This window comes from Gossypium hirsutum, chromosome D05, assembly GCF_007990345.1.
Source record: "Gossypium hirsutum isolate 1008001.06 chromosome D05, Gossypium_hirsutum_v2.1, whole genome shotgun sequence".
Taxonomy (NCBI): domain Eukaryota; kingdom Viridiplantae; phylum Streptophyta; class Magnoliopsida; order Malvales; family Malvaceae; genus Gossypium; species Gossypium hirsutum.
The window spans coordinates 22,113,322-22,392,225 of record NC_053441.1 but is presented as its reverse complement, the minus strand read 5'-3'; the positions used below and the strand labels follow the sequence as shown (position 1 = coordinate 22,392,225).

General features: G+C 32.4%; 23 protein-coding genes across 30 annotated transcripts; 14 read left to right on the top strand and 9 right to left on the bottom strand.

Moving 5' to 3' along the window:
- Positions 1 to 10,834: 10,834 nt before the first annotated feature.
- On the bottom strand, positions 10,835 to 11,740 carry LOC107960386 (probable calcium-binding protein CML44). Its single transcript, XM_016896724.2, has one exon. It carries the CDS (start codon positions 11,575 to 11,577, stop codon positions 11,011 to 11,013), a length of 567 nt encoding a protein of 188 aa, XP_016752213.2. The 5' UTR covers positions 11,578 to 11,740; the 3' UTR covers positions 10,835 to 11,010.
- A 16,247-nt stretch (positions 11,741 to 27,987) lies between these two features.
- Positions 27,988 to 31,690, bottom strand: LOC107943757 (11-beta-hydroxysteroid dehydrogenase B). Its single transcript, XM_016877549.2, has 7 exons — positions 31,675 to 31,690; positions 30,791 to 30,995; positions 30,184 to 30,376; positions 29,691 to 29,776; positions 29,450 to 29,581; positions 28,895 to 29,059; positions 27,988 to 28,537 (listed from the first exon to the last, which is right to left on the bottom strand). Exons 2-7 carry the CDS (start codon positions 30,977 to 30,979, stop codon positions 28,238 to 28,240), a joined length of 1,065 nt encoding a protein of 354 aa, XP_016733038.2. The 5' UTR covers positions 30,980 to 30,995; positions 31,675 to 31,690; the 3' UTR covers positions 27,988 to 28,237.
- A 5,210-nt stretch (positions 31,691 to 36,900) lies between these two features.
- On the bottom strand, positions 36,901 to 45,975 carry LOC107943758 (uncharacterized protein At1g21580). The gene is made up of 10 exons (XM_016877550.2): positions 40,978 to 45,975; positions 39,986 to 40,184; positions 39,751 to 39,901; positions 39,505 to 39,622; positions 39,315 to 39,389; positions 38,925 to 39,015; positions 38,570 to 38,840; positions 38,442 to 38,484; positions 38,266 to 38,369; positions 36,901 to 37,569 (listed from the first exon to the last, which is right to left on the bottom strand). The coding sequence occupies exons 1-10, from the start codon at positions 45,893 to 45,895 to the stop codon at positions 37,105 to 37,107; spliced, it is 6,435 nt and encodes a 2,144-aa protein (XP_016733039.2). The 5' UTR covers positions 45,896 to 45,975; the 3' UTR covers positions 36,901 to 37,104.
- A 3,863-nt stretch (positions 45,976 to 49,838) lies between these two features.
- On the bottom strand, positions 49,839 to 65,060 carry LOC107943759 (histone-lysine N-methyltransferase ASHH2). The gene is made up of 19 exons (XM_016877552.2): positions 64,905 to 65,060; positions 64,691 to 64,747; positions 61,816 to 64,521; positions 61,437 to 61,638; positions 60,061 to 60,230; positions 59,846 to 59,925; positions 58,563 to 58,694; positions 58,314 to 58,430; positions 57,478 to 57,570; positions 55,467 to 55,544; positions 54,791 to 54,847; positions 53,032 to 53,812; positions 52,897 to 52,952; positions 52,644 to 52,723; positions 52,461 to 52,543; positions 52,306 to 52,385; positions 51,495 to 51,574; positions 51,361 to 51,406; positions 49,839 to 51,156 (listed from the first exon to the last, which is right to left on the bottom strand). The coding sequence occupies exons 3-19, from the start codon at positions 64,466 to 64,468 to the stop codon at positions 50,032 to 50,034; spliced, it is 5,913 nt and encodes a 1,970-aa protein (XP_016733041.1). The 5' UTR covers positions 64,469 to 64,521; positions 64,691 to 64,747; positions 64,905 to 65,060; the 3' UTR covers positions 49,839 to 50,031.
- A 4,137-nt stretch (positions 65,061 to 69,197) lies between these two features.
- On the top strand, positions 69,198 to 76,465 carry LOC121217852 (NAD kinase 2, chloroplastic). Of its 2 annotated transcripts, none has more exons than XM_041094332.1 (8): positions 69,198 to 69,686; positions 71,090 to 73,045; positions 73,672 to 73,793; positions 73,886 to 74,027; positions 74,123 to 74,347; positions 75,062 to 75,136; positions 75,247 to 75,348; positions 76,025 to 76,465. In XM_041094332.1, the coding sequence occupies exons 1-8, from the start codon at positions 69,468 to 69,470 to the stop codon at positions 76,226 to 76,228; spliced, it is 3,045 nt and encodes a 1,014-aa protein (XP_040950266.1). In that variant the 5' UTR covers positions 69,198 to 69,467; the 3' UTR covers positions 76,229 to 76,465. The 2 variants fall into 2 exon arrangements, with proteins under 2 accessions (XP_040950266.1, XP_040950265.1); XM_041094331.1 differs by having other exon boundaries at positions 71,087 to 73,045.
- Positions 76,466 to 79,751: 3,286 nt separating this feature from the next.
- LOC121217851 (protein KRTCAP2 homolog) lies at positions 79,752 to 81,941 on the top strand. Its single transcript, XM_041094330.1, has 5 exons — positions 79,752 to 79,855; positions 80,042 to 80,207; positions 80,515 to 80,566; positions 81,048 to 81,114; positions 81,597 to 81,941. The coding sequence occupies exons 1-5, from the start codon at positions 79,764 to 79,766 to the stop codon at positions 81,685 to 81,687; spliced, it is 468 nt and encodes a 155-aa protein (XP_040950264.1). The 5' UTR covers positions 79,752 to 79,763; the 3' UTR covers positions 81,688 to 81,941.
- A 7,118-nt stretch (positions 81,942 to 89,059) lies between these two features.
- On the bottom strand, positions 89,060 to 93,898 carry LOC121217850 (amino acid permease 3). Its single transcript, XM_041094329.1, has 7 exons — positions 93,803 to 93,898; positions 92,714 to 92,783; positions 90,789 to 91,022; positions 90,595 to 90,688; positions 90,275 to 90,489; positions 90,045 to 90,184; positions 89,060 to 89,953 (listed from the first exon to the last, which is right to left on the bottom strand). Exons 1-7 carry the CDS (start codon positions 93,806 to 93,808, stop codon positions 89,300 to 89,302), a joined length of 1,413 nt encoding a protein of 470 aa, XP_040950263.1. The 5' UTR covers positions 93,809 to 93,898; the 3' UTR covers positions 89,060 to 89,299.
- A 20,321-nt stretch (positions 93,899 to 114,219) lies between these two features.
- Positions 114,220 to 116,838, bottom strand: LOC121217849 (chloroplast processing peptidase). Its single transcript, XM_041094328.1, has 6 exons — positions 116,488 to 116,838; positions 115,804 to 115,866; positions 115,468 to 115,536; positions 115,162 to 115,248; positions 114,800 to 114,867; positions 114,220 to 114,530 (listed from the first exon to the last, which is right to left on the bottom strand). Exons 1-6 carry the CDS (start codon positions 116,713 to 116,715, stop codon positions 114,461 to 114,463), a joined length of 585 nt encoding a protein of 194 aa, XP_040950262.1. The 5' UTR covers positions 116,716 to 116,838; the 3' UTR covers positions 114,220 to 114,460.
- A 9,527-nt stretch (positions 116,839 to 126,365) lies between these two features.
- LOC107940547 (cyclin-A1-1) lies at positions 126,366 to 129,860 on the bottom strand. The gene is made up of 11 exons (XM_016873991.2): positions 129,557 to 129,860; positions 128,760 to 129,132; positions 128,526 to 128,662; positions 128,351 to 128,443; positions 128,091 to 128,224; positions 127,903 to 127,978; positions 127,737 to 127,813; positions 127,598 to 127,631; positions 127,137 to 127,286; positions 126,892 to 127,026; positions 126,366 to 126,654 (listed from the first exon to the last, which is right to left on the bottom strand). Exons 1-11 carry the CDS (start codon positions 129,752 to 129,754, stop codon positions 126,592 to 126,594), a joined length of 1,470 nt encoding a protein of 489 aa, XP_016729480.1. The 5' UTR covers positions 129,755 to 129,860; the 3' UTR covers positions 126,366 to 126,591.
- A 17,453-nt stretch (positions 129,861 to 147,313) lies between these two features.
- LOC121217848 (serine/arginine repetitive matrix protein 1) lies at positions 147,314 to 148,417 on the top strand. The gene has a single exon (XM_041094327.1). It carries the CDS (start codon positions 147,598 to 147,600, stop codon positions 148,189 to 148,191), a length of 594 nt encoding a protein of 197 aa, XP_040950261.1. The 5' UTR covers positions 147,314 to 147,597; the 3' UTR covers positions 148,192 to 148,417.
- A 9,314-nt stretch (positions 148,418 to 157,731) lies between these two features.
- LOC121217847 (metal transporter Nramp5) lies at positions 157,732 to 162,085 on the top strand. The gene is made up of 13 exons (XM_041094326.1): positions 157,732 to 158,075; positions 158,151 to 158,229; positions 158,326 to 158,366; positions 158,447 to 158,525; positions 158,613 to 158,717; positions 158,911 to 159,020; positions 159,329 to 159,510; positions 160,296 to 160,365; positions 160,502 to 160,675; positions 160,795 to 160,899; positions 160,993 to 161,124; positions 161,259 to 161,354; positions 161,495 to 162,085. The coding sequence occupies exons 1-13, from the start codon at positions 157,908 to 157,910 to the stop codon at positions 161,834 to 161,836; spliced, it is 1,683 nt and encodes a 560-aa protein (XP_040950260.1). The 5' UTR covers positions 157,732 to 157,907; the 3' UTR covers positions 161,837 to 162,085.
- A 3,855-nt stretch (positions 162,086 to 165,940) lies between these two features.
- Positions 165,941 to 168,672, top strand: LOC107940555 (N-glycosylase/DNA lyase OGG1). Its single transcript, XM_016874003.2, has 3 exons — positions 165,941 to 166,688; positions 167,178 to 167,388; positions 167,900 to 168,672. Exons 1-3 carry the CDS (start codon positions 165,997 to 165,999, stop codon positions 168,146 to 168,148), a joined length of 1,152 nt encoding a protein of 383 aa, XP_016729492.1. The 5' UTR covers positions 165,941 to 165,996; the 3' UTR covers positions 168,149 to 168,672.
- Positions 168,673 to 169,701: 1,029 nt separating this feature from the next.
- Positions 169,702 to 171,128, top strand: LOC107940557 (uncharacterized). The gene is made up of 3 exons (XM_016874004.2): positions 169,702 to 170,108; positions 170,319 to 170,419; positions 170,510 to 171,128. The coding sequence occupies exons 1-3, from the start codon at positions 170,011 to 170,013 to the stop codon at positions 171,004 to 171,006; spliced, it is 696 nt and encodes a 231-aa protein (XP_016729493.1). The 5' UTR covers positions 169,702 to 170,010; the 3' UTR covers positions 171,007 to 171,128.
- Positions 171,129 to 171,826: 698 nt separating this feature from the next.
- LOC121217846 (E3 ubiquitin ligase BIG BROTHER-related) lies at positions 171,827 to 172,884 on the top strand. The gene has a single exon (XM_041094325.1). The coding sequence runs from the start codon at positions 172,148 to 172,150 to the stop codon at positions 172,781 to 172,783; it is 636 nt and encodes a 211-aa protein (XP_040950259.1). The 5' UTR covers positions 171,827 to 172,147; the 3' UTR covers positions 172,784 to 172,884.
- A 3,886-nt stretch (positions 172,885 to 176,770) lies between these two features.
- Positions 176,771 to 186,029, top strand: LOC107940554 (protein CELLULOSE SYNTHASE INTERACTIVE 3). 4 transcript variants are annotated; one of them, XM_016874000.2, is made up of 8 exons: positions 176,771 to 176,932; positions 177,391 to 177,479; positions 177,875 to 177,973; positions 178,187 to 181,262; positions 181,463 to 184,007; positions 184,237 to 184,691; positions 185,232 to 185,348; positions 185,524 to 186,029. In XM_016874000.2, exons 3-8 carry the CDS (start codon positions 177,912 to 177,914, stop codon positions 185,686 to 185,688), a joined length of 6,420 nt encoding a protein of 2,139 aa, XP_016729489.1. In that variant the 5' UTR covers positions 176,771 to 176,932; positions 177,391 to 177,479; positions 177,875 to 177,911; the 3' UTR covers positions 185,689 to 186,029. The 4 variants fall into 4 exon arrangements, with proteins under 4 accessions (XP_016729489.1, XP_016729488.1, XP_040950258.1 ...); XM_016873999.2 differs by having other exon boundaries at positions 176,776 to 176,932; positions 177,383 to 177,479; XM_041094324.1 differs by having other exon boundaries at positions 176,789 to 176,932; positions 177,562 to 177,973.
- A 1,041-nt stretch (positions 186,030 to 187,070) lies between these two features.
- LOC107940558 (replication factor C subunit 5) lies at positions 187,071 to 191,324 on the bottom strand. Its single transcript, XM_016874005.2, has 9 exons — positions 190,921 to 191,324; positions 190,407 to 190,623; positions 190,081 to 190,160; positions 189,841 to 190,000; positions 189,022 to 189,103; positions 188,449 to 188,578; positions 188,277 to 188,340; positions 188,123 to 188,191; positions 187,071 to 187,428 (listed from the first exon to the last, which is right to left on the bottom strand). The coding sequence occupies exons 1-9, from the start codon at positions 191,108 to 191,110 to the stop codon at positions 187,329 to 187,331; spliced, it is 1,092 nt and encodes a 363-aa protein (XP_016729494.1). The 5' UTR covers positions 191,111 to 191,324; the 3' UTR covers positions 187,071 to 187,328.
- A 7,260-nt stretch (positions 191,325 to 198,584) lies between these two features.
- Positions 198,585 to 211,936, top strand: LOC121217845 (kinesin-like protein KIN-7C, mitochondrial). The gene is made up of 26 exons (XM_041094322.1): positions 198,585 to 199,019; positions 199,127 to 199,224; positions 199,588 to 199,677; positions 200,605 to 200,657; positions 201,107 to 201,172; positions 201,254 to 201,307; positions 202,664 to 202,723; positions 202,958 to 203,036; positions 203,278 to 203,345; positions 203,861 to 203,923; positions 204,060 to 204,164; positions 204,578 to 204,682; positions 204,873 to 204,980; positions 205,070 to 205,216; positions 205,502 to 205,684; positions 205,896 to 206,066; positions 206,343 to 206,579; positions 207,344 to 207,484; positions 207,578 to 207,703; positions 208,256 to 208,306; positions 208,400 to 208,447; positions 208,536 to 208,817; positions 208,965 to 209,693; positions 210,526 to 210,615; positions 210,914 to 210,974; positions 211,538 to 211,936. Exons 1-25 carry the CDS (start codon positions 198,754 to 198,756, stop codon positions 210,932 to 210,934), a joined length of 3,441 nt encoding a protein of 1,146 aa, XP_040950256.1. The 5' UTR covers positions 198,585 to 198,753; the 3' UTR covers positions 210,935 to 210,974; positions 211,538 to 211,936.
- Positions 211,937 to 213,358: 1,422 nt separating this feature from the next.
- Positions 213,359 to 214,987, top strand: LOC107910214 (protein psi1). The gene is made up of 2 exons (XM_016837994.2): positions 213,359 to 213,945; positions 214,345 to 214,987. The coding sequence occupies exons 1-2, from the start codon at positions 213,548 to 213,550 to the stop codon at positions 214,787 to 214,789; spliced, it is 843 nt and encodes a 280-aa protein (XP_016693483.1). The 5' UTR covers positions 213,359 to 213,547; the 3' UTR covers positions 214,790 to 214,987.
- Positions 214,988 to 222,072: 7,085 nt separating this feature from the next.
- LOC107943996 (protein transport protein Sec24-like At4g32640) lies at positions 222,073 to 230,972 on the top strand. Its single transcript, XM_041092676.1, has 7 exons — positions 222,073 to 222,646; positions 223,202 to 223,411; positions 223,611 to 223,756; positions 223,833 to 224,012; positions 224,547 to 224,635; positions 224,776 to 224,807; positions 230,517 to 230,972. Exons 1-7 carry the CDS (start codon positions 222,073 to 222,075, stop codon positions 230,621 to 230,623), a joined length of 1,338 nt encoding a protein of 445 aa, XP_040948610.1. The 3' UTR covers positions 230,624 to 230,972.
- An 8,454-nt stretch (positions 230,973 to 239,426) lies between these two features.
- Positions 239,427 to 245,227, bottom strand: LOC107943995 (aldehyde dehydrogenase family 3 member H1). 2 transcript variants are annotated; one of them, XM_016877808.2, is made up of 10 exons: positions 244,789 to 245,227; positions 243,086 to 243,154; positions 242,900 to 242,996; positions 242,602 to 242,808; positions 241,343 to 241,458; positions 241,161 to 241,265; positions 240,901 to 241,073; positions 240,713 to 240,803; positions 240,040 to 240,192; positions 239,427 to 239,917 (listed from the first exon to the last, which is right to left on the bottom strand). In XM_016877808.2, the coding sequence occupies exons 1-10, from the start codon at positions 245,017 to 245,019 to the stop codon at positions 239,678 to 239,680; spliced, it is 1,482 nt and encodes a 493-aa protein (XP_016733297.1). In that variant the 5' UTR covers positions 245,020 to 245,227; the 3' UTR covers positions 239,427 to 239,677. The 2 variants fall into 2 exon arrangements, with proteins under 2 accessions (XP_016733297.1, XP_016733299.1); XM_016877810.2 differs by lacking the exon at positions 244,789 to 245,227 and adding an exon at positions 243,383 to 243,508.
- Positions 245,228 to 252,770: 7,543 nt separating this feature from the next.
- LOC107924317 (probable L-ascorbate peroxidase 6, chloroplastic) lies at positions 252,771 to 257,385 on the top strand. 3 transcript variants are annotated; one of them, XM_016854702.2, is made up of 12 exons: positions 252,771 to 253,103; positions 253,198 to 253,344; positions 253,727 to 253,847; positions 253,930 to 254,030; positions 254,117 to 254,204; positions 254,995 to 255,062; positions 255,149 to 255,235; positions 255,721 to 255,795; positions 255,876 to 255,953; positions 256,033 to 256,137; positions 256,705 to 256,783; positions 256,966 to 257,385. In XM_016854702.2, exons 1-11 carry the CDS (start codon positions 252,843 to 252,845, stop codon positions 256,732 to 256,734), a joined length of 1,161 nt encoding a protein of 386 aa, XP_016710191.2. In that variant the 5' UTR covers positions 252,771 to 252,842; the 3' UTR covers positions 256,735 to 256,783; positions 256,966 to 257,385. The 3 variants fall into 3 exon arrangements, with proteins under 3 accessions (XP_016710191.2, XP_040948061.1, NP_001314166.1); XM_041092127.1 differs by lacking the exon at positions 256,966 to 257,385 and having other exon boundaries at positions 256,705 to 256,784; NM_001327237.1 differs by lacking the exon at positions 256,705 to 256,783 and having other exon boundaries at positions 252,945 to 253,103; positions 256,966 to 257,285.
- Positions 257,386 to 267,706: 10,321 nt separating this feature from the next.
- LOC121217115 (photosystem II CP43 reaction center protein) lies at positions 267,707 to 268,402 on the top strand. The gene has a single exon (XM_041092675.1). It carries the CDS (start codon positions 267,707 to 267,709, stop codon positions 268,223 to 268,225), a length of 519 nt encoding a protein of 172 aa, XP_040948609.1. The 3' UTR covers positions 268,226 to 268,402.
- A 1,280-nt stretch (positions 268,403 to 269,682) lies between these two features.
- LOC107902580 (nitrate regulatory gene2 protein) lies at positions 269,683 to 275,076 on the top strand. Its single transcript, XM_041094321.1, has 5 exons — positions 269,683 to 270,033; positions 270,199 to 271,803; positions 272,054 to 272,262; positions 273,120 to 273,343; positions 273,744 to 275,076. Exons 2-5 carry the CDS (start codon positions 270,204 to 270,206, stop codon positions 274,534 to 274,536), a joined length of 2,826 nt encoding a protein of 941 aa, XP_040950255.1. The 5' UTR covers positions 269,683 to 270,033; positions 270,199 to 270,203; the 3' UTR covers positions 274,537 to 275,076.
- The last annotated feature ends 3,828 nt before the right edge of the window (positions 275,077 to 278,904 follow it).

Genomic DNA, 278,904 nt, shown 5'->3' with positions numbered 1-278,904 from the left:
CAAAAGTTGAGTTCTAGAAGCTAGAGGTGTCAAATTGCTATGAAATTTTAAATTGGAGGTCCTTAAATGGAATTAGACCATTGGTTATGTTATGGACAAAACTGGACATGAAATAGGTGAAATAGAATATTTTTAAGTTAAGGGTATTTTGGTAATTTGGTAATTAAAACAAATTAAAAAGACAAAATAAGGCCAAAATCATCATTTTCTCCATGAGTGCTGGCTGAATATCATGTGGACTCCATGGCTAGGGTTTGTTCATTCTTTCAAGCTTCATGGTAAGTCCGTTCTAACCCCGTTTTTCTTGTTCTTTATATTTTTAGAATCTCGGTAACTTGATTAAGCTATTTCTATCATTAATTCGAGCTAGAAATTATGTTTGAAAAATTACCCATATATGAAAAGTGTGAATTTTGATGCTTCATGATAGAATATGAAACTTAGAATTATGTTCAATGATTTTCACCGAAAACGAGTGAAACGGTATAATTGTTAAAAATTATTATTGTTCATAAGTGCACTTTAGAGCAAGAATTTGATGTTGCTATAGAAGGAAAAATTGTTCCGCATGTCATAAAACATAAGAAAAATGAATAAATTTTAATTTCCGAGCCTAGGGGAAAAATCGTGATTTTGTGAAACTTTAGCGGCAAAAATGTAATTTTTCTAAAATATGATTTTTGGACTGGATTGAATAATGTGAATTTAAAATAAGTTAAATGTGTTATTATAAGTCAAGAAAGACAAGGAATTGACTTTGATTAGTGAAAAAGAAAAAAATGAGAAAAAGTGAAAAATTTCCCGATTGAATATTCGGAATAAAAAGGGATACGAATGAAGTGACAAATGATCACATGTGTGAATGGACTGTGTGTAGGTCACTATGTGAAAGTAAAAGTGATGGCCACGTGTGTAGTACTATGTGTAGACTACTACATGTACCGGAATGAAAGGTCGCATGTGTGGTACTATGTGCAGGCTACTATACGCATCGGATAGCTTCGAATCACGTGTATAGTACTATGTGCAGGCTACTATGTGTAACAGATATTAATGGTCACGTGTGTAGTACGATGTGCAGGCTACTACGTGAACCGGAAAGTTTGATCACGTGTGTAGTACTATGTGAAGGCTACTACGTATATCGAATGATAATAGTTAAATGAGTGGTACTATGTGCAAGCCACTGAATGTTCGCTATTATACCGACATGTTTAACAGGATATGAGAAATTGTAAACCAATAAGAATATGTGATTGAAATGCAGTGAGTTGCAAAAGAGTCACTGGAGTGATGAAGTTTTGTACCGTGCTTACAAAATAAATTGTTATAGTGTTATGTGAATGAGTGAATTTGAAACAAAACAGATTTGGATAGTAACAGTGATGTTAGTTTAAAAAATCACCAAAAATTATAGGGATTGAGTTAGTGGTTGAGTGAGATATGGAATTAAATATTAATGAGTCTATTTTTACATAAAAGAAAAAGAGCAAGCAAAAGAGTTATACATTTTGAGATATTTGAATTTTAGTGGGGCAGGGTCGGATTAATTTTGGAATCCCCTGTTCTGACTTTGGAAAATAATTAAAAATTGTAAAAAAATAATTATGAGTTATAATTTATATTCTTAGAATTGTTAATGAGTATATTTTCAAAGGAAACGAACGGAAATATCATCCAAAATCTGGACAATGAGATAATTCATTTTTAGTGAAGAGAGGTCAGAGATATTGAGCAGTGAAACAGGGGAATCTTTAAAGAATAAAATGTACTAATTGGCCAAGTAAAAAATTCTGAAAATTTTATGGTAATAAGACATGTGGGTCTAGTTTTGGGGAAAATTAACAGAACTTAATTTGAAGCTCTGTAGCTTTGGATAAAAATGATTTAGTGACTCTGACTCAAATAGACAACTTTGAATTTAAATATAAGTGAATAGTGAAATTATATATAATGCTAATTAAGCATGTTTTATACATAAAAGGATGTGGAATGGAGAGGAGGAGGAGGATTATAAAATGTATGAATGAATTGTGTATAAATGGTCATATGCCCGATTATAATCGGTAAATGTTAAATTGAATGGTAAATCTGTATTGATACTGAATGACTATTGCGGTATTGAAAAGCAATTGATCAAATGTTTAAGAAATTTAGTCATGATATTTATATGTGTGAAAATAATGATATATGGATGATTATATCATTGACGTTGCATTGATTAATTCGGTTTATGTGATAGAAATGTCAAGAACATTTGTCTTTGATATGTGATGATCATGTAATGCCATGAAAATTTGTTTATTTGTGCGGTTTAAAATGTACCTATATTTTGTTATATAACTTATTTTGTAATCTATTTGACAAATGATAAAAATTAATTCGGTTACCATGTGAGGTGAATTATGATTTGTGAAGCATATTTATATTCGGCAATAATGGATAAAATATATTTATGTCATGGGTGAATGGTTAAACACTTGGGTTAGTATAAAGTAGAGCTGCTCATGGGCCGGGCCGGGCCTAGAAAAAAATTTTGGCCCGGGTCCTAGGCCTGGGCCCGACTCGGCCCGAAATATGGGCCTAGAATTTTGCCCAAGCCCGGCCCAGGAAAAAATTCATAAGCCCGTGCCCAGCCCGGCCCGGCCCGTTTTTTAAATAAATACCAAAAATTTATTTTAAAAATTAAAAAAATATTTTAAAATTAAAAAAATTAAAAAAGTATTTTAAAATTAAAAAAATTTAAAAAAAGTATTTTAAAAGTATTTTAAAATTAAAAAAATAAAAAAAAATATTTATTATATTCGGGTCGGGCCGGGCCGGGCCCGGGCCCGGGCCCGGGCCAAAAAGGTGGTGCCCGAGGCCCGGCCCGTTTTTTAATCGAGCCTCATTTTTTTGCCCAAGCCCATATTTCGGGCCTATATTTTTACCCAAACCCTCCCATATTTCGAGCGGGCCGCCCGACCCATGAGCACCTCTAGTATAAAGTGTATATTTAGTAAGGTTTGTTGGAAAAGAAATAATAGGTTTTGGTTTATATCGAATAGAGAAAATTTGTACTATCTTTGTGGCTAATTTTGTTAGCTTTGTGGGAGATGAATAGATAATGTATATATATGTGACAATTAGCTTACTAGATAGTGAGTAATTGATATATTACATTAGTTAAAAAGTAAAATTTGACGATATGAGAATATGTAATGATACGGATAAATTCATGTACTCAGGACGAATTCAACAAGTAAGTGTTTATAAATTCATACGACGAGGAAGTGAAAGATTGTGAGTATATTTAGCCAAGAAAACCCTAATTAACGACTCGAGAATAACAACTTGAAAGTTTTAATTTAGATGAAATTTTACAACTTGGTTTACTACGGTTAAAAGTGTATATGTTCTGGTAATACCTCGTACCCTATTTCGGCATCGAATACGGGTAAGGGATGTTACATTCTGAACTCACAATGACTTATATCAAGAATACATATTTTTAGTAATCATTTAGGTACTTGTTCACTGTTTCTAGAACATCGATCACAAGAAACTTATCTAGAAAGACTTGTAAGAGTCGATATCAAGGACTCACCTGAGGCTCACCTACTGCAACTCAAAGCTCCAAACTCAAATATTCTTTTCGAACCAGCAACAACAATCGGAGATGGAACAACCACTGATTTATCCAAGAACTTTAACTTTCAGCTTAATGGAGAATAAATACAATTAGATTTGAGAATAAAGAATCAAATAGTAATATTGTAGAAAGGCACACCTTTCTCAGAATCTTCTCACACACAAACATATATATATCACCCCATACCATTTAGTGGAATTTGACAAGTGTCATGATATTTCAGAAATCACCTTTCTTAATGGCCTACAAACTCTGGAAGAAACATAAATAAGAGTCTTGTTCATATGCTATTAGACCAGTCAATTCAATTGGTTTATTACCAGATCTAGTTACCAAAACTTGTTTTTCACAGTGCTTGAACAAACTAGGAGAACTATGCTTTTGGCGGTAACCTATACAAATCTTACCTTTCTTTTATCGAATTCCTTCTTTCATTAAAGAACACGTCCAATACTAAATCCTGATATACTTCCATGGGCAGATACTCATTTTGCCCAAAACATTAATTCGTCAAAAGCTTACAATTTGACGAACTAACTACCAAAGTGCACCAAAACAGACAACTTCGCGTTTATCCTCTTTTAATTCAAATCAGCTTGATTTGGGGTGTGATAAATAGTGTGAGATCCGATTTGACTTCCAACTGACTATAAAACTTCCAATGATCTACAATAATTCAAACAAAGAAAACGTAAACAACACAGTGCTTAGTAAGTTCGTACGAAATTTAAACATAACTTACTGATTTTGGTATAACTTTAGCATTGATCACATTTCTATATACAAATTGGAAACATGGCATTCTTTGTCCTATGCGCATCACAACCCAACAAGGTTAGCATACTTACAACCATAACATTAATCATAATTCATGCTTTTATACCAAATAATCCAAGCAATCATATTTCATTTCCATTCCCTTGTACTTAAATCAGATGTCATTTCCATTTCACACTTATCCAATTTCCACCCGATTAACTATAGCAAAATAGCATTGGATACACAGGATAACAATGCTTACACGAGCTGTGAATGTAAATGCTCATACGAGTTGTGAAAATGGACCTGTTAACACGAGTTGTGGGTTAGGATAATAACATTACACGATGCTGTTCACACGAGTTGTGAATAATCTGCAACAAATGCAGAACCTTAGCCATCGGTAAGACATCCAAAACCAACACCCGAAACGGTAATAACCCTAATGACATGTCATTTGTATCCTAGTTGTTCATTAAGTTCATAAGGGCTTAGTTTATATCCATATCAATTAGACCTTTGAACATTATCATTTACACAAGAATTCAACTATATACATTCCATTTTCAATTTCTAACATCAATTATATCTGTAACACCCCGACCCGTGTCCGTCGTCGGATTAGAGTTACGAGGCATTACCGATCAAAACCCAACTCGAATTTTTTTATTTTCTTATTTTTTTATACTAACTCAACCACAAAATTTCCTCCCATAAATTTATATATTTATATTTAAGCACATAATCAATTAAAACCAAACATGCATCATTAATCAAATTACATATACCAACTATGTTTCAAAATTCAACCATATCATTATCATTTACCAAATCAAAATTTGATATAATTCAAATTCTTAAAACATTTCCAAACCTATATGATTATATACCATAAATCAAGCATGTATCCAAACATTTATTCGTACACATTTATTTCATTTCAATTTACTAACTATACTACATATTACAATATAGGTAATCTACCTTGTTTGGACAGCTCTTATACATCAATTTGGACAGCATTTACATACCAAAATTTGGACAGCTTATATACAGCAAATAGGCAGCATATACATACCAAATTTAACAACACTTTTACACCAAAATTTAACAGCATATATACAATACATCATATACATATAATACACATATTACTTTTGAAATAGGCTTAAATATAACTAATTTATACAACTATTAACAATATGCTAAACACATCACACTTCTATATATATAACCAAAATTTGCATAAACTTAAACATCATATATATATCAAATAGATTAAAAACATAAAACTAAGCTTAACCAAAATGAACAAGCCATTTTCGCATGGCTCATATTAACATATCCCAAAATTAAACATATTAACTAGACTATACATGCCATAAGTTCAAATTCAAATTTACAAAATACCAAAGACGATCGATAGTGTGATAGACTATGCTGACGATTCCCGAGCTCGTAACGCGACTCCAAAATCTATAAAACAGAGGTAAACAAATACAAACACACATTAAGCTATTAAAGCTTAGTAAGTCATAAGCAAAAATTCATATATATATATATTTAAATATATATATTAATACTTATTCCATCATTAAGTTAAATAAACCAAATATCCTAATATTTTGTACCATATAACACTTGAATAAAGATCACATTGTATTTTCATATAAACAAACCATATGGCCAAATACACATAAATATTTAACAAAGCTGAATATTCAATAAATCATTATGCCAAAACATACTTAAACTTAAATGGTTAACTCATACTCTATATTTCATTTGAACTATTGTCAATTTAAAATAATCAACTTACTTTATCACCAATTTAGCAAATGGCTAACACATACCTGAATAATTTAGCTTTCCTTAACACTTTTATTTGCTCTTACTATTGCTCACATAAGATTTATAGAACATAAAGCCTTGCATAAAACACCGGCATAAAGCCTGCTAGGCACAAAGCCCGATACATTTCACCAGCACAAAGCATGCTAGACATAAAGCCTGATATAATTCACCGGCACAGAGTCTGCTAGGCATAAAGCCTGATATAATTCACCGGCACAGAGTCTGCTAGGCATAAAGCCTGATATAATTCACCGGCATAAAGCCTGCTAGGCATAAAGCCTGAACTTACAAAATCGGTATTTCACATAATTCACATCTAATTTAAATCATTCTCGGAATATAATCAATTCACAATATAACATTCGGCCCTAGCTTATATAACTTCAAATAATTCATTTCAATGTATAACAAATATATATATATATCATAGGTAGTTCAACATTTAAATGCTTATTGATTTACCTCGGATGTTGTCGAACAGTTAAATCGGCAACTCGACCACTTTTGTCTTTTCTCGATCCAAATCCGATTTCTTTAATTCATGATCTAAACATATTCAAATTAAGCTTATTTAAACACCATTCTATTCAATTTAGCCTAAATACACATAAATGGGAAAATTACAATTTTTCCCTAATATTTCACACTTTTTACAATTTAATCATTTTTGCTCAAAACACAAAATACACAAAATTTAACTATACTCCTTAAGGATCGAATTTTCCTTGTATTCATACATGCCCATGCATTTCATTTAATTTTCATTTTAGTCCCTCAAAAATTTATTTTCTCAATTTAGCCTAATTACTCAAATTCACCAAAAATTCAAAGACAAAATATGTTAATCTAACACTTACATTCCACATTTCATCAACTAACATCATGAAACTCAAACATTCATTAATGGGACATTTCAAAATTATCCACAATTCACAAAATTAAGACATGGGTTTTAAAGAACACAAAGCAACGATCTCAAAAACGTAAAAATTATCAAAAATCCAACAAAATACATACCTTAATCAAGACTTGAAAGTGTCGAATACCTAGCTTGTTTCTTATTTTCTTTCTCTTTTAGTTTCGGCCAAGAATAAGTGAAAATGGCCACTTTAATGTTTGTCTTCTCTTATTATTATTATTATTATTATTATTATTATTATTATTATTATTATAACTTTATAATATAATATAATATATATTTTAAGCTTTATAAATAATATAAAAACTATATATATTATAACATAATGCCATCCACTATCTAAATAAATGGCCAAATTTCCTATTAAGGACTTCACATTATAAAGACATTAGCAAGTTGACACTTTACATATTAATTAGTTAATTTTACATTTTACGTGATTAAGTCCTTTTATTAAATTAAACACACAAACAATAAAATTAATCTAGGAAACTTTCACACATGTAAATTCACACATAATTAACACAGAAAATAATATTAAAAAATATTTTTCAGACTCGGATTTGTGATCCTGAAACCACTATTCCGATTAGGGCCAAAATTGGGCTGTTACAATATCAACCTTTACAATTTAGTCCTTCTAGCAATAAACATAAATGTGCCATAAATATTTAATTGTAAGACATATATAAGTATACACATCAAACCAAAAAGGTAAATATAAATCAGTTTAATTATTATACGAACTTACCTAAATTCGAACAGCAACAAACACGTCACCAATAACAATTTAATTCAATTAACCATTCAAAATACCTAAAAATTTTTAAATACATGCACATGACCCTTTAGTAACAATTTATATTATTTTCCTTAAAATTTTCCTTTTATTCAATTTAGTCCTTAAAACCGAAATTTACATATTTTTCACAATTCAACCTAAAACCTTAGTGCTAAATTCAATATAACCCCTTAACAGCTCCTAAGCAACTAAATTTAACAAAAATTCTTTGTTAAATTCAATTTTTTATCAATTTAGTCCCTAAACTTAAAACTAACTAAAATCACTTTACAAAATTGCCATATTTAACAATCAAACTCATAAATCTATGATTTAACTTCATGAATATCTAAAAGCCATTAATGGCAAGTTTCAAAACCTTTAAAAATTTTACGAAATAGTCCCTAAGTTAGCTAGATTAAGCAACAACGATCTCAAAAACATAAAATTCACTAAAAACGGAAGCAAAATTCACTTACATGTAAGATGAATGCTTGGCTGAATCCCTTAAGGTCTTCTAATGGTGTTTTCGGTTGGGAAAGTTCAAATGGAGAAGATGATAGCTTTGTTTTCTTTTCTTTATAATTTTATTTATTTAATTACCATTTTACCCTTGAATTTAATTAAAATTTAACCAAAAACATGCATGAACCGTCCGCACACTTCAAAATATGGCTAATTGCAATTTAAAGCGCTTCAATCATGCTGCTATAATCATATAGCACCTTTAAATGAGTGACAAATAACTTTTTTAGATTTTATGATTTAGTCTTTTTACTTAATTAACCAACCAAACATCAAAATCACAGAATCAAACTTTAATACGACACTCTAATAGACTCGTAAATATTAAATAAATAATATTTACTGACTCACTGGTCGAAATTGTGGTCCCGAAACCACCAATTCTGATACCACTAAAAAATGAGTTGTTACAAAAAAAATAAAACGTAAACTCATTTGATTCACCAATAAATATGTAAGCAAAAAAAAAGTATACTTGGTATTCCTATAAAAAAACCAAATAATAAGTTAAAGCTTTCATATGTATAGTGTTATTGGAGTTGAAATTTCATAATGAATAAATTTTATTACGTAATAAACTATAAGAAAACAAAAAATACTTTTATAATAATTTAATTTTATAAAAATAATTCTTTAATAAATTCTCAATTGAGTTGGAATTGGTTGATAAGTAACACAATTTAATTAGAGATTTTATTATAGAGGAAAGATTTGATATTGATTTAGCAAATAAAGTTTTGGGTACATTGAAAGATAGAATAATATATAGTATTAAATACCAAATTTAACAAATATACATACATTAGGTGATAACTTAACCATTTTAAATTATATAAAAGAAATGGGGAGTTAGTTAAAAAATTGTCTTATGTTGGACGAAATTTTCAACATAATTAATAGTCGTTGAAGGAATATTGTTTAATTTAATTTTCCATTTTTGAATTATAATAATCAAAGTCTGAAGCATGCAGGTGGAAAACCACACCCAAATATACTCAAAATCCATAGATAGTTTCCATTGCAATGGGCAGGAAACTAATGATACCCAATTTCTGACTCAAACTATTTAACAATAAAAGATTACATTGCCATGTCAACATTGCTTTGGAAGGATAATTATAACTAGCTGACATGAAAAGGATAATTATATTTATATTTTTTTAATGATAGGTACTTGCAATTATTATTATATTTATCATTATGTATAAACTTGGATTAAATTGAACAAATATTTGTGATATTAACACTAATGTCAATCTACGCCTATTAACACTCCAAGCACTTCACACATCTACCCCTAAGAGTCTGTCATGATTTTAATCTAAAGTTGCCAAAAACAGACAGTTAATTCTATCTACATTTATCACTTCAAATAGGGACAAATGCAATGTAACAATATCCTCGCCAAAAATGATAAAAGGTTTTCTGAAATATTATAAATTTGTCTTTTCCTCTAAAAATGTATAATTACTTATGTAATTAAATTATTAATAAACTTATGTTTTGGTCACTCAATTTCTAAAAGTTATAAAATAGTCATAAAAGTATTCCAAAATTTTCATTTAAGTCAAAGAACTATTCTAAAGTTTTTATTTAAGATAGTAGACTATTAAGTTTTTTTTTTAATTTCAACTAGCAAGCACCAAGCGGCGATTCGATAATCGATACTATGGATTAGTACCCATCGACAAGTAGAAGAACACACCGTAGATCTAAGTTGATTTGATTGTCAATGTCGGAGATTGAAGGATAAAGTTATTTGAATTTTGGTTCATAGATTCATGAAGTTCAAAATTGTTTCATAAAAAAAAACATTGAATTATAGAAGAGAATGAGAAAGAGAGCTTTCAATTGATGTGGGTGGTGCCAATAGAAAATGAATTCATACAAAAACAATTTTAATAGCTTAGTCACTTAAATGAAAACTTTCGAATAATTCAATAATTATTTTGTAACTTTTTGAAGTTGAGTGATCGAAACATAAATTTATTAATAATTTAATAATCTTAGATGAAGTTTGACCTAAAATATTTTTCCTTGCCTTTTCCCTTGACTTTAATTGGGGCGTAAATTTTATTTCTTTATTTATTTTAAAGTAGGAATATTAAACACGCCATAAAATGGAAATTGACATTAAATCGTGAATTATGTTTTGAAATTCTTAATCCATTTTTATCCTTTATTCCAAAGGCAAAAATGTAGTCAAATTGGTAATTTCTCAAAAATGATTGAACATTGACATCATTTGAGTTAATGTTGAAGTGGGCGGAATTAGTTTAAGGTACAACATTGTACCCGTTTCCAGCGCGTACCTACCCTTTGTACTGCTTGTGTCCTAATTAAGTAGACCCAAAACATTAAATGGTGGAAGGAAAATTGGAAGAGATTAATATTACAACCATGAACAAAAGTGGAAAACAACAATAGAATACATGAGATTTTGGTTACAAAAACCAAATATAATAATTGGTCTGACCTGCATAAGCTCAAGATGGAAATCGATATCATTGGTAGTTTTCACACACAATATTGAAAACCAAACTAGGAAGATATGTTGCGCAACATCATGGTTTTGAACTCTTGAAAATCAACCATGCCGTCAAAGTTGGTGTCGTAGAAGCAAATCATGCTCCTGCAATCTTTGCCACTGTTTGCATCCCACAACCCAAGCCTTCCCAACACGCTTTCCAGCTCTTCGCATGAAATGAACCCATCCCCATTCAAGTCGAACACCTCGAAAGCCTTGGCCAGGTCATCTTCTTCATCATCATCATCATCTGCTTCTTCTTCTTCAATGATGTCGCCATTAAAGCTGTGGTTGGAGATGGAATCGCAGAAGGACAAGAATTCATGCATGTTCAGACATGGCTTTCCCACTAAGGGCTCCAGTTCCTGGAGGCTAAACTGGACCCCGATTCCGTCCAGTAGGCAATTGAGTTCTTCCAGGCTAACCAAGCCATCCTCATTCTTGTCCAGCTTCTCGAATATACGTTGTAGATCCTTCTTGCTAAGGGCTGTACCTGACATGTTTCTACCGACCATTAACTTCTTCAAATGCTGTAGCTTTTGTAATTTAGTGTTTCTGGTTTGGAACGTATGATACTGCATAATCAAAGATTCTTCCTATATATATATGCTAATGGCTGAAGATATTGATAGTTTATGACAAATCATTTTAATTTTATGGAGAAAGGAAGCTTGCAAGAAGTTTCCTATATAATTATTCCTTGAGTTTTAATTAAAAGATGTAGAATTTAATTTGATCTATCTATTTTTTTTTATAATTTGGAGGTTTGACTGTGTAAGTGAATATTCTAAAATAAAAAATTTATAATTGGGAAGTTTGATTGTGGAAGTGAAGATTCTAGAACTAAAAATTTGAATCTTCTAAAATTATTTATTGTTTAAGGATTTTATTTAGGGAAAATATTTGGTACATCCAGTAAATTTTTAAATTTCACAAGTAAAGTTAAGGAATTGACAAGTATTAAAAAATAAATATTTTAAAAAAGAGAAACATATGTCAGTCTTTTAAGTTTATTTATAGAATAAAAAAAGTACACTACTAATGTACCAAATATTCACTCTTATATGAACATGATCAAAGACTTTCAGTTGGGACAAACAATACACATCTAGTCTTAAGGTAAATGATTCCAACTACCAAACCCCATTATCAGCTCCGCCTAAGATTAGCAATTGGATCCAGTTAAATTCCGATGGAGTTGTAAAAGAGAGTACTGGGATTGCTACGATTGGGGGAATTTTTTGTGATAAATACGGAAGTTGGATTATTGGGTATAACCGGTTGGAAGGCACATGTTCAGTTCTTGATGCTGATTTGTGGGACATTTTTGAAGGTGTGACGATTGCTATTAATAAGGGATTTGACAAAATTCTTATCATATCAGATAGTCAAGAGGCAATACAAGTGATTCAAGGAAGGGTTTCCAAGATGTTGAATTCCGCGTTGGTTAGAAGAATCATCTTACTTTTTGCTAAAATGAGTTTTTGGTCAATTCAGCACGTTCCCAGAGATTATAATAAAGAGGCTGATAGGCTAGCCAAAATGATAATTAGTAATAATGGTTGTATTCAATTTTTTGAAAACTCCTCCTTGAAGGCATGAATGTATCACTAAATAATTTTCATAATAATTTTTACTCACCAAAAAATTATATTCACTCTTATATTTAAATATACTATATATTTTAATTTTACATTGTAAGTGAATTCTCCCCAAACAAATATATGTTAAACCTATTTTAAAACCTACAAAACTTTTATAATTTTAATTCACATATGTATCAACTATATATTCTCCTTTTATTTTGTGAAGACCGTATATTCATTATTCTTGCCTAGACAACTAAAGAAAAGACTATTAATATAACGTGTATCAAATGATAATGTTAAATTGAATAGGATCATACAATTTAAGAAAAGAAAATGACAAACATCAATCGTAGATGGTGAAAGATAAATTTTATCAACACAATAAAAGTTTCATCCTCAACGTCAATAGAACATTATAGCACGTTGACAATTGGGTCGGTCATAACTCAAGCATGACCATCCACCAAACTGAAGAGTCTAATGACAAAACTATCCTAAAATCACTTGCAAAAGCAAGATTACATGCATTAACAATACTAAAAAATGTGCTACAAGAGTAGACAAATGAATACTTATTAAATAATAAAAAACATATAAAACTTAAAGATAACATAAGTCCAAACTAACTCATGAAATTATTTATTATTCTAAAATATTTTTAAAATAGAATCAAATTAAAAAGTTGATAAAAAATTATCCACTTTCTAAGAAAAATTGATTGCGAGCCATATCTTAAATTACAATGTAAATATATATAAATTTTTACTTGATTAAGTGGATTGTAATCCGAAACCAAACCATAAGAAATGACTACATTTGTTATTGCCTTTTGAGAAAGTTTCAAGCGTTCGTAAAGCCACTTTAAACCGCCCTTTTCTATTTGGAAGGGCCAACCGCCAAACACAAAATAGGAAGTACATGGAAGAAATGTAAAATAAACAAATTTTAATTCAAAAAAAAATCATACAATTATTTTTCCAAAGAAAGAAAAATTATCATAAAATAATTTTATTCTGTACCCAAACTACTTGTGTTGGGGCAATCGAAAAAAAATATCTTGATATGTTTATTACCTTAATTTTCATATTATGTTGCTATCATGGTTATTGGGTCGTATTGAAGTGTCCAAAATGACTTGACATTTTGATTTGATTGTAGGTTGCGTATCAACCTCAACCGTACGTATTCATTGCTGCACACAGGTTATATATAGCCCTAACGTTCAAGGAAGCCAATAATGGAGTGGCCGGTAGTTTCAGCGTTTCAACAACTTATAGACAATAAACATCAGCCATATAAAGTTGTTTTATATCTTTTCCTTAGACTTGTAGTTGAAGCTTATATCTAAAAGATCCATCTTCGTACGTACAGTCACAGACCACAAGTGTAGCCGGCGACCCTTCCACATCAACAGGGGCCTCTAACCGACATATGTTGTGTCTCATAACATTATATAAATATTATTTGATAAATTTACAAAAGAGTTTTTAAATTTTAAAATTGTATGTTTTATTTAGTTCTTTTTTAAAACATCAATTAAAAATACATAACAGTTATTTAATCTCGCTTTTAGAATTAATGAAAGTTACCATCAACTAATTATTCTATGATAGGACGAGTACCAACTGCAGTGGTGGTTGCGGTCTTATGAATTCTTGCAGCAACGGAAATTCTTCTAAATTGGATTTCAGTGAGAATATTGGATTAGGGGTATAGGATATATTAAATTAAGGTGTATTTATGATTGGACTTGATCATAGATTAAGTTGGGTCGATGTAAAATTTTAGTCTTAATTTTTAGGTTCGGCTTGAAAATTGAACTTAAAATTCTGCCCAAGCTCAATCCGAATTAAAATTGCTAAATTCGAGTTCGACTTGGTCCGCCTGTATTAAAATTTTTATTTTTATATAAATTTAAAAAATATAATACATCAAATACACTAAAAATATTAAAATAAATATTTCCCAAAAAATTGAAAATATATATAAAAAAATCTTTATACTTAAATAGTTGTCAATTGAGCCATAACTCGATTGACATGAACATTATTGCCAATGCAGGAGGACGTGAGTTTGAGTATGTTAAAGCGTATTATCCTCCTATTTATGGATTGGATTGGAGATGGGCTATGGATAGTTCTAGAAATTGTGTCAAGAATAGCATATATGATCAAGTATAGGCCAATTTGGGTTGGACCAGGCCAAAAAAATAATGACGATGGGACGGGTTGAACCAAGCTGAGTTCTGAGTTGGGGACAGGTGGCCTGGCTCATGATCAAGTCTATCTATGATGATGGTAATAAAAATAATTATGTAATAAATATATTTAAAAAATTTATATAAAAACCGATTGAGTCTTAATTTGATAAATTGACTAAAGAGTTTTTAAATTTTAAAATTATATGTTTTATTTAGTTCTTTTTTAAAACATCAATTAAAAATACATAACAATTATTTAATCTCGCTTTTAGAATTAATGAAAGTTACCATCAACTAATTATTCTATGATAGGACGAGTACCAACTGCAGTGGTAGTTGCGGTCTTATGAATTCTTGCAGCAACGGAAATTCTTCTAATTTGGATTTCAGTGAGAATATTGGATTAGGGGTATAGGATATATTAAATTAAGGTGTATTTATGATTGGACTTTATCATAGATCAGATTGGGTCAATGTAAAATTTTAGTCTTAATTTTTAGGTTCGGTTTGAAAATTGAACTTAAATTTCTGCCCAAGCTCAATCTGAATTAAAATTGCTAAATTCGAGTTCGACTTGGCCCGCATGTATTAATTTTTTTATATAAAAATAAATTTAAAAAATATAATACATCAAATACACTAAAAATATTAAAATAAATATTTCCCAAAATATTGAAAATATATATATAAAAAATCTTTATACTTAAATAGTTGTCAATTGAGTCATAACTCGATTGACATGAACATTATTGCCAATGCAGGAGGACGTGAGTCTGAGTATGTTAAAGCGTATTATCCTCCTATTTATGGATTGGATTGGAGAGGGGCTATGGATAGTTCTAGGAATTATGTCAAGAAGAGCATATATGATCAAGTATAGGCCCAAGAGCAGGCCAAAAAAAATAATGATGATGGGGACGGGTTGGACCAAGCTGAGTTCTGGGTTGGGGACGGGTGGCCTGGCCCATGATCAAGTCTATCTATGATGATGGTAACAAAAATAATTATGTAATAAATATATTTAAAAAATTGATATAAAAGCCGATTGAGTCTTAATTTGATTGGCATCGACATATTGTCATGTGATATTATTAAACCATATAACATGATAAGTTAATTTAATAATTTTTATTTAAACTATAATTAAAATATTCTTTAGCATTACTATGAAATTTTAAATTTAAATTCAAAATAAAAAAATAACAAAAGAATTAAAGCTTAATATAAAAAAATACATATATAATATTGCTCTATTTTAATTTTTAATTTGTATTTACACATAAATTATTTAAAATATGAATAATATAATGTTTTATAATAAAATTCTAATTATTAATTTGATATAATAATTTTAAAAACATATAATTGATAACTTAATTGCAAGTAAATTTCTTAAAATTATAAATTCTAATATGAATATATATTTTCAATTAGTTATTATAAAGATACTGATATTGATAAAAATGTACCTTTTTAATTAGTAAATAAATTATATAACTTTTTTATGATTGCAATTACAAGATTTATTTTTACCTTTTACCATCAATTATTTACTTTTATGTTATATATTATTTTATTCATAATTTTTTTACTTGTATATTGTAAACTATTTATTACTCAGTTACTTCTATATATTAATTCACTACAAAATATTATTATTTACTTATGCATCATATACTATTAATTTATAATTGCTTATTTTTAAAATTATAAAATTTACTAATATGTTATTAATCAATTATTAAATAAAAAATATTTTTTGTGGCAAAAAATTCGAACATTTTTACCAATTATTTTTTAATAAAAATTTCAATATTTAAAAGTACGGAAGTTGAAATTTAAATACGAACTAATGTATTAATAAAAAATTTAATCTACAAACATGTCACTCGATGAATTAATCTATTAATTATTATATTATAAAGCTTAAAGTATAATTACATTTTGTATTATAAAAATTATGCTACATAATGAATAATTCCTATGCTATCAATAATGTACTATGATATGATATTTAAAATAATTTTATAGTTACTATTAATCATTATCAATAATTTATTTTATTATGTTGTTTATCATATATTATAATTTTATAATTATTTATTTTTTAAGTATGAAATTTGTCATATGATATGAAAAAATTACGAAGAAAATCATTTAATTATTTAAAATGTTATCAAAAATATACTTTTTTTTTTCTTTTTTACTATTTAAACGGTAAAAGCTAATGATTAAATGACATAACGAGACATATTAAATAATGCATATTTGTAACATATAACATAGCCTTGCTTACATGAACATAAAAAAAAAATGCTGACGTACTATTACAATTTTGAAATTAAAAGAATATCAATTATACCTTTTACCACTTAAATTTTCAAAAAGTTTTATTTCTGTTATGAAATTTTAGACATTTGGATACTAATTTTTATGTTTATATTAACATTTGTTCTCCATAACTATTATCTATATCAAAATTTATTATAACTAGACTAATTTCCTAAAATAATCCCTCATTATTCTTAATAATCCTATAATTCCCTAAAATACTTTCATCCTCTAAGTTATTCTTGTTACTTTGATTACTGTGTTGCCCAACATAATTAAATCTTAATAGTTTCCAAAAAATTCCAAAAAAGATCCTAAAAGATAAAGAGATTCTTATTCTTCCACATACGCCATACTAGCAACTCGAAGAGGGTTGACCATGAGACCCCGTTCCTCAAACTCAAGCCGGAGCTCTCCATGTTCGCCTTGATCCATTTCAAAAGATTTCTTGAGAAGAACTGTGTTCAATGGACCCTTAGTATCAAGTAATTCCAATTTTCTCTAGCGATTGGCAATCTCTAAAGGCATGCAAAATATCTTCTGTTTCATGATGACAAATTGGGCATGACAAATCTTGTCCTATATTCCTTCGTACGCATTCTAGGTTAGTAAGCATTTTAACTTTATATAATTAATAAATAACCTTTCAATGTTTTTTTTATACAAGGGCAAAAACATGAACAAGCATTAGTGCCATGGAATATCAGAACCAGATTTGACATTTGCGATACTGCTCTCTAAGTGAAGTGATCCGGTTGATAGTATCCATGTTGTGTTCTATGATGTACTTGATGTAGTAAAGAGCGAATATCATCCCATAATGGTTCTAATTTCCATGGCACACAGGAGCGTCTAGAAAGTACCGATTTCCATTTGTTGTCATTGGTAATAATAAATCCACAATCAATTTAAATATTTACCAGTTTAAGGAGAAGGTAAGGGAAAGAGCCATCATTTTGTCGAAAGGCATGCACTCATAATAAGTCGGTCTGGTGATTCCAATCGCCCCCCTACTATTCGATCCATAGTAGCATGGTTGACTAAGGGTGAGTTTGGATGGGCGGTGCGTTTACCTACGGTTAGTGTAAAAATAGCGGTGGCGCGCGGTGAGATTAGATACTGTAGTGTGAGATAAAAAGTAAACTAAACGCACCGCACCGCACCCAATCACCCATCCAAACTCACCCTAAAACGCATAGACCAATGGTACGGTTGGAGTTGCTGCTGTGAAATGGTTTGATGTCGAAAGGGCTTACTATTGCACTAGTAGCCAACATACTCCAAGATGAGGTGCTTTGGTGTGCTTGAGTTTGGGAGGCATCATTGTGGAAGGCAGAATACACTAAAATCCACAAAGCATTTATGCACTCTAAAACTTGATAGGGATCCGGCTTATTGCCAGAAAAACAAACACTGTTCCAGTGTTTCCCATATCTGCCAAATTGTGAGTACTTTTGTCCATCTTGAGTAGCTATCAGTGTTTTTAACAAAATTAACATTGGGTTTTAACTTTTATTCTATTGTAATTTTATTCTTTAAATTTAAAATTAAGATAAATAAATTTAATTATCAAAATTATTAAAATTCATTACTTAAAGGTTAATAAAAAAAAAATCCCTACTTGAAATATTTTGTATCCTTTTCATCCAAATAAATTTAAGTACCGACCATAAACTAAATTGTAAACCTTTTGATTTAAATAGAAATTGACATATAGCATGTAAATGTTTATATGATAAATAGTTTTAGATATTCATGACACTGTGACTAATAATTAGGTTACCAAAAATTTTAAGTTTGGAGTTTAATTATCAAACCTCAATCATATATGTAATTTAAAGTATAATATCAATAAAAATAAATATATATTTTTAATTTGTTTTTTTTGTACATTTACATGTGAATTTTTAAAATATACTTTTATTTAAAGTATAATATCAATAAAAATAAATATATATTTTTAATTTGCTTTTTACGTACATTTACATGTGAATTTTTAAAATACACTTTTATTAGTTAAAGTATTGTTTGATAAAGTAAGAAAATTATTTTAAACTTTTAGCACTCATTTATCTTAGAAAACTATTGGTATATTAGTAAAAAAGTACTGAATATAATTATATTATTTGATAAGAGTAAATATTGATTTTTGAAATCATTTATTTTGTAATTTTAATATTATAAATGTAATATTTTATATTATTTTGAATAGTTTTAGATAAAATGTAACACTCCTAACCCACATCCATCACCGAAATAGGATTTCGGAACATTACCGATCAAACATACATCATTTCAAAACACAATCAAACGTATCCAAAACATGTCATAACAATCATCCTAGGTGCCTAACCAATGTACCCTCATAGGTACCACAATTATATCAATAAAACATATCAATAGAACATCATTCAAATCCAACTTGTAAACATGTCGAATTTAATCTATTTTACCTATTTCATGTTCATTTAAACATTAACTTAAACATGTCATAATATGACCTCAAACATAAACACCTATTTATATATATATATATAACCAACTAGTATTAACTTATAATTTTATTTACAATCAATTCACATAATGACTAATAATTAGACACCTCAGGTACATGCCGACACAAAAAGGATAAACATCATCACGTTTGAGTTCGGGACCGTTATTGGATGCTGAATCGACAATCAAAATTAAGTACCTAACCTGCGCACGGAAAACAAAATCATACGCTGAGTAAAACTCAGTGGTATTTTTATAATCCGAATATAAAAAAATATGAATCACAAATATACAATCTAAATATTTCAATAACCATATCACATTTCATTTGGTTCACAATATCTCAATTCTCATATCCAATTCATGAATACACAATTCATGTGTCTTAATCCATATTTCAATTCACTGTCTCATTTTCATTTCACATACAATATCATCTAACATCAGTCATAATGCAATTTTGATTAATTACCCCTATTAGCACGACTCGGAATCGGACGGATACACGGATCCAACCAAAACACACCAGTTTGACACTTAATGCCTCATCGGATAATTCGAAGTAAAAATTTGACACTCAGTGTCTCATCGGCTAAACCAAAGCAAATTGGTACCCAGTGCCTCATCGAATATATCCGAAGTAATAAATTGACACCCAGTGCCTCATCGACTCGAAGTCGAAGAAATCCCTGAGTTCTTCCAATCTTATGGCATGCCATCTATATTCGACTCAGCCCGATACAGTTAATAGGGTCCAATTCACTTTTCAAATACAACCAATATTCATTTCAATGCAAATAATCAATATATCCAATATATATATACCAATTCAATCAATATAAATTCCATAAATTCATAACTTACTAAATCAATCCATTTCAATTGGAAAACACAATAATTCTCACCTCAACACTTACCATATACATTAAATTGAATTATAACAATTAACAACTAAATTGGAATTACATATAGAAATACAAATCAGAAATGTTGACTTTATCTGTCCCCTTTTTAAGAATTTCGGTACGACATTAGCTACGGAATTAAAACAATTAAAATTTATCAATACAATATAGTTTAAATTTCATATTGAATATTTCAACTTTTTACTCAACATTTGTATAAATTTCAATTTAGTCCCTAAGCCGAGACTAACTTTTATTCTTCACATTTACTTCTTTATTTTCATGCAAATTCCACTTTAGACTAAATTCAACTACCTATTTTCACATAAATTCCTAAATTTAAAAATTTTCACAATTTAGTCCCCATTACTCAAAATTTACAATTTATTCTACAATTCAATGCTTTTTTCATTTCTAACTTAAAAATATATCAATTTAATCCCTAATACTCAAATTATTCAACATAGTCAACATTTAAAAACTTCATAATTTCTAAAATTTCAATATAGATCAGGTAGTATTTAATACCAGGATTCTAAAAACATAAAAATTATAAGAAAATAGACTAAATTAACTAACCAATTAAACTTGGAACCTTGAAACCTAGTTTATCCCTTCTTTCTTTCTTTCCTTTCTTTTCTCCCTGTTTCATTTTCTGCTTTGTTCTTTCTATTCTTTTTCTTTTCTTTATTTATTTCATTTACTTATTTATTTTATTATATTTACTTTTTTATTTTATTATATATATTTACTTAAATGTTAAAGTAATACATATTTTATTAATATATACATATGTATATTATTTTTACACATGTAATCACTATTACTATCCACTTGTTGAAATAAGGCTTAATTGCTTATTTAGTCCATTTACTTTTTTTAATCTATAATTCAACTTTCATCTTTTATGCAATTTAGTCATTATACCTAATTACTCTTAATTCATGCAAATTCACCTAACCAAAACTTAATTAACTACACAACTAACTTCGTAAAATTTTTTAATAAATATGTAAGAATCCGTTTTACGAAAACGAAGTCTCAGAAATACATTTTCGATACCTGCGACTATCGGGTCGTTACAAAACTCCCCCTAAATAAATTTCATCCCTGAAATTTACCTGAAAAGAGGTGGGGTACTGAGATCTCATTGCCTCTTCCGGTTCTCAAGTTGCTTCCTCAACACTATGACTACGCCATAACACTTTCACTAATGGAACTCGCTTATTTCACAACTCTTTCATTTCACGTGCCAAAATCTCAACCGGTTCTTCTTCGTATGACAAATTAGGTTGAATTTCAATATCTTCTATCGAACTAACATGAGATGGGTCCGATCAATATCTTCTAAGCCTTGAAACATGAAAAACATAATGTATTTTCTGTAATTCCGCAAGCAAAGCTAAACGATACGCAACTGGACCTACTCTTTCCGTGATCTCATACGGTCCAGTCCAATAAATCAAGGACTCAGTTTTTCTTTTCGACCAAATCTCAAAATTTTCTTCCAATGCCAAACTTTAAGAAATACCTTATCGCCAACAGAGTATTCAATATCTCGACGTTTCAAATCTGCATATGATTTCTGTCTATCAAAAGTCGCCTTCAGTCTATCTCAAATTTTCTTAACAATGCCTTCTGTTTCTTGAATAAATTCCGGCCCGATTATTTTCTTTCATTCAATTCCATCCAACAAACAGGTGATCGACATCTACAACCATATAAAGCTTCATACGGAGCCATTTGAATACTTGATTGAAAACTATTATTGTATACAAATTCAACTAAAGGTAAGTAACGCCCCCAACCTAATTCAAAATCAATAACACAAGCACGAATCATATCTTCCAAAATCTGAATGTGTTTGCCCCATTTAAAAAAGAAATTCAATTTACTCAATCGAAAAAATGTTCTTTTTACATATTTTTTTAGTTTAGTTGTTTTTTAATTATGTATAGACCTGAACCCCTAAAATGAAAAATTATTATTTAGATCTTTTAAAATATTTTAAAATTTTAAATTAATAAAAAATAAAATTATACTTAGACTCTAAAATTATAAAAATTTGATTTAATCTTTTATAAATTTATAATTTCATGAACCCGAAAAAATTGTTTTCTGGATTCACCCTACTTCAAACTAAAGTTAAAAAATAAGGACAAGCCTTTCAAAAAAAAAAAAAAACCTTGCATAGTTTAAAAGTTGAGTGGCATAATTTATACAATACATAAATGTTAAGAAATGGCTTAAAATTGGTAGTGGATTGTTGTTGTTGGTAGTGGGTTGTTGGTGGTAGTGGATTAGTGGATGGTTGTTGGTGTCCATTTTCAACCACAAATCTTTGCCAAAGTTTTGGACAATTATGTCCTTGAACTCTCTTATAAATAGAGAGGTTCATTAGCCATATTCATCATCCCAAACCAAGAGAGAGCAAAGCTTGTTCTTTGAAAGCTAGGATTTTAGCTTTCGGGTTTTCTATAGGGGTTGAGAGTTGTGAGGTTCTCGGGTTGTGTCTTGAGTGTAAAACACTTGTAATCTTCATCTTGTTATAGTGAAATTTTTTTTTCGCCTCTGCCCGTGGACGTAGGCATTAAAGCCGAACCACGTAAATCCTTGTGTTCACTTTATTTTTCGTTCCGGTCAATTTACTTGTAGTCATATCGGAGTTCTCGAAACGATCCTTTCCGCAACAAATTGGTATCAGAGCTTAGTTGAAGGAGTGATAATATTTTCTGAATTGCCCTGTGACTGCAGCTTTGTCTGATCTTTCACATCAGGAAGAAAATATTATCATTCATTCAAAGGTTCCAAATTATGGCTACAAGTGTTTCATCGACTAAGTATGATGTCGAGAAATTTACCGGGAAAAATAGTTTCAGTTTATGGCGCATCAAGATGCGGGCAGTGCTGGTTCAACAAGGATTGCTAAAAGCATTGTCTGGTAAAGATAAATTACCAAGCACGCTTTCGGAAGAGCAAAAGGATGACATGCTAGAAAGAGCACATAGTGCTATTCTGCTATGTCTAGGAGATGAAGTGCTACGAGAAGTAGCGGATGAGAAAACCGCGTCCGGTTTGTGGCTCCGGTTAGAGAGCAAGTACATGACGAAGTCATTGACGAACCGGCTCTACCTCAAGCAAAGACTCTATGCCCTGAAGATGGAGGAAGGTACACCTGTTTCCCAGCACCTGGATAAATTCAATTCCATTATCATGGATTTGAATAATATCGATAACAAAATCGATGATGAGGACCAAGCAATAATTGTTTTGTGTTCTTTGCCTCCCTCGTATGAGAATTTTGTTGATACAATGATGTACGGTCGTGATGACCTGACTCTAGAGGAGGTGAAAAATGCCTTAAGTTCCAGTGAGTTGAGGAAGAAAATCACTGGTAAGGTGGTCGAAAACAATGAAGGCGAAGGCTTGGTTGCTCGAGGAAGATCCAAGGCAAAGGGTGGAAGTTCAAGTAAAAGCCATCCTAGATCGCAGTCCAAGAAGAGAATACAGTGCTACTACTGTAAGAAGTACGGGCACATGAAGGTAGATTGTCCGAAAAGGAAGGAGAAATCAGAATCACAGGAGCAACAAAATGATCGTGCGAATGTAGCTGATGCAGATTCTTCAAGTGATGCCGAGATCGTTCTTGCAGTATCCGACTCTTACGCTGGTGGGAGATGGATTCTTGATACGGGAGCTACATTTCATATAAGTACTTCGAAAGATGCATTCTCAACATACGAGAAGCATTCTGGTTCAGTACTAATGGGAAATGACCACGCATGTCAAGTCATGGGGATTGGCACAGTTCGTATAAAGATGTTTGACGGTATTGTTAGAACTCTAACTGATGTTCGGCACATTCCAGAAATGAAGAAAAATTTGATCTCTTTGAGTACGTTGGACAAGAAAGGCTTTCGGTACTCTGCTGAAGGTGGAGTTCTCAAGGTATTCTCGGGTGCTTTGACTGTGATACGTGGTAATTTGGAGCGGGGCCTTTACTTCCTCGATGGTTCCTCGGTTACAGGTGTTGCGGGAGTGTCATCATCAGATGATCTAGATTCTGACACCACGAAGTTATGGCATATGCGGCTCGGGCATATGAGCGAGAGAGGCTTATCGGTGCTAAGCAAACGAGGATTATTGTCTGGGCAGTGTACAGGAAAGTTGAATTTCTGTGAGCACTGCGTCTTCGGTAAGCAGACTCGGGTAAAGTTCAGCACTGGGATTCACAAGACAAAAGGCACAGTGGATTACTTCCATTCTGACCTTTGGGGCCTTCTCCGACAATTTCTAAAGGTGGTTACAGATATCTGCTTACCTTTATCGATGATTACTCGAGAAAGGTTTGGGTGTATTTTCTGAAGAGCAAGTATGAGGTTCTCATCAACTTCAAGCAATTTAAAGCTTTGATCGAAAATCAAACAGGAAAGAAGATCAAGCGATTCCGGACGGATAATGGCTTGGAGTTTTGCTCAGGTGAATTCAATGAGTTCTGCAAAAATGAAGGAATAGTGAGACACCGCACTGTTCGTCGAACACCACAACAAAATGGAGTTGCAGAACGCATGAATAGAACTCTCTTGGAGCGAGCTCGTTGCATGCGATCAAATGCTGGGCTCGGTGAAGAATTTTGGGCTGAAGCTGTTAATACTGCTTGTTATTTGGTTAACAGATCTCCGTCAACAGCTATTGAGCTGAAGACTCCTGAGGAAGTATGGTCTGGTTCTCCTGCTGATTACTCTGGTTTAAGAGTGTTTGGCTGCCCTGCGTATGCTCATGTAAATGAGGGAAAACTCAAACCGAGGGCGAAGAAATGCATATTTCTTGGATACGGCCAAGGGGTGAAAGGATACAGGTTGTGGTGTCCTGATCCGGTTTCGTCCAAGTTCATCATCAGCAGAGATGTGACTTTTGATGAGTCATCCATGCTTCGATCCACCACAAATTCCCGGGAAAAGGAGGAGTCAGATAGAATGGGAGATCACGGTGTTGAGAAGCAGGTGGAGTGTCAGGTGGACGCTCCAATTCCTACGGAAGGTACTTCAGTCCAGGATGATCAAGTTGAGGTGCAAGATTCCGATGAAGATGAGTCACCTCAAGAAAAACCATATAGCATTGCCACTGGAAGAACGAAGAGACAAATCAAACCAAATCCGCGTTACGCTAATCTGGTGTCTTTCGCGCTCAGTGTGGCGGAGTCCATTGGTATAGAACCTTCCAGTTATAATGAGGCTGTCACGTGTGATGAGTCGGCACAGTGGGCAATTGCTATGAGTGAGGAGATAGAATCTCTTCACAAGAACCATACTTGGGAGTTGGTTAAGCCGCCAAGTAACCAGAAGATAGTTGGTTGCAAATGGGTCTTCAAGAAAAAGGAAGGCATCCTAGGGGTTGAAGCAACTAGATTCAAGGCACGATTGGTTGCTAAAGGCTTCACTCAGAAAGAGGGGATTGACTACAATGAAGTTTTCTCCCCAGTCGTAAAGCATTCTTCCATTCGTGTATTACTTGCCATGGTGGCCAAGTCTGATCTAGAACTTGAGCAGCTTGACGTAAAAACGGCGTTCTTGCATGGTGAGCTCGAGGAAACAATCTACATGCGTCAACCAGAGGGTTTTACAGTTCCTGGTAAAGAAGACCATGTCTGTCTATTAAAGAAGTCTTTATATGGATTGAAACAATCCCCAAGGCAGTGGTACAAGCGGTTTGATAGCTTCATGATTCAGCATGGTTACACAAGATGTGACTATGATGCTTGTGTCTATCATCGGAAGCTCTCAGATGGTTCGCACATTTATTTGTTGCTGTATGTTGATGACATGTTAATTGCTTCCAAAAACATGTCGGAAATCAACAAGTTAAAGTCGCAGTTGAGTGGTGAGTTCGAGATGAAGGATCTGGGTGCTGCCAAGAAAATTTTGGGCATGGATATTCACAGAGATCGCAAGGCGGGCAAGCTTCGTGTGTCGCAGAAGAACTACATTGAAAAGGTTCTTCAACGCTTCGGCATGGATAAAGCGAAAACTGTGAGTACTCCGTTGGCACCACATTTCAAACTCTCTGCAGAGTTGTCACCACAATCTGATGAAGAAAAGCAGCAAATGTCTCACATTCCATACTCGAGTGCAGTTGGAAGCGTGATGTATGCAATGGTTTGCACTCGTCCAGACATTTCACATGCAGTTAGTGTGGTCAGCAGATACATGAGTTGTCCTGGCAAGGAACACTGGCAGGCCGTGAAATGGATTCTCAGGTACTTGAGAGGTTCTGCAGATTTATGCTTGGTATATGATCAGAGTGACTGCACTAGCAGTGTCACGGGCTATGTGGACTCTGATTATGCTGGAGATCTGGACAAAAGAAGATCTCTGACGGGTTATGTTTTCACTTATTCTGGAGGAGCCATTAGTTGGAAAGCTGTGTTACAGTCTACCGTAGCCTTATCTACGACTGAGGCGGAATATATGGCGTTAGCAGAAGCAGTGAAAGAAGCATTGTGGATGAAAGGTCTAGTAAGCAGTTTGGGTTTACAACAGGATTTCACTGTTGTATTTTGCGATAGCCAGAGTGCCATACATCTGACTAAAAATCAGATGTTTCATGAACGGACCAAACACATTGATGTCAGATATCATTTTGTTCGGGAACATGTTACGCAAGGTGACATTGTTATCAGCAAGGTTGCTACCGAGAAGAATCCTGCAGATATGTTAACTAAGGTGATCCCTGCATATAAGTTCAAGCATTGCTTGGACTTGATAGGTATTCGGGATTGATTAGCGCCAGAGAGGCGTTTGGAAGAGGTGATCCAGTTCGAGGAATTCACTATGATGTTCAGCTTGGTAAATTTCAAGCCAAGGTGGAGATTTGTTAAGAAATGGCTTAAAATTGGTAGTGGATTGTTGTTGTTGGTAGTGGGTTGTTGGTGGTAGTGGATTAGTGGATGGTTGTTGGTGTCCATTTTCAACCACAAATCTTTGCCAAAGTTTTGGACAATTATGTCCTTGAACTCTCTTATAAATAGAGAGGTTCATTAGCCATATTCATCATCCCAAACCAAGAGAGAGCAAAGCTTGTTCTTTGAAAGCTAGGATTTTAGCTTTCGGGTTTTCTATAGGGGTTGAGAGTTGTGAGGTTCTCGGGTTGTGTCTTGAGTGTAAAACACTTGTAATCTTCATCTTGTTATAGTGAAATTTTTTTTTCGCCTCTGCCCGTGGACGTAGGCATTAAAGCCGAACCACGTAAATCCTTGTGTTCACTTTATTTTTCGTTCCGGTCAATTTACTTGTAGTCATATCGGAGTTCTCGAATCGATCCTTTCCGCAACAATAAAGCGTGCTTTGAGGTCAATATTTCGCAATGCATGATTGCTAGAACACCTTAGATTCCCTTTAGTAGAAACTAGCTCAATTAATGACTTTACTTCTAAACTTATGTACTTCCTTTATTTTTTTAAAAATCACCATATCGAAAAAAACAGTCCAATTTCAGGGCAACAACTGAAAAAGCAATTAAGAAACAGTAGCAAGTATTTCTATACGTACATAGAAGCATATATATGCGCAAGGCTTATTCTACTAACTGGTGGCCAAGTTTTCCTGATCTGATTGAACACTTATTATTGTACCAAAGTATGTGCCAAATGAACAGTACCTACAAACTAAATAAAAAGCCAGCAAAGTGCAATTCAAAGACATGGCAGTCATGGATGCCACTACTACGTCTTCGAAAAGGTTATCGGACCAGCAGGAAGCTTCCTAGGAGAAGTGGTCTCCATTAAATACCTGCCTGAGCCACCTTCGGATATCGGTTTCCCGACACCCACCATGGATGTTCTTCTTGTACCATGAGTCGACAGCAGGAGTCGGAAACTCCAGTTAAGTACATTGGGTGCGAATACCCTAAAGAGGAGGAATGTGTCGTGCCAACTCGGGTACTTGACATAAGCATCGCCCCGGCATGCCCCTGAAACAATCAACCTCGCAAATTCTTCTACAGGTCCACCACTTGCTTGTAGCTGCAACAAATTAGTACATGCAAATCAATGCATTAACTAGGTTGCCACTATTCCAATATGAAATTCCTCTACGGCTACAATCAAAATTGCAATAAATGTGATGTGAGACCAGTCACCGGAAATGGATCCGCAACAGTATTACATTCCCACTTTTCATTTTTCCCTATCCTTTTCAAGCTGAGGAATGTCACACTTCTCACTGCCTTAATTTAAAGTGGAATTATTTGATCGCCAACCAATTAACTAAACTAATTCGGTTTAGTCGATTAATTCGGTTTTTGCCTGAATTACATTATAGAAGACCTCGATATCATGTGAACTTCCAAGATATATTGCAGCTAATTACTTAGTACTTACTTCTCGTTCTTCCTTCCATTGCATCTCGGCTCCCTCTTCAAGCATAAACTTTCCTCTTGTCATTTCGCCTCCTATCCATCCATGTGTAGCAATCGTTATCCCAACATCATTATTTACTTCAAGTCTGAGGGTCTCATAGAAATTCACAAGAGCAGCTTTTGCAGCCTAACACAAATACGAAAAAGGGTCAGGGTCATACTCATAAAAGGAAAACTTAAAATTTCAAACCAATGCATCAATTATTGTATATATCTTTCTGCATAAACAAAACTTAATAGTTCACTAAAATTGAAGAGTAATTCATTACAACAAAAAAATTGAAGAGTCATTCTTTAGAATGAAGAGCTATGTCGGTCCATGTCAGTATTGAATATGGATTGCTTATATGGTACATGGCCTGTCAATCAGACATGTCGAGTTGGCTTTTGGGTCAGGTTCGGGTTCAAGTAGATTCAGATTAAATTGACAGTTCTACCTATTAAGCCACCAAAATGACCATAATCTTGATATTTGAATATGATGATGATGCAGTAGTAAATTTATATGAATACTCACAGCATACAAACTCATTCTTGGTAACGGTAACCAGTTCTCCACCGATGCATTCACAATGACTCGGCCATTACTCTGATGTAGGTATGGAAGAGCGACAAATGTAGGATAAACATTTCCCCAAAAGTTTATGTCCTGAAATTAACAAAACCGATAATACCTTAATACTAGTTCAGAAAACTCAAAATAATTAGGTGACAAGAAAACCTCCTCGAGATTATACTAGGGCAGCTATAAGCCTTACCAACAAAATAGGAAACACTGAGGAGTCTGTAACTTCATCGAAGTAGAAGGTATGTCCCAAACTCGCCGCATTCACCAGATGATCCACTGCAAGATTGAGTAAAGTGTCAGAAGCAACAACAAAATGACTACCAAAATGGTTCGAGCTTGATGTAGTTAAGGAAATGTACGTCTTTATACCAAAATGGTTCTTAACAGTTGATATTACTTATAGACGTAAAAAAATATAAAGATATAATCCTTTAAAAGACTCCAAATACATGCAATTTTGAAAAACAACAAATAAACATACCATTTCCAATATTAACCCACACCCGAGTTTGAGAAACATAATTGCTAGTTGCTTTTTATCACACATATTTTTGCAAATAATTGCGTTTTATGCAAAGGACTTTGAGACATGATCAGAACATCAATGATTATCGGAGTTAAATGCTAAACCAAATCGTAGACTGTAATAAAAAATAAAAAAGAGAGAGAAGAATGGGACTTACCACGCCCATAGAAGTTTACCGTTTCATTAATAAATCTCCTACAATCATCTTCCTTAACAACATCTGCAGCAATTACAATGGCACTGTTTGCGCCAAGATATCTGGCTTTCTCACTAATTGCTCGAAGCCGTTGTTCTCTCCTCGCAACCAACACAAGATTGGCCCTCCGCTTTGCATATTCATATGCAATTTGCTGCAATATTTATAAACCATTTGTAGCAACACAATACTTCACGGTATTGGACTTAAAAGATTAATATGGCAATGATGAAGTAGGCACATATATCGTATATGATGTGATTTTGTGTTAACATGATATGGGCTATACCTTTTCTAGGTGTTCCTTTTTACGTATTTGGAGAGTATCTCCATAACTTTGAACGTATCCTGTTAGATATGATCTAAATATGTACAAGTCTACAAGATTCAAGTATGTTATGCACTTGAAGGATACCCCAACACCTTTGAAAGGTAATTGGAAATGGAATATTTAAAGATAAATAAATAAATAAATAAAAAGCTAACCTCATGTTTATAAGTCTAAATATGTACGGAAACTGATATTTAAAGATTAAAAAAAAATTCAGAGCAACATAAATATGTTTACCTCTCCAATACCAGAAGAAGCACCGGTGATTATGACAACTTTGCCATCCATATCCTCAATAGTATATAAGGTGTTGTAAACCCATTCACATGCATTGATAAAGCACAAGGCTGGCCATGAAAAGGCCAGCATCATCATGGTGGCAGGGGGCACCACTAAGTTCAGAAACGAAGTCACTAAGTCCATCATCAATGTCGTATGATTTCTGTAGGTGAAGAAGAAATGATTGTTAAAATGCCTGAAAGAGAAGTGAAGGAAATAATGAGTGATAAGATGAAGGAAGCTAAACATATGCGGTGCCGTTACATGCAGTGAGGTTAAGGAAGAGGAAAACACGTGCTGGGGTGTGGCACTGCTTACTTAGCTATTGTTGTGACAATTGTAAGGGAGTTTGTCGTTTTTATCTTCTTTAGATGGTATCCATCTTGTCTCAGTGTTTACTGGATTGATTTTCCATTAGTTTTAGTCGTGTTGGACAGTTGAAAAAAGATGAAATGTTTTTAACATCAACCATCATTTTTTTACTAGTAAAAGTTTCGGAGGTATTTTCACCATAAGTCCAAAATGTTGAAAAGTTTTCCTGAATTTCTTTTCCAACGTAGGATAGCTTGAATTGAGCTTAGCAACCTTGAAAAGAAAAAGTTCAAGACTAAGCTCTAAGATATATAATATTAAAATCACTGAAACACAATTCAATCATATCGAAAACAGCAGAGGGAACGAAAACACTCCTTTCATGCCCTTAATTAGTTTTCTTTTCATCCATGGTTTAACTGAATTTAGCAAAAGATAAATAAATCTCTCTTTTCGATAGTTAAAAGATTTTTCTAAAGATCACATTGGGATACTGTAGAGTTTCACAGTTTTAAAATAATAATAGAGACCTGAACCAAAAAGGCTTTCTTTCTTTCGTCTTCGGCGACAGGCTCCGGCCAATGCTGAAAAAAATGGCTCTCCGCCAAATCTAACAACATCTTCGCCAACTCTATCTACCAAAACAACAAACAGAGTATACTCATACGTGATCCGGATGAACGGAATTTAGGACATGCAAAACCTGATCCGGATGAAGGAGGTGGAGATTCTTGATATGGAAGCTTTTATAATTTTGTACTGTTTGTTGTTATTACCGTTGTCTTACTGTTTAATACGCTGCGTTTAGGGGGATTTAAATGGTTAAAACGGTGAGTTTTATCTTTAGTGAAACGGTTCGTTTTAGTCTTTTGGCACTGTCACAACTGTTTTGCCAGCTGCTGTAACAGTCATGAAAGCTGCTAGTTTTTTCATTTTTAAGTTGAATGAAGGAGGACGAAAAGCATGCTAATTTCCAGGTTGTTAATCGAATTTTGTTTCTCTCCCATTTCTCTCGTTCCTCTCCTCTCTTTTTTGTTATCTTTTTCTTCTTGATTTCTCGTAATAAGAGTATCAGAGTCAGGTAATTCTCTATGGCCGACAATAGGATCTCCACTAGGCTTCAAAGGGAGGTTGGGCACTTACAGCAAGAGATAGCTCAGCTTCAGGTGGAGCTGACACAGATGGATACCAAGTTTTACAGTCGATTGAATGAGCTCTGCATGGTGTACAAGACGAGATTAAGTCTGAGTTGCAGAGCTTATTTGAGCAGTACTTGGGGCACCTGTCTTTTGCAACTATTGTGGGATCATCTCAGGATAAGGGCAAGGGTATCTTGGGAAGCCCTCCTTCTGGGTTCCCACCAAGAGATACTATGATGGTTTCACCAATGGTGGAACTGGGAAGTTTGGGAACTCCTATCCGTGGTGGATACATGGAGAGTCAAGTTCGTTCTCATAAACTAGACTGCCCCAAATTTGATGGTACAGACTATCGAGGTTGGTGTTCAAAACTCGACTGGTATTTCGAGGCTGAGGGAGTAGTTGACAATGTCATTTGAAGGGGAAGGATTTAGACTGGCACCACTTTTACACTCTGAGGCAAGGGGGTTTTCATTTGCTGACATGGGATAGTTACTCTCGTAGCTTGAAGGACTGGTTTGCATCTAACTCCTTCAGAGACCCTATGGCAGATCTAGTCTCTTTGAAGCAGGTGAACTCTGTTGATCAATACCATGATGAGTTTGTAAGTTTGTTGAACCACCTCAATTTACCTGAAAATTATGCATTGAGCATCTTTATTAGCAATCTTAAGCTTGAAATTGGCCAGTACTTGAATTTGTTTAAGCCTATGGATCTAGTAGAAGGGTATATGATAGCTAGGCAAGTCGAGTCAATCTTGGTCAATACTGGTAAACGGTTGGGCCCAGTGGGAAGTGGAGTACAACCTCATCCACCACCCTTGTTTCCTGCCAAGACTCAACCAACTCCCTCTCCGAATTTGAGTACTCACCAAAATCCAGGCTCAAGTGGACAGAAACCTCCAACCAAGACCCTTTCTCAAGTTGAAATGGAAGAAAAGAGGAAAGGACTTTGTTTTCGGTGTAGAGCTAAGTATGGTCCTGGCCATAAGCGTATGAAGCCTCAACTGTACCAGTTGTTGCTGGAGCTTCGGATTGATGGGGATGGTGAGGAATTCCAAGACTGCCAGGAATCTCTCGAGCATACAGAACTAGAAAGGGACCCTCCTACTACACCTTTGTTGTCACTACATGCTATACAAGGGTCTCAAGGTCATAACACCATGAGACTAGCAGCTCAACTTGGTGACACCTGGGCCATAATATTGGTTGATTCTAATAGTACCCACAACTTTATGGATGTTGAACTGGTGAGAGGAGACTAAACTTGTCTGTGGATCCTACTGACAAACTCAAGGTGATTGTAGCTAATAGTGGGTGTTTATTGACACACGAACATTGTAGAGGGGTATCCTGGAGTGCTCAGGGTCATCAATTTACCACTGACTTTATGATCCTACCTTTGAGAGGTTGTGACCTTGTTTTAGGCATCCAACGGTATTTTTCATTGGGATCAATTGTCTAGAACTTTGCATCTCTGACCATGCATTTCCTCAATCAGGGCAACCCTTGCATCTTACATGGGATCCAAGCCGGATCCATCCACATTCTTTCAGCTTCTCAGTCACCTAAGTATTTCTCTCTAAATGCCTAAGGTCCCTGTACCTTGCTTATGGCTACCAATGAGCAGACAACTTTGACACTGCCTACCAATGTTCCTAATGGGGAGTTGCAACTACTCTTGGAAGATTATGCTGATATTTTCTAAGTACTTCAAGGTTTTCCGCCCCGTAGGCTGTAGGATCACGGAGTCCATTTAAAAGATGAAACCAAAGTGGCAAAAATCCGGCCCTATCATTATCCAACTATGTAGAAGACTGAGATAGAGAAACTAATCCAAAACATGCTTCAGGCTGGCATTATCCAAGACAATAATAGCTCTTTTGCCTCTCCCATTATAATGGTTTAGAAGAAAGATGGGAGCCGGAGGCTATGTGTCGATTACAGGCAGCTCAATGAGCTAACTGTCAAAGACAAGTTCCCTATTCCAGTGATAGAGGAACTGCTTGATGAGCTTGGTCAAGCTCACTTTTTCTCCAAGCTAGATTTAAGATCAGGGTATCATCAAATCAGTATGTGGGAGCCATATATTCACAAGACAAATTTTCGAACTCATGAAGGACACTATGAATTCTTAGTCATGTCTTTTGGGTTGACTAATGCTCCCTCAATCTTTCGGGCCCTGATGAATGCAATTTTCAAGCCATTGGTCAGGAAGTCAATGCTAGTATTTTTTATGACATATTGCTTTATTCTATCACATGGTCAAATCGAGTACCTTAGACATGTCATCACTAAAGGGTCTGTGGCAATGGATACTTCTCAGGTTGATTGTGTTCTCAAGTGGCCCACTCCAACTTGAGCCAAAGAATTGAGGAGTTTGTTGGGTCTCTTTGGCTATTACCTTTGGTTTATTCAACATTATGACACTGTTGCCAAACCCTTAACTGAGTTGTTGAAGAAGCATGTGACCTGGGAGTGGACTGATCTGGCTAGTGAAGCCTTTTAGAAGCTTAAGCAGGCCATTTGTCAAGCACCAGTTTTGGCTTTGTTTGATTTCTTAGCTGAGTTTTGCATTGATGCTGATGCCTTTGCTCATGGTGTGGGAGTTGTATTGCACCAAAAAGGGAGGCCCTTAGCCTTTTTCAACAAGGCCCTAGGACTTAAACATCAAGTCCTTTCCAGTTATGACAAAGAAATGGCAGTCCCCTTGGCAGTGTAGAAGTGGCACCCATACTTGCTTGGGAGGCGTTTTCAGATCCGGACTGACCACCAAAGTCTCAAGTTTTTGAATGAGCAATAGGCCATTACCTTTTACTAGCAAAGGTGGGTAGCTAAGATGTTGGGGTATGATTTTGTGGTCACATACAGGAAAGGAGCACTGAATGTAGTGGCAGATGCTCTTTCAAGAAGGCCTCTAGAATAGGCAACTCAGTTGTTACAACTCACTGGTAGCACAGTCATTTCTGACCTTCGGAGCAGGGCACAAGACTCTTGGCTAATGGATCCTAAGCTTCAAAAGATCTACTCAGATATCCAGCAACAGGCCTCTTTGCATCCCAAGTACTCATGGGATGACAAGGTTCTCAAAAGAAAAGGGAAGTTGGTGATTGGGGCTCTTGGTGACCTGAGGAAGGAATTGTTCCATTATTTTCGTACTGGTGCAGTAAGGGGCCACTCAGAAGTGCATGCTATAAGGCACAGGTTGGCTACCCTAGTGTATTAGAAAGACTTATCTAAAGATGTCAAGTAGCGGGTAAGGGAATGTGACACATGTCGAAGGTGTAATTATGACTATTCTGCCTCTCCTGGTTTACTCTAGCCATTGCCCCTTTCCCAACAAGCATGGACAGTAATGAGCACGGATTTCATCGAGGGTCTTCCCAGCTCAAGAGGTAAGGACACCATTTTGGTTATCATTGATAGATTGACCAAATATGGTCATTTTGCTGCCCCATCACATCCTTTTACAGCCATGTCAATAGACTAGGAGTATTTGAATGGCATCTACAGACTACATGGAGCCCCAGAAACCATTGTTTCAAATCGAGACAATTTTGTCAACCAATTTTGGCAAGAGTTATTCAAAAGGCTTGGGACTAAGCTACACCTCTCTACAGCTTATCATCCAAAGTATGATGGTCAGACAGAGGTCATCAACCGTTGTTTGGTGGGATACTTGATGTGTACGTGTGGTGAAAGCCTAAGGGATTGGGCCTTGTGGTTGCCCTTGGTTGAATGGTGGTACAACACCACTTTCCATTGAGCCATCCAGACTACCCCTTATGTGGCCCTATATGGCCAAAGTCCACCCCACCACTTGCCTTATATAGTTGGTTTGTCAACTGTGGATAAGGTTAATAGAAGCTTACAGCAAAGTGAGGTTGCAAGGAAGCTTCTTCAATTTCACTTAAGGAGAGCACAAGATCGAATGAAGCAGTGTGCAGACAAGAAGAGGAGTGATAGGTCCTTCCAAGAGGGAGACTATGTCTACTTGAAGCTCCAATCTTACAGGCAGGCTACAGTCAGAAAGATCCTGAATCAGAAGTTGGCTTCCAATGTTTTTGGATCTTTGTGCCTTATCATTTGAAGCTTCCACCAGGGTCTCGCATCCATCCTACATTCAATGTTTCACAGTTGAAGAAACACATTGGGAAGGTTCCTTGCCAGAAACATCTTCCTTTCGTAGGCACTGATAGAGCCTTAGCCAAAGAACCAGTTCGAATCATTGATAGAAGGATGGTTAGAAAAGAGAACCAAACCAGCACCGAAGTCTTGGTCAAGTGGACCGATACCTTTCCTAAGAACTTCAAATGGGAATTGTGGTCGGAATTTCAGCAGAGGTTTCCCACTTTTAATCCTTGAGGACAAGGATCTTTCGAGGGAGGGAGTAATTGATATGGAAGCTTTTGTAATTTTGATACTGTTTGAAATTCTGTTATGACTATTGTCTTACTGTTTAATACGCTGCATTTAGGGGGGATTTAAATTTAATAATACATTTCAATTTAAAAGTCCCCATGGATTGCTCGAGACATCAGCAAATTTTTATAAGTAATATTTAAAATTTTCCAAAGCATAAGATTCTGGAAAAGAAATTGCCGACAATGGTCCAATATATTGCTCAACTCCAATTCGTCATTTTTTATTTCTACATTTCTGTTTTGTTACAAGGTACACAAGACAACATATACCATGCTGTAAAAATGCAAATTTTAAACAAAAGAGAAAAAAGAAAGCCTATGGATGGATACTAAATATTTCTCAGAAAGCTAAAAATACATAAAAAGGTTGCTCTCTCTATACAACATCTTCAATTCCTCTATTGGATGGCCAAATGCTTACCACTTGAAGATTCAGTAACCAGAAATGATTCTGTTATTTTACACTCACTCATTATACGAATGGGTTTGATTAACTCATCCAAATCTTCAGATTGTAAATCTGTCGAATCATCGTCACCAAAGCTTGTTTCGTCACAATTCGCTTGATGAAGTCCCCCCACTTCATCATCGCTAACACCAAGGCTAATGTAATCAGAGAATTTCCCATCAAAGCAAATGTTGTCTTCCTCTAGTACCTCCTGTTGTCTTTCCGACACCATTCTTTTCGGTTTTGAAATGTCGATACCAAAATAACGCCCACGAGCAGTATTATGCTCCATTGACCTTTTACTTTTCTTTGCCTTACTTCGGTTTTTGGGGTGGTGAAGCTTGCATGTAGATCCTAGGGGGCAGGACCCTGTTGCTTCAAAATTCGGACAGACATAGCTGTGCTTCTTCCGACACTGAGAGCAGAGATACATTCCGTTTCACTTATTCAATGTTGTGGTTTGTGTGTGCATTAGAGAAGAGGGGTAGCTAAGAGAATATCAAAAATGATGGATGATCATCAGTTTATCGGACTTCCTCCTAAGAAGAGGCACTGGGAGGGGGCGAAGAATATAGATAAGGTTTTCCTTTGGTCAAACGACTATAGTTAGGTCTAGAAAGAAAACGTTAAACGGTCTAGACTTGTTAGAATTTATAATAATCATCATTAAAACTGCCTATTCAAGTCATTTTGAAGAAATTTCAAGTGAATCCATATAAACGAATATACATAGAGACACATACACCATGAGACTATTCTAGTAATGTTGTCATTTCGTGGGAAACATTCATGCGAATCAAAATAAAATAAATATCAGTGCAACAGTAGAAAATCAGGTTACAAAGGTTTCCACATATTGAGATGGCATATCAGAGACTACAAGTTGTGAAATACTCTTCTTTTTCTTTCAAAAGTTTAGAACAAAATGTTACCTTAATTTTACAAAACTCAGATTTGACCTTTCTAATATTAATTAATTATTAAGACCAGTATGAGCCAACCAAACAAATTGAATATAAAGATATATCTCCATAACATGATATGAAACAGGATGTGGCATAAAATGCAAAATAATTACTAAAATAACATTTCCAAGATGATAAGGCACTACCTCATTACCGTCAGCACAATAGCCCCTAAGAAATCCTTCGCAAGTGGAGGCATTTGGATTCACATGCACGTGTCTATAAGGACAATTTTCGTTTGTGCACAAACCTGCCAGTAATTCTGTCAGAATCTGCATATCTAAAATTAGAAAAAGAAAAGCATAATTGAGAAAGGAAACACCTTGCAGGAAATATGAACAATCAGGCATTCGTTCTGGAATGACCTGTAACATATTCAATCAAAGGTCAGATGTTAACCAAGGAGTCAACCTCCAGCAGAATGTCAAATTGACCAGACAAGTGATGGACCTTATGAGTCAATTTGCAGTTGGGATTTGAACATAGACCCTTGAGAAATTTTGTGCATACAGATATTTTGGAGGGATCGTGAATATAGGGACACTTTCCATCATCTTTGTTGCATTTCCCAAACCTTGTGAAAAATTGACAGTACTTGCGCTTTTTAACCAACCGTAACCTTGCAGTGTGCAAACTCCAACGAACTTTCTCACTTGCCAAAACACGAGTACGCTTCTTTGGATCTCTAACAAGCTGGTTGCCATTGCCAATTCGGACATACCTGCAGATGTCAGAGCTCATTTAAATTTTATATATTGTACGTAATTCCATCAAGTTTATGTTTTATATGGTAATGTTAACATACTCATCATTCCCGATGACTAGTCTCCTTGGGACATAAGACTTTTTGGTACTGTTTTCTGATTGCTGACTAGCAGAGCATGACGACGCATCATCTAAACAGAAATAAGGTAGAGTTAAGAGAGCAGCACAAAAACTTATCAAAAGGGAAAAAAGACATCCGCTTCAGTGCAGACAGTAGGTGCTGATCAGAAACTGAAAGAAGCAAGTTATTTAGTACAGATGTTTTTTGTTACTGTAACCAATTTTCTTTAAAAAAAACGCAAAATGTCACAGGCCTCATGAGAACTTCAATCTCTAGTAGGTTTGCATCGGCACACAATGTTGGGAGTTTTTAAAAGAAAAAGAAAACAAAAAGGACCTTAAATCCACTATGAGATAAATTAAGAGAAACCTGATATCCTCTGAAGGGAACGCCTAGAAGAATCCATTTTGTAGCGCACTGAACCAATGCGGAATATTCGTTCACCTAAAGTATCAAATATTTACATGAAACATACCATTGAAGCATTCTTTTCAAAATCGTGCATCATGCACATTAGATAAAGTGCCATTAATTCGCTAAGTATTGTTAATTTGCCTACCTCGCCGAACTTCTGTACCATGAACCTTGTGGCAAGAGAGACCTTTTTTGCCTGTCCTAGAAACAGTGCTTTGTTCTCTTTTCTTTCTTTCAGCTTCAGCAACTGCTAGAGTAGCTTCCTATTAAACATTAACATAAAATTTTACAAACAAAAAAAGCCATTTTAATTCAGAAGTCAATCACTTCAGTTTTGAAGTGTATACGAAAGATGTAAGAACTCGGTCCACCAGTACATGATGCACCTTACCTCATTAGCTTTCCTTGAATGCCTTTCAATAGATTTTGACCATTTCAAACTAGAACCACCAACACTTAACACCTTTGATTTGTGAATTGAAAATCCATTAATTGACCGAGTATAAACAGTATTTCTCTTTCTCAATAGCAGCATTTTCCTTCTGCAAAAGAAATGTATTCTTTTATTTTCTTGGACAACAGGATAAAAACAAGAAGCTACTAAAAGCCTAAAACAAGAGTTATACCCAATTGTAGATAAAGAACTACTGTAGGAAGAAACTGAGTTCAACTTAAAGCTTCTCTTGTGTGCCATTCTTTTCCAGGGAAACAGTTGCGGGCGGACCTTCGGGTAACATAGTGAACTCCCATCATTATTTGATAACCTTGCACTATGTGGAGTCCAGACCAGAGAGAATTTGGAAGGTTTATGGGTCTTTGCTACAACTGCAAAAGGACTAGTCATTTAAGCCATCCACTAACTAATGGTCAAGCCAAAACAAGTAATGGAACTTACTGCAAACAATTTCCAGAATCATCCATTTGACCAAGTTATAACTTTAATACGTAGAGGTTGATGGACACAATAAACATTTAGAGTGGCCCAAAATAAATAACTAGCAACGATAACCACAATGCAATACAAATTACTTAAAAAGATAGCTTATAAAAGATAGAAGTTTGTATTGAGACTCAACAAGCTGGCAGAGGCAATATAAGTCCTTGACTATTGACAAGTTCACACCATTTTTGTCACCCAGGACTTGGAAGGGAAGCAGATGGGGAACTAAAATATAAAGTTTGATAACGACAAATATAGGCAACAAGAATTGGCAAAAGGATAGTTAATTAGGTGAAAGAAAATATTATTCAAATTTAGTATATAAATCTGTTTAGGCAGTCTTCAGATAGCCATCTCTCACGATTGTTAGTGCAAAAAGTTCCCACACAAGTATATTTGTCCAAATCGATACTAGCATCAGTCTGGTATGACTCCATAGCATTGGAAAAGTGAAAAACAACCTAGAATTGCAAGTGATACAGAAAATAAGCATAAACATTACAGCCAACAGATACGAAGAGGAGAATAATGATGAAAGAAGACATGTTTTAATGCTTCGCAGATAAAATTAAGCAAAATAAGTCATAAAAGGCCAAGCAATGTCTAAAAGCCAAAAGTTCAATGTAGTATTTTGCCAGGTGTGAATGCTCTGATAACAGAATGCTCATAAATGCATACCTTTATTGGATCTTCTCTTACCAAAAGTTCTACTGGAAATAACCTTAGCAGCTATTTCTCTCACTGAGTTGGAGATGTCATCAGACGAGGTAACCGCCTGCTTCATATGACTCTCAAGGGCAGTCCTAATTAGCTGGTTTTTTCTTTTCTTGTAATAGCCATCAGAGGAAGCAGAAAGGGATTGGTTCTTATCAACATCAAAAATAGAGGTATGATCAGAATCTGAAGTTGCAACCAATTGATTTGATTTAGGCTTTACATATGTCACCCTCTTTTCATTTGAAGGAATCAAGCCACTTTCATTTTGCTCATTCAAGACTTCCAAATTGTTAGCTGAACCATTTCTGTTTAGTGTTTCTAAAGCCTTCTGTCCATCCTCTGGGGATTTGAGCTCATCATTTATTTCCATAGAACTTGGATGATTTGTTGTAGTTTCATTGAAATCACTAGCAGAAGGCTCTGCTAAAGGGGAATATGTACACTCTCCTGATGAATTAGAAATATGCTTTGGTACTTTGGTGACACTCGATAACGGGGGTGTTGTGGGCCTCTCAAAAGTGGTATTTGCACCTGCTGTTCTCAAGTCAACAGCATCAGCTCTATTGTTTGGTCCTGTACCCTTCTTCACTTCATCCACTATCCCAGACTTAAGCCGGTAAACTGATGAACTCGAAGAATGAGAACCCTGGGGAGGAGCAGGGACTGGTGTAGGTTTTCTAACAAGACTGTTACCTTTACGAATGTAAGTCGGCATCTGCTTTTGCATAGGATTGGCACTTAAGGAAGGTTTGTTTCCTGATAAAGGATGGGCAGAAGAATTATCAGTTCGGCGCCATGTCCGGGGCTTTGTGATTTTGGTAGAAGATGTAGCATTCTTGGAAGCAGAAGAAACAAATGAAGAACGAGTAGGATAACTCTTGGGACCAACATGACTAAGCAGTGGTTTCCTCCCCTGTGTTTCTCCACTAAGGAAATTGAGGGAAATAGTACTTTCAGAATCATACGATGGCAACAAACCTGCCTTCCCAGCACTTGATTGATTGGTTTGAATTACATCTTTTGACTTCAAAATAGTTTTGCTATGCTGTGGATCTGACACATGGGCAGATGAGTTGCAAGAACCTTCAATTACAGGCTTATCATATGAAAGTTTTTCAGTCTTCTCTTCTGAATTAAAAAGATGTCCTTTGCAAGTTGATGTGCTTAAAACTAGGTTACTGAGAGAACCGACATCACAAAGTATATCAGGTGCAGGCATAGCTTCATCATTGGAGTTGGTTGCAGAAACTTCATTAGCATCAACACCAGAAATCAAAGAGTTTGAGGTGGAAGGTAAATCATCCTTCAGAGGAAGATGATTGTCATCATCTGCATCTATGCCAGCAAACCTTTTATCCAAGCCGAAAGACACATGTTCTGGAATAATTCTGCATTGAGTTAGTTCACTAGAAATGATATTTTGCTCTTCTGAAGTATCAACAAGCACTTTCCCCCTGTCATCACCTTCAATATCCATAGCATCACTTTGATGGTTACTTATAGCAGAAACTGGTGTTCCATTTGAAAACTGCTCACCTCCCAACTCTAATGGATGAAGGCATGGGGAACTTGGAGCAACTGACTCAGCAAAAGCTGAAGGATCAATCTTTGGGGGATTGCCCCTGCAGGCATCACTAAAAGATCCAACATCCTCAGAAGGTCCAGCCACTGAACTGTTTACATGCAATAAATCAATCCCCTCTGCATGAAGATCGTCTATACTAGATACTTTAACTTCTGGTTCCAATTGCAGTAGATCATCAGTAAAGTTAGAAGGTATTTGTGCAGCAGATTTAAAGATATCAGAAACTACAACACTCTGGCTGATTACAGGTGATGTCAAACTAGAACTGGAGGTAGAGATTTTTCTCTTTTTCTTCTCAGGAGACTTTCCATCTGCACTACCACCAATCTCTGGAAAGGTATTATTTGAACTGCTTCCCTGCAAAACACTATCTTTATCTCTAGAATGCTCTAAACCAACATCAAGCAACCCAATAGCACCAACCATAGGTTCAGCAGGATTCAAATCTATTTCAGATGCACATATGGTACTTTCCACACAATTTGCAGAGGTAAGCACATCTGCAGATCCTACAGAAATGCTTGCAAGTGCTGAGCTTGACAAATCTAGTTCACTAACGCCCACTTTTCGTTTATGGATGTTAGCTGCATATTTATCTCTGCATTCTACTGATTCCACAGCATTTGGGATTCCTTTGCCAGAAAACCCGAGAGATAGCACTAAATCATAGCCTATCTCATGGTTCCTCTCCCCTGTATTAACATAAACAATATCAGGAGTGCTGGTTGTACTTTTGTCATGGTTGGAGCAATCTCCATAAACAGAACCACCGCTAACATAAGTTTCCTCCATACATGGCAGAAGGGGCATTTTATCACTTCCTACTGAACAATTAGCTTCAGGTAATCCCCCTTTAGCACGATCATCAACTACTGGACTGGAAGGAGTTGTACAAACATGCCTGCTACCAGAATTGGCATCGCCAATGTCACAAACAATATTTTTCTCCAGAGAGCTAGATGAACCACAGTCAAAACCTGTGGAGATAGGCATTGCAACAGAAGAACTACCTATATCTACAATACCACCATGAGCTTTGATGTCCTCTGATCTTGACAAACCATAATTAATGTTATTTTCATTATGGTAAAACCGTGTGTTTAGATCCTCAACACCAAAACTGCCAGATGTAATAGTCTCATTTGGTTTTTCAGTATGATCCTCCTTGATATTTGAAATGATATGCAGGCCAGGGACAGAATTACCAGCATTAGTAGAACCATGATCAACATTGCTCTCTCCCTGACTTGAAGAATTCAAAGCAACAGTTGAGCTGTTTTTCTTTCTCGTAATCTTAGGAGAAACAGAACTACCAGGATCAACATCAGTGGAAACCTTCTTTGAGCCTGTGCCTTTTGACGCTTCATTCACTTTGTCATCTTCAAGAATCAGAGCTGATTCTTCAGGAGAACACTCTAAATCAAAACCCTGCACTGAATCCCCAGAGGCAGAAGCAACTTTCATTTTAAGAGGTAAAACACGTTTTTCAGCCACAGGGGTAGCAGATGCACGTCGAATAGAGATATCTGTCTTAACAAGTTGATCACCCTTCTTTGCTAATTCAGAATTTCCCAGATTCAACGGAGAACTAACAACCTTTTTCACCACTTTCCTCACAATTATTTTCTTCTTGTTAGCCTTGAGGGAGGATGATTTACCAACAGTAGCAGTGGTTTTATCTGAAACAGTGCTCTTCACAGTCCCTCCCACTTTATTCTCTCCAACCAAAATGTTGACACTGTTAGAACTAGTTTCCACACCACCATCTCCCTTACTACCAATACAAGGAGTAGTACCTTTCCCCTCTAATGGTCTCAGTTTCTTGTCAGAACTGGGAGCATCTTCAGTTACAGTAACCTTAGGAGACTTTTTGACCTTTCCCTTTCTAAGGAAAACCTTGGTTCCTTTTGAGCAAGGCTTTCTAATGCCATCCTGAGCTTTACCAGTATCAGAAGATTTGATTTTTCCCTCAGACTGCTTAGAGTCCACAGGCCCAGAACCACTCTTTACAGCAGAAGTGGAACCACCTAATTTTGCAGTACTCTCACTGCCCTTATTAGGTTGAGCACTCGAACTAACCATATCAAATGCTGTAAGTTTCCTAATTTTGGTGTTCCTAGGCATCAAATTCGAATCAAAATTTGAAGCAGGACTAGAAGTCACAATTGCCTTTGCCACCAAAGAATTTGATTTGAAAGACACATCAAGCTCTACAGGGGTACCTTCTCTCTTTTTTTCATCCATCCCATGATCCGACTGTAAGACCGAATCTTTTCCTCTAAAAGTACCAGTTTTCCCCTCATTATGATAACCCAAGTAATGTGGTCTCTCATCTTCCCTGCTCCTATGACTCAGCTTCACCTTCTGAATCCTAAGTAAAGCACTCTTCTTCTGTATTTGCTTCCATGGAGTGCGATTAAATTCATGGTTACCCTCTCTACCACTTCCCTTATCACTAAACCTCTCTGCTTCTGGATCACAATAATCATTTTTTCTCGAAAAAACTCTCATCTCATCTCTTTCATTTATCTCATCATTTCCACTTTCAATCAACGGCTCACGCAAACGCGATCCCCATCTAATATTTTCAGTAGCCTCATGATCAAATCTTGAATTATTCGAATTGGATTCAAATCCAATTGAAACAATCCCAAAATCCCTAGAAGATCTATCAGAAATCCACCGATCATTGTGAACCCTACCCTCTCTTTCTCTCTGATTCAGCTCTAGATCTCTAAACCTAGAAGTTCCCTCTAAATCATGCATAAACCTATCAATAACAGGAGAGGCGGGTCTCCGATCAAACTGATGATAAAGGGCCTCCCGATCCAAATTGGAAACGGGATGGGGCCTCGGTACCCGATTTTCAGGCCAGTAATCAGGGCGGGTATCGAATTCCGGTAGACGCCGTTGAGGGACATCGTGGAATAGGTGGGAAACATGGGTAGGCTTAGGGTTAGAATTGAAATTGGAACTGGAAGAGTATTGAGGATGATGAGGGTTGTAAGGCGGATGATTAGAATACTGCTGTCGCGGAAGAGGAGGGGGTGGGGCAGGAAGAGGTTGGTAAGTTTGCTGTTGATTTTGTTGGGGTAGAGGAGGAGGAGGAGGCGGCCGAATTTGTGGAGGAAGGTGGTGGCGGGAAGGGTGGAGGTTGGTAGGACTCTGTTGATAGGGAGGTAGAGGCTGAGGGGGAGGGCAATGAGGGTGAAGAGGAGGAGTTGGAGAGAAAGGGACGTACCTGGGGTGGTTGGCGTGGTGGTGGTGGTGGTGGATGTAGGAGGGAGGATCCATTGTCGGCTGGATTGGACTTTAGCCTTCTGATATTTCTGACTTGGCTATTAAGTATTCACTACTATTTTCTGTGGCACCACACTTTTTATAATTACAAAATATTATTTGATTTATAATATAAAATATACTCCTTTCTTTGAATATACTCAAACATAATAAAATTTATATTAAAAAATTATATTTATATTATTTATTAAGTCTTTTAATTGAATCCCAACACAATTAAAATATTACCGAAAACTCATTTTATTTTTCAAATAAGTTATATAATTATGTAAGATTTGAGCCATATTTTCATTTACTATTTGAACTAAAGAATTTTTTTATTTTATATGAAATTTTAATAAATATATTTCTTATATATTTCTCTATCTATATTATTTATTAAACATTTTATTGAGTTGGTATTATCCATCAACTGAATCTCAACTTAATTAGAGAATTACCATAAATTCATTTTATTTTTCAAGTTTTAAAAATATAAAAAGACAAAAACACCAACATAATCATATAACTTACTTGGAAAATAAAATGACATTTTGATAATTCCTTAATTGAGTTGAGATTTAATTGATGGGTGACTCCAATTCAATAAAAGCCTTAATAAATAGTATAGATTATTGAGGCATAATGACTTATTTGGCTCTTCAATTTTATAAAAAAAGTCATTTTACCCCTCCATTTAATTTTTCATCTTTTTAGCCGTTGAACTTGCGTTTTTTGTCAAATCATCCCAAAATAAATGAAAAAGTCAATATTTTTTAACTTTACTGATATTACATACACGTGGGTTGTCACATGGATGACTAGTCTGCATTTAATTAAAATTTTAAATTTTAAAAGTAAAAAATATATATAAATTATTTTTAAAATAAAAATCTTTAAAATTATAAAATTTAATTAAATGTTGACATGTCATCTACATGGCAATCCACATATATGCCGTGTTTGTAAAGTTGACAAACTTTAACTTTTTTGTCCATTTTCAAGTGATTTGACAAAAAATTACAAGTTTAAGGGTTAAAAGAGATTGAAAAAATCAAATAGATGGCTAAAATGATTTTTTTGATAAAATTAGAGGGTCAAAAAAGTCATTACGCCAATCATTAATTAGTTACAAACCATATATTTCATTATTTATTGTATCTTATTTTTAAACACATATTAATGTTCTAGATACGTAATTTCTACACACATGCACATATTTAATATATATATATATAACTGTTTGAATAATGATAAGTAGATAACAATTTTTTACAAATCAGAAGATAATTAAACTCCAAGACAACTTCTCTTCAAAAAAAAAAAATCTATACGATACATTTAAACTTCCATTCAAAATTTATTATCCTATTAGAAGTTTGACTTGATGGAATTATATATATTTAATTTAATTATTATATACTACAAACATTGTTATTTATTGATATTTATTATATTTATTCAAATAAAAATAATAAAATTTAAATTTTTAAATGTATAAAAAAATTCATATATGTATAATTACATCAAATCAAATTTTTATATAATATAGTAAATTAAATTTATTTATAATTTTGACATGTATTAAAATAACACGAGGGGGAAATTGAATGTTGAGACTAAATTATATGTTTTCTAATCAATACAATTGATCCAATTATGGATAGCAAATAAAATCCAGTTGAATTATTTATTGAAGCAGGGATTATGTTATATTGATAGATGCAGATTAATTTTATTATCTTTTTGTGATTTGATTATTTCATTATTTAAAGTCCAACACCAAATCACCTTTTATGGTTTTTGTATTTGGAGTAAGGTAGTCACTATTGTATCACTAAGTTTTATTTTTTTATCGATATTAATATATTTCGGTGCACCGTTTTGGACTTATTAATATTTTTTAAATATAAATAATACAGTTGTATTTTATATAAATAAGATTCTCATATTATATAAAAAATAAAATTTATTGGGAACTATTTTAATTGCTGAAATTATTTTTAATTATTATTAAATTTAGTATATTAAAATAAATTAAAAAATATTTTGAACTCATTGAAAAATTGTTTTGGACTATGAAGTAAATTATGTAGATGGATTTTTAGCCTAATATTTTGGCACTTACTTTTTAAATCCCAGCACAATTCTTTCTATATATATATTTGGTTGTGTCGTTTCTTACCTTTGCCATAGCTTCCGTGTTCTTCTCTTATATTTTGTTTTTCTTCCTCTTATATCTCGGCGGGTAGGATTGTTCATGCATGGTCATTTTTCATCATGGTTTAAATGAAGCATGGTGATCAATGAGAGCCACCTCCGATCCATAGTTGTCGTTGTCTCCAGATCTGAGAAAGAATTGTATGAAACTGTGATTCAACATCATCTCTATTTTTTTCTAATAGGAGGATGACAAATCGAATTTCAACATAGTATTACAATTTCATACAATCCTCTACTTAGGCAAGAAAAAACACACGCACAAACAAAACAGTTTTATCTTAGTACCACTAGGTACCTTAAATTCCTACAAAACGGGCAAAATTGGCCGGAACAAAGCGAAACAACCAGTACCGAACGAAATTTGAAGCAAAAAAAAATATCTGGATGAGTGTCCCGATTTCTTACTAGAATGGAATATTCTAGTCAGTAAGGGCAATACCGGTACAGAATTAACTTCTATGGTTTGGAGTATTAACTTATTCATAGCAAAAAGAAAAACTAGGTTGCTATTCGTTGTTCCAAATTTTTTTTAAAATTTTATTCTCAATCTGTAAATTGTGTTATGCGTATTCGTTTTTTCCTTTGTAAAAGGTCATACACATGTGCTACCACAAAGTAAATATTTAGATTTTCATTTGTTATAAAAAATAGACAAGTTAATTTCAAGCCATAAATATGATATATGAATATACCAGTGTAATGAAAAAAATCTACAAATTGTGCATATTCAAAATCTTGAGTTAATATAAAAAATGTTTTTCGAATGTATCCATATATTAGATTTGACCAAAACATCAGAAATCATACCTTGTGGATCAATGCAAACATTTTGTTAATGATAAAGATTATTGAAAATTATTATTAAACATTTAATTCAAATATTTATTAATAAAAAAATTAAAATACATAAATATTATCTTTTATTTAGTAAGAGTAATTCGATAAAGTAACATCACATTTTCAAGAAAATGCTACCAAATATATTAACTTTTCTAAGATTTTAATCCTTACTTTTTAATGTAAATAAAATTGTGTAAGATAATTTTCTAAAATTCACATCAATCATATTTTATTAGAATCATAATATAGAAAAGTTCCATAAACAATTTCATTTCATATTATTCAACTCCGAGTAAATATAAATTATCTTTCTCATTTAAGTAACACAAGTTTTCATCACATTTATGAGGAATGGAATTTGAAGAAAATATTTTATTGAATTGAAATTTGGTATAAAATGAAAGCAAAACTTAATAAGACACCGATTATCTCGCTTGTCCCTCCCGCCACAAAGACTTGGGTTACCAGAAAAGGCACCAAGTCTAATTACAAAGGATCAAAGATGACGAACTTACCACTCATGTAAAGGTCTCTACCCCACCACGAGTGGCACCTCTAAGTACAAACCATAGCCACTCAATGAATCTATTAATTCTGAAACCATTCCACCAATAAAAATTGGTTTTGCCTGGAAAAATATAAGGCCATTTTTTGGTTTGTTTTAGGCACAAATTTGAAAGGTGGATTAAGATGTGTAAAACAGGATTTTCCCACATCACCAAACGTAACAAAAGGCACTCACATTACACTTTGACAAAATACGAACTCAAATTCGAATATTTTCTGAACTCCCTAACAAACACTTGATCCAAGGTCAGTCCGATAATCGTCTTCCAGGGAAAAGTGAAGACAAGTGCTACTTTCAAAGTTTCTATTTGTAAGAAGGCAGATACCATAATCAAACACAACCTAAGATTTATTACTTCAAGCTGAAAATTGAATAAAATTACAAATTTCCAGTGCGGGCATTAACCCGAGCAACAAATGCCGTATATATATACCATTAATCAATGTTGAATGGGTACTATGGCTGCTGACAAAAGTCATGGCTGCCTTCTTCAACTCTACAGGTTTATATAATCTGAATATCAAGAATTTCTCACATCATTTTTTACATTCCCTACATCTAGAAAGCTAGTCCCACCAATGTTATTATGCTTGCTTCCAGTGGACTCGGATTTATGCCACAGAGGCCCTTTTCGTTTCTGCTGTCTGAAGTACTTACCTAAATCATTGGAGGATTCCCTAGTTCTTTTCGATGTACGTTGGATGTTTGCACATGGAATTTCAGAATTTGGTTCGTTGCAATGGGCTGTGCTACGAATGCTATTGTCAGGATAACTTGTGGCAGGCCGACAGCAGTCCTGCTGCTCATCTTTTGCATCTTCATTATTTCCAATGGAGTTAGCAGCACAAACAGGTGGAGTGTCTTTCCTACCATGGGGACATGGAGATGGAGGTAAAGGTGGGTAAGGGTGGAATGGCATGCCAGGGGCAATTACCCAACTCTCTACACTTTCATCCTTTGGTGCTCCGAACCGCTGCACAATGGGTAATGGAATTCCATATGAGACCGGCAAACGGGAAATTAATCTCGTCTGTGGATGAGCGATGGTCATTTCCGGACACTTCAACTGACAAGTTTTTGGTTGAGGAAAACTAGTGGCAGTTAATGCAGCAGTCGATGAAACCAAAGATGCACTGCAAGGAGATGAGAACCCTGGTGGAGCATCCCCCTGAAACCTGTGCTTTCCATTGACTACATTAACGGCTTCACCTTTGCATAGGATGTCATGACATTCTTTATCCCATCTACTCAACTTGTTCATGTGATTTGATGTCGGTTTACCCAAAATGGTTAATTGGCTATATTCATGTTTCTTTGGTGACCGTGAATCAATTTTCTCTGTTTCTGCCGGCTGATCCCAGCGGCTTTTACGCTTGCGAATTTTGGTGCCATTGGTTTGGCAAACGCCTGTGGGAGATGAGGAACAAATCTCATGGGAAGTATCCAGTGTAGTTTTTTCAACAACGGTAATTGCTTCAGTAGATCTTATGGCCTGCTCCCGCGAATGATTGTGTGAGGCTGAAACCCTGTTACAGTCCAAGTACCTGCAAAACTCCATCCTTCTCTCAACCTTGTCCCTGTAGCTATGTTTTCTCAAGGGTTTTGGAATCCATGTATCTCGAAAATTTCGAGCTATTTCATGGACCTGTAAAGCACGTTTGACTAATTAGATATGAAATTCACACAAGAGAAAGCTATTCAAGAAAAGAGGCATAGTCCATGAATAACAAAATACAGAAGCTATAAGTTCGAAGCCATTGCTCCCTTTGAATATCATCGAAAATTTAGTGAACAAAGAATGCATGTTAAATAAAATTTCAAAAACAAGACAATAATGGAAATATTATACCGTTTTGTCATAGTGCTCTGTGAATGACAGTATTGACTCTAAAAAGCTGCATGAGAAAGTACAGTTTTCAGAAAAGGGAAATAAAAAGGACTGAAAATATGTTCAATAAAACAAACTCAGCCGTATCCTCTAACCTCTCCCTTCCAGCACAGGGAGGACCTCCATTAATACGTTCTACCGTAAGTATCTTCCTCCTTGCTAAGTATTCTAAAACCTGTAAAAGAAGTTGCAAGCTGTAGTCTTGCCATATCTTACATAGAGTTTTGTAATTTATTTTCAAGCTCTCATAAGTGGTACTTGATCATCATAATTTAAAGGCTCCAGATACCGGCATAAGAAAAACTATTTTTTATTGCCCAAAGAAAATGAAATATTCAGATAGAATTATGCTTAAAATTAACTGAAATCACAAAGTTAGTTGATTGATTTCACAAAGTTAGTTAGATATATAAATATCCTAGTTACACTTACAACTCATGCAATCAAATGCAGTAACGGTCTCAAGTTGACTTCTTTAGTTATTCAAGATATAATTGTTGCACAAACCAAAAAGGGAAAAAAAGAATCATACTGATGATGGAAGTTAGAATAAAACACTATGTAAGCAAAACATATTATCTATAAAAATAAATGAATGCTACATGTTCAATGAATCTTATGAGACTTAGGCCATGCTTGGTTGAGTGCACAGAAAAATGGAAAGATAAAACATTGGTAGTGGAGAATAGTGAAAAGATAAATAAATAAATAAAAATTATCATTCCATAGACCTGGTTGGAAAGATGGAAAAATGGAAAGAAAAGTACTTTTGTTCATCCACCGCTTGGTTAGAGTTGAAAAAAATAATTTTCCACAAGTATGGTTATTAATAATTGACATGACATGCAAATTAACAAGTATGGTTATTAATCACAACAAATTATAATATCATGTCCAGCATCGCACCTTCAAAAGCTTCCGAAGAACCGGAATCTTATTAAAGTCCCTTCGGTATTTCTTCATTATGTTGTGCAGCATCTGCAAACCTGAAAAGCAGAGCAACAGCCATTTATTTGCATGTCAATAAAGATGCGACAATAGCAACAGTTAGGAAACACTACCATTCTTGTCAATTATATCGGTCAGCACCAACCGTGATTTGGTTTTTAAAAGGGCATCAAGAATCATCGAAAGCTCACGAGTGCTGCGCTACAAGAAAACAAGAATCAAATATTGGAAAATTGAAGCATGAACGCAAAATATGGTGTCTTCAAGGCATCCAAACAAAGAGAAACTAAATTGACCTCTGAATTGCTTCACCATTGCAGCTATCCCCAGAAGTTGCTGTGAGAAGCAGAAGCTTCAAGTAACCTTTAGAAGCATCCTGATGAAAATCAAAATGCCTGAGAAACGTAATCAAGTATAAAAATAATAATAATAAAAAGGGAGGGCAGGGGGTGGAATAAGAAGCAAGTTGCATTTCAAGAAAGTCAACCTAACTCCTCATCAAACAAGTAGCATCTCACTATGACTTTTAGAAGATGTCAACGCACTAACCTTTCGTTTTGTTATTCCCCCCTCAGAATCCAGCAATTCATTAAGTTTCTCCTCCACTGCAAGCATCCAAATGCATGTATCAGTACAATATAATACCGCACGGCAATCTCATTCTAACATAAAAGGATTCTTAACCTGCTTCAAAACGGCAAGAACTAGAAGTTTCCGAGAATTTTTTGAGCTTGAAAGAAGGCACTTGAGATTTGTCAGATATCATCCGAACCTTAGTTCCATTCAGAGAATTACTACTAAGTTTCCCCTTCTTATGGGAGCTAGATAAACATGATGCCTTCATCAGAGGGTGTGATTTTGGAGGAACCCGTTTGTCTTCAGCTGTGTTAAACTTTGACTCCTTATTAGCATCAATAAAAACAGAAGGTAATTTGTTGTCTGACATATTTAGAAAGGTATCTAATATATGAATCAAACGTGAGGTTTTCTTCATAGCCTTCTGTTGAATGGTATCATCTTGCTGAACAGGTTCATAGGGAGCTGTCAAAGGGGAAACTTCTTCAGGTTCAATGGGTAACTGGAAATTTCCCTGCAAATCTTCTATTTCAGCTGAAATGTCTAATTTAGAAGAAGCAGAAGCAGAATGGTAAACCGAGCCCTCAGCTTCTGGCATTTTCTCCAATTTTCTCACACCATCAGTTATTACTCTCTCCACAGGTTGCATTTCTGCACCAACGAAGGGACTAGATCTAGAAATAACATTAGCATAACCATTCCAGGTTTCACCATCTTCAAGCATCATAGGTTCAGGAGATTCTACATCAGAATCATCATAAACAATTACTCCCTCACTAAGTGAATCACCACCTATATAACCCCGACAATGAGATGAACCACAATGACATTTTTTGGCAGCAGCTCCAAATACCCTCACATAATTGTAGTCAAATGTAATCTCTTCACCCTGACAAATACAACAAGCTTGTAACATATAAAAAGATGATTTCCATGCATGTAACAGGGAGACAGGAGAAGCATAGAGAGAATTTATGTAGGTATGACATGACAAGATACAATTTCTTCAGATTCACTGCATGTGCCCTAGTCTCCAGAAACTCGTCGTATAAACATCAGATTCTGCTTGCTCAAGTTTTGCCTTAAGATTACTCTCTTGACTCTTGACCCTCCCTTTTTTTGGGTTTACTAACTAAATATCTATCACAAAGGATGCTGCTACCTGGAACTAAATTTTCTGACATTTGAGGATCCGTGAAAGGATGCATTGGAAATCTGCAACATATACTGATCAACTTGATGGTTGTTGAATCAAAACTTTGATTTCTTGGTGCCTTAGAGTACCAATTGAAATCGGTCTCTCCACCAATTCTTCATTTTCCCCCTTTTATGTATTTTTTATTTTTGGTTTTTCCCCTTTTTATTATCCACAAAAAAAAAGGCTCGATGATCGTATGCATTAAGCATGCATTGTCCTCTGGAACAGAGCAGTTTAGCATCAATTTTTTTTCCTAATTTTCTTCACCCAGAATGTAACCAGATGGAGTTCAATCTTAAAAGTTAGGTCCCTCTTCTTCCTCCTGCTTTGACAATATTAGCATCTCAGCAGTTTATTCCTCAATATAAAGGTACTTACTATTTTTCCACCTTCAATCTACCTAAATTTTCAACCTCCTTTATGCTGTTCAATTTCCATGGTTTACTTCCCAAAAAATCACCAAATAAGGATTATAAAATTGTAAGCTCCCTAAATAATTTTCAAAATCTAAAATATATCATTTTGAAGAAATGGAATATAGTAAGCACCAAACACGGTTGTTTTTTATATATATAAAAAAACACTATTGTTTTTAGTAACATGTATGAACCAAACCACAAGTTAATTATGAGATTCGATGTAACAGAACAACATATTATGCAAGCATACCTTCTTTATATCTCTCAATGCAAATAGTCCAATACAAATTTCTCCATTAACCATCCACTGCTCAGAGAAAAGACAAAAATAATGGATACAAAGGTTAACCTTCTTGAAATGAAATGAACATGTTAAAGAAGCATAATTTAAGAAGCAAATTTCAGTAAAACAAGACAACCATGTTCATATTCATGGAACATAGATGTCCAAAAAGTCAAAATAAATCGCAAAATAGTAGGCAATATCAAAGGTGCATAAGTCAGTGGGTGAAAAAGCAAATCAAAGCAGCTAACTTTATTGCAAGCTTAAAATCAATATTTCACATTAATAATTAATATATTAGTAATATCAAGATTTTGAAGCCCAAACTCACCAGAAAAGAATAAAGAAAAAAGTTGATTAGGACACCTAGTAGATTTGGCTAATCAAGTCCAGAAGAAAGTTACAAAGAGTGACCTCTAACATAAACTTGTCCACCAAAATTTTAGTTAGAAAAAGGGTTCCATATAGTGGAGGTATGCTTGGATTACAAAGGTATTAAAGCAGACACTTCACCAAAAGATCCCATCATTCTGCTATTTGTAAGTATTCCATCTAATCTATTTCTATTAGAAAAAACAATCTCATCTTATTAACTGATATGATAACAAAAGGCCCATGGTCACATTTTAAGGATCCCATTTACCTTTTCAGTCCGGCAATTTGGATCACAACTGTGGTTAATGAAGCGCCCCAAATTCCCTTTGACATATGCATCTATTACCTGGAAGAAATGGAAAAAAAATTCCTCAAAAGTGAAACATAGAAGCATAATTGACAGAAAAATCATACAACAGAATGAATTATAATGTTATACAGAAGAAACAAAGAAAATTACGAAAACACATTCAAGATGAATGGATAATTACAAGTCTGCAGCAAACACAGGGCTGAAGGGCAAATAAACGGCAAATTGGAAGCCAAATCTAAAAAAGCAAGTAAGGACCTCACCTTTCTCCAAAGTATGCCCAGTTACAAGAATCATGAAAACAATCTACTAGGTAAATAATAATAACCAACAAAATAATTTTTCTTGATATGTGAACAAACCTGTACTGAGCGTTAAATGATTAACAAAAACAAATAGGCGAGATAGAGTTGAAATTTTTATTCATTTGCAATGGCCTTTTGTGCAATCACAAGCTATTCAATAGCAAATTATATTTGTTAGTACCAAATGCGGAGTCTGGTAGTTAAGGGTGGTTCACATGATGGACATGCAAAAAGCCACTGATAGTTGCCTGTAGGAGAGGTAGGTTCAGGTTGTTCTCTTTGTGGAAAAGGAAAGTCCTTCCTCCATCTAACTACAAGAAAGGTTTTTATACCTCTTGGAACAGGTGTCCATCATAGGGAGAGATGTCTTTCCCTCAAATGTCTTTTATTACGCATGGTGTAGTCTTGTCCACTTGATAAATGGTGAGACAAAGATCGACTTTCTAACAAGGTAGTCAATTCCGTACCGGTGGACATACCGTTTTTCGACTAGTACTGATATATGTACCAGTACCAATATATTTCAGTGTACCGTTTCAGACTTATTGATAATATAATACATTTGTATTTTATATAAATAAGATTCTCCTTATATTTTACAAAAATATATATATTTGGAACTATTTTATTTGCTAAAATTAATTTTAAGTTATGTAGATGGATTTTTAGCCTAATATTTCGGCACTTACTTCTTAAAGCCCAGCCCAATTCTTTCTATATTTTTCTAGGGTTGTCTTAATTTAATTGTGTGGTTTCGTACTTTTGCCATAGCTCCTGCCTTCTCTTCTATTTTGTTTTCCTTCCTCTTATATCCGTGGCAGGTAAGATTGCTGATGCATGGTCATTTTTCATCACAGTTTAAATGAAACATGGTGAGTAACGAGAGCCAACCTCGTCATCTCCAAATCTGAAAAACATAAAGAAAAACAGTTTCTATTTTGGTACTGCCCAGTACCCTAAATTCCAGCAGAATGGACGAAATTGGCCGGAACAAAGTGAAACAACTTGTACCAAATGAATTCTGAAGCAAACAAAACTTTTGGATGTGTCCTGGTTTCTTACCGGAACAGAATATTCCGGCTGGTACGGAATTAACTTCTATGCTTTCTAGCAGGGTCTCTCTCGCAAGTTGGTCACAGCAGGGTTTTTCTAGCGAGGTGTCATGACGGCTAACAGGTTTGACCAAATGATCAGACTGAGCGGGGTTATAGCTGGAGATTCTAACCCTGCGCAGTCAGAGGAACCTCACTTGGTCAAATCTATTGGCGGTTGTGACCACCTTGCCAGGGTGACTTTGCTAGAAAGTCAAACTCTTCATCCCCATCTCACCATTTGTCTAGTGGACAAGACTAAAAGACACTTGAGGGAGAGACACCTGTCCACCTGATCACGTCCAAACATAAGTGCAGGAGGCCCACACCGACTCGGCCTGTAAGCTTTCTATGATGGACACTTGTTCCAAAAGGTATAGAAACCTCTCTTGCAGTTAGATGGAGGAATTTTCTTTTCCAGAAAACGAACAACCTGAACCTATCTCTTACTCCTAAAGGCAATTATCAGCAGCTCTCTGTACATGCACTGTATGAACCACCCAACTACCAGACTCCACATTTTGTATCAACAATATTTAAAAAATAAAATTTAGAGAAAGGTAAATTGTAAACCTCACTGCCATTCAATGTCATGAAATAGAAGTGCCTCTGACCCCTAGAAGCATACTCCTTTTGTCGAGCCTCATAAGCTTGCATATCAAGCACCTGATAAACCAGATAATTGAAACAGCATTGGTAAATATATATATAATAAAAATTTTCTAGAACGTAGAGGTAATGCCATATGCATATTAAACTTCATATACTCCAAATACTCGAACAACAGGGAATAAGCAAACTATAACAAAAAGGTTAATATGGCCTAGACAAAAGTGACCTTCGGCAAATGTGACTTTCACATGCATGAAAAGCACGAGAAGCTTTCAGTTGACTACAAGAGGAATGATTAAATTGCTTGGTCTTTAAATTTGGGAAATCGCTAGCATATAAATAAAAAAAACCAACAGACCATATGATAAGATACAACTTTAAATAATCAACGCATATACTGACTAGATGGACCAAATTATCCTTCCTCCAAAACATGAATACTTAATCCCCACCATTAAGAATGTTTACAAGACAAAGACCTTGACTGCTTAAAACACTGCAGATACCATATCAACTAAATAATGATGCTCAACTCACTAGCCATGACACAGCAGAACATTGCTTTAAACATGCCCCATTTAACAGTATATTTGGTGATTTGGCCTGCACCACATCATAAGATGTGGAAGCCTCAACAAAATATGACTGGGTTTTCTCAAAATTAAATGTACCATTTGCTTTAACAAATACAAAAATATAATTTTAAATGGCCAAGACTTGAATTTGACAACAATTTCAAAAAGGCAGCTACTTCCTGATCAACAAACATTAAAATAATATAAAGCAAATCTAGATACCTCTCCAACGTATTCAATAAGAAACTGGCCAGCAGAAATACTCTCAAGCATCCTCAGACCAAAACCTTTCCTACCAAATCTGTCCCACATCATCTTTGCATATTTTCGCTTCTGGAACTGTAAAATAGATGTTTGGAATAAAATATCATTCTCTTCAAAAGCTAAAAGGAAAAAAATAAATCCTCTTAGTAACACAGCCACCATAAAAAATGAGTACTACAATTCATTTACTAAAAACAATGGAAGAACCTGTTGATTTGAGCAAAGCTCCCCGCAGGGACAGGTGTCCTGAACACATTCAATGTTCAGCATTCGATTTAGACATTCATCCCCGCAACCAAGGTTACCATCAGGAGGTCGTTTGCAATGGCAAATCATTATCTGCATAAAATTTAACTGAAATGTTGGTTGCAGAAACACAAGCCCAGATGATATAACCACAAAAGTTATCAACCTAATAATGAGAGAATACAATCAGATAATAAAGTCATTTAAGTTCTTTTTTTCCCCGCTTCTATGACAGCCTGTATACCAATATTTCTTACAGTTTGAAAGATGACTCAAGCAAGCAAAGAAAGGTGTCAAAAAGCTTAACAGATAAAGATTGTTTATCCAGGACTTGGAATCAAATTCTAGCTTCACCAAAGATGGGGAAGGGCAGATTATATAATGTACAAAGTCTAACCTTATTTGTGTAGGCCAGACACTAAAATAGAACAGGTGAAGAAGGTATCAAAGTTGTTCAAATACAGAAAATACTCCCCAAGACAACCCACCTAAAGAAGGAAGAATAAGAAACAGAGGAGCCCACCAATCTGGACTGAACACTTCTTCAATAATAAAAAAACTACATTAGAAATCGTGACAAGTTCACTTAGCATCAAAACTTGGGTAAACTGCATATTTAATAACAAATATTTTTCTTTTTTTAAATAAAAAAAAATTTTGGTCATCAAACATGAAAAGTTATGATTTGATCACTAAGGTTTCAGAAATTACCATTAGAAGCTACCCGTAGGTTGACATAGATTGCCAGTCATCTGACATGCCAGCTGCCCAGCCATTAGCTTCTTAATGATTAAGTGACCAAAAAGTTAAAAATTTTGGAACATTAGCAACCAAATTGTCTTTTCATAGTTGAGTGACCAAAATAAAGTATAGGGAAAACTTTAGTTGCTTAATAACAAAGATGAAAATAACCACAATTTACAAAATAAAAGAGCTGAAACAATTAATATGCTAACAGATAAAATCGTTCTGCCCTCACAACCAAGGTAGATGACGCATTTTATTTGAATTGTGACAAACAAATCTTCAAACTGCCGATACTTAATCTTTAGAAGCACCTGCCACTAGTAGAACCAAAATGTTCCATCTTACACTTCTAACTACTTTTATCGAGTTACCAGAGGAAGTCACTGGCCGTTATTAGCATTACAATGATAAGAGATGATTATACTAGCAGGAATGAAGAATCAAGCTACAGATTAAAAAGCATACAAGCATTGAATGAAATCAAGTTAGGTTCAGACCTCATCAATGGTTTGAGTTTTACAGCCACGGTGCAAAAATTTGTTACTATCAATACGCCAAAAATGTGATGGTGGTGGCACTGCAATAAATAGGAAAATGAGTAAGAACTGAATATCAAGAAGGAGGGAGCATGACAAATGATATCATTAACTGGAATAACATTTCTATCTACAGTTAATTCATGCAATTTGGCTATCAAAAGCAACAAATATACCTGTCACACGTTTATTATTGAATCCCTTGTCGAATTCCTTATAGTTTAAACCATCACAACCATCTTCCTCAGCATCTGATACACCCAACTCCGCATTAATATCTGCATTGGATTTCTCTTGAGGGATTGAGCAATCAGCAAATGTTTTATCCATGTTGTCCCCACAGATCCTTCCAAGTAAATGACAGAAAGTTTTAATTAAGACAGATTTTCTCAGAAAAAACAGATAAAAACCACAAAAGCATTAGAAAATAGGTCACAAACATAATAAAAAATTTATAGGAAAAACGATAACTTTTATGGATTTAAATGGCAGTGACAGAAACATGCTAACAGATTTGAAAAATATGAAATGGAAACAAACTTGAAATGGAAAACATATCATACAACATAGCTCATCTGGAAGTGAAAACATTAGTTTAATATGTCACATTTTATGAAGACTAATACATCAAAAGAACACCCCATTGTGTTACTACAAGTTGGTTGAGTATGCTTTTGGCCTAGGTGAAATGCGACAAACCACAAGCTCTATATCTCAATCAGATCTTCTATATAAACATTCTGAAGGGCCCAGGAATCCTAAGAGCATAAAGAAAATTCTATATGATGAACAGTTGAATTAAAACGGATAGGATTAAGTGCCTGTTCCGATACAACTTCCATCCTTAAAACTATAAGAGGTAGTGGAAAATCCTAAGAGAGGATCGATTACGTTACATCCATTCCATCAAAATGGCCCAAAGGTAAAATCTGACTGCAAATAGAGCAGACCTCTACAAACAGTGATGGATAAATAAAGCATATTATTCCAAACAACTTCCACATTTCTTTTCAAAAGAAAAAGGGAAGAAGAATGCATTCATCATATGTTAAAAGCATCCTGATTTTAAAATGAGTATATCATGGCTTAAAGTTCTTGCATTTATCTTACATATAAGCAGTAACATGCAACAGTCAGAATTTTGAGTGTGAAACTTATGGTGGCAAGAATCTAAAAGATTACTGTATTGCACCTCAGAAAAATGTATATATATTTACCAAGCATTTTCCATAAATTCACTAAACTAAGGAAGCAAGATCCAGTTTTAATTTCATAGATATCAGAAATAAGTTGAGAAAAGTATAAATTGAGTGATTAAAATGTGCAAGATCCATAGATAAATAACCAATTTGATCATTGCAGTTCATAAAATCTGTGGATTAAAAAATGAACAGGTGATGCATACTACACCTGATATGTGTTGTCACCAAGTGATTGACTAGTCAATCATTTAAAAGCCAACAGAACAAACATGGAAAACACTTACTGAATAACAATTTTCATACAAATTGCATTCTAAGATAATAAAGTGTTCTATGCATGGATAATATACCAACGGCATGCCTCATCAATTGAATTTAGAAGTATAACTGGTATTCTCCGCCATTTATGACAATCATCACAACACACCCAAGCATTATCAGGCTGTCTGTGCTGCTTGATGACATCTGATACCGAGTCAATATTAGTCATGTAAGCAGATGCACTGCTGTTGCCAGCATCTGAGTTCTCAAAATCATCTGAAATGTGATTTCCTGCAGCATCAATCATAAAATTAATTAAAACAAACACCAATTTCTTCTATTACAACTTTATCCCATCAGCAAGATATAAGAAAATAAAAAACTAAAATCTGAAAAGATTAAAGAGATAATGGTAACAACAATAACATAGAAGGGAAGAAACAGTATACATCCTTATAGTTCCAGTACCTGTTAGTGGATGCTTTCCTCCTCTGGTTACAATCTCTTGATTAGAGCCTTTCTCCTTTACTTTGATCTTACTGACAGACTTCAACTCATCTCCCCACTGCTTACAAGCATTTCCTTTCCTGCTACCTGCTGAATCAGAAACTTTGGACCTTTCCTTTCTCACTCCCTGAGATTTTGAACTTTTGGAAAGTTGATTCAGTGTGTATTTAGTGGAAGACAAATTCTTAAATTTCTTTGTTTCAGGAACATGATGACTACAACATGCTTTAGCATCCATATTAATATCCATTTTCATGGCCTCTTCAGAAACTCCGAGCCCATTTCCTCTAGAAGAATTTGCACCAGCGGAAGAACTAATAGCCTTGTTAGAGATAAATTCATTATCTCTTGTTTTTGTTCTACCTCTGCAATTATTGGATGACTTAGCTTTCCTTAAGCAGACTGTACGAGGAGATCTATGATTATCCTTCTTTCCCTTCTTGCTAACCATACTACTCTTAACACCTCCAGGAGAAGCAAGAAAACCAGAATTATTCAGAACAGGGTCATGCAACTCTTCTTGATGTATTAAGCCAACTTGGGCGTCAGGAATTGAATTGATTACTACGGAATCTGGTGAAGTTCCAGAACCTGAATACTTGTTATCTATTGCTCTTCCAGATGATTCAGCCAGTGCATTTGGCTTACTGACAAGGTAATCACCTAAAGCATCTTCAGCATACTTTTTAAGATATTCAGCACTTCCTGAAACATTGTTTGTTAGTTTTAAATCCATAAAAGAAGCATCTAAGCATGTTTTCACCTTTTCTTGGTCCTCCTTGTTCAGAAACTGCCTTTCAATACCCAGTTCCCCTACTTTATCTTCAGCAACATTGGCTAATTTTGGAAATTGTAGACCTGTTCCCTTTCCATAAATACTAAAAGAAGTGTCAACAGAAACCGGCAGATTAACAACTTCTGCAACCACACTATTCAGATTACTTGGTCCAACTCCCTTGCCCACTTTAATCCTAAAGCGCAAGCAACTGGTTGAAGATTTACTTAGCCCACCTGACCCTTTTATGCTTTGACCAGACTGATCTTTGCAACTTTTCCTGCTTCCTTGGCCATCCCTACCATTGGATGGTTTTTGATTCTGCACTTCATTAAACTCAGGGTCATCACATGGCTCAAGAAATTGTGTAATATTACTGAACAACCCCTGGATGGAAGAACGACCAGGTCTGGATGAACAGCTTCTCTTCCTTCTTGAAGCTCTAAAATGAAGTTCAATACTTTCAGGTGGCTGTTGCAGCTTGTTCCTGTAGTTCCTAGTTTTTGCATTAGTCTTTTGACTAGACTTACCTTTTCGGCCGCCTCTTCTAGAAGAGGAAGATTCTGTAGGATGATGTTTAATTTCTGAAACACAATCAGCCTTGATAACAACCTTCCCTTCATTTTGCCTTTGTCCACAAAAGTCAATTGAACTGCTAGAATTAAGTGCAGCATAAGCACCATTTGTCAGACAATCAGGTGGATCCAACCTTCCAGACAAACCATTTTCAACAATATCAAATGGATGACAAGACAAAGGAACTAGTTTATCACAAAGAGAGTTTTCACTGAGCTCAAAAGAATCCCCTGCATTCATTATTTCACTTGAAGTCTCAACTTTTGCACCTGCAGCAATGTCAGTCCTCTCCTCGGAAACCTTTGCAACACTATCTCCTGATAGAACGATAAAATTCTTATTGTCAATTTGTGCATTCTGCTTTGTGCACAATGATTCAGCCCTATGTAATGTCTCAAATGAACTTATACAACACTTTGAAGCCAATAACTTACTATATGTATCACCAATACTTTTAGCTTCTACAGCTTTATTAAAACTTTCCAATGAGAGATCTCTGCTACTCATATCATCTTTCTGGTTCAGCCAGTCACAACTACTTACTGAATCACCTGACCCTTGTAAACTGGAAAGTGTCTGGGCACAACATATAGCTGATATCTCACTGCTCGTAACAGATTTTATCATGGATGAAGCACAATTTTTCCCATCAAGAAGAGGACCTCTGACAATGTTGTTATCATTCTGGCCATTTTGTTGGGCACAGCCACTCCTGCAACCGGCAATGGCTATTGATTCCAAAGTCAAGTTACTATCCTTAACAGATTGAATTCTGTTGTAAATTTCAGTATCAATCTCTGTACCACTGCTCAAACAAGCAGAATATTCATCCTGAGACAAGCCTGAGGATCCATTAATGGCAGTTGGAACATATTTACCTGAAAATAATCTGTTTTCCAAGCACAACTGATCATTTTCTGAATTATGAACATCAATTTTACCTGGACTTACATTCAAACAAGCCACGTGATCGTCAATCCTAGCACCCAAAAATTCCTTTAAACCAGAACAATCTACATTTTCACAATGATTTTCATATGAATAGTCTGCACTGTCACCATTGCTTTCACCCCGGTTTTCTTCCAAATAAACCACAGTATCATCATACCTATTTCCAGTAGAATCCCCACTAGAATCTCTGATAATGCAATCCCGTGGCTCAGGAACAAGGTTTTCCATTGACTCGGAGCATGAATGTTGCTCTGCAGAAGCAACTACACTCAAAGGTTCGTTAACCAATGCCGTACTCTCGCACAAACACATCTCAGTTCTTCCCAAACAAATTATCAACAAAGCAGCAAACTCATTGCTTCAACCTAAATAATAAAAGAACAGAAAAATAACGCCAATAATAAAATCAAGTATATCCCCCTCACCAAAACAATGCACCCCCCCCCCCAAGTTCACCGCCAAAGAATCCCTGCCTATTTTCCCCTTACCAAAACATTCCCAGTAAGAACTTTATAAAAGGTTTTTAAATATAACCTTCTCGAAGCGCGCTTTCTCTGAGGAGAAACCAGAAAAACCCTAGAATCCCTTTCTCTGCGTAATGCAAAAACCCTTAATCTCAGAATCAGAATATATAACAGGAATGCAGACAGAAAGACACAAGTGAAAAAGGGGAAAAACTGAGAATACAATGTAATAGTTAACCGTTGAAGAAAAATAAAATTAAGGAAACGCAAAAAAAAAAAAAAACCTATTATAGTAAAGAAGAGAGGAGACGAAGCAGGCCGTTGAAGAAGAAAATCTCGCATTCTTTTTAGAGAGAATAAGAGGGAATTCGGTGGCGCCGCGAAGTGCTTATTTATATTCCTTTTTTGGGCTTTTGGATAAACAGTATGCTTTAAAAAATAAACCATAAAGCCAACGAACAACGTAATGAGAAGTGACTTGTGTTTTAAAAATTAGGGTTTGAATTTTTGTGATTATTGTCTTCCAAAAAATAAATTGTAAAAATATACTATGAATCAAAACGGAAGTTATCAGTTTTTTAATAGATAAATAATGGGTAATTTATTAAAAAGGCTTAATAATAAATTTAGTCACTAACATTTACATATTTTATCGTAATAGCTCTAATTGTATTTTTGATTTTTTTTTGTCATCAATATTTGTTCTTTTTTTCATGTTTCAATCTTTCATATGTTTATTTACTGAGATTTTTTCTACTGAGTTAATTTTTTTAGATAATTACGCTTATTTTCTTCAAATTAAGAGTTTTTTAATTTAATGTTTTATTTATTTATTTTGTTATTTTCCACGTGCAATTACCTTATTAGGTTATCCAAGTAATAAGTTATATCTCATTAAAAATATTTCACATATGAAATTTCATATCATCCCTGTTAACTTTTTTAATGGTATTTTCATTAAATATGTTAGAAAAAACAGATTGAAAAAAAAAATTTGATGGCCAAAAAAGTTTAAAAATACAATTAATGCCATTTTGACAAAACATGTAGACTTTAGTGACCAAATTTGCATTAAACCTATTAAAAAACACTTGAACTATTATACAATGTTTTATTTTTTTAATTAAATTAAATTAATACGTGATTTTACGTATTTAATATTTAATTAAAATTTTCAATATTATATTTTTAATTGCAATAATCGATGTAGAATAATATTTCTTGTTTGAATTATATAATTAAAATATATTAATTTATCAATTTAATTATTATAATAGGAAAATTTTCAAATGTATTTTTTAATGTATTCAACCTACAATTAGTTTTACTTTATGTCATTGATGCAAAATAATATTATTCAAAATAGTAACATAATAAACTCTATTCAAGCAATAACTACATTTTACATCAATAAAATTAACACATATTTTTAAAATTTTAAAATTAGCACAACTTTTTTACATCAAAATCTTTTAATTAATAATTATATTTAAATTTTATAATTATAATTATAATTATCATAATTTTTTCCTATACTTTATGCTTAGAGTTTCATTTAAATATTAACTCTATTTTTAAATTAGCACAAACTTTATAACTAATAATTGTCAATGGAATTATAATTATTTTAAATGTATTCTTATCAGAACTTCTATTAAATTGTAATTATTTTTAAATATATTATTATCGCAACTTCTATTTTACTACAATTTTTTATTTTTAAATATAAATCTAATAAAATGATGGAAAATAAAGAGTATTTTCGTAAGTTCAAATTTTTTTTTAAACTCGTACTTTTTTATATATTATAAAATTATAGATTATAGATAAACCCTATTTTATTATTTTATCATAAAAGCCTTAATTTTAATTAAAATAAAAAAATGTTTTCATTATTTAAACCAATTTGTATTTAATGTTTATGTGAATCTAATTAGAATAATTTATTAAATAAAAAATAAAATATGTTAAAATTTCTTAAAATTTATTATCTATGTTTATTATAAAATTTCTTATCGAATTTGTGTCATATATTAACCAATTATCAACTCGGTTAAAAAAACTAATATATCACTTCTTTTAAATGATAATTAATATTATTATAATTATATTTTTGTCTTTTCGAATTTTTATACAATCTTTAAATAAGCAATTAAAAATCATACGGTGTTTAATTATATTTATATGCAAGTTCTTTACAACTCCACCAATGATCATTGTTGAATAAATTTTAAAAGAAAATATCTATTGCATAAGATGTTTTATTTTACTCACATTGTAGATGTGACATATTCTAGTATACGTAATATACTTGATCAAACAAAAATTTTTGCATACTTGTGTATTAAAATTTAGGTAAAAATTTGCTATTAGTCATTGTATCGTGTAAGTTGTGAATTTAATATTTATATTTTAATTTGATTAATTTTAGTCCATTCGAATTCTAAAATTTCAATCCTAACTCAATTTGTAACAATTAAATCTGGTTAGTTAAATTCTGCTATTAATATTGTATTATTCGTAAAGTTGTAGTCTTAAATGTTCTCCAATTTGATCATGTTCATAGTTCTTGTACTTTTGAATTTCAAATTTTTGTATATTGACAAAAATGATAGCAATAAAACTCATTAATTAGCGCGTTTTCTGTTTGTAATGAATGAGAACAAAAAGATGACATGATAATACACAAGAAAGATTTAATAAAAGAAAAAACATATAATTACTAAATACTTAATAAAAATATTTATAAATTTACAAAATAAAAATTAACAGGGTAAACTACAAAAATAGTCACTTATGTATGGTTTAAATTATGTTTTGCTCACTTAACTTTAATTTATTACAAAATAGTCACTAATGTTACCGATTCATTGAACTGCTACTATTTCTTAGGTGTAACGACAATGACGTGACACGTTAAATTACTATTTTAAATGAAAAAATTAGGTTAATTTGCATAAATAGTCATTATATATTTCCTTTTGAGCAAAATAATTCATTTTATTTTATCTTTCTTTCCAAAAAGATTATAGAAGGATATGAAATAAACTTGATTTATTGATCAATATTATTGTATTTTATGATTTCAAATAACAAAATTGATAATCGTCCATAATTCTGCCAATCACTTACCTTTGTTTCGTTCTCTTTATTTTTTTTGTTGTTGCAATAATCAAAAACTCTAGCCTCAATCTCTTTAGGTACAATTCTCTTGTGTCATCTCATATTGTCTTTGCCATTTTTCATTGCTCAGCACCAAGGTTGTTGGAATCGAATTGGATCAATAGGTCAGACCAGTTGTATTGGTGGGAGATCGGTTCGAAAAGTGATTTTAAATCGATTAAATCAGGAATCGATACGAATCGATGATATGACCGATTTAACTATCGGTCCGGTTTAAAAAAAAACACTACTCATTAAGGTAGTTTTTTTTCCCTACATAACCTAAGTTGTTTTACATAAGTAAATTGTTTCCCATAATTCAATAGATCTTGGGTTTTGTTGTTGTTGATGATTTCATTCTTTTTTTCTAAAGCTCTGCTATTATTGGTTTCAAAAAGTATAGATTTGTTGATCTGTTTTGGTTTTGGCATAGATGTTTTATACGTGAACTAAAAATATTTATTTTGTTTTTTTATCCATAAAGAAATGTGAAAATACACTAGTTGGAATTTTGGATTAATTTGCGAAGTTTCAGTTGAAATTTTAGATGTATTTCCTGAACATTTTTTTTTAAGAATTGAAATAAGCAAATTATTGTTTTTAGTTCCGTAATCAATTGAAAATTACATCCCAGGAATTTACTCGTTTCCCAAGTTCATGATTGGGTATTCATGTTAAAAAATATATTAAAAGTAAAATACTGATTAAAATAAGTTTATCTCATTTAGTTGTCAAATCTTTTGTGAAGGAAAAAATAAAGAAAGAGAAAGAGAGAAATAAAAAAGAAAAGAAAAGAGAAAATGGAAAGAAAAATAGAAGTTGAAAGAAAATAAAAGAAAAATAATTAAAATAGTGACATTACATCATTGACAACAGATAACATCTCAATGATCAAAATGTTACAAATTAATAACATTAGTGACCATTTTGTAACAAACTGAAGTTCACTGATCATACATAAATTACTATTTTTGTAGTTTACCTAGAATGATATGGGTGAATCTAGATAAGTTTAAATTAGTCATTTATAGATATGGACAAATTTTGATAAAATTTGATACCTATATTTCGAGTTGGGTAGAGCCTAAGCTGTATAGTACTAATACCATACATGAGTGTAACACTACCGGATTACAGGATGTTACATTCAATTTTGTAGTATACATACATTCACACATGTAATCAAGTGTTAATCATTCGAATTATGTTAACAATCATATTTAGGTATTATATGAACTTACATAAACTCAAACAAAAAATAAATATAATCAAAATTTATATTAATATAATATATTTATCAATGATGTTGGATGTAAAAGTAGTAAATTTTTAATACCAAAATTTAAAATTCAAAATTCAAAATCCAAAATGAAATTTGTTTTCCTATAAATTGAATTGGAGCCCATAGAAATTGTGAGCTGACGGGATGAAGATCTGTTGGGCAAAAAATAGAAGGAATGTTTGAGTTGGCATCTAAAAAGAAAATCAGCGCTTGAAGTTTGAACCAGAACGAAAAGCCAATAATATCACTTCAAAAAATCTAAAAAGACAAAAAGATCTCTAACGTTTTCCACTTTGGGTAGTATCCAACAATACTTCATATATTCCCTTGTTGTCCACAAAAAATTCTTTGATAAACAGATATACCATTGCCGACTTTAATTATAATTTTTCCCTATGGTGGAATGTCTTACGTGTGCCACATGGCTGTCTTCGACATTGAAAGGTTATCTCCGGTGACCGGACTTTCATCGTCCTTCATCTTCCATAGAAAGACCAAAGTCTTCGGGTTTGGGTTCGGATTCGGGTTGAAGCGGAAAGTAGCGATAAGGAAATGGCCGAAGCTTAAAGCGAAGGCGGAGTTATCCAAGTCTTTCTCTGTCAATCTGGGTTTGGATTCCCAGGTTTTTTTCTTCTTATTTTCTCTCACTTAATTATTTTTCACTTTCCTCTCACTTTGTTTTCTTTTTTTTTTCTGCCTTGATTTTATGTTAGTTTCAAGTGTATTTTGTTATTGAAACAAATATTACTCGGTTGAAATGACTGGCATAGTCTTAGGGCTGGTGTTTTCTAATTTGTTGGAAATACTCTGATTTTGATTTGTATAGACATTGCAATTGCTCCCTGCTTTTAGTTTAAGAAACTTAAGGGCAATATGTTCTATATGAGCTTCGATTCCTGGTTCCAGTTTTGTTCTATAGATTATTTGTTTATGCAATTTCTCAAATTTAAGATTTTTATGATAGTTCATGCTTCATACCTGCTTAAAGTAGGAAAGCCTGGCTATTTCTATGGCAACTAGTTGATGCAATGGACTGCGTCTGCATTTAAGTATTGTCTGCTTTGGAGAAGACTGTCCTCACGGTTTTGCCATTTGAGAAAAAGTGTCTCATGAGAGGAAGGTGGTTTTTTGCTGTATGTAGCCATAGTCTAATCCTTAGCTAGTTGACGTAGGATAGTTCCCTCCCTCCTTTATGTAAGAAGCTTGGCAATATCTGAATGAGCTGAATGTGGGTTCCTGTTTTGTTGTATGAAGTATTGTTTGTGCAATATCTCAGTTTTAGACTGTGTATAATAGTTCATACCTCTTCTAAGTAAGAAAAGCCTAGTCATTCCTATTGCTGCTAACATGGTGTGATTTTTTACTTTCACTGAATTAGCTGATTATGATCCTTGTCATCGTTTCTGTTAAAATACGCACTGATAAATTTGTTCCTGAATATGCCATTAAGGTCTATTTGGTATGAATGAAAGAGCTGGAAGTAGCTTTAAAAAAGGAAGAAAGGTCTCTTGATTCTCTCAAGCATTTTGCTAAACTCATGCTGGATTAAATACAGTGATTATTTATATTCTGTTCTGACATACAGTCCATGTCCTCCAGTGAATTAACCACATTCTTTATGCATATCTGCGGAGCACAATGAAACAGCAACAATAATTGGTCAATATTATCCTTGTCTAAGCTTTTTTAATGCCTTGTCTCCATCTTTTTTGTTTATCCTTGATGTCCATTTAACAGTCTATGTTTGGGGTTCATGGCTGCCCCTCCCAACAATGTCATCTCCAAGGTCCTTGGGAGTGCAATGTGCCTTACCATTGCATCCAACGTTTGTTGGTGCCTTGTTTCTGTCTTTTGATGCCAATAATTTGTATCAATACATTTGAGTTACATTGCTGCTCTTCCCCCCCCCCCCTTCCTTAATTGTAGACTGGTTTTGTTAGCTTTGTTTAATGTCTATTTTCCATAGAGAAGAAATTGGATTCTCTTTTCTTGCATCATCTGACACTGCTTTATTTGGATTAGAAGACTGCCCAGTCTCATGATGTATCACAATTACGGTGGATTGGTCCAGTTCCTGGGGATATTGCAGAAGTTGAGGCTTATTGTAGAATATTTAGAGCAGCTGAAAGGCTCCATACCGCTTTGATGGAGACTCTATGCAATCCACTAACAGGCGAATGTAGTGTTTCATATGATTTCACACCAGAGGAAAAACCAGTGGCAGAGGATAAGATTGTGTCTGTGCTTGGTTGCATGCTATCTCTTTTGAACAAAGGAAGAGAAGATGTTCTTTCTGGAAGAGTTTCAGTTATGAATACTTTTCGCATGGCAGATCTGCGTGTTATGGAGGATAAGCTTCCACCACTTGCTCTTTTCAGGAGTGAGATGAAGAGGTGTTGTGAGAGCTTACATGTCGCTCTTGAGAACTATTTGACACCTGATGATTTTCGAAGTCTGCATGTTTGGAGGAAGTTGCAAAGGTTGAAGAATGCTTGTTACGATTTGGGTTTTCCACGCAAGGATAACCATCCATGCCATACATTGTTCGCCAACTGGCAATCTGTTTGTTGGTCCACCTCTAAAGAAGAGGTAGAGTCAAAAGATTGTGAAATAGAATTTTGGAGGGGTGGTCAAGTGACAGAGGAAGGTCTGAAGTGGTTGATTGACAGAGGATTTAAAACCATTGTTGATCTAAGAGCTGAGACTGTAAAGGACAACTTTTATCAATCAGCCTTGGATGATGCTATTTTATCTGGGAAAGTTGAATTGGTGAAAATTCCGGTGGAGGTTGGAACGGCACCTTCCATGGAGCAGGTTGAGAAGTTTGCGTCTTTGGTTTCAGATTGCAACAAAAAACCAGTCTATCTCCATAGTAAGGAAGGAGTATGGAGAACTTCTGCAATGGTCTCCAGATGGCAGCAGTACATGACTCGCTTTGCATCTGTTTCAAATCAGTCAGCAAGTCCAAGTGATGCATTGCCACTGGATGCAAATGGATCAGGGACACTTCGGCCATCTTCTAGTAAAGAAGAAAAGTTCAAGTTACAAGAGACAAATAAGTTATTGCAAGAAAGTTCAATTTTGATTTGTAGTTCTAATGGGGAACATCTAAAAGGAGCCTTCTCAGACAGCGAAAAAGAAGATCACAGAATTGGTGAGGCCAACATTGACCCTGTTCCCAGCCAAGTTATGACATCTGGGGAAGCAGTTGATAATGAGAATGGAGCAAAGATTAACATCTATGAGAATGCCAATCCTCTACAGGCTCAGTTTCCTCCTTGCAATGTTTTCTCTAGAAAAGAAATGTCCAAGTTTCTAAGGAGTAAAAAGATCTCTCCTCCAATGCATTTTAATCCTCAGCTCAAAAGATTGGAGATCCAGCCTGTTTCAGGAGAGATTTCTATTGGAGGAACATGGGGAAGTGAGGTGGTTCCTGCTAATACCAAATCAGGGCTTGTAGAGACTGAAAGTTCAAATGGAGTATTTAGTGCTAAAAATCAAGCTCAAGAGAATAAGAACCTTGCTGCTGCCAATGAGAAACGCATGAATGGAACTAGTTATGCTTCTAGTAGCCTAAATGTGAATGGATTTGTTGAAGGTGAGAGATATTCCATGACTGAAACCAAGGTCGCAACTTTAGACGGGAGTTCCGATGGGCATGTTACATCTAACTCTTTTAGCAAGATCCAGAAGAGCAATGGAAATGCCTCCTCCTATTCAAGCGATGATGAATTGGTGTCAATTGAGGGAAATATGTGTGCTTCTGCAACTGGTGTTGTAAGAGTGCAGTCAAGAAAGAAAGCAGAGATGTTTTTAGTGCGGACAGATGGGTTCTCTTGTGCCAGGGAAAAGGTGACTGAATCTTCCTTGGCCTTCACTCATCCTAGTACCCAACAACAGATGCTTATGTGGAAGTCTACACCAAAGACTGTATTACTGTTAAAGAAGCTGGGACCTGAACTGATGAAAGAAGCTAAAGAGGTACCATATGAAGAATTTGTTTGTTAATGCGAATAAATACCTCCTTGCACTTTGAAAAGTAACTATTAGAGTATTTCTATGTTAGTCAGTTCTAATTTCTATTGGTTTGTGCATGCATAATCTGAAACCGGAATGACACTGGGATCAGACTTATAGATTCCGTGGATGTTGATGGGACTGAATGTAGACACTTGTAACCTTGATTTTTTGCATGCTTGAATTGTTCCAACTATTAGGGTACTATTTGAATTGGTTTCAGTTTTCAATCCTCTTAGTATTGTTGTTTTTGTTTCTTATACAAGTATTCAATCATATTATTTAAATGGTTTCAGTATTTTTCATTGGAATTTTTGAGAAGACATAGATGGAGGTAGAGTGGGGAATTGGTATGTTAAACTTGTGATATGTTGAGGGTAAGTTGTGGATAATAACAGGTGGTTGACAAAGGATCATGTTGTTAGGAAGTCAATGTAAGGCATAATAAGTAACATCTTCAAAATCTAACTTGAGCAATGATAGTTTCTTGAACTGGCAGTTGCAAATGCATTCCATTTTTTTCTGCAGTTGATACGGTTCTTTGTTTGGTATGTGGCAGTTGTAACTGCATTTTTGTGTTTGATGCTCAGGTTGCTTCTTTCTTGTATTATCAAGAGAAAATGAATGTCCTTGTTGAACCTGAGGTCCATGACATATTTGCTAGAATCCCTGGGTTTGGATTTGTTCAAACCTTTTATACTCAAGATACCAGGTAGCACTATGATTTAATGTGCAATAGAGTTGATAATCTAGTATTCCTCAAACTTCAGTTAGAATCTTACTTATTGTATGCTCTCATGACAGTGATCTCCATGAGAGGGTTGATTTTGTGGCATGCTTGGGTGGCGATGGGGTTATATTGCATGCATCAAATTTATTTAGAGGTGCTGTACCACCTGTTGTATCATTTAATCTTGGATCTCTTGGATTCCTCACTTCCCACACTGTAAGTTGCCCAGTTATGTGATCTTTGTTACTGGATATTGAGTTTCCTCATGATTTTTTATATGTTCAATACTTTCTAACTATTTATTACTATAGTTTGAAGACTACAGGCAAGACTTGAAACAGGTTATCCATGGTAATAACACGGCAGAAGGTGTTTACATAACTCTTAGAATGCGCCTACGGTGTGAGATTTTTCGAAATGGTAAAGCAGTTCCAGGGAAAATATTTGATGTCCTAAATGAAGTCGTTGTTGATCGGGGTTCTAATCCATACCTTTCTAAGATTGAATGTTATGAACATGACCGACTAATAACGAAGGTTAGTTAATTATTTTCCATGAAAAGATAAAGAAAGAAAATTTTAGCCTGAATTATAGTTTTTTTTAAATTTTTTTTTATGCTTTAGTTGTTAAAATATACGATCTTAAATAAGTTTATAGGTGGCCAATCTTTTATGACCTTCTGACGCTTTCATTTAACTAAAAATCAGAAATTTGCCTGCGCTTAGCTGCAGAGCAAATTTTTATTTATGCTTTTTAACTTCTATATATTTTATTCTTTTTCATCACAAAATTAATAGTTGATTGATATTTATTGTATTTTATTATGTGCGTATTTGAATGCAATGCTTTTATTCTAATTTTATTTAATAAAATGTCTTTTCCCCATATTTTTCTTAGTGTTGATAGTTTACTTTTTAATTGGATTTTAATAATATTTTGTTCTTTATATATATATTTTTGGTAATTTTGTATTTTTTATACTGATTTCTTTTCTCTTTTTTAGATAACATTTGAAGATGGCTGGCAGCCAATTACGCTTAATTGAGGCTGTAAAATAATATAAAACTGTTTTAATATGATTTATTTTACTGATTTTGTGACAACTGTTTTCACTAATTGAATCCCCCCCCCCTCTTCTGGTCAAAAGAGGGATTAGTTGGATGCAAAATGGCAGCCATTTGTGGCCCTAATTGAGGCCTTAAAATATACAAATGCTTCGTTCTAATATAATGTCATTGATATGCCTCTAGGTGCAAGGTGATGGAGTCATAGTAGCTACTCCTACAGGGAGTACTGCTTATTCTACAGCTGCCGGAGGTTCCATGGTAGGTTGTCCTTTCAAGTTTCAGAGATACACGTGAGGTTTATTTTATATAACACCATTTTTGGTATCACTGGTTATCCTGTAAGTAACAAGATACTGTTGTTGATGCAGGTTCATCCAAATGTTCCTTGCATGCTTTTCACACCTATCTGCCCACATTCCCTCTCATTTAGACCTGTTATACTTCCAGATTCTGCAAGGCTTGAATTGAAGGTAAATGCGCTTATAGTTTATTTTATAATTTTTTCCCCCAAAATGAGAACAAAGTAGAATTCTTTTATGCTTTGGTTTAAACTACTGTACATTTTTTGCTTTAAGCGGTCAAACTAGGTTAACATTCTATTTTTTTCAATTGAATGTTGTTTATCATTTTGCATATTAGAAAAGATTCATTACTTCTTTTTGTCGTGCATGATGGCTCAATGCTTGTCAAAAGATGTTAACATGGGAAGAACAATTTTAAGTTCGGTCTGTTGATCCTCTTAGTTTGTCAGCATATTATCTACATTATATAGGTGTGGGTATGATAATGTATGTCCATTGGCATTGGAGTCCACACTTCTAAACTTCATGTGAAAGGTTTGTTTTGTTTTCAAGAATTTGACGTTATCCAGTCTTTGCTATATTATTTAAGGATTCCTCTATTGCTATTCCTAGCCCTGGTTAAACTTGTTAGTTTTCATTGGCATATGAGAATAAGATCATTTCTTTTGCACGAGCTTAGAGCACTTGTTGCTAAACAAGGCATAAAAAATGTATGACTTTGCCACTTCTCGTCTCAGATTTCTTTAACAATAACATCACGATATCTGCATTTGAAGGAAATTTCTTAGCCAAGTTATGTGTATTATATAAAGCACTGAGACACAATTTTGTTGTGGTTTCACAGATACCTGATGACGCTAGGAGTAATGCTTGGGTTTCTTTTGATGGGAAAAGAAGGCAGCAACTCTCGCGAGGACATTCTGTCAGAATATCCATGAGCCAGCACCCCCTTCCAACTGTCAATAAATGCGATCAAACTGGTGATTGGTTCCACAGTTTGATTCGTTGCCTCAACTGGAACGAGCGAATGGATCAAAAAGCCCTGTAAGGTCCTCAGACATGGGAAAGTAAGTTTCTTCGTCCTCTAACATATGATAAAGGTTAATGTAAATTGCTGTACAGATTTAAATTGGAAAGAGTAGTAAGTTTAACAGACAAAGAGTGACATTTTATTCATTACCACGATAGGCTTCACCATGAAAGTAAAGTTTGTCAATTTACAAAGAGTGACATTTTAGTCATGATACAGCTTTAAAGTAAATAAAAAGATCTAATATTTATTTTTTGTTGAAGGATCTAATCATTGTGTGTTTTGTTTCGGCTAGTTACATGCATTTTTTTTCCTTGTAGTTTTTCTATTGTGTATTTTTGCAACTAAATGAAGGAATGGTACAAAACTTTGTTACTCCAACTTAGGTAAGAGTTTGGGACACGGGTGTGTATGACATTGATATTTCAATTTGCCCAAGCAGAATCTCATATTGGCTATATAGGGTTAATGTAGATTTTAGTACTTGAATTTGGCATGTAAATCGATCATCCAACTCCCCTTTTTAGGAAACCCATTGCTCCTTCAATCGGTTGCTTCTCCTCCTCAGCTCTAGACTTTGCGATTACCAAGCAACCTCAACTCAATACAAAATAAATCTAATGCTTTCTTCAACTCCATCTTTTAGCAGGTCTCTTTTTTTTTGTTTGTTTGTAATTCCATGCTTGACAGCATAAGAATAGGAAAGGGGAAAGCTTTTGACGAACAGGAAAATTTTGGGTAAAATTTTTGCTTTGATTTAAGGGCTTTTGCTTTGAAATATTTTGGGTAAAAAAAATTGCTTAAATTTTTTACTTTAATATAAGGACTTTTGCCTTTGAATGATTCTTGGTAAAATCAATACTTGAGATTTTCTTTTTCCCCTCCAAAAGAATTTACGAATTTATTATTATGGGATTTCATTTGTATGGCTCTTCATTAGTTACAAAGCCAGAAATCATGTTCAAAAGGATTTTTGCTTTATTGAAAGAATCCAGCCTTAGGTTTACTTTTTATAGGCCCCATATGGCTTAGTATTCAAAGTTGATATTTATAGGCTTAAACAGGTCTCCAAATTATATAGTTTGCTTCACTTAGGTACTAAATTTTTTAATAGAAGTGGTGTTTAAATGATCAATTTGCTTCATTTTATCTCAAAACAAGATATCAACTAATAATAACATGACATGTGGCATGTTCAGATGTACTTATTTGACCTCATACAATATAGTTTAAATTCTGCTATTAGTTTTTTTACAATGTTTAAGTGCGAATTTAGTTTTTGCACTTTAATTTGATTATTTTTATTCTTTGTATTTTTTTAATTTAGAAATCTCAGTCATGATTAAAAATAACTGTTAACTTTGTTAAGGTATGTTATTTCCAAAACATGATACAACAAACATACTATCACATGAGTAATGTCATATCAGTTTGTTATCTTCACATATTACTAAAAAAAAAATCAATTAATGGATGTATCGATTATCATTTGCGTTAAAATAGAAATTTCAAAATTCGAAAAGTATACGGACTAAAATAATTTAACGGGAGAACATGAACTAAATTTACAAATTTACGCATAGGACAAAATTAATGGTTGAATTAAATAAAATGAATTTAATTGTTAGTGTTTGAGTTAAAATTGAAATTTCAAAATTCAAAAAATACAATAACTAAAATTGATGAAATTAAAAAATATAAAAGTTAAAATTCATCAATATAAATATAAGAATTAAATATTCAGCTTATGCAAAGTACGAGAGCTACAACATAATTTAACCATATATATTAGTCTTTATGTAGTAAAACAAATAATTATTAAAAATACATTTATATTAGAAAAAAAAAGTGAAAATAGGAGAATTGATAAATAAAAAGAAATTCATTTAAATGAAAAAGATCAAACTAATAAGATAATCTTATAAACATGTATTGTTTATTTTGTAATCTGGTTTTTATGAACTTTAAAATAGTACCCAAAGCAGCAGAAAAAAAAAACTAATGTAATTGTAATTATAGTTTTCTTCAAATAAAAAACTAGAACTGGAATGTCGTTTTATGTTTTTTAACTTTAATATTGTATTATATAAGATTATTTCTCATTCTAGGTATACCAAATTTTATTTCTTAAAATGCAATTTTTTTAATAATTACATTCGAATCACAGTTGAGAGTTAGAACTATAATAGATACTACATGCATCAAGTTCAGTGATGTTTAAATCTTATCATTTACGATTAACCCAACCTTAATAATTACATTATATAGAGCTTAATATTTATATGTGTACGGTCATCATTTATCTTAAATCTAACCATAATAAATGTATTATATAAAACTCGGATCTATAAGTGTCGAGTTTATATATGTTTTAGTTTTCATCATTTATTGCGAACTTAATTGTAATAAATGCATTATATAGAGCTCGATATTCTAATAAATTGTTTCTTCTTTAGCAAAGTTCAACTTAAATTTTATTTTTTTGTATAGTATGATCGCATAAATAAGTTATGTCCATACTTCTTAATCATAAATTTTTATAAATAAATATATTATAACATTTTATGATAGATAAATTATTTTTTTATAATAAACTTCTTTACCATGACTTTAGAATTTTTTTAATATTTAAATAATATATTTTTTATTATAACTTTATAAAATATACAAATTATTTTTATAATATACATTTTTTAGATTTATAATATAAGAAAATTTTTGCTATAACCATCCCAAATACACATATATGTCTATACTTATAATATAATTTTTATCACTTGTATAAAAATACTTTTTTGCGTGTAATTTCATGCATAATTACTCTAATTATCACATTTCCCTTAGAATTGAAAGTGTAATTGGGCGTTCTAATTACACCCGATTTAGTGAGACCTACTAATTATAATGGTTATCCAGACGTGTCGTGCTTGTGTAATTACAAGCAATTTTATTATAATCCAATTACTAACTGACTTTTCAAACATTACTTTAAAAAAACTTTAAATACCAACATAAGAAAAGTGACCTAGTTCAAGAGCCAAAAATCTTTCTCTTTTTGGGGATAAATATAAAAACTAGATGTGAATTTTGATTTAATGTACAATTTGATATATAAACTTCGGTTTTGTACAATCATACACAATTACACATGTAACTGATTATGAATCAAATGTATGTATAAAACTTTTATTTTTGATTCAATTGTATATATTTAAAAAAATAAATACATTAATTTATTTCATATTAGATAAGCATAATCATTTATGCATGTAAACATAAAATAATATTATATAAATAATATTGTTAATTCGAAAAAAAATGGTACTAAAAATTTGTGAAAACTAAAAATTGAATTTTTTTCTTTAAAAATTAAAAATTAAATTAAATTAAAATGTGATGTATAAAATAAAATAAAAAATCATCTCTAACCTTAAACATTTAATTAAAATTCATGAATAATTTTGAGATTTATTTATTATTAATAAACTATATAAAAGAAATTAATTACAAATAACTTTTGAAAACCCTAAACTACCCCTAATTATTATTACCTATGCTACTGGAAATATTATATCTATATATAAGTAAATTTTTACGCATCGGCAGAGCGACAAAGAGGATCAGGGCATTGCTAGGGTTTAAAAGGTACGGAAATTTTAGAATTTTTTCAAAAAAGTTATGTTATTAGCATTCATTAATTCCAAATCTTGATCTTATTTTATCGGATTGCGAAGTTGAATTCCAATTTTATTTGATGAAGATCCAAAATTTTACATAGATTATAAGATCATGATTCAAATAGGGTTTGTCTAAATTTTCACATGTTTGTAGATTGTTAGTCATGGCTGGATCAGGAAGTTCGATGCTGTATTCATTTCTTTTATTTACTGTCATTCTTTCACTCCAAGAAATGTATCGAGGGAAGTTAGCATCGTCGGAGCTTTTTACAATACTTGGAGGATTCATCAGCTCCCTCTTGTTTCTTGTGTTACTAACAGTGAGTCTCTAGAGGCCCTGAATCTACCCTTCTCTCATTTGTTAATCACCCAGATTCATAGTCCTCTGATTTATGATATGAATTTCAAATTTCCTTGAATACATTAGCTGATGAATTGTTGTTCTTGTTATTTTAGTACAGTAAGTTGATCCTAATTCCTATAGCTGTCATGTTCTTTGGATTTTACGAGTGGGAATCCTCTTGTTAGTGAATTTACTAGCTAATGAACTGGTTATTGTTTTTGTGTGACTTGCATTACTTGATTTGGCGATATAATCCGTATTTTTCCTGACTTCTGTTCTTTCAGTTCATTGGGAATTTCCAGGAAGCAAGTGGAGTGAAGACCGGCTGGGGTGCTGGTAAGCATATAAATACCCTTTTTTTAAAGTTAATTTGTCTGCTTCTTTTCTTTTTCATTGGTTATGGTGACAAAGGTCAGAGAGCATAAAACCTTTTTAACATTTTATTGTAACTTTCCTTGGTGAGAATATAGCATGCATGGGCCACTCATGGCTCATGAGTTCCACTACTGAAAAACAGCAGTAAGAAAGTAAGAAACTCAGAGGTTAATATTTAAGTGTCGTAATTTCCTTGTTTCAGTAACAGCTACTTAAGTTCATTGAAACCCGACATTGACTTTTTTCTTTATGTGGAAGAAAACATTATTTATTTTTTATCAACCAGGCATAGCTTTTCATTTAGAATGGAATTTAAGAATCCATCTTAGTAGGTAGCATGTTCTTCTTGCACATTTTACAATGCACTGGGTTCTCTGCTACAGAAGTTATCTTTTGTTAAAAAGACTAACTTGAATTTGCTCTTATTTTTTTCCTTTGGCAGTCATATTAGCAGAAGCTGTATCCCTGATTGCTGCTAGCACTGTCCACCGAGTGTGTATCACAACATGGTAATGTTAATAATTGACTCATTACCTGCATTATACTTCATGTTCCTACCATGTTTTCTTGATGAAAAACTGTTTAACCCATGAGCATCGTGGTTTTATGAGTTTAATTTATGTGGGAGGAAGCATATGCTTAAGCAAAGTCCTCATATAATTGAGAACCAACCGATGTGAAAGTGAAACCAGTAGTTGCTAAGGAATAGAGTCATGGTGAAGCCAGGGTGATGGATTTGAACTTTAGACTTCCTTTTGACAAGTTTTAGGCTTATGACTAAACATGAATGTTAAAATGAGGAAAAGTATGCTTCCTAGTAAGTTTGTTCCATGCTTTGGAAATGAGTGCCAATCTGAGTATAAAAGCACAAAAACTTGCTTGGTACGAGAATCTTTATGAATAATATGGACTGTTAGTACTACTAATGGCGAACCAGCATTTTGTTTTTTACAACAATGCTTACCAATGACTACCTTCATGTTCAATGCAGTTTCTTGTTCTCGGTTGGGTTACTTTATGAGGTCAACAAGATTTCAGCAGTGACTGTTTCTAAAATTGAATCGAAAGCAAAGAGGCACTGAGCTAATAATTCCTTTTCAGTATAAAAGGTATTTGATTAGAAGGTTGCCTGTTTGTGCTATTAGGGGACTAAGATGTAATCAAAAGTTATCAGTGATGTCAATTTAGAAAATTTCCTTTAGACGTTACTGCTTTTCACTTGTTATTGGCTCCAAGGACTTCTACATGTGTGGATGGCAGGTAGATCTTCACCCCACTCTGCTTCCTCACCCTTTATTTCCTTTGAATGAAGAATTTTGAGAATCGTTATTGTTTTCCTCTTCATTTTGCTTTGGTTTTTATATGACAACAATGTATCAGTGGATTCCAGTTTGTATGCAAGCAAATGACTTCATGCCCTGCCATGGCGAAGTGTGATGAATTAGAAAATAAAATTGGAAAAATGGAAGATTGAATGAGTGGAAAAATATAATGAAAATATAATTTCTTTCCATTAATGTGTTTGTGTTTGGTAGGAAAAATAGAAAAAAAAAAGTGATTTTCTTTCATTCAATGCTTGGTAGAATTGAAAAAATAAGTGAAAATAAGTGAAAAGAAAATGAAATTTTTTAAAAAATGTACAATTTTGAACTAAATAATGAACAATTTCAATTTAGAATAATTTAATTATATACAGAATAATTCTATTTAGAATAAAATCTCATTTTTCTTTCATACCATTCATATTCAAAATTTACTTTGGTTTCATCTTTCACTCTCTTCTTTTCCCATTTTTTGTACTTAAATGCGCTTAAGTTAAACTTATGTTTGGATTGAATTGAAACAAGGAAAAAGAAAGTAAGAGAAAGCAAAGGGTAAGTACAATTTTTTTGGTTAAGTCTTTTATATAAGCAAGGGAAGATAAAAGAATGTGAAATTATTTTATTAATTTTCTAGATTAATTATTTGATAAAAATGAAATTTTAAAGAAAGAAAATATGTTACAATAACTTTCAACACATATACACACTAGTTTATTATTCACACCATGCATGTGTTAGTTTTATTTGTTTAATATATGTTTACACAATTTTATTTAATTAAAAAAGAAAATCTAAAAAATATAATTAAAATGCTTTACAATAAAAAAAAGTTATTTTGTATTTTGAAATTATCATTACATTTTTTTGAATGGAAGTTTGGGCTTTATCTCCTTATCCGTTTAAGTCAATCTTACTCTCAGAAAATGAGAATTATCGTAAAAAAGTTTTAAGGTACCGAAAACAAAACTAGAAAAGACAAAAGAACTTGTATTAAACAGAAAAGCCAAAAGAGTAATAACATACCAAGTGTCTGAGTAAATGCACTCAAAAGTATTCTATTAATTTGAAGGAAGGATTATAACTAAATAATTACAAACGATGGAGAAGACCTCTATTTATAGTTGAGCCTGACAAATCCAACGGCCAAGGGAGAAGTTAGAAAATTTTTTTGGGAGGTCAAAATTAAATTGTAATTTTTACGATAGTAAAAATATAATCTTACCATTTTAATAGCCTATATCATTATAATTTTTAAATGATTAAATTAAATTTAAGGGGTTAAAGTGTAATTTTACATTTACTAATTTAAAATTTTAAAAATTTTAAAGAGCCTAAATAAAATATTTTTCATTTTAGGGGGGTCGGTATTAAGGAATTTAAACTCTATACATTCTTATCATTTAGGATTTACAATTATTATCTTGTAACTCTAGTTTTACCGAAATGTTTCACTAGGCCACTAAAGCTTCAAATAAATAGATTTTTCATATATTTTACGAATTGAATCAATTTAAGTAGGTCAAATGAATCACATTTAATTGGCCACCATAAGACATTATGTATGCATTCCTCACGAAATTAAATATGTGACATGTGACAATGCAACGCTCATAAAGTAGATTTTGGTGTATCATAATTGTAGCATATATCTCTCCGTTCCTACCCATTTCGCCATCGCATCAATTACTCGATTGCACTCCCGCAAAATATGCCCAACTATTACTTCCCACTATCGAAGAAGTAGACTCCTTGTATGTCTCCCTAGTGCACAACCTCAGCACAAACATTGTTCATCATAATTTTTCGAAAGCCTCGAGCCACCTCCAACCCATCTCGGATAGCCTATAATTCCAAATGAAGAACCAATGCAATCCCAATGTTCCTACTAAATCCCGAAATCCATACGCTTTGTGAATCTCGTATAACACTCCAATCCTTAGCGTGATTCGTCCCGACATCTACTGCTCCATCAATATTGTTTTTTTACCCATCCTTGGTCAGGTAATGTCCACTTATTCGATCCGCAGCTTTTTCAACCCCACAAGTCCAATTCCAACAAAGAGATATCAACCTGTCCGTGCTACAGTCCGCTTGTTGAAAGATCAACGAATTGCGTTGCTGCCAAATTTCCCTGCACACAAACCCAAACAATGCAGGCTACGATATTCTATCAGGTCGTAAATGGAAGACGATTATTATTAAATTTTAAATTAAGTAGAATTGATATTTAGAAGTTATGACAACAATTTATTTTTTTATTTAAAGATTTTATTTCAAATTATGTCCTTTAATGGTTAAATTCAGTTTCAATAATAAAAGAACATGATTGGTATAACATCAATAGTTTAGAGATTTAATTAGAATATTTTGAAGTTTGAGGACCAATTTAGAATGAAAGCCTTGTTTGAAGATGTATGGTGCAATTAACTCATAAGAAAAAGTTAGATATATGTTAATATAAATTAATTTATAATCATGTTTACTCTAGAATATCCATGCATCATTAAATAGAGCTATTTACGTAAGTATGTAGCTTGATATATAATGTATCTGTCAGAGTTTTGTTTGAGCTAGTATGGATTGGAGTTGCTTTTTGCTGCTAAAGGAATTTTCGGAGATGAGTTTAGTGAATGAGATGATGAAACGAAATATCTATCTGGGTATTTTAATACTTACCTTGCTCTTATCTTTCAGGTGATAGTTTTCTTAGTCTTAAAGTCCAAGGTGTGATGGGATTGACTCCTCCTTTCTGCCTTATCTGTTTGCTCTGTATAATCAACTGACCGCGTCGATCCTTTGTCTTCTTGCTGTTAGCCTTGGCAGCTCAATCCTTTGTCAACTTTTGCCATCAGCATTGCTAGGTCTTCCGTCATGCTTATGAGTATGGTATTAACAATGGTATATTAATCAACGATTTTCTTTCCTTTTCAAGGTTTAACAAGTAAAAATTGTCAATAATTTTTTTTTTCATTTTTTAGTAACTTTAACTATTCAAATAAAATACACAAACTATTTTCTTTCTCACAATTTTTTCCTTTCACTTTCTTGTTTTTTCCTCACAAAATTTACTTGGAAATCATGTGATGATTTTGGTAAAAGTATGAAAAGCCTGTATACTTATTCGTTAATTGCATTTCGATTCTCTATTAAAAAATGAGTAGATTAATCATTATAGATTTCAAAATGTGTAAATTTAGTTCCTCCAAAATTTTAACTGTTAAATGATGACGTGGAATATTAAATCCATGTTCAAAATTTTTTCTTTTATGGGTGAACTATGAAAATAGTCACCCAACTATGCGTTTTGTTTTATTTTGGTCACTCAACTATTAATTTTTTTAATTTAGTCACTAAACTTGTCGAAATTAAATATTTTAGTCACTCTGAGTTGATGTAAGTTTTTTTTATTAGTCTAGTAACAAAATTAGCCTTTGAATGTTTACGTATTCTATCAATTTGATCTTAAATATAAAAAAAATTGACAAATTTAATCCTCAATGTTTACAAAATTTGTCATTTTAGTTTTAATTCTAAAAAGAAATCAATAAATTTGATCCTTAATATTTACAAAATCTGACAATTTAATCCTAACTCTAAATATTAAAAAAATCATTTTTAGCCATTTATAACCCACACTACACCAAAACAAGTCTTTTGCGGCGGTCTTAGTGGCGTTTAAACAAAAAACGCCGCAAAAAATAGAGATTTAGTGGCGCACAAAGACAAACGCCGCAATAAATGATTATTAGTGGCGCAAGAAATAGGAACGCCGCAATTGACCTGCAATAGCGGCGATTTTAAATCAACGCCACAAAACTTCTTTGCAAAACAGCTCCGTTTTTCGGTTACTTTATGACTTTAGTGGCGCTTCCACAAAATCGCCGCAAAAAATTGGAATATAACGGCGTTTCTGAGAAACGCCGGTAACGATAACGAATTTGAGGAAAAAATCTGAGCAAAACAGTACCGTTTTGTTGTTTCATTTTATTTCTTTAGTGGCGCATTTTTAAAAAACGTCGGAAAAGAATGTATTAGCGGCGTTTTCAGGGAAACGCCGATAAAGATATCTAATTTGAGGAAAAAATTTGGACAAAACGCTACCGTTTTATTGCTTCATTTTATTTTCTTAGTGGCGCATTGTCGGGTTCGATTTTAAGGATCTTTCGTTAGCCCAACCCAATATTTTGGATCCAGCTCGCAGCAATACATGGCTTCGGGGAGTCAGGCTCAAGCTAAAGTTCAGATGTTAAAAGACCAGATGACTCAGATGCAAGCGACCACAGCTGAGGTTCAAAGGAAATATGAAGAACTCCAGCTACAACTTAAAGCAGACGCGGTAGCGAGGGAAGCAGAGGCTGCAGCGAGAGAAGCAGAGGTTCAAAAGAAATATGAAGAACTCCAGCTACGACTTAAAGCTGATGCGGCATTGAGAGAAGCAGAGCAGAGCAGAAAGTACGACGAACTCCAGCAGCAGCTTCAGAGTATGATGAAGATGTTTCAGTCGCAACTTCCGCCGTCATAGTGTATTGCATAAATATTTTTATCATTTTAACTTTTAACACTTTTGCAAAAATAATATGAATTCACTTTTATTTTTTTATATTAATATTATTTTATTCGTTTAATTTGAAATATTATATAAATTTATTACTTTTGGCTGGTTTAGATCTGGTAGCTTTTGATTTGTTGCTACATGAGGGCTGAAAAAATAAAAAATTTAATATAAAAAATCCCAAAAATAGTGGCGTTTTTGTACAAAAGCGCCGCTAAATAACATGTTCTGTAGCGGCGTTTGTAAAAAAAGAGCCGCTAAATATTATGATCTCTAGTGGCGTTTTTATACAAAGCGCCGTTAAAGAACATGTTCTTTAGCGGCACTTATAGAAAAACGCCGCTGAAGAACATGTTCTTCAGCGGCGCTTAGAAAAAAACGCCGCTAAAGACCATATTCTTCAGCGACGCTTAGATAAAAACGCCGCTAAAGACCATGTTCTTCAGTGGCGTTTTTCTCTAAGCGCCGCTAAAGAACATGATCTTTAGTGGCGTTTTTTGTTGTAAACGCTGCAAACGTTTGTGACGTTTTCATTAGCGGCCCTTTTTGGAAGCGCCGCAAATAACTTTAGTGGCGTTATAAAGCGCCGCTAAAGACCAGTTTTAGTGTAGTGCCATCGGTTAATTCATATGAGATATTAAAAAAAAAAGTACCCAAGTCACTTTCAAAAGAACTCTAAAAAGTTAGGATAAAACACAAAAAAAAAATTAAGATCCAAAAGAAAATAAAGACATTAAAAATGTTATCTGTTCGAGTAGTAATGCAGTCAATTATTTCAAATAGGTTCCAAATCAATTGGTTTGCTCCACTATGAAGCTTAAATTATAGTAAAAGAAATTGTTGCAAGTGACTTGAAAAAATTTACTCTTTTCTTATTTTAATATCTCATATGAATGAACCGATGGATTATAAAAGGCTAAAAATGATTTTTTTAAAGATTTTTTTAATTTTTAGAGTTAGGACTAAATTGATATATTTTGTAAATGTTGAGAGTCAAATTTATTTGATTTTTTAGAATTAAAATGAAAATGACAAATTTTGTAAACATCGATGACTAAATTTGTTGAATTTTTTATATTTAGGATCAATTTACAAACATTAAAGAGCTAATTTTGTTACTAGACCAATAAAAAAGCCCACATTAGCTGACTAAAATATTTAATTTCGAAAAGTTTAGTGACTAAATTAAAAAAATAATACTTGAGTTACCAAAATAAAACAAAAGGCATAGTTGAGTGGCCATTTTTATAGTTCACCTATAAAAAAAATAACTTTCAGAATAGATTTAACGTTCCACATCATCATTTAATAAAAAATTTTAACCGAAAGATTAATTTACACATTTCAAAACATATAAAAATAATTTACTCTTTTTTTAGTAAAGAGATCAAAATACAATCCACTCATAAATTAAAAACTTTTACCCATAATTTATAATATAAAACCATACTTCATTTCGTATTTCATATAAAATAATTAAATCATTCGAAAATTAAAAAATAGTAAAATAAAGAATCTCTTGTAGATTCTTCACTAAAACTGCAGAGTAACCTGGAAACAATCATTACCAATTAATAGGAAAAAAAGACTCAAAAAGTTTAGTAGTACTAGGCAAAATGGACCCATCGATGACTACTATCGACCCACTAATAATCCATCTATCCAGGGCCTACCACTTTCAGCCTCTCCTTGGCGGCTGCCGGCTGCCTACCTACGCCCTTCCACAGCCCCTCATCATGTCACTACCGCCGCTTAACTTTTTGCATCCATTCACCACCAACCGGAGCTTTTACATGTGCAACACATGATGAATTGTCCATCGTAGCACCTTTTATGCCTTATTTAAGGTTTAAACTTGCACGTTTCTCAATTATACTGAAGACCAAAAAAAATGGCTCATTTAGGAAGCGGCATTATTATTATATTATTAGTGGTGCATGGTAGTGACATTTTAGAAATAAGTTGGAGCACAAGTAGTGGAGTAGATAGACTCTTTTTAAGTCTCAAACAAGCTTCTAATGGTGTGAATTATTTTGCCTTGAAATTGAAGTTAAATTGATCACTGATAAGTCAACTAAGAAAAATCCTTGTAAAAGATTTGGGCTAATCGTAGCATAACATGATAAAAGGTTCCTACTTTTCCAGCTTTTTAGTTTTTAATAACACCAAAATCCCTGCCTTTTCCAGGGGTCCAAGTGTTAAAAGGTCAAATCTATTGAGAGCCACTGAAAGTGAGCTTCTTTCCATCACCTTGTTTAATTGATGGACAGTGACAATCAGAACCTGTTCCTATGGCCTATGGATTAGTAAAAATCACCATTATTTAAAAAGAATAAATTCAATAAAGGTAATAGATACTGAAATTCTATGGATAAATTTTGGCTCTGTTTGCAGATAAGCTGGTGCCACTGTTGAATAGACATGTGCACTTTGACACTTTCAATGCTATATTGCTTTTAATGGAGTTGTCATATTATATAAAATAAGGATTTCCCCACTAGATATTACGCAGTTTTTGGCATGAACCATGCAGTAAAGTTTTTAAATTTCTAGCTTTAATTGTATGACAAAAACTTCAACTTGAGTTCAATTCTTTTTTCCTTTGGATTGAGTGACATTGAAAGTTACAACTTACAAGTGGAAATGGTCACCCAAATGGCCTCCATTTTTTGTTGAATTTATAAGGTAATTAAAAACTGCAAATTCTGGCTTCATATATGAACATGAACAACAACCTTCATTTGTTCCTAAAAGATCAGTTTTTCTTCGCCTTTTACTGTCCGTGAATGTTGCGAATCATACCGGGTCAATTCTACCGAACTAGTATACTGTCGCAAAGGGCTTGAACGACTTGAGATCGAGAACAACCCCGGCAATCGAACCGGCAGCTGCGGCAATGGTGATAAAGAGACAAGCAATGCTAAGGATTTGAAGACAAACCCATCTTGTGCTCCACTTAGGTATCTTCTTTTGTGAAATGTACATCTCAACTGGGAAATAAACTGTTAATGGCCAAAATCCAAGTGCCCCAAGGAGTCCAACAATGTCATTAAAGAAAGGAAGAAGCATGGAGATCAATGTTGTAATGATCACAAAAATTGTCCTCCAAACCAATCGGAACAAGTTGAGATTGTAAGGGCGAAAACCCGGGATCGGGATCTTGATATCTTTGGTAATGAATTCACTGTCCGGAAACCGCTCGGTCGCGCTTTTCTCAATGAAGGCGAAAAGAGGTTGACAGTAAACTTGATATGCACCAACAAGGTGAATCACAATGGCAGCATTGGCAATATCAAGGAGCCAAAACGGGTTATAAAATCCAAAACCAGTTAAAAGGTTTCCAGGTGACAAGTCTCCAAAAGCAGCATAGCCCATGCAACCACACAACATGTAAAACAAGGTCGTCACTCCAACACTTATCAAGGTTGCTTTCTTCATTGTCTTTGATTCTGCTGGTGGAGCCTTAAGGGTGTCCTATAAAAAAAATCACCATATTGTTTAAGTTGAACAAGTTCTAATGGCTTTAAGAAGTAATATTATTATAGTTTGGATAAATTATATATACCTGAATTTCAATGAGTATAAGGGAGTATGAATAGGCAAAAGCAATGTCTCCAAGTGCCTGGAAACTCCTCCATATTTTTTGGGTTTGAGTCACAGTTCCAACACTGATTCCAGTCAGGCTTCCCCTAATTGTCCCAGTTTCTGGTAAATTAAAAAATGTTATTAGATAAAAGTGTCGGACACTTATACTTAAAGAAAAACGAAGAGTTGCAGCAACGAAGCTGTTAATACCTGCTACTTTACCAATACCAAGGCCAAGTCCAATTGTAGAGTAGGTGAAAGACATGACAGCAGCAACAATGGAGAGCCACCATAGTTGATCAAAGTCGGGAATTTGAGAGAAAATGATTTCAACAATGCCAAAAGCAATCATATAAGGGTTGCTATTCATATGGCATGGATTTTTGCCACCACTAGCATGGAAGCAATTCGACCTTTTGATAGCCCTGTTATATCAAAACATCCAACTATTTTAGCCCCCCAACAAATGCAAAAAAAAAAAAACCATTTATTCTTTCATTAAATCTACAAATTTGAAGTTGGAAACTCACATCATGCTAATTGATGATGCAATGGTGTACCCAATGGCAACTCCAAAAAGGTTCAAGTATTGAACCCACCCACAAATCTTAACTTTAAACCCACCTGAAAAAGCAGAAAACAAAGATGTTAAGCTTAAAAACATTTAGAAAAGAAAATCCGATTTGGTAATGGAAGTGAAAGTTTGATTTATATAGATAGATACCAAGATTTGATCGGACAGCATCCATGTAAGTATAGTTTCGCTTGCCGTTAACAGGGTCACCAGAGCGGTAACAAGCAGCAAGAAGAGTGGAGGTGAAGTAAGTTACAAAAGAAAACAAAATCATCACCAATGGACCAGCGACCCATCCCAACTGAGCCGTGGCCCAAGCCAGTGACAGGACCCCGGAACCAATGACTGCTGTAATAATATGTGCACTAGCGGTCCACACGGTTCCTGCCAAAAAGGAAAAACAGCGATGTTAAGGTCAGAAAAAAAAAAAAGAAAGTGAATTCAGACATGCTGGTACGATGGTTCATTCGAAAAAGAATTTGGATAAATTTTAATATTTGTTTTTACTCTAATTCGGCCCGAATATATTATGTTATAAAAATAATTATATTAATTATATATGTAAAATAATAATTATTTATATTTATATTAAACCACTAACCCAATAACAATTAAATCTATTATCCAAAACTTTAAAAAAAACACTTAATCAACTAAATAACCTAACTCAAAATATAAAGTTTTAAAAATTATATTTAATACAATAAAACATTTACTATATTTATGGTATTATTTTTTAATATAATAAAATATTTATTATATTTATGATATTATTTTTTTAATATAAATATTTTTAATGTGTTAGAAGATTTTTACTCTATCGTTTTTTAGTGCATTTAATGTATTATATTTTAAAAAAATTATTTTTAAATAAAAACTAATCTAAAAATAAATAAATATGGGAGGGCTAGGTTAGGTCTAAGTTCACATTTCTTAAATTGGGTCAGGCTTGGACAAAATGTAAGCCTCTTTTTCAGGTCGAGATGGGCCTAGGCTTGAAAAAATAGTCTAAATACCTTACATGGGCTTGACTCGAAACCAACCCACCTAAACCCATGAGCACCTATGGTTCCAAGTAGAGGTGATCATGGGCTGGGCCGGGTTCGGACTGAGCCTAGAAAAAATTTTAGGCCCGTTTTTTAGGCTCGAGCTCGACCCAATTTAAAATATGGGCTTAAAAATTTGTCCAAGCCTGACTCGAAAGAAAATTACTAAGCCCAAGCTCGGCCTGACCCATATTAAATTTTACAACACCAAAATAGCATATTTTAAAAAGAAAATAGCATATTAAATTTTAAAAAGTATATTTGATTAAAAATAAAAATATATATTTAATATATAATTCGGGCAGGGCTCAGGCCAAAAAAGTTTTACTCGAGGCCCGAAACGGGCCTTGTTTTTTGTTCAAACACATATTTCGGGCCTATATTTTTACCTGAACCCTCTCATTTTTCGGACGAGCCGTCGGGCCGAGCTGGGTAGCCCAACCCATGATCACCTCTAGTTTCAAGTCCGAACCATGATATTAATACTATATATGCTTCTCAAGCCCGAACCAATCTAAAATATGAACTTAAAATTTTATTCAAACCCAACTATATTTATAAATAATTAATTAAAATCTATTTTAAGCTCGTCCATATTATTTATATTATTTTTAATTTAATGTATAATATTTTATATGTTTTTAATCTATTAAAATTTTATATATAATTTTCTTAATACTTTTTTATGTTTATATTATAATAATATATAAATTAATTTTATAAGTAATAAATTATTATAATATATAAAAATAACATATTATAAAATATTATAAATTTAAAAATAACTAATTTTAAACCTTAACCCAAACTATATTTTAAATGCACCCGATCTTTTTATAAAAACTCAATTTCAGAATGAATGTTTTTATCCAAGCGCTTTTAAATTTCAGAATCATCTTCGAACTTCGATGGGTGATGCCCCATCGATAGGATGTGCAAGTGACCCTTTTTACCTTCCAAGTACAAAAATTTAAAAAGGAAAACAAAAAGCCAAAAAGATTCATATCATTACAACTTGGTGGAACTTACCAGATCGCTTGAGGCGGCCATCGTCATCATAGCACTTGGTCCCACCTTTTGGAAGAACTTCCTCCCCCATCTTCGGTTAAAGAAAAGGAAAAAAAAAACACGCAACAAAAATTAAGCCTGCGTCTTCTTGTCTGATAAACGAAATGATGAAAAGAACTCCTTCAACTATAGCCTTGTAAGCTTCCTCTATAAATAAATCAAAGGTGATGGGTCGTTGACGTTGAGGTATCAACGTCCGGTTATCGCAGTGACAGTTGTTTTTTCACTGACACTGAGATTTATACACTTCCCAATACTCCAAACCCAATGATTCAGAGCATTGAAGTCCCTCTTACAGGAGATGGGATAGAGATATGGGGAATTGAATTTGGGGGTTGGAGTTTATAGATGCTGTGGGTTGAAAAACAAAGGCTGCAAAGACTAGCACGTGTTCTAAATGACATAGACCCTACGTGTTCAATGTGAAGTAACTTCCCAATACTCCAAACCCAATGATTCAGAGCATTGAAGTCCCTCTTACAGGAGATGGGATAGAGATATGGGGAATTGAATTTGGGGGTTGGAGTTTATAGATGCTGTGGGTTGAAAAACAAAGGCTGCAAAGACTAGCACGTGTTCTAAATGACATAGACCATACGTGTTCAATGTGAAGTAACTCTCTGAGTCGCCCTAAAATGGCCCCAGAGACCACTCACTCCACTCGGTTAAAACTAATAGGCATAGCCCATCAGCCTCTCTTTCCGTGTTTAACCTATATCACAAAATCTTTCCTAACAATCTTAGGGTTACCCCACAAACTAGGCATGCATATCACTCCACTTTCCTAGTTGCTTGCAAGTTGCAACAGTCTTTAGTCCATTACAGACACTCCCTGATTCACTGTTTTGGTTCCCAGGTGTTCTTGAATTTCAAACATAGTAAATACCTAAATATATAGTTAGCCAAATCAAGAAGATTGATTTACTTACTAATAGACTTCATGGTTAACTTGTAGCTTTGATATATTTTTATTATAAATAACTATTAGCTTAATTAACCATTATAAATGCTATACCCTACAAAACAAAAATGAGCTTAAATTATTCATACCTTCATTATTGTGCCTTAGCTACCCTCACCTCTCTACAAGGATAGATGCTAACAAGAAATAAACTTTAATATATTTTTGGTTATGAGTCTAGGTGATGAAATTTGGGTTGCTTATATAGTAGAAGGGAAGAGCTTTTTGCAAGAATAATTAAAATTTTAATTTATTGTCTTTAAAGGACCACCTTTGATTCAAATTCTCTTGGTCATTGCCTCTCATCCATCCCTTATTGAAGGGGAATAAGGTTCCTTTTTCTTTATTTGCATGAACCCCAGAATTTTAATATTTATAATTAGTTAATGACAGTCAAATACTTTGTTTAATTAAATGATCATAACCCTAAACAATAAACAAGGCTCCACCATTTCAGTCCTTTATTACAAAGGGAAATCAAATTTGTTTTGAGTATGAGCACATGTGTATTTATATAATTTTGCTAAAATTTAGTGTGAATTCCAACTTAATTAAATTTATTTTAAAATTTTGAATTTTGAATTTCATCATCCACATATATAATTAAATTTCTAACTAGGTTTTTTTGTAAATTTTTAAAAAGCATTGCCATTTGTGGGTGGACAGGGCAATTATAGCACCTAATTCCCGTCTTTGGTTCACATTTCCTAATGAAAGCATAAATTTCCAAGTGATTTGAACACCCTTCATTTTCTTGAGAAAAATAGAACACTATCTCCTTCCAGGAAATGGTAGTCAATTATATATAATTAGATGCTCTTGGACCGACATTTTTATTTTTCTTTGACCTTGGATTTGCTAAAGAAATTATTTAGGATAGCATAATTTGGTTTTAACTAAATTAATTTTGATTAATTAGTTAATTAATATTTTTAAATAAAAAATTGACTATTGGTTAATTTGGATTGAGATTAGAAATTAGCTAAAGTATCCAAAATATATAATAAAAAAAGTTTACTTTTTTGATAAAGTATACTTCTAATCCTTATTAGATATTTTAAGTTTTATATTATTGGATGCACATTTTATGCTTGACTTTTTAATATTTATTGAAGAATGATTATGTAATTTAACATTAATAATATAAATTTTGTTGGTTGAAGAATAATATAATTTTAATTAAACGATGATGTGATATAATTTCGTTTGAAATTATGTAATATGCTTTGTTTTATGTTTAAGAAAAGATAATTTAAATTTTCTTTAAAAGATTATAAGTATGAACAAATGTAATTATAAATAATATATATCCAAATAGAAAATTTGGGGGTTAGAATTAATTATTATAAAAGTTAAAATGTAATTTCATCATTTGGGGGTTAGAATTAATTATTATAAAAGTTAAAATGTAATTTCATCATTTTAATAGCTTGTATTTATAATTTTTTAAAAGAATTAAATCAAAATTTTATCTTTTGAGGGAAGTCAAAGTGTAATTTCCCATATATTAATTTAAAACTTCATAAATTTTAAAAGATCAAATCTTAAATTTTCAATTTTAAGGGACTGGGGCCTCTACCAACCCCTACCGGGGCACCTATAAATAGTTATAGCTAGAATCAACCATTATAAAAATAAATTGACCTAAAGCCAAAATATATCCGGATATAGCTCGCACTAGTATGGTTTAAACTATAATAAAAAGGAAACTAAACACTTACACATCATTTACACAAAATAGAAAACTTGAATTTGAGAATTTTTCTTTAAATATATTAATCAACTAAAATGATAGGAATATTTTTTATGAGTATTATATGAAAATAACAAACTAATATTACATTGATATATGTTTTTTGTGTAAGAGTTTGGAAATAACAAAATTCAAAATGACGAATTTAATGGCTACCATTGATAAAGATTAATACTTTAATTTTTGAAAAAGTACAATGACTAAAAATTATTGAATTAGCATATAAGAACTGAATCCCTAACTTACACATAATATAAAGAATACTAACAAAATTTAACAAAAAAAAAAAAAGCCAGCCAATAGATGTCATGTACTCACGCGATAATCTATTGCTTGAACTAGAGGTGTAAGCTCAACTCAATAATTAAAAATTTTTATTTATCAAGGTATCTGCTGAAACATGCTCAGTAATTAATCATTCACATTCTGCAGACCCATTAAAGGGGTAAATATTGGCTACAAGTTTTAAAGTTGCTCTATACCCAGGATGAGGATCGAACCCTCGACCACTGGTTAAGGTAAAAGAGACTCTTGTCATCTCAACTAACTCCGTGGCCATTTTTATTTTTAAATTAACGAGAATATAAATTTAAAATTTATATATTAAATACGTTATCATCAAACCAAATACATATTTTTTTTATTAATTATTAATTATATTTAATATTATTTAACATGAAAATAAATTTAAATATTAATTTTTCATTTAAATAAATCCGAAAATATAATTAATTTAATCTCCGATTAGATTTAAAAAAATTCTTTAATCACTTTTAAAATAAAACTTGGCTTGTTTTCATGTCGAGCAAAGAAGCATATGAGAAAATGATGTTTCGTTGATAAGCAAAGGTCGCCAGTTTTGACCATCCCACTACTGAGTAAGTTGGAATTCTTTACAAATATCTAGTCGATGTAGTTACAGCAGTTCGTTTTCAGGATCATTTTCAAGTTTCGACATTTTTAGACTTTTTTTCCTTATCTCAAGAATCTTGATTTTATGTTTCGAGATCATATGCTCTATAAAAACAGTCTTGGATACTTCAAAATTATAATTTCATTATTATCTACGTATTATTTAAATTTATAATATTAAATTTCACAAAAATTAAACTTTTTTTTTTCACTGTCTGAAAATCATGGGCATGCTAAGTGAGTTTTGCAGTTTTGGTCATGAAAATTAATTTCCCAAAGAATATTGTTGTTGTTGTTGTTATTTTTTAAGAAGGAATATTGTTATTAGGGTTGAAAAAAATGGAGACAAAATGGGCTTTATTCCAACATAAAAGTAATATGATTTTCAATTAGTTATTTTAATTTCTTAATATAGAAATAAACATATTACTATATTTTTAAATTACTGAAATTTAATATAAGATTTTAAAAATGGAACCAAAACCATGCTAAAAGTGGAATATTATTTAGAGATGTCACTTGGTTCGTCATTCTCCTATACTTTACTCAATACTTTGACTTGGTCTTCTCTTCAATGATCATGAAGCAATTAGGCGTTTAATTAAACCTGTATTTTTCAATGGGAGCTTTTGTCTCCGGTTAATTTAGTGGAATTTACTGAAAAACCACTTTTGTCTTGTACTGGTATATTGCAATAATATTTAAGCTTCTAACTTATTTCTAGATAAAACGGAATTTTATATATAATTTTTTTAACAAACAATAAATATTATTAGTAGTGTATTTTTTTAATAATTTGTATAAAACCTTCAAAATAATTTACTTAAAAATATTAAGTCAAGACAATATAATCCTTTTAATAATAAAAATAAAACCATAAATATATATATTTTTAAAAAATCGTTTGACCTATATGGGTCTAACATAAGTTAAAGCTTTTTAATTAGAATTATTCATCATCGATCACTTGAAGAAGCTAGACTTCTAATGGGACATCAGATTCTTTTGAAAGATGATCAATAATAATTATGCTGATAAAATTATGTATGGAATAATACTAAGGAAAGAAAGCGATTCCTTTGAATTAATTTCAATAATTGTCGCTGAAATTTAATATTATTTTTACATTTAATGCATTATTATTAATATTTCTTTCTATATATGTCACCTTCATCGTTGCTATTACACACTTACTAACATTTTCTTTCTTGAATTCATCTTTAACTCGGTTTACTATTAAAGAGGATAAGAATTTGAATGCATTTAAACACGTCTATTCCTCCGATTTAAAGGTGAAAAGGAATTATGAATATAAAATAGGCTTTGCATAAAAAAAATTCCTATAAGTGCTTATAAGAAAAACGAATTAATTAAATAAGCGCGGTTGGATTCCATAAAAGAATTACAAGTAATTAAAAAAAGTTTGGAAAAGTCATCATGGTTAATTATATTGTATAATTATTCTATTTCTCGTATCTCATTTAAAATTAAATTATATAATTATTATGTTTCAGTTGCACTCGATTCAATAAAACACACTAAATACAACAATTGATCAAACATATCATACATACATAATTCAAATAATTACACTCGAATTCAATTATTACCTTTTTTCAAACGCAACCAAAAATTAAAAGAAAAAACCTAAAATTTCCTGGTCAAAAAATTCTAGGTAGAGCTGAAATTGTTGAATAATTGAGATTTCTTTTCAATTTTTTAATTTCAAAAAGTTGAGAGAATGTCTTATCTATCATGCCGAAAAGAACAAATAGAATAATTAAGTGGTTGTCTCACACTTTTTAAAGCCCTTGATAAGCAATATATATGAAGAATACTTACTTAGATCAATCTCGGTTGATTTTAGTTCCACTATATATATAATATCGAGAGCATCCTCATCAACTATCATGCAGCCAAAAGATGTTCATTTAATAGTTCCATAATGTTTAAAATTCAATCCTACTAAAAAAAGTTTAAAAATAAATTTTCATATTTTTTAATTTAAATTTTAAAATTTAAAATTTTTATTATGATTATTGAAGTTGTTAGTCATGTTTGTTTATTATTTGGTGTGTATACTAAATTCATAATAATTTATTTTTTAAAACTTGGTTAGATTACATCAATATATTAAATATATATTTTGACCATGTCTGTCGTTAAATTAAATTTTAAATAAAAATTATATTAAATATTTAAATTTAATATTTCAAGCAAAGTTATGTAAAGTCTTCCGTCTCATCAAATTATTTAGACATAATGAAAATTTTAATCTTCAACGTTTAGAATTTTTGGTCGATTTGAGTTTTACTTTTTTAACTAAATTTGAAAATTAACACTTTCAAAACGAGTCAAATCGTTTTTATAAAAGAGATACCTATTTAAACATTAATCTGTTTAACGACGTTGCAGGTCACATGTACTTCATGTACTGACATGATACTATTTGTCTTATATGTTATATCAATAAAAAATATAAAAAAGTACATAAGATTCCAAAAAATATATATATGAAGTACATATGGATTATCATATGGGTTGTCATATTTAAAAGTTTATCATTTTAGTTACAAAACAACATTTTAAAATTAAAAAAAATTGATAATTAAATTTGATTATTTAAAAAAATTAAGAGTCAAATTTATCTCAAAACAATAACAATAACCAAATAGCGAATGAACAAGTTATACCAATTAACTCTTAAATAAATCTAGTTGTTCAATGTATCCCTAAAAAATAGTGTCTATTGTTTGTTTACTTAAAAAAAAAATTAAGAACAATTTTTAGTATATAATTTTTGGCCAACACATTTTGTATATTAATTAATGCAAAGTGTGAAAGGAACAACTTTTCAAACAGTCTCTAACAACTAAATAGTGCTACATATTTTAAAATATAGAATTTAAGTGAAAAAGATTCTTTTATTCTTTGCAAATAAAAGTAAACATGTTGGAACTTAATATAAAATATAATTAATTAAAAATTGAAATATATTTAAATTTACACCAAAAAGATTTTAAATACAACTCGTACGTAATAAAATTTAAACTTAAAACCGAGGCACATAACATGAGAAAATTTAAATCTAAAGTATCTCAATACTTACCTATACAACCATCACATCATTCTCATTTTCGAAATTTAAGAGGCTTTTTATAGCTCATTTAATAAATGAAAAACCTATTTATTTATTGGAGTAAAATGTGTGTTTAAATTGAACTAATTATTTTGAATTGGATTTCAATATTTTGTTTTGAGTATAATCCTCTCCATCAAAGATTTCAACGATGCTTCAAGGTTTTATTGGAAACATTCCCAGAAAGCTCCAACACTAATTGGCTAAATAATTTGAACTTCTTTTGAAAAGTAGAAAGATTTAGCATTTTATTTCAACAATGCTAAACAGGGTACAAGAGGGACCAGTTATTTTGGAATAAATACTTTGAAGTTATTATATTGTTAGAGATTGTCTGATCCGAATTCTGTCACTTGTTGAAGAAATAAATATTAAAAAAATTATTTCATAAAATTAAAAATTTTACACACCCTAAATTACTTTTTCTCTTATAGTTTATATAATGCAAATAGTTAACATTGTCATCAATCGGTTTATTTTTTAATAGTATAAGAATTAAACTATTCGATTTATTTTGGAATTGACTATGTTACTTTTTCAACAATATTAGATAAGAATTTCCTACATATTTCTATCAATTATTTTCTTTACTCAATGAATGACTTTATATATATAGGAATTGAAATACCAAATCAACATCATAAGAAAAACACTACCACATGTTGCCAAATCCATTAACTATTGAAATAATTCCTCATTTACTAGTAATTTCAACATTGGACTCAAGAAGGAGAAGAATAAGAGAAGGACAAAAAATGCAATAATGTTATTTCATTTGATTCACACCATTCAATAATTTTATAAACTTGTATTATATGGGTTATTATTAAGTAGATTGTCAGAGTCAAGATTATTATATATATGTGTGTGTTCATTTATTTATTTTTAGATTTAATCGACTCTTTTTTTTATGTTAAAAAATAATAAAAATTATTATTTGTTAGGTTGAATTTTTTAATTTTTAATAAATTATCATGGGTTTCATTTATTTTTATTTTTTAAATATCTGTATCAAATAATTATTGAATAACAAATATTGCATATTATTCTAAACTTTATTTTAAGAGAGTCAAGATTAAATTATATTTTTAATACATTATTTCATAATTAATAACAATAATTGTATTTGGTATAGGGTTTGAAAAATGGAGGGATGACATGCTAAGTAGATGCGGCGACATGCTCAACATTGAAAGCTTCACACAACTATGAAATTAAATTCAAAGTGTAAATTGTAATAAATTACTAGTCTTCTTTTCAAGTCTTTGGGATGACAAAATCTTAGGATTCTTGCACGTTTACGTTGATTATATGTGACAGCTGAACAACTCCAATTATATTCACTTATTAATTATTTATTTTCATTTCTTAAATAAAATATTAATTTTCATCTTTTGGCGAATGCAGGCTCAAGGTTCATCCAAATGCACAAAACAATAATTAAATAAATGAACAAAGAAACATTAATTTTGTTGCTTGTATTGTACAATAATATATGCAATTAATTTGTTTTGGTTTGGAATAATTTTTTTTTACCCTTCAACTTTATAAAAAATGTCGTTTTAGCTTTTGAATTTGTATTTTTTGTAAAACCATTTCAAATGAATGGAAAAGTTAACGTTTGTTAACTTTGCTGTTGTGCCATATACATGAATTGCGATGTGAATGACATTTAAAATTTAATTATTTTAAATTCTAAAAATATTTAATTTTTATATTTTTATACATTTTTAATAATTTTAATTTTTTTTTTAAATTTTTAAAGAAGTAATTAAATGCTGACGTGTCATCCATATGATGTCATGTTAGAAAAGTTCAAAAATATTTAACTTTTTTTTATCTATTTTGGAATGATTTAATAAAAAAGCGAGTTCAAGGGCTAATAAAAATAAAAAAATAAATGAAAGGTAAAATAGTTATTCTTGTAAAATAGGAGGGTCTTTTGATTTGATTTCTAACAAATATGATGTATACAACCTCTTACTTGTACGTTTCTATTTCTATTATTAAATTTAAATTTGAATATAATTCCTTCTTGAGTTGATTACCTTCATATATATTAAAAATTTATGAAAACACATGCAATTTAAGTGGTAAAATTGAAAATTTAAATATTACGAATTTAAGTTTGATTATAATTAAAGGTGGGTTTTTATTGATTTAATAAAAAAATACAAAAGTCGATTGAGTCTTAGTTCGATTGGTATGGATATTGTTGTCAATGTAAGAGAACGTAGGTTCAAGTGTGTTAAAACGTATTATCTTCCTATTTATGAGTTGGGAAAAGACTATAGGTAATTTTAAGTATTGTGTCAAAAGGAACATATATGAATATGATTGTTTAAAAAATAATTTTTTTAGCAATTTCACATTTGAATAATAGTAAGAATTAGCTATTATTTTTTTGGCAAGAAAAAACATGTTAAAATATATTTTAAGCCTCTATATCCTTTATGCCTTTAGAATTTAGTCCATTTATTTTTAACTCAGGAATTTTCTCTCTTTATTATTTTGAATTTAAAAATTCAAATTCAATTGTAAACGCTATTAAAATTTTGTTGCTAAATTGGGTAGTACAAAATTTTGTAAGTTAATATATATTCATTTGGTAACTATGTAATAAAAATATAACATTAACTTGAATTTAATGAAAAAATTTAACAGTAATAACAATTACATTTATTTTTAAAAAATTTTAAAAGTAACAAAATTAAGAAAAATAAAATAAAATAAAACTAAAATTTAAATTTACCGTTAACCTAAAATATAATATATTGTACACATAGAATATTTTTTTATAATATATATTTTTTTGTCAGATACCAAATGCTGTATGATGTGTAGCAACTGCCGTGACATGGGTATTGCGCAATGCACAATGGCTCCCTCCATGTATGGTAATTAAGAGAGTGAAGCATGTTGCAACTTGCAAATGTAGGCCCCCAATTCTAAGACCATCTGGGAAAAAAAAAACAATGATTGATTGCTACTCCAGTCAACTTTGGCAGTAATGAGCTCGTGTTTTTGGCTGTTCTGTTTTTCCCACTACCAATGGCTGTTCTGTTTCGTGAAAGTAAGGCGCGTTGGAAAATGAATACAAAACTGACGACCTAACAAACCACTTTCCTCCAAAGCACAGGAACATGTTCAATAAAGATGGCGCTGTCTGTGTCGTTGACAATTTATCCACGGCGACCGCAACTGCTGTCAACACTTGCTGTTGTACATGCCTTTCTTGGATACATAAATGATTCATTTTGGCTGGCGGCCTTAATGTATGTATTAGGGAGAATATTAACATTAAATATTTGTAGTAAAACAGAATAAAATCATAAATCGTAATCGTAGTATTCTTTGTTTATATAATATATTATATTCTATTAAAGTTATGAAAATAAATTTTGTGTGAGAATATTTAAAAAATTATTGATTAATTAAAAAAAATTATCATAATTAGGGGTGTTCAAATTTCGGTTAAAATCGAATTAATCGGTCGAATTGGTCTAATTTAGTTAATCGATCGGTTAACCGATTTAATTCGGCTGGAAGTCGATTAATGATTTTTTGGAAGTTCGGTTATCGGTTAATTCGATTCGAAATCGAATAATTAACCGAACTTAATAATTAATAATACAAATTATATATGGTTTTAATTCGGATAATTAGATCAAATGAACACCATCAATTTTTTATATGTTTTATACTTGTTTTAATCAAAAAAATAAAAAAAATATAAATTTTAGTTAATTTGGTTAACCGATCGAATTCATCGAAATATTTCGGTTTAGTTCATTTTTTTAAAAAAAAATTCAGTTCGATTAACGGTTAAAAAGCTAAAAAAATTAATTAATTCAGTTAATACTAGTTCAATTCAATTAACCGTTTAAACACCTCCTATCATAACATCTTAATATCATTAAGTAATCTGTAAACAAGAATGATAAATGAAGATATTTTCTATGATTTTGAGTCGTTGAGAGTAGAGTGTGGAAGTGTGGGTCATGGCCCATGGGTGGATGTTGGGCTGGGGTTCAGTCGCTTGAGAATTTGACAATTGAGGAGCCATGTCTCACGTGGTTTGTGTTTCTCATGAGTCAATTTGTGTGAGTGGTGTGGTGAAGGTTCAAATGACCGTACATGTTGACTCATCGTGACTATAGTTTGACAAATATTATTTTCATTAATTTAATATTCATATTTGAACAAAAAAAATTATATTCATATATCATTGAGATCAATATAAATTAATATTTAACTTTAGAATTAAATTAATTATCAATGTAATGATAAATGATTTTCATTATTTAAATCTTTGTTTACATTAAATTTTAAATTCGAACCTCAATAACATTTTTCCCTTTGACTTTGATTAAACAGAGAAATTCAAGGTTAAAATGTATTTTTATTATCAATCTATCTGTCTATCATAATATTAATTTTCATTGTAGTTATATGAATATATTGATCATAATTTTTTATTGTAATTATAATTAAAAAAATTAGAATAAAATAATAAAATATATAGTAAAAAAAATTAATTTCTTTCAAAAAAAATAAAAATAGAAGAGATTAATAAGAAATCTCCAATGATATATTCTTATTCTTCCTAAATCCACTAGATGATGGTATCTCAATAGGTATCAACATGAGGGGAAGCAGCAGCCAAAAAAGGCAAGCAAAGGAATAAAGAGCAAGTATGACAAATATTATTCATCATTACATGTTATATAAATTAACATTTAATAATAAATTATTTGCATTGTTTAAGTCATTGTTAATATTAATTCTCTAAATTCAAATTTGCATAACTTTTTCCCTTTCATCTTGATTAAAAACAAAAATTCAATTCTAAAAATAAAAAAAATTAAGATAATTAGATTTGTTGAGTAATTTTATCCTGTGTCCCATTAAAGGGAACATTTTGAGTATTTATATATATTATCGTTGTTCATGATTTGACTATACTACTTAGGGTTTAGTATTTTAGCCTCATCAAATGGGCATTGTGAGGCATACAGTGAGAGTACAACAAGGGTAGTTCACAGTATCAACTTGCACAAGTCGAGGAGAGTTCGCAGTCTCAGTTCGCCATAACTAAGGAGCTCGCATGTGGGGACCGCAGAGTCTGGCAAACGACCCAAAACAATACACATGTCTGGTACGCTTACAGGATCAAATCCATGAACAGTAGAGTCAAATCATAAACAGTGATAATATATATAAATACTCAAATGTTCCCTGGACACGGGATAAATTTACTCAACAAGATTCATTTTAGAAGCAATCAAAACTAAATGTATTTCGATTATTTATTTGTGTGTTTGTGTATGATTAATTTTAATTTTAATTATATGGATATATTAATTGTAATTTATCATTATTATTGTAATTAAACTTTTGTTAAATAATAAATCCAAAGATGGGTATATAACCAAAAATAAATAAATTAAATAAGAAAATGCCAATGATGTATTAAAAAAAATCCACTAGATGGTGATATCTCAAGAGTTATCAGCGTGAAAGTGAAGCAGCAACCACAAAAGGTCAAGCAAAATAAGAATTAATTTAATATTAATATATCATTGGCATGTTCTTTCAAAATTGAATATAATTTAATATTTAGTCAACAAGTGAGGCGTAATGATAAAATATATTTGCGTTTTTAAAAGAAGACATAATTACAAGCCCAAAACATGGACGGTAAGATAAGCATGAAAAATAATCAAAAAAAAAATATAAATTAACATTTAAGTTTAGAGTTAAATTGACTATTGGTGTAATAGTAAATGATTTGCGTCTTTTTAAGTCTTTGTTAACATCAAATCTTAAGTTTAAACTTGAATAACTTTCTCCCTTGGCTTTGATTAAAATAAGAAATTCAAGTTTAGATATCGATAACTGTAAGGATCGTCCCAATTAAGCAACAAGTAACAAAAAAGCGGAATAAATTGAGAAGATTGAACACATAAATTTAACGTGGAAAAACTCCTCCAAAGAGGATAAAAAACCACGGGCAAAGATAATTTTACTATAATGGCAAAAGAATGAAGAGTACAAAAGATGGAGATAAAACTAAACCCCAAAAACCCGAAAAATAAAGAACCCTCAAAACGTAAACATAAAATTCTCTGAATGTGTTATGAGTTCTAATCTAAAGGGTGTTTTTACTAAGGTTGTAAAAGAGCCTATTTATAGGCTAAATTCATATGTCAAATAATAATAAAATAATCTAAAGTAATCAGTGTTTGACTGAAACAAATAAACAGAGTTTAACTAAAAGATTATTTCTCAAATTTGACTGAAAATAGGAGTCATACTTAACAATAACTTTGGATAATTAGACTTTTTTTTAAAGAAATCAAAATTCAAAATATTAATCATCGGTCGGTTTATTTGTACATAATTAAAAGGAGATTTAAAATAATCATAATGAAATAATAAGCACAAAGGTGGGGTATATAACAAAAAGAAAATTTAAATAAGAAAATGCCAATGATGTATGCTTTTTTTCTTTCAATCCACTAAATGGTGATATCTATTGAGATATCAACATGGAGGTGAAGCAGCAGCCGCAAAAGGCAAGCAAAGGAATAAAGAGCAAGTTATGGGCCATTTATGTGTTGTAACTCACGTGCATTGGAGCCAAATTTCTGCAATATTTTAATGGCCCAAGATAATTCGGTTCATTTCTAAACATATTCTTTTTCCTTCTTTTATAGATTTCGAGATCAATTCTAATTTGTTTTAAAATCTTTCTTTTTTTAATTAATTTTAAAAGGGAATATGAATGTTATTACAAGGGAGAAATCGACCGACCAACAAATATTGAATGCAATGGTAAAGTACATTGTGTTCTTAAAAAGAGATGCACATTTAAAATTTTAATGACGACATTATTGGAAGGGAGATAACTATCAACCTAAAAAACACCGTAAAACGAATATGAAGAATATCAAAACAACAAGCGCAAAACTAGATATTTTATATAAGAGAAGTTGAAATTAAAATATTAAAATATAATTTTTTTAGAGACAAAATAAATTTGAGAGGGACCCATTTATGCTTGAATTACACCTTTTTTTTTATTTCTTTGTACGATTAATATTTTAGTGATCCAATCGTTGAATTTATTATTTCATTCATATAGATCATGCATGTCAAAGTTGATGTAAAATTAAAATTATAACTATTTTTTGGGTAAAAGACTTTCAAACGTTTAATAAATATTAATGTATATAATCTTTTAGATTGATATAATGGCTATATCAGATTGATTTAAAAATTTACATCCATGACAAGTACAATTATATCAATAGATTCAATAATTGGATCATTAAAAATTTTAATCATACAAAAAGGTACGAAAAAAATATAAAATTATTTTAATTTTAAATCTATATAAATGAATCTCTCCCTAAATGTTTTATTTCAACTTTTAAATATAAAAAATTTAAAAGATTTAAATTCAAGGGGAGTTGAGGCCTTACCTACCCTCTCTGGATATTTTCTTTTATATGAAATCTAAACTCAATGGACAAAATAAGATGGGAAGATGCCAAATTTAAAGTAGAGAAGAAAAACATAGATGATGGAAGATATGGTTGGATTTTCCTACTCACTGCCATCCAACATGATCTTCACCCTTATCTTCTCATACATTTTTTTTCTAACATGATATTCCAGAAATCATTCATTTACATAAAATAAATTCAAATTTTGAAATTCTATCTTATCGTTAAACTAAAGCTGTATATATTGACAATTTGGTATATATTTAAATATGGGTATACAGGTATAATGTAATAATATGTGAAAGAATTTTTTAAAAAAAATTTAGTATACCTTTATCGAACAAATGCTCATTTCGGATACTAATCTCAAACTGATAATCAATTAAAACTATGAGTTCTCAAAAAGCTAAAAACAGTTCAAATTCATCTCAAAGAAAAACTCTCTTACTTAATATCAAAATAGAATTTTCAAGGGCTAGGACGAGATGACTTAAAAAGCGAGGAGGCTAGAACTTTTATACATTATCTTTACTGTTACTTTGGGGGAAATTTGAAAAATGAGGAACAAGGTGATCTTCTCAAAATCAAAACTCAATCCATTAAGAACTTTAGGTATGATAAGGGACTTGTACACTTCTATCATGGAAGGAAGTTTTTTGGAAGGACAGGAGTTGAGGCTCGCAAATCAAACGAGTGTGATTGATATATTTTTAGTGCAGATGTTGAAGGAAGTGATGTTAAGATGATATGTACCTTATCCTTGACGATAGAGGTGTTTATGAGCTGAGTCAGGTTTAAGTATGATATTAACATACTTTATATTTATTTAAGCTTGATCTGGCACGAAATATGGACTAAAATTTTGTCCAAATTTACTCATTTTAGGCCTGTTAATATTATTTTTTTAATTTTAAAATTATTTTTAATTGAATATTTTTTTATTTATTAAAATTTTATATATAATCATTTTAACTTTTTTCTAATGTTTACATTATAATTACTATAGATTTGATATTTATGTGAGTTATAAATTACTTAATATAAATATTACAAAAAAAAAAGAGACCAAATCTTTCCAAATTTCAAACAGACCTTCTTGGACGGATGCTCAACTTATGAATATGCCTACTCGACCATAATCAATCTAGAAAAAGAAAGAAGAAGAAAAACGCTTCATGGGAGCGACTACTGAAAGGGACTGAAGAGATGATAGGGCCATGATTTATAGAAGACTTCAGGTTGGATCTACGCCAGAAGCAAGATCTTACAAGTTCGTCTCATCCTACTTTACATGTCTGAGCAATTCAGAATTGTAGGCTGATAAACAAGGAAAGGAGATGGTGGAATATTATGAGAGGAAAATCAAGACAAACTAAAAGATTTTCTCGGCAGTCAGTGATATCTAACGCTTATTGCAGGACTTTGTGCTGATTGAGACGAGACAAACGACGATCATTTGATAAAAGAAGCATGGGCAAACAAACAAAAAAAGCTACGGATAAAGAATATTCGTACAATTGACCTTCAATTTTGAATCGCTAAAAGTACCCAATTGGTTATCTTCATATCAAAGCATCCAATTGGATAAAACATATACCATTCAAGTTGGTAAAATATATAATCAGTTAATCACCACGCCAAACCCATATTATTCACATCCACCACTGCCCGCTGCTGTTGCTGCCGCCGCCGCCACTACCAGATGTCTTCCCCTTCTGTCTTTTAAAACTTTTATAAAACGCACCACATTAATCTACTAATCATTTATTAAGATCTTTCGCACCCAAATTTTACTCATATTGTATCATGATTTTTACATGCAAAATGAAGAATGGTACCAACAAGTATCAAATTCTGATTAAAAAAGATTACATATATAAATATATATTCGACCAGATAAAAAATTTGACTAAACTACTTTTCTAATGAGACCTGCCATAGCAAATAGTTGGGAGAAAGTTTGGCATCTCTAGCTAATCCTGAATTTGTAGGTGGTCAATGGTAAGTAAAAGCTAATAAAAAGTTATATTATTTGATTTTTTGAAAAAGAATTATAACTATTCAAATAATATTATTTGAATAATTATAATATTAAATGAATAATTATATGTTTATTTTAAAGACATTATTATTCAGAAAGACACCTATTGATGAAAGATTTCTCTATGAAGAGACATGAAAATTCCTATAGGAATGAGATTTCATTTGGAAAACACACCAACAAATTCTAATATTCTTTTTTTTCTTTCTCCATTTTCTAATATTATTAGATTATTTTTTAAAGTATTACTGTAAAAGTTTTATAGAAATTGAGTTTCTTGTCATACATTGCTCAGTGTGTAGTGGGCTATTCTCGTCAGTGCAAAACGCAGATAGTCATTGAAATTATTGTATCCTCGAGGTTAATTTGTTTGGAACTCATTTGCACACCGAAAATAGGTGGGGGCGAATTAACCTTAAAGATAGTGACTTGATACACGCCTTGGAGCCTTATCCTATTTCTTCTTTTTCTGTTCGAGTTCCGTTCATGTGTTTGAGATTTTCTTCACCGGAAATTTGTACTAACAAATCATTAACATAAAATACAATCTAAACCAACAATATAAAATTTAAATGAAAAATCATATGTATTTTAATATTGCTCATGTGATAATTTTGATATTATTTAAATCAAAACCTAATATTACGTAAATAATAATTTTATCCATTAGATTTGATAACAAACAACATTATAATAATTGTTTTCTCCTCCCCGATCTTTTTTCTTTTGTTACTCAAAGCCTTACAATGAAGACTATATATATATATTATGAGGTTTTGTGTATAAGCCTAATAGCTAGGGGGAGTATCCATTTATATATGGTTAATTTTAATTCAATAAATCCACCAAATAATCGAATGAATAGATAGGAAAAGTAAATATTTTTTTTATTCCGTTTTACGGTCCATGTTTGAGATTCGTGGCTATCTCTCTCAATAATGTAATCTCCAAGGTTTAAACCTGTATCTCCTATTGAGAATACAATATGTCTTACCATTGCACCCAACACTTGTTGGTCTAAAGTAAATAATTTTAATCACTTTATATTTAGTTACTTTACTTTAGACTTAATTAGATCCATAATATACATTAAAACTTCACATGGACTATTCGTTTGTTCAAATGTTTGAACTCTCGATAAAATTAAGAGATAAAACCTTGATCACGAACAATTCCAAAATTTTTATCAACAATTTTAAAATTTAAAATTTTAAAATTAATTTTAGGGTTTGATGGTACATTTAGAAAGTATGCCAAAATGATTTTCTTTTTCTTTGTACAAAATCAAGTTACATGTTTGTTATTTCCTTGTTTTTTTTTTTCAAGGAAATTTACATTTTCCTTATTTGCCTCGAAAAAGAAAATTATTAATATTGGTATAAAAGAGATAATTGTGTATAAATAAATTAAGAAAATTGAAAATGTGGAAAATTAAAGAAAATTCTAGTTTTATGGATATTTATGAAATTTTCACGTTGGAGAAAACAGTGTATCTCCTAATTCTTTTAGGTAGTACTTGGCATGCCAGATTTAACCAGAAACTAAAGAAAAACATTGAAGATGGAAGATTAGGTTGGATTTTCCATTTTCCTACTCACTACCATCCAACATGATGTGCACCCTCATCTTCAACTATATTGTAATACCCAATTTTAGCCCGGGCTCACATATGGAAACATAATTTTTGAGGATATGCAATCTTAGATATGATATGCAATCAAAGATATGATATGCAATCTTAAATATGATATATAATCTTAGATATGATATGCAATCTTAGAATATATGATTTTGTAATCTTAGAGATTTAATTTGTAGATACCCTTTAATCTCAGCCGTTGATGTAACTGATTTGTACCGTTGGATTTGGGGAGGCTCAGCTATAAATAGAGACCTCTCCCTTCATTGTAAGAAAAAGAAAAGGAGGAATAAAAAAGAGAACGATTGGCAGTTTTTAAAGGTGGTTTATTATTTTTCGTTCGATTATTTTTTATTTATTTACGATTTAAAAAAAAATGAGAAGGTGACACCACTGCGAATTTTATTTATTTTTATTTAGCCCCTCCGTCTTTTAATATTTTTGTAATTAAGTTTTTTTTTATTTTTTTAATTTACCCTTTTATTTATTTTAAATTCCAATTTGATCCATTTGAACGGCGCCGTTTTAGAGGAGAAGGGAAAATTTTCCTTCCAGCCCCTCTACGTAATTCGCGCGTTCAAATTAGTCCTTTTACTTTTATTTATTTGCGGATTTACCCCAGATTTTTTTATTGCAATTCAATTTAATTTTTTATGTTCTTTTTATTTATTTTATTAATTGATAGTGTAATTATTATTTTTATTTTCATTTTTTTAAAAATCTATATATGTATATTTTTATGAACATACTTATTTTTTCAGCTAATATTTTTTTAAACTAATATTTTCCTATATTTTTTAATAAATATTTTCATATTTATATGTATATATTTACGTTTTTTTAAATGATTAAATACTCACTTTTTCTTTTTTAAAATATACCTATTTTTTATTATTTTATATATGTACGTATAATTATATTTTTTTTCTTTATTTGCATAAGTATATTATGTATTATATTTATATATAAATTCTATAACCCAAAATTTTATTTGTAAATTATATGTATATTTTTTATCTTCATAATTTCCATGTGTATATTATACGTCTTCTGATCTTTATTTATTTTGTTTGCTTTCCCATTCATTGTATAATTGTGTTTACATTTAATATTTTGCATGTCATGGATTACTGTTTTTTTACTTCGTTTATTCTTTTGTTTATATTATTTTTATGTCATTGATGTATTTATTATTGTTGTTATTATTATTATAGCATTTGTACGTATAAAATAACGTTACATCATCTTTTTACTCAAATTTTAAAATAGAAATTTTTTTTGAGATAATGTTCGTATTTAGGATTTTCAAGGAAATTGAGCCCTAACGTATTGGGTTCCGATTTTCTTCGTTAAATCTAACAATCGAGCATTTCTCTTTAATCAAAAAAATAAAAACTCATTATTGGGAATTCAACACGTTGTGTCCTAACGTATTGGATGTGACGCATTGATTTCTCGAAATGAAGATTTTTTTTAAAAATAATAAAGGAAATATTCCGAGTTTGGGATTTTAAAGGAATTGTGCCCTAACGTATTGGGTGTGATTTCTTAAATCTTGGATAAGTGGATGTTCTTTTAAAGTAAAGGAAATATTCCAAGTTTGGGATTCTAAAGGAATCGTGTCCTAACGTATTGGGTGTGATTTCTTAAATCTTGGATAAGTGGATATTCTTTTAAAGTTTTATTGTACAAGTATTTTGGCCCAATTCATTTTGGGGAAAATTAGAATGCTGTGCCCTGACGCATTGGGTGTGGTATCTTCTTTCTCTGAAATAATAAGGGTCTTAATACGTAACCTTTTAAGTTTTGCTAAGGATCACGTTTTTTCCAAATTCTCGACCTTAAGACACTAACTAATTAACTAGGTATCAATTTTGGGCGTTACGAGTGTGCTAATCCTTCTTCGTACGTAACTGACTCCCGGATCCGTTTTTCTAAAACTCGTAGACCAAAGTCGTTTTTTTAGGTGATCCAATCACACCTCAATAAAAGATTGGTGGCGACTCCCATTTATTTTGTTTTTTAAAGTTGACACCTAAATTTTTTGTTTTCAAAAAATGGTTTCGACATATATCATTAGATCCAATTAACAACACAAATACATAAAATGAAACTTAAACTTAAGTTGTTAGTATTTTCAAACCTCAACTTTGACATTCAGCTAACACCAATACATATTAAAATATGGTATAAAGGTATGAATAGGAGTGAGCGTTCGATCGAGTTGAGTGAAAAAAATTTCGAGTTAATCGAGTTGATGAATCTCATTTAATTATCCTAACTCGATTTGAAAAAAATAAGTTAGTTTAGTATGATCAATTTATTTAAGTCCCCGAAATTATTGTTTTAGAATTTTTTAAAAACTTTTTTATATATTCTTTAGGACTTTTTATAATTTTTTAAAAGATATAAAATTTGGAATTTTTATAAATATTTGGATTTTTAAAATTTGGTTTTGAATTTTTTTTGAAACTTTTTTAAATTTTTGTTGAGAGAGACTAATTTGCTCATTTTCAAAATTGAGCAGGGACCAAATAGGTATTTACACCAATATATTATTTGAATTATTCAAATTGTGAAGTTCAACCCGACTCGAACTCGAAACTTGAATTACTTCTTCGAGTTGACTTGAAAAACTGAATTTGATTAACTCGAAATTCGAATTTAAAAAAAAATTAGTTGAATCAAATTTTGCTCACCCTAAGTATGATCTCATAATATTATGAAATAATAAAAAAGAGAAAAAGAAATATTAGTAGCAACAAGTGCAAAGGTTAGTTGGAAGGATAATTGTAAGCCTAGATGAGAAGATGGTTTAGGGCTTAAGGAACTAGGAAGCTGGAATGAAGCGAGAGTGATGCAGCAATTGTGGACCAACTTAATCCAAGTAGGATTTCTTTGGGTGGAGTGGGTTAAAGCTTATGTTGTAAAAGCTAGGAGTCTATTCCAGATTTCTCCTCCTCAAGGTTGCAATTGGAGTCGGAGGAAACTTCTTAAGTTGAGGTGTAAAATTGACCGCATTTTTTATCTCCAATTAGGGGAGCTTATTGTTTCTAGTTACAAGGATCCAGTAAGTTTAGTTTGGAATGGTATTTGAGAAAGGAATGCGAAGATCACTGCTGTAGTTTCTTTTTTCATATTCCTAAGCATTCAGTCATTGCTTGGAGGGCAATTTAGGTTGTCAACCAACAGGTTGTTGGCTCGAGGCTTGTAAGCTGATGGATGCTGAAGTCTTTGTTACTCTGACTTGGGAGACTTGGAAACACCTATTTTTGGAATCTTCTTATTCAAAGGTGATGTGGTGAGGGATTCTTAGGCTTTGTTCTGTATAGAGATTCGCAAGGCAGTGACAGTATTATTAGATTTTTATGCGCATGTCAACTGTTTGATGGCTTTGAATTAACAATCACAACTCCAAAGTGAAGAATGGTACCGAGTCCAAGTACCTGATCATCGTTAAAATGTTTATAATTTGATGGGAATAATATTTGATGCACTAAGCGTAATTAAAAATAAATTCTAATTTATTTACTGATCCATCTAAGAAGGAAGTATAAAACAAACACTAGTGTTTCTCAACTCTTAACCATCCACAATCATGAAACTACTACTGTCTAGGATTCAATTTACAGCCATATAAACAAGCTTACATCGATAGCATCCCGAAGTAAATCCATAGAAAAAATTGGCAACGCGAGTACAACATGTATCTACACTTCAGGTAAACTACATCCCTGAATTTGCAGCAGGTCTCAGTGGTTGGATGGTCTATAACAGCACATCACATATCTTCCAACAATGTTTTCCACAGGCAGAGGGCCCCTGGTTATCAATCAACATTGATGACATATCACATCATGAATCACATTTCAAATGATGAAGTACAATAAGAGGAACACACAGTATTATATATCTATATATATATAGCCAAATCAAAACATTCAAGAAGATACTCTCATGGAACATTAAGCTCTTAAGGAGCCTTTTCAAGGGTGAAGTATGCTTTAAATCATATCTATGTTATCAAGAATCATAAAGAACAAAAGAAAATAGAACTGAATACAAAAGAACAGGAAAAAGAGTGGATATACCAGTCATGCGAGTCGTAGCTGTTATTACGGTTGTCTCCCAACACATAAACATGACCACTAGGAACATACTGCAGATACAAGAAAAATGATGTAGTCGGCATTAAACAACAATTGCAAATAGTGTACCACCCAAAGCCATATGATAAACCCAAAACTAAAATGATCTGAATGATGGAGGCTCGGATGCCTACATCATGGAGTCCACCGGGATTTTTCATGCTCACATTTAATGCAAAATAGTAAAGGAGATTTTCTAGGTAATTGGTGATTAATTTACCATGGTGGTTCATACCCCATAATGTCGAGCTTATAATACCGGAAAAATAGATGATTACATGGAGAGACAAAAAAGGGGGACTCACCTTTAACTCTAATGTGTATGATGGTCGTTCAGCTATGAAATCTTCATTTTGAGCAACACCATTGACATAGAGTGACCCATGATGAACCTGCATAGTATCAAAGGAAAATAATTCAGAAGAAGAAGAGCCTTCAGCATTACGTTGCCACAAGTAGGTTTCTTTTTAGCAGTTTGGATTGAGATACTGTGCTGCAGATATTAGGATCTATACGAGTAAATGTCTAAATGAATAAAGGAGCTTCAAAAGCTTTCCTAAAGAGATAAAAAATGTATAAATAGAGAAAACTGGTTAGAGAATCAGTAATACCTGAACCAAATCTCCACCTTTTGCCACAATTCTCTTAATAAGAACAGCATCCTTCCCAAACCCAGTCTCCTATAGCCACAACATGAAGATAAGAATACTTAGTTGAAGTTTTCTATCAGGTGCCAACAATTAGGCAGTTCTATACTACTATGTTGCTACGACTACGACTCTTTGTTCTTCTTGAAGTATTTATGTTCAATGCATATATGAACAACATAGGTATGGGGTATAAGTATAACCCATCGAGAACTCTCCAAATATATGGAAAATCTTAGAAACAAATTGAACATACCCGGGTTAAACACATAGTAATACAGCCATACGAATCCAACAAACCTGCTCTGGGGGTCGGAATGTGACGATATCATTTATTGCAGGACTTCTAAAAAAGTACGAGGCCTGCACAAGTTGTAAAGTGAAAAACTAAAATGAGAATAAGCAACATTATGGTGCATATAAGCAAATCAGAATCATTACTCTTAAGTCAATCATGATGCATACTATTACTATGCAAGAATGGCATAATGACGGAGCTCTTTTAAATTTGCATTAATGTGAAGAAGATTAAGGGAAAAACAGGGTTTGTTTGCAAATTAGGAAAGGACGTTTCCATTTCATTTAATTTTCCCCTTAAGGTCAATTGATTCCTGAGAAAAGTGTAGGGTAAGCAAATCCATCTTTGGACAAAACATTAGTGAAACATCCCTGATAAGAGTGCCATTGAATAGTGAATGAAATAACTTTAAATCGCGTTCTAGTTCAAGTAGCCATTCAATGTACTCAGCAAATTCAGAAAAATTACTTCCTAGAAATTCAAAAAACACGAAATGATTGCATGATGAACCAAAATTTGAGATCATCTACAGAATTAAATCAGAAGAAATGGGATAAGACAGCTACAGATGATCATGATTTCTAAGCTACAAACCCCTAAACTGAGTTGAACTGCAAAGATCGTAGTATTAACCACCATTAAACGAACAAAACCATCAAGAGAATATTATTATTATTATTATTTACCTTTTCAACAATGATTCGATCACCAACACGAAGAGTAGGGTACATAGAAGAAGAAGGAATGAAACGAATCTCAGAAAAGGTGGACCATAAAAGTGCTATGACTAGGAACCTAAAGAAGCCATCGAAACCAGGCCATCTAAGGAAACCCCAACTCTGGCAAGGCATCCATCGTCGCGAAGGGAAAGTTATAAATGACTTGTACAAAGCACATGGTCTCAGAAAACTCATCGTCCCCAAAATGCAAACGATAGAAAACAAAAAAGAAAAAAAAGGTTGAAGCTCAGCACTTAAAAGTTTACTTGGAAAGAGAGTGGAAGGGGGGGGGGTGGTTGTAAAAGAGGTTGCTTTGACTAGACTTTGCCTTGGAGAGGAAGCTTCATTATCGAGAGACACTGAGTTGAATTGTAATGGTATGAGACATTGACCCCAGCATTTAGACCGTTGTGGCAAAAATTTAAATATTCTAATAAAAATTGTAACTTTGATTTTATGAGCTCATAAATTTTTTTTATAGTTGAGGGAAGGGGTTGTCAGCATTTGAACCCGACAACTGAACTCATACATTAAACTTAAATTTTAATATTTTTATACACTATATAATAATTAAACCTTCCTAAAAACAAGAAATTGATTAGATATGAAGTCATAATTAAATAGGAAAATTTTAATAAATAATTTACGGATTGAACTCATAGTTCTAAATAGAAGTGATTATGGGTTGGGTTACCTAGCCCGACTTGATGGCCCGCTCGAAAAATAAGAGGGTTCGGGTAAAAATATAGGCCCGAAATATGGGTTTGGGTAAAAAAATGAGGCCCATTTAAAAAATGGGCCGAGCCTTGGGTAAAACTTTTTTGGCCCAGGCCCGACCTAAAAAAAGGGGCCTAAAATTTTGTCTAGGCCCGGCCCGACCCATGATCACCTCTAGTTCTAAAAGTCACACAAAGTAATAGTTGCGATGTAATAAAAGTTACAATTGTGTCTTTTATCCATTAGGTAACATTTGTGACATTTCTTGAAACATAGCCCAACTTAAATCTGCCACAACCGTTGCGTATAATGTTTGTGATGGCAGTTCACCATCCTCAACGAAATCTACACTTCTATTTAGAATTACAAGTGAACTCATCTCAGAACTGAGTGGAACATTTTATCCAACAAAGAATTGGAACAGTTGTGTTGTTGCTGATGGTGTCCAATGCCTTCTTCAGTTGTGGAAAGGGTTGTCAGCATTTGAACCCAACAACTGAACTCATTCATTAAACTTAAATTTTAGTATTTTTATACACTATACAATAATAATTAAACCTTACTAAGAACAAGAAATTGTTTAGATATGAAGTTATAGTTAAATAGGAACATTTTGATAAATAATTTACAGGATGAACTCATAGTTCTAAAAGTCACACAAAGTAACAGCTGCGATGTAATAAAAGTTACAATTGTATCTTTTATCCATTAGGTAATATTTGTGACATTTTTTGAAAAATAGCCCAACTTAAATTTGCCACAACCGCTGCGCATAATGCTTATGATGACAGTTCACCATCCTTCACATTAGAACTATGAGTGAAATCATCTCAGAACTGAGTGGAACAATTTATCCAACAAAGAATTGGAACAGTTGTGTTGTTGTTGATGGTGTCCAGTGCCTTCTTTAGTCATGGAAGAAATCTGAAGGTATTGAAGGAGGGCAATACTTCTTTACAACACATTGATACTGTGCCAAAAAAAAGGGAAATTTTGATATTTTTATACACTATATAATAATTAAACCTTACTAAAAATAAGAAATTGTTTAGATATGAAGACATAGTTAAATAGGAAAATTTTGATAAATAATTTACAAGATGTACTCATAGTTTTAAAAGTCACACAAAGTAACAGTTGCGATGTAATAAAATTTACAATTGTGTCTTTTATCCATTAGGTAACATTTGTGACATTTCTTGAAACATAGCTCAACTTAAATCTACCATAACTGTTGCGCATAATGCTTGTGATGGCGGATCACCATCCTCGACGAAATCTGTACGACTATTTAGTACTATGTGTGAACTCATCTTAGAACTGAGTGGAACAGTTAATAGCAAGTTAATTTTGTTATTTTAATGTAACACCTCCTAACCCCGAACCGTCACCGAAATAGGGTTACGAGGCATTATCGAACATATCAGACAACTTACGAATAATTCATACATAAAATAGTATTCGTAATATAATTGAATAACTAAGTCCCTGTAATAAACTTTCGAAGTCTAAAACATGTATTAAAAGTGAAATGGGATTCGTTTAAGTACTCCAAATTTTTTTTATAAATTTCGACAGCATTTCTGCTTATTTTTACATAAAACCCCCTGCAATTAAAACCATATTATTTCCAAATATAACCAATTCAACCAATTCATTTCACATTCTCATTTTCTATTCTAAATACCTTCTAATCAAACTCAATCAATTTAATATCAATTTAAATTTATCAATGTACTAATTAAATTGAAATGGATAAACTTCTTTCATTATAATTCTTAGACTTATAATACTAACATTTTTAACTATTTATATTCAAAACATAATAACCTTTATACACATCCTATGTACATGCCACATTACCAAAAGAAAATATACATCTCCAAAAGTTTGCTGAAGTCGGGTCTGGCTTTGAATGCTGGTTCAGTACTTGACTTCTACAACTTTTTTCATTACAATTGTCATTACTTAATGAACAATTCAGTCTTTTTTATATTATCAATTGATTATATATATACCATTCTTATTTCTTTATTTCAATTCTCACCTTTCACATATACTATATCATTCAAGTTTAGTTTTATCAGTAAATTTATTTCATTTGTCCCTATTAACTTGACTCGGACTCGGCGGATACACGGATTCCAATGAAACACACCAGTAAACAGTAATCAGTAACGGTAACAGTATTCGACACACAAAGTGTCAAATCGGAAACAGTAACAGTATTCGACACATAAAGTGTTGAATCGGTTAACAGTAACAGTATTCGACACACAAAGTGTCGAATCGGTAACAGTAATAGTAGTCGGCACATAAGTGCTTGATCAGTAAGCCGACAAATACCCCGTACTCTTCCATATCCTATGGCTTGCCAACTATATCCGACTAGCCCGACTAGTTAATAGGGTATTTAATTCACTTTTCAGTACAATTTCCATCTTAGTTTAGTATCAATTATAAATTCCTTATTTCAATCAGTTCCACAACATTGCAGTTATTCATTACTTCAGTATTTTCACAATTCAATGCATTATACATACAATATTCAGTATTTTCACAAGTCACTCAGTACTCAAAACAATATTCAATATTCCATAATTCAATTCAGTATCAGTTTCAATTTCAATACCACATTATAAACTTATCATCTATTAAACACTTACCTTAAAATATTTACCACACATAATTAGCAAATTAAACACTTAATAATAATAAAGTTTGAATTATAGTGATACAAACCAGAATTCTCTTCGGATTTAATCCTCGACGATCTTTTCTTTTCCTTTTTGGGCCAATGCTTCAGGCTCGATATTAGCTACGAACAATTAAAATAATTTCACAATCATTAGCACAACACAATTTAATTGCTGAAATTTTTATCTAACTTTTACTTTAATTCCAATTTAATCCTAACTAAACCTATATATTTTTCTTTCTCAATTCATACCTTTTTGCTACTCAATTTCTTGCCAAACTCACATTTAACTATCTAATTTTTATCATATTTTCATAATTTCGGATTTATTTCAATTTAATTCCTAAAACTCAAAATTTATAGCTTAGTTTACAATTCAATCCTTTATTCAATTCCAATCAAAATTTCTATCAAATAAACCCTCAATTCAATCATTTATTCAACATAAACCCTACTAAAAAATCTATTAACTTTCAAAATTTCAACTTAAATCCAAGAGTATTTCACTCTAGGATTCCAAAAACATCAAATTTGTAAGAAAAGGACTTGATTAAACTTACCAATTAAACTTCAAGCTTCAAATCCCTAGTTTTCCCTTTTATTTTTATTTCCTATTGTTTCTTCCCCTGTTCGAATGGCTTCTGCTGTTCTTTTGTTTCTTTTATTTCTTTAGTTACTTTTATTTACTTTATTTTATTTACTTAATAATTAATATAATATCTTATGCTTAAATGTTAAGTAAACCCATTATTTAATTACATTTGTACATATTTATATTATTACACTTGTATAAATTTTGTACCATATATTTTTTAATTATCTTATTTATTTAATAAAAATCTATTTAACAACAAATAATAGTATTACAAATGTATATATATATTTTATTCATAAATGTACAATATCATCTATACCATACATTTGTCAACATTTATTTTATTTATCACACAAAAATCTTATAATTTAATTAATACAATTAATAATTAATTATAAAATATCTTCATACTTAAATTATAAGTAATTTAGGTGTTTAGTTTACAAATGTACAAATATAATTTTACACGTGTATATTTTATTACCATACAATTGTCTACTATTTACTTTATTTAATAATAATAATAATATAAAACCATAATAATGGTTAATAATTATAATAATTATATATATAATATTTATGTATAACTTAAATAAAATCTTAGATTTTTAATGCATATATGCCGCCTCATTTCATATAAATGGCTTAATTGCTCTTTTAGCCCTTTTTACTTTCTTTTAATCTATAATTAAGCTTTCACTCTTTATTCAATTTGATCATTTTCCTAATTATTATTAATTAGACTAAATTCACCTAATTAATACCTAATTAAGCACTCAACTAAACTCATAATTACTTCTAATAATTATTTATGACTCAGTTTACTAAGATGGATGCCCGATAATGTACTTTTCTGGTGCCCACGGATTTTGGGTCGTTACATTTAATGTATTTATTTTTAGCTAATTTTTGAAAAAAAAAATGCTACTAAACTTGTGTCTTTCTTATCAATGATAAAATTGAAATATCAAAATTCAAAATTAAACAAAATAGGTTAAATTGGAACGAAAAGTAATGAGGAGGGCCAAGTTGAAGAATTGATGAATTAATGGTTGAATGGTTAAAATCAAATTTTTATTTCGAAATTGTTAAAATTCTATGAATAGTATGAATATGATTTTTAGTTGATATTTTTAGGAAAAAAATCTTACTAAACTTAGCACGAGGAATGTGTATAAATACTTAGTGTTGGTGGCCACTGAAAACACACTTGCAAATTGAATGAACTTTATTGCTTTCTTTTCTTTCACACGACAGAGCTAAGTGTAGACATTCTGCCATTCTTTTTCCATTTCTTTATTTTGGTTAAATTGATTCTTAAGTTCCTTTCTCTTTCCACCTTCCACCATTTTCATTTAAAATCATTTCCATACACCAACTAGCATGATTAATCTCATGCTTTACTAAGTCCCTTTTAGCTTTAACCCGATTATCACTCCAACAAAAAAATCATAAGATATGAACCCGTACTAAAATTTTTTTTAACATGATATTCGCTATCTCTCCGGTATATGGGATAGTATAAGTTCTCCCTTAAAATTAATTCAATTTCAATTCAAAAAGCGTGCGTTAGGTTGGAGTGTTCGGCGTACAGTTGAGAAAACGAGTTGGTCGTTTGCCGAGTTCAAATTCTCATGAACAAATTGGCGAATCCAAGTGGGTAAGGGCAAGTTGGACCTCCGTCATGGGAGATAGTCATTGAATTTAAACGATCTGCAAGGTTGAGGCTGTTAATTCGAGTTGGGCTTTCTAGATCGCAAGACTGTCGAAATCTTAAATTACGGGCACGAGCTTCGTGGCTAGAAATTCAACAAGGGTTGATTTGCAGGTCGTATCGAAACCGACTACACTAGGAAAAATTGGCGGTTGAGGCGTCTTTAATTGCTATAACCAACTTATCGCTTAGAAGGGAAAAACCATTTTTCAAGGATCGATTTAAGTTCGTAGTGTACCGAGGCTGAGGTTAAGTTTTAATATATTTGATTCACCAGTTTATTTTATTCCACTTAATTTATTTTCAATCACAAGTCTATTTTTACTTTACTTTATATTTGTTTTTATATTATTATCTTTATAAACTAAAACCCCCGCATTTTTATTTATTTTTTAGCTCTGCACATTCAAGTCGAGGGTATGATAGTTGCTTAGACTCAGAAATCTAGTCACAAAAATAGGAAAATTAGGAATCTTTGTCCCTGTGGGATCGACCCTACTACTCTATACTACTATTTAATTAAGTTAGAGTGTAGGAATTTATATTTGGTGGTTTCAACGCCCATCAAATTTTGGCGTCGTTGCTGGGGATTGGAAATTATTCTAATTTACATTTAATTTATGTAAGACCGGGTCAGAACTAGGAACCTTAGAGTTTGAATTGGAAATCGAAAATTAGCTCGAACGTTACGAAAAGAAGTTATTCGAAGCGGAAAACAACATCAAGTGAGAGAGGACAAATACGAAACACTATCTTACACAGAAGTAATAGACGATACACTTATGGAACTTGAAGAAATGGCAAATCAAACCATTCGACAACTCGCTGCGACACCGGATGAGCAACAACCGTTCATAACTTATCCAACGGGAGCAACACTGTTTAAATTAAAGTCGAGCTTAATTCATTTATTGCCCACTTTCTGTGGTTTGAAAAACGAGAACCCCCACACTCTTCTTAATAAATTCCACAAGGTTTGCTTAAGTATGAAACCACAGGGAGTAACAGAGGATCAAATTAAACTTCGAGCTTTTCCTTTTTCATTAACCAACTCTGCTAGAGAATGACTATTTTATTTACCTCATAGTTCAGTTAATACATGGTCTAATATGTCTCGTTTATTTCTTGACAATTTTTTTCCAACAGTTCCGGTAGCCGAATTAAGAAGAGACATTGTAGAAATTTGGCAAAATGAGACTGAATCGATCTATGATTACTGGGAGCAGTGCAAAAACTTGTGTGCAAGTTGACCACAACATGGCCAAGCTGAACAATCGTTTATGCAGTATTTCTATGAGAGGTTACTCCCAATGGAAAAGAAGATGGTAGATGCTGCTAGTGGAGGGGCACTTGTAAATATGATGCCTCAAAGAGTAAGAGGGTTAATTTCGACGATGGCTGCAAATTCCCAACAATTTCTACCAACTACAGAACCGATGAGAATGGTTCATGAGCTAAGTACTCCATCCTTAGAAGAAAAAATTGAAAAGCTCACTAATGTTGTTCAAAATTTGCTTGTAGGAAAATCGAACATGGCTTGGTTGTACGGGATTTGTGCCATGCCTGATCATCCAATAGACTTGTGTTCGATTTTACACGATGACACAACAACACAAGTAGATGCCATTGGGAACTTCCCAAGCCCACCTCAAAGGCGTTATGATCCACCTTCGAATACTTATAATGCAGGGTGTACAGACCTCCCAAATCTAAGTTATGGATCGAACCTTTGATATAATCAACCGTATCAGTCAATGCCACCTCCGCCTCAATAATATTAACTTCCAAAGTTATCTCTTGAAACCATACTAGAGAGGTTAGCTGTTAGCACCGAAAAGTTTCAACAAAAGGCTGAAGTGCACTTCCAAGAAATAGATTAGCAAATAAGTAAGCTTGTGCTTACGTTTAGTCGTTTGGAGACCCAAGGGAAATTGCCATCTCAAACTGAGCCGAACCCATAACAAAATACAAGTGCTATGATCATAAAAGATGGAATGGTTTTAGAGCCAGAACCTGGAACAAGTCATGCCCACAACACTGGATGAGAAGAAAATAAACTTGACTCAGAGACTCCAACGAAGTTGGCACTACAGAAACTGGTCGTGGTTCCACCCCCATTTTCTAGAAGGCTCGCCCAATGTAAGGAGTGAGAAGAAAGAGAAATCCTAGAGACGTTCCAAAATGTAGAAATTAACATTCCCTTACTCGATGCAACGAAACAAGTTTTACGCTATGCAGAATTCTTGAAAGAATTATGCACTGGCAAAAAGAAACTCCAAGGAAACGAGAGGGTAAATGTGGGAGAAAACGTCTTCGCTGTTTTCCAAAAGAAAATCTCACCTAAGTGTAATGACTAATGTATGTTTTCTATATCTTACAAAATAGATAATGTTGGCATAAAGAAAGTCATGTGTGATTTATAAGCATTTATTAACCTTATGCCTATATCTATTTTTAAATTGCTAAACACGGGTCCTTTGAAAGAAATATGGGTGATTATTCAATTGGCAAATAGGTAATGTGTGTATTCGGAAGGGGTATTGAAAGATGTCCTCGTCAAGGTAAATGAACTAATTTTTCCTGCAAATTTTTACATCATCGACATGGAGAACGAAAACTCAAAAAATTCTTTCGATATTCTACTCGGGAAACCATTTTTAAGTATTGCATAAACAAAGATTGATATGTAGAGCGGAACACTCACTATGGAGTTCGATGGAGAAGTGGTGAAATTTAATGTTTATGAGGTCATAGGTCATTCCAGCACGATTACGAATATTTCTAATGTTGATATAATTGAGCCTTTAACTAAGCTTCATTTTGAATATCATGAAGAAGATAAGTTACAAACGATTCTTTCTAGAAGTTCAGATTTTGATACTATTAAAGAACTAGAGGAATGGATGACGACTGAAGAGTTAATTCGCGAAACGGTTGCTCATATGGAGGCATTGCAATTTCATAGAAATTCAGGTAAAACCTTTGAATTATCTCCTTTGCAAACTAAACTTTTGCCTTCTATTTTGCAGGCCTTGGAATTGGAACTCAAACTATTACCAGAACATTTAAGGATTCCAATAGAGAAAAAGACAAACCCGAATGGAGAAGCTTAAATACGCCTCAATCCATTGATGATGCAGGAATTCAGAAAGTGCTTTAAGGTAAATGGGCAAAGGTTGAAACTTTTTTACAAGAACTTCCAACTATACATGGTGGAAGAATTAATTCTCAAAGAACCAAACGAACAACACTCAGGTGGTCGAGCTAACGACGTTAAACAAAAGCGATTTTTGGGAGGCAACTCATAAATATTTATTTCAATTTATTTAATTTTGAATTCAATTTAGTTTATGTTGAAAATAAAAAAATTATAATAAGATTATTGTTTAATCTATTTTAATGTGTTGCTTTCTAGGAATAATGATAGAGACTTGAATCTCAAATATCCTTGCTATATTGCAAAGCCATCATTTCCACCACCTTCTGCCAAATTAAACATGCACGGGGAGTACACTTGACCCTTCTCTTTCTCAATGTAGGCTAAGTATGGGGTATTGGATTAGTAAGTACGCATGATTATTTCTCTTTCGCATGTGTTAATTCTTATGCCGGGATTATTCGTTAAGTTGTTTGACATTGAGCCTCTAATTCCTATGCTTAATCAATTTAGATAGTTGGGTGGTTCTTGAATTAAAGTATTCATTATCTAGTTTAATCGACGTGTGTTATAATGTTGAAATATTATAATTAGATTGTTTCATGAAAATTGCTTCTTTATAAATTGGAACGAAAAGTGTTAATTAGATTGTTAATTTAGTTAATTTTATTTGAGTGCATTTTATTAGAAAATTAGTTAAAAATAAATACATTAAAAGCATACTGATTGTTTCAAATAAAATTAACTAAATTGGAACAAAAAGTAAAGAGGAGAGTCAAGTTGAAAAATTGAAGAATTAATAGTTGACCAATTAAAATCAGATTTTTATTTTAAAATTGTCAAAATTCTATGAATAGTATCAATCTGATTTTTAGTTGATTGATTTATTTTATTCCAGTTAATTTATTTTGCAATCACAATTATGTTTTTAGTTTATTTTATATTTATTTTTATATTATTATCCTTATCAACTAAAACCCCTCCTTTTTATTTATTTTTCAAAATTTTGATTACAAAAACAGGAAAATTTGAAATCCTAATTCCTTTGGGATCGACCTACTACTTTATAGTACTATTTAATTAAGTTAGAACGTAGAAATTTATATTTGGTGGTCTCGACCCCCATTAAAAGTTTATCCAACAAAGAATTGGAACAGTTGTGCTGTTGCTGATGGTGTCCAATGCCTTCTTCAGTTGTGGAAGAAATCTGAAGGTATTGAAGGAGGGCAATACTTCTTTGCAACACATTTATACTGTGCCAAAAACAAAAAAAAAACAAAATTAAGACATTTCAGCTATGCAAAGCAGCAAATAACATTTTACAGCTCCTAAAAGCTGTCCAATGCCTTCTACTGTTTGTCGTGTTAAACGAGTTATATTTATTACAATATAACTCGTTTAACAAACATGGTGTTTCTGTTGTGTTTTTGTATCATATCTAAAATTACGGAGTCTACTATTAACATTTGGTGCACCCAATCTTTGTTTACCTTATGCTGACTGTATTTCTCCCTGATTGCAGGCAAAGTAGAATTGTTGTTGTTACAGCATAGTCTATGAAGGTCCTTAACACACTCAAATAGATCGGAGGGCTTATACAGTGTGTAATGCTGCAAGGTAGAATTCTGCACCGTAATAAATGAGATCAGTCTAAGTAATGTCAACAAAAAGAGTCTATTCAAATAAGAAAAACAGCAAGAAGAAGCTGCTTGTGTCCGAGCAGACACGAACATACCCAAGGTTTCTTTGATGGAAGAAGTATAAATTTAGCAAGGAAAATTGCGGATGCAGCAATGAGTGATGGAGGGTAGCAAAGCATACTGTACTCAAGGAGAGACAGTTCAGCAATGTAGTTGGCCATGCACTCTAATTGCATTGATGGAACCTAATCAGAAAAACACACCAACAACAAAGGAAAATCAAGGAGTTAGGTGTAGAAAAACTAATGGAAATAAATTGTGTTACTCAGACTTGGGTTTCGGTGATGAATAAAAGTTTCTCTAGCATGAGTATGTTCAATTTTTTTCCAAGTTTATCCATAAATCTCCAAAGCCATGTCTGGATATACGATGGACAGAAGTATTTACAATATTGATTTCAATTGATACCCAATATAATTTTAAGCATGGTCTCAAATAGTGCAACTATGTTACTTTTTTGTAGAGATATTAAAGCTTTACAAGATTTGTGTGATACCTCATTGATCCCTTGAGCAGCACGAACAAACCGTCTGAATTGTCATACCAATGATCACAAAGTTGAAACAAGAATCATAAACATGAAGAAAAAATAACAGGAAGTATATTATTCAATAATAACGGGGTAAAATATTTACCTTAAGAAACATTTAGCTGTTGGGGCAGTCATTTCAAACTTCAAGTAATTCAGAACAGATGATTCCATTTCTAGAACCTGTTATACAAGTTGGAAAGCTTAATGGTTTACTCAAGTTTGATGAAAAAAAAAGTAACCTGTTATAGTCCAAAAAACAGAGGCCAAACCTCATCCTTGAAATATGTATTATCAGTTATGTAGCAGAATTCCTCCACCTGAGGGGCACAAATCTCCTCATATTTGCTGAAAAATTAGAGACGATCTTTTGTTATGTGTTTGATGCGGATATGTACAGGTAACATAGTATGTGATACTATAGAAAGAAACAAAACAAAGGGGTATGGTTCTATCTTACGAAGCAATCATCATGCAGGCAACACCAAGCAACTGTAGCCGCTGCCTGTTCATCGTATTCCCCGAGAGGTACCGGTCTATGTAGCTCACCGTCAAGTATAGTGTATCCTGCACAAGCCTATACTCTTCAGCCACCTGCAGTTGACATTGAATCTTAGAAATGTTAAGCAGGGATTATGCCAACAGAAGACAATGTGTTTAGCCTTTTGTGTACTGGACTGTAAATAACTATACAAGTTCTGTTGACAGACAGAAAATTACTTCTACAAGCCAATCAATTAGTATTGCACGCATGCTGGAATTTATGTCATTCTGAATCGTCTCCATGAAGTTGGTCGAAGGCCTTTTCTTCACCTTTAAACCAAAAGAAATAGGAGAGTTCAGGAACAAATCCTATGTATAGCTTATATATTTAACCAAAATTTCAAATGTATACCTCGGATGCCCGTAGGTGCTTGTAAATATCACAAGCAAATGTTGCACAAAGCTGGGGATCCATGAAATTGTCATCAACATCAATTACCATATCATCGGCTTCCTTCTCTGCCACAGCATCTCGATTGCAAATACTTCCTGCAAGCAAAATCAGTTTCCAAATAAACCAATTGAGCAAACCAAGAAATAAAAATTTGAAGTACCAAATAAATTTGTTTAGAATATGATACTGCACCTGTTGCTACTACATCATGGTCCGAAATACAGAGATTGCTGAATGTTTTTCGCTCAATGGAACTGATAGCTGAAACATCATGGTTGTCGATATATTCAACTTCAGGGCTTTTGAAAGAATCACAAGTGGACATTGTCTCATCCAAGGAAAATGATGACAGTCCATCTGATTTACTAGGAGAAAACTCCATGCTAAACTGTACTGGTGGAGGAGGCAACAACACTTCATTTCCTGTTGGCAGAGATGGAACAACCTTGGGAGGCAAAACTGAACTGCGTCTTTCATTTGTAGGAGGCAGAACATGTCCTGAAAGACCTACATTTGTAACAGACTGTGTCTTCCTTGCCTTTTGGATTTTGTTTGAACTTTGTACCTTTTAAGTATGAAATTCAAAATAAAAAATCAAAAGCTGGATCACCCATGAATACAAAAAAATCAAATGCACAAAATAAACAGAACTGCCATAATCAATCAAAACTGTAGCTTTCTACTTAAATGTAAGCAGAACCAGCCGCTAAGCATAGTTTTTTTTTTTTTCATTTTTTGTTCTAAAACCTTCTAAACAGGAGGAAAAAATGAAAAATTAATGATAACCCAAACTTGTTCTGCTCATAATTCCTTTAATAGTAAAAAGAAATTCAGGGAAAAAATTTGAATTCCCCATCAAATTCAAAAAATCTAAAATTTTGAACAGTTCTTTTTCCACACATTGTCTCGGAAAATAAGAATCCAAGAACAATGAGAAAGAAAAAATTATTAAAAAAACCAAATATATTAAAGAAGGAATTAAGACCCACCAAAGAGGAGGCCAAAGCCGAGCTTTTTGAGCTTGAGCTCTGCTTTTGGTTAGTAATGTTAGTAAGAGGGACTCTCTTTTTAGCCAAAGAAGCTATGACTCTTCCCACATTCTCCGATGACGATGCATGTCGTTTGGCTAAAGACGACGTCGTCGATGAAGAAAAGGATGATCGCCGATTACCCTTTTGCGCCGACATTTTACTCAGCTTTCTTTTATCCGAAAGAGAGACTGTTGCGAAGAAATTTGGTCGCGGTTTTTATTCGAAAATGTTTCCGTTCACTTAAATTTTATATTTTCATAACGTTGCAAAGGAAATATGGAGGTTTGAATTGGCGAAAGATCTTAGCCGTTGACTCACTCGACAATCGTTAGGAGCGTGATGTGGGGACCACTTGCCCTGTTTTGAAGTTTTATCACCCACGGTTATTTATTGGTCACAGCAACCCATGATTTAATGACACGTTTGAAGTTTCACTTCGAGGTCTTGGGCTTTCAACGGAGTGAGTCGATTTGATTGGTGGGGTGATTGGGCGCAAAAAGTCACAGCTGGGTGTGTTTAGATTCGGTTGGTTTTTTTGAATTCGAATTTCAAACGGTCACTTTGCTTTTACTCTATTCTAGGGTAACCACCTAATATAAATATAATAAAAAAACACAAAAAACAATTTTTTTTGAATAATTGAACTTTTGCAGGTCTTTTACATAGAAAGTAGATACAAATTCTGAAAATATATAAATAAAAAATTAATGGAAAACAACAAAAATAGTTTGAGATAGCGAAATTTAGGTAAAAAAAACTTTTAAAAAATTCTTTAACGAATATGGAAATAGTACAATAAATATTATTTTTCTGGCAAATATATAATAAACTTTTTATATAAACTTAACTTTCCTTTTTTGTCTACAATTAAGTAATTCAAAAATGTTACTAAATTGGGAGCTCTTTTTTTAAGGATAAGGCAAATATGGAGCCTTTTTTTTTAATTTATTGGTGTTCCGTTGATTAATTAATACTATATGCTCCTTTCCACATTAAATTCAAATTCAAATTTGAGACCAAAAATGTGTTACAAAAATTATGAGTTCGATTATAAAACTACTCCATAAATTGAATTTTGAAATTTGTTTTGAATAATTCAATATTAAATTTGTTTGATTTGAATTAATTACAGGAAATTGATTAGAGAATAATTTGATATGTTTTGATTTTAATGGAGTGAAAATTATTGTCAGATACTTATTTGACACGGGTTTAAATTGTAAAAAAAATAATTCTGTATAAAATTATTTTAACCAAATTTTATTTGAATTCAAAATAAATAAATAAATAATCAAAATTATTCAAATTTAAATTAATATAGTTTTAAAAATCTAATAATAATGTTTATAACTTAAATTATAAATTTGTTTTAAATAATAACTTGTAACTGTCATTTTGGGTTGTGATTATAATTTGATAGGTATATATGTAATACCCCATATTCTATCCAAATATCGGGTCAAAGCATTGGGATGTTACAAACTTCTGCGATTTCACGTCAATTAATCATTATAAAACTCAAATTATATCAAAACATTTGCAATAACTTATGTACATGTCATATCCTATAACTAAAATATCAAATTTGTACCTTCTTCAAGCGTTGGTGATGTGATGTGATGAGATGCGTTGAAATCTTAATCTGGATCTAGAGCTTCAATTTGATCTTTCACCTACGCGTTTAAAACACACGTTAATCTCGTGAAAGTTTAGTAAGTACTCAGAAATACAAATCTCATTGTTACACTGGCTTCTATATATTAAAAACATTATTACTACTACAATTGTTGATATTAATAATCAACAGACCATTCCATATTTATAGGATTCATTATTATCATAATTCACTACTTTTATGTTTTCATGGATGGATAGGAATAAAACTTTTACCACTCTAATGTACTACATTATCACTTTATAGTTTAACCAGAATTGTTATCAAAATCTTTTACTTGTTATCTCAATGTGTAACATGAACTTTTAATCAGAATTTGCTTACCATAACTTTTTATTTTATCATTATCTTATGTTATTCAACAAAGGCCCAACGTAGACTTAACAAAACGTATAGGATATACGAAAATAGTACAGTAATGCACCAAAGTGCAATAACAAAACATGACAACATCGAAGTGCCTATTCAGAACAGATAGCGCATTAAATTTTCCTTAATGACATGTCATCTATATTCCACTAGTTCTCATCTCGCCTACTTGGGCAATTATATCAGAATCAATTTCATTTCCTTATTTCAGAACATAATTTAAATACTTTGCACTTATTTCAATTTAGTCCACATTATAACAATTCAAAAATAGAATTTTCAACTTTCTTTATAACATATCTCACTACTTAACAAAAAATTCATATTCACTAATAAAATTTACATAGCTTATCATATTCCACTTTTGCATATTTCACAATTAGTCCTTTTTCTTTTTCATAATTCTTTCGTTCCACTAAAATACTTCACATAATAAATATAATTTAATAATTATTTTTATCATTCACTATTCTCTGTAATTCAATCTCACTTTCACTTTTCATACATATACTATTTCATCACACTTTCTTACACATTCTATTTATCAATATAATATTTCACAATTTAACTAAAATTTTATACTTTTTTTTTAAAATTTAATCCTTATCTTTCCACAACTTAAAGAACAATAGTAATTTAAATTACAATAATCATGTATTTTTTCATTTTCAACAACATTCTTCACTTATCAAATATATTCTTGTAAACTTTCATAACTTTTCAATTTAGTCTCTTTTTGCCATAAAAAGTTCAATATTCACGAATTAATCATATTAAATCATTTTTATTTCTTGTTACACTTTAATCACATATTTTATATTAATATATTGTTTCACATATCAATTTCTATATATTTCACTTATATTATTTTATCCACATATTTTCTCAAGTTTGACAATTTAGTCATTGTCATCATAAAAATTCCATATTTTTCTACAATTTCACAGTTTCCTTTCTTGTTACACTTTAATCACATATTTTATATTAATATATTGTTTCACGTATTAATTTCTATATATTTCACTTCTACTATTTAATCCACATATTTTCTCAAGTTTAACAATTTAGTCCTTGTCATCATAAAAATTCCATATTTTTCTACAATTTCACATTTTTACAATACTTTATTTCCTCATCTCATAACACATTCATTAAAATTTTATCATATTTTCCTTATTCACATATTAAATTGTTTCACACTTTATTTTAGTTCTTAGATAATAAGAGAATTCATAGGTACTTACCTTTTCCAACTTCAAATCACTTGCTCTTCCTTTTTCCTCATCACTTAATTCATTTTATCAATCTCTTTCTTCATCAACGTGGAAAAAACATAAGATAATGATAAAATAAGTACTTTAACATCATTTCCATATTTTTCTAACAATATTAAACCTTAATATTCATACATTGTTCTCTTGGAATCAAGCTTTAGCTTGATTTTCTCTCTCTCCAAGTTCTATTTTCTTGAATCTAATTTTATATTCTTACTCTCCATAGTCTCTTTATCATTTTTCTCTCGTGGTGGTTATGGAAATTCCTTTGATTTCTAGGTGAAAATGGTGGATTTTTTTATTAAAGGACCAAATTGTAAAGAAAGCGAAACTTTCTTTCTTCTCTCTTTCATCGACATTGGGAGTATGAAGAATTTTCTCCATCTTTCTTTCATTTTATACTAATCTTTAATTAAATAAAATATTAATAAATATGTTATAATAAAATAATAATAAAATATTCAACCAATCATGTTTCAACACTTTTCTTCCTTAAATATTACACCATATAATTATCTATTTTGGGTAATGACCATTTTACCCTTCATGTTTCTTCAAAATTCCATTCTTGAATCACTACTCACTTTTGGTAAAAATGTTATTTAGTCCATCGTGTTTCTCTAGTTATTCAATTTGGTTCCTGCACACCAATTTCATGTCATAAAAAATTAGGTTATTTTCACTTTTGGTCCTTAATTTTTCTTATTTTTATGCTTCAACCCCTTAAATTTTGAATAGTTATACTTAAACCTCAAAACTTGTTACATCTTTACAATTTAGTCCTTACTTTAATTTAGTATACCAGAACATACTTCTCAATTCAATTTTTTTTGATACTCTTCAACCTTCTCTTTTATCATTTTCATTTCCTTATTTTACTTTATTGATAAATGAATTGTACACGATCTCGATTTATTATTGTTTTTAAATATTCCAGTTTTAGGGGTGTTACAATAAATTACACATGTCTAAATGTAAATATATTTGTCTAAGCCCAATGATTTTGCTAGATATTTGGGAGAATTTTTAACAAAATTATTAGGTTTGTTTGAACAACATAGAATAATTTGATGAAAATATAATTAATAGGGTAGTAGTCACATTCTCTTATAATGACAAAAAATTGTAAATCCTAAACGTGTTTGGCTAATAGAATGTAATCAAATCGTAATTTCCTATGTCATGTTTAATAGTAAAAATTGTAATTACACAGTTACATTCTTTATATTTTTAAAAAATATATTAATTATTATAAAAATTATCAATACGATAAAAAATTTATAAACGAGCAACAAAAATTAACATCAAATCATCATATGCAATATAATAGTCTAAAAAAGTAGTCAATAATATGATTACATCATATTCAATTTTATCTAATTACTCTAGTATTTCACATATTTATTAGGCTATTCATTCTTTAAAATTTTAACATATACTCCTTATTATCATTCATTGATCTTTGATCGAGTTTATCATTTGAATTTGTTTCATTAGATTATCGAGATCACTTTCTTCTATGTACTCTTCAAAGTATGGATCATCCAATTCCACCTATGAATGACATTATGAAGCACGCAACATGTTAGTACGATCCAACTTTGATTTTTTATGCTATGTTGTAATGATGTTGTTAGTATGAGAAATTCTTTTTAGAACAACAAATGTCCTCTCAACCACATTTCAAAGCTTTAAATGTCTCAAATTAAAGAGTTCACGAGTTACTCTAAGACTTGTGTCTAGCTTTATTCTCTTAAATGGTATTGTCGAAACCCTTTTTTTGGAAATCGACTTTATTTTGAAAACGAAAATGGAGTCGCCACCAATCCTTTTTATTTTGGTGTGATTTGATCACCTCAAATTTTAATTATAAAAGGTTAGGTTTATTGAAACAATAATTTTTGGCCTACAAAATCTAAGAAAATAGGTTCGGGAGTCAGTTACGTGTGAGGAAGGATTATCACTCTCATAATGCCTAAATTTGGTATCTAGTTGATTACTTGATGTTTTGATGTCGAAAATTGAAAGTTCGAAGGGAATTTAAAATACGATCCCTCTTTGCATCGTGTTACTTGAAGTTATTGAAAGAAATCTGATCTAAATTGAATTTTTAATGAGGATGTGTTCTCATTTTGAGTCGATCAAGACGAAAAATCATGTCTCATAAGTTGGGACACAAAATCTCGAATTCTTGAAAATAAAGACGCTTTCCGTTTAATTATAGCCCAAATCTTACAATATTATTTATTTATTATTTTTTTAAAAAAAGGGAGGGATATTCAATTATTTTTGTTCAAGGAAAAATCATACCTTGTAAGTTAGGGGCACAATTTATCAAATCTTCAAATTAAAGAATATCACTTTGGTTTTAATTTCTTCTCATGAGTTGTGTAAAAACGAACACATCATTTGATATGATATGCGATTGAGCATAATGCGGGAATAAATAAATATATATAAGCATAATGGTTAGAATAATAGCATAAGAACAAAATAATAATAACTACATAAAATAAATAAATAAAACATAGATAAAATTTGAAATGACTATCGTAAAATAATAATATTAAAACAAAATAATAGTAGGTACCATTATCAAATGGTGATGAAACAACTTTAATAATAAATTGATGGTGATAATAATAATGACGATAATAATTTAATTAATGCCATGTTTAATAATAATAAAAACAAAATGATAGTAGTAATGAGTCAAGGATAAAGTAAAAATTGTTTAATTTAGAGGGTAAAAATTGCACAATAAAAGGAAATATAAATAATATGAATTTTAAGTATTAACAGAGGTAAAGAAATAATAAATAAATAAAAATAATTCATAAAAGGGTGCAATTAAATAAATGAAGGATTGAATTGGAATTTAAACGAAACATAAAGCATAAATTGCAAAATAAATAAAAAAAGGGAAATAAAAGACTAAATCGAAAACATAACAAAACTTCGCGCCTAAATTACAAAGAAACGGAATATAAAGGATTAAATCAAAATAAGATATAAAACTTTAGGGGGTCGAATGGAAATTATCCCCATCACATTGACACGTGTTATTCCCCGAGGGATTCACAGTAAGTCAGGGGACTAAATTGCACAATAATTTAAATTATGGGGCGAGAATTAAAACATATAAAAATGAACATGACTAAATTAAAAAGATGAAAAAAAGCAAAAGGACCAAAGCTAAAATATCCCCTCCCCTTTAAAAACACGCAGATCCTAGGGGGATCCGTGTGGGTCATTGGGTCGGCCTGAAACGACGCCGTTTTTGGCGTCTGAAAGTTATGCCGAAAATGATGTCGTTTTATAGGGCTATATAAGTAAAAAAAAAGTTTAAAAATTCATTTTCCTTCAGTTAAAAAAATTCCTTTCTTCTCTTTTTTTTCTCTGAACGCCTCCTTAGGCCGGCCAACGAGGAGAGTTGTAACAGCCCGTTTTCAATGAAATCAGAACAGTGATTTCGAGACCACAAATCCGAGTCAGAAAGAAAATTATTTTAATATTAGTGCATGGTCTGCATTATGATAGGAATAATGTAAGAAAATTTTATTAAGAAAAATTTACCGATTACATGTCTAATTTAATAAATGACCAAATTGCATAAAATGCAAATGTTGAGTTATAGTAGCTATAAGTATCAAATAGCTATGGAATTCAAAATTTGAGGTCCTTATATGGCAATTAGACCATTAAGTGGAGTTAGTAGATAAGTATGATGATTCATCCATGAAAATTTAATTAAAGAAAATGATGAAATTGAAAAGTAATAGATGAAAAGACGATAAATTAATAAAATAAGAAAATATCATCATTTTCATCATCTTTCCTAAATAGAAAAACATGGAAACCCTAACTAAGAGAAAAGAGCTCAAGTAAGCACTTAGCTTAAGTCGGTAAGTAATCTTGTTCAGTTTTTAGTAATTTTCATATTTCCGAGATCGTAATTACTTAATCTAACTATTTGGGGGATTAATTTACAAAGTTATCAAAGTATTAAAGTTTTACCATGGATTAATATGCATGAATTATGAAGCTTTTTGGTAGAAATGGAAAGGTTGTTGATAGATAAACAACTTTTGTAAAGGAAATTTTCATGAAATTGTGATTTAGATACTAAATTGAAAAGATGTAAAATTCATGGAAAAAGTTTGATTTTTGTGAAATATATGGGCTGTAAATGCTATATGTAAAAATTGGCTAGGCTTGGAATAAGGATTAAATTACATGAATTTCATTTTTCGAGCCTAGGGATAAAATCATAATTAACAAAAAATATAGGGGCAAAAAGGTAATTTTGCCTAAGATGTGAATTTGATGGAATTGAATGTGAAATTACTCTTATAGATTCGGATAGACCTAGTTCGGAATTGTCGAGATAAGTTTGTGTAACTAATTTGTATAATTATACGTTTGAATTGAATATTATGTATGTGTGTTGTGTAATTGACATGTATGAGATTCAGTCACATATCTGAAAATGCCCGATAAATATAAGTCCCGTTTGGATAAATGAAATTCGATGGATACAGAGTTTCTGAATTGGTTGTGGTCCAGCATATGTTGCGGACATACCACAGCTCGAAATAGTGTCCCATTATTAACTCTCATGAGCATCCCGATAAATAGCTCTCTTGAGCTTCCCATTATATGGTTCCTACGAGCTTACCGTTAATAGATTTTTGGAGCATCCCGATTGGTTATGATTCTGAATGTGTTGTAGACACACCACAGCTCTTATGAGCGTCCCAATATATGGATCTTTGTGAGCTTACTGATTAATGGCTCTCCGGAGCTTCCCGATATGGCTCGCTTAAACTTCTCTATATATGGCTATTGGGAGCTTCCCAATTAATGGCTCTTCGGGGCTACCTGTTATTGGATCGCACGAGCTTCCTGATTATGGCTTTTATGAGCTTCCTGTTATACATCTCGGATAAGCTTCCCGTTATATAACTCACATGAGCTTCCCGTTATATGGCTTGAGAGAGAGCTTTCCATTTATGTGCTCTTATAAGCAATCCCGAATATGAATTGACGGATTACAGTTTTGTACACTTAGTATGTACTACCAGTGTATCCATTAATATTTTAAATAATTCAATGGGCAAATATCCTGACATGAGAACATATGAATCCAAATTGAATTGTTACTTGTATATATATAAGAAATACATGGAACTTGACTTTTGATGAGCTCATCCTTATTCTTGATATTCACATGAAATAAATAACTAACATGTTTAGTGAGACTATGTGCTTAGGCTTTTGGCCAAGTTGTTTGGAATGTGTTTGTATGCTTACCGTAAATGTAAATGAATGGTAAGATAATTTATGTTATACGAACTTACTAAGCATTAATTGCTTACTCTGTTTTATTTCTTCTGTTTTATAGTACTCGGAGGTTCGTGAAGGTTGGAAGCTGGTCTAAGCTACATCTTATTATCCTACAGCTCGTTTTGGTATAAATAGCAAAAATTTCTTTTGAGTATAATGGCATGTATAGACTAAAGTGGTCAAGGATGGCATAAATGTGTTTGGTTGGGATTAGCCATTGGTATGACTTGTAAATGGTATGTTTTGATATATAAAATGGTCTTAATATGCTTAATGTGTATTTGAAATGGATGATTAATGAAAATCATATAGGCATATTGATTATGATAGTAAAATTCATAGGTATTTTGGTAAGTATAGATACTTGAACATATATGTTGATAAGTCTTACATAAAAAATATTTTGGCTTGATTTGAATGATTTATATTGGATTGAGAATGTGTTTAATTGTTAATGTAGGTGAAAGACAAGTTTGTGTGAGAAATAAAGCTTGGAAATGATTTGATTTTGTCCACACAGGCAGAGATATGGGTGTATGTCTCAGTCGTGTGTGGCACACAGCCATGAGCACGGGCGTGTGGTTCGGCCATGTGTCATCTGCATCTTTAAAATTACAAAACAGAATGCTCAGTTATTTTTCATATAGTAATGTCATCCAACCGAGCTGAATCCAAAGAAGCTGAGAGCAATGCTCTAGCTTCAGTACAAAGAGCAATATTTAATAGTAGAATACCCGTATCTGAGGGCCGAGGAGGATAGGTAAAAGAAGCCTTCTTCCAAATGATAAATGAATGGTTTACAAAATTTGTAAGAACAAATCCAGCTATATAACAACCTCCCCCTCCTGTCTCTCAACCGATTCCTGATACGCCACAAGGTACAGAGCTTGTTAGAATCAGTAAGCCTCCAGTAGATAAAATCCGTAAATATAGGGCAGAAGAATTCAGAGCTACCGCCGATGATGATCCTGAAAGGGCTAAATTTTGGCTAGAAAACACTATTAGGGTTTTGGATGAATTATGTTATACACCGATCGAATGTCTGAAATCTGCTGTATCCTTGTTAAAAGATTCAGCTTACCAATGGTAGAATACACTGATTTCTGTTGTGCCAAAAGAACAGGTTACGTGGGAATTTTTTCAAACTGAATTCAGAAAGAAATATATCTGCCAGAGATTCCTTGATCAGAAAAGGAAAGAATTTTTGGAACTTAAACAGGGTCGTATGACTATATCTGAGTATGAATGAGAATTTGTCAGATTGAGTAAATATGTAAGAAAATGTATCCCGACTGAAGTCGTTATGTGTAAGCGATTTGAAGAAGGCCTAAATGAAAACATAAAGTTGTTAGTTGGGATTCTGGAATTAAAAGAATTTGTCATACTGGTTGATCGAGCTCACAAAGCTGAAGAGCTGAGTAAAGAAAAGAGACAAGCCGATATGGAAATTAGAACTTCAAGTAAAAGATTTACTAGAAAGTCATATCAGTCGGCCTCAAAAAAGTTAAAGAAAGATCATGACCGTTCTGTTACCTTTGCAGGATATTCTGGGAGAAGTAAAAGTGTTCGATATTCCAGTCCAAAATTCTAGGCTACATCTGTAGTAAGTGCAGGTAGTGTTAGAAATGCTAAACCTAAATGTAATCACTGTAATAAATTTTATTTTAGAGTGTGCCGTATGAAAAGCGGAGCTTGCTTTAGATGTGGCTCTTATGACCACTATCTCAGAGATTACCCGAAAAAGTCTGAGAAAGATACTTTACAGACTTCAAAGCCAAACAACCCCGCCCCGAGAGGTAGACCACCTCGTAACCTTGGTAATATGAGTGATAGCCGAGGTATAAAAAAAGATTCAACTGTCAAATCTGAAGCACGAGCACCAGCAAGGATATATGCTATTTGTGCAAAAGAGAAGGCCTCTGCACCAGACGTCATTACTGGTACTTTTTCTGTAATTGATATTGATATTACTGCTTTGATTGATCCTGGTTCAACGCATTCATATATTTGTACAAATTTAGTGTATAATAAAAATTTGTCTGCTGAGTCTACTGAATTCATGGTTAAAGTTTCGAATCCCTTGAGCCAGTTTGTGATGGTTAATAAAATCTACAAGAATTATTCGTTAATGATATGGGGTTTCTATTTTCCAGCTGACTTGATGTTATTACCATTTGATGAATTTGATGTGATTCTGGGTATGGACTGGTTAACTCAACATGATGTCGTCGTAAATTATAAACAGAAGCATATTATGTTAAAATGTCAGAATGGTGAAATGATCTGTATTGAATCTGATAAATTGGATGGTTTGTCTAATATGATATCAGCAATGTCAGCACAGAAATATGTCAGAAAAAGGTATGATGTTTATCTTGCCTATGTGTTGAATACTAAGGTGTCTAAATCAAAGAATAAATCAGTGCTAGTAGTCTGTGAGTATTCTGATGTGTTTCCAAAGGAATTACCTGGATTACCATCAGTTAGAGAAGTAAAATTTTCTATAGATCTTATTTCCGAGACGACACTGATATCTATAGCACCCTACCAAATGGCTCCTACAGAGCTAAAAGTGTTGAAAGCACAGTTGTAAGAACTAACTAACAGAGGTTTTGCTCGACCTAGTTTTTCACCTTGGGATGCACCGTTCCTATTTGTCAACAAAAATGATGGATCATTGAGACTGTGTATTGATTACAAGTAGCTCAATAAAGTCACAATTAAGAATAAGTATCCACTGCCTCATATTGATGATATGTTTGATCAGTTGAAAGGTGCTACAGTGTTTTCAAATATAGATCTCCGTTCTGGCTACTATCAGTTACGGGTAAAAGAGTCAGATGTGCCAAAGACAACCTTCAGAACTAGGTACGGGCATTATGAGTTTCTTGTGATGCCGTTTAGCTTGACTAATGCACCTACGGTATTTATGAATTTAATGAATAGAATTTTTAGACCGTATCTGGATAGATATGTTGTGGTGTTTATTGATGATATTCTGGTATATTGTTGTAGTGTTTATTGATGATATTCTGGTATACTCCCGAGGTGAAAATGAACATGTTAACCATTTAAAAATTGTGCTGCAAACTCTGCGTGAGAAACAGTTGTATGCTAAGTTTAGTAAATATGAATTTTAGCTTCGGGAAGTTGGTTTTCTTGGGCATATAGTATCTGCTGAAGGCATTAGAATGGACCCGAATAAAAATTCATCAATTGTTAATTGGAAACAACCGAAAAATATGTCTAAAGTCAGAAGTTTTATGGGATTAGCTAGTTACTATCGGAGGTTTGTAAAAGGTTTTTCGATGATAGCTTTTCCGATGAAGTTTGAGTAGACGGATAAATGTTAGTAGAGTTTTGACAAATTGAAAGCCTTGTTGACTTAAACACCAGTACTAATTCAGCCTGAATCGGGTAAAGAATTTGTAATTTACAGTGATGCATCATTGAATGGTTCAGGTTATGTCTTGATGCAAGAAGGAAAAGTAATAGCCTATGCTTCTAGACAGCTAAAACCACATGAAAAAAATTACCTGATACATGATTTAGAATTGGCAGCCATTGTTTTTGCACTGAAAATTTGGCGACGTTACTTGTTCGGTGAAAAAATCATATATTCACTAATTATAAGAGTTTAAAGTATTTGATGTAGCGAAAGCATTTGAATCTGAGACAGCGTAGGTGGCTTGAACTGTTAAAAGATTATGACTTGGTTATTGACTATCAGCCGGGAAAAGCAAATGTGGTTGCAGATGCTCTGAGTAGAAAATCTTTGTTTGCCTAGCGAGCAATGAATACCCGGTTGTCATTGTCTGATGATGGCTTCATCTTAGCTGAACTAAAAGCTAAACCGACATTTCTGCAGTAGATCTGCGAAACTCAAAAAAACGATGATGAATTATAATCTAAACGAGTACAATGTAAGCCAATTTCCGATTCAGAATTTCAGATTGGGTCTGATGATTGTCTATTATTCAGAGGCATAGTATGTGTACCGAAGAATTCAGAAATTGTACAGAAAATTTTGTATGAAGCTCATAATGGTACTATTTTTGTTTATTCGAGGAGTAATAAAATGTATAATAATTTGAAAAAGATGTACTGGTGGCCGGGATTAAAACATGATATTTCTGAATTTACATCTAGATGTTTGGTATGTCTGCAAGTTAAAGTTGAACATCAGATGCCTTTGGGTTTACTATAACCAGTGACAATACCAGAATGGAAATGGGAAATAATTACTATGGACTTTGTATCGGGATTACCCCTATCTCCAAAAAAGAAGGATGCTATTTGGTAATCGTTAACTGTTTAACAAAGTCTGCACACTTTATTTCGGTACATATGAATTTCTCCCTGGACAGATTGGCTGAGCTATATGTTTCTGATATTCTCAGATTACATGGTGTACCAGTTTCTATTATTTCTGATAGAGATCCTCGGTTTACATCCCGATCCTGGAGCAAGTTACAAGAAGCTTTAGGTACACAGTTGTATTTTAGTACCGCATTTCATTCGCAGACAGGTGATCAATCTGAACGCATAATTCAAATTCTTGAAGATATGTTTCGGTGCTGTGTACTAGAATTCGAAGGTAGTTGGGAAAAATATTTACCGTTAGTTGAATTTGCATATAATAACAGTTATCAGTCAAGTATTAAAATGGCACCGTATGAAGCTTTGTATAGTCGTAAATATAAAACTCCATTGTATTGGACTGAGCTTAGTGAGAAAAAGATACATGGAGTTGATCTAATCTATGAGACTGAAGAAAAAGTGAAAGTGATAAGAGATAGTTTGAAAGTAGCTTCTGACCGCCAGAATTCCTATGCAGATTTAAAACGTAAAGAGATAGAGTTCCAAGTTGGTGACAAAGTATTTCTGAAAGTTTCACCTTGGAAGAAAGTTCTTCAGTTTGGCCGTAAAGGAAAATTGAATCCACGAGTTATAGAACAATATGAGATCACTGAAACAATCGGACCTGTTGCGTACCGATTGGCATTACCACTTGATCTAGAAAGAATTCACAATGCCTTTCATGTGTTTATGTTGCAACGGTATCGGTCAGACTCCTCACATGTTATCTCTCCGATGAAGGTCCAAATTCAGCCTGACATGACTTATAGTGAGGAACTAGTCAGAATTTTTTTAAATGCATATTTTGGACCTCGAGGGCTCATTTAAGGGATAATATGATTTATTTCGGATATTAATAGTAAATGATATGAATTAACTATATTTGTTCTATAAACTCTGGTAATGCTCTGTAACCCTGTTCCGGCGACGAATATGGGTTAGAGGTGTTACAGCCGTAGCTCCGCCACGGTCGCGCAGCCACCGGTCATCAGTGACGGCGACTACCGTCTCCGGTGGCTGAAAAATTTTCAAAACTACCTTTTCAAGTCCCTTTTCCGCGTAGAACACGGATCTGGGGTCAAAATCCCCCAAAAAACACCCCAAAGTTCAAAAAAATGATGAAACCTTTCAGTTTCTTGGTGTTTTTTTCTTTAAAAGAAAAAGAAAATAAGAGAGAAGGCCCTTGCACATATTCGTCCGACGAAGGGCTCCAACAACGGCAGGGGACAAAGAGCCGCAAGTAAAAATTGAGCCCTTTTTTATTTTTTATTTTTTATTTTTTCATCGAACCCTTTTTTTATTTTTTCCTCTTTTTTTGAAAATAAATAAAAATCGAAATAAATACCTTTGTTTTTAGAAATTTCGTTGTTTTCTTTTTTGTATTTGATTTCTCCCTCCTTTTTTGTTACAAATCGTTTTCGGTCTTTATAGCCGAAATAAAATACATTATATTATTATTTCATTTTATCTTTTCTTTGTTTCTGCTTTTGTTCTTTGTTGTTGTCTTGCAGGTGGTGGTGGCAAAGGTTAACGGTGGTGGAAAAGGGCGCCCTTGCCATTTTGGTGAAATGGCGGCAGAGAAGGCAAAACTCGAGGCCAGGGGACTTCGGGAAGCATTCCCGCTAATGTGGCGAAGTAGAGGAACGATGGCGGCTAGAGTTAGGGTTTTTTAGGGTTTCTGAAAATTATTTAAGTTTTGGTCTTTCGGCTATGTTTGGGCTTGTAATTTGGGCTAGTGTATTTTTTTTTGTAAATGGACTTTATTTATTTTGTTTTTGTTTTGTTTTGGTTTGGTTTGGTTTGGGTTTATTTATGTGTATTGGGCCAGGCAAAATTAGGCTATTACAGGTATCATACCCTATAATATAGTGTAAGAAAACCCTAATAACTAATATCTACCACATAATATTTGGGTTCATTGTGTAAAGAGTCTGTAGATTTAACTATAACAATTTATATAAACTCAATTTTAAAAAATACTTATGCTAAGTTATAACCTTTTTATAATATATATATTAGGTTTAAAATATTATAAATTTTATAATATATAACCTTTATAAAAAAAATTATAAAGTGTCCAATAATTTTTATTACACTCCTTATAAATAATATAGTTTTTGGCCATAACTTTAGAAAATTATTTTCAATAAATAAGTTATGGCCAAATTTTATAACAATTTTTTTCTAAATAAATACATTGCTTTTATAATATATAGTATGGACACGTAAATAAGTTATGCTTATATCTTTTTGCCACAATTTTTAATAAATGAGTATATTATAATACTTTTTATAACATTTAAACTATTTTTATAATATACTTTTTTATCATAACTTTATATTTTTTATTTAAAAATATGAACTTTAGTTATAATTTTATAAAATACACATAAATTATTTTTTATAATATATATTTTTAGGATTTATAACATAATTTTAGAATTTTTTTTGACATAATCATCATAAGCACTCATACGTATTCATGCTTATAATATAATTTTCATAACATAAAATTGTATAAACAAATAATTTTCTTAAAGTTAAATCATGTATAAGTGTTTGAAAAGTCATAAGATAATTGAATTTTGGTGTAGTTACCAGCATAATTACTTCAATTCTCACCCTTCCTTAAGAATTGAAAAGTGTAACTGGAGTGTTTTAATTACAACTAATTCAATGAGACTCACCAATTAATATAGTTATCAAAATATGTTACTCTTGTGTAAAGCAATTACGCTCAAATCTAATTATTAGGTCACTTTTCAAATGTTACCTTAAGTTCGAAGAATGAGTTTGGACAAAAAAGAAGAAGTAAAGTATAAGAATAGTCATACAACTATTTGGTTCATTTTATTTTGGTCACCAAACTATTTTTTTTTCATTTGCTTCCTTTGACTGACGATGGGATTGAGTCCAATAAGGTTAAAAACAGCGGTAGCAACGAAATTAGTTACTATAATAGTGAAATTAAAAATAGTGGTGAGACATGTTTGAAATCAATTGCATGGGTAATAGTGAGATGAAAATATAAAATGACCATAAAGGACACTGAATTAAAATAAGTTTATATATAATAAATTTTAAAAAAAATTAAAACCATATGTATATTAAATAATAAATATAAAATAAATATATATTTATGTCGAATAATAAAGTATAAATTAATATTTTTCAATAATAATTAAAGAGGATTAAAACCATATCAAATATTAAAATTATATTTATCATAATAAAAATTTTACATACTTATTGAATTTTTATATAAAATTAAATCTTATATATATAATAACATAATTAATGATATTTTTTTCTTATACCTATTCCATCTATATTTATATTATACAATATATTATATTTATGTTTGTAAGTTTACATTTTAGTCGATCAACTTCAAAAAATTATAAAATGATTATTAAACTATTCGAAGGTTTTTATTTACGTCACTAGGTTGTTAAGGGTTTTTTTTTTTTAAGTTTGACTCCAAGTGATGATTTAACGATACGATAGATCAATATCCATCGATGAGTAGAAGAATACACCTTAGATTCAAACTAACTTAACGGTTAGTGTCAAAGATCGGAGAAGAAAATTTTTTGGATTTTGATTCACATATTTGTGACATTCAAATATATTTCATTTAAAAAATGAACGGTAGAAGAGAGGGGAAGAAAAACTTTTGATTGGTATAGGGGATGCAACCGGAAAAAGCCATAGAATAACGATTTTAATAATTTAGTGACTTATATAAAATTTTTTGAATAATTCAATAATCATTTTATAACATTTTTGAAATTGAGTAACTAAAATATAAACCTACGAATTTTTCGAACTTTAGGTAACTTAAGAATAAACAGGTTAGCACCCGAGACACCATTTTCAGTAGCCAATTATATTGCTGGTTATTATTCTTTGCTCAACGGCCCGAACCGTCTTGCTGAGGTATGTCGCCGGCAATACATTATGCATGCCATGCCACAAGTGTTGTTCTCTCTTTTCACAGTTAGCGGGACAGCCTAGAGTGGGATGCAGCGACTTTTGAAGACAGAAGGAGAGGGATTTCAATTGAAAAGATTCAGTACATAATCCCAACAAAATGGCTTTTCAAACTTTGTTTATCTGCTATTCACCGAAAAAGGGCCCCATCCTTTTTGAATCTCTTCTCACTTTAACATGTGCTTTCTAATCTTAGCCTTCATCTCTCTTTTTAACTCATTCATAATCAGTTTGGACTAAGCTTTCGAGTTCTTGTGTTTCTTTTGCATGCGGCTGCTACAGCAATGCTTATTTTCTATAGTGAAAAAAATCGTGAAAGGGACCAAATGATCTCTTTTTTTCATCATAATAATGTTGAGAGTGCGAGTAATGAGATTGTTGTCCATTGCTTCTACTTTTAATGAAGGCAAAAACAAGGGAATAATAATACCCTATCCTACCGTTGCTTGCAATATATCATAGCCTATCATCACAATCAATGATTGTGTTTGGTAAATTTTTTGAAATATTCATACTTCAAACATGGTTACAAAAATAATAAATTCATTGTTTATGACAAATCAAAAAAAATCCCAAATCAAAGGAAAATCCCTCCTCTGATTTCGAATACCATGCCCAAAAGTCTAGCTCAAGAACTGACCACATGTTTGAATCTTCTTCCTCATTCACTTTTCTCCTGTTTTTACTTTTTTTTCCTTGTATAATCATAATTGAAAGGCATCATAAGTGATTATGTCTAAACGAAACTATGCCTTTGTCATATTCTGAATAGTGAATCACAAGTCAAAACTTCAATACGTCAAAGGACCCACCAGCCCCACCTTCATGCCTTTAATCCCGCCGAGACTCAGCCTTCCTAATAATCCTCATATCATAAATATATAGAGATCTTCACTCACTTCACATAATCAGGCTCAGTTCCACTACGATCAGTTGTTTTTGTTTTTTTAAACTTAGTTTGGTATTTGTTTTCAGTAAAAAAAATGGCGGTCGATAATTCCTTCAAAAAACCTGGAGCTGTTCCTTTTAAGTGGGAGATCCGACCCGGTGTTCCGAAGCTCCAACAACGTGAACTATCGTCACACAAAGAGAAACAACAGAAACAGAGGCAGCCACCGCCGCCTTTGCCACCACCAGCGTCGCCTTTTATAAACCAACGTTCGTTCCCAACTCCTCCACCCGGGATACAGCCTAAAGTACAAAAGCTTAAACCCCCACCAGCTGGATCCTACTACATCTTATCTCCTGAGCCCCGGAGTCACTCTTTTAGGTCTACCCCACGTACCCGATCCGGGAGTTTCCGGTTCGACCAGCCTGCCCGACTCCGGCCCGAAAGTGTTCAAACGGGGTGCTTCCCGTCGCCCTTGCTTAGGCGAAAAGGGAGCAAGAGGAGGACACAAAAACTCGAACCCGAACCTGATTATGTTTCGGACCTTGAGACACGGTCGCGATGGTCGGTGTCGAGCCGAAGGTCGGTTTCACCATTCTACAGCTCGCCGGCTTCATCCTTTTCATCATTCAGGTCATCGCCCCGACCTGCGGCTGATGTTGAATGGGCCGGGTTTGGATTTTTTTGAGAGAAAAAAAATTAGCTTGTATAGTTGTTTAGTGAGAAAGTAATCAAATCATGCCTATTATATAAAGGTATGTGAAATTTGGTAATTTGATAGTTGTATATGTGACATGGGGTAATTTGTTACTTCCATTTATCCCTATCACAGGCACAATTGATATTGCGCCCAGTAAGATTGGAATGTAATCCCAAGGTTTTGCCCAAAATTCAACAGTCCAACTTTTTTTTTATATCTCCGTTTTACTGTTCTTAAGTTTTTTTATTTTCAATATTCAAATTTAAATTCTATTTTTAAAAATATAATATATTTTATTATTGTATCTAACATTTATTTTAAAATCATAAAATTTTAATAAATATAAAAGAAATATTTATATAATCATCAAAGTCAGGCTACTAAAATTGATGAGTTGAAAATAGATGAAGTGATAATTTTAGTTTCATCCCAAATATTTCAAGTATTTTGATTATTTAATTTTTATAAAAATATTTCATTGAAAGTTTTATAATATATTTTTAATTTTTTTATCAATTAAATAAATTTTAAATAATAAGATTAAGCAAATTTAATCAAAGTCAAAATGAGAGGAATTTAACAGATAAAGAAATTACACTTTTATTTTTTTAGGTAAACTATATAAATAAGCATTCAACTATTAATGTGTATCTTTTTTTATTGCACAGGTTAAATTTTTTTTTTACTTTAATTATTTAGAGATCTAATATTTTAATCACTTCTTGACTAAATCTTTTAGAGATTTGGTTTTGCCTATTCCAAGTTTTGTTTGAACAAAAGCATTTTTTTATTAGGCTTTGGGCTACAAATGTGGAACTGAGTATTTGACAAAATGAGAGCGAACATTTGACTAGGACTCTTTTGCTCTTCAACCGGTTATATTGATAAAGTTGAGGAAGCTTGATCCTGTCATTTTAGGAGATTGAAGGGTTTATCAAAGGTTTTTTGTCAGATTTATTAAAAGGAATTTTCAAGGAATTTATCTGCAACTAGGCTTTGTTTATTTTTTTTCGTGTGTAGAGCATTTTATAGTCTTGTTTGTTTGTTTATAAAATCTTTTGAATGGAGTTGAGAGTTATCTTAGGTGTTTGTTGATTGTGGTGTTGCTCTCTATTAGAGTTGCATGAACTTAGCTTGTAAAAGGGTTATTGGCTTTAGTTTATAGAGACATATTATTTTGGTTGATTGAATTAGTGATTGAATAAGAGTATATCTTAAGGGAGACTTTGCAAACAAGGGCCATTGTATCTAAATTACGTTAACAAAGCTTAGTTTTGTTGTGTCTTCTTCCTCTTACTTTCTACTTTTACAAGTTCACATCTTTCGTTCCATTTCCGATTGGAACGATTATATGGTTAAACTTTCTTTTGTAATGGCCTGAATTTTCAGTGGTGTCGGAATGGTGATTCCAGATCACTAAATCTGACAAATGAGTAGAAAATATTATTAATTTAGTGAGTATAAGTTAAATGTTAAGTTAGGAAAATTTTTGAAACAGTGAATAGTGTACTAGGAATAAATATTAAAATAATTACAACCGAAAATGAGGTATCGAACCTGAAACTCATAAATCGAGCCATAAATATTTTTATAAATATTTATAGAGTGTCATTGAGTTGGTATTAAAGTTTCGTTAGAAAATTCTAACGTTTGGGTGGTCAATTAATTAAAAAGGACTAAACTGAAAATAATGTAAAATTTGTTAAAAGTGATTAAATAGCCTAAGTGGTAAATAAGGAGGGATTTAAGGCATAAATATGCCAATATGGAATAGTTGAGACGGCATAAGAGAAGAAAAATCTGAAAGAGTGATGTAATAAGGGCAAAATTGGAAATTTTGTAAAAATTAACAAATAAAAATCTTAATTAAAAGAGTTTCTCGGCAATTCTTCATATTTCTCAGCAAAAAAACGCCATTGAAGGGTCCCTCCAAGCTGGTTTTTCATATATTTGAATCATGTAAGTTTAATTCTTGATTATTCCTTCTAATTTTTGTGATTTTGATACTTTTACAATTAGGTCCAACTAATTATTTCATTAGTTTTTGATTTCATGGCTGATTTTGAGAGTTACCATTGATGAGTGCTTAATTTTTATGATGAATGAACATGGAATTAAAGCTTTAATTTTATTATATGATGACTTTATTAAGTAATTTTGATAGAAATTTATTTTAGGGACCTAATTATGAAAAAGTTTGGAATTAGGGTTTGGTGTTGCGGTTTTGAATATAAAAGACTATATAGTAGTCTAAAATAGTTGGACAAGGTGTTAATTGAGAAAAATTAATCAATTAAGAGGTTAATTGAGTAGGGCCCAAATTGTAAAAACTGTAAAGTTTGGGGTAAAAGTGTAATTTTGAAAATTAAAGGGGTATAAATTGTGAAATGAATTAGAATTGAATTAGATGCTGATGAATGAATAAATTTGTATTTTAGATAAAGAACCCGAAGATAAACGAGGAAAGGAGAAAATTACCGATTAGTCACTAAACTTCCGCAACTTTTCCAAAGTAGTCAGGTAAGTTAATATGGCTGAAATTTAACGATTAAATGTTAATTTCATGAATTATATAGTGTATGATGATATATATATGTTGATGGATTGAAAATAAAATAACAATGCGAAAACTGAATAAATGATCAAATTGAGCGGAACGTCGGATTTGAGTATTTCTGATCAGTGACAAGTGATAAGTGGTAGCTTTAATTGCACTTATCTGATCAGTGACAAGTGACAAATGATAAGTGGTAACTTTAGCTACACTTATCTGATCAGTGACAAGTGACAAGTGATAAGCGATAAGTGGTAGCTTAGCTACACTTATCTGATCAGTGACAAGTGATAAGTGATAAGTGATAAGTGGTAGCTTAGCTACACTTATCTGATCAGTGACAAGAGATAAATGATAAGTGATTCCGTGTAAGACCATAGCTGGGCTATGGCATCGGTATGTGTTATATGATTATGTGTAAGACCATAGTTGGACTATGGCATCGAGGAAATGAAGTATTCAATTCCGTAAGACGTTCACTAATTTGATAAAGTCGGTAAGTGTTACATAGACTCATATTCAAGTGGTAGATTTATCGTAGTTGTTAAAATTGAGCTCAATTAAATGATTTCATCAATTGGATATTGTGTATGGCTGGAAGTGTAGAGAATAATAAGATGTGAATTATTATGATTAGTTCGGTAAGATTTATCTTAAATGCCTATGAACTTACTAAGCTTTCTATAAGCTTTTTTTGTGTGTGTTTATTGTTTCTTGTAGATTGACATATAAATATGTTCGGAGGATCGGATCTACATCAAGAATCACACTGTCTGTAATACCCCTTAACCGTATTTGTCGCCGAAATAGGGTATGAGGCATTACCAAATTTTACCGAATAAATTTTTCACAAAATCCCAAAGTTTTTTTTAAAAATTCAATATAACCCCTTTTACAAGTATCTAATCTTCCCTGCAATTTTAAACCGAGACCAATCCAACACAACCAATCAATTTCAACATATTTTCAAGATAGATTTAACGTATTCATAAGATAACCTCGTCACATACCAAAACCAAAATTTGTTAGTCATACCAATGGCTAACCATACATTCATTTCACATTAACATTTACTTTACTAGCTTATACATGCCATTGATTTCCAAAATAGAGTTTCTTTATATACCGAGATCTTGAGGTTGATAGTGTGATGCGTCTCCGACCAAATTCGACCTCCGAGCTCTTAACACTACAAAACAGGGGAAAAGGAAACAGGGTAAGCACTTTGTGCTTAGTAAGCTCATGTAACAAGAATTATACTTACCAAATATTTTCAATACAATGCAATAAACATTCATACACCCACTCAATACATTATTCCCCTATCATGCACAAACTCAATATTCAAATTAGTCCAATAATTTTCATGTATCAATAATATATACCATGATTGATGAGCTCATCAATACCATGATTTCCATTTCCTTGTTATTTTTCCATATTTATCCCATTGAACTACTTGGAATTTCGATGGATTTTCAGGGGTACACCTAAGTGTACAAATTCGGGTCCGTCAATTCATATTTACGTGCGCACATTTCCATTTCAGAGAGCACACTCCCGCGAACCTCATCCTTACAGTGGGATTACCAGTCCAGGCTAAATCCCCTGCAACAACAATTACTCTAATGAGCTTGGATCTGAATTACTAGTCCAGGCTAAATTCAGACCCTAATTCGGATTACCTGTCCGGGCTAAATCCATTTTCCACATATTCTTCGGAAGGGCTATATCAGAATAGGATCACCCGTCCGGGCTAGATCCTTTTTACCGTCAATTCCTTTTCAGAGATCTATCGAATTTTCCTTCCATTCAACCGGGATTTCTTCCCCTTTTTATCAACTATATCAATGTTTCATCAAATGACATATAGTGAACATTCAAATCATATTCACATCAATAACATACATGTCAAGCATTTAAGAATATAATTCAAGTTACACGAACTTACCTCGATACTTGTTCGTAAACAAAAAATCTACTAATCCCAAACTTTTTCTTTTCCTCGATCTAGCTTCATATTAGAATTTTCTGGATCTAAATAAATAAATTTAATCATTAAACTAATACATTTCATGTTCATATGTAACATTCTCTATAATTTCATTATTATTTGTAGTTCATCCAAAGCTGTCTCCTTGAGTCATAGTCACTAAATTATTTATATATTGAGCTACAGAACTCCAAATTAAGATCTGATAATTTTCCCCAAAACTAGACTCACATGTGTTCTTACCATAAAATTTTCATAAATTTTTGGTTTAGCCAATAAGTACAGTTTATTCTTTAAATTTCCCCATGTTTCACTGTTAGATAGTTCCGACCCCTCTTCACTAAAAATTAATTATCTCATTGTAAAAAATTCGGATGATGTTCTCATTTGTTTCTTTTGAAAATAGACTCATTAAGTATTTTAAACATATAAATTTAAGCCCCTAATTATTTTTCTCAAATTTTTTATGATTTTCCAAATTCAGAATAGGGGAACCCGAATTCATTCTGACCTTATCTCACAAAATCTATTATATCTCATGATTTACAATTCCATTGCTTACACCGTTTCTTTTACAAGAAACTATACTCAATAAGCTTTAATTTCATATTTTATTAATCCTCTAATTAGATCTATACAATTTTTGGTGATTTTTCAAAGTTAGACTACTGCTGCTGTCCAAAACTGTTTTAGTGCATGATGTTAATTACCATTTTTCCCCTAAGCTTTCAATAAATGATAATTTCATCCCTGCTCAATTAACCTCTCAATTGAGATGATTTTTCTCAATTAACATTTTATCTCATCACTTTAAACTACTTTATAACCTTTGGAAATCAGAATTTTAGCACTAGACTTTAATTCTAAACCTTTTCATAATTTGGTCCTATAAATCAATTTCTATTGAAATCACCTAATAAAGTCATCTCATAAACAAATTAAAGCTTCAATTTCATGCTATTTCATCATAAAATTCCAGCACATATTCATAGAAACTTTCAATTTCATTCATAAAATCAAAAACTAATGAATTTAGTAATTGGACCTAGTTGTAAAAGTCTTAGAAACACAAAAATTACAAGAAAAATGCAAGGATTAACTCACTTGGTGCAAAAATTATGAAAATCCAGCTTGAATAAACCCTTAGAACTTTTTTGGCTGGTGAGAATGCAGAAAAATAAAGAGAATTCTAGATATTCCAATTCGGTCTCATTTTTATGTTAGTAAAATTTTTATTTTCCCATTTTACCCTTATTTCATCAATTCTCCGGATTTTTCTCAGCTTATGCCACCCAAAATATCTTCTTTTGGGATTATTTACAATTTATGTCCCTCCTCATTTAACAATTGAACTATTTAATCCTTCTAGTAACTTTTACACCTTTTTCAATTTAGTCCTTTTCACTTAATTGACTACCCAAACATTAAAATTCTCTAACGAAATTTTAATACCATATTACTAACATTTCATAAATATTTATAAAAATATTTTAGACTCGGTTTTACAAGATCGAGGTCTCGATACCTTGTTTTTACTCAATTTCTTCAATAATTTCTTTTTCTAACTAACCACTAAATCGGTAAAATTTTTCTATCGATATTTTCATACGATTTTCCTATCATATCAATATTCATACAAAAATATTAAAATAAATTTCTCTTTAAATTGGATTTGTGGTTACGAAATCACTATTCCGATAACCTTGAATTTGGGCCATTATACTATCCAGATTTACTCCGATAGATTTTCTTAAACAACTTTTTGATTTATATGGCATGTATAGGGAATTGAAGTAAAAAGTAATAGTATGAATGATTAAGAATGCAAAGTAAATCTGAAAATATACATGTTTTTAGCTTGAAATGATTGATTGGTTGAGTTTTATTAATATTTAAATTAATTAGTTGAAATACTGAAATTGGTTGTAATTTAAAATTTGCAGGGAAGGTTAAATAATTATAAAGGGGTTATATTGAATTTTTTTTAAATAATAATAAAATTTCAATGGAACAGTTTTTGGACAGCAGCATTGTCGTAACTTTGAAAAATCATAAAAAATAATGGAAATTGAATTAGAAGCTGAGTGAGATATGAAATTAAATCTGAATGAGTCTACTTTCACATGAAAGAAATAGAGTAAGCAGAAGAGTTATATATTTTTAGATATTTGAATTTTAGTGAGACACGGTAAGAATGTTTTTTGAAGTCTCCTGTTCTGATTTAGAAATTCATTAAAAATTGTACAGAAGGAATTTTGAGTTATAATTTATATGTTTAGATTTCAAAAAACGAGTCTATTTTAAGTAGAAATAAGTGGAAGCACCATATGAAGTCTGTACAATGAGATAATTGAATTTTAGTGAAGAGAGGTCAGGATAGTCGATCAGTGAAACAGGGGAGACTTTAACTAAAAAACTGTACTAATTGGCTGAACCAAAAATTCTGAAAAATTTATGGTATAAAGATATATGAGTATAGTTTTAGAGAAAATTTACGGATCTAAATTTTGAGTTTTGTAGCTTGATTTATAATTAATTTAGTGACTGCTGCGCAGGTGAACAGCCTTATTATGAACAGTGAAATAACTTTTAAAAGTAAATTCTTATGCCACGAACTTTTAAGTTAAGTCAAGTAACGCCTCATGCTTGACTCCGGCAACGGTCTCGGGTAAGAGGTGTTACATCTATATCTACATACTAATCTCTTTTCAAAATACTAAGAGGATTTTGACTTATATTTTTTCATTGACACAATAATAAATTTAACTATCCAATGTTTATAAATTATATCAATTATTGGTCTCAATTTTAAAAAAATTCAATGAATTTAACTGTCAACTTTACACAATATTCAGTCAATTTAGAATTTATTCTTAAAAACTCAAAAATTAAAAAATTATAAATAAATACTTTTTTTTCCTAACATTAAATTTATTTATTAAGATAATAATTTTATAAATAAAACAATTTTAAAAAATACCATAAAAAGGACTATTTTGTATAACCGTAATTTGAACAAAAAGTAACCGGAAAGTAAAAGATCCCATTCAGAATGACTCTTTTTATCATCACTTGATCAATTCTTGATTGGGCTCACCAGAATTAATGTCAATTACTCTTTTAAGTACCTTTTTAGAAACCGACCATTTTGTATACTCTTTGACCGTCATCACAGTTGGTGTTAGCAGTGGCATGTCTGCTGGTTGTGCTTGTGGAACTGGAGGTGGCAATGGCGGATTTTGCGGCGGCAGCGGTGGTGATGCTTGCTTTGTATAAGGTTGAGATGTTGTTTATACATGATGTGAAATTAGGAGACCCGAATAATTGAGTTAAAACCCGGCCTCCATTTTTAATTACTTGTTTTTTTTATTAAATTAAAATTAAAAGATATTAATCAAGATTAAAATGTGGCCCGCTTAAGTTGGATCACCAATTACAAAATTCTGTTCGCACTTTGGAAAACAAAAAGAGTTAAGTAAATGACAAAAAATAGGCATGATTCATTGAGTGGCATGAATCTCTTTGTTCTTCCTTAATTATTGCATTTTTAGAAGAATGGCATGGATCACGTTATTATGAAGAAAAAAAAAAGAATTAATTTCGTAGTGGTTTGTTTATTTAATTTTATGATAAAATATAACTTTTTAAACTTTATTATAAGATCAATTTTTTTACATGGATACCAAATAAATATTTATTATTATTATTATTATTATTATTAGTATTTCAGATTGTCACAATAATGAATTTAAACAGTTGATAATTAGATTTAAATTTTAAAATTTTAAAAATAAAAAAATAAAAATACAGTGTGTAAATTAAATTTTTATATCACTTAGCAATTGGGAGTTTGCTATCACAAGCTGGGTTTAATCTATCATTTCCTGTAAAGTATGTGAGTCATCGAGTTGATTATTTTAGAATTGGAAGTTACACGTTGGGAACCCAATTGCTTCATTATCTTTATTTCTTATACAAATATGATACTTCCAATGACTTTGACAGATGCAATATCTCATTAAAGTTGTATATTTCTTTTTTAAAAAGCACTCCATTTAGATTATTGCATAAAATTTCACTTTAATACAAAATTATTTCTGTAAATTTTCTTTTAACAACATTTATTTTAATCATTTGATATACCCATGGTGGATCTAGAAATACGAAGATTTAGGGAGGCAGGGCGAAGTGAAAAATATTTTTCGAGAGTGTGAAATTAATGAATCATTAAATAATTTAAATAAAATTAATGAATTCACGCATCGCACAGAAATATAAATGAATATAAATCTATAAATAATTAGTAATTAAACCCATTATAAGCTTCCAAACAGATGGCTTCAAACTTGAGTGTCACAATATTTTGTTTGAGAGGTCAATGAGATTTACTCTTTTCTTAATTCTTTCCTTTTGTTTATTTTGTTTGTTTATTAATTATTAATTACTCAATTCAATGTTTATAATTATTGATTACATTTAAATTATTATAATTTTAATTATATATATTATGTGCAAGGTATGAATTGATTGTATTTGTTAATCAAAATTATATTAAATAATTTTATATAGCATATATATTATGATAAAAAATTAAAATATAATAAATGACAAATAAAATTTTTAAAAATTAATAAGTAATACAATGCCTAAATAAGAGGATAATACACTTTAACGCACTTAAATCTACGTTTTCCTGCGAGTTAAGACTCAATGTGACCTTAGTTGAGGTTGTGGGTATGCATTTTATATATTTGTTAATAGCAACTCTAGCGTCTCCATTTTCGTAGACAAGTTATACGTTTTAATTTAGTTTGTTTTTCCTGCTCTTCAATTATACGGATATATATATAGTTTAGGCATATGATCAAAGAAATGAATTCGAATCATTTGAAAAAAAGAATTAGATGAAGCAAATAATTAAAAATGAAGTCGGGATTTAAAAACGGTGAAAGACAGTGACTGGTCAGGCAGCACCGTGTCATCACCGTATGGGACAGAAGATAACAAAAATTTGAATAAATCATGAGCTGCTATGTCGTCTTTTTGTTCGATGGATTCCACACATTCTTCTATATAAGTACTCTTTCCGTTTCTCCAATCCCTGTGTCCATCCATATAATACACGGTAAATTAAATATTAAAGACTGAGAGACAGAGATGAGAAATTTGCAGCAGCAACAGCAAGAGAGTGAAGTTGCAGTTCCTGAATCATGGGATGTAGGAAGAAATAACTGCATAACTGCTATCAATGTCCAAGGAACCACCCCACTCTCCTTCCCCAATCTTCATCATCATCATGATATTGATCACCCAAATAATCCCGAGGTTCCTTGCCATTTCTTTTCTGAATTTTACATAGATATGTCTCATGGATTATTCATATGGTTTTGTGATGTATAGAAACCTGGATGGAAAAAGTTTCTATCATTTGTAGGCCCTGGTTTCCTGGTCTCACTAGCTTACCTCGATCCTGGCAACCGTAAGTCACCCCCCTTACGTACCTCTCCACCAATCTTTATTTCTTTTTCTGCAACTTTTGATCATCATCTGGTATGGTGTCACTTTCATGTCACAGTGGAAACTGATCTTCAAGCTGGAGCTAACCATAGATATGAGGTAAATTAAAGAGGGAAACCAAAAAAAGACAAAGCCTTGTTTATATGTTCTTAATGTTAGCAGTACATAATTTTTTTCAGCTGCTTTGGGTGGTGTTAATCGGCTTAGTCTTTGCTCTCATAATCCAATCTCTTGCTGCTAACCTTGGAGTCAGCACTGGTAAATAATGATCTTATAGTCTTATTATATCTTCTTTCATTTTGATATAATTAACTTAATTAAATTACGTTTGCTTGTTTGTTTCAGGCAAGCACTTATCAGAACTGTGTAAGGCTGAGTACCCAAAGTTGATCAAGTATTGCCTATGGTTACTTGCAGAAATTGCTGTCATTGCTGCTGATATACCTGAAGGTTTTTCTTTTTCTATTATAATTATATCAGTTATCAAATTGATGACTAATTTAACTTCAGCTACATGCAAATATAACTCAAGACCAACATAAATATACATGAAGAAATAAATAAATAAACAAAATTTATGCATAAATCATAATGAATGTTCAAGGTGTGTTTTCATGCATTTAGTTGTATATATTTGCTGCAGTTATTGGGACAGCCTTTGCACTAAATATACTGTTTAACATCCCAGTGTGGGTTGGAGTTCTTTGCACTGGTTTAAGCACTCTCCTCCTCCTTGGCCTGCAAAGATATGGGGTATTTTATTATTTTAAGCTGTTCTCACTATAATATAAAGTCAAATTACATTATTTGTTTCATGGAAATAAACTAAGTACATTGATATGTATATTTTATACCTTGATGACTATGATCAAAATGGATAAGCATATGATTACTTTAGATTATCTTGATAAGCCTTACTGCAGATATTTTATGATATTTTTAAATTTTTAATTTCACATTTTCATACAACTTGCAGTTGATGACCATACTTTGCCTTGATTATTAAGTTATTTTCAAACGAAAATGCTGTCGTTATATCTATTTTGTGTTAATGAAAAAAGGTGAGGAAGCTGGAAATGCTGATAGCAGTGCTGGTGTTTGTAATGGCTGGTTGTTTCTTTGGGGAAATGAATTACGTAAAGCCCCCAGCTTCTGGTGTCATTAAGGGCATGTTTGTGCCTAAGCTTGCCGGCCAAGATGCCACTGCTGATGCCATTGCCCTCTTGGGTGCCCTCGTTATGCCGTACGCAATGATTATTTTTATATTTGTTTCTCCAAACATCGCCTTACTTTAAACACCTACACAGTAACACTTTGATGTCAAGGTTAATAAAATGATTTTGTAATCTAATTTTTATAGGAAATTATAAATGTTGTCACATAATAATAAGAGAATAGTTAATTGCTAAATAACTTCCTAAATTTTGGATTAAGATATTGGGTAACCAATAATTATCCAATAATTAAATTCTAATAATAATTCTTGCTTAAAAAATGTTTAGAATTTATTTTTCATATATTAAAATAATAACAACAAATTATAATAAGTTATTTTATATGTTGTTACTAAGATATCATAATATTAACTAATTTAAATATTTATTTGTTACTTTATAATACTATGTCTAAAATAAACATTTTATTTCTCAAAGATATTTTTTCACAGCAATACTAAATATTTAAATCTTAAACTAAACTTTTCTAAAGAACTTCTCAAAAGCCCTAAATCGTGTTGTTGTTAGAGTTTTGCTCTCCTCTTGTAATTCACAAAAAAGAAATTAATATTGTCGATTGAGTCTTAGCTCGATTGACATGGGCATTGTTGGTAATGTAGGAGGACGTGGGTTTGAGTGCATGCGCTAAAACGTATTATCCTCCTATTTATGGGTTGGGCAGGAGCTATTTGTAGTTTTAGACATTGTGTCAAAAAGAATATATATATATGATCAGAAATTATGATTAAATTGATAAAAAAACAATAAGTTTAATATTGTGGGAGTTGTTTTAACTGCAAAATAATGTGAACAGGCACAATTTGTTTCTCCATTCAGCGCTGGTGCTCTCCAGAAAAGTACCCAACTCTGTTCGTGGCGTCAACGTAAGTCCAAATACGCAAATTAAACAACAATCTAGTAATTGCAATGCTTAATTTAGTTATGATCTATTCGTTTTCTTTCCCTTATTGTGCTAACCACTAAGCATTTGGCGTACGTTGTTTACATTGTGATAATCAGGATGCTTGTAGATATTTCCTGATAGAGAGCGGCTTTGCCTTGTTGGTGGCGCTTTTGATCAACATAGCTGTTGTCTCGGTTTCGGGCGCCGTTTGCTCCGCCGATAATCTCTCCAGCGATGACCACCATCGTTGCAACGATCTCAACCTCAACTCTGCTTCTTTTCTTCTTCAGGTCCCAATTTACTACCTCATTAATATTCATTACCATAAACCAAAAAAATATATGAAGTTTGAAGGCTAATAATATTCCCAATTGACAATCCTAAAATCTATGATTTTTGGCTATTGCAGAATGTGTTGGGAAAATCAAGCTCAACCCTTTATGCCATTGCACTTCTTGCCTCGGGGCAAAGCTCTACCATTACAGGCACTTATGCAGGACAATTTATCATGCAGGTTTTGCTCAAACAAAAAAAGTATATTTATGATCACCTTAATTAGTAGTTATTAACTAGTCTTCGTTAATATATTGATTTTCATTTATGTCAGGGTTTTTTGAATCTTAAAATGAAGAAATGGGTGAGAAATTTGATGACTAGGTGTATTGCCATTACACCTAGTCTTATTGTGTCCATCATCGGTGGATCTCAAGGGGCCGGTCGACTAATCATCATTGCATCCGTAAGAAAATATCCAACATTGATTTATTGATATTACAATAATTTTTTTATGATTTTGATCTTTATAAAAACACCATCACGATCCTGTGATTTATTTGAGGTAAAGTGATTGTAGTTTCATGATTGATTTTGCAGATGATCCTTTCATTTGAGCTACCATTTGCTTTGATCCCACTACTTAAATTCAGTAGCAGCTCAACCAAGATGGGACCATATAAGAACTCCATAATCGTAAGTAGTCAGCTCAACCAGTGTTTTTAATGAGCTAATACTATTACATAAAATATTGACGTGGCGCATTAGACCATGTGGGATGAACTTGAAGTTCCAGGGTCTAAAACGTTATTTTATACTTTGATGGGTGCTTGCAGATCATTGTGATTTCATGGATTTTAGGAATTGGAATCATAGGCATCAACGTCTATTACCTGACGACGGCCTTCGTAGATTGGTTGATTCACAATGATTTGCCGAAAGTGGGGAATGTGTTCATAGGAATCGTAGTGTTTCCTCTAATGGCGATCTACGTTTTGGCAGTCATCTATCTAACCTTCCGAAAAGATACAGTCGTGACATATATCGAACCCGAAAAGAATGTCGACCCAGCAGCGCAAAGCCGGATGGAAAGTGGGCTTGCCAAACCCGACGTGTCCTTCCAAGTTGACGTTGCTCCTTACAGACAGGATTTGGCTGACATCCCGTTTCCGGAGTAGCTATTTTTTTATCTCTGAGATCAGCTTTGATTACTTAAGCTGTATTAGAAAGTATAAAGATAGAGATGATGAAGATGTTTAGAAGCTTTTTTTTTTCTTTTTGCAGGTTTCGATGTCACCGGTTGTTTTTAACCTGCGTCTGTTGTCGGAAAATGTAAAAATGGTTTTATAGTGAGATAGATAAATATTTTTAGTGTAAACTATACGTATGGATAGTCAATTATGCATTCGTTTTCTTTGGTTATTCAATTATGAATGTCATTCTGTTTTTGTGACCTAATTTTTAAAAATTTTTATTTTAGACACTAATATTTAATTTAATTTTATTTTGGTTACCTATCATTTTTAACTGGTATAATAACACATTTAGTTCTCAATACTTACATGTTATATTAATTTAATTCTCAAACCCAAGAGGTTTACCCCATACAGTTAAACCTAAGTTCCCTTATATCAGGTAAAGATACTACTAGCATCAAACTTAAGAGCAGAATGAAAACACTCGAGGATAGTACTATTTCATCAAGGGTGTAGTTAGGGGGCTAGCAGGGACGTCGATCCCCTAAAATAAAAAATTTTCTATTTATGTCATTTAAATCTTTTAAAATTTTAAATTAATAAAAGTAAAATTGTACTTTGCCCCCTAAAAATGATAAAATTTTAATTTAATTTTTTAAAAATTATAAAGATATAAGCTAATAAAATGGTGATATTACATTTTTACTATCGTAAAAATTATAATTTAATTTTAACCCCTAAAATATTTTATAGCTTCACCCCTGTATTTCACTCAACAAAAATAGCATAAAATAGGGCCGGTCTTGCTAAATTATGTGTTGCTTGATTGGCAACTTCGCTCACCTAAAAGAAAAATAAATCACTAAAGTAGGACGCAAGCAACAAATAATCCTGGACCAATATCTCAAACTTTAAGATATTCGAAGTTGAACAAGAAAGGGCGTTAACCACTTGTACTGAATCCGATTCCGTGACAACGTGGCTAAGATTTAACCTATGAAGCCAAGAGAGAGCTTCTCTGATAGCAACGACCTCAGTTAGCCGAGGAGCCAAAGAAAAGTCAATATGTCCCGACATAGCTTTCACAAACTTACCCTCCCCGTCCTTGACAATAGCCGCAAAATAAGTAGCATTTTCCTGATTAAAACAATCAGCATCAAGGTACACAATACGTGGATTTATCTTTTTTTTATTGGTATGATATGTATCTATTTATTTTAGTGTATCGTTTCGAGTTTTTCGCTATTTTTGAAAAATATTTGATATATGTATATAAAAAGTATTTACAAATATCAAATAATGAGATTAAGTAAATCTTATATATAAAATATTCATAAAAAATAAAGTTTTGATTAAAGTGGTAACAAAAAGATTTTAAAAATATTGGTGGCATATGTTCAGAGCTCATCATATGTAAATTTTATGATTGAATAAAGCTTATCAATTATATAAAATATTCTTTAATTAGTTTTACAAATGCAATCCATCATTAAACAAGTTCAGAATAAACAAGTAAAAAAATTATTTCATAAATTAAACAGTAAGATCATCCCATACCAAGCATATAACAATTCATAATTCAACAAATTTAAAATAAATAATAGTAGTAATTTAAAATTAAAATATATTTTTAAAAAATTACAAACAAATAATGAAATTTGATTTAAAATGAAAATTTTAAATTTTAAATATATTTTTAAATTAAATTTTGTGGTATCGGCCGGTAAGGACAGAATCAACCGGTATGCACAGGTATAATCGATACCAACCGAAATTTTCACTAAAACGGGACCTAAAGTTTATTGTTTCGATTTACTACCGAAACGGTATTGAATAGAATGATACATTTATACTTACTCATACAGGCTTCTCCCATCGATGCTGACGCCTAAGCTGCTCCACGCTACTTGCACTATTAACAGAATTATACACCCTCATTGCATCACACAAATTCTGTAGAAAAGAAGGGGCATTGTTTACAACATGACAAGGGGTTGAAAAGATTCCTTTCCAGCACAGTAAATTGCGGTGGTACCACAGACTTCACATAATAGACAGAACCTGATCTCGCCTATGGCTATCTCAACACATCAGCAATAAAGTCGACAACATGCAAATGAGCAAGCTGATACCTAACTTGTTGCCAAACCGATTTCGGAAAAGAACAACCGAGAAGCACATGATCAAGTGATTCCTCCTCCCCACAGCGACCACATGCAGCAGACATGTTGATCCCTCTCTCGATTAGACGCTTCTTTGCGGTAAAAAGTTTCTAAGGCAACGCAAGCAAAAATCTTTAATCTTTGGCGGTAAAGAAGCAGCCCACAATTGATCCCATGGCCCTGTGACGTACAGAGACGAAAGATTTTGTGACCACGAGAGCACCAATATGTACCCCGACTTAACACTGTAAAATCCATTCGAGTTAAAATGCCAAATAAGCTGACCGGGTTGCTGATGTCGACCAATCGAAATACTATAAACATGAGCCACATCTTGCGGAGACAACACCCCCCCCCCCCCAACAAAGCTTCGATCCCAACCCGTCCCATCCTCAGTCATAAGCATCCTAACGTACAGCTCTTCAAGCCACTCAATCGACACCGTTTCAACATAAAATGTAGCTTCATCATTCAACCAAGGATCATTGAAGACCTGTACAGAAGCTCCATCCCCCGCACACCACCAAAAACCATTCCCAACAAGCTGCTCAGCTGCATAAAAATTCCTCCAAACAAAAGAAGGGTTACTATCTTCGCTTGCATCAATAAACCCACCCTAGGGAAAGTATCTAGCTTTGAAATCTCGACATGAAAAATTATCGGAGTCTGAAACGAACCTAGCAACCTGCTAGCCAAGCGTTTGTAAGTTAAAACAGTGCAAATTTCTAAAGCTCATACCGTCAAATTTCTTGGAGACAGGCAATCGATCCCACAATCTAACTTATTATCGAAAATCAATCTAGGCTTAATAGATTTTCTTTTCTAATATGAAGAGCTTGAGATTTTATCAAGTTGATTTTCAGGAAAACTCGAATCAAATAATTTATCGAATCAAATAATTTATCTTTGTTGAAGCACATACCTCTTTGGCGGAAAAATTTTTGTTGCCTTAGTCTTAGTTGAATATTTGTGTCAAAAAATTTTTTAAAATGAATTGCCATTTTCATGAAAATATGTAACTGATAACTTGAAGTTGCATATTATCTTTGTCTTTATACATATTTGCGAACAATAATATTTTATATAACATAAAAAAAATAATTGATTAAATTTATAATTTACCTTTAATTCTATGATCTAAACTTAATTTTTTTTATACAATGGCTAACGGTATCCATAACCTCTTTCAATCTTTAAATTGAAGAAAAAATACACTGACGTCACCTTGATTAAATAATATAAATGTATTTTAAATTATGACATGATATTTTTAAGTAATTTGGAATATCAAACCGGTGGGCCTAATCTCTGCTCACGGTGAATGAAGTCGTTTTTACCATTTCGTAACTTGAATAAAATCCTAAAAAAAAAAACCACTGAACACACATGAGTCAGTTTCGTACCGGTATCATCTATACTGATTAGAGTAATCCGTTCTGGTAAGAAACCTAGACAGGCACCTATAAATTTCATTCCGCTTCAAATTTTGTTCAATACGGATCATTTTGCTATATTTCGGCCAATTCCACCCGTTTCGCCGGAACTTAAGGAACCAAGTGCCACTAAAACAGAGACTATTTTTTGTGCTTTTTGCTCAAATCTGAGGATGATGACGACGAGTGATTAGAGCTGAATCTCATTATTCACCAAGTTTCATTTAAACTATGATGGACAATTACCATGCATTTAACGATCTAACAAGTTTATGAAAGAAGATAGAGGAAGAAGAAGCAAACTGTAGAAGAAGAAAGGAACACGGCGCGAAAAATACTAGGATAAGTAAATTTTTTAAATTCGAAAATTAAAAACTAAACCGGTAACTTATGCAGAATAGAGGGACTAATAGATGTATTTGACCTTTTGTTTTAAATAGATTAAATTAGAAAGAAAAAAAAACCCTGAAATTTAATCCCATTAAAGGGTCGATTTTCCTGTTTTTGATCGTCGAGAGGGAATAACTGGGAAAGGGGAAGGAAGCAAATGCACTCACTGAAACCTCCCCTAGCAATGAAAAGACCAAGACCGCCTTCGCCACCACCGCTCTCCCCCGCCTCCACCAAACAGACATCTCCTCCGCCGCGGCCACTTAAATCACTCCACCCCAATACCCCACCAATCTCCTCCAAGAAGCCTAAATCCCACCCCAAATGGGTGCCACTCAACCTCTCCCAGACCGAACTCTCCCTTCCCCTCACTTTCCCCACCGGCCAAACCTTCCGCTGGAAACAAACAGGCCCGCTTCAGTACACCGGCACCATCGGACCCCATTTGCTATCCCTCAAGCACCTCCAAAACGGCGACGTTTCTTACTTCATCCACTTCACCCCTTCCGAATCGGCTGCCAAGCTGGCCCTCCTCGATTTCCTCAACGTGAGCATTTCCTTGGCCAAGCTCTGGGAGGTTTTCTCCGAGAATGACTCCAGGTTTGCCGAGCTAGCCAAGTATTTGAAGGGTGCTCGGGTTTTGAGGCAGGACCCGGTTGAGTGCTTGGTTCAGTTCCTTTGTTCTTCTAATAATAATATCGGGAGGATTACTAAAATGGTGGATTTCATTTCCTCTTTGGGTACTCATTTGGGCAGTGTTGGTGGGTTTGACTTTCATGAGTTCCCTTCATTGGAACGTTTATCTGCTGTCTCTGAGGAAGAGCTTAGACAGACTGGTTTTGGTTACAGGTAAATCAGTTTGTTCTTCCTATTAGTTTCTTCACTTGCATTCTTCAACTGATTGCTTGCTGCATTAATATTAATATATACTTCTTAGTAGCAGCTTAAGTTCCTTAATTTTTTGTTGCATATAATACTCCTTGGTCATTTTATGCATTTTTCGGCTTTGTAATCGTGCTTAATTCAATACATTAACAATTTGTATTACATAGATTTTGACTGTTAATTGGTATCTCCCATCTTTAAATTTATATAATAACTATATGTGATGCCAACAGGCAAAAGGATGATAATTAGTGGGAAATTTACCTAGTCACTTCTGCTGAAACCATGGATTACATTGAAGAGTAACAACGGTAATGTAGTGCTTAATATATGTATAGTCCCTTGATAATGATCAGTTAGTAAATGGTTCATTGATAATTAGAGGTTTTCGGTGGGTTTTTTTTTTCATTGGAATCGTGGCTTATGTGGGCATTTCATGATGTGGGTGAGCAGGGCTAAGTATATTACTGGCACAGTTGATGTTTTGCAATCAAAACCGGATGGAGGTGCTCAATGGCTTCTCTCTCTTCGTAAATTGGATCTTCAAGAGGCCATTGATGCTCTATGTTCTTTACCTGGAGTTGGTCCCAAGGTAGCAGCATGTATTGCTCTCTTCTCTCTCGATCAGCACCATGCCATTCCGGTTGACACGCATGTGTGGCAGGTATGCTTTATGTATATAGCTAGTCGTGCAACATGGATAGTCTAGTCTTTTACATGTTACATATGTGAGCACTGTACCAATGACTTGACTAGGTTGCTAATGCTTAAATCAATACTAACTTTGATTAGGAAGTGGATTTAACCATTCAAAATCATGTTGCTTTCTGTTATTGATGGGAGTGTTGGGGCTTTTGCTAAAATCCTTGCACTATTTGAAGGAAACCTGTTTGTTTGTTTGAGTAGAGGGGCATTCGATGTTTAGCTGATGAACATTTATATTGCAGAAATATGAATAAACAACCGTTGCTCCATTAAATGCTTGAATTAATATCATGTTGTTCCTCTCTACTATTTGCTTCTTGAATATGGATTGGATTGGTATAGCATCATTGTATATACTTGTAAATGGTTATTGATAAGATCACTAGGAAATTACTTTTTTTTCCTTCTTTTGTATTCTACGCATCCATGAATTTTTAACATGGAAATGTTCTACTTGTTTTGTGTGCAAGATTGCTACAAAGTACCTCCTTCCTGAGCTAGCCGGTGCCCGTTTGACACCTAAGCTTTGCAGCCGTGTGGCAGAGGCATTTGTAAGCAAATATGGGGAGTATGCTGGGTGGGCTCAGACCCTCCTTTTTATCGCCGATTTACCTTCACAAAAGGCCCTCTTACCATCCCACTTTTGGGATATTAAAGAGAAAAAATCTGCCAAAATTGAAGACAGTAACAGTTGCAATATCGATGGAAACTACAGTTGAAATCGCCAAAATGTTTTCCATTCGAGATTAGATATTTGAACTTTATCATCAAGTAGCCTTTGCCATTGGCTCATTGTTTTTCCAAGAGCAAGATCTAAAGATGATACCTCTCTCAACCTCCGAATGCTAGAAGCTTGCCTGAAATTCCTTGTCTCGGGATGATTAATTTGGAGATAACATCAACGGTGGTTGGACTTGTGCACCTTGCTGCAGTAGGGGGGACAAACCAGGTGGCCTCGACAAGTTGCTGTTATAACCATGCTCCCAACTTGCCAGGTATTTTTTTTGCTATATTTTTCATAGTTTTGGCAAGCATTTCGGCAAACTGTTCGAACATTAGGAATCGGATGGCTACAACTTAATCTTAATATAGTAGTAATTGATTGGATGTTCCACTGTTGTATTTTTATCACATTAGGTTTTCTAATGTAACATTTTGAATTTGATTAAGCTGGCTGGTTGTTGTTTGAGTCATGATAATTGTATACATTTGTGTTATTATTCATCATCTTATATTTACTTTACTGAGGTTGATTCGTCAAAAGCTTCATTACGGTTCAGGTGGAATAACTTGAAAGTATATATATATATATTATAACATTTATTTGTTAATATTTAGCAATTTTATTTATTGTTTATTCAGGGGGTTTTTGTGTGTGACTTGGTAAGAATAGAAGGGAAGGTAAGGGTTGTCCAAGAATGGTGTCAATTTCGACATCCTTAGTTGGGCTTTGAATATTAAAAATTTTGTAATTTTTATTTAAAATTTCAAAAATTTCTGTGAATATTTGATATATTAAAATGTATGTGTATATGTAGTATTTTACATTTTTTTTCCACTTTATAGTTTAATCATTTCTTTCATTTATTTTTTAGATCATGTTTTATTTCATTCAACATTTTACACTATTTGTTGATGAAGTCTTAATTTGGTTAGCATGAGGACGTAGATTCGAGCGTGTGAAAACGCATTTATTCTCTTATTTAAGAATTGAAGAAGAATTATGGATAGTTTTAAGTCTTGTATAAAAAAAAAGTATTTTATCCTCTTTGTTATAATAATTTTATTTCAACTTTAAATTTATTTTAAAATATTCAAATACTTTTTCAAAATGATTTAATTTAAAAAAAACACTTTATTACTTGATTATTTTATTTTACTTTTAAAATTAAATATATAATGTATTTAAAAAATTACTGGCATGCATATAGATCACAAATCTATTTAGAACCATATCCCATCCTTCACAATTATCATAAATTTAAATTTTGTAATTAACAAAAATTTAAACAAATGATTACTATTTAATATAATTAGTTAATTTTCATTATTAATTAAATAAACTATTATAAAATTTTATAAAAATTCCGGCATATATGGATGCTAGTATAATTCAAGCAAAAATATAAATATAATGTTCGAATAATTATAAAATATATTAAAACAATTTTGATGTAGGTCGATTAATTGATCTAAAACTTAGCAACAACAATAGTTTGTTAAAACATACGAGGATATGAGTTCAAGTGTGTTGAAACGTATTATTATCTTCTTTATGAGTTGAGGAGGAATTATGCTTAGTTCAAGGAATTGTCTCAAATACTATTATATATTATTATTTTTAAATAATAATTAAATTAAGTAAAGGTAGTTTTTGTTAAGGTGAATAGTTATTTTTATGGAGAAAAAGACACAAATGTATTTTTTTATTTAATACATTTAAAATTAAATTAGGTTATTATTTAAAATTCTCCAACTGAATTGAGCAGTTAATGAGAATCCATACGACAAAAAGAAAAAGTTAATCAGAATCCATAAGAAACAGTTTGGCTTTTGCCATTACAACTGAAAATTTTTGACGATGGAGAACGTGGTCAGTTCAGTTTTTTCAGGTTTCATCCAAGCCATTGGCAAACTTTTTCGCTCCCCACTCGATTTTCTTGCTGGAAAATCCTGCAGGTAAATTTCCTTCAATCCTAAAACCACTCATCACCGCGTTTCAAAGCCTCTTCAAAATTCTTAGTTGTTTTGAGTAATAGATTTTCTTTTGTTTTTCTTATGTTGTCATTATGAACTTTGATTAAGCAAATCTTTTGTTTAAGAAACTAAATTTCCCCTTTCTTTGTGCAATGCGTTCTTATTTTTCATGTTTGGAGGATTATGTTTCAGTTCAATTTGTGGATCAACATGGGATTTAATCTGTTACATCGAGAATTTTTGTGTTGCCAATATACTGAAATTGATCATGGTACTGGTTTTATCCTATATCGGTAAGTTTCAAAGTATTTATTTCTAATCTAACATTTCATCTTCCATTTTTTAATTTAAGAAATTCAATTGTTCCTTTCAATGATTTGCAGTTCTCTTATACCTTTATCTGCTATATAAAGTGGGTATTTGCCAATGCATTGCTCATGGTCTGTGTAGAATGGTATGGGGATGCATTTCATGCTGGTTCTCATCTTGGGAATTTTGTTGCACTTTCCTCTGCCATAAGCTTCGAAACATCAAGCGAATCGATCGACGAAGACGACGACCAAGGCAAAGAAAAAGAGTAACCGATACAAGCGAAGACGATGAAAGCTTTTCATATGGCAGTTCTAGACCAATGGAGGTAAGCAATCATTCAGTATCAAGTAGATTAAGAAATTATAAAGGAGTTCACTTAAGAAAGTCTTTAAGGCCTAGAAATCATAGGATTAATGTAGGGATTAGTAGAGATGCTCTTTATAAAAGGAAACCCATTAAGCATATCAACACAGTTCATGACATTAGGGTCACACATACATCAAGATTTGCACATAAAGGTTCAAGTTATAAGGGAAGGCCTCATCATAGCAGGAGATCAATATTGTAAAAAAATACCTTCACTTATTTTACCCAGACTCTTATGTTCAAAACATATTCGAGTTTGGATTATTAAAAGATTAATAATATAAGGAGTTACAAATATGTGCAAGTGAATCCCTCCATATACACGGTGAGAATATATGATGCTCCGTTAGCGCATAAATATTACGTATTGTTTATGAATAATAACATTATATTTTATTATTAAATAAAACAAACAATTAATAGAAAGACTTGTAAATAATTAATTAATTATTAATTAACTATAATGATTATAAAAAAATATTAATAACCTTAAATCCAACATAATACTATTTATTTATAATAATTATAATTAAGATTTAATTACATTTAAATAAATTTATTAATCTTTCATTATTATTAACTTACGAGGCAATGGTAGAATAAAAGGTTTGGTGTTTGAGGTTATACAACTACTCTGAAATAGTAATTAGTTTGGTTATTAAGCTAACTAAACTTCAATTAACCAAATTAACTCATTTTACAATGGTTTTTTTTTGGTACAAAATAAAGCATAAGTAATTAACTAAAATTATCAAGTTTAACATATTCTACTTCTGAATTTAGCACATGTTGGATATCCTCTTTCAATATGTGTCTCACGTTCTATAATAGGTTACTAAGAATAACCAACTGATTTATCCTACCTTATGCCTCTTTAGCTAAACAGTCAGTAATCTTATAATTATCTCTCAAAATGAGACATTTTACGATGCCTTTAATTTTTTATTCATGAGTGAATTAACATAATCAATTAAATTTTTGTTATTTTGATTTTTTTTTCAAATAACCAAACAATAATTAACTTTAAAACCTTCTTGTATAACATGATTTTATACCTCCAAAATACCAAAAGCAATGCCTAATAGAAAAACTATAACTTCAAAACAAATATTTTTTTTTTGGTTAGTTCTGTTGGATTCATTAAACCATATCAAATTAATCAAAAAGCAAATTTTAGTAGCAGAAGGATTAACTAAAAAAATTTGGTTTTAACTAAATAATACAATTTAATCTGAAATTTAAATTTCCACATTCGCAATCTTTATCTCCAGAATAATAATAAATACAGCAATTTTTCAAGTAAACATATCTAAACTTCCATTAAAAGTCTCGTTTTAATTTCAATGGAAAACGGAGGAGCAAAACAATCACCCAAAATGCTGCCCTTCACCCAACTTGATCTAATTGACGCGGATCTTGCGGTCGCTTTGGCATTGCAAGAACAAGAAAGGGTTTTTTCATTGCTCGAAACCGTCGAGAGGGATGGATACGATAACGACGTCGATGATGATAGCGATGTGTTCCACGATCAAAACAACAACACCAGTTACGAGTATATTGAAGATGGAGGTAACCTAGAGTTCCTCAATAGACAAGATAGCAACGATTCCGAGGATGACTACGATAATGATGATGATGATGACAGCGATGATTTTGAAGAACATGACATCGATCTTGACGATTTTTCGTATGAAGAATTGATCGCTCTGGGAGAACTAATAGGAATAGAGAGAAGAGGGTTATCCGAGAAGGAAATTTCTTCATGCTTGGTGCCGGTTAAGTTCCAATCCATCGAACACGAGAACGGAATTGATCGGTGCGTAATTTGTCAAGTGGAATACGGAGAAAACGAAGGACTAGTTGCACTTCCTAATTGTAAACATCCATATCACTTGGATTGCATAAGCAAGTGGCTTCAAATGAAGAAGCTATGTCCCATTTGCAGCACTGAAATTTCATCATCCATCCATCAATGCTAAGATTAAAATGTTGTTTAGATCTTGTTCAGTAATTGCATTTGGTTGAAAAGGAAAATGGAAAAAAAAAAGTGCATGTACATTTCCTCTATATATAGGGTCAAATTCGGGTTAGATATATATATTGTATTAATGTTACATATATTTATCTAAATTAAAATTAAAATTCTCGATTCTGCCCTATCTGTCAACATATATAAATGAATAATCCTAATTAATTTTTTTAAATAAATATTTTTTACGCATTTTCCTTCATCCAGCCTAGAGATACCAACCTCCTTTTTTTTAATTTTTTTCCCAGTGTGAAAGAAAAGTTTATAGATTATTGCCCTTATTCTTACAGCAAGAAAGAAAGGGGAAAAAATTGCTTAGACGTAAGAGATTGATCTTTACAGATAAGTACAATTTAGAAAGCAATTTTTTTATTATTATAAAAATAATAGATGCCAATCCATGCACATGCTGTGCTGTGCTTTGCTTCTTACCAAACAATACAGATCCCATGAAGATTTCTGATAATATGTCAAACCAGTACTGACCAATGATTTAAAAAAAAAAAAGGTTTTTTATTTTTACCATCTATTCTTGTATTGTACCCCCTTTAGAATATTACTTTCATAAATCTAAATCCGATTTAATTTTATTTGATTAAAAAAAATTAAACCCGAATTAAAAAACATTCGAACTTATCAAAATAAATTTGAGAAAAAATTTAGGGTAAATTATAAAAATAGTTACTTATGTTTGATATGTTACGTTTTAGTCGCTTAAGTTATCGTTTTATTACGAAGTGGTCACTCTATCGTTAAGCTCCGTTACCTCCCTAACGGCAAGCCTACGTGGTAGTCCAAATTAATTTTAAATGCCAACTTGAATGTTCAACTGGATAAATATAGGTTTTTAATTAAATAAATTTAATTAATTAAAAATTTTAAATTAATTACACCTTAAACTGGAAAAGAAAAACCGTTCGTCTCTTTTTTTTTTCTCTTTGAGTTTTCTTTTCCATTTTGACTGAAAGAAAATATTCACATCCCAATTGGGCATTCAAGTTGGCATTTAAAACTCATTTGAACTGCCACGTAGGATTGTCATTAAGGAGGTAACGGAGCTTAACAGCAGGGTGATTACTTTGTAACAAAACGATAATATAAGTGGCTAAAACGAAACATTTTAAACATATATAACTAAAATATAATCTAAAACAAACAAAAGTGATTAATTTTATAATTTATCCAAAATCTTATAAAATATATTGCGCATATATCAATGAAAAAAAATACTTATCTATAGTGATGCTTAAGTAGATTGGATCTACCAATATCATATGTATATATATAATTGGACATTGATAAGATAGGTGATAATAAATATTATATAGAGAAAATGGTGAGCTGATGAACCATATGTGATTCAGAAAATATGAAAGATTTTAATGTCAAAACATGCTCACTTATTATGTTTTATATTTATAGAGATATATAAATTTTTATTACATGACAACTGACAGACATGCAAAACACATTTTGTTTTGTTTTTTATTTTCAATGATTTCTAGACTAATAAAAAACAAATTGCATCGCTAACTCGTGTTGTCCAACATTTCTTGTATTTTATTTATTTTTTATGGAAAAACAATTATACATATTTTTGTAGGCATTTCTCATGAATAAAATAATTTTGTGATTTGATTTTCAGTTCCTTGGGCTTTTTCCTTTTCACGACTTTGACAGTTGAAAAGGGGGGAAAAAAAGTGAAACCCCAATAATTTTGAAAGTGAGAGCTCAATGTCGATAACGTTGGCAATCAACCATTAAGACGAGCAGAGTAAGCTTTATGCTACACAATCTCAGTCCAAACTAAGGGTGTGCAAAATTTGGGTAAAATCAAAAAAATTCGGTTAACCGATCGAATTCGGTTAATCGGTCGGTTAACCGAATTTTTTTGGTAGGGGGTCGGTTAATTCTTTTTTGATTTTTCGGTTAACGGTTAATTCGGTTTGAAACCGGTCGGTTAACCGAATTTTTTCGGTTTAACCGAAAAAATTAATAAATAAAATTATAATATATAAATAGGTCCACTATTTACCTAAACTCAATCCAAACCCAAGTATTCAACCCAACCCAATTACCCAACCCAACCCAATCATAAAAATTACAAATAATTTAATAAACAAACAAAAAATTCTAAAACTAAAACTAAAATAAAAGTCTAAAAATAATTTAATTATGTAGTGATTCAATTCGATTAATTCGGGTAATTCGGTTAATTTTTAACCAAAAATAAAATATATATATAATTTTCGGTTAATTCGGTTAACCGACCGAATTAACCGAAAAAATTTCGGTTCGATTAATTTTTTTTGAAAAAATTTCGATTCGGTTAACGGTTAAAAATTTTGAAAGGTCGATTAATTCGGTTAATGTTATTTCGGGTCGATTAACTGGTCTGTTAACCGAATGAACACCCTTAATCCAAACCTTTGCCTCCAAAGTGACAAAGACACCGATTGCACACCAGGTGATTTGATTATTCTGCAGAGTCGTTTTATGAAAGAGTGTTGATCTGTATTGTTCCTGTGGAGGTAGTAAAGGTTACTTAGATTTTTTTTCACCCTATTTTTGAATTATGCTTTGATCAAGTAAATTCAACAACTGTTGATAAAAGTTGGACAGTGACTCTTACAACACCTTCCTCAAAAGGTTAATAAAAATGTTGATTGCATAATCAAAATGGCTTTCAAAAGAGAGAAGGGTTTGATATTGTTTAAAACTCTCCTAAACGAGATCTCTCGTATCTTAAATTAATGTAACCATTTTTTTAATTCTTTTAGACTCTTGAATTTAAAAAAAAAAGTTAGGCCCCAAACAATTTGGAAATTTTCTTTAAATCTTTCAAAAATTTTAATAAAATCCCTCCAAAATCTTTTGTCTTTCATTAAGCCTTTATTTTTATTTTTTTTTTTGAAAGTTTTAATTACAACTACCAAAATTTTTAGACTTTTTCATCAATCCTCCAAAATTTTTTAAAATTTTAGTTAGACTCCCAAATATTAATTTCAAGATCTATCATTGTCAATATCATTAAAGCAAAACTCAGAGAGACCAAAAAGGACCATTGTGAGCATCAACCAATTATAGTGAAAACAAGGCAAAAAAAAAAAGAGAGAGAGAGAAAGGCTTAAAGTGGAAAAAAAAACACAAAACAAAAACTGTAATAATAAATTTAGTATTAATGTTTGCATATTATTACTCTATATTCCTTTTTAGAACACTTCACTCTTTAACCCTTAAATTTTAATTAAATTATTTTTCTTTAGACGAAAAAATTTATCAAAACGTTAAAATTTTAATAACATTAACATAATAACTTACATAGCAATTAGCATATATTTCATTCTTTACGTGAGTACTTTTTTTATATTTTTATGAATAGTTTAATTTTTTTTAATTATATGAAGCATAGATAAATTGTCACGTGAGTTATCATGTTACATCATTAAAACTTTATCAGTTCAATAATTTTTTCTACCCAACAAAAAATAAATTGATTGAAATTTGAAGGTTAAGAGTATAAAAATAACTAAGTGGAAAAAGAGAGTCAATGTTAACAACTATGTATTTCACTAAAAATCCTATCACACGCGTGTATACATATAAAAATCATGTATTTATTAAAGTATTTCACTAAACTTTATTTTTATTTTTTTGTATTTTATATAAAATATTACTATGATAGTATTTTCAGCTCAAACACCATAATTTTCAATTTTTTTATTAAAGTATTTAAACCAAGACCTCCTGTAATTTATTATTACCTAATTTTTTGTGTTTAGTATAAAACCATTTTCAAAAATATCAAATATTTTAAATTTGTTAATAGTACCCAAAAAAATGACAGTTAATTTCATCACTGTTTCTAACTTACTCTACCAGACAAAATGACATTTAATTTTGTTAAAAAAATATAAATGAAAAATGACAAAGAAATGAAATGAAATGAAAAGACCCAGACTTTCTCTCTCTTTGCTTTTGTGTACCATTTTTCTCTCTCTCTCTTTCTCTTAAACTCCTTTTTGCTACCCCTCTGTATGCATCTCTCTGTGACTGCATGTTTACACTTGGGGAGCTGTCATTTGCTCTGATTTTTAAGGTAATAGAGCTTCTTCTTCTTCTTCTTTTTCCTTTCTTTTTTTTTCATTTTATAAAAAAATGGTTTTTTTTTCTAAAAATATCGATGACAGTTGAGAAAAGAACACTTGTTTTTCCTAGCCCTAGATTCTGTTAAATCCTAATTGTGATTTGATCTCTGTACTCTTTGTCAATTTATATTTGGTCATCACATTTCCATTGAATAATAAAAAAACAATGATATCACTCTTATTAATCTCCTTTAATTCTACATTTATTTATATTTGAGATCTGATTTTCCTTTTCAACTCAATTTTCATTTCTGGAATTTGGGTTTTTTATTTCGATACTTAGTAAACAAAGAGTCGACCAAGAAAAGACACTATCTTTAGTAGTTTGAGTTAGCCTTATAGGATTGCTACATTTTATGGGTTTTAGTTATTTTGTACTAAAACTGGATTAAATGGTGAAGGATTAAAGAGCTGAAGTTGCTTCTGGGCTTAGAAACAGAGGGTTTGGGATTGGTCATAAGGAAAGAGCATTCTTCGGCATTTGCATTTTCAGCAAAGGTAACTTTTTTAATTGCGTGTTCAAAGATAGCAATTTGACAGCTAATTTGGCTTTATTTTTTATTTTTTTTACTTCTTACAGAAGATACGGAATTGGATTATAATTGGCTATGCGATTATGTCTAAGCTGTTACGTTTTCATATCTGGGAAATGGGAATTGCCTAAAATTTATCCTTTTCTTTTTCTTTCTCCGGTAAAGGAAAGTTTTTATTGATATTGTATTTCATAATTGTGGTGAAATTGAACATTTGGTGAATGTTAGTTCTGAAAAAAGAAACATAGGAGAAAAAGAAGCTGCAATGAACATGTTGTGTTCTCTCTATAAGATCTTTCCGGCCTTCATCTGTTGATCCAGCGTTCTTTTAGTTGAATGTTTGTTTCTCTGGTTCTGCAGGAAGCCGAGGAGCAAGCTAAAGTGGCCTTTGTTGGTAATGTCAAAGTCTCCGTCCCCTGAACCGCGAGAATGGGGACCCTTATCTTCATCGAAGCTTAGGTGAGTTATGTGAGTCGTTAGTTTACTAAATTATTAGAATGGAATCAAAGAAATGAATATAACAAGCCAGTTGTAGAAATCATCTCTGAAGTCTTAATTGAAAGATCTGATGCATTTTCATTTATTCTGACAGTTCTAAGTGGTTTGGATCTGTAGTTTGGTTGGTTCTGTTAATGTCATTTGTGGACTTATGAATTGACTGTTCATATCCAGGGATTTGAATGGAACGACTGGAGTGGATGATTCTGATGATACAGTGGCTGCAGTTGCTCGTTTTATTGAGCAACTGCATGCCTACACGTCCTCACCAAGTGAGAAAGAACTTATTACAGCACGTGTGCTGAGTATTGCCAAAGAAAGAAAGGAAGCAAGAACACTTATTGGTTCCCATGGCCAAGCAATGCCGTTGTTTATATCCATTCTCAGGAGCGGCACCCCTTTAGCAAAACTCAATGTTGCTGCAACTCTGACTGTGTTATGCAAAGATGAGGACTTACGGCTGAAGGTGCTTCTAGGTGGATGTATTCCACCATTACTCTCGCTTTTGAAGTCTGAATCAACTGAGGCCCGGAAGGCAGCAGCAGAGGCAATATTTGAAGTTTCCTCTGGTGGTCTTTCAGATGATCATGTTGGTATGAAAATATTTGTTACAGAAGGTGTTGTGCCAACTTTATGGGAACAACTCAGTCCAAAAAGCAAGCAGGACAAAGTGGTAGAAGGGTTTGTTACCGGAGCTTTGAGGAACCTTTGCAGTGAGAAGGATGGTTATTGGAGAGCAACACTTAAGGCTGGAGGAGTAGATGTAATTGTGGGTCTTCTCTCTTCTGATAATTCTGCTGCCCAATCCAATGCAGCTTCCCTTTTGGCCAGATTGATGTTGGCATTCAGTGATAGCATCCCAAAAGTTATAGATTCTGGAGCTGTCAAAGCCTTGCTTCGGCTTGTAGGTCAAAATAATGATACTTCTGTCCGTTCAAGTGCTGCAGATGCCTTGGAAGCCCTTTCTTCAATGTCAACTGCAGCAAAAAAGGCAGTCGTTGATGCAAATGGTATTCATATTCTTATTGGGGCTGTTGTTGCTCCTTCTAAAGAGTGCATGCAAGGAGAGCATGCCCAAGCTTTGCAGCGCCATGCAACACATGCTTTAGCAAATATCTGTGGAGGGATGTCTGCTTTGATACTTTATCTTGGAGAATTATCAAAATCTTCTCGCTTAGCTGCACCGGTTGCCGACATAATTGGAGCACTTGCTTATGCTGTAATGGTGTTTGAGCAGACTACTGGCCTTGATGAGGAACCCTTTGATGTAGCACAGATAGAGGATGTATTAGTTATGTTACTCAAGCCTCGTGATAATAAGCTAGTCCAAGATCGTGTCCTTGAGGCCATGGCAAGCTTGTATGGTAACACGTACCTCTCACAATGGCTCAATCATGCAGAAGCAAAAAGGGTGCTTATTGGACTCATAACAATGGCTGCTGCTGATGTCCAGGAGCATCTAATACTTTCTTTAACCAGCTTATGCTGTGACAAAGTCAGTGTTTGGGATGCTATTGGTAACCGAGAAGGTATTCAGTTGCTCATATCATTGTTGGGCTTATCCAGCGAACAGCACCAAGAGCATTCAGTACAGTTGCTAGCCATCCTTACTGATCAGGTTGATGACTGCAAGTGGGCCATTACTGCTGCTGGTGGGATTCCTCCATTGGTGCAGTTGCTGGAGATGGGATCTCAGAAGGCAAGGGAGGATGCTGCACATATTCTATGGAATTTATGCTGTCACAGTGAAGACATCCGTGCCTGCGTTGAAAGTGCAGGTGCAGTACCAGCTTTCTTATGGCTCTTAAGAAGTGGTGGACCAAAAGGACAGGAAGCATCAGCTAAGGCTCTTACAAAGCTTGTCCGGACAGCTGATTGTGCCACTATTAATCAATTGCTAGCTTTGCTCCTGGGAGATACTCCAATCAAAAAGGCCCATATAGTTAGAATTTTGGGCCATGTACTCACAATGGCACCACATCAGGATCTTGTGTTTAAGGGATCTGCAGCTAACAAAGGACTGAAATCTCTTGTCCAGGTTCTCAACTCCTCAAATGAAGAAACTCAAGAGTATGCAGCTTCTGTCCTAGCTGATCTATTTAGTACAAGAAAAGATATATGCGATAGTCTTGTAGCTGATGAAATTGTACAACCTTGCATGAAGCTTTTGACTAGCAAGGCTCAAGTTGTTGCAACTCAGTCTGCTCGAGTGTTGGGTGCTCTTTCTCACCCAAGCAAGTCGAAAGCTGCTAATAAGATGTCTTACATTGCAGCAGCAGATGTCAAACCTCTAATTAAATTAGCAAAAACTTCTCTCATTGGTGCTGCTGAAACAGCTGTTGCTGCCTTGGCCAATCTCCTCTCTGATTCTCATATTGCTGCTGAAGCACTAGCTGAAGATGTTGTTTTGGCTTTGACAAGAGTGCTGGGAAATGGAAGTTTAGAAGGTAAAAAGAATTCATCAAGGGCTCTTCATCAATTACTAAAGCATTTTCCAGTCAGTGATGTGCTCGTAGGAAATTCTCAGTGTCGTTTTGCTGTTCTTGCACTTGTTGATTCCTTAAATGCAATGGATATGGACACCACTGATGCTGCAGATGCTTTAGAAGTGGTTGCACTCTTGTCTAGAACAAAAAAGGGTGTGAATTTAACTTATCCACCTTGGTCTGTGCTTGCTGAGGATCCTTCAAGTTTAGAGCCTCTTGTGCAATGCCTTGCTGAGGGGCCTCCTCCACTTCAAGATAAGTCCATAGAAATTTTGTCTAGGCTTTGTGGGGATCAACCAGTTGTTCTCAGTGATCTATTAGTTGCGAGATCAACATCTATATGTTCATTAGCCAACAGAACAATGAACTCTGCCAATTTGGAAGTCAGAGTTGGAGGAGCTGCACTTCTATCATGTACTGCAAAAGAACATAAACAGCAGTCAGTGGATGTACTTGATCGGTCTGGGTATTTAAAACCTCTCATAGAAGCTTTAGTGGATATGGCAAAGAAGAATTCAAGATGTACCTCTTTAGAAATTGAGGTCAGAGGTAGAGCCCCAAGAGAATTTATTGAAAGAACGGCATTCCAGGAAGGCGAGGAGTTTGATGTCCCTGATCCTGCTATTGTATTGGGTGGAACCGTTGCTTTGTGGTTATTGTTAATACTGTCTTCATGTCTTCCAAAAAACAGAATTACCATAATGGAAGCTGGTGGACTTGAGGTTCTATCTGACAAGCTTGCAAATTATGCTTCCAATCCTCTGGTATGGCTTTCCTTCTCTCCCTCTTTCTATATATATGACAAAACCTAATGTGTTCTGAATAGATAAAAATATAAATTACCATATTCCTGAAATCATTGCATAAATTGTTTTCATTGATATGATTTTCCATCATGTATGTTGATACATAAGATTCCTTGCCAAAAAATTTGGTAGCCTAGCTGAAAACTGTTTATTTACAGGCGGAATTTGAGGATACGGAAGGTATATGGATAAGTACCCTGCTTCTAGCTATTTTGTTCCAAGATGAAAATGTTGTTTTATCTCCAGCAACCATGCGCATCATACCGTCACTTGCTCTTCTGTTGAGATCTGAAGAAGTTATTGACAGATATTTTGCTGCTCAGGCAATGGCCAGTCTAGTTTCTAACGGAAGCAAGGGAATAAGTCTTGTCATTGCAAATTCTGGTGCAGTTGCTGGATTGATAACATTGATTGGCTATGGGGAATCGGATATGCCCAATTTAGTTACCTTGTCTGAAGAGTTTTCTCTTGTACGAAATCCTAGTCAAGTTGTTTTAGAACATCTTTTTGAAATTGAAGATGTGAGAGTTGGCTCTACTGCACGGAAATCTATTCCTCTTTTAGTGGATCTCCTGAGACCAATACCAGATAGGCCTGGAGCTCCTCCAATTGCTGTTCAACTCTTAACCCGCATTGCAGATGGAAGTGATACAAATAAATTAATCATGGGCGAAGCTGGAGCCCTTGATGCTTTAACAAAATATCTGTCTTTGAGTCCTCAAGACTCAACAGAGGCTGATATATGCGACTTGCTCAGGATATTATTTAGAAATCAAGAACTTATTCAATATGAGGCATCACTTAGTTCCTTGAATCAACTTATAGCTGTTCTGCGCCTGGGTTCTAAAAATGCTAGGTTCAGTGCTGCGAGGGCTCTTCATCAAATTTTTTATGCTGAACATGTTATTGATTCCGAGTTAGCCTGGCAGGCCGTACAACCATTGGTTGACATGCTATGTGCTGCATCAGAGAGTGAACAAGAGGCTGCTCTTGTTGCCTTGATCAAGTTAACTTGTGGGGATGCTTCAAAAGCAGCTTTAATGACTGATGTGGAAGGAAACCCGCTCGAGAGTCTACACAAAATCTTGTCTTCGGCTTCATCATTGGAATTGAAAACAAATGCTGCACAACTTTGTTTTGTTCTCTTTGGACACACTAAATTTAGAGCAGATCCTATAGCCTCCGAATGCATACAGCCCCTTATTACTCTTATGCAGTCTGATACTAGTACTGCAGTGGAGTCTGGAGTCCATGCTTTTGAGAGATTGTTGGATGATGAGCAACAGGTGGAGCTTGCAGCAGCATATGACATTGTGGATCTCCTTGTTGGCTTGATTTCTGGAAGAAACCATCAGCTTATCGAGGCCAGCATATGTGCACTCATAAAGTTGGCAAAAGACCGCACGCCACTCAAATCAGACATGGTCAAAGCTGGAGTTATTGATAACTGTCTTGAGGTACTCCCTCTTGCGTCCAGTTCATTGTCATCCTCAATCGCAGAGTTGTTCCGGATTTTGACAAATAGTAGCGCCATTGCTAGAAGTTCAGATGCTGCGAAAATAATAGAGCCTCTTTTCATGGTTTTACTTCGACCAGATTTCGGTTTGTGGGGACAGCACAGTGCCTTGCAAGCACTTGTAAATATCTTGGAGAAGCCACAAAGCCTTGCAGCTCTGAAATTGACTCCCAGTCAAGTCATTGAGCCTCTGATTTCATTTTTGGAATCTCCATCTCAAGCTATTCAGCAGCTTGGAACAGAATTATTGACCCATCTTCTTGCACAGGAACATTTCCAGCAAGACATTACAACGAAAAATGCAGTTGTGCCACTGGTACAGCTTGCTGGAATTGGAATATTGAATCTGCAGCAAACAGCAATTAAAGCTTTGGAAAAGATCTCTGCTAGTTGGCCAAAGGCAGTTGCTGATGCTGGAGGTATTTTTGAGCTTTCGAAAGTCATTATTCAAGATGATCCTCAGCCTCCTCATGCCCTTTGGGAATCAGCTGCTTTTATTCTCTCCAATGTTCTGTGTTCCAATGCTGAGTACTATTTTAAAGCTCCTATAATAGTTCTGGTCAAAATGTTGCACTCCACACTGGAGAGCACCATTACCGTGGCTCTCAATGCCTTGATTGTCCATGAAAGGAGTGATCCTTCAAGTGTTGAACAGATGACTGAAGCTGGAGCTATAGATGCATTGTTGAATCTACTAAGATCTCACCAGTGTGAAGAAGCTTCCGGCAGACTGCTTGAAGCTTTATTTAACAATGTAAGGATACGAGAGATGAAGGTTTCTAAGTACGCCATTGCCCCCTTAGCACAATACCTGTTAGATCCGCAGACAAGATCAGAATCTGGCAGGCTCCTTGCAACTTTAGCTCTTGGAGACCTCTCCCAGCATGAAGGACATGCTAGAGCAAGTGATTCTGTTTCTGCATGTCGTGCACTTGTAAGCTTGCTTGAAGATCAGCCAACAGAAGACATGAAAATGGTTGCAATTTGTGCATTGCAGAACTTTGTCATGCGGAGTAGAACTAATAGGCGAGCTGTTGCTGAAGCAGGTGGCATATTAGTTATTCAGGAACTTTTACTTTCTCCTAATTCAGAAGTCGCTTCTCAGGCAGCACTGCTGATCAAATTCTTATTCTCTAATCACACACTTCAAGAATACGTATCAAACGAGCTCATCAGATCTTTGACAGGTGATATACTTTTTCTGTTTTAATTTGAAGTGTTTAGATGTGTCATTAAATCTTTTTCTTTATTATTATTATTTTTTGGTTAATTGAAAATCCACATATTTGCTTCTGACGAACAAGCAATATCTAGCATAAGTTTTTATTCTCTCTTTGTACTAGTTCCTACTTTCCCTCTCGTTTGGTTCTCAACATTGCATATAATATTGAAATGTGTAGTCATTTTGTTGTGCAGCTGCCTTAGAGAGAGAATTGTGGTCTAATGCAACTATTAATGAAGAAGTCTTGAGAACATTAAATGTGATATTCGCCAACTTTCCTAAGCTCCAAATTTCTGAAGCAGCTACCCTGTGTATTCCCCATCTCGTAGCAGCACTAAAGTCAGGGAATGAGGGTGCCCAAGAATCTGTATTAGACACCATGTGCTTGTTAAAACATTCTTGGTCAACCATGCCAATAGAAATTGCAAGATCTCAATCAATGATTGCAGCTGAAGCAATTCCTATCTTGCAAATGCTGATGAAAACCTGTCCTCCAAGTTTCCATGAGAGAGCAGATAGCCTATTGCACTGCTTGCCAGGCTGTTTGACTGTTACCATCAAGCGTGGTAACAACCTAAAGCAAGCCATGGGAGCCACAAATGCATTTTGCCGATTGACAATCGGTAATGGACCACCCCGGCAAACCAAGGTAAGAGTTCTATCTGAAAGTCATTGGAATAAACTGTATATGGCACCTAAGTTTGGTCTAGGGCCAAATGGAATATAGTTTGCTCCTTATCCTTGAAAGTTCTCCATTTCCTGGCCTTTTTCATCTCTAATATTGTAAAGGGGTTGCATTTTTGCATTAATGATCATTGGCCAGGGTATAGAAAATAAAGCCTTCGGAATATTATCAGTTCTTATTTTACTTGTTGGCATCTGACTTTGCCGCTTTGTATGGCATGCATGAATTTATCACCTTGTTGGGATTTTCTAGTATAGATTTATCAAGAAAGCCGGTGCTTATCATTTCATTTATCCATCAAAATATGTTCTACAACATTGATGCACATGAAATTTTATTAGCACATCTAGATCTTCAGTCTTTTTGTAAAATTTTCCAATCTGCATTTTATATCGGATGGAAAAATACGAAGCTATAACTGTACCCTTGCATTGTTGATTATGTATTATTCCATTACCATCAATGGCACATGCTTTAACATGAGTGGTTTTGTACTATGATTAGGTCGTGAACCACAGCACTACTCCCGAGTGGAAAGAAGGATTCACATGGGCTTTTGATGTGCCCCCAAAGGGACAAAAACTCCATATCATATGCAAAAGTAAAAATACTTTTGGGAAGGTAAATGAGATTTTGAGATCTAATGCTGAGTGTAGTATCATATTCAGTTGTCGGTGGTACTTGGTGCACTTAGATGAAAAGTTTTCCTTTTGTAGTGGGATAAAAAAGTGCTAATAGTTATATTTTCATATCTTTGGTATTGCTTTCTGATTTCTGATAGAGATTTTTTTTTCAGACAACATTAGGAAGGGTGACTATTCAGATCGACAAAGTCGTAACAGAGGGAGTATATAGTGGTTTATTCAGCCTGAATCATGATAGCAACAAAGATGGGTCTTCCAGAACGCTTGAAATCGAGATAATTTGGTCCAACAGGACAGAAAATGATGAAAACATATGAAAGGCGTGACATACTCATTTCTTTACAAGCAACCATAATGAAATCAGGTGAGGAACAATATAATAGGAGTTTGGGTTTGCTTGTTTTCAAGTATAATATATATGTCTATCAAAGGTCCAGTTTTTGTAGTAAATGGTTTAAGGATGTAAATTATAAAATGTTTATTAATTTGAGATGAAAAAAAGGGAAATCAAAGAAGGTTCCTTTAGTGTAGGGAGCATAAAAGATGGTTAAAAGTTGTACAGATCTGTCTTTAGGGACAAGCGAGTTAAGTGTTGTTAAAGCATGATGGCATTGCAAAAAATGTGATGAAATTGAAAATGGGTTCTTTTTGACACGAATTTCTGCTTTGTTTAATGGTGGAAATGGTTGTATTTTGTGCCTTTCTTTTTTAATATGTGTCATATTTTGGGTGTCTATATTCGCTGTACATATAACTAAAATATTCCAACATGAACCGGTAAGAAAAGGCATTTACCATTGATATGTGGAAGGTCCTTTCTTACTTTTCTGATTTAAAAAATTTAGTCTGATTAGATTGTTCTCATGATATTGCATAAGATTTCACAATTTTTGATCCATGATAATTATAATACTAGAAGATTAACTAATTATAGCATATTTTAAGGAGGAAATTATCAACCCTAATATTTCTCTGCCAGCATAACGAAGTATCGATCATTTGAATCATTTCTGTAACAGTTACAGTAACATTTTATAAAAGCATTTCATGGATAATTAACTTCTTATGCTTTATTTTTATTCTTTAAACAATTTTCTATTTAACAAACATAACCTACACGTAGACTTTTTTTCTAAGTTAATTCTTTATAATAATTCGCTCTCATTTTAATAAATTTAATTTTATTAAAAAATTTAATTAAGATATTTTTAATAAAATATTTAAATTTAAAAAAATTATTAATCTCGTTTATTAATAAAAATATTTTTTGAATAAATGAAAATTGCATTCTGTAATTTTATAAAAATTTATAATTTAAATCTCACTGATTAATAAATATTATACTTTATTAACTTCAAAATAATAACCAAATATTATCTAAATCTCAAATATTACCATAGATGTATAACAATCACTTCTTTATAACAATCAAAATCTTAAGACATTATACTCACTTGCATCCCTATAATATGATTGCGATTTTAAAAAAAAACCAATCAATCAAAATGCATAACGTAGTTGCAGTAACGGCTGACATGCAAAGTACATGAAAGTCGTACTCACTTTTGACCGATTAGGGCAACTATATTTACTTCCTAACCTTGGCCTCTTGTCCTACTTACTACATCTGAAAGGTGCACTGAAAAAGAACCATGTGGAACTAAAATGAAGATGCAATGCCTCTAAAACTTGAGCCTGATTTGTTCCCTCAAAATAAATCACTTTACCATAAGCTAAGCAGTGTTTAAGAAGCAAAACATGAAGGATCTGAGAGCTCATAAGAAGCAAAAATCACTGCTAAAAAAAAAAATCTTTAGGGCCTGAAAACTACATTCTTTAGGTATTCACGACTCATGGACTACATAAGCAAAAACACTTTCTATTTGTCAGAGGCTTAAATCATACAGAAAGAACATTATGAGACTGGGAGAAGAAACAAGGCCAAGCTTTGAAACAGCTACTTCACTGCCGCAACTAGGGAAGATCTAGCTTTTGTGAAAATAGCAATGAGAGATCCCAGTTGCAACTTATCATTGCACCCAAAACTCAATCGATACCTGCAAATGGTAAGACATATCAATTGAAGCCATTAGCTACTACTATCTGATATACTTTCCACAATCAACACCTATTATACAATATCAGGAACAGAATGAAATATGATTATCAAATTAACATCTCTTTGAACATATGAAAACAAAGAGATATTTAACCGTCACTTCTTTCATGATTCTAAAACAATGCCAATAGCATTTTTACAGGTTTACATACCATCTACTAGTCAATTGTTCTTCAATCTCCTATCTAAGCGTATTTATGTTGATGAAGCAATGTTCCACATTCAGGCCCCAATTAGAACATTCAACAACTTGGCCAAAAAGTTTGTCAAAAAAAAAAACTTGGCCAAAAAGGAAAAAGGAAAAGTTGCAACAACTAACAAAAAGCCTTAGTAAAGGAAATACAATATCTCAAATGTGGTGGCTAGCAATAATAGATAAAATCAACTAATGGAGCTAAAACATCATTTGGCTAAGAATGCTCTAAATGAAACTCCAAATCAAGCACTTTATAATACTTGCAATAAAAGTCTTAAGCTATATACTAAATAAATTATGCTTATTTACCAAATTGTCTTGGGCGTACTTCTCTTTCTTTTTGGTTCTTTTGTTCAGAGCATCAAATATTTATCAATTATTTATGAGTTAGCTGAGAGAGAGAGAGAGAGCAGTAGCAGCAGATATAAGTACTTACTCTATGTCTGCCAAGTCATTAATTAACTGAACTCGAACATCTGAGGGCATTTTAATCTTAAAAACAAACCTGTTAAAAAGTGTAGTGCATGAATAATCACCCAAAAAAAATTAAAGAGTAGCCATTTATAAGTCAAAACAGACATGGCACTTACATTGTCACTTCCCTTACAATATCGATCAGGGCTAATCCTTTCCTGGTCTTTGTTTCAGATACTCCTGCAGAGAGTTAACCAAAGAATAAAGAAACAGCTTTAAAGAGAATAAAAAGTAGATCTACAGACAAGAATTTTACTAATTGCACAACAGAGAGATTGAGAGAAATACGTTTGAAACTCTCTGCAAATGATTCATTCAGAAGCCAGTAAGATATTTGCTCGATGTCTTTAGGCAACGGATTTCCAGTACAGAGATACACGGCTTCTTCTGTAATCTTCTGAGAAGCCATGTGTGTTGACTGCATGCAGCAAAAAAGTCATTAACAATGCCACTCTTGCACATTCATGAATAACACCGACCACTTCATAAAAATAGGCATCTTACTCGCCCAAATCCCCATCAATAAGGAAAATAATGTCTATTCATACACTTGAGCATTTGGTTCAGAGACATCCCCATAGGAGCCTGCTTTAAATCCCCCTTCCCCAAGTGGAAAAAAGAAATCCATCCTATCCAATTAAAACTAGCATTCACATCACCTAAACACACAAATTAGACAAGGCTACACCACCCCTCTGAAGAGCAATGAGATAATGTGGTAATGTAACACCACTTCTGCCACAAAGCAAATAACAGATCGAAGCCAACCTGTTGTTTCTCTGACTTACACTTCTTAAACAAGTAACTATTATTGAACACCAATTTACGCAGAAACAGTATAGGAATAAGTAGTTTAAACACCTGCAAAATGTTCAAAGCCTTTCTCATGTCACCATTGCTAAGCCGTACTAGTGCTGCCAAGCCACAATCAGGTACATCAAGCCTGGTCCAATGAAGCGAAAATTGGTAACCGTATTCAGGTGAAAGATTCAAAGATATGATCCAAAGAACAAAAGGTAAAGCCATTTAAATATGCTAACACATGGATTTTCATTTTTTTACAACTCTAATAAAAAAAATTACAAATGACTTGAACCAAGCTACGCTTTAAAACTTTCAACCCACAACTGGTTATATATTTATGCAAGCTTGAACCAAGCCCGAAAAATGCAAACTCCAGCTTAACTAGTGGCACTTTTGAAAATCAAAAGTTCTAGCTCAATTTGCAGCAGAACAATAATTAGAAGCACTAGATTATGAACAGTTGGTAACAACAGGAAGCAGGAAAAAGTTATTTATAATCTGACAAATCAACAGGGTGATAAGGCTTTAAATGGGAAGTGATCAAGGCTCAAAGTGTCAAACTGGGTCTTTGAATTAAGTTGAAGTGAGCTGCAAAACCTTAACAAGCCAAGCATTGAGAACATAAATTATAAGAGAACTTCTATTGAGTTATAGTATTGGCAAAAAAGAAGCATAGGTAAAAACTACAAGCAAGACTCATCTTGCACTCTAGTAAGCTCATATACTTTGAATACTTTTAGCTGATTATCACCCAGTAAAGCAACTCATTCCCACCCCTCTTTACCACACAAGAGAGCACTTAAATTAGGAACACTTCACTCCAACCCAAAGTTGAGCACAAAACAAATGAAAGACAAAATGAAACATGATAGTTACCTTTCAGCCTGTATAACATGTTTAAGTCGCTCAGTGACATGAATAGGATCAAGAGGTGCAAATCGGAACCGAGTACATCTGGACTGTAATGCTGGAATGATCTTGTTGACGTGATTACAGATCAGTGCAAATCTCGTATTCTTTGTATATTTCTCGATAACTGCAGACAGTCATTCAAACGTAGGCATGAAGAAATAATAATTTGTCAACGAGATAAAGCTGGTCAAGAAAACATTATACCTCTACGCAAAGCAAATTGGGCATCCTTTGTCATAGCATCAGCCTCATCAAGTAAAATCAACTTCACTGATGACTTCGCCCTGTAAGAATATTAATATTAACCATCAATACGTTACCCTTGCAAAGCATTTATTCAAACCTAAGATAATCAAATGATAAGCTCTGGATAAAGGTAGTCACAAATGCCCGAGCAATATCAGCAGCAACACAAAAGAACAGCTGGATTTAAACAACTACAAGTAAATTCTGTAATTCCAAATTCATAAATAGCCAGTGGTTCTTGTCAATCTAATGCATATCAATTGCACACAACAAAAGGAATTTACCCAAATGAGAAGCTTTGGGTGCTAGCAAAATCTTGAATCTGTTGCCTAACAACATCAATTCCTCTATCATCTGAAGCATTCAACTCGAGAATCATATTACGATACTGTGATCCATAAAGCTTCCGTGCAACAGCCAGAATGGTAGATGTTTTGCCAGTTCCGGGAGGACCATACAATAGAAGATGCGGCAATCTGTTCTCGCTTGTAAGCCTATCAACTAATTTACACCAACAAAAACCGAGTAAATAATTTGTTACAAGATATCGAGTAAAATATCATCAGAATCCCTTCAATTAACGAAGCAGACTGTTTATATTAACCCAAAATCTTTTACTAAATTACAGCTATAAAAGAGGAATACGAAAAGTTCGAAGTCGCTAACTTCGTTCCTCCATCATTTATCCTTCTTTACCCCTATAATCACAGTAAAACTTTAAAGAAAAGTGGGAGGAGGGAAGCAAATCAAGAAATACATTTTTTTTAAAACCCTAGGTATAGAGAGAAAATGAATTACTGGTGTCAACGATGTCGCGGTGAGCGGCTACGTCGGCGAGTGACTGAGGACGGTACTTCTCGACCCAGGGAGTGGGTTTGGTATCGGCGGCTGTGACGACACCTTTGCCCTTGTTAAGCTTTTGAGAGTTGTTTTGTTTCTGGTGGTTGTCGTCTTCGTCGATGTCCATTAGAGAAACTACTTCCGCCATCGCCGTATAGCTTCTTCTTCGTAATTTCCTGTCTTTTATATGTATATTGTTACGAACGTGGCCGTTCGCTCTTCGCCGTTGGCTGCGGCTGATGAGAATATTGGGGTTTTACTTTACTCGCGGCGGTATTTTTCAAGAGTGGGACTGTCTGATGGCGCCAACCCTGTTTTTGAAGCGCGCCTTTTTCTACTGTTCGGTTCGGTTCGTCCGGTTATATTTTATTTTTTCTTCCTTTTTCTTTTTCTTTTTAATCAAGTTTTTCTGGTCATTTTTTTTATATGGATAAAGCATTATACAGTCCCTAAACTTGACAATTTTCCTCAATTTAATCCCTAAATTTTTTTTATCCACATTAGTCTTATAACTTAGCGGTTTTGCCATTTTGTCAATGTGATGATGTAGCATTATGAGATTATGTCACGTGGTCACCTAAAAAGTTATAATTTTTAATGAAAATTTTAGACAATGACATGGCACAATCTCAAAATACTATATCATCACATATATCAAATTTGGAAAAAGAAATTGTCAAATTTAAAGACTAATGTCAACCCAAAAAAGTTTCAATGCCTAAGTTGAAAAAATGGGAAAACTACAAAAATGATCACCCAACTATGCTTTTCGTTCTATTTTGATCACCCAACTATTAATTTTTTTATCCAATAACTAAACTTTTTGAAATTAAATATTTTAGTCACTCTAAGTTTATGTGAACTTTTTTTATTGGACTAATAACAAAATTAGTCCTCTAATATTTAGACATTCTATCATTTTTCTTCTAAATATTAAAAAGGCTTAGTTAAATAGGAAGCCCTTAAACTGTCATTTGTTTAAGTTAGGTGTCTAAACTTTTTTTTAATCAAACCAGGTACCTAAACTTTATTCCGTAATCAAAATTAGCCCCTGTCATTATAGTTTATTAACAAAAGTTGAAGTCAATTAGGGAGCGCCACATCACCATATTATTAAAATCTAATTAAATAAAAAAATTATCAACATTTATATTAGTATTAAATAAAAATAACTACATTAATATTTAAAAAATTAAAACAAATACCTCCCACCGTTTTCCTCACATCATGCCATTGAACCAACCTTGGCTCACCTTTCGGTTTTTGTCTCAGCCCAGCAAATCTCTCCCAAGCCCAAACCTGAGCTAATTGGTGACCCAAGGGTAAGCTTAAACACCTCCTCTTTCCCCATTTTGGTTGAAGCAGCAATTGCATCTTTCAACAAACACAAGTCTCTACAAAAACTAGCAAGTACGGCGGGTGCTAAAGCGAGCTTTGTCCCTCTAGCTAAATGAATTGTTGCAATGGAGAAGATGGAAAGGGGGAGAAGGAGAGAGAGAGGGACGGGGTGAGGGAGGAAGAGGAGTATTTTTATTTTATTTAATATTAACATAATTTTTTAATTAGATTTTAATTATATGGTGATGTGGGACTTCCTCATTGGTTCTGACTTTTTTTAACGGATGTAACAATAAGGATCAATATTGGTATCTAAATTAACAAATTTTGTAAATGTTAATAGTTAGATTTTTATTTTTTTTAGAATTCGAACTAAAATGACAAATTGTGTACATTAAAAGCTAAATTTGTTAATTTTTTTTATATTTAAGATAAATTGATTAAATGTGTATACATTAGAGGACTAATTTTGTTATTAGACCAATAAAAATGTCCACATTAACTGAAAGTGACTAAACTAATTAATTTTTAATAGTTTAGTGATTAAATAAAAAAAATAATAGTTGAGTGACAATAAAAAACATTATTAAATTACTTTTACCCAAAAAATTATCAAATTTAAAAATTAAATGTTGAAATCAATTCTTCACATTATTTTTATCTAATTATAATAAATTGTGTTAAATATTTGGATGACATTCATATATTACTTTATTTTGATTTTTTAATGTAAATTAATTTATTCGATAATTAATTTTTTATCTCGTGCTATGTATGAGTTTATTGTATGTATCTATTAAATTTTATTAATTTATTGATTTAAAAATAAATTTAAAATACGTAACGTTTTTCAAATTAAATGATTGAAAATAAATATTTAAGCAATATTAGATTTAATTAATATTTTAAATTTTTTATTAAAATTCATAATTACTATTAAGCCGTTATTTGAAACTAAATGTGACCATTAAAAATTAATAGGAACTAATATAATAATTTTTAAAAAGTAATTAAAACAATAAATTTGGAAGAGGAATTAAATTGTGTAACTATTAATATTTAAAAAAAATTCACGAAGCAAGTAAAAAAAAATGGTGTATGTCAAATGTTAAAAAAGAAAAATACTACAATGTTAACATTAGTATAAACCTAAGGCTTGCTTCAAATGACCTTTTATCTTCAAAGTGCAAGTTGATTACTTTGTCTTCACCCTCAACTCTAAATTTTTTGAATGAGTTATCACTTTCCATGGTTGAAACGTAAATTATAAATCAAAATTTTTGAACATATAATAACAAATGATGCAAAAAAATAATATAGTCACGTAAATATTTTTTTTCAACAATTTTATTATTGGTTCTGATTATATCTTCTTCTTCTTTTTTGACATAATGTCTAGAATTACTCATAACTTTTTCCCAACTCATAAACAGAAAGATAATGCATTTTAACGCACTCAAACAGTCAAACTCATGTCCTATATTGGAAACAATGCCTATACCAATTAAAACTCAATTGACAATATAATTATAATTAAAAATATGATATTCATAGAAACATATGGTAAGAACGTAAACGAATAATTACAAAAAAAAAACAATGATGAAATCTTACTACAAAAGCATTTATATGTAAATTTTTTATTCTAATCTAATCTCTTTGAATATGCATATAGACTTGCTCATGGGTCAGGTTGGGTCGGAAGTCTGCCCAAAAAGTAGGAGAGTTCGGGTAAAAATATAGGCACAAAAATGAGCTTGGACAAAAAAATAAAGCCCGTTTAGAAAACAAGATGGGCTTCGGATAAGGTTTTTTTGGCTTGGGCCCGGTCCGGATATGTAAAAAAAACTAAACTTTTTGTTGCTATTTTATTTTATTTTTTTCACTACTTTGCTACTATTTCACTGTTATATTGCTACTATTTTGTTGTTATTGTATAACTCTTGCTTTATTGTTAATTTTGTTACTATTTTAAAGGTATTTGCTTGTTAAATTGCACCTATCTTAGCGTTATTTAAATATACATATTTTTAAAAATTTATTTTCAATTTATTAGGAAACATTTATTTTAATGTTTGTAGTACTTTTGATGTATTGTATTTAAAAAAAATTATATAACAATTTTAATATGGGTTGGGCCAAACTCAGATTTTGACATTTTTATCCAGATCAGACTTGGGCAAAATTTTAGACTATTTTTCGATCTGGACCTAAAATTTTAATTGGACCTAATCCGATCCACAAACACTTCTAATGCAAAGGTATTTATAAGGGATTTGAAGTCATTATAAATGGAATATTCTAATCTATTAAGATTTCATTTAATGCTTTTTTTTTGTTTTGAGTAATTTTTTTACCGGAATTGTAATGTTTTTATTTTTCTATTTTATGTGATTGTATAAATTTGGAAATATGGCATTAATATATATAATGGTAAAAACTAGAAAGATGCTCGTAAAAAAATAAAAACTACAGAGATGCCAATTTTAAAGGTAAAGTTGTAATAAAAGAAAATCAATGACTTTGTCTATCTACTGTATAAAACCAACTCATAAGGAGACTACTTGAGGTAAAAAAAGAAAAACCATTCACTATTATTTAAAAAAATATAAATAGGGATAATTTTGGTATTTGAGTTGAACTGATAGGATAATTTTAGTATTTAAAAAATCTCTAAATTTTCTCTCGTTAATAATTATAAAACATTCTATTCTTAAAATAAAATATTTAATTCATTTCTTTTCACTTTCTTTGCTTCCATTTATGTACATAATATTTCTTTTTAAATTTATCATGTTTATTGAAGAGAATTTTTCTAGGACTCTTTAGTTTTTTAACTGGTGATTTAAAAATTTTATTGTTTTATTGTAATTATTTTATGATTTCTTTTTAAGTATTCTTTAGAAAGTTTATTGATTGTGTTGTGAGATATTTTGGTGCTTAATTTGTGACAATTGTGGTTGGTATTGAGATAACAATTACTTCTCTATATAAGGGTAATTTGAGCTTGAGCCAATAGATGATCTAGACAATTGTTGAATAAAACCGTTTACTGAACATTGCTTCGTAGACGTAGAACCGTCAGCTCTGAATTGTGTTAACAAATATCTATTGTGTCGATTAATTTTTGCTATTATTTTTTATGCTGCTTATTTTCTTTTTAATTGTTGTAAAATAAACATTAAGCAAAATTAATTTATCATATTTACAAACTAATTATTTTTCATCTACCGTCAAAATGTTGGGCATTTACACTAAAAACACTCAAAATCATTTATTTCCCCCACAAAATGATAACTCGATCACTTAAGTTCATTTCCAACCATTTTTTCTTAAATCCTAAATTAACATCTTTGTACTAAAAATCAAGTGTATAGCTTTTACATTGTTTTCGGACTTTTGTTGCATAGATTAAGGTGATATATATATGAATAATAAAAATGCATGATAAAAATGAATTCAAATAATTGAATCAACTTGGATGTATCATTGACATCTCATTATTGAGAATATGTGAATTCTTTTTTTTTAGTTGTTCCAGACACCAAACAAGTTGCATCAAGCATGGTTACAAATCTGCATATATAATAAAAATGAGAACTCATTCCAAAGTCCTAATTTGATTGACACTTTTGCTAATATTCTTAAACTCGTCAATAGTTGACACATGTGCAGTTGTAGCTTCTTAAACTGCTTGTATCTCTTCATGTTGTTTGCAAGAGACATCAGCAAATTTGATCACTAACATAATGTCCCTCCTAAGACACATTAACAAGAGCCAACCGTAGTCAACAAACAAAACAATGCACATAATCAATAAAAACACCATCATCAAGAGATAGTGTTTACAATCATTTCTGTTCCTCGCGAACATTACCAGCTTTATCATAATTACATTGACCATAAATATTGAACATCCACGACAAGAGAGAATAACACATATTGCAAATTTCAGAGTTGATGTGTGTGTACACTATAAAAAAGAACTCCATGATAAAGGCATCTCCATCAATAAATTTCAACAATAGCCATTTGTTTTTTTTTTTCATCAAAAGCTTTGTAAAAATTAATGCAAAATTTTGAATCTCCTGTGTCTTTACTAATATTCTTTCCCTCTTTCTTAGTAGTAAACTTGTATTATCCATCACAATATTCTTAAACATCATCATTATACGAAGCTAAAACTTTGATCTCCCACAATTTTTTGATTTAAAGGGAAGAGGGTGTGGCGGAAATTGTGGAGGAGGAGGAGGTGGGGTGGGGAAACAATGGTGGTGGTGAAGGAGGAGAAAAAAGTAAATTTTCGTAATAATATATTTTAAACATTTATGTGTTATATTTTTATGAATTTTTAGAACTATGATCAATTTGAGATAATCAATAGTGTTTAGGTTTAATTTAAAAAATATCAATTCGGCTATATAGGTAAAAGTTGAAGGTTAAATTTGTCATTACACTAATTTTTGAACTATCACCTCACATTTCTATTTAACACTTATGCTACGTTTAGTTAGAGTATTATTTTTTACACACGTTTTAATATATAAGTTAGTAACAAACTAATTCAATTGGTAATATTCAGCCATTCCTATAACTTATTTTTAGCAAAGAGAATAACAATTTTTCACTTATTTTGAAGAAACCTTATTTTTAACAAGAGTTTTTACTTATATTTATAATTTCAAGTTTAAAATTATACTAATTATTCTTTATTTTATGTTTAGCTATTGCGAAACACATATAGTAAGTTTTTTACATAAGTAACCAAACGGCACATCATTATCGCTTAATAAAAATGAAAAAAAAAAATTGAGTGACTATTTTAAAAATTTTAAAAATTAGATAACCAAAAAAAGAAACTTAAGCATAATTGGATCAGGCACATTTTATTCTAAAACCCAGTAATGTTTTGTGTTAATATGTAATTAACACATAAAAAACCCATACAAATACAAAGGTTTTGGTAAAAAGGTATAATACCAAATTTAGTCTTCAATATTTATATTTTCTGATCAATTTAGTTCAAATATATTTTATATTATTTTTAAATGAACTTTTTATTATTTATGTTTACTGAATACTTTTATAAATATTAATTTTTTTATTGACGTGACTTATGAGATAAACAATATTATGTTAACATGAAGTATATATAAATCGTGACATCATTTGCAACACTAATATTATTAAATTAATATTTTAATTGATATTTTATTAAAAATAATTTTACTTTTTTTTGAAGATTCATCACTAAATTTAATTAAAGAAAAGCTAAATTGACAAAAATAAAAAATAAAAACAATGCTAAGGGCCCCTTTGGATCACTAGCAAGCTTCAGTGTGACTTAAAGAGTAAAAAAATTTGAACTAAAATGCAGCTCCAATTGAGGTGTTTGGCAAGCACACCAGTGAGCATTTCTCACCTTACTGTAATTCAAAATATTCGCTAGAGTTAAGAGCTCCATTGGACTGCTTTGGAAGTCTAAAGACAAGGGTAATTATTATTTTACCCCTCCAATTCTTCATTTATTATTTATTTTATTTAATACACATAACATAAGTTTAATATAATTTAATTGTTAATAAAATTAATTTTTTTAAATTTTAATTTATAAATTTAGTATAAATACAATTTAATTTATATTTTATTATCTGATTTAAATATAATTTGTAAAATATTTAGATATTTTATTATGAATATAATTTAAAAATATTTAAATTTTATTGTATATGATTTTATTATTTTAATTACCATTTTATAAAAAATATAACTTTAATTTATGTTATATTATTTAATATAAATATAAATTTAATTATTTATTGTATTATAGATACATTGACATTTCTAATCTAATATCCTTAATACTTATTTTATATTCTCACCTAACCGCTACAACTGCATTTAAATTTAAATGCACACCCCACTATTATTTCGAATCTCACTGTTATAATATTAAATTTCACTACCACAATAACTAATCTCACAATCATCACTATTTTTATCACCGAAAATAAACACCCTGCACATTTAATCCAAACATAAATTTCGCATTATAAACAAAAACTCATATAATGCTCTCCTTAAAAAAACCCACCGCATAACTCCTCGTAAAGCAGCATTTGGTATTCATCAAATCCACCTTTTAGGTTGACTTTTTTTTTTAAAGAGATGCGGACAAAAAATTTTCAATTTCAAAACCCAACAACATCTGACATAAGGGCATATCTGACAATTCAAATTAAAAAAAATCAGACAAATAAAAAAACACAAAGTTAAAAATTAAAGCTTCGTTTTGGAGGGAGAGATGGGAGAGAAAGAGAAAAAACATCGCAGCTAAAGGGCGGCACCATCGTTTCTCTCACTCTCGCCGCCGGCATTCCCTTCTTTGTTTTCTACTCTCTCTCTAAACTTTGACTTTCCATTGACTTTTCTCGTTTCCGGTTCTCTTGGAAGATGTCTAGTAGGTCAAATCGTTCCTCCATCTCGCCGTTCCGTTCACGCAAATCTCCCGTTCGCTCGCCTTCCACGAAAACGACCGGTCGTCCGGCGACTCCTTCTTCAACGACGTCGTCTCGTCCTCCTTCTAGGCTCTCCTCGTCTCCAGCTACTTCCTCTAGTCCCAACCCGGCTCCAAGTCCGTCCACTGTCGTCGTTGAACGCCTCGACTCTTCCAAGTCTAAAGAAAATGTTACTGTCACCGTTCGTTTCCGTCCTCTCAGGTACTCTCTCTCTGTGGCTGCCTTCTATTTGTCCATTACCTAGCTGCTGGTGACAGTCGGGAAGCTTTTTTTTTTATACTTGATTTGCTTTCTCCGTTTTCCATCAGTCCGAGGGAAATTAATAAAGGAGACGAGATAGCGTGGTATGCAGAAGGGGACTTTACAGTAAGGAACGAGTTCAATCCTTCTATTGCTTATGGCTTTGGTTAGTAAAGCTTTTTGTTTTTCCTTTCTTCTTTTTGGGGGTTTTCTGAGTGTGATAATAATTTTTATTGAAGTAACAATAAAACTTTGGTAGAAAGTTCTTGATTCATTTTCTTATTGGGTTCATTTTGTAGTCCGTTACTAAAATTGCTGCACTGAGTGAATCAACAATGAACTGTTTAATATGCATTTTTGGCTGCTTAGATCCTTATATTTTGTTTATGTCATACATTAGGCTCATGTTTTCTGAAAATTTAATGGGGTTAGCATTCTTGAGCTTCAATATGTACCACATTTGTTTATTCTTGTTGAAACTTCTCATGGTTGTTGATTTACTGAGTTGATTTTCATGCGTATATTACAGACAGAGTGTTTGGCCCGGCAACAACTACGCGCCATGTATATGATGCTGCTGCTCAGCATGTTATAAGTGGTGCCATGCAAGGGATAAATGGTAACTTTCTTTATCCTTAGCTATTAATTTCACTGTAGTTCGAAGTAATATTGATAGAGGTCTTCTATGAGTTGAGTGTTTTATGACTGTTTCTGTTCAATTGCAACATATGGGTGGGATATCTTAAATGTGAATGACCCATTAAAACATTAATTATATGAAAGTTATAGTAATATAGTATCAAATTCTATGAATTTTAATTCCAAAGTTGGTGAGAAAAGCGAAAACAGAGTTAGGTAATACACAATAAATCTTGCTGAACAGGATCCATCTCATTAAAATTTCAAATTGATGAAGCGTAATATTCTTCCTTCTATGTTTTGCATCTGTTTCAGTTTCAAGCCAACAGCCAAGAATTTTGAGAAGGATGGTAGGAAAAAGAATTGCCCATTTTCTTTGAATTTTCAGAAAATTAAAGGAGGATAGAATGGTGGACCCAAATTCTCGTACTTTTATCTAGAATATTGCTTTGTTATTAACTTAAGTCAGTTAAAGGTGAAGCAATGGTCTTCTGGATTAATATAAGGGCTTTTTTCTTTATGTTGCAAGATTAACCTAATACATTCTGTGTTGTTAAATTTTTAATATTGAAATTCTGGATATCAATGTTAAACTTGCTATACAATGTACAATCAAGAAAGTTCAATCTTCATATGCAAAACTCAACTGCTTTAGGTATTTTAAGAATTGAATTTATTGATATTATACAAGAAAGAGTTCTCTCTCAATGAAGTGGTAAAAAGCGATAACATAGCACTAGCTCTCATTTGGAAGGTTTTGGTTATAACATGAAGTCTTTTTTGTTTCTCAACTTGGTACAAATTGGAAGGTGACATAGTTTACATGAGAGTAGGCTGTCTTTACACTAATTTTCACTATGCGATGAATTGTTAGATGATAATTATTTCTCTGATCTCATGCATGCAGGCACAGTTTTTGCATATGGTGTTACGAGTAGTGGAAAGACTCATACAATGCATGTAAGTGTTGAACAAGAGATTTTGTCACTTCTCGCCTTTCATTTGTGCCCAATAAGTTGTATATATAACATGACAATGATTTGTATTAGGTATAGAGCTTCATTTTGGTGATTGATTAATGAGGTGGATGTCGGATGCTTGCGTAATGACTTGAATGAGAATATTTCATCTCTTGGAAAGTAAATCAAACATTATGACCATTTAAGGAAGCTCTATAACTTGTGTATATACCTTGAATATGCATGAATTCTAATATTCTAACTTTTATCAGAGAATAGAATTTTAGTAATAAATGAAGTACCTTACTGTTGAGGATTATATATCAGCATAGGGGGAATCGTTGAGGTTGGTGGTTTGGGCGGGGGGGACTTCCATTTGATGTATCATGGTTATCCTATTTTTGCTACTCAAGTATTATGGTGCAATGTTGACTTTATTTCTTGATTTAGGGTGAGCAAAAGTCACCTGGAATTATTCCGTTAGCTGTTAAGGATGTATTTGCCACCATTCAAGAGGTAATTGGTTGATCTTCCATTTGATTGATTGTGTTTTTAGACGATATCCTTTCATTGAGTAACCTTGCTTTTGTATTTTAGACACCTGAGCGGGAGTTTCTTCTTCGGGTTTCATATCTTGAGATTTACAATGAGGTTAGTCATGGTCTTATTTTCATTTTTTGAAGTTTATGTTTTCCCCACTCAATTTATCATGCTTGGCTTGGCTTGGTCAACATGTTTTCCTTTAAACTAGTAAGAGTTGATGCTGGTTGGCTTTTAGTTGAGAGTTTCTAGGAGGTAAAAGAAACATAGAGATGTAGCCATAAGGCAATTAAGTTTTCTTTATATGTGTTGTAGAGGATGTTATTGTTGTCTCCTCATGTTGCTATCAAGTTTGAAAGGAAGTTTATGTAAGCTTTAAGCATGATAATAGGTACTGGATACCATTAGTGCAGGGGATATTAATCCCAAATTGGGTAGGAAATGAAAGATTATGTTCTATTGGACACGTCCTTTGGGAAGAGATTAATGGCTTGTGCCAAGTGGTATTAGAGCCAACGCTTAATTGCTCAATTTCACACCAAGTCCCAATGAGTAGGATAGATAGGTCAGATCAACTATGACCGGACGCTGAACCCTTGACATTGGGATAGTCAAAAGTGATTGGGCTGGTGAGAATGTCACTCTTTCTCTTATATAGGCTGTATTGCAGACAATTGGGGACATCTAGCTCTAAAGCGGTATAACAAAGACAATATTCTTCTTCACTTGTTCGAAAAGGTTGCTTAAAAGCAACTACTTCACAGACTTCTCTGACACCCACTCGAAGTTTAAAAAAAAAAGAAATCGCACTACTGTTGTTCCCCTAAGCATTTATTCACTAGTTTGTCCCTTAGTGAAACCAGAATAGGAGCTTCATTCATATCATGCCCAAACGCCCTAAAGCCAGGGTACAGGCTATAAGTGTTTGATCTGTGTTGTAAATATTTGGATTGAAATTGGATACTGTCAAGGTTGTCATATGTTTCATAATATCTAGTAAGTTTGGAGCATCATTTCATGTGGATTCAAATTTATTTTATTTTATTTTAGGTTTTGCTTATTAAATTAGATGTAGCAACTCCAAGGGTAAGCATTAAACTATGGTTACTTGCTTTTTTAGTTTCTTTTATTTCTTGACAAGGTTAGTTTGGGAGGAAAGGTGCAAGCAGGTAAGGCATCGATGATTAGATCAACCATGCTATTTATTCTGTATAAAAGAGTTCATTTAGACTAGAGACCACATTCGTGAATTGAAGAGAGTAAATAATTTTCTGAAGATCTTTACTGTAGCTCTGCTGTAATCATAATCGATTGATTCTAGTCTGCCTATTGTTCAGATTTTTGCATTCAATGGTTCCCTGGAGCATCATGTCTTGTGCTGCTCATTTTACATAAATGTTCTTCTGACTTCTTGCTTGGTGGTTGCTGTTAACAAAACCTTTTACTTTTGCTATATTTGGTCACCAGGTTATCAATGATTTACTTGATCCAATAGGTCAGAACCTAAGGATAAGAGAGGATGCTCAGGTGATCTACCTTTTCTCTACTTTTCACTCCTTATATGCATGTCTTTTGTATCATCCATAATTTTCTGTAGAATTTGTTATTTTCTTGTTCTTTGTCTAATGAATCTGTCTTTAATCAAGCATATGCTCTGCTTTGTGTTAGATTTATTTTCAACTTATACACTGATGCAAACTATATCACAGCTCAGAACTTAAAATATTTTTTATTTTAATTTGTGGCGTGTAACTTGAGCAGGGAACTTATGTTGAGGGAATCAAAGAAGAAGTTGTTTTATCTCCTGCTCATGCTCTTTCCTTGATAGCAACTGGAGAAGGTATACTAACATTCGCTTTCTGTATTCTAGTACACTTTTATACCAGAACATTTCTCCTTTGATACATGCCAATTATTAGCCAAATTTTCATTTCTTTTGCTTTCATTTGTATACCACTGTTTATGTTTCTTTGTAGGAACTTTCTTTTAATCATCAATTTTTATGGTTTCCTGATTATTTTTGCTCTTTCTTTTTCTCATTTCTACTCTCTATCCATTAACATCTTTTTCTGATGTAACAGAACATAGGCACGTTGGTTCTAATAATTTCAACCTTCTTAGCAGTCGGAGTCACACTATATTCACCCTGGTACTTAATCTTTTATTTAAATAAAAACATAATAATTTCTCATGTCTTAGAAGCTCAAACCTTTATTTAAGTAGAATGTCTTAAATTATACAATTCTGTATTAAATAAAGTTAGAAGTAGCAAAATTTTTTGTTGCCATCTTTTATAGAAATAAAGAGATTTAGCTCGGCTGGTTTTTGTGGTTCCAAATGTGACAGAGTAGAATGGAGGTTAATGTGTTTTGTTGGTTATTTTGAAAAGGAAAGAGGATATATGGTTTATATAAGTTTTTTCGTGGTTGTTCTAGACGAATTCTATTTTTATTTTCTTGAATAAATCTTTTTGAATTTGATATTCTCAAGTCTTCAAAACCATCAATCATCATGAATGATCATATCACTTTGATGAGCCTGCCCCTAAATTTTTAAGAACTATAATAGTTATTTCCTGATCAAGGTGTTTTTGTGTTTGTTCATCTTCTTTTCTTTTTTCTTAATTCTTGTCTCACTTTACTGAAATATTCTGTTAACTATCAGACTATTGAAAGCAGTCCACGTGGAGAGAAGAATGGGGATGAAGATGTGACACTATCCCAACTGGTAACTACCTTAATCATTTCATTGATAGAAGTTAGGATATCGACTGAACTTAGCTGATTGTGATGCTTTTTTAATACAAACATCCTGGTATTGGTATCTATACATAAATATGACCGGATTCTTTTTATTTTTGCAGAACTTAATTGATCTTGCTGGATCTGAAAGCTCTAAAGCTGAAACAACTGGATTGCGGAGAAAAGAAGGCTCATATATAAATAAAAGTTTACTGACTCTAGGAACTGTATGAAATCACTTCTCTTTTTGGTCTTCTCTTCTCTCTCTCTTTTAGATGACTAGGTTATAACCAATTCTACTTAGTTGCATGATTGCTGCCCTTTCTCCCCCTGGCTGTAAGATGCTAATCTTACATATCTATATATTGTGCAGTTTACTTGTAATTATGAATCTTATCAAGAACTATTTTTGACCATTTCCATTTCCATTTTGATTTACACTTGCTTTAATGCTAGTTATTGCTGCGTGCTAAATTGATCGACTTCTGAACTCGTCATTGCATGATTTTGAAGATTTTGTTCAACCATGCATATCTTTTACCATGCCTGTATTAGTACTTGTGAGCTGGGCATATATTCTTGGTGCAAATTTGATCATCTGTTTCAAGACTTTTTGCTTATTAATTGTCTCTCATTCTAGGTAATTTCTAAATTGACGGATGGAAAAGCAACTCATATTCCATACCGAGATTCCAAGCTTACCCGTTTATTGCAGTCATCCCTTAGTGGCCATGGACGGATTTCTGTAAGTTCAATTTATCATCACAGGGAATTAGGTATTGCTATTATTGGTATTTTCTGCGAGATCTTTGGTTATTACTTTCCCCTTTTTTGATAATAATGTTGCTGTGGTGTCCATTGTTTGCTTTATTGTCATTATGATTGTATTGCTGAAGCATTTATCAATATTCTTTCTATTCTCATCATTGTTGCAGCTTATCTGCACCGTGACACCTGCCTCTAGCAACGGCGAAGAAACACACAACACATTGAAGTTTGCCCATCGAAGTAAGCATGTAGAAATCAAAGCATCCCAGAATAAGGTAAATGCTAGGCTTATTGTTTATATGTTTGTGGTGTTGGATGAGGCTTTGTTGGGCTGCCATGTACTTTATATTCTTTACCTTTTTAGATTATGGATGAGAAGTCGCTTATAAAAAAGTACCAGAAGGAAATTTCCTCTTTAAAGCATGAACTTGAGCAACTAAGGCAAGGGATGACGGAAAGACCTTACACGGCTGCGACTACACAAGATGATTTGGTTAATTTAAAGCTTCAGGTTTGTCACTGTTCCTTGATGAATTTTGATAGTTATACTGGATGTTTCTACTATGGGCTCCATCTAATGTAAAAATTGCTGATATTTAGCCAAGGCCTTGACAGAATCATTCTCATTGTGGAGTGTACTTATTATTGGTAGTATTTAATTCCTATTAACATGATGTTATCCAATTAAAATAAAAATTGTCTAATTTAGCCCTGTAAACACCAAAAGAGCTAATTTTATTGAGGTATCTGTCACTTCTTGTTTGTATCTAACACGCATTTGTTTCTGGTGTCAAAGTTGGAAGCTGGTCAGGTCAAATTGCAGTCACGATTGGAGGAAGAAGAACAAGCAAAGGCAGCTTTGATGGGAAGAATTCAGCGGTTAACTAAACTAATATTGGTTTCCACCAAGAATTCCATGTCATCAAGCATTCCTGAAAGGTCTAGACATAGACGGAGGCATTCTTTTGGTGAAGATGAGGTGTGTGATCTTTCATTTTGAGCATGAATAACATGATCCATAATTCCTCAGTATTTTGCACCATAGTTCCTCAGTATTTTGCAATCTTAGATATAGTGTTCATAGTAGAGGCGTTTTGCAGTAGATCATTTCAGTGGTATGGTTCACTTGACAATTTGAGTTCCTGGGTATTATTTTCTGAAATTTATGTTAGATGTATTTGGTGATGCAGCTAGCTTATTTGCCAGATAGGAAAAGAGAATACATGATTGATGATGATGCTGGAAGTTGTGCTTCTGAGCTCTCCGTTGAAGGAAGGGATGATGTTGCAAATCTGGATGAGCTGGTTAAAGATTATAAAAGGAACAGGAGGCGCGGAATGCTTGGCTGGTTTAAACTAAGAGTAGGTTCTGATATATAACTTCCTGTTATTTCTTCTTTAGCATGGATTGAAGGTAGAGTTTTATCTATGGACTAGGTGGTTATCAGAGTTGAAAAATGCACTTATTCTGTTTCATTCTGTTTTATCTATGTTTCTTGAGCAGAGATAAGGATTAAAATACTTCAAATGCTTCAATCTTATCAACTCAATTATTCAAACTTTCCAACATTCATTGATTTTATACTTATTCAACAAACTAAACTAGATCAAATAATGTTTGAGAAATTTCCCCTGCAGAAACCTGAGAATCAGGCTGGAATGTCTCCCAGTGCTGATAATGGGAGCTCAGCAAGTGGGTCTCCTGCATCTTGTTCAAAATCTTTGCAAGACAAAGTTATATTGAATGATAAGAAAGATGGACGGAGAAAATCAGTTAGCAGGAGAGGAGATGATCCTGCAATTGTTGATTCATTTCCAGAAAGAACTCAAGCTGGTGATTTGTTTAGTGCCACTGTTGGAGGTCGTTTGCCTCCGGTAAGAACTGCAATCACTTTTGTTTTGTTTTATATGTAAGCATTCCAAGATAGCTAGTATGCTACATGGAAAGAAGCTTCTGGAACTTAAGATTTTTTTTAAACAGTTTAATTTAATGAACTTATATTACTTAGGGTGAGTTTTAGGGCGATGCGTTTACCTGCGGTTAGTATAAAAACAGCGGTGGCGGTGAGATTAGATACTGTAGCGTGAGATAAAAAGTAAGCTAAACGCACCGCACCGCACCCAATCGCCCATTCAAACTCACCCTTAGTGTTTTGCTTATTTGCCAAGTATTGGGATTGTATGATCATATTTGGTACTTTGCGTTTCTATTTTATTTGTTTTTTTAGAATTTCTGCATTTGTGCATTGACTAAGACATGCTTTTACTTGAGTTCACTGCCTTCTACCATTTTGTGCTATGATTATGGATAGTACTGCTAGAATTATGTACATCTAAAATTGTTAGAGATTTTCTAGGGAAAGACCTATCTGACATTGTGGTATTTAAAAGTAGCTTGCCAATGTTTTATATTTTCGAATGTTAATGAAATATTTCTTTTTGGCAAAGTTTGGTTCTGGTCCTTATAGTTTTAAGCTATTGCTTAAGTTCTAATAAGTTCTTTTTGCTCTCATACTCAGTGAAGATAATAGTTTGTTTGCTTGTGTTGGGGAGTTATGTGGAAAACATATAAACACATGCTATGGGATAACTTATTGATTGAAACATTATATTAACTGGGAGCTGAATACACTTTCCAGAGTGGAACCACTATTACAGATCAAATGGATCTTCTCCAGGAGCAGATGAAAATGCTAGCTGGAGAAGTTGCGTTGTCTATTAGTTCTCTAAAAAGGCTGTCAGAGAAAGCAGCAAGCAGCCCCGAAAATTCACAGCTTAGAGTGAGCTACATTAATAAACTCTGCACCTTTTGCAAAATTCTAAATTTGATTGGTAATAGTCGATGCTTATGAAGTTCATACTGATTAATACAGGAGCAAATGCAGAAGTTGAAGGGTGAAATCAATGAGAAGAGGCATCAAATACGAGTTTTAGAACAACGAATGATTGAATCAGTTGGGAAGGCTCCTCATACATCAAATAATGCTGAAATGTCGCAGGTAAGCATGCTTCAAGTGAAGTGTTGGTTATCTCAGAATTCTTGGGTGATGCTACTGAATTGCGAAGACAAATTTTCCTATTGTCCAGCTTGGATTTTTCCAATTAAACCACAACCTTTATATTAGTTGGTAGAAGAAATGTGTAATATTATATTAACCATCCTGTGGCGCAAATAACTACTGCTTTTGAGATTGAAGATCTCTGTTGAAAGAGCTCTTTCTCACTTTATATTTTCAAGCAATCTTTCAACTTTTCCCATTTTATATTTGAAAGTTTCAATAAAACTTTGTTCTGTCTTACTGTAAGTTATTTATATTGAGGTTCAAAAAGAAAAATAATAAATTACATACTTTGACTTTTGGTGACCAAATAGAAAAATAAATTACTATTTTCTTTTTAATGCTTTGTTGGGGATTGGGTAGCGGGTGGTATAGTAGGCAAGAACAACACATTTGATTGTAGGTCATTCTCTGTTAAGTCCCCTCCCCCCCCTCTCCCTCCTCTCTTGGCTGCTCTTTCTTGCTGATTCAGTCTATTAATCTCTAATGTAGGCTCTTTTGAAGCTTGCAACAAACCTAAATGAGAAAACTTTCGAACTTGAGGTTTGTTATCCTATTACTTGGTTGTGCAAATGGTATTTAAATGTCAAATATACTTTACTAATTTGAGTGCATTGTGATGGAATTGTATTGAAGATTAAATCAGCAGACAATAGGGTACTTCAAGAGCAACTTCAAGTGAAGGTAGAATTTCTAAGTCCGCTTTGCCTTCCCCGTGCTTTATTATTTCAGAGTTCATATTGTTAATGATAGTATTTGATTCTCCTAGTAGATAGCAGAAAATTCTGAGATGCAAGAAACTATTCTTCTACTAAGGCAACAGCTGAAGAACAAAAGCTCCAGGAATCCACAAGAAAGTGCAGATAATGTGGCAGAAGAAACTTGTTCCAAAGAATTTTTTGAGAAAATGAAGAATGGAATTGGTTCATGTGAAGAAACTTACGGTGATGATAATACACCAACTAGTGTCATGAGCTTGAATAGAGTATTTTCTCAGGATGACTCCAAAGAGTGTGACAAATGTACCTCTTTGAATTCCCAAGTTCTTATTCAGGTAATTCCTTTTTCATTATTAATTCTGGCATCTTAAGCAAAATTTGAACTAACTATGCTACTTCTGTTCAGTATTTGATTAAGGGTGGTGTATTACTCTTCCATGAGGTTTTCTGCTGATGTGTTTAACCTGTTTTTATTTTCTTAGGCTGCTGAGATAGAGAGCCTGAAGCAAGAGAAGGTGAAATTAGCTGAAGAGAAGGATGGGCTTGAAGTTCACAGTAATAAGCTGGCAGAGGAAGCTTCATATGCAAAAGAGTTGGCGGCAGCAGCTGCAGTTGAACTTCGAAACTTAGCTGAAGAAGTAACCAGGCTTTCTTATGAAAATGCTAAACTGACAGGTGAACTGGCTGCCGCAAAAGAGGCCCGCTGTAGATCCAACTGTTGTCAAAGGACTATGCATAATTTTAGACAAAACAACATGAGTGGTGCCTGGCCTGAGGCACATCACAGGAAACAAGAGGATGAACTTCTCATAGAGGAGTTGCAGAAAGAACTTAGCATGAGGAACCAAAGAGAAGCTGCCCTGGAAGCTGCATTATCTGAGAGAGAGCTAATGGAAGGTGATTTGCGGAGAAGAATTAATGAAGCAAAAAGGCACGAGGAACATCTGGAAAATGAGCTGGCAAACATGTGGATGCTTGTGGCAAAGATGAGAAAACTTGGTGTTAATGTGGAGGACATATCATCAAGTATCGCACAAACAGGAGAAAGAAATGGACCTTTGCCTTCCAATGGTCACTCGTTTAAATTATTGAAACCGGAAGAAGCTTGTGAAAATTTACATGGGATGAAAACATACGAAGAGTTAAGAGCTTGCTATCAAGAAGAAAGGAGAAGATGTGAAGAACTAGAAAGGCTTGTTTCCAGAATGAAGGTATGCTGTTTCTCTAGATTAATTTTGAAGAAATGAGAACTTGCATGTTTTTCTCGTACCAGTTTATTGTGGTTGTTTTCTTTCTTCAACTATGGATCTATCTTTTTGGTTGCCTTCTTTTAAGCTTTCATTTTCCAGCTCTAGTATGAGTATAAAATTAGTGTTTGATTTATCATTGGGATGTAAGACTTGTCCAAACCAGTGAGGAATCTATAAGGGATATAGGCACAGTTCTAATGGAAATTGATCCTGGAATAGGATGAGTGTTCAGTATCAAGTCGACAGCCTCAATATAAGGCCACTGCAAACCTCAAACTTAATCGCTGTGGATGACGTCACTTAACACTTGTATATGAGTGCAGTACTGTCGATTAAAGCAAACAATTAGCTTTTAGCATTATATTAAGCATCAACCTACCTCAAACTTAATGACCAAGAATAGAATGTTATCACTTGGTAGAACGTTGAATTATCAATTGTATTAAATTGTTGGCCTTCTAGCCTAGTTTCAGCTGTAAGCCTGCTTTTGGTCTACAAACTAATCCGCCAGCGAATGCCAGTTTTCAGATTTCATGTGCCGATCTACATCTCAGGACCAATTTTTCATTTTTCTGAATTAATAGGTATATGAGACCTGTTAGTTGAAGACTTTTGAGATGCATCTTTGTTTGTGTACTTTAAGCTATACCTTATACCTGTTCTATGCTGTTGCATTTGATTATATTTAAGTTGGTTATGATGTGTATATGTAAATATATCCGTAGACATTTAATTCCATCCAGTTGCAACTTAGAAAAGTTATGAATCTAAACTAACCAACTATTTTCTATAGGGTGAAGATATCAGTGGTTTAGATGTTACATGTCTCGAAGAACTGAAGAATTTTCATGTTGAGGCTATAACGAAAATTTGTCATGCAAAGGTTATATCTTTTTTTATGCTTTTTTTAAAATATTGCTATGTTACAATAAATTGCCATCTTTTCTCATTTACAGCAACATATAGCTGAACTGTTATTATCATTCATATTTCATCCAGTGGCATTTTGAATGTTCAGTTTTAGTATTACCAACAAGCAATTTAAGCAATTTAAGCATTTAGGAGCTGAAATGAGGATGTAAAACTTAGCAGTATTCTGTATCATAACTAATTTCAATGCTTCAAATAAGTTCTATGGTATTTCTTTTCTTCTAGTAATTTTGATTCTTTTACTTTTGCAGTGTGCAAATTTTATGTTGTAGGGTATGCAGAATTTAACCATGCATTTATCTGACCATCACGGTGAGTATATATCCATTTTCTTTTCTTTATTCTGCAAATTTAATTGAACTTTGTTGACCACTTCATGCATCCTAAAAGAGGAAAGGAAGGAGCCAATATTATGTACAAACTGCCTAGCTGAACTAAAACTAAATTGAGCTCTTAAATCATGAAAAATCTTAAGTCAAATAAAATATATCCTTTCTCTTTAATTTTCTAAACGTGTTGTGGTTACATTATTGAGTAGTTAAGCCTTCCCGTCTCCGTTATTATTATTTTTTTATTTTGTCAAGGTCCACCTCTAGGCTCGAGGAATATGTACTTCCTTTTGTGTGCGTCGATCAAGGAGATCGGTATAAATCTATCTTTAAAACCCAGAAACGGTATAAATCTATCTTTAAAACCCAGAAATGGTATAAATCTATCTTTAAAACCCAGAAACTACTCGTGATTGGGGATTAGTTATTTTAATAGGGATCATATGAAGTTCTCCAACAAATGTATCTCTATTTATCCTGGTAAATCATTTTGCATCAAATGTGGTGGATCACATGGTTGCTCATCTTGTTGAATGCTATGCACAGGTGTAATGTATTCTGTACATAATGGAAATATTAACCGAACTGTCCTTTCGATCGAAATCCTTTTGGTGTATCAACTACCATTGCAGATGCATCTTTCCCTGGCTAACTTACATCAGAAATGCCAGAAAATGTTGAAAGCTTTTCCCTTTTCTTTTTTCTTCTTGTTTTTTTTTTGGGGGGGGGGGTGGGTTGGTTATTTTACTTATTTTCTAGTTCCTTCTGCAGTAAATATTAGTGTGCTATTAGCTGTTGTATTTTGGGATAATACCCAATTTGTACCCTGTAGGTTGCAAATAAAGAAAATAATTCGATTTCTAAATTTCTTATGTATCTCTACGAGCAAGTAAGTACATGTATTATCTGTACTGTATATGATAGTAGCTATGATGTTTTTGTACTCTTGATTTGGGTCACACATTTGGAGACATTCCAATTACCATAGTATCATGATATGAAGTTGGGTTGTAGGGTAATTCTTTTCTAAAATATCAAAATTGTCTGCACATGTTTGTTGAAAATCTTTTATATAATTGCTTTACGTAGAAAAAAAAAGTGTTTATTTTATTTTATATATTGCATATGAATAGTTATGTTTATTATATTTGAATTTTAATTTTGTATAATTTTATATACGAAAATTTGATTTGATTCAATTTTAAAAATACAATTATTTATATATTATTATTTTAAGTTTATATATTGTATATAAAAATAATTTTATTTATTATATTTGAAATTTGATTTTGTGTAATTTTATATATAAAATTTTAATTTGAATCAATTTTTATAAATACAATTATTGATATAGCATTGTTTCATGTTTATATATTGCATATATAAATAATTATATTTATCAAATATAGAAATTGATTAATGTATTTAATTTTTTAAGCAGTGCATAATTGAATTAAATAAAATTTTTAAGTTTTTATTTAAATTTTAATATTTTTATAATTACATAAAATTAAAATTTGTGTAAATGTGTATTATAATTAAGTGAATGCAGAGAAAATGAAATGGGACTTCGGAAAAGCCCATCACTGTATGTAGAGCTGCAGGCATCAGTCAACTGTATTGCTCCTCATTATCCCCATTTTGTCCTGCTGATAGATGTTTGAGGGACCCAAAAAAAAGTTAGCTAAATATATATTTGAAAATTAACTCATAATCATGAAAAGAAATGACGAAGTCTTTCCCATTTGGTCTGAAATTGAATGCCTGTAATATAGAAGTAAATAATTAAATTTAATCCTGTTTGATATTGGTTAAAAAATAAGTGAAATTGATAATAGCATGGATGCAAAATTATTTAAATGCTAATATACATAAAACAACACCATCTAATCATGAAATTCTATTTTAAGAAAATAGAGAGGTTAGTACATTTATTGGTAAATATATAAATTTGACATGTACTTTTTGCCATATAAATTAGTGAAATATTAATTTTTGTTAATTTCTTGCTTGTAAATTGTTAAACTATAAATTTTAAGGTAATGATTTAACGATAATATATAACTCTGTTGTTCAATTGGACTAATTTTTTAATTTCCGTAAAGTATAAAAATTAAATTATGGTAAATTAAATTAAAAGGATTAATTGCATATATATATATGGCAAGAAAATAACCTTAGAAAATAGAGAAAAAATAGTGAAAGAAAATTTAGGTTACTATCTCTTGCTAATAGAAATGTGGTAATGAAAGCCAATAAATATTTGGCTAATTATTTTTTATTGGCAAACAGTAAATATTTGGGTAATTAGTTAATAGATTAACCATGCATTTTTTATATTATATTTTACTGGTGAATATGGTAAAAATCAATGTCCCCCCTTCGGCTCTTTGCTAGCACTCTTTATATAGTTCAATCATTTGAATCTGCCTCCATTTCTAAACCAAGCTTTACAGATTTCCTTTCACATTACAATCATGGCGTCATTGTAAGAAATCCAGATTCGGTTCGCAAACGGGACAGAATTTTTATATCTGGGTAATAGATCAAGCAAACATGCAGTGTCCTCCGATTCGCGGCTACGGATACAATGGCCGACATGGATTCCAATCCCGGAGGAGGCATTGTTTCAGGCATCGAAACATGGACGCTTTCTTTGCTTCAATCCCTCCGAGAACCCCGAGCAAGAGGAGCCCCCTGCCGAGACCTTCCCTCGTAAACAGCATTCCTAATGGAGCAAGTCTGAGAAGCGTGGATCATAGAAACGGATTCCCCGAGAATCTGTCGAGAAACTCATCGAGCAAGTGGAAGAGTGACCCGATCAGGTATTCTAAGTTAAGCGGGACGGTGAAACCTCCAACGATCGAGAGAAATCTGGAGTGCACGCTTGAAGAGTTGTGCTATGGATGTATGAAGAAGGTGATGATCACGAGAGACGTTCTTACGCTATCCGGGTTCGTAATTTTATATTTATCATTTTTTTCAGCTTTACATATTCTCTGTGATTTCGCATTGTCATATGAAACGAACTTGAAAATTATATCTCAAATTAATTAGATAATAACTCAAACTAATCCAAAGCTTAAATGATTATAATTTATAATTTAAATTTATAGTAATTCAACTTAAAAAACTTAAATTTAAAAATAGTCAAATTCAAAATTTAACTTCAACAAAAATTATCCTAAAGATTTAAACCCTAAATTAAATAATCTAGATTCAATGGATTAAAATCCAACCCGATTCATGCCACCTATTAAAATACAAAGGTTTTTATTTTTTTAACCCAAAATCCATTTATTATGAATTAACACTATTAAAATCTGAAGCAATATTGTGAATAAAATGGGCAGGCAAATAATACAAGAAGACGAGATATTATCAGTAAAAGTGAATCCAGGATGGAAGAAAGGGACAAAGGTAACATTCGAAGGAATGGGAAACGAAAGCCCAGGAGCCTACGCTGCCGACGTCACTTTCGTGATTGCCGAGAAACGCCATAGCTTGTTCCGACGAGTCGGCGATGATCTGGAGCTCACTGTTGAAATTCCGTTGGTGAAGGCTCTCACAGGTTGCTCCTTTCCGATACCTTTACTGGGCGGAGGGACGATGAATCTGGAAATTGATGAAATCATTGGGTCTGGCTATCAAAGGGTCATCAAAGGCCAGGGTATGGCCAACAAGAAAGAACCGGGAAGCCGAGGCAACTTGAATGTTTCCTTCCTCGTTAACTTTCCGAAAGACCTTACAAATGAACAACGGACCGCTGCGGTTAGTGTTTTAGGGGATCCTGGTTAATCATCGATCAATGTGTGCTTGTATTTAGAAATCCACAATTTTATTTTCTTGTGAGGTTCTTTTTGTGTTGTCTGCGACAGGAATTTTATCATTTCATTGATATCTGATCCTGTGTTATTCGATACCTACCGCGCACGACGTGTAGGTGCCTGAGTTTATGATGGTTAAGAGTGAGTTTTAATCTAATTAGTTCAGTAACTTGTTTGCTTTAAAATTATATTGTATTAATTTTTGATCTGTTTATAATATAATAATTTGATGTTGCATTGTAATAACTCAAATTATTTGATGGAATAATTTGATACTTATAATTATTCAGATTTATACTTTAATTATATTGTGCCTATTCTACTTAAAAAAATTTTGATTTTTTAAAGCATATGTAAAGATTTAATAATTTTGGAGGACGATAGAAAAAAGACACCAAAAAAAAATTGAGATAAGGAAAAGGAAAAGCATTATGGTTGGCTAAAAGATATATCCAGTTGTCATTGTTGTCTAGTGGACTTCCTTTTGAGCTTGTCTATGTTGATGTAACCACATCTACTTCGAGCTTCAACGTTTTAAAAGACATTGTAGACTATTATTTGTTGAAAGGTCAACAAAGGTAGGAAGCAACTTGTTAAAAAGGTTGAGCAAGTTGCATCGAATGTTGAAAAGTTGAATGTGATAATTACAATTTTGGTCCCTAATTTTTTAGGCCATTTGTAAGTTAGTCCCTGAACTTCAACTATAAATAGGCCTTTTCATTTTTCATTTCAACCATCCCAACCAATCTTTCTCTCTTAGTTTTCTCTCTTCTCCCATTTGAGAATTCTTAAGGAATTCTATTTGTTTGTAATACTTTGGAGATAGTAAAGTTATCATCTGGTGTTAGTGCCCGAGGACGTAGGTATAATTTACCGAACCTCGTTAAATCTCTTGTGTTCTTTCTTGTCCTATTTTTCTTTCAATATTTGAGGGTATAATAGTAGTATTTAATTGTGCTATTAAATTACTATAGAAGAGATATTCTGTCTAAGGAAAGACTTGGTATTTAAGAGATCCATGTGATCCACCTCTCTTCCCTGGGAATTGAACTGTGTGATTTTTTAGTACAATAATTTACACGCTTCCGACCCTATTGGAACAACAAGTGGTATCAAGAGCCAAAGGTTAATCGTAGTATGCTCTGTGGTTGCAGTTTAAACTGATCTTCCACATCAGAAAAGATTTCCTTAGGTATATTGAAAGATTATGGAGAAAACGGTCGGTGTAGGAGCTTCAACATCGTCCATGTGGACAAGACCGACAATTGCAAATGCAAGATTTGCCGTGGAGATCTTTGATGGCACGGGCCATTTTGGTATGTGGCAAAGTGAGGTTCTAGATACCCTTTTTCAGTAGGGTCTAGACATTGCCATTGATGAAGAGAAACCAGATGATGTACAGGAGAAAGATTAGAAGGCGATCAATCGGTTGGCATGTGGCACAATTCGATCATGCCTTTCTCGAGAGCAGAGGTATGCTTTTTCAAAGGAGACTTCTGCAAATAAGTTGTGGGTGGCACTTGAAGAAAATTTTTTGAAGAAAAACAGTCAAAATAAGCTCCACTTGAAGAAAAGACTGTTTCGCTTCACATACGTCCCAAGTACCACAATGAATGATCACATCACCAAATTTAATCAGTTAGTCACTGATTTGCTGAATATGGATGAGACATTCAAAGACGAAGATTTGGCTTTGATGCTGTTGGGGTCACTTCCTGAGGAGTTTGAGTTCCTAGAAACTACTCTACTTCATGGCAGGAGTGATATATCTCTGAGTGAAGTCTGTGCGGCCTTATACAGTTATGAACAGAGAAAGAGGGACAAACAGAAAAACTCAATCAGAGATACAGAAGCTTTAGTAGTCCGAGATCGTTCATACACTCGGAAGAAAACTTAAAAGGGGAGATCAAAGTCAAAGTCCAGACTCGGGAAAGATGAATGTGCTTTTTGTCATGAGAAAGGCCACTGGAAGAAAAATTGTCCAAAGCTGAAGAATAAGGGAAAAGCTGCTGTAGATGCTTGTGTTGCTAAGCATGATATTAATGACTTTGAACTATCACTGGTTGCATCATCATCGTCGTTCCATTCAGATGAGTGGATATTGGATTCGGGTTGTACCTATCATATGTCCCCTAACCGGGAGTGGTTCTCTGATTTAGTAGAACTAAATGGAGGAGTTGTTTATATGGGCAATGACAATGCCTGTAAAACTGTTGGGATAGGTTCAATCCAATTAAAGAATCAAGATGGATCAACCAGAGTTCTGACTGATGTTCGGTATGTGCCCAGTTTGAAGAAAAATCTCATCTCATTGGGAGCCTTGGAATCCAATGGTTCAGTTGTTACTATGAGAGATGAGATTTTGAAAGTGACATCTGGCGCACTTGTGATATTGAAGGGCATCAGGAAAAATAACTTGTATTACTACCAAGGTAGTACAGTTATTGGAGCAGTCGCTACAGCTTCCGGTAACAAAGAATTGGACTCAATGCAGTTGTGGCATATGAAGTTGGGACATGCCAGCGAAAAATCCTTGCAAATTCTGGCAAAGCAAGGATTGTTGAAAGGTGCAAAGGCTTACAAATTAAAATTTTGCGAGCATTGTGTTCTGGGAAAGCAAAAGAGAGTGAAATTCGGTACTGCTATCCATAATACAAAAGGTATTTTGGAATATGTTCACTCAGATGTGTGGGGGCCTTCCAAGACACCTTCATTGGGAGGAAAACACTACTTTGTTACTTTTGTTGATGACTTTTCCAGAAGATTTTGGGTGTATACCATGAGAACTAAGGATGAAGTGCTTAGAGTTTTTCTTAAATGGAAAACTATGATCGAAAACCAGACTGGTAAGAAAATCAAGTGGCTTGGGACGGACAATGGAGGGGAATATAAAAGTGATCCGTTCTTCGATGTGTGCCAAGAGTATGGTATTATTCGACACTTCACAGTTAGGGATACACCACAGCAGAATGGATTGGCAGAGCGTATGAATCGAACATTGCTGGAGAAAGTTCGATGTATGTTGTCCAATGCTGGGTTGGGCAAGCAATTTTGGGCTGAGGCTGTGACATACGCTGGCCATCTTGTTAATCGTTTGCCATCATCTGCATTAGAAAGAAAAACTCCTATGGAGGTATGGTCTGGAAAACCGGCTACAGATTATGATTCCTTACATGTGTTTGGATCCACTGCATATTACCATGTGAAGGAGTCAAAGTTAGATCCGAGGGCAAAGAAAGCTCTCTTTATGGGAATCACTTCTGGAGTGAAGGGATTTCGTCTTTGGTGCTTAAGCACAAAGAAAATGATCTGTAGCAGAGATGTTACCTTTGATGAATCTGCCACATTGAAAAAGGTAGCAGATAAAGATATTCAGACGAGCAATACTCCACAGCAGGTGGAGTGTACTCCAAAACAGGTGGAGTTTGAGCAGATGGGGATTTGCCCAGTTAATAAGTTTAATTCTCCAGCCACAATGGAGGAATTAGAGGTTGAAGAGGTTCTGACCCAAGAACCACTAAGTACACCAGAACCAGTTGCAGTTGCAAGGCCACGGAGAGAAATTCGTAAACCTGCTCGATTTACTGATATGGTGGCCTACGCCCTTCCCGTTGTTGATGATATTCCTATCACTTATCAAGAAGCAATGCAAAGCTTAGAAAGTGATAAATGGAAAAGCGCCATGGATGAAGAAATGCAGTCTCTCCTGAAGAATAATACTTGGGAATTGGCGCAATTACCGAAAGGTAAAAGGGCAATCGGATGCAAGTGGGTATTCGCAAAGAAAGATGGATCTCCTAGCAAGAAGGATATTCGCTACAAGGCAAGATTGGTAGCTAAAGGCTACGCTCAGAAGGAGGGAATTGACTACAATGATGTATTTTCCCCTGTTGTGAAGCATTCCTCCATTAGAATTTTGTTGGCCTTGGTAGCATAGTTGAATTTGGAGCTAGCTCAACTTGATGTTAAGACGGCTTTCTTGCATGGTGAGTTAGAAGAGGAGATCTATATGACTCAGCCCGAAGGATACACAGATGCTGGTGGTAGAAATTGGGTTTGTAAGCTGAACAAATCGCTATATGGATTGAAGCAATCCCCGAGGCAGTGGTACAAGCGATTTGATAGCTTTATGAGAAGGCAGAAGTACACAAGAAGCAAATATGACAATTGTGTATATTTGCAGAAGCTGCATGACGGATCTTTCATTTATCTACTCTTGTATGTTGATGATATGTTAATCGCTTCGAAGAGCCAAAATGAGATAGATAAGCTGAAGGCTCAGTTGAATCAAGAGTTCGAGATGAAAGATCTAGGTGAGGCCAAGAAGATTTTCGGCATGGAGATAAGTAGAGATAGACCGAGAGGCAAGCTCTATTTAAATCAGAAGCAATATCTGAAAAAGGTATTACAATATTTTGGTGTAAATGAAAACACAAAACATGTAAGTACCCCACTTGCTTCTCATTTGAAACTTAGTGCTCAATTATCTCCGAAGACTGAAGATGAAAGAGAATATATGGCGAAAGTCCCATATGCTAATGCAGTTGGGAGTTTGATGTATGCGATGGTGTGTACGAGGCCTGACATTTCACAAGCTGTTGGAGTTGTGAGCAGGTATATGCATGATCCTGGAAAAGGACATTGGCAAGCTGTGAAATGGATTCTACGGTATCTTCGAAAAACCGTAGATGTTGGTTTAATTTTTGAACAGGATGAAGCACTTGGTCAGTTTGTAGTTGGATATGTTGATTCCGACTTTGCTGGTGATTTAGATAAACGTCGTTCAACTACGGGGTATCTGTTTACTCTTGCGAAAGCCCCAGTGAGTTGGAAGTCTACCTTACAGCCTACAGTAGCTGTGTCTACTACAGAGGCAGAGTATATGGCAGTTACAGAAGCTGTTAAGGAGGCTATTTGGCTTAATGGATTATTGAAAGACTTGGGAGTTGTTCAAAGTCACATTAGTCTATATTGTGACAGTCAGAGTGCTATTCATTTAGCGAAAAATCAAGTCTATCATTCAAGAACCAAGCATATCAACGTAAGATATCACTTTGTGCGGGAAGTCTTTGAAAAAGGAAAAATTCTACTTCAGAAGATTCCGACAGCAGATAATCCCGCAGATATGATGACCAAAGTGGTAACAACAATCAAGTTTAATCATTGTTTGAACTTGATTAACATCCTGAGAATTTGAGCACCTACAGGTGTATGGCGCTCGAGAGCGCATTTAGAGGCACTACAAAAGATAACTTTATCGAATTTGGGGAGTTGAAGGAAGTGTGTGAAGATGTGATTATCCTAATCAAATCTTCAAGGTGGAGATTGTTGAAAGGTCAACAAAGGTAGGAAGCAACTTGTTAAAAAGGTTGAGCAAGTTGCACCGAATGTTGAAAAGTTGAATGGGATAATTGCAATTTTGGTCCCTAATTTTTTAGGCCATTTGCAAGTTAGTCCCTGAACTTCAACTATAAATAGGCCTTTTCATTTTTCATTTCAACCATCCCAACCAATCTTTCTCTCTTAGTTTTCTCTCTTCTCCCATTTGAGAATTCTTAAGGAATTCTATTTGTTTGTAATACTTTGGAGATAGTAAAGTTATCATCTGGTGTTAGTGCCCGAGGACGTAGGTATAATTTACCGAACCTCGTTAAATCTCTTGTGTTCTTTCTTGTCCTATTTTTCTTTCAATAGTTGAGGGTATAATAGTAGTATTTAATTGTGCTATTAAATTACTATAGAAGGGATATTCTGTCTAAGGAAAGACTTGGTATTTAAGAGATCCATGTGATCCACCTCTCTTCCCTGGGAATTGAACTTTGTGTGATTTTTTAGTACAATAATTTACACGCTTCCGACCCTATTGGAACAACATTATTATCATATTTCTGAATGATTTTATATTCACCACTCAATATGGAAAAAGATATAAGTTGTTGCTATAGCTCAAAATTGATAAGTTTACCCTCCATTGGCTGCCATTATTTTTGGCCATAGCTTTAATTGGCCTCTGAATCTCCGGGTTTTCAACATTCCTAAAGGATGGTCCATGAGAACCAAGGACAATATCACAATTTCTACCGCTCCAAATTTAGATATCATTTCCTAACATTCATACATCTCTCTTTCTTTAGGCTTTTTTCAGAAATAATCTAAATAAATTATTTACGAAAATGACCCACTTGCAAAATCATGTACAAGAATGATCTGTTTTGAACAGGAACTTTGGTGTCATCGTTGCCATTGGCGGCACCGACCTGAAATGTGATTATATAAAACATTCAAGAACTTAATAAAACAATTACCCTTTTTAGTTTAATCTATTTGCATGTTAGATCTATCTCCTTTCAAAATTATATTTAAATAGTCCTTACAAAATATAAGAATCATTTATTTTTTTAACAACTATAAATTTAAAAAATTATAGAGAATTATAATGAAGTGAAAATTTTTTACTTAAAACTTGAAGTAATAATAATGCAAATATTTTCGGGGTTTTGTTACCTACTTCTCGTACTGTACCCTTTTTCGGTATCATATGTTGGTTCTGATCATAATCGAACATATTAAAATGACTATAAAAATATTTTATTATTTGAATTGAAACTATTAAATTTACCATTTACTCTGACGAAGGTCTGATCTGAATGGACTTGTATAAGAAATTAAAAAAAAAAAAATCAAACCAGGGTTCGGATTGGCCCTGGCTACGAACACCCTTGCAAGCCAGCCTTTTACTTGATGACATCTTCAAATTGACTTTGGATAACGAATTAGGGTACCCAATTTTCAATCCATTTTTAATTTATTTTGTGAAAAACTTAACTTACTAATTTTAAATATTTAAACAATTTGAATATTTATTAATTTCTAGCGGAATTAAAATAGATAATAATAAATAAATAAAATTGGATAATGCAAATATTAAGCAATACCTTATTTTATCTCACTGTTCTTAATATTTTTGTATTTGTTTATATTTTAAAAAATTAACTAAGGACTTATCCATAAATAATGATAAGAGTTTGAGTAGGATTATAATGTAATGAGTAAACATGCAATTTACCTATTTGGTGTAGAATTGTTGAAGAAATAGGAAAAAATTAACAAATAATAGTCGGTGATTTCTATTTTCTCAATTCCTTATAAAAAAATTAAGCCCCCAAATCTATACTATTTGTATTTACACTCTCATACACTAACTGCGATTCTGAGAAACCCTTCAACGATCAAAGAAGTTGCAAGATAATAGCAATGGCGGCTTCCATTTACCGCATCAAGTTGAGGGAAGTAACCAATAATCTTGAAGTACAACAACATTGTAGTCATATCCCACATGACTTTTTCAACATAGTTGTGAGGATTCGTTTCGTTTCATCTCTTAATAGGGAAACAAGGTTAGGGAGTTTCAATAAGTCCGTCACATATCGTCGAGACACCATTTTATCCGGCAAAGACGGTCCCAACATTCTACTCTCCTTGTTAGAAAGAATGGGTGCACCTCTAGACTACATTCGGACCCTCATTGTTCCTAGTATCTTGTCTTATGCACGACAGATTCATAGTAACCCCATTAACTCTACACGTAAACTCATTTCCTTCGACGTGGAAGTAATCATCAAGGTGCCGGTTAATGTTGATGATGAGGCTGACGATGATGATGATGATGAGGTCAATGAGCCGAATGACGATGACGACGATGATGGGGATGCATTGAATTTCAAGCCTGCTACATATTTTTCGGTTCAAACTTTGAGAAGGTATAAATGGGGTGATGATGAAGAACAAGATTGTTTGCCTTTGAAGAAGAGGAGGAGATTGCGTGGGGGTTTTTAGCTCAACGAACAAAGAATGTGCTATCTGTCTCAATGAGTTCTCGGAGGGTGACGAGGTTGCCTCGATGCCATGCACACATGTGTTCCATGATGGTTGCATTGTTAAGTGGTTGAAGACCAGTCACCTGTGCCCGTTGTGCCGGTTCCAAATGCCAACTTGATTCCATTTATTTCTATTATCTCATCTATGTAAATTTTTGCATCTCAGATAGTATCTAATACTATCTAATTGTAAGCTTCATGAATGGATTGAAATAACAATTCTAAATTGCAGTATATCGTGTATATATATATTTGTAATTTGATAAATGCAACACAGATTGAAAATATTTTCATAACTATGGTTGAAGTGAAAAATTATCTCATATTAACTAGTCAAGGATTTGAGTACATCCTATAAAGTAAGGATTTTGAGATGTATTTTTTTAGAAGACAAAATTATGAGTACAACTTTTGGGTTTTTAAAGTAGATAATATTTAATATAAAAAAATATTTATTTCATCGTAATGATATTGTATATAAGAATTCATTCTGAACTGAATTATAGAATCGCACCATGCAGTGGTAATCCATCTTCATCAACCTTTGCAACAGAATTATAGAATTCCTACATGCCCGCTTCTTCAAGTGAGGGACCATGTTACAAATCTTTGCATCAACATTCTGCTTTCATATCGTAAAATTTGCGCCACAGTATCATCAACTGGACAGCTTATTCTTCCTGAGGCTCTTAAGCTTCTCCCTCTATATACTCTTGGTATAAATATTTCTTTTTGTTAATTTATCTACTTGATCCATATCTCATTCATTTCCATTATTATTATTTTAGCTAATCTTCATCTTCAAACTTGCTCTTCCATTTTGGCAAATCCTGTGGCAGAAACTCAGACATCTTGTCAAGGAAAAATTGAAGTATTTTTCATCTGTTGATAAACATTGTCTTTTCCTTTCTTCAGCATTAATCAAGTGTAGAGGGTTGCGAAATGATGGCAGAATAGATGACCGTTTCTTCTGGTTCAATTATGGTTCCTCCCTTTCTACTCCTTTGGCAATCCCATTGGTTTATCCCAGGATGTTTGCCATCCACAATGTTGATACAAAGGTAATAAAATTTCTAGTTGGCTTATGGTCCAAAGTGTTTTAACCATGCCAACAGACAATTTATGCTTGCTGGACAGGATGGGGATGAATCTGTTCTTCCTCCTACAGTCCCACTTTCTAGTGAACATGTCTGTGATGATGGAATCTATCTTCTTGAGAATGGTGAGGACGCTTTAATATATTTTGGAAGCTCAGTGGATTCAAGTATCTTGCAACAACTTTTTGGCTTTACCTCAGTCGACGAAGTACCCACTCAGGTACTTTGTTTTACTTCCGTTTTTTTTAAATCCTCATTAATTCGTTAATTTATTATAAACAACTTGTTAAGCACCTGAAATTGTATTTCCTGATTTTTCAGGTTTTTGTCTGCTGAAAATAAGCTTAGGATATTTTTTATATTTAAATACTAATTAACTCAAATGGTCCATTGTATATTGAATTGACCTCATCCGGGTTATGATTTGAAATTGCTATTAAACTACCTGTATGGTGAATTTTGTGTGCCACTCCGCATGCTGTTTCATTTTCCTTCCATTAATAGTGAGAATTTTTCTTTGTTATTTATGGAGTACTTGATTTTTGGATTGGATGAGTAGAGTCTTGAAAACTGTTTTGCTTGATGACTGACTAGTATGGCAGTCAAATGGGTGACCCTGGATTCAAATGTTAGGATTACGGGGTTAGGTTATCCCCTGTAAATATGGTTCACTTTTAAGCTTTATTCAGTGTCTAGACCCTTTCACTTACCCTGTACAGACATTAACGCTCTTTTGTCAACATTGTATGTTCAGTTTGTGATGCAGCAATTTTCCAATCCTTTATCAAAGAACTTCAATGATGTAGTCAATGTGATTCGCCAACAAAGATGCTCCTACCTTCGGTATGATTAATGGTGGTTTCTTTAGTGTTATTTTACTCCAAAAGGAACAGTTTCTGTTCCATCTCCTTCATAGCCAAATTGAACACCATTTCTCTGTTTAATACAATTTTATCTTTACATTCTCTCATTTTCTGTTGCAGCTTCGCATTGTGCAAGAAGGGGGATCCGTCGGGTAAGTGCATTGAACTTCCTTCTCACGCAAAACTATGATATGGTTAAATAAATTATCCTAGTCAGCTGAGCCACTGGTGTAGTGACAAAAGTCCAGGTTCAAATCCTGGACACCATTCCCCCACCACCTCCTTACAAAAGTATTAAATATATCCTATGTAGAATATTTTGACCGAAATAGCCATGGATTCTTCCAACATGCATCATATAAACTTTTCTCAACTATGTAATAGAGAGAGGTTGTTTAATTCTTGTCCGAGAGTTTTTGCCTTGGTTTTATTGCGACAATGAAGCAAATTGCTTCTATGGTTGCAGGTTTCGTATTGTCAGAGTAGTTGGTATATAATCATTTCTATTTTAGAAAAAAAGAAAAGAAAAGCAAATATATTAGGGGATTCTGTTGCGCGGAAGCGTGTGAAAGAGTAAAATTATTGTACTGAAAAATCACACTAAGTTCAATTCCCAGGAAAGAGAGATAGATCACGAAAATCACTTAAATACCAAGTCTTTCCTAGTCAGAATATCCCTCTATCGTAATTTAATAGCACAATAAATCACTACAATCACATTCACAAAATATGCAAAACAAATAATAAAGAACACCAGAATTTTAACGAGGTTCAGCAAATTTTGCCTACGTCCTCGGGCACTACCAAATATATTTCACTCCAAAAATTACAAGTGAAATTTACAAATAGAGAGAGAGAATAATGCCTTAAGTAGAGACTGACAATTATGGGATGAAGAAAGTAAGAAATGGTTAAGCCTATTTATAGTTGAGGTTTAAGGATCAACTTGCAATGTCCCTATACAATTAGGGACCAAAATTGCAATTATCCCATGCCAACTTTTAACCCAACTTGCCAACCAATCTTACTTTCTACTTTCGGTGCCCACCCTTTTTGACTTTTCAAACAATGTGGGTGGGTTCCAATAATCTCCACCTTGAAGATTTGATTAGGATAATCTTATCTTCACACAATTCTTTCTGCCTTTGACAACAATACTTGATAGTGCCTTCTTCAACTGTTAAACTTGCAGGATATTAATCAAGTTCAAACAATGTTCGAACTTGGTTGATGTTACCACCTTGGTCATCATATCTGCGGGATTATCTGCAGTCTTGATCTTCTGAAGACAAATTTTCCCCTCTTCAATAATTTCCCGCACAAAATGGAATCGTACGTCGATATGTTTTGTACGTGCATGATAGACTTGATTCTTTGCTAAATGAATAGCACTTTGACTATCACAATACACGTTAATATGCTCCTGAACCAACCCCAAGGTTTTAGCCATACCTTGTAACCAAATAGCCTCCTTTACAGCCTCTGTTACAGCCATGTACTCGGCTTCTGTGGTTGACAATGCAACTGTAGACTGTAGTGTAGACTTCCAACTTATTGGTCCTCCAGCAAGTGTAAACACATAACCGGTGGTTGATCTTCGCTTGTCCAAATCACCGGCATAGTCAGAATCAACGTACCCAATAACACCTTTACCAAGTGTATTATCCTGCTTGAACAGTAATCCAACATCCACGGTCTTCTGAATATACCGTAGAATCCATTTCACAGCTTGCCAATGTCCTTTTCCAGGATTATGCATATACCTGCTCACTATACTAACTGCCTGTGAAATGTCGGGTCTTGTACACACCATTGCATACATCAAGCTACCCACTGCATTAGAATACGGAACTTGCAACATGTATTCTCGTTCCGTATTCGTCGAAGGAGATAGTTGTGCAGAAAGCTTGAAATGAGAAGCCAACGGGGTACTTACAGGTTTTGTCTGCTCGTTCATGCCAAACTGCTGTAGTACCTTTTTCAAATACTGCTTCTGAGACAAGCTAACTCTATCATGAGCTCTATCTCTCCATATTTCCATGCCGAGAATCTTTTTAGCTTCTCCTAGATCTTTCATCTCAAACTCGAGATTGAGTTGAGTCTTCAATCTTTCAATCTCAACTTTGCTCTTAGATGCTATTAGCATATCATTAACATATAAGAGCAAGTATATGAAAGTTCCTTCTTGTAGCTTCTGAAAATACACGCAATGATCAAATTTACTTCTTGTGTACCTTTGCCTTTTCATGAACTGATCAAATCGCTTGTACCACTGCCTCGGAGATTGCTTCAATCCATAAAGCGACTTTGTCAGTTTGCAAACCCAATTTTCTTTTCCAGCAACCTTGAATCCATCTGGCTGAGTCATATAGATTTCCTCTTCCAAATCACCGTGTAAAAACGCGGTCTTCACATCAAGCTGAACTAGTTCAAGATCATATTGCGCAACCAAGGCTAGCAAAATCCGAATAGACGAATGCTTCACAACTGGAGAAAACACTTCATTGTAGTCTATTCCTTCTTTCTGAGCGTAACCCTTTGCTACTAATCTAGCCTTGTATCGAATTTCATTTTTATCAGGAAATCCTTCCTTCTTTGCATATACCCATTTGCATCCAATTGCCTTCTTTCCCTTGGGTAGTGTCACCAACTCCCAGGTCTTATTTTTATGAAGAGACTGCATTTCTTCATTCATTGCTTGCTTCCACTTTACACCATCAGGGTTACTTATTACTTCTGTGTAAGTAGAAGGAACATCATCATCTGTAATTGGAAGTGCATAGGCCACTATATCATCAAAGCGAGCAGGCTTACGAATCTCTCTTCTTGGCCTTCTATATGCAATTGAATCTTGTTGCTGTAGAGGTTCTTGGGTAGGAACCTCTTTATCATTTGTCCTTCAATATTAGCTGGATCATCGTTAACCTTTTCAAGCTCTACCTGCTGCAAAGTACTACTGGTTTTGTCATCCTTTTGTGAATCCTTGTACTTCAACATGGTTGATTCATCAAAAGTCACATCTCTACTGAAAACAATCTTCCTTGTATCAGGACACCAGAGACGATATCCTTTTACTCCATCAGTTATACCCAAGAATAATGCTTTCTTTGCTCTTGGGTCTAACTTAGATTCTTTTACATGATAATATGCAGTGGAACCAAATACATGTAAAGAATCATAATCAGTAGCAGATTTACCAGTCCACATCTCCATAGGAGTTTTTCCATTTATTCCAGCTGATGGCAAACGGTTAATTAGATGGCACGCATATGTAACTGCCTCAGCCTAAAATTCTTTGCCCAATCCAGCATTGGACAACATACATCGAACTTTCTCCAGTATAGTTTGATTCATTCGTTCTGCCACCCCATTTTGCTGTGGTGTATCCCGAACAGTGAAGTGTTGCACAATGCCCTCATCTTGGCATACTTGTAGAAATGGATCGTTTTTGTACTCAGTACCATTATCTGATCGAAGTCGTTTGACCTTTCGACCAGTCTGAGTCTCCACCATCTTCTTCCATTTCAGAAATGCATCCAAAACTTCACTTTTTCTTTTCATTAGATACACCCATACTTTTCTTGAATAATCATCAACAAAAGTAACAAAATAGTGCATACCTCCCAAAGAAGCTACTTTGGTAGGTCCCCACACATCACTGTGAACGTAGTCCAGAATTCCTTTCATATTGTGAATTGCTGGACCAAATTTTACCCTCTTCTGCTTGCCCAGAACACAATGTTCACAGAATTCTATTTTGCAAGAATTTGCACCTTTCAATAAGCCTTGCTTCACCAATGTCTGCAAAGCTTTTTCACCAGCATGTCCCAATCGCATATGCCATAATCTGGTAGCCTCTGAATCTACATCTTTTGTAGAAACTGTTGATGTTGATCCAATAACTGTACTTCTATTTTAAAAATACAAGTTATTTCTTCTTGTGCCTTTCATCACCGTCAGTTGCACAGCTACTACTTTTAGTAATCCATCTCTCAAAGTGATTGTGAGCCCTTTAGATTCTAGGGCACCTAATGAGATGAGATTTTTCTTCAGGCTAGGTACGTAGCGAACATCTGTCAAAACTTGGATTGAGCCGTCGTGATTCTTCAATTGGACTGTACCCACTCCCATTGTCTTACAAGCACTATCATTGCCCATAAGAACAATTCCACCTTCTAGCTCTTTAAGACTAGAAAACCAGTCCTTATTAGGACACATATGGTAAGTACATCCTGAATCCAAAATCCACTCATCCGTTTGACATGCCATTGCCATGCCAACCAAGCTAAAGTCTGACTCCTCATCATGCTCCGCTACACATGCATTAGAAATAGCCTTGCCCTTTTGTAGCTTAGGACAATTCTTTTTCCAATGCCCTTTTTCACGGCAAAAGGCACATTCATCTTTGGCGGGTCTCCCTTTGGACTTTCCCCTTCTACCAGATTTGCTGCTGTGTGAACGACCTCTTACTGTTAAGACTTCTGCGGTTGTATCTCTGTGATCTCTTTTATCTTTCTTTCGAGTCTCAGATCTATACAACGCACTACAGACTGCATCAAATGTGATCGTGTCCTTCCCATGAAGCAATGTGGTGGTAAGATGATCATATTCATCAGGAAGGGAATTCAACAACAATAATGCCTTGTCTTCATCTTCAAATTTCTCATTCAAATTTAGCAAGTCTGCTAAAATTTTATTGAATGAGTTCACATGGTCATTCATCGACATACCGGGTGCATACGTGAATCGATAAAGTTTCTTTTTCATATAAAGCCTATTTTCAAGACTTTTCGTTAGAAACTTTTCTTCCAGTGTATCCCATAACTTCTTCGCTGATGTCTCTCTCATGACAGAGTACTTCTGCTCTTTGGCCAAACATAGGTGGATTGTACCACACGCCTGTCTATTGATCTTGGCCCACTCCTTGTCATCCATCTTGTCAGGTTTTTCTTCAAGGGCTATATCTAGCTCTTGCTGACATAAGACATCTAGGATCTCACATTGCCACATACCAAAATTATTGGTACCGTCAAATTTCTCTACTTCAAATTTTGCATTTGTCACAGTAGTCATTGCTGATGACGATGCTGCTGTCATTTTTCTCCTCAATCCCAACTACTGTATACGTGAACAGTACAGTATACGTGAATAGTGCTGTATACGTGAATAGTACCGTATATGTGAATAGTGCCATATATGTGAATAGTACCGTATACGTGAATAGTACCGTATACGTGAATAGTACTGTAAACGGTCGTATTCCCCAAGTACGAACCTGGCTCTGGTACCAATTGTTACGCGGAAGCGTGTGAAAGAGTAAAATTATTGTACTGAAAAATCACACTAAGTTCAATTCCCAGGAAAGAGAGGTAGATCACGAAAATCACTTAAATACCAAGTCTTTCCTAGCCAGAATATCCCTCTATCGTAATTTAATAGCACAATAAATCACTACAATCACATTCACAAAATATGCAAAACAAATAATAAAGAACACCAGAATTTTAACGAGGTTCAGCAAATTTTGCCTACGTCCTCGGGCACTACCAAATATATTTCACTCCAAAAATTACAAGTGAAATTTACAAATAGAGAGAGAGAATAATGCCTTAAGTAGAGAATGGCAATTATGGGATGAAGAAAGTAAGAAATGGTTAGGCCTATTTATAGTTGAGGTTTAAGGATCAACTTGCAATGTCCCTATACAATTAGGGACCAAAATTGCAATTATCCCATGCCAACTTTTAACCCAACTTGCCAACCAATCTTACTTTCTACTTTCGGTGCCCACCCTTTTTGACTTTTCAAACAATGTGGGTGGGTTCCAATAGATTCTCATGATTGAATTTCTACATTTTCAGGAATGGCGTTCGTATCTTGCATGGTAGAAGACAAGAATGCAAATGGGCCATCTTATGTGGAGTTTCTTGTACATATTCATCGGCAAATCCAAATGAAAATGTCTTGATAAGTTTCAAGCTTCCTCAACAACAGGTATTCAATTTTGATTTGGGATTTTGCATGAAGAAGAAAGAATCCGAGTGGCCTCCTGCTCGGAGTTTCTTGTACATATACTGTGCGGCGACTGGAGTGAAAGTTTTACAGAATGTTTTATGCTTTTTACAGTTGGCTTCACAAGTAGTGATGGCACTTGGAGATCAAAAGCTGCACACAAACATTGTAATTTCATATCTTATATCAATTATTTATTTCCTGGAACCCCAATTTTGAGCTAAACAAAGGTTCTTAATTGTACCCAACTTTGGCAGTGAGGTACTTGAATTACTAATAATGCAATTATTTTCGGCTTTTTGTTACCTACTTCTCCTAGTCTTTCCGATAATGAACTATCCAAATTTCAATTTGACTTTGGATAATGAATCAGGGTACCCAAATTTCAACCCTTTTTTTTTAATTTATGTTTTAAAAATTAACTTACTAAATTTAAATATTTATTAATTTCAAGCTGGATTAGATTTTTTTTAATTTAAAATAGAGAATACTAAATAAATGAAATCCGATAATGCAAATATCCAGCCTTATCCTATCCTATTCGACGGTCCTTAATATTCCTACATTTGTTTATATTTTAAAAATTTAACTAAGAACTTATCCATAAATAAGGATTTGAGTTTGAGTAGGATTATAATGTAATATGTAAACATGCAATTTACCTATTTGGTGTAGAATTGTAGAAGAAATAGGAAAAATTAAGCCCCTATAAAAAACTAATCCCATAACTTTATATCATTTGTATTCACTCTCAACATCAAAAAGGTTGCAAGATAATAGCAATGGCGGCTTCCATTTACCGTATCAAGCTAAGGGAAGTAACCAATAATCTTGAAGTACAACAACATTATAGTCATATCCCATATGACTTTTTCAACATAGTTGTGGGGATTCGTTTCGTTTCATCTCTTAATAGGGAAACAATGTTAGGAAGTTTCAATGACCGTCACATATTGTCGGGACACCATTTTATCCGACAAAGACGGCCCCAACATCCTACTCTCCTTGTTTGAAAGAACGGGTGCACCTCTAGGCTACATTCGGACCTTCATCATTCCTGGTATTTTGTCTTATGCACGGTAGTTACATAGTAACCCCCTTAACTTTGCACGTAAACTCATTTCCTTTGAAGTGGAAGTATTCATCAAGGTGCTGGTTGATAATTTTGATGATGAGGCCGATGAACCGAATGGCAATGACAATGATGATGGTGATGGTGATGATGAGGACACATTGAATTTCAAGCCTGCTACATGTTTGTCGGTTCAAGCTTTGAGAAGGTATAAATGGGGTGATGATGAAGAACAAGATCGCCTGCCTTTGAAGAAGAGGAGGAGATTACGTGAGGGTTTGAACTCAACGAACAAAGAATGTGCTATCTGCCTCGATGAGTTCTCGGAGGGTGACGAGGTTGCCTCGATGCCATGTACACATGTGTTCCATGATGGTTGCATCATTAAGTGGTTGAAGACCAGTCACCTGTGCCCGTTGTGCCGGTTCCAGATGCCAACTTGATTCCATTTTCTTCTTTTACTATCTTGACGAAAGATGTAAATTTTCACATCTTAGTTAGTATCTAATACTATCTAATTGTAAGTTTCATGAATAGATTTAAAACACGAGTTTATGAGAAAGGAGCAAATATGACTCCATTGCTTACAGGTTTCTTACTGTCGGAATAATTGGTATATAAAAAAAATGCAATTATTTGTAATCATTGTTACTAATGATATGGTTTATTGCAAAAATAGGTTAATCAAATAAATTGTTTGCAAATTCACGAGCATGGCAGAACATAATTACATTTTGTTTATCCCTGCACCATTCTAAAGCTATCTGCACACATTTAAATGCCAAAATCTCAGCATATCAATGCCACTCTGCTTCACAATTGCAATTATAAGCTTTTTAATATCGCATCTTACCTCTTCTTCTTCTTTTTTCTAAATTAAATGCTTTCAAGATTTGTTGATGAGGTGTTCGCAAGGTTGAGATTTTCGATTTTAAATGTCTGGATTCGAATTTCATCATATAAAAATTCATGTACAGACTAATTAATTAATTAGTTGAGTTGAGTTTAAGTAGTATTAAATTATACAATATTTATAACGGTGGATTCAGATTAAAACTGTTGTTCATATAATAGTTGCATGAAACAGTTGAGTGTGTTTCCTACCATCACACCTACCACCACAACTGATATTCAAAATTTAATTTTAAGTTACAGTAATGAAGAATGGGAAATCAATAGTAATAAAAATTCCTAATAGATTAATGATTTGCAGTTGTAATTTTGAGTTTTAGGTTGTTGTTTTTTTTTTTAATTTTGTGTTGATAAAATGGATATTGTTGTATGGTTTCTAGATATTATTTAGTAAAGTTTTTTAAAAAAAAAAATAACTTTTCAAATAAAGAAAATGTACAGCCATATCTCATCCTATGGTTGTTAGTGATTTAATTCCTACGATTATCTTTAGTAATTTCATCCTATCCTACTTAATATTTCTACATTTATTTATGTTTTAAAAAATTAATTAAGATTTTATCCATAAATAAAGATAAAAGTTTGAGTAGGATTATAATGTAATAAATAAACATGCAATTTACCAAACAAATAATAGTTCCGTTTTCCCAAATCTTTATAAAATTTAAGACCTTACAAATGAACAACGAGCCGCTGTGGTTAGTGTTCTAGGGGTTCTGGTTAATCATTGATCAATGTGTGTGTTTGTATTTAGAAATCCAGAATTTTATTTTCTTGTGGAGGTTCTTTTTGTGTTTTCTGTGACAAGAATTCTACCGTTTCATTGTTTAGATATCTGATTCTGTGTTATTCGATACCTACCATGCACGATTTTACGTGCAGGTGTCCGAGTTCATGATTGTTATGAGTGTTTTTTTTGTCTAGTTAGTTCAGTCATTTCTTAATTTGCTTAAGATTGTATTGTATCAATTTTTAATCTGTTTATAATATAATGATTTGATGTTGCATTGTGATAATTCAGATTATCCGATGTAATAGTTTGATACTTGAAATTACTCAAACTTGTATTTATATTTTAATTGTATTGTGCTTGTTCCACTATAAAAGAAAATTGATTTTTTTAGGGTAAATGTAACAATTTAATAGTTTTAGAGGACGATAGAAAAAAGACACCAAAAAGAAAAAACCCCAAGATAAGGAAAAGGAAAAGATTTATGGCCGGCTAAAAGATATATCCATAATTGTCGCATTTGTTGTCTAGTTATTGACTTCCTTTTGAGCTTGTCTATGTTAATATGGCCACATCTACTTCGAACTATAACGCTTTATAGGACATTGTAGATTAATTTAACAAAAAATATAATGTTATTATCATATTTCTGAATAATCTTGTCTTCACCACTCAATATAGAAAGGGATACACTTATAAGTTATTGCAAGTTATTGCTATAGCTCAAATTTGATAAGTTTACCATCCATTGGCTGCCATTATTTTTGGCCATAGCTTTAATTGGCCTCTGAATTTGTGGGTTTTCAACACTCCTAAAGGATGGTCCATGAGAACCAAGGACAATATCACAATTTTTACCACTCCAAATTTAGATATCCTTTTCTAACATACGTACATCTCTCTTTCTTTCAAAAGACCCTTCCATAATCAATAATCACAAGGCTTTTTTTTTTTTGTCACATTTTGAAAACCATTATTATTATGATATTTCACTTTCAATATTCTGGACGTCAATCATTAGTCTTCATGCTTATTTAGCCAACAGGGTCTCATTGATCAAACCTGACATCCTTATACCCAGACCTTCCTCATGCTTAAGTTTTTCACAGAGTTTGTCAATTGCATTAGTGAAGTTTCTTCTCACCTATTTCATGACCCCACCAAAATGCCTTAACAGTTTGATCAATTTTATCGCATATGTATCGTAGGGCTTTAAAGCAAGAGAACGTATACAGAGGGATGACGTCAATGTGCCTTGAATGGAGTTGGTCTTTCTCCTTGTGACAAACATTTAGCTTTCCAGTGGGCCAACTTTCCCTGGATTTTATCCATAACCCTTGAAAGAAAGCCTTTTTGTTTTTATAAGTTCCCAAGTCAATTTCTTAGTTGGTACACCAGTGATTTGGCCTGATAACATGAGCGCTGTGCAAATTTCAGCTAACTCGGTTCTGTATGCCAAAATGAAACACGTGGAGTTAGACATTCACTTTGTCTGTGAAAAGGTGATGCAAGTGGCTCTCCAGGTCAATCATGTTCCAGCACAAGAACAAATTGCAGATATCCTCACTAAGCCATTAGCTAATTCTTCTTTCAGAAGGCTAAAGTACTTGGTCTATCAACTCATCTAATTCTTAGAATACCATTGAACCATTGTCCTTTATTCGATTTTGTAGAAGGGCTAAGAGATATTTATGGCCTATTAAAGTTAGCCATCTGCCCTAAAAGGTTGCAAAAAGTATTCATGAGCTTTAATTGCACGACAAGAATGGACATTTGCTATGAAGACGGGAAAGCAATCATCTGCAAAAAGCAAATGATTGATTGGAAGTTCCCATTGCTATCTTTATGCCCTTGATTGATTTGTCTTCTTCCACTTTGGGTAGCATCATAGATGGAACATTTTGGCAAAGATCAAACAAATAAAGAGTGATAGAATCTCCAATTATCTAAAGCCATTGATAGTTTGAACCATCTAGACTACCATTGAGTAGCATTTGATAAAAAACCGTTGTAATACGTTACATGATAAAAGGTTAATCCAACTCCTACTCAAACCAATTAAATTAAGAATTGCTTCAATGAATTTCCATTTGATTCGGTAATACATTTTATTCGTATCAATTTTTGAGATCTCAAACGATATTTGAGTGTTGAATTAATCTACCTTGAAATATTTTAGTGAAACTTTGAAGACTAAAATCAATTTTTTTTAATAAAAAAAGTTATACTCCAATTTTTTAGCCTTGAATTGAATAGGGTGTTAAGTCTTCATGATAATTGTACAAACCTAATTTTGAGGGACCAAGAAACGATCTGCATTGACGTTTTAGTTGGTTCAAACAAGAACTCCCTTTTAAGTCATTGATGATTGGAAAAAAAAACTTATGTAGTAGGCAATATTAAAATAATAATAATCAAAACATGATATAAAATTAAGGATATAGTATGAATTATTAACATAGCAAGAACTTCACACTCATCTCATTAATTGTTGATATGAAGAGAAAGTTATTGCAGTTGAAGAAAGTTCAGAAGGCAAAGAATCATAAGAGGACAAGAATGATAGGAGTGTAGGGATCAAGAGAGGGTTAAAGAGGAGACCTAATTTTAAGTCAAATTAATTGTACAATATATAAATGATGATCTGAATTGGCAACTAGACTAAGAAGGCAATGGAGCATTTGGTAGTGGAGGTGAGGCTCATCAAATGCTTCATCAATATATAATCATTTCTATTTTAGAAAAGAAAAGCAAATATATTAGGGCATTCTCATGATTCAATGACTACATTTTCAGGAATGGTGTTCGTACCTTGCATGGAAGAAGACAAGAATGCAAATGGGCCATCTTATGTGGAGTTTCTTGTACATATTCATCGGCAAATCCAAATGAAAATGTCTTGATAAGTTTCAAGCTTCCTCAACAACAGGTATTCAGTTTTGATTTGGGATTTTGCATGAAGAAGAAAGAATCCGAGTGGCCTCCTACTCGGAGTTTCTTGTACATATATTATGCGGTAATTGGAGTGAGTTTTACAGAATGTTTTACGCTTTTTACAGTTGGCTTCACAAGTAGTGATGGCAATTGGAGATCAAAAGCTGCACACAAACATTATAATTTCATATCTTATATCAATTATTTATTTCCTGGAACCCCAATTTTGAGCTAAACAAAGGTTCTTAATTGTACCCAACTTTGGCGGTGAGGTACTTGAAGTACTAATAATACAAATATTGTCGGGGGTTTGTTACCTTCTTGTAGTCTATCCATATCTCAAATTTTAAATTGACTTTGGATAATGGATTAAGGTAACCAAAACATTTTTTTTATTTATGTTTTAAAAAATTAACTTACCAAATTTAAATATTTAACCAATTCGAATATTTATTAATTTCAAGCTGGATAAGAATTTTTTTAATTTAAAATAAATAATAGTAAATAAAGGAAATCCGATAATGCAAATATTCAACCATATTTTATCCTATCTGACGGTCCTTAATATTTCTACATATGTTTATATTTTAAAATTTTAACTAAGAACTTATCCATAAATAAGGATAAGAGTTTGAATAGGATTATAATGTAATAAGTAAATATGCAATTTATCTAATTGGTGTAGAATAATAGTAGAAGAAATAGGAAAAATTAAGCCCCTATAAAAAAAATTAAACCCCTAACTCTATACCATTTATATTTACACTCTCATACATCAACTGCGATTCTGAAAAATCCTTCAACGATCGAAGAGATTGCAAGGTAGTAGCAACGACAGCTTTCATTTACTGCATCAAGTTGAGGGAAGTAACCAATAATCTTGAAGTACAACAACGTTGTAGTCATATCCCATATGACTCTTTCAACATAGTCGTGGGGATTTGTTTCGTTTCATCTCTTAAGAGGGGAACAACGTTAGGAAGTTTTAATGAGTCCGTCACATATTATCAAGACACCATTTTATCCGACAAAGACAGTCCCAACATCCTACTCTCCTTGTTAGAAAGAACGGGTGCATCTCTAGGCTACATTCGGACCCTCATCGTTCTTGGTATCTTGTCTTATGCACAGCAGTTACATAGTAACCCCCTTAATTTTGCACTAAACTCATTTCCTTCGAAGTGGAAGTAATCATCAAGGTGACGGTTGATAATTTTGATGATGAGGCCGATGATGATGATGATGATGATGAGGTCAATGAGACGAATGACAACGATGATGATGATGATGATGATGATGGTGATGGTGATGGTGATGATGAGGACACATTGAATTTCAAGCCTGCTACATGTTTTTCAGTTCAAGCTTTGAGAAGGTATAAATAGGGTGATGATGAAGAACAAGATCATCTGCCTTTGAAGAAGAGGAGGAGAGTACATGAGGGTTTGAGCTCAACGAACAAAGAATGTGCTATCTGTCTTGATGAGTTCTTGGAGGGTGGCAAGGTTGCCTCAATGCCATGCACACATGTGCTCCATGATGGTTGCATCATTAAGTGGTTGAAAACCAGACACCTATACCCGTTGTGCCGGTTTCAGATGTCAACTTGATTTCATTTTCTTCTTCTACTATCTCGATGAAGGATATAAATTTTTGCACCTTAATTAGTATCTAATATTATCTAATTGTAAGTTTCATGAATTGATTTATATAGCAATTCCAAATTGTGGTATATATTTGTCAGTTGATAAATGCAACATGATTGAAAATACTTTTTTAACCATAGTTAAAGTGGAAAATCATCTCATATTAACTAGTCAAGGATTTGAGTATGTATTATAAAGTAAGAATTTCGAGATGTATTTTTGGGTTTTTAAAATAGGTAATATTTAATATAAAAAATATTTATTTCATCGTAATGATATTATATATAAGAATTCGTTCTTAACTTGGATTATAGAATCACGCCATGATAGATGTGTAGTGGTGATCCATCTTGATCAACCTGTAGTTTTATAGTTTTAATTTGCTCTCAAAATGTTTAGAGCTTATGGATACGTGAAATGCTTTTGAACTTTTAAAAGCTTTTCTTAAAAAAAGTATATATTTTTTCGGTAGTAAAAATGTAATTTTTCCATTTTAATAGTTTATATCTTTATAATTTTTAAAGGATTAAATTAAATTTGTATTTTTTGGGAGGCCAAAATATAATTTTACCATTACTAATTTAAAATTTTATAAATTATAAAGGGCATAAATGAAAAATTTTCTATTTTAAGAAGGCCAAGACCCTGCAGTCCCCCTTGGCTCCACCACTGTCCTTGTACTTTTTCCTAATACCCATAAACTTTTAAAGGCTTTTCTCTGGACGTTCTCAAGGTAGCATGTGTCGTACACATATTGGTCTTAAACTCTTTGCAAGTTAATCGATCTATGAGTTTCTTCTCATCATAAGTTGTCTTTGCTATAGAATATCATGTATGGGGAATTAATATATGTGACATGTGGACAATAGACATCCCGTGGTGTCATGCATGTGGTCCTAATAGTTTGGATTTGAAAGGTTTTGGACTTACGAGATTGTAAACTTGCAAGTGTTTCAACTCACAAAGTGATCCTCCTTAATCAAAAGTGTTGACCCGTAAGACATGGACTCACAAAGTGGACTCTCAAAATATGAATATTACAAAAGCTTAATTAAATAATAAACCCTCAAATTATACCTTTTAATTGAGTTAGATACTTAAATTATAATTCCATAACCACAATAAAAAAATTTGATACTCCATAATTTTAACATTTGTCTATTGTATTACATGTTATTGATTATATAACCTTAATTATTTTTGGTGAATTACAATAATAGGATAAAGCCCAAATAACAAACACAACTAGTGCAACTTGAACCATTACCACACCTGGGACAATGAACACCCTTAACCATCAAGCCATCACATGGGATTTGTCTTAATATTTTGTATATTATAAATGAGTCTTAATATTTTGTATATTATTGTTGTTTTAATTTCAGTATAATCTAATAATTTTACACTCTTACCTATCAATCAATAAAATTTTATATTCGTGTCAAATAAATAAATAAAAACAATCTAAATAATATTTACATTCTAATAATTTTATTAAAAAAATAATCTCATATTTCATAAACCAAATGTATCTTTCAAGAATTGCATACATTTCGAGTTCTCATTTGCGTATACTACTCGGTGTTGTATACAACTAACCTTGGTCAACCCGAATTAATGCCAAAGAACATGCTGAAATAAATGTCTTAAAACCAGATTATTTACCTTACTAGATAACCGAACTTGCAATAAAAGACAGTCGAACCGGTTGTCCCTTTAAGCCCAAAACCATCCCAGCAAAGCACGGATTATGCCAACAATGCTACCACTGAGAAGTGCCTGCAACAATGTTAGCTTCCCCGGTGTGTATGGTGGGTATCTCAGAAATGCATCACCTGCAAAACCTCTATAAAGAACTGCCTTCTTATGGCTAAATGCATCGAAGGAGAATTTCCCATGGTACGAACCCATTCCGCTTTCCCCCACTCCTCCGAATGGTAAACTGTGTATAGCAAGCTGAACCCATAATCGATTCGGTCAATTTAAAAACTTGAAGTCTAAAGGCAATTAAGCCTTATTGTAAATTGTAATAATGCATGCATGTCTACATAGATTCCATAAGTTAAAAGTAAACTTACATGTACAGCTGTGTCATTGACGACTAAACCCCCTGCAGAGACCGTTTCAACAAACTTACGTTTTAGTTTCTTGTTATTCGTAAACAGATACGCTGCTAGTGGCTTTCCTCCAGAAGAATGTATCAAATCAAAACTCTGTTCCACTTTGTCCACCTTTTATAAACCAATCACAAAAAATTCATGATGAATGTCCCGCATCTAATATTTATAAATGACGAGCACAGTTCTAATTATCCATTTAAATTTCCTTGATACCATAAATGATTGGTATTTGTTTCTGTCAGGCCATTTTCCTTGCAGAAATTTCATAAACTAAGCTGATATATCTTAGCTCCAACTCTACATTTTGTTCGGACACGAATATGGGATATGACCCTTCAAATCCACAGGAAAATTTTTTTTTAAAATGAATATATCCCTGCTAAATTTATATTCATATCCGACACTCAAACCCAAATCTAGATTATATCCTTAAGGAGATCTCTCTATTCATATGTAAATGGAGCTTTATTTCTTTTTGCTCGAACAATAAAAGGAAAAGGCTTAAGACTCCCAGGCTTTTCAAGGGCAGTGCTACTTATGGAATCAACAAAAGCTAAAAAGAAAATTTAAAAAATAATAATAATAATAACAAAGCAAAACATTTTGGTGCAATGGACCCTTTAGTTCCTACCGTGATAATCGGAAGCAATGGGCCAAATATCTCTTCTTTCATGATGAGAGAATTTACTGGGACATCAAGAAAGATCGTGGGAGCAATCTGCCTGCAATTGGAAGAAAGAAGCACGTATCAACAACTATTGACAGCATATGATGCCAAGTGTACTAGAAAAGAAATGCAAGAGCCAGGTTAGAACTGACAGGTTCTTTTCATTTCTCTGACCGCCATGGACGATCTTACTAGAAACTTTCTCCTCATCCATGAGCTTTGACAAGCGATCAAAGTGGTTAGAATTCACTATGCGAGACAAGTCTTTCGACTCCAATGGGTCCTTTCCATAAAATCGCTCCAGTTCACATTTGAAAGAGTCAACCTGCAGGATAAAAACCACTTGAGAAGAATGATTGGAAAGAAATGGATTAAGAATTTACAAATGTTAAACATATACAAGCATTCTTACCAACTTCGTAGCGTAATCTTTTGTTGTAATAATGTAATCAGGAGAAATACATGCTTGTCCATTATTACAGCCCCACTTCCCCGCAATGATCCGCCTAGTTGCAACCTAAAGTACACAAAAATATGTCAGTATCTAAGTGACAAAGAAAGCAGACATGATCGAAAAATAAATACTATGCTTACCTTTAAGTTGATGTTTGAATCAACAATAACAGGTGACTTTCCTCCGAGCTCCAAAACAACTGGTGTTAGGTGCTTTGCAGCAGCTGCCATCACAATGCGAGCAACTCTTCCATTGCCTAAAAATTCAAGGATGTTTTGATTCGGAATACTTTTTTATCAGAATGATACAACAATGTCTAAAGCAGCAACTAATAACCATAAGGTGAAAATTAGAACTTCTGGGAGAGCACCAAAAATTTGGGATGTGGTCATCTTGTTGAAAAATCAATTTAAGACTTGGGTACATCTTATGTCAGAAAAGAGGATCCAAAAAACAACATATTAGCAGGGAACCAAACAAATATGCCAATGCAAACCCCAAAAGGAATCTCTCAAAACTCTGTTCAGTTCTTTCAAGATCCCGAAGTAAGAATTTTTTTAGAACTATTAAGCCAGCAATACTTTCAGTTTCCAATAAACTCTTGACCAGTTCAAGTGCTGCAACTACCCCTAATCACCCTTAGGGAGCACAATAGCCTCTGTTAGCCAAAGGACCATGCAAAATTGTCTTTTATGTCCCTATTAGACACTTTTTCGTGTCTATCTAATCAACTCCCAAGGACGGGAAAAGGTTCAATTTGCAGTGAGATTTCAGTGAAAAGAGCCAACTCGTTAAGCCCTAATGTTTTGCACTTCATAGTTTGAGGTCTCAAACCAGATAAAGGATGAAAGTTGCAGTAGGTATGGCCGGGCAGCCAGTGCAGAATTATAACCACAAATAAATATATATCTTAGAGAGAGGACAGGCTGCCGAGAGAATCTACAAAGTATTTATAAGATAAGCTATTTACAAAAGAAATATGAGTTGTACACTGCCCAAAAATGAAGAATACTTGATTTTACATCTAACACTGCATACATCTATGGAGTGATCAAACTAGATAGAAGCTACAACAAACATCTAAAGTAGATGCTAAAAGGGAAACCCTGTTAAATCATCAATTATCAACATTTGTCTCTTCCCCAGAATGGATAGAGCCTTAAAACAACACAGCAAACATATAGTACTTCAAATCCGTTTCTTTTTTCCAACTGTTTGGTAAAAAGTAATAGAAAGCTACAGCCTACAGCATCCAAAAAGCCACTTCTATCACAAACTTCTTGAAGCATTATGCACGTATCACATGTGAAACTAGAATGCAGTTGTCCAAGAATATTTAATTAAGACATAAAAGATTCAGTTAGAGGAGACAGTAAATGGCTGTAAATGAGCAAAGGACCTGTATACAATATTTTGTCCCACTTTTGCTCCAATAGTGCTGATGTTTCAGGAACAGCCCCTTCAACAACCTTAATGCAAGAGCTATCCAAATAATCCGCTACCAGCTTTGCAATCAATGATGATGAGGCTGGAGCCATTTCTGATGGCTTTAAGACTATAGCATTACCAGCTGAAATAGCTCCAACAACTGGATCAAGAGACAATACTGAAAGAAGAGGTACAAATAAAGTCATCATTTTGACGAAGTTTCCGGAATACAAAATAAGAAGGGCAAATCCATCAAGTGTTTAACATACAAAAAGGATAATTCCATGCTGAGATTACTAACACGACACCCAATGGTTCAGATACAATTTCAGCAGAGGAAGGAAATGTAGTCAACGAAGTTTTTGCCTGCAACAAAGGGCAAGATGTTCATATTAAACTCTTTTAATATCAAAAAGAAAGCTTCCACCCACTTTAGAGGTATCGAACAATTTTACCTTTTCTGGCATCATCCAGTGGTTCATTTCCTTGAGTGCCAATCTGCATGAATTCTTTAACATCTGTATCTGCAGAGTAAACCATGTCAACAATCAGAAGTAGAGAAAAAAGTAAAATATTTCAGGCGAGACATCCATAGAAAAGAAAAGCGCGCACTAAATTCAAGAGGCTATATATAAATATTGTTGCCTTTTCCATAGTTCTAGTTTCCTAAGTAATGTAATATTTAGAGCTTAACTATCAGGTTTAGTATGAAAGTTAAATTTAAAACAAAGATACTAAGAATCAAGAGTTACCCAAATTTCACAAGGCTCCAAAAAGATTTTCCGATTGATAAAAAATCAGGTGCTCTGGAACAATAATCATCCGGTACATTTTCCCCAAGTTAAAAAGCCTAACAATAACTAATTAAAGGCTCTTTAAAGCTATTTATCTTCAGCAAAAATTGACACCACCACCAAAAGGACCACCACTTATAAAACCTAAAATAGAATTTGCTTACAGTTCAGCTTTATTAACCATTAAATCTAATCAACTTAAAACACAGAAGGTTAACTTGAATGATGCATCTAACTAGCTTAAAGTAAACACATCAGCCTCCACAAGTAAAACAGAGACTAGAAATAAACAATTTAAGCATATGCCTAAGATACTTTTGCTCACAAACATGTAGCAAATAACTATGATTAGAAGTAGATGATAATTGTTGAAAAAGAAATCCTTAAGTATTCTTGAGAATTGCAATAATCAAGGTTTATATTATGACTCTCAAATTCCCTATCATTCAATGATTCCCGCGTTAATTAATCACAAATATAATTATATCACAGCTGACCATATGTAAGAGCCTAAACTCCAATCATCGTATTATAAAAATTATTAGTCAAAAAATATAAAACAATAATAAATATTCAAGACTACTTGAGTTTTAACGGTTTCGAGTATTGTATAGATCGCATTTTTTTACTAAACGCTGAAATTGACCAACCATTTTCATGAAAAATGAAATTCTTAGCATGTAATAAATGCTACTTGGGTCCACACTCCACCCAGTTTTCTGTCATTTATCAATTTAAACACCTCTAAAAGGTTTGCACCCAGGAAAAAAAATGAACCACTCCAAGTCTCAAAAGTTTGGAACCGTTTTATTCATGAATTTTTTATTATTCATTCTCACTTGAAGCTTGACATACAAGCACGTCTCACACACGATATAAATATATTGCCGTATTTAATTAGAAATAAAATAAACGAAAAAATAATGAAAATAGACAAATAAATATAAAATTAGCTTTGGAGACAAAGAAGTAGTTGAAGTTTTTTATCATCACCATATAAGAAGCATCAAATGTTTAATGAACATTCTGATCTGGAGTGCTCGATTATAAATGCGAAAATTCATTAGAAGTTTAAAATTAAAAACTAATTTAATAATTAAGTGCACAGGGAATTTTTTTTTTTTGTTACAAATTGGGTGCAAATAAAGAATAATACAGCAGAGACTTATACCGGCCTATTGGCTCTTTATTCTTTACTAATACTATCAATAATGATTCAGTTCATGAAATAACATACTAAGTTTTACTGCTCAATCCATTTCAAATTATAATTAAACTAAAACCTAATCCGATATCGAAACCAAAACAAATTCATTAAAGAATAATAATAAAATCAGAGTAAAATGAATAAAAAAAGCTTTGACCTCGTAGAGGGAGGATTCGAATTCCGGCTTGGAAAGATCATCACGAAGAGCGGCGACGATTTGCGGCTCGTTCTCATCCAACATCTTCAACATTGCTTTCAACTGAGTCACTCTCCATCGGTGGCTTTTAGTTTTTCCGGTTACGAAGCTATCTCTCAACTCCTTCACCACCTCCTTCGCTGACTCCGCATCGAAAACCGCCTTGTTTTCCGCTTTATTCTCCATTAACATCCAAAATCAACTCCGGAAAACAGAATAATCAATCGAATAGGATCCAAACTTCGAAACTTGAAGTTACAGTATATGCCTCTCTTTTCTTCCAGAGAACGACGGAGTCGTTAAAAATGAATGCCGTGCATCACTGTATCTATCATTTATAATAAATATTGAAGTTATCACAAGATAATTTTATAGACATTTGAATACCAACTGCTCTCTCATTGAAATGATTTGGTGGTTTTTTTTTTAATTATCGAGTATCAACAATCAAATCACAGTTCCTTAAATAACGCTAATATACTAAAAGAGCCCTTAAACTATTGCATTTTATTTAAACAAGTCCTTTAACTATTTTTATAGTTATATCTTAGGATTTTTACTCATAAGCTGCGAGTTTAATATTAAAATAAAATTTTAATTTATATACACGTTTAACATCAACATAAAATTTAAAAGAGTAATTAAGTGTGTTATGGATATAAACATTTTCAATAAATCTCGATATTTTATTTTATTTTATTTTATTTTAAAAAAATTATTTAATAAACTATTCTCAACATTAGCAATATAATAACTAATTTAGTTTGAAATATTTTACTCAATTTTCAATTTGGTCCTAAAGGTTAACTTTGTTATTACATCAATCAAAATAAAGTCATGCGGCATTCCGTCTAATGATCAAAGGTGTTTTGATAGTGGAGTGACTATATTTAAATTGATCTAATAGGAACGACTAAATTAACCAAATAAAATTTTGATGATCAAAACAGGAATGCGCTAAAATTTGGGTGACTATCTAAGTAGTTTACCCTAATTTTCTGGTATAATAAAAAAAATGAACTCTCAATATTTACATTTTTATCAAATTGACCCTTATTATTTTTTAACCTTCAATGTTACTATTTTCTATCATTACTTTTTTAATGATATTGACGTGAGAATTTGTATGGCAATTCAGGTGCACTCATACTGACATGACATTATTTATCTTATTTGTCATGTCAATAAATAATTTAAAAATTATAAAAATATTTAAAACATTCAAAATTCACACATACATATATATAAAGCACGTAAAAATTCAAAAAGAATTAACATGAAGTACACATGAATTGCCACTAAAATATAATATTTTCATTAAAAGCAACAGTTCAATTATTTTTTAAAGGTTAATAATTAAATTTAACTCATTTTAAAAGGATGGAGATGCAATTTAGCTCAAAAATAGAATAAGAGTTAAATTGTCAAAAAATATATAATATTAAATACTAAGTTTATCATTATGCCTTTTTTAATATGCGACAAGCTACATCATCCTATGAAATTTGAAACACGAGTCCAATCCTTAAATAGAAAGTAAAACTTTTCTAAAGGTTTTTTACACACTTTTATAATTTTTTTAATAATAAAAGTTTAACAATTTGATTATTAAAATGAAAATTTTAGATTAAATCATACATATTAAAATAAAAATATATGAAAAAAATGAAAATGAACCATTAGTTGAGTAGTAAATTTAAGGTTTTACTACTTCAATTGTCGAAGGTTCAAATCTTATTATTAGCATTTTTTATTATTTTTTATTAAAATAAAAATATTAAAGTACCATCAACTAATATAATTTTTTCTAACCACAAAAGGATATTTCCACAATTTTCCTAATTGAGTTAGGATTTAATAAATAGTCTATTTATTATTAAATAATTATATTTTATTGGTGCAGTAAAATTAATCCTATATTGAAACGTGGGTAAGAATTCTTCTAGATGTTTTTTTTTATTTATATTTTAGGTTAAATATTAGGTTAGGTAGTTAAACTAGATTATGAAAAATAAATAAATCACAAAAAATGGAGCTTAAATAAGCCATAAACTAAATATAATATGACAATATATTATTACCTTTCAAATTATTTTTATAAAACCTTCTTAAAAAATACTTACTCTTCTAGAAAAAAGTATCCATTTCTCTGAAAAATTACTTCTTTTTTAAAGCACACTATTTTGTGCTAAATCAGTTTTCTTCTCGTAGTTCATTTAACTGAGCTCCTCGGAGGCTTTTGTTGTTTCTTCTCCGGACTTAAACCCTTCAAACCTATCGTCGATTTTGTGTCCTCATTTTTCTTTTCTTTTTTTTGAGCCTTTTTTTTGCCTTCATTCCATACCCCTTTGGTCCTTTTGAATGTATGAATCAACTTCCCTCGGAGTTTCTTCTATCTAGAGGTCCGCATATCCCTTCCTCTTCCCCATGCAGCTACCACATGATTATTTTAGTGTTATTTAAATATACATATATATTTATTTTTAATTTATTAAAAAATATTTATTTTAATGTTTTTAATATTTTTAACATGTTATATTTTTAAAAAAAAATTATAGTAAATAATATAAAAAATTAATACGGGCGAATTAAACCCAAATTTTAACATTTTTATCTGAATCGAACAAAATCTTAAACTTATTTTTCGGGCTAAACTAAACTTCACAAACGGAATTTAAATTTTGATTAGGCTGATCCATGTACCTCTAATCATATATAGAAATGTAAAATGTGAGAAATATGAATTTGGTTGAGGCGTTACAACAAACCGTTGGGGGTGTGGCGTGTGATAAAAGATAATAAATAATTTGGTAAAGAAAGATCGAAATCCAAGAACTGCTTTATTCGAGGGAAAGTCACGGGCATAATTTGTGGTGTCAAAAGTACCTGCCGCCTCTCAACTAGTTGTTTAGTTGGTTCAACAGACTAGACTTTCTATTTTCCATTTTGCCTTCTCGCCGCGAAAATTGGAAAACACATTGTATAAAACGTGTGTGAAAGTACAGGTGATTGAAAACCTTGGGAAAAGTACTTTTAGGGGTCCCTTTCAATTTCGTTATTAAATAAATTGGTCACCCTCAAAAAGATTGAAGTAATTTAATTTCTATCTATTTTAAAAGTGAGTAACTTAGGACAATTAATCATCGCGTTAATATTTTTCGTTAATTACACATGATTTTGATTAGAATAATAACAATTTTACCTCTTGATATGTATATATTCTATGTAAATATTGACGAAATGTGTAAATGTTGTGGGTTAATTTTTTTAAAATCAATACCAAACTAACATAATGTCTAAAATTTGGGGGCTAATTTTTTTATTTTACCAATAAAATATATACAATTAATGAAAAATATTAATTGTCCTTCGTTACTCATTTCTACAAAATTCGAGAGAGATTAAATTATTTTATTTTAAAAAATAACCAATTTGTTCATGTCAAAATCGAAAGGGAATAAAGATGTCTTTTTACCGTAAAAATGAAGATTTGGTTGATACGGTAAAAAATGATAGTTTGAATATTATGATTTAGCTTCAAATCAGATCATGTGTTTTTAGTCATTTTTAAATTACGTTGTATCAGATTGACTTATAATAAAAACTCAATTAGAAATTTAACACATAGTATTCAATATGATAAGTTCACAATGTGGGTGGAAAATTTTATATAACAAATATATTTATAAAATATTTTGATATAAAAATTAAATGAAAATGATAAATTTGAGATATTAAAGATTATGGTATTAAAATATAATAATCAAATTTTATTTTGATCACGCACAGTTAATTCAGTGTTCATTAGTTGCCAATTTTAGAAAATTTTTATTTTGATCACTCATTTTACTTTAATATTTTCTTTTATTTAAAAAAAATTATTTTAGTTTTTCATAATAAAAGGGAAAATTTTGGGTTTTACAAGAATTACCTAGGTTTTTATAGAAAAGAATTCGGTTTTTAAAGGAAAACCCATTTTATCTTTTCAATTTTTTTATTATTTTTTTAGAATTAATTTTAGTTTTTTCTTTGAGAAAAGGAAAATACATGAGTTTTTACAGGAATTACTTGGTTTTTAAAGGAAAAACCATTTTATCTTTTCAAAATTCAAATTCTTTTTTTTTCGCTTTTTAGAATTAATTTTAATTTTTTCTCCAATAAAAAAGGAAATACTTGGGTTTTTACAGGAAAAAACCCATTTTATCTTTTTAATTTTTTTTCTTTTTTAGAATTAATTTTAGTTTTCTTATAATTAAAACAGAGAAACTTGGATTTTACAATAAATTGAGTTACAAAGAAAAACTCGAATTTCATCTCTATTACTGAATAACTCAATTCCAAGTAAAAACTTATATTTTTAAATATATAAAATTATTTCTAAAAAAATGAATGACTGAAATAAAAACTTATTAAAGCTAGGATTCTAAAATTGAGTTCAAAATAACATTGTCTAACCCGAAATTAATGGTGGGTGACCAAAATGAAAATGATAATTAACAATAGTGCCTAAAATACTACTTTTTTTCAGTGCCCAGATAAAAACTTATGAAAGTTAAGTGATTAACTATGTACTTTACCCTAATTTTTATAGAGTTAAAACAAATATATACAGTAAATTTTATAAATTTGAGAAACAAAAATATTTATAAAATTGCTACGTGTCTATTTTTGTAAAATATTTATTTTTAATATTTTACTATATTTTTATAAAACACTTGCCAGCTTGTGAAGTTTAAAAACTTTACTGGCAATATGCAAAATATTTTCTCTTAAAATATATTTAATTTTTTATAAAATTAAAATTCATAATTAAATACCATACAAAATATTATAAATTTATTTTTTAAAAATAGTTTAGTAAATATATCGTAGAGAAGTGAAACGTATTTTACCTAAACTTAGACTCTAAATTTTTTTATACAAAAATTGATCTGTCATTCCTTGTAACTTAAAAATAGGGTTACGATAAAATTTTAGGTATTTGATATTATTTTATTGAATTTGAATGTTGTGATTTAAATAATAAAATGATTATTTATGATGGATTCAAAGTAAATTTAGCCCGAACAATAAATACAATTAGTGTGACTAAAACTTAGGCCACACCTGAGGCGGAGAACATTTTAACTATCAAGCCATCACATGAGTTTATTTTAATTTTAGTTTTTTATATTGTTATATAGTTGAATATGTTATTCATTTATAAATTAAATGTATATTATTATAAAGATATTTTTATATAAAATATATTATAATAAAATTTGAATTAAAATACTATAGTTTTAGAACTTTACTATAATCACTCCGATTAATACCTCAGTTAATTTTTATATAAAATTTATAAATATAGTTATTACATATTTTTTTACTCGCTCCATGATCTAATTATTAATATATATTTTTACTCATTATTAAAGATAATGTTCAGAATTATCTATAACCCCTTCATAATCCATAAATAAGAGAATAATACGCTTTAACGCACTCAAACACATATTCTCCTGCGTTGACAACAATATTTATATCAATTAAATCGACAATTTATTTTATTCTTTGCCGGGAGAAAACGAAACAAATACTTTTTACTTTTGATATCCTACTCATGCAAAGAGATCATGGTTGATTGATAGGTACTACATAATTTCTCATTCTATTTTGTGTATATGTATTCTTTAAATTATTAAAACTAAAATTCAGCATTTTAATATATAATATTATAATATAATATGTTGAATTTGTTTAGATTATTCTTTATTATTTTACAAAATAATTGCTCACTACAAAAATATAAATTATTTCCCTAATTTTAGTTTCATATTTAAAAAAAAAGCATTTCTTTTTCAAACAAACTTGAAAGATGTAGAATGGTAATGTTCAAGGACGAAGGGTGGGTTTGGATGGGCAATTGGGTGCGGTGCAGTGCGGTGAGTTTAACTTACTTTTTATCTCACGCTGCAGTATCACTACAGTATCTAATCTCACCGCCACCGTTGTTTTTACACTAACCGCAGGTAAACGCACCGCCCATCCAAACTCACCCGAAGTCAAATATTTTTTTCGGGTGGACGGAATTATATTGTATATTTTTACAATAGTAAAAATACAATTTTTTCATTTTAATAGTCTATTTTTATCAATTTTAAATGATTAAATCAAATTCTATCATTTTTGAGAGGGCCAAAATATAATTTTATCATTACTAATTTAAATTTTATAAACTATAAATAAATTTTCCACTTTAAAAAAGATCGAAGCCCTTACCAACCCCTGAATTTACCACTAATAATGTCATAATATATATTATTTTTCAATTAAGCTGATGACCGATGATCTCTCCTATCTAACTTCATGTCCCATATTTGATTACCACCAAACACCAATAACTATAATTTGTGTGAACAAGTAACTCTTTAACAGTTTTAGTCTCTTAGGTGAAACAATAAATTAAGGTTACTTTTATAAAATAAAATAAAAATATATATATTAATAATAAAATAATAAAATTGAGCCTTTTTATTTTCTATGTTGAAAACAGAAAAAATAAAAGTTTGGGTCTATGCAATCACACTCCCAAACTACTACAGAGCCGGGCCTCGGAATGAAGGACAAAAATAAAGAATAAAAGTTTGCCAAATTCAATTTTACTACTAAGTTACCTCTTCTTTACAAAATGTCGGTTTCTAGAAGCCTTAAAAAAAGAGGAGGGAAAAAAAAACAGAATAGATCGAAACAATAATCACCACAATTTTTCTTCAAATAATACAGTTAAAACTGGAGCTGCAGATTTACCAGTGGTCGGAGAAACGATTTTGGAGAGACATATTAAACTAATTTCATGAAAGAATTTTTTATTTTTACTTTTTAATAATTTATTTACTTAAAATCATTTAAATCGATTAAAATCGATGATTTTGATTAATTTAACGTCACAGAAATAAAATTAAATTCTAAAAATTTAAAATATATATGGTTTTTAAATTTTAACAAAATATATATATCTCACTCTGTGAAATATATATATTAAAGGAAAAAGTAAACTACTTAAATAATTGCTCTAAAAATACTTTATCCTTATTTTGACCACGTAGCATTTTTTTTTATCAAATATAACATTGTCGCCAATAAGTATTTTTGTTTTAGTATCATTCCATTAAAATCCAAACGAAAAGTTAATACAATACCACGTATTGTTGACTGTTTTGTAAATTGTATAAATAATTAAATATTTCAAAATTAATTGTAAATCTCCATTACCGTCCTTAACCTCAAAACTAAACCCATACCCTAAATAATTGAACCCTAAACCCCATTATCATCCTTAAAACCCTATTAACATTCAGAACCTCAAAATTAGTTGAACCCTGGACTCCCCTTATTGTTGCATTTCATCAATACCCAAACAAATAGTTGGGTTGTTAAGAAAAATTAAAGAAATAGAGGGGGAAAGGAAGAAAGAACATAAAATATGGGGTATTGGTATGGGGTTTACGATTTATTGATTTCGAGATTTAAGATTTAATTTTAGGGTTAGAAATAATAACAAGAGTTCAAGGTTTAATAGATTGGGGTTGATTTCGAGTTTAGAGACAGTAATAAAATTTATAATTAATTTTTGAAATATTTAATTATATAGGAAGTTGATAGAGCATGGCATTTTAATTAGTTTTTCGTTTGGATTGTTACGGAACAGTGACCAAAATAGGAATATTTACTAACATCAATACTAATTTTGACAAAAAATAATTTTAACATAACCAAAACAAAGAATAAAGTTGTTTTAAAATGACATCTAGCTACGGTGTGAAAAGAACAAACTAAAAAGCATATTTCAGTTTTTGACGGAGCCAAAATCCCCAAATCCATAGCTTATAATTAATTTATATTCTTAATATGCGGCTGTTGGATATTATATAAAGGCACAGACCAAAACCAGTTTTCTAAACAAAACATAAGCGAGGCGTGCGTTCGACATTGGCCCAAAAAAAGAAGTCCAAAACAATTGGAGACAGCGAGACATGGCAGATCCAGTAGTAGCATCACACTTGAGCTTAGTGCTCAAAGCTCCCCCCACTATTTCTTCGCCTTCCCAATTTTTACTGCAACAACACTCAAAGCCAATGGCTTCCTCTCTCAATAGCGCCGCCTCTTTGCGTCTCTTCGCTTCTTCATCTTCTTCCTCTTCCTCCGCCGCCGCTAGACTTTCTCTCCGTTCCACTTCCCTTTCTTTCTCTTCTTCTCTCAAATCCCTCGCTTTCTCTACTCTTTCTCGCCACAAGGTTCTTCCTTTTTCTCCCTTCTGTTTCTCTTTTGGATTTAGGTATGCTTTCTTTTTGTTTCTTTACTGATCTTGTTTTTTTATTGATGAAACAGAGGGGATCGGCTGTCAGTGTGTCGAGTACCGGAGGGTTTAGCTCTGTAGCCAGTCCGAAATGCGCTGCTTCGGATCCTGATCAGTTGAAGAGTGCTAGAGAAGATATCAAGGAGCTTCTCAAATCCAAATTCTGCCATCCTATTCTGGTATGGACACTGCTTCGCTTTGTTTATTGTTGAATATATGAAATAAATGCTTATTTGAAAATTTTGAACATGAAAGAATCGCTTCGTGGTTCATTATGAAGACATATTTTATTTTAATGAAGTTTATTTCATACTTGATGTAATGAAGTACCATATGATACAAATGGTAAACAACATGCTCATTTTTTGTTAAATGAGTTCTCACGTTTTAATTTCTTATGGAAAGACTGGAGTTTCAGAGGGGAAAAAAAGGGGCCCAAATTCCATATATTTCCCTTTTTCTGTTTCCTTCCTATTTTATGAATATTTTGTTCACGAATTGAGAAAACAAAAATACAAGCTTACTTCCATACGTTGTAATAATATGATATATTTTCTATAGGTTCGTCTAGGGTGGCACGATGCTGGTACCTACAACAAGAACATTGAGGAATGGCCACGAAGGGGTGGTGCCAATGGAAGTCTTAGGTTTGAAGTCGAGCTGAAACATGCAGCAAATGCTGGTAAGATATACTTTTCTACTTATAAAGCAATTAGCTTACTTGGTATTTGCTATTGCTGTTGTCTTAAATGTTTATGTTTCAGGTCTTGTCAATGCATTGAATCTTCTTCAGCATATCAAGGACAAGTACTCTGGTGTAACTTATGCGGATTTGTTCCAGTTGGCTAGTGCGACTGCTATTGAGGTCATGCTTGCTATTATTGTGCAAACCAGTATCTTTTTGTTATTGATTACGTAGTTATTGTACTGAGAATCAAGTTGAAATTGCAGGAGGCTGGGGGACCCAAAATTCCAATGAAATATGGAAGAGTTGATGTCTCTGGTCCTAATGAGTGTCCTGAAGAGGGCAGGCTACCTGGTAAATGAGACATATTGGTGCATGATTTTCTTATGTCAATGTAAATTGTGGGAAGATCATGGTGCTTATGATTTCTTAAGTTATGAAATATAACTAGAGATGCGAGACACGTAATCCATTGATGGGAGATGAGCTGCTACTTCTTGAATGGTTACACCATCATTTGAACATCATGTGCTTAAGCGCAACTAGTTTTCTAGATTCCTAGGCAGCTCATTGCATTATTGTGAAATTTGTCATTGTTAGTATCTAATGTATCTTCATATGAAAAAACAAAAAAAAAGGCTGTACTTGGTGTTCATGATCAACTGCATAGACCATAGACCAGCTGGTCAGCTTGGTTGAATCTAAAACCGGTGGCTTCTTTGGTCTGGCAACCATATAAGAACCAGCTAATAGTCGATCAAGTGAAAAACCGGTTCAACCAGATTGAACTGGTAAAAACATTTATATATTTCAAAATTTTATTTGTAATGGAGTTGAACCTTTAAGCTCTTATATATATATAACATTACGGATTTTTTACTTTTAAAAGCTATATGTATTTAGTTTACATTAAATTATTATTAAAAAGTCAAGAAATATCAAACCAGTTTGTCCAACAGGTTGTAATGGAAACTGGAGGTCTAACATGTTTGTCCTCTGGTCTAATTTTCAAACATTGCTTTTAGCGTATCTCCAATTAATTTGGGGCCTGTCTTGCCTTCTTTTTCCCTCATTGCTATTGAGACATTATCTTCCATTTATGTTTAGAGACCACTAACTGTTATAGAATTTCTCTAATGCTTAGCTGCTGGACCCCCTTCGCCTGCCGATCATCTCCGAGAGGTTTTCTACCGAATGGGATTGAATGACAAGGTAAACTTAATTGGAAGATATCCTTAGTTATTTGTCTTTGTCATGGAGTACACAATGATATTAATCATCTTCCTTTTGATATGTAGGAAATAGTTGCATTATCTGGTGCACACACGCTTGGGAGGTCCAGACCAGATCGTAGTGGTTGGGGTAAACCAGAAACCAAGTATACGGTATTTAAGCAACCTCTTGATACTAGGTAGAAAAGTATTTTTGTCTGACCACCAGAAGAATGAAAATTTTAGTGGCTGAAAGTGCTCCAAACAAATGAACTTGGGCATTTCCTCGTATATTTGTCCATTTTACTCCTAGGGTATATTGCCTTTAGATGTGACTTGCAAGCATGAGTTTACACTGTCAAAAGTTGCAAATTGATATCTTGAGTATTGTTTGTCCTTCTCTTCCTTGGAGTAAACTGATTGTCTTCCTGATACAATTTATTGTCAACTGTTTTTATTCCTGTTTTCCTGATTTTTAATAAGCAACTTAACATCTTGTTCGTGGTTGCTAAATTTGCCGGGGATATCATATATATTAATGTCTTCACAATGACTAGGATAATCTGTTTCCTTGAGTGTAAGTTCTAGACCTAGTGGCTATGGTTTTACCCATGACAGCAAGCAAGGATTTAAATAGGATTTTCCTTCTTGAATTACAGAAAGATGGACCAGGAGCACCAGGAGGACAATCCTGGACAGTGCAATGGTTGAAGTTTAATAATTCATACTTCAAGGTTTGAAATTGAAGTCACTTTATCTTTTCGAGTAAGAAGAGATGTATAGGCGCGTGATTCTCTTTTACCCATACATACAGGACATCAAAGCTAAAAGAGATGAAGATCTGCTTGTGTTGCCAACTGATGCTGTTCTTTTTGAAGATCCCTCTTTCAAGGTAAATAAATAGAAATTCAATTTAAGCCAGTAAGAATATATATAATCACAGTTTTGGCTGAGCATTACTCTATTTGCAGGTATATGCTGAGAAATATGCTGAAGATCAAGAGACATTCTTCAAGGATTATGCAGAAGCTCATGCCAAACTTAGCAACCTTGGGGCCAAATTTAACCCTCCAGAGGTAGGTTTGTGAAGAATAGTTGCATGCTTGTTTAACTTTCATGAATAACAACGTAATTAGTAAAGTTGCTACTTTGCTAGGCTTCAATTCCTGTTATTGCTAACTCTACTCTTCTTTTATTAAGATGGTGCATGGGTTAAAACATATACTTGTCAGTATGATTTTTCGATTCATTTATCAAGTTGGAACTTACCGTTAGTTGAACTGATATAAATCCGATTCAATTGGTAAATAATGGGTTAAACCGGTTAAATCGAAAACCAGATTTCTGATTAGTTTGAACTCTAGTGTTTAAAAATTAGAATTGAGAAGGGGTTGAATTTGAACATTTTGGGAAGATCATTGTCATCTAGACTTGCTTTTTAAGCACTCCTTTGAAAATTTTTTAGAGTATTATCTCTCCACGCTCATGTTTAATATGTATTTAACTCTAGTTTCATACGCAATTATATATGATAGAAATGGTGAATAGAATTTTAAAAAATCTTTTTATTAAGTTAAATTAGAAAAATAACTTATTTCTTCTTCATCATAATATATCTAAAATTGATTACATTTGATTATCAGGGCATTGTTTTAGATGATGGTCCCAGATAAGGTGCTGCACCGTAAAAGTTTGTGGCCGCCAAGTGCTCTGACATGAAACGTTATAACCATGAATATCTTATATTATCTTCATCATATATCTATAGCTACTGATTTCTAAAATTGATTGCATTTTCTATGTCAATACCCCCCTCCCCCATGATTGAAGCAGTCTTCTGAAGGAGATTTGTACATGTGCAAACTGTTCATCTTGTCTGTCTTTTTCCCACGATTTTATTGCAGGATTAAAAAGAAAGACAAGTTTCTTGGTTATTGAAGTGGGGTCGTGTGTTATAATAATACAAGGTCACATGTTACAACTTTTTTCAAAGTCCAAAACTGAAAGAGGAAAGAGAAAATAAAATTCAATTCGAGTGCTTTTGAATTGAAGAGAGGGAAGCAGAAGATTGGAGTAGTAGAGGAAGCATTTGGTGGAAGCCCCGATGAGGCTCTACCTACCAACTATTGGTTATCATAGACATTTCTTCTTGCTTCTTATTATCATTGTCAGCAGTGTTTGAAACTGAACTCATTTAATGGTGGTAGGAGCATTTTGTTTTTAATTTCCTTTTTTGCTCTCATGCTGCTTGTCTAATATCTATTTGGACGTTTGTTGAAATTGGTTCATGAGCATCTAATGTTATTTCTCCCAGGTTTATTTAATATATATTATTTAAGGGTTTATTGTGTATAATTTTTAAAACTTAAAGACTTAAAAAGTATTATAATTTTTACTATTAATTTTATCATTTCAATCAATGTGCTATTTAATTTTTTTTGTATTATTAATAAAGAAGGATGTGGATTTGAGTGCATAAAAGTGTATTATCTTTTTATTTATGAATTAAAGATTGACTATGAATATGAATAATTTTAAGTATTGTATAAAAAAAGTTAAATATGGCCAAAACTTATAGTGAGATTGTTTAAAAATAATTCATAGATTTTTATCTTTTTTTTATTTATGGTCTTTTTTAAGTTTTTGGCTAATTTAAAAATAAAATGTTTGCTTTATATTATAAATGGTTAAATATAATTTAGAAATGAAATTTGGTTCAATTTTCAAATCATTATGATTGTTTTGAACAAAAATAAATTAAGTACATATAATTATTGTTCCAATCAAAATTAAAACTAAACATCTTTTTAGAGTTTTATTATCATAAAATAAAGTATAATAAAAATACAAATATGTTTAAAAAAATTTATAACATAAAATCAAATTAATACAACGAGATAAAAAATGATAAATCGTAATAATGATGCATGATGAAATTCAAATTTAGATATTCAAACAAGTCAATGTCCTCATTTACAAAGATGCAAGCAAAACATTTTTTTTATGTGTTATAATTTTAAGAAAATGAGTAAAATAAAATAATTTTAAACCTAATAAATTCAATAACCATTTTTTTTTCTTTTTCAAGAAATCACATTTTACAAATACAGATATAAATATAATGCAAGTAAATATAATATAATTACAAATACGAAAAAACGGTCCAACTTTTTCTAAAATAATTTTTAACATCACATACCCATGAAAAATAATATAAGTGTTGATCATATCTACTATATTTACCTATACCATATTATTAAGAGTACAAGGTTCCAACTCAATTATAAAATTATTAAAATCTCATGCATTTTACAAATATATATATATTTTTAATAATAATTATATTTTTATATTTTAATAAATCTAAAAAAAATACACATAATAAAAATTATAAAATTTAAACCTAAAATATTATAATCTCCCTTATCTCAATTTTACCGCATCAATTAAAATCATATTTAATTTTTATATCGCTTTTTATAAAATTATTACAGATTTTTTCCACTTAGATTTAAAACAAAAAAAAAAACAAAACACAAAGGCGATGTGAACTGAGGGTGGAAACCGACTGTCAAATCTAAGTGAGATTAAAATATTGTATTAATTAAAACACAACAAAACATTTTTTTTTTAAAAACCTAAGATATTATACCAAAATTTATGTTAATCGTCATGGAACACATGTAAATGAAGAGGAGGAACTTAAAACGTAAGTTCTTTACTTATTCTTTAAAAAACACACGTTATTGACTAAAAGATACAAACATAAGATTCGAAACAATAGAACAGTATTAGGACAAAAAACATGTTGAAGAAGTGGACAAATATAAAGATGACCCGACCCGACCCGACCCGACCCGACCCGACCCAACCACACCAACCCCACGCTCTCTGTCTTTTCTTTGGACCATCAGAAAAGAAACAAGAATCCTTCAAAAGTTTTGTTTCTTTTAGAGAAAAATACGTTGTTCTTTTTCGTGTTTTGACCTCACTTTTTTCTATTAATCTCTCCCCCGGGATTGATTGATTGAAGGAACACTGTAAAAGATTAAGAGAGAGAGAGAGAGAGCAAATGATGATGGATTACATTATAGTGCAGTGTGCCCCCATTTCAGCATGCACATGGACTGTTCACTTAATAATTCACTCTCATGCAATTACCATCATTTCCACTTCTTCCTTTTGCTTTTCTTTAATGGACACCCTTTCTTCTTCTTTTTACATTATTTGTTCACTTTTCACCTTCTTTATCGCAAAAATATTAGGTTACATATGCAGGAAAAAAAGAAGAAGTTAATTGACTAAATAGATCGAATTTTTAAAAATTTAGAGAAATAGATCGTTTTTTAAGAGAATGTTAGAAAACTCATCCAGTTAGGCGCGCTTTTTACATAGTTGACAGAAAAGCTCTTCCAATTCGATAAGCTTTCTACTTACATGTTAGAAAAAACGTATCTAGCTGGACATGTTTTCTTTGGACGTATTTCCAATTGGACGTGCTTTCCCGACATATCAACTGAAAGCTCGCCCAACTAACTTACTTAACCAATTAACAAATTCTTTCTGTATATATGGCGTGTCTAACCAAAACCTTTATCTATTTTATTAGCTGATCAGTTTCTAGGCCTTTAGAATATTCGTTAACATTAATTAATAATTTTTATTCATTAACACTAATCAAATCTCTTCTTTTTTTTCAACTCTCTTATCTTTAAACATTGAAAAATATCCCATTGGAAATTATTAAAATGTATTCTTTTTTATTAAGTTTAGCGTTCGATCGAATTAAGTAAAATTTTTTGAGTTGATACGTCATATTTTATCATCTTAGTTCGATTTGAAACTTTTTCTAATCAAGTCAAGTAAAATGAAATCTAAATCGAGTGAAATTGTTTGAGTTAAATTAAAAATTTAAACATGTCAAATTAAAATCTTGTTACAATATAACGAATTCCATATTGGAGCACATAAATTCGAAATCATATATATTTAAAAACTTTTTCAAAGCAAAATAATAATAATAAATAAGATACTTTAGTACGATAAACTTAATTATTAATTAACTTATTTAGGTCCCAGAATTATTGTTTTATAAAATCTTGAAATTTCAACTTTCTTTATATATTCTTTAGATTTTTTTAAAAATTATTACAATTTTTTTAAAATAAATAAGTTTTGGAATTTTTATAAATATTTTGAATTTTAAAAGTTATTTTAATAATTTTTTATATTTTTTGTTGAGTGGGACCAAATTATTCATCATTTTTAAAATTGACAAGGACCAAATAAGTATTTACACCAATATATTATTTCAATTATTCGAATTGTAAAATTTAACTCGAAACTTGAATTACTTATTCGAGTTGACTCGAATAACCCGATTCAATTAACTCGAAATTAAAATTTTTTCGAATCGAATTGAGTTTTGCTCACGCCTACTTTGTATAAAAATAAATTATATTATTATAAGAGTATTTTAATTTTTAATAAATTATTAAATTTAAATAGTTAAAATTTTTAATTTATACTATAAACCATTTCATTAGATAAAATATATCCTCTATTAATTATTTAGTATATTCAAAATTATTTAAAATTTAAGATCATGCATCTTATATATTTAAATAAAACCAAGTCATTGAATCAATAACTAAAACCTTCATTTTTAAAAAAGAAAAATACAAATTCATTTTTTTTGTGTGTATTAATAATTATAAAGCATCAGCTTAATTAGGGTCATTAATGCATTGATATGATGATGACATTTAGCAATCCAAAGCTAATCTCTTTTTTTAAGGAGTATGGAGTAAAGGAACAGTGCAACCATTAGTTGAAAACAGATCCTAAATATATCAAATTTGGATTAAATTAATTTTAATGGATATTAAGCAAAAAAAAAGTACAAAAGTAGCTGGCTATGAATATTTTGGCTAGGGCAATTATTTCGATTTGAATTCAAATATTTTTAAGGTCTTTTTGGATAGATGTTTATTTTCAGTACGGTGTGTTCAATTTTCTTTTTATCTTATGTTATAATATATAATTTTATTACTATCGTTGTTTTTATACTAATAGTAGATAAATTCATCTGTTCTTTTTTTTTTAGAAAAAATAAAGTTGAATAAAATATAGACTATTTTTTATATGTATATATAGAGGTACAATTTGAGGGGTAATTTACCAATGAAAGCCGTTTTTTTTTTAATTTACCGAAATGGGCCGATTTTTTAATTATTTACCGGAATGGGCGATTTTTCGTGAAATCGCGTCCACATCAGCGCGATGTCAGGGTACATGTCAGGACATCGCGTCCACGTCAGCGCGATTTGCTTACGTGGACACAAATCGCGCCTACGAGGATGCGATTTGCTGATGTGTATGAACAGTTTATGTTTTTAAGCTTGTAAAACTTTGAAAGGCCATAACTTTTGGCTCGGTTGTCCGATTGAGACGATTTTTTTTTATTTCGAATAACTTTTCGAGATCTACGCGCTAGCAAACGCCGAAGGCGGTTTGCCGTAGTTTTCTTCGAAAAAGATCCTTTTTTGCCCCTAAATTTGATTTTTTCAGTTTAAAATTGAATTTTGAAACATTCAAATCATTATTTTCCTTATTTATTTGAAGTAAATACCGGATCTTTTTTTACAGAATTGTCTTATATCATCCTATTATAGGTATAAGTCAGCTCATTCCACTTTTGAGAAGTTCCCTAAAATTTTCCATTTTATTCAATTTAGTCCCTAAAACCTAAATAGTCATATTTTCAAATCCAAGCTTCGTTTTTCAATTCAAATTCAATTTAACCCTTCCATAACATTCAAATATTCTTAAATACAAAAATTTCATGCTAATTTTGAAATAATTACACTTTAGTCCCTATACTCGTAACTAACAAATTATACTTTACAAATTAGTCCCTATTCATCTCTAAGCAGTTTGCCAGCGCGTAGATCTCAAAAATTTATTCAAAATAAAAAAAATCGTCTCAATCGGACAACCGAGCCAAAAGTTATGGCCTTTCAAAGTTTTTCAAGCTAAAAAACATAAACTGTTCATGCCACGTCAGTAAATCGCGTCCTCTAGGGCGCGATTTCCATCCACGTCAGCAAGTCTCGTTGACGTGGACGCGATTTCGCGGAAAATGGACCATTCCGGTAAATAATTAAATTGTTGGCCTATTTCGGTAAATTTTGAAAAAAAAAGCTTTTACTGGTAAATTACCCCCATTTGAGAACATACGGCCATTTTTAGTTCCACATGTGAAATTGAAAAAAAAAGTAAATTACATAATTAAATTATTAGTAATTTTATATTTTAGTCACTCAATTTTAAAAAGTTATAAAATGATCGTTGAATTATTTGAAAGTTTTCATTTAAGTCATTAGACTATTAAAATCATTGTTATATTTATCCAATTCAATTTTTTTTATGAAACAGTCAGGAGTGTTACTAAAGGTAGGTAGAGACTTTGACCCTCTTAGCAAAATGGTTAAATTTCCTTTCAGGCCATCCCCAAAATTACAAAATTTAGTTTTGGTCTCTTTAACCATTGGTTAAATATATATGTTTATATATAGTTTTAACTCTTTGGAAAATTGATAATTCAATTTAAGCTTTTTTAATACATATTACAATCTTATATTGGCTTTCTTTAAATAAAATTTCTGGTTTCGCCTCTAAAAATAATTTTAAATGTCACAAATCTGCAAGTCAAAATTCAAAAATCTTTCTTCTTCAATATCCAATACTAACCATTAAATCAAATTGGATTTAAGGTATGCTTTCTACTTGTTGATGGGTATTAATCTATTGTACTGATCATCAAATCATCACTCGGAGTTTACAAGTAAAACTTAAAAAAAATAAAATTAAGAGCTCAGTGACTTAAATAAAAACTTAAGAGTCCATTCCCAACCTTTAAATGAGAGGATAAATGCACTTCAATGCAATCAAACCCATGTCTTCCTATGCGGGTAACAATGCTAATGTCAAATGAACTAAAATTCAATCAGTATTACATATGTTTTTTTTTAATTGTATGCTAAATTAGTTTCACCTAGATAATTTCACCAATTATGAATATTTGGTAGTTTAAAATAAGGTTTTTTTTTACAATACATAGAATTATCCATAATCCCTCCAACCCTTAAATACAAGGATAAATGTGCTTTAGCGTATTTGAACCCACATCCTCTTACACTAACAACAATGCCAATCTAAATAAGACTCAATCACCATTTTTAATTGTTAAAGCGACACATGTGATTAATAGAAAATATTTTACTAAAAAACGTTTTCTACTAACTTTGTTCTAAAAATTGGCCATTTGGTGTCATTTTATCAAATCCTTATCATATTTTATAAACACGAGCTTAACAATATTTTATTTATTATTATTATTTTGCTCCATTTTATTGTCCAAGAGCTAAAATGCAAATTTCAGTAAAATCAAAACCATACATTCAAAGGTGCTCTATACATGGTACTAATGCATGTCTGCATAAACTCTGCTTGAATCAAAATAAAATCTCAAAATTTACTCAATTTTATATACATTTAAATTAAAACATATAACATATATTTTTAATATTTACGTTATAATATTAAATATTTAATTTTTCACATTATACCATTTACATAATATATAAAACAAAATAAAAACAACATATTATAAATTTTGAAACGATCAAACTTTAAGAATATTAAAATTCAAGCATGACTCATATTTTATAATTTTAAATGAACTTAATTTTTTCTATTAAAATTTATATTTTAAATATATCTTTTTTATCTCGAATAACTTGATATTTAAATAACTTTATTTACCCAAATGGTAAAAGAAAAAAATAAATATATTTACTCTTCTTCTTTTTTTCTAGTTCAATAGAAGTACAATATTACTAGTACAAAAGCATGTATTTTTTACGGTGGGTTTGGATGGGTGATTGGGTACGGTGCGGTGCGTTTAGCTTACTTTTTGTCTCACACTACAGTATCGCTACAATATCTAATCTCACCGCCACTGCTAATTTTACACTAACCGCAGGTAAACGCACTGCCCATCCAAACTCACCCTTAATCTCGAAGTTTTGAACTTTTTTGATGGTGCCCTTTTTAACTTTTAAAAATGACATTAAAATATTTTCACTTAAATTTCAATATCCTAATTTCATAATGTTTACTTATTCGTTAATTTCATAATTTCATAATGACATTAAAAATGCATTTAATTTTATTAGATTTAGTCACACTTCAATATAGGTGAAATGAAATATTTTTATGTTTTAAAACAACTTATTTGAATAGTAATCAACTATATTTGATTTTTAGATTTGAAAATTTTAATTCCTTCATTTAAAAATAATATAAAATATGAAAAAAACAAAAATAACATCATAACGAGGTTAATTATAATTTAAAAAATATATATAAAATTTTTATAATTTTATAATTGAATTGATGATTTGATTAAATGTGACATAAATTTAATAAAATGTTTGAATATAACTATTAAATGTTAAATTAGATGTTGTACAATAATAAAAAGTAAAAAGAGTTTAAATATTATTATCTACAAATAAAAAATTTTAAAAAATATTTTTTTCGGTTAAAGGGATTAATATTAACCGGTTTAATTATTACTCGATTTCTTTTTAAACATTAATCTCATTATAGAATTTTATCATCTTTGCTCTTTTTTGATACAATACCTAAAATTACTCATAGTTAGAGGTGTTCAAATTTCGGTTAAAACCGAAGTAATCGGCCGAATCGATCTAATTCGGTTAATTAGAGGTCGGTTAATGATCTTTTAGAAGTTTAGTTATCGATTAATTCGGTTCGAAATCGGGTAATTAACCGAACTTAATAATTAATAATACAATTTATATGTAGTTTCTTTCAATTCAGTTAAATGAATATTATCAACTTATTTTTTTAATATGTTTTATACTTGTTTTAATAAAAAATAAAAATATACAAATTATAGTTCAGTTATTTTTTTTTAAGTTTCAATTCGGTTAACGATTAAAGAATTAAAAAGTTCAATTAATTCGATTAATACTAGTTCGGTTCGATTAACCAAACGGTTAACCGTTTAAACACCCTTACGCGTAATCTTTCCTCAACTTTTAAATAGAAAAATGATGTGTTTCAATATACTCAAATTAAAATCCTCCTGCACCGACAACAACGTAGAAATTACTCAATTTTTTTATTATATAGCGGCATTTTAAAGAAACAAAAAAATTGATAAAGCATTGGTCCAAAAAGTACATAGATGTAACCCAATGTTATTGGCTTCCTTAATTAGCAAGTAAGCTAAAAAAACTATTGTATTTCTTTGGACAATGAAATTATTTATATTTATTTTTAATATTTAAATTTACGCGTATTTGTGTTGAAAACAAGGCCAGTATTTGGTTCCAATTAAAGACAAAATTCTTGGGAATTCATGTATGAATATTACTCTATAAAATTGGTTTGGTGGACTGGAGCAACTCCCTTAGGAAAATTATTTACTTTGAATTTTATTATTTTCTGTGAAGAATTTATATTTAATTAAACCTCATCAAGCGAAACTCTCAACTGGGTTTATTTAAATCTATTTTTTTAGAAAAAGTTGATTCAACCTATGACTGCCCCCATTTCTCTAGAGACTTCACATTTACGAGAAATGAGAGAGAATATATTAACTGCTTTATTTTATTTTATGTTTGATTAAGGTGGGATTTGGATGGGCGATTGGGTGCGGTGCGATGCATTTAGTTTACTTTTTGTCTCACGCTACAGTATCACTACAGTATCTAATCTCACCGCCACCGCTATTTTTACACTAATCGCAGATAAACGCACCGCCCATCCAAACTCACCCTAGAGATGCCAATTGTCATTCTTCTTTATGAAAATTTCAAAGCTTCCTTTGAGTGTGGAATCCACCAAGCTAAATACAATCCTTTAATCGTATTTTTTCTCTTAAATATTTTCACATAATAATGACTCCAATTAAATTAATTTAAGCTTCAAAATATTTTATTTACATTATTAAATTTTCAATGTTACATCGCTTAAAGCGTTTTGTTATTCAAAAAACATTAATTTAATCTTAAATTTTAAAACTAAAAATAAAGTGAAACAGAGAGAGAATGGTAGTTTATGCAAAAGCTTCGGAAATCTCGGAATAATTTTTTTTACAACATTTATTTTTTTTCTGAAATTTTTATTTTAAATTATGACACTTAAGAACTAATATCTATTTTAACGGTTAAATTAACGATTTAAAAACAAAATATCATTGGTGTTTTAAAGATATAAAGAAAATGTTTTAAAATTTATGGACTAATTTAAAATAATGGTCATTGTTTGGAGATGTTTGATGCGATTAACTATTTTATTTAATTATTGTATTATAAGCAATACTTAGACCGTGCAATTTGGACCGTCGATATTGAACGTCCCCAAGCCGTCCATATTTTCTAAAAGAAGAATATAAGATTTAATCAAATGGTCCCGAATCTAGAATTAGTTGCCTTTCACAACATCAAGATGCACTGTAAATAAGTGGTTCATAGTTTAGTCATTATAATGATAATTAAGATCATAAATAATATATCTAAATAACTTTAATTACAATCAAACATGATAAATTATAATCAAATTAATAATCGAAATATTAGAAAATATTCAAACATGGAGACTTAAATTAAAATAAAATATGAAAAGAATACATATAATTTGTACGACTGAAACTTAAACTATGTGCAAGTTTTTTGGTTTAAAATCTGATCGTAATGTGAATTTAAACCCATTAAGATTAAAGACCTCTAAGCTGCTAGAGATTATCAAGTCTTATTGAAAGGTTAAATCTAAAAGAAGAAGGAGGAATTAGGGTTTAGGGGACAAAGGAAGAATGAGAGATGGTCCTGAAGGCATTAAATGGGTGGTAGGAGCAATGCATGTCATAGTAAATGCATGTCATGAATAAACACCAACAAACATTTACTCTATTATCAAAGTTGCATCATCAATGTCTACCCTCTCCTCAAATTCATCCACCTTTCCCGAGGTCGCACTTTGGACATCTATTTTTATGACTTTAGTTCCAATTAAATATTTATTAATTTTAATGGTAACAAATTTTATATAAATGGGATTTTTTTACAACAAAATCTTGAAATGGTAATTTAATCATTTTGTGTCTCACATCTTCTTTTCGCTTAATATTTTGGGTTTCTTTTTTAATTTCTTTTAAGAGGGTAGGGTTGAGTAAAGTTTGATTTGATTTGAAAAAATCGAAAATAATTTTGAATTTCAAGTCAATCGAATCGAGTTATTCAAATTATTCGAGTCAACTCGAATAGTGATTCGAGTTTTAAGTTCAAATTGAGTTAGATTTTAAAATTCAAGTAACTCGAATAACAAATTGGTGTAAATACCCTTTTGGTCCCTACCAAGTTTTAAAATGAGCAAATTGTTTCTCTCTACAAAAATTACAAAAAAAATTCAAAATATTGATAAAAATTCCAATATTTGTATTTTTAAAAAATTATAAAAATTTCAAAAAAAAACTAAAAGATATATAAAGAAAGTTAACAAAATTAAAAATTTTCTAAAACAATAATTTTGGAGACCTAAATAAGTTAATTAATGAGGCCCACTGGACCAGAAGCTTCTCAAGCTCAAGCATTTACTTTTTTAGTTAGAGACCAACGTCTTGGGGCTAACGTGGGATCCGCTCAAGGGCCTACTGGGTTAGGTAAATATCTAATGCGTTCTCCGACCGGAAAAGTCATTTTTGGAGGGAAAACTATGCATTTTTGGGATCTGCGTGCTCCTTGGTTAGAACCTCTAAGAGGTCCCAATGGTTTAGACTTGAGTAGGTTGAAAAAAGACATACAACCTTGGCAAGAATGGCGTTCTGCGGAATATATGATGCATGCTCCTTTAGGGTCTTTAAATTCTGTAGGTGGCGTAGCTATCGAGATCAATGTAGTTAATTATGTCTCTCTAAGAAGTTTGTTAGCTACCTCTCATTTTGTTCTAGGATTCTTCCTATTCGTGGGTCATTTATGGCACGCGGGAAGAGCTCGCGCAGCCGTAGCGGGATTTGAAAAAGGAATTGATCGTGATTTTGAGCCTGTTCTTTCCATGATTCCTCTTAACTGAGATAATTGAGACAGGAGATCCAATGCTTAACGTAGGAATCAATTTGTGCTTAACGTAGGAATCAATTTAATTACACTATATATATTGAAGGAATCAGGTGATATTTAAAAAGTATTCTGTTTTCCTTTCGTTTCAACTCATATTCTATCTAAACTATTTTTTTTCTGGCTCGGCTATTCCACCTAGTCGAGCCATTCCCTTTTATTAATATTAAGATTCCTAATTAAGAAGCCAGGAAAAAGTAATAAAGAAAGAAATCTATTCATCGAGCAAAAGGAGAAGGTTATCATACTAAAGTATTTTTTTTATTTTACTTTGAAAAATATTCAAATATATATGGTTTCAAATTTACGTGCTCTAACATGAAATTAGTTATACGGTAACAATATTTTAATTTGACATTTTAACTCGAATAATTTCACTCGATTCGATTCATAAAAAAATTAAATTGAGTTAGGAGGATAAAATAGGACTCGTCAACTCGATTAACTCGAATTTTTTTCACTCGATTCAGTTAAACGCTCTAGTAGGGTGTCTCATTTTAAGATTTCCGGTATTAAATTAGTTTGGGTAAATTTTAAAATTATACATTAGTTTTGATTTAAGTTAAAATTTAACATGTGAAATTTGATTTGGTGTAATTATACATATGAAATTTTGATTGTAATTCAAATATATACATGAAATTTTGATTTCGATTCAATTATACATATGTAAAGAAATAAATACATTAATTTATTTTATATTAGATAAATATAATTATTTGTGCATGCAATATATAAATATAAAATGATGCTATATCGATAATTAGGTTAATAGTTTGTGAGAATTTAATCAAATCAATATTTCATATATATAATTGCACAAAATCATAGTTCTTATATAAAATTAAACATTAAACCAAAGTTCATGTATAGTTTAGAATTTTATCCCTTTATTTCATTTTTTCTACAATAATTATATATAGTTTAGTTTATGAAGAACATACTATTATTAATAAGAACCATGGACAATAATAATATAAAGACACAACGTATGGTACAAACGATAAATAAACCGTTACAAATTAATGCACAAAATTCGTATCTACAAAGTAATCTCAAAAGAAGAGAAAGACAAATTGACAGTAAGTGCAACATTGGAATAATTCAAAAACAAACTAAAGATACATAATCAAAACCTATAATAAGATTATTAAAAATATAATATAATATTTTAAATATTAATGTTGATGATTCTTAAATTACTTTTATTAAAAATTTAATTTAGGCTGATTGAGTTTTATCTCTAATGACAAAATATATTATAAAACATATATAATTAGAATTTATAATGAAAGTGTTTAAAAAAATAAAAAAGAAAAAAACCATCAATTTGATGGGTTGGATTTCTTTTCAACAGTGATGGTACTGCAAGAACCATAAAACGTATAATCTGAAGGAAAAATAAAATGAAAAATGGTAAATGGGGAGTAATAATGACCAATGTCGGGTTCCACGAGCCTTCTTCTTCGACTTCTTCTCTTTCTGCAACTCCGAGCCCCCTTTCTCTGTAAATCTAAAAACAATACTGTCCTTTTCTATCAAACCCTTCATTGAAAAAAAAAAATTGGCATCCCCACAGATACCCTTCACGCATCTCTATAAAAATTATTATTATTATTATTTCTTTGGTGTACTGATTCTGAATTCAATTGCTACAATCCAAACGAGAAAAAAAATACCCATATCTCAGTTTCATCAATCTCAAACTATTCTGTCTGTTTTCTCTGCATGGACGGTCATTTTTTGCTCTCACCAATCTCAACGGTCAGATTTATATCCTCCCTTAAGTCCCCTCTTTTTTTTTCACTCTCTGTTTCATCACTTCATTCATTTGTCGTTGTGGATTTTTAGTAGTATTCGTTAAACACGCTCTTGGATCTTTTGTTGATAAAAGAAATGGTTGTTTTTCTGGGATTGTTTTATGGGCAGGAACCATGAATGGAATTACTGGATCAAGTTTCAATCTGGGTTTTTGTTCTTCTCCTTGTTCTTATTGTTGTTCTTCTTCAGTTTTGGCTACGGTTTTCGTTGCTAATAGAATTATTATGGGCTGCGGACCTTCCAAGGCCGATGACTTACCTTTGGTAACTCTTTGTAAAGAACGCAAAGAGCTGATCAAAGCGGCGACGATTCACCGCTCGGCTTTGGCCGCCGCTCATGTGACGTACTTTCACTCCTTGCGTGATGTTGGTGAAGCAATCCGTAGGTTCGTCGACGAAGAGCTAGTCGTCGGATCCTCCTCTTCAGCTGATTCCCCTGTCCTCACATTGCCTTCTGATGAATTCAAATCCTCGAAACAGAAAAAGAAAAAAGACGACGATGTTGTCTCCTCTCCTTCAACTTCACTGTCCCATTCCATTGAAGAACACGGTAAAAACGCGGCAAAACACAAAGAAGAAAGTGATGGAGAGGGTTCTCATTTAGATTTGTCATCTGCCTCACCTTCAATTTCCGGGTCAGGTTCCGGTTCACCTTCGGGTCATGTTGAAATGCACCATGGTCATAGCCATAGCCCAGACCAAGAAGGGCCAGGGCCAGCTCCTTACGGTTACAACTATGGCTATGGTGCTGGTGGGTATGGTGGTTATGGCTATGGATATCCTTACCCTCCCCCTCAAGAAAACTGGGGAACTAATGGTAATTCTTCCTCTTATATGTATTACATGAAGAAATCTGCAACACCTTCTCAATCTTTTGTTTATCAGGAGCCTGAAGGACATTATGGCTACTCAAGTTATCCAAATGGAGGCTATTTTGGATACCCTATTGGGTCTCAAGAATATGGATACGGGCAGAGGAATTCTCCTCCCGGTCCACCACAACCACCGCCGGCGCCGCCGTCTCCGCCGAGAAATTCGACGTGGGATTTTCTTAATGTGTTCGATACTTTCGATAACAGTGGGTATCCCAGTTACTATCCGGTGGCTAGATATGGTTATGGGTCGACTACGAGTAGTCCGGACTCGAAGGAGGTGAGGGAGAGAGAAGGGATCCCTGATTTGGAAGATGAAACAGAGCCTGAAATGCTTAGAGCTGCTCACAAAGAGAAGAGGAAAATGGTGAAGGAGGAAATGGATCATAATTATAATGATAGTAATCATAAAATCGGGAACTTTGGTGAGGGAACTTCAGAGTCAGTTCAAGTTCAAAAGGTTAATAGTACTGCTGAAGGATCAACTTCAACTTCTAAAGCAGTCTCATCAAGCAAAAGTGAGAGCTTGGAGCCTGGTGATCATATTAATATCAGTACAAGTAGTGGAAGTGATACCATTGTTACAAAGAGTTCCGAGGAAGACTTTCCAAAGAGCAAAAGGGTGAGTTTTGAGGTAGAAGAGGCACCAAATTTGGATGTTGACTCTTCAAAGCCTAGCAGTTTGACCACATTGTCCGTCCACGGCACGAGGGATCTCCAGGAGGTTGTGAAAGAGATTAAGGATGAGTTTGAGACTGCCTCTAGTTATGGGAAAGAAGTTGCTGTTTTGCTTGAGGTTGGCAAGTTGCCTTACCAGCAACGTAAAGGAACAGGGTTTAGAGGTGGGTTTTTAGTGTTTTTTGAAGTTAACCCATTGAATATGCTTGGTTAGACTTTGAGATAGAGATGTTTAGAGATTTTTACTATATTGGTATGGTCTGAAAACATTCAGCATTAGTTGCAGCTGAACGACAGGTTTCTTTATACATACCCTTTGTATCTTTCATGATTGCAACTGTTCAATCTTTGGGTGCATAATTTGTAAGTCATTTACTATGGTGCTGTATTGAAGCTTACATCTCTTTTGTGCAGTGATATTTTCCCGGATCCTGTACCTGGTGGCACCTAACATGTTATCATCACCCCCTCCACCTGGACCATCAATACGAATAACTTCTAGGACAATGGAAATGGCAAAAGAATACTGTCAGGTTGTAGAACAGGATGAAAAGCATAGAAATCTTTCATCAACTTTGGAAGAGCTTTATGAATGGGAAAAGAAATTATATAAAGAAGTCAAGGTATGCATAATATATAAATACTGAGAAACTTTTTGCTTCTTTATTTACCAATGATTGTTTTTCTCCTTTGTATCTATTGCTGAATCAATTTATATATTATAGGAGTGAAAAGGCTGTATTCGTATGGCATAATAGTTATTATTCCATAAGCTATCGTATTTTAGTTATTCATTTTTTTGGTGTACTCAAAATGTGATGTTCATTGGATTGTTTGAGGTTCATCTGGTATTTCTTCTGTTTTTGTTATTATTATTTTAATGAACTTTTTACCAGTTTCTGTTATGTCAACTCTTTCTTCCCGAGTAAACAAAAAGCAGTTGGTAATTATTGGATTTTAGAACTTAGAACCCTTGTTCACCCTATTGTCTCGGCTTGTCCAAAATAAAATAAAAATGTCTATTCAAAAATTGAGAATCTCAATGATTTATTGTCTTTTATTTCTTTTTATATATTAGCCTATCCATAAGATTACAAATGAAACCTCAATTCCTCTGTTTGAGCTAGAAGAGACTGTCCAAATATTCCTTGAATATTCTAAGTTGTAATTAGTTTCTTATCATTCAATGAGTGCCTTGTATTTCATAAAAATCGGGGGCAATGTAACGCTTTCATAAGGGCCAACCTATCCAATTTTCGGGCATTAAGATACGTTTCAGTGCGTTAGTAGTCATTAAGTGATTCTATATAATCTGGAATCCTTCGATGTGATTCTAGCCCTGCGCTATTTTCTTGCACATTGGATCAAATATTAATCCCATGTAACCAATTGCTTGGATGTATTAACTAATTTTCATTCAAAGATGTTTTGAAAATACTCTGGTATGCTTATTGAATGTTTGTTTTTTCCCCAAATTTAGGATGAAGAAAGGCTACGGGTTATTTATGAGAAGAAGTGTAAGAGACTTATTATGTTAGATAACCAAGGAGCAGAGTCCAGCAAGATTGATGCAACCCGGGCTTCAATAAGAAAGTTGTTGACAAAAATTAATGTTTGTATAAAGGCTGTTGAAGCTATATCAACTAGGATACATAAGCTTAGGGATGAAGAACTGCAGCCTCAGCTTACCGACTTGGTTTATGGGTATTGACTTCTGTTATTTTCCTAGTTAAAATTGATCATTCTTGTGCTTACCAATTAGTTATCTTCATGAATCATAGTGCTTTGCTTGTGGTTTTCATTGAATCATAATTAATATGGTTCTACTACAGTGCATGCAGAACAGTTTTAGCTTCTAGTTTTAGATGAATTCAATTATATTCTGTAGTGATGTTGAATCATGCATCTACATGATGATACTTGTATGTATTGGAACTACGCGGTTCTTTCCTTGTATCATCGTGCAACTTCTTGTGGGGGAGATGATTTAGTCAGTGTGTTCGGAGGTAGTCAATGTGTTTAGGGTTATCTTTCATGACAACTGAGTGCAACATTTTACTTCTCGAGATTCTTATGCAATGATACGTGGCCTTTTATTTTGCAGGTTGATAAGAATGTGGAAGTCCATGCTTAGCTGTCATCAGAAACAGTTCCAGGCCATAATGGAGACCAAAGTTCGATCTTTAAGAGCAAATACCGGTTTTGAAAGAGATTCGGGTTTGAAAGCTACCATTGAGCTTGAGATGGAGCTTTTGGACTGGTGCACTCGCTTTAATAATTGGATTAACACCCAAAAGGCATATGTTGGGTCCTTGTACGAGTGGCTCATGAGATGCATTCAACGCGAACAGGAAATGACTGCTGATGGAGTTGCTCCTTTCTCTCCAGGCCGAGTTGGGGCACCGCCGATTTTTGTGATTTGCAATGATTGGTACCAAGCGATGGATAGAATTTCAGAAAGAGGTGTAGCAAATGCCATGCAGAATTTTGCTTCCAGCCTACACCAGTTATGGGAAAGGCAAGACGAGGAGCAACGACGGAGGACCAGAGCACAATATCTCTCGAAGGATTTCGAGAAACGACTAAGGGAATTACGGTTACAGAGGCAGAGGATGGAGCAGGAGCAAGACTCATTGGATAAAACTGCAGTTTCCAAGGTTCCTTCCGAAAGTGGAGTTTCGCCACTGGATGACCTAAAGGTGGATTTGGATTCTATGAGGAAGAAATTAGAGGAAGAGAGAATCAGGCATAAGGATGCCATCAAATTGGTTCACGATGCTGCTTCAAGTAGCTTACAAGCCGGTTTGGTCCCAATCTTTGAAGCCTTGGGCAACTTTTCCTCGGAGGTTTTGAAAGCACACGAGCAGGTCAGACTTGAAAATACTGCAGTCTCCTAGCTTTGATGGTATCTCCCATGGAAGAAAGCTTGCCCTTGTTTATGTGCATCACTTGCCATGGAAGAGTGATGGATATGGCTATGTACTCTGTGTGGGGCACATACATTTTTTCCCAAGTTTTTCTTGAAGAGTTCACGGAAGTCATATCTCCGTACTACATCAAACACAGATATCAATATGGGTGCGGAGACAACAGAAAATGACCTTAAATGAACTTGTTTGGGGTGGGGGTGTTGTAGAATTATTGATATAAAACTGAAAGTTCGCAGAAAGAAGTTGTATCCCAGAAGATCTTTAACTTGAAAACCTTAAATCCCCCAATGTTGATTAGAATTAACCTCCTGAATGATATATAGTTAGGTAGTAGGTTTTGTACAGGAAAATATTCGTTTATTGATTGATTGGTTGTAAGTTACAACTGTATGAGAGGAAGATTGTAGTTAGGTAGTTAGAAGTAGACGTATATTGTAGATCAGTAACTTCAAAAATTATATATTTTTTGACTGGTTAGATATATAGAAATAGTTATTTTTGTTCTTGTTAAAACCATCTTTGTTTGCTATGATTCTGTCATTATTAGGAATTTGAGCTCCAAAACCATGATTCTGCCATTTATATTGGTTTTGAACATCTCTTCTGGAGGTGGCTTTTTGGGTCCCCCCCTCTTCATTGTTGAATTTCTTTTTATGATAATAATATAATTAATTGTGAAATAAAATTACAATTTAACATATAGTTAAAAAATTAACTATTGTTTATTCTAATTAAAGTATTATTAATAAATAACAAGATTGTCTATGTTTCTTTTATGATGGTCTATATTCTAGGTTCGTAATTATTTCTTCCAACAATATTGTCTCTAAGATTTAAACTTGCGTTCTCTTCTTTAGAATACAATGTGCCTTATCATTACACCTAATCACTTGCTGGTATTTTACATAATTATTTTCACCCAAATTATCATCCCCTATCATTATTTTTCTTATAATGATGGTTTCATATTTGGTTACTTTATTTATTTCTTAATACCATTGAAATTAATTTTACCATCAAAGATATATTTTCTACTATTGATTACTTTATTTTTCTTATCATGATGGTTTCATATGTTGGTTGCTTTATTCATTTCTTAATACCATTGAAATTAATTTTACAATTACCAAATATAAAAAACCATATATCATATATTTTTCATCAAATAAGTTGTTGGAAAGAGACTTCAAAACCCTTGGTGGAACAAGACAAAATATTTGCTATTTCATAGCTTCTTATCATGTCACTATAACATATTTTCTGGAACAAACCATATACACATAAAAGGTATTTCATATATTTTAGTACATAGTCATATTAGAGGACCATCGATTGTCCAATCTTTGGACTATAACATTATACATTTATACACCCTTTATCAATGATATTATTAGTCAATTTCTGACTATGATCAAAATCATATTCATCACTTAAAATGGATCAAATAACATTCATATTGTTATTTCCATACTCACGAGATCTTTTGGTTATGATTTCCAAAGTAAATTTCAAAATTTACATCTCAAAACGAATCATGAGATTATAGATCATATCTAAGTCGTATATAAAACCACATGCACCATCATTAAGCATGACATTGATTTTAAATATATGATTATCACGTTCACATTTTCACTAGAATATTTTATACCGGAATAGTCGTCTTTATATAAGCCAAAATTTCCACTATTCTACTTAACAAGAAAAATTAGTTATCCAATTTTCGAATAACTTATTTTATTTCTAGTCAAAACCACTCGTACTTCGACCTTTATAACATAGACTAAAAAATGTGTAATCATATATAAAACACATTTAACTTATGATTATTTTAAATCAACCAAGATTACTCATATTATATGATCATCTACAAATTTTTAGTTTTAGTAATTAATACACTTAAAATATGTCTCATCGATAATATCCAAACACAAACTAAAACCATGTCTTAAACATTCATCATCACCACAATCAACCAACATGCTCTTAGACACCTCAAATGACAACTTAAAAACATGTCAACCAAAAATCTAGGCTTACCTATTTAATCCATCTAACAATTCTACTAAGATTCACCACAAAATAATTACATACAAACATATATCACTCACACCAACATTACTAATATGCCTCATTCTCAAACCAATATATATAAGTTGGTTATATAAACAAAATATAATTTATAACATTTACACAAACCAAACTTTGATCCAATCCACACAAAAGCCTATACATGCCATATAAACCGTATCGAACATTTCAAAAACTACCGGAATAAGCTAGATAGTGTGACTTGAGTGTTGATCCGATCGTCCAACATTCTGAAAACCTACAAGGACATTAAACAACTCAAATAAGCTTAATGAAGCTTAGTAAGTTCGACGGAATAAATAAAAATCTTACCGAACTAACTATAATAAATCAAATAATAAAAATGATTCACGATAACTCCATGTCAATCAGAACTTCAATCGATGAATACATCCGTTTTCAAGTTGTTACCAAAAATAAATAACATGTCTTTCAATTTCAATAAGTAAATCACCTTACCAAATCCTTCCCATTTGAAAAAAGATTTACGGATAATAGTACATCGTTAACAGAAGCTCATAAGAGCTGGTCCAGCTGAATATGCCAACAGAAGCTCATAAGAGCTTAATAGAAACTCATAAGAGTTAAACAGAAGCTCGTAAGAGCTGAACAAAAACTCATAAGAGTTGAACAGAAGCTCGAAAGAGCTGAACAGAAGCTCGTAAGAGCTGAACAAAAGCTCAAAAGGGCTAAACAGAAAGTAAAACACAAGAGTTCGCAACAAATGCTGAACCTCGATTTACTTGGGTAATTTTCTGATATTTTCCTCTAATACCGTCATACGCCAAATCACGAATGTACTCGGATCCCGCGTTCAATTCAAATCGAATATCCAATTCTATCATAATTCGTACAATAAATTATTTCCAACAATAGAATATATGCTTAATACCAATCATCAATTTATACAAATTTAAATTTAACCGTACGAACTTACCTGGATTAAATTGTAGTAATTGTAGAAGTTCAGGGACTATTTTGCTATTTTTTCTTTTTCACGAGTATCTACGGGATCTTGATCTAAAATATAAAATTACTCATCCATTAGCATATATTTCATTTTCAATTCATTTCACAATTAATACTCTTTTTTTGAATTTACACAATTACCCCAAACTTTTACAACTTTTACAATTTAATCCCTTAACTAGTTAATCTATCAAATTAACAAAATTTTTTATCAATCAATAATTTATCTAAATATTCTAGGCCATCATAAAGCCCTTAATAACCAGAAATTTACTACCAACCCTAATATTTTAACCTTTTCACAATTTGATCCTAAAATCAATATTTAACAAAATCACCTTATAAAATCATCATACAACTAAATTAAAGCTCTAAATCCATATTATTCATCAAAAACATATAATATTAATCAATGGCAACTTCCAAAATTTTTAATAAAATAAAAAAAACTAAGGTAAGATTTAGTTGAACCTAATTGTAACAATCTGAAAAATATAAAAAATTACAAAAAACAGATAAGAATTGGACTCACATGAAACAAACATATGCAAAATCAGCTTAAAATCTCTCTCCCATGGCTGTTTCGCGGAAATTTTGAAGAAGAAAAGCCCAGAAAACCTTAAAATCCAAGTTTTTTAATTTTAATTTCATAAAATTTACAACTTTGCCATTAAATGGCTTTTTTTTTTCTCTTACTTATGCCGCCTCACCTTTTATTTTAGGCATATTTAATCCTTAATTCCTCCCTTGGTTATTAATTAGGCCATTTAATTTATTTTTTATAATTAATAAGTTTTGCACTTTTTTCAATTTAGTCCCTCTTAATTAATTAATTATCGAAACGTTAAAATTTTTCAACGAAACTTTAATACTACCTTAATGACACTCCGTAAATATTTATAAAAATATTTATGACTCGATTTATAGAAACGAGGTCTCAATACCTCATTTTTTAAAACCACTTGATCTAGGGTTTTACCATTCGAACCTAATAATTCATTATAAAACATAAATTACCAATTCAAAAATCTTTTTAAAACCACATTTGACTCGTAAATATTAAATAATAAAATTTACAAGCTTACTCGCCGAATTTAGTGACCTCAAGCCACTGTTTCTGACATTACTAAAAAATCAGGCTATTACAAATTATGTTTGAATAATGTCATCACCATTCAAAACAAATGTATTGTTCTGATCCATTAATATATCCTTTCTCGATTGTGTATTTTTCATCCTATCCATTTTATTTCCTTCTTTTTTTCAATCATATAT

Bases quoted from the DNA above. Each gene is read 5' to 3' on its own strand.
- LOC107960386 (XM_016896724.2), bottom strand. From the start codon at position 11,577: ATGCAGTATCATACGTTCCAAACCAGAAACACTAAATTACAAAAGCTA.
- LOC107943757 (XM_016877549.2), bottom strand. From the start codon at position 30,979: ATGATGGACTTAGTGACTTCGTTTCTGAACTTAGTGGTGCCCCCTGCC. The intron at 29,777-30,183 runs GTAAGTCCCATT...TCAATCTTGCAG, and splicing joins GGTAAACTTCTATGGGCGTG to TGGATCATCTGGTGAATGCG. The intron at 29,582-29,690 runs GTAAGGCTTATA...TGTTAATTTCAG, and splicing joins CAGTGTTTCCTATTTTGTTG to GACATAAACTTTTGGGGAAA.
- LOC107943758 (XM_016877550.2), bottom strand. From the start codon at position 45,895: ATGGATCCTCCCTCCTACATCCACCACCACCACCACCACGCCAACCAC. The intron at 39,902-39,985 runs GTATAACTCTTG...TTTCTTTTGCAG, and splicing joins AGTTCTTTATCTACAATTGG to AAGGAAAATGCTGCTATTGA. The intron at 38,370-38,441 runs GTGTTTCCTTTC...AATTACTGGCAG, and splicing joins TTGTTCATATTTCCTGCAAG to GTTTGTGCACAAACGAAAAT.
- LOC107943759 (XM_016877552.2), bottom strand. From the start codon at position 64,468: ATGTGTTTGTGCGAGAGTACGGCATTGGTTAACGAACCTTTGAGTGTA. The intron at 59,926-60,060 runs GTATATTTGTTG...TATTTATTGCAG, and splicing joins CAATAATAAACGTGTGACAG to TGCCACCACCATCACATTTT. The intron at 58,695-59,845 runs GTCTGAACCTAA...AATTTTATGCAG, and splicing joins AAACTCAAACCATTGATGAG to ATAATGATTTGCCATTGCAA.
- LOC121217852 (XM_041094331.1), top strand. From the start codon at position 69,468: ATGTCTTACGTGTGCCACATGGCTGTCTTCGACATTGAAAGGTTATCT. The intron at 73,794-73,885 runs GTAGCACTATGA...CTCTCATGACAG, and splicing joins TTTTATACTCAAGATACCAG to TGATCTCCATGAGAGGGTTG. The intron at 75,349-76,024 runs GTAAATGCGCTT...GTGGTTTCACAG, and splicing joins CTGCAAGGCTTGAATTGAAG to ATACCTGATGACGCTAGGAG.
- LOC121217851 (XM_041094330.1), top strand. From the start codon at position 79,764: ATGCTACTGGAAATATTATATCTATATATAAGTAAATTTTTACGCATC. The intron at 79,856-80,041 runs GTACGGAAATTT...ACATGTTTGTAG, and splicing joins GCATTGCTAGGGTTTAAAAG to ATTGTTAGTCATGGCTGGAT. The intron at 80,208-80,514 runs GTGAGTCTCTAG...CTGTTCTTTCAG, and splicing joins TGTTTCTTGTGTTACTAACA to TTCATTGGGAATTTCCAGGA.
- LOC121217850 (XM_041094329.1), bottom strand. The intron at 90,689-90,788 runs GTATCTATCTAT...CTGCTTTTTCAG, and splicing joins TGCTGTCCGATCAAATCTTG to GTGGGTTTAAAGTTAAGATT. The intron at 90,490-90,594 runs GTGAGTTTCCAA...TTGATATAACAG, and splicing joins GCATCATCAATTAGCATGAT to GGCTATCAAAAGGTCGAATT.
- LOC121217849 (XM_041094328.1), bottom strand. From the start codon at position 116,715: ATGAGTTTTCTGAGACCATGTGCTTTGTACAAGTCATTTATAACTTTC. The intron at 115,249-115,467 runs GTATTACTGATT...GATACTATGCAG, and splicing joins AAGGTGGAGATTTGGTTCAG to GTTCATCATGGGTCACTCTA. The intron at 114,531-114,799 runs GTATATCCACTC...ATTGATAACCAG, and splicing joins AGCTACGACTCGCATGACTG to GGGCCCTCTGCCTGTGGAAA.
- LOC107940547 (XM_016873991.2), bottom strand. From the start codon at position 129,754: ATGTCGGCGCAAAAGGGTAATCGGCGATCATCCTTTTCTTCATCGACG. The intron at 129,133-129,556 runs GTGGGTCTTAAT...CATACTTAAAAG, and splicing joins CGGCTTTGGCCTCCTCTTTG to GTACAAAGTTCAAACAAAAT. The intron at 127,814-127,902 runs GTTTGGCCTCTG...CTTGTATAACAG, and splicing joins ATACATATTTCAAGGATGAG to GTTCTAGAAATGGAATCATC.
- LOC121217848 (XM_041094327.1), top strand. From the start codon at position 147,598: ATGGCGGTCGATAATTCCTTCAAAAAACCTGGAGCTGTTCCTTTTAAG.
- LOC121217847 (XM_041094326.1), top strand. From the start codon at position 157,908: ATGAGAAATTTGCAGCAGCAACAGCAAGAGAGTGAAGTTGCAGTTCCT. The intron at 159,021-159,328 runs GTATTTTATTAT...TAATGAAAAAAG, and splicing joins TTGGCCTGCAAAGATATGGG to GTGAGGAAGCTGGAAATGCT. The intron at 160,900-160,992 runs GTTTTGCTCAAA...CATTTATGTCAG, and splicing joins CAGGACAATTTATCATGCAG to GGTTTTTTGAATCTTAAAAT.
- LOC107940555 (XM_016874003.2), top strand. From the start codon at position 165,997: ATGCACTCACTGAAACCTCCCCTAGCAATGAAAAGACCAAGACCGCCT. The intron at 166,689-167,177 runs GTAAATCAGTTT...GTGGGTGAGCAG, and splicing joins CAGACTGGTTTTGGTTACAG to GGCTAAGTATATTACTGGCA. The intron at 167,389-167,899 runs GTATGCTTTATG...TTTGTGTGCAAG, and splicing joins TTGACACGCATGTGTGGCAG to ATTGCTACAAAGTACCTCCT.
- LOC107940557 (XM_016874004.2), top strand. From the start codon at position 170,011: ATGGAGAACGTGGTCAGTTCAGTTTTTTCAGGTTTCATCCAAGCCATT. The intron at 170,109-170,318 runs GTAAATTTCCTT...ATTATGTTTCAG, and splicing joins CTTGCTGGAAAATCCTGCAG to TTCAATTTGTGGATCAACAT. The intron at 170,420-170,509 runs GTAAGTTTCAAA...AATGATTTGCAG, and splicing joins ACTGGTTTTATCCTATATCG to TTCTCTTATACCTTTATCTG.
- LOC121217846 (XM_041094325.1), top strand. From the start codon at position 172,148: ATGGAAAACGGAGGAGCAAAACAATCACCCAAAATGCTGCCCTTCACC.
- LOC107940554 (XM_016874000.2), top strand. From the start codon at position 177,912: ATGTCAAAGTCTCCGTCCCCTGAACCGCGAGAATGGGGACCCTTATCT. The intron at 177,974-178,186 runs GTGAGTTATGTG...GTTCATATCCAG, and splicing joins TTATCTTCATCGAAGCTTAG to GGATTTGAATGGAACGACTG. The intron at 184,692-185,231 runs GTAAGAGTTCTA...TACTATGATTAG, and splicing joins GACCACCCCGGCAAACCAAG to GTCGTGAACCACAGCACTAC.
- LOC107940558 (XM_016874005.2), bottom strand. From the start codon at position 191,110: ATGGCGGAAGTAGTTTCTCTAATGGACATCGACGAAGACGACAACCAC. The intron at 190,624-190,920 runs GTAATTCATTTT...GGTGTAAATTAG, and splicing joins CCGCGACATCGTTGACACCA to TTGATAGGCTTACAAGCGAG. The intron at 188,192-188,276 runs GTAAGTGCCATG...ACTTTTTAACAG, and splicing joins ATTGTAAGGGAAGTGACAAT to GTTTGTTTTTAAGATTAAAA.
- LOC121217845 (XM_041094322.1), top strand. From the start codon at position 198,754: ATGTCTAGTAGGTCAAATCGTTCCTCCATCTCGCCGTTCCGTTCACGC. The intron at 201,173-201,253 runs GTAATTGGTTGA...TTTGTATTTTAG, and splicing joins TATTTGCCACCATTCAAGAG to ACACCTGAGCGGGAGTTTCT. The intron at 205,217-205,501 runs GTTTGTCACTGT...CTGGTGTCAAAG, and splicing joins TGGTTAATTTAAAGCTTCAG to TTGGAAGCTGGTCAGGTCAA.
- LOC107910214 (XM_016837994.2), top strand. From the start codon at position 213,548: ATGCAGTGTCCTCCGATTCGCGGCTACGGATACAATGGCCGACATGGA. The intron at 213,946-214,344 runs GTTCGTAATTTT...TAAAATGGGCAG, and splicing joins GACGTTCTTACGCTATCCGG to GCAAATAATACAAGAAGACG.
- LOC107943996 (XM_041092676.1), top strand. From the start codon at position 222,073: ATGGCGGCTTCCATTTACCGCATCAAGTTGAGGGAAGTAACCAATAAT. The intron at 223,757-223,832 runs GTAATAAAATTT...CTTGCTGGACAG, and splicing joins TCCACAATGTTGATACAAAG to GATGGGGATGAATCTGTTCT. The intron at 224,013-224,546 runs GTACTTTGTTTT...TTGTATGTTCAG, and splicing joins TCGACGAAGTACCCACTCAG to TTTGTGATGCAGCAATTTTC.
- LOC107943995 (XM_016877808.2), bottom strand. From the start codon at position 245,019: ATGTTAATGGAGAATAAAGCGGAAAACAAGGCGGTTTTCGATGCGGAG. The intron at 242,997-243,085 runs GTAAAATTGTTC...CCTTTGTTGCAG, and splicing joins ACTGGATGATGCCAGAAAAG to GCAAAAACTTCGTTGACTAC. The intron at 241,459-242,601 runs GTCCTTTGCTCA...TTGAATTTTTAG, and splicing joins GGACAAAATATTGTATACAG to GCAATGGAAGAGTTGCTCGC.
- LOC107924317 (XM_016854702.2), top strand. From the start codon at position 252,843: ATGGCAGATCCAGTAGTAGCATCACACTTGAGCTTAGTGCTCAAAGCT. The intron at 254,031-254,116 runs GTCATGCTTGCT...TTGAAATTGCAG, and splicing joins CTAGTGCGACTGCTATTGAG to GAGGCTGGGGGACCCAAAAT. The intron at 255,236-255,720 runs GTATTTAAGCAA...CTTGAATTACAG, and splicing joins AACCAGAAACCAAGTATACG to AAAGATGGACCAGGAGCACC.
- LOC121217115 (XM_041092675.1), top strand. From the start codon at position 267,707: ATGAGGCCCACTGGACCAGAAGCTTCTCAAGCTCAAGCATTTACTTTT.
- LOC107902580 (XM_041094321.1), top strand. From the start codon at position 270,204: ATGAATGGAATTACTGGATCAAGTTTCAATCTGGGTTTTTGTTCTTCT. The intron at 272,263-273,119 runs GTATGCATAATA...CCCCAAATTTAG, and splicing joins AATTATATAAAGAAGTCAAG to GATGAAGAAAGGCTACGGGT. The intron at 273,344-273,743 runs GTATTGACTTCT...TTTATTTTGCAG, and splicing joins CTTACCGACTTGGTTTATGG to GTTGATAAGAATGTGGAAGT.